General features: G+C 48.9%; 3 protein-coding genes, 1 long non-coding RNA gene and 1 other non-coding gene across 15 annotated transcripts; 2 read left to right on the plus strand and 3 right to left on the minus strand.

Annotated features, from left to right (window-relative positions):
* Positions 1-29142: 29142 nt before the first annotated feature.
* Positions 29143-48252, minus strand: LOC128332596 (uncharacterized). 6 transcript variants are annotated; one of them, XM_053267063.1, is made up of 22 exons: positions 48090-48252; positions 44107-44180; positions 39333-39396; positions 37669-37757; positions 37289-37352; positions 36679-36764; positions 36283-36355; positions 35838-35923; positions 35431-35509; positions 34980-35071; positions 34384-34456; positions 33923-34092; positions 33444-33566; positions 33204-33324; positions 32976-33113; positions 32393-32566; positions 32068-32217; positions 31555-31674; positions 31345-31453; positions 30959-31021; positions 30500-30691; positions 29143-30207 (listed from the first exon to the last, which is right to left on the minus strand). In XM_053267063.1, the coding sequence occupies exons 2-21, from the start codon at positions 44175-44177 to the stop codon at positions 30507-30509; spliced, it is 2130 nt and encodes a 709-aa protein (XP_053123038.1). In that variant the 5' UTR covers positions 44178-44180; positions 48090-48252; the 3' UTR covers positions 29143-30207; positions 30500-30506. The 6 variants fall into 6 exon arrangements, with proteins under 6 accessions (XP_053123038.1, XP_053123036.1, XP_053123034.1 ...); XM_053267061.1 differs by lacking the exon at positions 48090-48252 and adding an exon at positions 47097-47289; XM_053267059.1 differs by lacking the exon at positions 48090-48252 and adding an exon at positions 45871-46171.
* Positions 39833-224762, plus strand: COL16A1 (collagen type XVI alpha 1 chain). 5 transcript variants are annotated; one of them, XM_053267053.1, is made up of 72 exons: positions 39833-40008; positions 69063-69240; positions 75192-75327; positions 91993-92067; positions 92991-93108; positions 112758-112881; positions 113793-114068; positions 116781-116861; positions 117992-118126; positions 121260-121313; positions 126061-126096; positions 131925-131951; positions 133400-133462; positions 134090-134131; positions 134242-134286; positions 136452-136487; positions 137402-137464; positions 139550-139594; positions 139688-139783; positions 143872-143910; positions 144042-144086; positions 146844-146879; positions 149310-149411; positions 149593-149628; positions 152232-152267; positions 153254-153361; positions 153911-153955; positions 156381-156416; positions 157086-157121; positions 158350-158469; positions 160879-160914; positions 161603-161710; positions 163905-164027; positions 166248-166301; positions 167306-167347; positions 167438-167473; positions 169500-169553; positions 171329-171397; positions 171513-171566; positions 175391-175417; positions 177259-177318; positions 177508-177561; positions 177695-177748; positions 181917-181970; positions 182291-182326; positions 183277-183390; positions 187959-187994; positions 189006-189089; positions 189183-189227; positions 189780-189824; positions 195249-195302; positions 196576-196629; positions 197377-197430; positions 197556-197600; positions 198884-198937; positions 203178-203213; positions 205070-205132; positions 206892-206963; positions 208896-208949; positions 209630-209674; positions 210062-210106; positions 210841-210894; positions 211643-211696; positions 213801-213851; positions 215646-215735; positions 215946-215981; positions 217788-217832; positions 217920-218108; positions 219309-219375; positions 220806-220982; positions 221406-221483; positions 224377-224762. In XM_053267053.1, exons 3-72 carry the CDS (start codon positions 75240-75242, stop codon positions 224577-224579), a joined length of 4848 nt encoding a protein of 1615 aa, XP_053123028.1. In that variant the 5' UTR covers positions 39833-40008; positions 69063-69240; positions 75192-75239; the 3' UTR covers positions 224580-224762. The 5 variants fall into 5 exon arrangements, with proteins under 5 accessions (XP_053123028.1, XP_053123029.1, XP_053123030.1 ...); XM_053267054.1 differs by lacking the exon at positions 69063-69240; XM_053267055.1 differs by lacking the exons at positions 39833-40008; positions 189780-189824 and having other exon boundaries at positions 68841-69240.
* Positions 120766-120837, minus strand: TRNAA-GGC (transfer RNA alanine (anticodon GGC)). Its single transcript has one exon. It is a non-coding gene; the product is annotated as a tRNA-Ala (tRNA).
* LOC128332598 (uncharacterized) lies at positions 214336-228057 on the minus strand. The gene is made up of 3 exons (XR_008310694.1): positions 226516-228057; positions 226256-226408; positions 214336-216914 (listed from the first exon to the last, which is right to left on the minus strand). It is a non-coding gene; the product is annotated as an uncharacterized LOC128332598 (long non-coding RNA).
* A 15219-nt stretch (positions 228058-243276) lies between these two features.
* On the plus strand, positions 243277-252671 carry PEF1 (penta-EF-hand domain containing 1). Of its 2 annotated transcripts, none has more exons than XM_053267065.1 (5): positions 243277-243619; positions 246719-247001; positions 248765-248923; positions 250282-250425; positions 251574-252671. In XM_053267065.1, the coding sequence occupies exons 1-5, from the start codon at positions 243593-243595 to the stop codon at positions 251798-251800; spliced, it is 840 nt and encodes a 279-aa protein (XP_053123040.1). In that variant the 5' UTR covers positions 243277-243592; the 3' UTR covers positions 251801-252671. The 2 variants fall into 2 exon arrangements, with proteins under 2 accessions (XP_053123040.1, XP_053123041.1); XM_053267066.1 differs by having other exon boundaries at positions 243279-243619; positions 248768-248923.
* The last annotated feature ends 32344 nt before the right edge of the window (positions 252672-285015 follow it).

A 285015-nucleotide genomic window follows, 5' to 3' on the forward strand; every position in this document is an offset into this window, starting at 1 on the left:
AATGATCATCTTAATCTAATCACATGTGGAGGCTAGAACTGGGCCTCACTGGAGCGCCGGTCCCAGTCTGGGGAGTTCCGAGGAGCCACACCACCACTGTGTGACACTGCCTCCGATTGCAAGGTGCCCTCTCACTGCCCCATTAGGAGTCCGAACCAGTTGAACTGGGCTGGTTCTATTCGAACCAGGTTTGAATAGAACAGGTTCTGCAAACCTGTAATGCTTGCATCAAGATGCTTTTTCTATCAGGCCTCATTTGCCCATGGGAACTCTGCTCTACCTCTCAGACCCTGCTCACGGCCCCGTCATTGACTGAGGCCTGATTGGCAGAGACAGGGCCTTTTTTGTTGTGGCCCCTCAACTCTGGAATGCCCTCCCAGATGAACTTTGCCATGCTCTCTCCTTCCGCATTTTAAAGAAACATTTAAAGGCTTGCCTTGTTAGAGAGGCTTCTTTGAATTTTTATTATTTTCTGTTCTAGTGAGTAAGTAAATTCAGCTTTAACTGGGTCTAGTTTTAACTGAGTTTGATTCATTTTATATTGCTTTATATATTTTTTTTATTGCTGAGAACTGCCCTGAGCACTTTTGCACTGGAGGGACAGGATATAAAGCTTTTAAACAAACAAACAAATAATCATCTGCAGCATTTTACTGATGCATTTGTGTGTGCATGTAACACCCTGCAAAGTAGCAGCAGACTGGATGTGATTGTACATACAGTTCTTTCAATAACCTTTTTCCACGGCATTTACCAACAGTGCCTGTGCACCTCAGTAAAACACTGTGCAGGAAGCCATAAACACAATCATGCCAAATTTGCTCCTTTGCAGTGTTTCGACAATGGCATGCACATTAGTAACACAGCTGGGGGAAAGAGAGGCAAGTGAGCTGGGGGGGGAAAACCTGAATGCTTTAGCAAACAGAGCATGCCTAAATTTCAGAATTAATTTTAGAGATTCTTGCAGTTAAGCTGAGATTCCGGAGACATGGCATACAGGGGAAGCAGAGAACCAGAGGAGCAGTCAAGGAATGACACCCACTCATTTCTCGGTATGGTAGCAAGATGTTTCAGAAAGTTGAGCCATGGGCAGCAGTCACTAAAGAGAGCAAGTTTATAGCAGGAGCTGGGGAAGCCGGAGACATGCCAGGGTTCAAGCCAGAAAGATGTTCAGGAGCCAGGGGGCATCTAGACAGGATCCAAGAGTCAGGAACAGGCCAAGGGTCAAACTGACCAGACAGCAGAGATACTGAGACACCCACACTAGAACCAGGGGGCTTTGATAATGAAGCAATGCCACCCTCAGCCAGGAAACTGTTTATGCTTCCTGCCACAGAGAAAGGTCAATGAGAGATCCCCTATGGTGGGACTTGTCCACGGCTTCAGTGGCCTAGGGATCTTCTAGGGATCTAGTGGCCTAGGGATCTGCTGCACTGTGCCAGCAACCTCCAGGTCCTCAGGGCAGCCAGAGGATGGCAAGAAGCAAATTGCAGGTGCCATTTAAATGCAGCAAGCCAGACTCAGGTGATACAGGACCACGGAGAGCTCAAAGCCACTGTTGGTGTTGCTCCAATGAAGTCTGGGCTCAGTCAGTTTGGACTTCTGTCGCCAAGCAGGGTGTAATCACAACCAGAGCTCTGCCCCTCAAGTGACAATGCAAGGAATGAAAAGGGGTGGTGCTCGAATGGCATCCCATCATGGCTCTTGTCTTTTTCCAAAAGGGAGGAAAACGAATCATAGGAACATAGGAAGCTGCCATACAGGTATACTGAGTCAGACCATTGGTCTATCTAGCTCAATATTGTCTGCACAGACTGGCAGCAGCTTCTCCAAGGTTAAAGGCAGGAATCTCTCTTAGCCCTATCTTGGAGAAGCCAGGGAGGGAACTTGAAACCTTCTGCTCTTCCCAGAGTGTCTCCATCTCCTGAGGGGAATCTCTTACAGTGCTCATACAACAATTCTCCCTTTCATATGCAACCAGGGCAGACCCTGCTTAGCTAAGGGGACAAGTCATGCTTGCTGCCACCAGACCAGCTCTCCCAAGAATTGCCTTGGGTGTTGCTGGGAGGGCTGATCGAGACCATCAAGGTTGTATGGATTGATCTGCAGGAGTTACCTCTCTCGGTGGCAGTGCTAGAAAATGCAGCATAACTTTATTAATGTTTTATTAATATTTCAGGAATGGGTTGGGAGACCCAACCACTTTCTCTAATAACTTTTTATAATACATAATATAAAATGCGTTGGCCATAAATCACCAGGCGATCACTCCTTGGCAGGCTGCGATGGCGTGTCTAATCAGCTATTGACAAGGTTTTAACAATTTATGGCGAGGGTGTGTGGGCTTAATAAAGGATTCCAAGTTATTAGGGGAACCACATTTCAACCAGGCTGGAGAGCCAGAGAATGCAGCTCGCCCAACCAGTTCTGACACGGCTGTAGGGGAGCGCTGGTACAAAAACCTGGGTCAGATTTTCCCCCGCTCTCACCTTTTTTCTGCAACAAAACAGTAATATTTTCTGTAGCATTTTTCAGTGTGTGCCAACAGCTTCATATACCTTATTTCATATAGGCATAACTTACAGGAGCAAAGCTAAATGCTGGCCTCATTCACACAAACAGCATGTTTATTTATTTAGTGCATTTTTATACTGCCCCATATACAAATCTCTGGGCTCTTTACAATTGCAAAAATATTGAAATGTGGTGGCAATACTGTTCCTGCACAGTACCCCTCCAGACGTGTGTGTGTGTGTGTGTGTGTGTGTGTGTGTGTGTGTGTGTGAAACATCTGCCTGCAAACAATAATCCTCAACAGATAAAACTAGTATCTGCAGAAGAAGGCTGCTCATATGACACTTCCTTGCACAGAGTAGAGATGTGCACAAAACACATTTTTTTATTTATTTCAAATTTGAATTGAATGCCAAAAAATTATTTCAGATTTGAATCAGAAACGAATTTGGTCCAAAAATTCACTTTGAATTGAATCTGAATTGATTCAACCCCTTTTTGCCACCTCTTTTAAACAATCAGGGGGCCTGAATGGTTTGGTAAAGGTGCCAAACGGCTCTCGAAATGAATTTGAATTGAATTTCAAAATTTTGTTTAGAATTTGAATCGAATTGCCCTTTTAAGGGATGATTTGATTTGAATTCGAATCACTCAAATTGCCCAGATTCGAGTCAAATCTATTCTAATTCGAATCGATTCCCACATCCCTAGCAAAGAATCCAGCCACTGGTCTCTCTAGCTCCATGTTGCCTACACTGGCTGGCAGCAGCTCTCCAGGAATTGAGACGGGGGTGTTTGATTCCCAGTCTTGCCTAGAGATGCAGGGACTGAACCTGGGCCCTTCTGCATGCAAAGAGTGCCCTCTACCACCGACAACCCCTCTTCCCCAAGGGACGGGGGCTGTTCCCCTGGCAGCTGGTTTTCTATGTGCAGAGGCATTTTCTTCAAATATGGAGGAGGATTTAGTTTTCCTCTTCTCCCCCCGCACACACCCACTCACAGCACCTACGCTGTGCAGCCTGTAATGTTCTACAGTCCAAGAACAACGTTACCATTTCTCCTGTTTTTTTTTAATTTTGCAAACTAGAGTGCTGTTGGAGCTGGTGTGGTGCAACGGATAAGACTCCTAGCAATGAGTCCCAACAATCCCCTCGTCAACTCCCGCCTCAGCCACAAATCCTCTAGGTAACTGAAGGTAAGCCACCCACTTCTCACTCTCACCTTCGGGAGCATCATTAAGGGGAGACCCATGGGGCTCGGCCCCCAATGAGTAGCTTAGACACCCACATCTGACCACCTACCTCCTTCTTGGCTGGAGTGGAGGAGGCCATCTCAGTTGCTGCTCCAGCAGCAACGATCCCTTCTCATCTTTGCCTCCTCCCTGAAAAATGCTGGGCTGGGGACAACCCCTGACATCAGGTGCGGGGGTGTGGCTAGCCGGACCCCTGTGTTTGATGTCAGATGTGGGGGGGGCGGAGCCAGGGGGCCACCGATGTGGCTGCACATGAACCACTGGCAGCCTCCTTACGCTCCTGGGTGAGTCTTTGTGGCCTTCTGGAAGGCCTCCAGGGATGATAAACCTCTTACACCCACAAAGAGGGTCTTCTAATACATGTATTAAAAACATAGGAACATCGGAAGCTGCCATATACTGAGTCAGACCCTTGGTCCATCTAGCTCAGTATTGTCTTCACAGACTGGCAGCGGCTTCTCCAAGGTTGCAGGCAGGAGGAATCTCTCTCGGCTCTATCTTGGAGATGCTGCCACGGAGGGACCTTGGAACCTAGATGCTCTTCCCAGAGCGGCTCCATCCCCTAATAAGGGGGATATCTCACAGTGCTCACACTCCTAGTCTCCCTTTCATATGCAACCAGGGCAGACCCTGCTTAGCTAAGGGGACAAGGCATGCTTCCTCCCACCAGACCAGCTCTCCTTTCAGCCCCCAACTCAGCACCTGGCTCTTCCCATTTCCCTTTAGGACGGAATCAGAAGTAATTATTCTTGAACGGAGCATGACTGAGTTTAATTATCAAAGTGGGGGGGTAAGAGTTAAAAGGTAGTAACAGGTAGTAAGAGTTGGTAAGAATCAGTGCTAATGCACACTGAGGGGGTCAAACTATTTCCGGGCCGGACCTCTGCAGAGGGGCGCCCTCCTGACTGAGTGCCCCTCCAGACAAAGGATTCCCTGAACGCAGACAACGAACACTTCAGGAAGAAGGGCCTTACCCTAGCTACCTCCCCAAGACGCTGGCTTTCCGTGCTCAGGGATGGTTTAAATATATATTTATTTTATGCATTTATGCCCTGATCCTAAAAATAGAACTTCCGCAAGGCAGCCTACGGAGCTAAATGTACATAAAATCTACAATCATCATTTAAAAAAAATAATTAAAACAGATCAGCATAAGGTCCCACATCATCTAATTTCCACTTTGCAGAGCCAGTGGGTGTTAAATTGATCATAAAATGCCTGATGGGACAGAGAAGCTCCCAAAGCCTGTTTGAAGAAGAGAATAGAGCCTGGCTCAGGCAGGCAGAGGACAAGAGGGTACCCAGCCCACCCCGCCCCAAAGCCAGAAAGGGTACAGCAAGTGACAGGTTCACCAGGGCAGGGAGAAGGAGGCCTTATTTTTTTTTTTAGTCCTCTAGGGTAGAGATGCCCAGCTATTGGGCCCCCGACATTGGACTAAAACTTCCACGACCCCTAGCCACAATAGCTGAGGATGAGAGGAACTGCTGTAGTAGTAGTAGTAGTAGTAGTAGTAGTAGTATGAGCTGTAGTCGTGATAATAATAATAATAATTACAGCTGTAGTGTGATAATGATGATGATGATGATGATGATAATTAATAACAAGAATAACAATAATTGTTAATTAAAAAAACCTTTATTTGCTAGCTGCCCCATAACAAATTGTTCTGTGGGCAGCTCACAACACAGGATTAAAACATACAATAAAAACACATAACACATTAAATCATAACAGACAAAAAGGGAGAAAAGAAAATATAAAATACAATACAAAGCAGTTTAAAAGCTCTTTTTAAAATTAGCTAAAAATCAAATCAGATCTGAAAATCAGGATGTAAAAGGCCTGGGTGAACAAAAAGGTCCGCACCTGGCATCTAAAAGAACAAAGTGATGCAGCCAGGTGAACCTCACTGGGGAGGCTATTCCATAAACAGGGAGCAACCACCAAAAAGGCTCTCTCCCTAGTAGCCACAGGGGCACTCAGAGGAGGGCCTCCGAAGACGATCTTAAGGTCCAGGTTGGGACATCTGGGGCAAGGCACTCTCTCAGGTAACCTGGTCCCAACCATTTGGTGATGGCCGCTAGTTTGGATGGCTTTAAAAGGGGCTTAGACAAACTCATGGAGGACAGCTCTATCAATGGCTCGAGAAGGCAGGGAAAGGAGCTCCCAGTCAGCAATTCCACAAACTGCGCACTGGGGAAGTTTTGCCAGGGCTGGCGGGCCCGTCCTAGGCATTGGCCCCACCCCCTTGCATCTGATGTCAGATGCAGCGGGTGGAGCCACTTCTGGGAGAGGGCCCATGCAGACCCTCTCCCATCCACCCCAGTCCCCATTTCAGTGAAATGCTGGCTGGGGAGGAACCTTGGCAGCCCCCGCCCCAGACCCTGGCTCCAGAGGATGGATGTCCTCCACTGGGTCCATTGTCCCTACACCCCTGATTCTGGTTTATTGGCCACTGCTAACTGGGCAAAGAGGCACCTTTTTAACATGGTGATTCTCTTTATGGAGTAGGGGGAGAGCAATTGGCCCTATCCATCCCCACCACAGCATTCCTCCAGTAGCTGGTGCTGGTGTCTATCTCATCTTTCTTTTTAGATTGTGAGCCCTTTGGAGACAGGGAGCCATCTAATTTATTTATTTATTATTTCTCTATGTGTAAACCGCTTTGGAAGCTTTTGTTGAAAAGCGGTATATAAATATTTGTTGTTGTTATTCTGACCAACTTCCCTAAAATAAATCTAGATCTGAAACCCATTTCAACCTTGGGTTCAGATTCAACTTGATCTTGTGGAAGTTGATGAGAATTAACCAACTTGTAATTCTCCCAACAGTCTTCCAAGTTCAGCAAGTATAGTTGTGCCCATTTCACAGGCAGAGGACTGAGGCTCAGAATGAGCCCTTGCTTCCAGCCACCAAGTGAGACCATTGCAGGCAAGATTTGAACCACGGACTGGCTGATTCACCGTGCAGTCTGGTTGCCACGCCATGACGCCAACTCTGCCTTCACCAGCCTGCAGCCCTTTTAGCTTTTTAATTCAACAACACACACGCAACAATAATCGGGTACAATTTCCTCTCCTGTATAGGAACATGAAATAAACTGGAGAGACCGAGGAGCAATTTGACAGCACGCTGCTTCAGCAGACGGAGGCCAGGCTGAAAACTCAATCAGGTTCTTGTCATTCCAACATATTGTCTCCCTATTTGGTTCATTTCCATGCTGAGGGGGCCTAGTTTGGAGTTGATTGGAAATAATACATCCCCCTGGGCTATGTGTGTCACCCAGAAATTGCAGGAGAAAGATGCTAGTTGGTGTGTGGTCTGTTAGCATCTCTGCGGAGAAAGAAAGCGGGAGGGAGGGAGACGCAGTGCACGGAAGGAATGTCGGAGATGGCAGGCGGAAGGGGAAGTGTACAGCCTGATCCGGTCCCTTCAGCTGGCAGCTGTGCACACCATCCTGAGCACACTTGCTTCTCCAATGGGATTTGCTCCCAAGGAAGAGTGGCCAGGATTGCATCCTTGAAGCCACTTGGGACTGGATTGTACCTTATGCTAGAATTGTGGACAGGAGCGGCTTGTCCTAATGATGAGCCGGGGTGCCAAAGGAAGCCTCTGCTTCCTCTCTCTCCTGCCCTGAAGAGAACCAGGCTGCCATTTGTCAGGTTAACCACGCAGTTCTATCTATCTATCTATCTATCTATCTATCTATCTATCTATCTATCTATCTATCTATCTAATTACTATACCACCTGATATAAACTTGGGAACCCATGCTATTATTTCGGAGAGGAGAGCTGGTCTTGTGGTAGCAAGCATGACTTGTCCCCATAGCTAAGCAGGGTCCGCCCTGCTTGCATCTGAATGGGAGACCTCATGTGAGCACTGGAAGATATTCCCCTCAGGGGATGAAGCCGCTCCGGGAAGAGCAGAAGGTTCCAAGTTCCCTCCCTGGCAGCATCTCCAAGATAGGGCTGAGAGAGATTCCTGCCTGCGACCTTGGAGAAGCCGCTGCCAGTCTGTGCAGACAATACTGAGCTGGATAGACCAATGGTCTGACTTGGTATATGGCAGCTTCCTATGTTCCTATGTTTCTATTTATTATTTATTATTTGATGTATTTGTATACTGCCCAAAACTTACGTCTCTGGGCGGTTTACAACAAAACAATACAAACCAATACAAACAAATGCATCTATCTATCTATCTATCTATCTATCTATCTATCTATCTATCTATCTTATTTCTATACCACCTGATATAGAAATCTCCAGGCGGTGTACAAGTTAAAACATAATATAAAAACAACATAATCATAAAATTAAAATTCATAAAACAGAAATCCCAATGAATAAAAACACATTAAAATTTCAATTTCAATTAAAAGCCTGGGAAAACAGGTAGGTCCGAAAAGCCAACCGAGAAGGAGATGCTCTTGTTTCAGCAGGGAGCGCATTCCAAAGCCTCTCCTTGAGAAACAGTCAGTCTGCTGGCATCCTGGCTCTCATTAACACGGCAGGATGGGAGACGCAAATGGAGCTCTGCAAAGCAGAGGCAGCTGTGCCTCCTTTGTCGTCCCCCCCATCCAGCTCATTAGGACAAGCCACTTCCGATTGTGGATGCAACCAGAACATGCCTCCACACCCATTTATCTTCCGTGCACACGTCTCAGGGAGTGAAAATGGGCCTCCAGGCCACTGGCAAACTTGGCTTTGCCGATCATTTTCAGAGCTCGCAAGATTCTCATGAATGGTCCCTGAGCGGCATTCCATGGGGGAAGTATTCTGGGGATAGCTTGTACATAAGGTTGCCACCTTTTATCTGTTAAGTAGCCTGCTGTGTTTAACAGTAGCCTGAGGACGACCAGCAGCAAGGTAGATGGACTTGATCATGACAGCAATGAAGGCACCACTGAGAGACCTTCAAGGCCAAGTTGAAGACAGATCATCCCGGAGAGAAGCTATCTATGTGGTCGCTAAGAGTCGACACTGACTTGATGGCACTTCATCAATCAATCAAAAGGTGTATTACTTAAGCCAGGGGATCTCAAACTTGGGATCCCATATTATTATTTATTATTTGACATATTTGTATGCCGCCCAAAACTTACGCCTCTGGGCAGTTTACAACAAAATGATACAAAACAATACAAACAAAATAAAGAAGGTTAAAAACATTCAAATAATTTAGCATTTTAAAACAATGTTAAACTATTCACATATGTCGATGGACTCCCATCGTCCTAGCCACAAAGGCCATTGCAGATGGGAATTGTACTCCAGCAACCCCCATCATCTCTAGCCAAAGGCCATCATTGTTGAGGATTATGAGAGTTGTAGTCCATCTAAGTCCAATTTATGTCCAGGGTAAAAAAATTCCTCTTTTGGGGTCAGAGTATCCATTATGCCCTGAACTCTCAGTAAAGCCTTGGGATCAATCTGTGGTTAAGCCTGTGGTCTGAAAAGCCTCTTGGGAGTTATTCACACATGGCTTCATGCTGCGGAGTAAATGTTGAGCGAAGCCACTTAGAATTACACTTGGGGCATTGAGGGATAAATCCTCTTCCCTCTGCTCTTGGGTTTTGTTTTGGTGCAGGTTCACATGGCATGCCTCTGTGTTTTGCTTCTAGCAAAAGGGCAGGGGAGAGATATTTCTAAAGCCTATATCTGTTCTGATTTAGAGTGTATCCTTCTTATCATGCCAATGATTCCATCTCAGTGCCTCTCCCTATTTGCTCCAGCGTTTTCAGAAAAACTCACTTAAAACCAGCATTTTAAAAACCCAGAAATACATTGAGATAAGCTAGAGTTCGGAAGACAAAGCCCGATTTGTGTGTGTCCAAGGATCTCGAAAGGACTTCGGGGTAATTTTGGCTGGTGTGTGAAAACACACACTCTCTCCTGGAGGAGATTCAGGATAACACCCTGTCTGTAAAGTCTCATGACAGGAGGAGAATGCTAATGTGGATTCTTCTCCGGTTCACCAATTCTCACCTCACGGATTTCTTCACATAGGGATAATTTGCATACACATAGATGAGGGTCTGGCTAACAGCAGATCTCCAGCACACTTGGTGGCGGTGGGGATGGGGATCAATAAACAGAACTATGTTGTTTATTAAAGGGTGCACAAGCAGCTGATACAATCTATTTACTTTTATAACCCAATTTATCAACAATATCATATTTTTCCCTAGAAAAGCAAAATCCCTCATTCTCTTGACAAATCTTTCTTTCTGTAGGCTAGAATCAGAAAACGTTAATTTGCAATTCTAAAGGTACCTGAGCAGCTGAGTGTTATTTTGCAAACCAGAGGGAAGAGTCATTAACAGGTATTCAGCACACCTTCAAGCCCTCTTCTGTCTCTCCTTTCATTCAGTGAGGCCTGCTACTGAATTATGCATACTGTTCGCTCTGAGCATGTGCTGAGTGTAAGGCCCCAATCCACTTTGCATGCATCTAAGTATGCCTGTAGTTCACGAGCATATGCAGAGTCATAAACCTGTCCATAAGCTTGGTTATAACATTAAATAGATTCTATCAGCCGCCTATGGAGTGATTCTCCTGCGCTTTTACAGAACCCAAGAAACAATCCAAGCGTCTCAGTTCTTTCTGTCCCCCTCAGTGGTGGCTGGCTGCTATCACTTTTGCTTCGTTTCCTTTTCCTGAATGAGAATCATGCTGCGGGGAAATGCCGTTTCTGGAAAGTTAGCTGCTGCGTTAAAGAAAAAGGTTCTCATGAGAATTCGAGAGAATATCCAAAGGTTCAGTAGAAATTCCTCATAATTCCACCCTCCTCATATTCTCCTCCTGAGGAATATAAGGGAATATTTGGGGTACATACTCTCCCCAAGGCTAAAGGCCCATCCCAGTTTGTGTACTGGTAGCTCCTAGTGGCGAGTCCTCCATGCTGGAGGAAGAGGAAGAAGAAGAGGGAGGATGGAGGGGGCGGTCATGTTGGTTTCCCCAAGTCCCACATTGGCCCCACCGGCCAGGGAGTCCATTGGTTCTTCCTGATGTGACCTGGCTATAATGGTTCCAGAGCAGCCCTTGACCACAGCCAGACTCTGGCCTTGCTTTTGTGCCTCCCCCGGTCTGTTTCAGGTATCTGAGCCTGCCTGGTCCTCTTCTGTCTCCCTGCCCGGCCCATGCTCAGTTGGCCAACTTTCCCTCCTACCTGCCATGCCATCCCTTCCATCCCCTGCTGAGCAAAGAGGCACCTTTTAAAGCGAGGATTATCTTTATTTAGCGGGGGAGAGCAACTGGCCCTGGGGAGGAGCCACCACTGGGCAAACAGGTTCAAAGAACCCAGGCCGCCACCAATCAGGGGACATGAGCGCGGCCGCAGACACACACCTTGCGCCTGACATCAGATGCTGGGGGGTGTTATTTCAGGCCCAAATGGGGCCTTGTGGCCCCGCTTGGAGCCAGAATCGCCCTGTGCTGCATTGGCAGTGCGGCTGGAGTGACTCTCCCTGCCCTTAAGGCAGGGAGAGTCGCTTCAGCCCATGCTGCCCAACGCAGCGCGGGCCGATCTCCATGCCAAATGGGGCCACATGGCCCCGTTTGGGAGGGAGACCATGTCCCCCCACGTCTGACATGGGGGCATGGCTAGCCGGGCCCCTGCGTCTGACATCAGACGGTGGGGGGGGCAGGGGGTCACGGCCACCGCTGCACACGGGCCGCTGCCAGTCTCCCTAAGCTGCTGAACTGGCCGTATCCAGCCCCAGCACAGCATCCCTCCAGTGGCTGTTGCTGGTGTCTCTCTTATGTTTCTTTTTTGGACTGTGAACCCTTTGGGGACAGAAAGTCCCCTCTTGTGTTTATTTATATCTGTGTAAACTGCTTTGGGCACTTTTGTTGAAAAGCGGTCTCTAAATAACCGTCAGCTTCGTCTTTGTCTTCAGGTTGATTTTGCAGTTCTAGCAGGCAAGTAGTTCTGGCCAAAGGCAGCACTGTATCTTGGGAGGGTGGGGGCTGCCACTCAGCAACATCTGGGGCTCCAAGCTGTTATTCCTGGGGACAGGACTGGAACCCCTGGGCGGAAAGGACAAGACGGCCCCTTGAGGCACGAGGAAGGATTTCCTGCCTGCCAGAGCTCTTCCACAGTGGAATCATCTGCTTGACAGCCTCCTCCTCCTCTAGAGATTTCCCGACAGGCTGGATGGCTGATCTCAGGGATTCTGCAGCAGATCTTGGCATCGTGGGGGTGGGCGGTGGGGGTGGACCAGGAGACCTCCAAGATCCATTCCAGCTATGATTCTATGAATACACCATAAAGGACCTCAGTGAGCGGGTGGGTAGGTTTATGATATGATATGATATGATATGATATGATATGATATGATATGATATGATATGGGTAATAAGTCACCTTAAGTGGAGCAGCAGGAAATGGCTTGACTAACAAGCAGAAGGTTGCCGGTTTGAATCCCCGCTGGTATATCTTTCCCAAACGATGGAAAACACCTATATTGGGCAGCAGTGATATAGGAAGATGCTGAAAGGCATCATCTCACACTGCACGGGAGGAGGCCATGGAAAACCCCTCCTGTATTCTACCAAAGACAACCATGGGGCTCTGTGGGCGCCAGGAGTCGACACCGACTCGATGGCACACTTTACTTACTTATGGGTAATAAACAGCAATAGCAGATAATGCAAAATCCTGGACCAAGGGCTGTATTTTAAAACCTGGGAGAACACAAGGGTCTTTGGTTAGCACACCAGAGAGCCAGTGCTGTGCAGTGGTTAGAGTGTTGGACTGGGACCAGGGAGACCCGAGTTCAAATCTCCACTCAGCCATGAAATTCACTGGGTAGCTCTGGGCCAGTCGCTTATCTCTCAGCCTAACCTACCTACCTCACAGGGTTGTTGTGAGGGTAAACATAACCATGTACATCGCTCGGGGCTCCTTGGAGGGAGAGCGGGATATAAAGGTAAAAATAAATAAAATAAAATAAAGAACAATCGGCACAGAGGGAAGGTGAATGTGCCAAGGAGAGGCTTGGAAGGGGGTGCACCACCACCACGAAGGCCCTGCCTCCCCATGTCACTGTATTTGGTGGCGACTCTCAGAAAAGAGACCCCAACGATGTCCTCAGTGCCCCTGGGCAGGCTGGCGTGGAGGCAGGCAGCCCTCGCCCACCTGACACGCACTCGGAGCGACTTCCTTGCTCCTTCCCTTCCCAGGCCTTGCTTGCTTGCGTTCTCATCTCCGAGGGGCTCAGAGGGGACCAGGGCAGAGCCCCAAGCCGAGCAACCCAGCCTCCCGTTATCGCTCCCCTTTTGCTCTCTCGGCAGATTTCCCAGGCAGGCACCAATTTGGACAGACCGTTTAGAAATCTTTCTGTTGTTGTGAATGCCAGCCTGCCAATCTGCTGGCCGCCCAAGCGTGCAAAGTTGCTAGATACCGTAAGAAACAAATAAAGGGCGGGGGGGTGATCTGTCCATCTCTTCTTTGGCTTCCCTGACTGATGCATCAACCTTTGCAGTGGGGAGGCCTCCTTCCACGGCATGCCGGCTAGGGAAGTGGCGTCTTCTGCAATGCTCCTGCTGCTACCTCCTTCTCCCCTCTCGCCCTCCAAACTCTTGCCTTTCCTTCCCTCTCTCACTCTGCAAGAAGAGTGCCCCTCCCCCAGCTGCTTCTTCAGTCCCCCCCCCCATAAAAATCAGTAAGCTGCTGCTGCCCCCTAGTGGCTCTTAGAGGGAAATATCATTTTTGGCCCAGGGAATAAAACTGAATACAGCTCAAAGTACATCTTAGGTGGTGCTCTGCCATGCTTCAGTTTTTTAAAACTCACAGCAGCTTGGGGCAGGCTACCTGTGGGAGGAGAAAGAGTGAGTAGAGGTGAAGTGCCCAGACCTCTCCATTTTCCTTCTCGAAATAATTCTCTCCATGCTGATTAGGAACATAGGAAGCTGCCATATATTGAGTCAGACCATTGGTCTATCTAGCTCAGTATTGTCTTCACAGACTGGCAGCAGCTTCTCCAAGGTTGCAGGCAGGAATCTCTCTCAGTCCTATCTTTTGGAGATGCTGCCAGGGAGGGAACGTGGAATCTTGATGCTCTTCCCAGAGCGGCTCCATCCCCTGAGGGGAATATCTTGCAGTGCTCACACATCAAGTCTCCCATTCAGATGCAGCCAGGGCAGACCCTGCTTAGCTATGGGGACAAGTCATGATTGCTACCACAAGACCAGCTCTCCTCTCCTTCTGTACCAGGTGGATCCCATATCTTTCTCCCTAGCAGTTTAAAAGAAACTTTTAAAGGGTGGAGCCTCTCCTGTGCATGCAGAAGGTTCCATAGGAACATCGGAAGCTGCCATATACTGAGTCAGACCCTTGGTCCATCTTGCTCAGTATCGTCTGCACAGACTGGCAGCGGCTTCTCCAAGGTTGCAGGCTGGAGTCCCTCTCAGCCCTATCTTGAAGATGCCAAGAAGGGAACTGGGAACTTCTGCTCTTCCCAGAGCGGTGGCTCCATCCCTTAAGGAGAACACCTTCCAGTGCTCACACATCAGGTCTCCCATTCAAATGCAACCAGGGTGGACCCTGCATAGCTAAGAGGAAAAGTCATGCTTGCTACCACACAACCAGCTCTCCTGGTTCACTTTGCTCGTGTCATGGTGTGTGTGTGTGTGTGTGTGTGTGTGTGTGTGTGTGTGTGTGTGTGTGTGTAGGGGGCTGATGCTTAACTTGCTGCTGTGGGAGGGGGGCTGCAAAGGCCTTTAGGCCCAGGCTCCAAAATTACCTAGGTGCACCTCTGGCTATGTGGATTAATGCTCTAACTTGGTATGAGGCAGCTCCTTATAAATATAACTTGGCCCGTTTCCCCAACCCTAGGCTGCTGGAGATGCTGCCGCCAGGGACTGAAGCAGAGGCCTTCTGCATGCAAAAGCCAATCCTCTTCCACTGAGCTACAGCCCCCTATTTATGATTTGGGGTTGTAAAAGCATTTGCTTCGGCATGCAGGAGGTCTCCACTCCAGCCCCTGGCGGCAGCATCTCCAGGGAGGGCTGCGGAAACTCCTGCCTGAAACCCTGGAGAACCCTGTTTCGTCAGTGGAGACAATACTAAGCGAGATGGACCAGTGGTCTGTCGGTGTGTGGCGGTCTCCCCTGTTCCGATGGGGAAGGTGGTTTTGAGCAGAAAAAGAACCCGAGCGAAAGGTTCAAGCAGGCGTTCCTCTGGTGTGCCCTTCCTCCACTCACACCCACAAGCGCGGCAGGCTTTGCGTTGCAGCTGAGCCACAATGCCCACACACCTTTGCTTCCCCATTTTCAGGTTGCTCTTGCAATGGCCCACAGGATGCACAGCATTGCAGAGATGTAATGTTCCTCTCCAGGGATGCCATGGACCTTGGAGACTGCCTCGGTGCTCTCCAGATGGGCCCCAGCAGCAGGGCTGCTCACCAAAAAGGACCTGAGGGGTCAAGGTCAATTCTCATTGCATTAATTTACATTGCTTAATTAATTTACATATTTCTCAGTGCACTGATTTACACGGCTTAATTAATTTACATGATTCTCAGTGCATTAATTTATCAAGAATACCAAGGAAAGCAATGATTAGTTACTTGTGGGTTTCTCCTCCGCATCCATGGACCCACAATTTTAACTAGGGATGTGCACAAATTGATTTTTTCGATTCAATTTGTACCCGAATCAAATCACCCCTGATTTGTTTTGGGTCCAAATCTGGCCAGCTAGCACAGGGGTGATTTGTCTGTCCCAGAACTGGATATTCTGATTGGCCCTCCAAAGTCTCAGGCCAGCAGAAATCTTTCTCACCTCTGGCCAAGGGAAGTGGAGAAACTGTCTAAAAAAATCCCTTTAAATTTCCCTTTGTATTTCAGTTTCTTCTTGGAGGAACCTTGAACATTTCCACTTCAGATCGACTTTGGTTCCTACGCTAAGCTCCGCTGCTGCGATCCTTGATCAGCAGGGCTGCCTCTGTTTCCTCCCTCCCTGTATTGTTTTCAGGGGGTGCAAAATGCAGGCACTTGAATAAATCATCTAGAGGTAAATATTGCTAGTATTCTGTGAGCTGCTCCTAAGGGGGTTGGGTGGGGAGGCTTGGCTGGGCTATTATTTTATATTATGAATGTCTGTAAATTGTAGCCTACATCCCAGAAACAATATTTTGAGCTTATATATAATTCATACGTATTTGTGGTCACTGCATTTTGGAAAAAATCCCAATTAATAATGGAGGTGGCAGTGATACACCTGGGAGTTTCTGCATGCAGAATGCGTGCATGCAGAACCTCCCTCCTTCCCCTTAGAGGGGTCCTAGAGGGGAAAGGGGTGGGGATGCAGGAGGTCTTTGCTTGAGGATAGACACCAGCTGGATGGCTTTCAATATGCAGATTGCTGAACTACAAGGGAATGAAGTGATGCCCTCAGCAAATTCAGACTGGAGGAGGCAAAAAACCCAGAGATCTTGGCTGAGATTGCCGGTTTGCTTCTTCCTCTTACAACCCTCTCTTGGCCAGAAAATAGTTCTTCTGGCCGCTGATGCCTTTGTTAGCGTGGAAATGTGGGTGCTGCAATTAGTCTTTTGAATCCCTGGCCTGCGCTGTGTTTGATGATCATTCATGTGGCCTAATTGCTGGCAGGGCCGCTGTGCCTGAGTGCGGAATCTTCATTGGCGCTCAGTGGTGCTTTGAACGATGGAGACGCCTCCCTTCCCGCCTTGGCCTAAATCGGCACCCTTGTCATTTCCACCCCATGGTTCCAGTCCTGCCTTTGGCTATACTTGCTCTTAAGCAAGTACAGCCATGAATCTGGGTACAGGCCAGGCGTCTGGCCACCATTGAGCAGGGGAGGACGAATGTCCCCCGGCCGCCATGGCCCCAAGCACTTCTGGGGCCACCAGAAGCTTACCCCCGCTTTCCCCCACCCCATCGGGGGCTGCCAGTGCTCATCCCTCCCTGTTTGGGGTGCACTGGACTCGTTTGTGCAACCCCCCCATGCAATCTTGTGCAATCTCGTTCATCCAGTCCCCAAAGGTGTGTGAATGACGTGCCAATGGCCGCAAGCAGAGCAGCATCTCACCTGGCTTGCTGCTGGTGGCCACACTCCTTGTGCATGACATCATACACAGGGGGTGTGGCTGGTGCGCGCTGACACGCACACACATGAGCAGAGGGGCAGAGGGCTGCCGGTCAAACGTCCCACCGCCACTGGCAAGCTCCCTACACCCCTGGTACGGGCCCCTCAAATGCAGGCAGCGTACAGGCAGGAAGCGTACTGCTAGACCTGGGTTCAACAGAACATGTGGCTGGGTACACTTGTTGTACAAGTGTTGGACATAATGTGCGAATAGGATTTACGACTTCTTGTGATCTGGATACTCTGCCTTGTTAATGAAGCCCCAAATTGCATTTACCATTTTAGCAGCTAGATCTCCTAAGTCTCATATGCAAAGCAAGGTTGGAGTGGGCCTAGAGACAAGATTTTAAAATGCCCCCCGCCTCCACTGAAGCTCATGAAGTAAATAAATCTTAAATGAGGCTGAATAGTGGTAACAAAAAGCATATCTATCTATCTATCTATCTATACACACACACACACACAAACACACTAGAACATCATCCTAAATTATTTTTTTTTAAAGGTTTTGTAAATTGTGGACAATGCAAGTGATTTAATGGTACTAGAGAAAGACCTGCTGTTCTGGTAGCTCCAGGTCTTAACACTCACATCAATTTCGGAGGATGAATACAACTGAAGGAAGCCCGGGCGGGTGCGCAGCTGGGGAGTTAGTCATGTGACTTGCCTCTGGGGGGGCCCAAGGCAGTGGGCCCCCAAACAACTGTCTCCCCTTGCCCTATTATAGTTACGCCCCTAGTGAGAGCTGGTCTTGTGGTAGCAAGCATGAATTGTCCCCTTAGTTAAGCAGGGTCCACCCTGGTTGCATATGAAAGGGAGACTAGGAGTGTGAGCACTGTAAGATTTTCCCCTCGGGGATGGAGCCACTCTGGGAAGAGCATTTAGGTTCTGAGTTCCCTCCCTGGCAGCATCTTCAAGATAGGGCTGAGAGAGATTCCTGCCTGCAACCTTGGAGAAGCTGCTGCCCATCTGTGTAGACGATACTGAGCTAGATGGACCCATGGTCTGATTCGGTATATGGCAGCTTCCTATGTTCCTGTCTCCTAAGTCCCATATGCAAAGAGTGAGGGGAACATCTGAGAAGCTATCAATGTTCTCACGAATGCTTCAAAACACCGAGGATTTTAGGCACATTACCAGCAGTGGTGGTGCATGATACTTCCCATCACTTCCTGCTCATTAAAAAAAAACCAGTTTATCTTCCCCCTCCCCCCCCCCACTGACCTGCTTGTCTCACACTCTGCTGCATTAGCGTTGTGACGCTGAGTGGTCTCCATCCAGCCCCAGTGGGAGAAGCTAGTGTTTAATCTTCAGCATTGCGTCATTATATAGTTCCCTCCTTCAGATCGGTTTCCAGGAATTTCCCCTCTCAGTTGCCTCTTGTAATGCGGGAATCGGACTCTGAAAACCTGGCAACCCAAAATATCCCATTTAAGAATAGTCTGTGTGCATGAGCGTTGGAGAGATGGGTGAAGCAAAGCGGCGTATCGTGCATGCACGTGTCACGTGGCGGAAGTGTGTTGGGATGTTCCCAAGATGGCCTGGCGAGCTGTGTGTATTTTCACACATTTACGTTTGCAGGGAGGGCATGAAAGTGACCATATGTGCCCATTTGGCTACGAACAACCACCAGGAGTCAAGAAAAACAACACTGGACCCCAGCTCTCTCTGTTCTTGGCCAGACAGTGACCTCCTCCCGGGGAGTTGTGGATCTTGGCTGCAGATGGGAATCTCGTGGGCCTGATTTTTCTCTCCTCATACTCTTCAGCTGAGGGACCCAGCCAGCCCCTTCTTGGAGCCAATGTCCTCGGCAAACCAGCCCAAGCAGTAGCAGATTCTGGCTATTTGGTGCCTGTTCCTAACTTCTCTCTAATAATAGCTCCACATTTCTCACTCCAGTTCTCAAGGCCACTTTGATTGCAACCCTCGCCTGCATGTCTGGTGCTGGAGAGCTGTGTCAGGCTCTCAGTCGGTCAGGGCAGCCATCCGCCTTCCGCTGCCAAAGGAGGTTGAGGTGGCTGAGTTTTCCGCTCTGGGAGCTTTAAGGTTTGCAGAGAGAGCTTGTTCCATTCACCAGCCCCGCCTTCGTGTTGTTACCCGCAAGGCTCAGTCAGGATCCCAGGCAGGGTTGCCAACTTGCCATGTTCAAGCTTCCCCAATCCAGGTGGTCTGGTTTATTTATTTATTATTCAAAATTTTATACCACCCTTCCAAAAGGCTCGGGGTGGTTTACATTAAAACACCATTAAAATCAATTAACAATTGATTTGCATATTATGCAAATTATGCGGCAACTAATTAGCATTTTATTTATTCATTTATTTGACAGATCTGGATACTTTCCCCTCCTTCTCCGCCCTCCCATGTGATCGGATGCAGAGTCAAATCCGGGTAATCCGGGCAGCGCATTTGAAATCCGTGTCACTCTGGGTGGAAATTAGCAGCCGGCTGGAGGAGCCAAAATCCGGGGGCTACCCTAAATTCCAGGGGACATGGCAACCCTAGGGCTCCTTCTACACTGAACCCCCTCCAGCACTAGCACCTCACCACTGGCCAGTCTTCCCTTCTATAGCTCCTGACAGCTGGGGTAAGTCATGTGAGTTCTCGCCCTGCGATCTCACGAGAACCGCTCCTGATCCCACGAAGCTACTCTGCCTGTTGATGGCGAGGCAGCATCTCCCTGCCGGGGCCTGCGTGAACACCTCCAAGTGGGCCTGTCGGTGTCTACTTCTTCTACCCCTCCTGAGAGGGTCATTCCTACGAGACCCGGGCGGGGTGAGTGCCGACATGAAGCTCGCCACGTTTGCCCGCAGTGATCTGCTGCACCTTGGGGAGCCCTTACAAGCTGACTCTGTCAATTTCTTGAACTTCTGGTCTTCTCTTGTGCCAGGGCTTTTTTGTGCCCTTCGGCCACCTAGATCCTTGAGGTGCAGCAGACCCCAACATTTATGCGGGGGATGATTGAACTAATACCTCGGTCATCATTAGGGGTGTGCATTTTGGAATTTTCTTGTTTCGATTTGTATCCGAATCGAAACACCCCCATTTTGTTTTGTACCCAAATTTTCTGAATTTGAATCAGCCGTTTTGTTTTGTAGCCGAATTTTCCGAATCCAAATCTGAATCTATTTGGATTTTTTAAAAGGGTACCAGGGCAAAAAGAGTGGGTGGTTGTGGTAGCGTCCAATGGGTGGAAGCTAGTAGCCAAACTTCAAAGGAATTAGGCAAAGGGCTGATTTTTGTGAATTTTTTAAGTTTACACATATTTAAGAATTTTCCCATAGGGAATAGTGGAGATTCCAGCAAATGTATCGCTTCAAATCAAGGGGAAAGGGATGACCCAGAGCGGAGTGTGGAGGGTGGTAGTGCCCAATGGGGGCAAGGAAACTTCCAGAATTATTTCAAAGAAATTGGGCAAAGGGCTGATCTTTTGTGATTTGTTGAAGTTTACATGTCTTTAAGTTTTCTCCCATAGGGAATAATGGAGGTTTAGGTTTCAGCAGCCCCATAATTCCACTTAGGGGGCACTGGGGTTGCCCAGAGTGAGGGGTTGTGTAGTGCACATAGGGTGCCAACCACCCCCATACCCACAAGCCCATGGGGTACTGGGTTTTGTTGTTTCTGAGGTGTTCATTGTAGATTCTTTGGTAGCATATGAGATTTTCAGTGAAAAACAAGAATCCACTCTCATATGCTACCAGAGAATCTACACTCAGAACACCACAGAATCAACAGAACCCAGCACCCCATGGGTTAGCAATCCTTCCCCTGGCAAATGTGGGGTCAGTAAAGAGTGGGAAGAAGCAAAAGAGCCAATGGGGAACAAGGAGGGAATTGTCAGCAGGTCAACCCATGATTTAGGTCACCAATCAGAAGGCTGGAAGGGTGGGAAATTCAAAGAGATGTCAAACACAAAATAGAGACTGACTCAGAGATCACCACAAAATGGAGGTCCAAAACAACAAAATGTTTTGTAGCCGAAACAGGGGCGTTTTGTTTTGTATACAAAACTTTTGGATCTGGAAAATGGGTGTTTTGTTTTGTCTACAAAACACCCAAAACAGGCTGTTTTGGGTACAAAACGTTTTGTATCCGAAACGTTTCGCACATCCCTAGTCATCATAGCAAAACCACTCTTTGTTTCTGTAAACACTTGTAGGATGTTTGTGTGTGGTCCAGATGTGTATGCTGGCCAAGGGATGATTTGCTTGTGTGAATGGACTATCGTGATGAGAAACTCCAGATCAAACAGTCACATCTCCCCAAATATGATGCTCTCCTCCATCTGAACCAATTCACACATTCAGTCATCACTCATCAAGTTCAGGCAGGGGTGTATCTCGGGTAGGGCAGGCAGGGCACATGCCCCGGGCACCACTTGAAGGGGGGGCACCATTTTTTTAAATTATAAAAAAAATTTAAATGGCCACCGAAAACAATATGGCCACTGCGCATGCTCAAATGGCTTCTGTGAGGCCCTAGGCTACAGGTATTTTTTTTTTAAAAAAAAAATTAATATAATATAAGTCACTGTACACATAGTCAGTTTGGCACTATGTACAGAGAATCAGGCTTGTGGATACTGAGCTGAAGCTTATGAGCTAGGATTGTATTCATTTGCTCTTACTTTGCTTCTTGTGATAAGTTTTTAGATTGTGAGCCCTTTGGGGACAGGGATCCATCTTATTTATTTATTTATTTATTTATTTATTTCTCTGTGTAAACTGCCCTGAGCCATTTTTGGAAGGGCGGTATAGAAATTGAATGAATGAATGAATGAAGTGAGTTAAATGTGATGTCTTAATAATAGGAAAACGGAGTGACCCTCATGCATGTGTGAGCCTGCAGCTGCATTATTTACTTATTCTCATTCTCCCTCCCCTTCTTTTCCCTCCCCTCTGTTTGTTCTCTTTGTATTGTCAGACTGTGGACTGTAAACTCTCTGGGGCAGAGACCTACCATCTTTGCTTAGGCTTTGAAGCACCATGTACAGTGTTGGTGCTGCAATTAATTAATTAATTAATTAATTAATTAAAATCCCCACTTTTTGTGAAAAATAATAAAGGCTTGTAAATTAAGCATTTTAAAGATATCAAGCTAATCAGCATGTGTGAGTGCTTTCCATAAAATGCAATAACCTTATATAAAGTACAAGGAAGAGGAGCAAAGCCAAACTCTCAATGTGACGATTAGTCATGGTGACTATATTGAACCTCCATGTTCAGAGGCAGTATACCTTCAGATATTCAATGCTGGGAACAAACCACAGGGAAGGCTATTATCGGCAAGACCTGCTTGTGGGCTTCCAAAAGGCGTCTGGTGGGTCACTGTGGGAAACCGGGTACTGAGCTGGATGCACCTTTGGTCTGATCCAGCAGGGCTCTTCTTAAACTCACATTAAATGGCTTCCTTCCTTTTTGCTCCATTGTGTAGGCCCAGCTGTGGTTTTTCAGTGGGGCAGGCTGGGCACTTGGCACATGTTCAGAAGTGCCCTGTTGTGATTGAACTTCTGGCATTGGAAAGAGAATTCCTGGAACTTTATGTTCTGTTCTGAATTACTTGTGGCAATAATTCCAGCTTTATCCTAAAGCTGAATGAGAAGTGCAGGAATTTCTTACGTCTGATGAGCCCCCAGAGACTCTGAAAACTGAATGGAGAATTCAGATGCCCTGGACTTCCATTTGACCCTGGATCCTTTCAAAGCGCTGTTTGCAGGCTGAACGGAAAAGCACCAGGCAGCAAGCGGAGCCATGAAAGAGAGAGAGGGAGTGAGACGAGCAAAAGAAGCGGCACTGAAATTTTCATACGGCATCTGTTAGTAATTAGCATTTTTAATACTTTACAGAGAAGCCATATGTGGTGAGGGAATGGAGCCGGCAGCAGGGGGGACGGGCGGGAAGGGGGAGAGCAGGAGGATTCAGTGACTTCAGCTGCAGCAATTTCCTCCGTCTCTTGGAGAGGAAAGCATGGGACGTCAAGGGATGGGAGCTTCTCGTGCTTCTATCAAAGCTCACCCGCCTGCTTCCATTCCTTCAGCTCTCCAGATACCCGGCCAGCTCCTCAAACAGCCTCCTGCTTTCTCCTCACCTCCCATATCACCCACTCTAGCCGCCCATGGAAGAGCCATCGTGCTCGAATGAGTCACCCCAAACTGAGTTGGTGGTTTGGCCACTAACTTCGTCTCTCCAAGGTTCGACATCCACCCAGCAAACCCTTTAACCCATCCATCTCGCCTTCTGCTGCCCTCTGTGAGTATTTAAAAAGGTGTGGCAATAGACAAAGGATTGGTGAAACTGAAATAGCGGTTGGCCCAAACTTGGCCTGATGCTGTAGGTGGGCTCTCACGATCCCCAGAATCCTGGCTGAATGCTGGTCACCCACATCTGGCGGGATAGCATGAACCCACGCCCAGGTGGGGATCTCAGATTCATCTTGGGCCATAAACCACTTTGGTGTGGGTTCACACAACCATGCTGATGTCAGATTACACCCATATTTGAGCACCTGTCTGAACCAGACCAATACTTTAGACATAATACATTTTAGACTTTTGCTCACTCAAAACAAACGGGTTTTGTTCAAGAACATGGTAACATTGAAAAGATGGCTCCCCCCCCCGCCCCATCTAGGCCTGATCTGGATATATTGATAGCTAAGATAGGGGTCCAATCCAGACGCTCTTCTCCTCCCTTGGATGTCTGTGGAAGTCTCAGCAAAGGCCAGTTCCTGTACAACTGCTGGAGCACTGAAACAGCTTCACCATAGTTTTTCCACACATCGCTCTCAGGACCAGGAAGAAATGTCCACGTGGGGCAGGGGGAGGGACAGCAACATTGGTCCCACTCATGTGTTTCTTCACCCATCCACATTACGTGTGAGGAGAAGCCCTTTACTAACCCCTGCTAACTGATCAAAAAGGCACCTTTTAAAGTGGTGATTCTCTTTCTATATTCAGCAGCAGGAGACCAACTGACCCTATTCGGCCCCCAAACAGCATCCCTCTAGTGGTTATTGCTGGTGTCTGCCTTATATTTCCTTTTAGACTGTGAGCCCTTTGGGGATAGGGACATATCTTATTTGTTTATTATTAACAAATTAGTAGTAGTAAATCGCTTGAAGAACATTTGTTGAAAAACAGTATATAAATATCCAACCACAAGGCCGAATTTCTTGTGCATTTGAGGAAGTACATGAACTAACCCCCAAGACTCACTGGGGACCAATGGTGAACACAATGCATGCCAGGATCAGTTAAGAAATAGGAAGCTGCCTTCTACCGAGTCAGACCCTTAGTCCGTCTAGCTCAGTATTGTCTTCACAGACTGGCAGCGGCTTCTCCAAGGATGTAGGCAGGAATCTTTCACAACCCTATCTTGGAGATGCTGCCAGGGAGGGAACTTGGAACATAAGAACATAAGAACAGCCCTGCTGGATCAGGCCCAAGGCCCATCTAGTCCAGCATCCTGTTTCACACAGTGGCCCACCAGATGCCACTGGAAGCCCACAGGCAGGAACTGAGGGCATGCCCTCCCTCCTGCTGTTACTCCCCTGCAACTGGTACTCAGAGGCATCCTGCCTTTGAGGCTGGAGGTGGCCTATAGCCCTCCGACTAGTAGCCTTTGATAGACCTCTCCTGCATGAAGTTATCCAAACTCCTCTTAAAGTCACCCAGGTTGCTGGTTGTCACCACATCTTGTGGCAGAGAATTCCACAAGTTGATTATGTGTTGTATGAAAAAGTACTTCCGTTTGTTGGTCCTAGATTTCCTGGTAATCAGTTAAATGGGATGACCCCTGGTTCTAGTGTTATGTGAGAGGGAGAAGAATTTCTCTCTCTCCACTTTCTCCACACCATGCATGATTTTATAGACCTCTGTCATGTCTCCCCGCAGTCGTCTTTTTTTCTAAACTAAATAGCCCCAGGTGTTGTAGCCTTGCCTCATAAGAAAGGTGCTCCAGGCCCCTGATCATCTTGGTTGCCCTCTTCTGCACCTTTTCAAGTTCTACAATGTCCTTCTTTAGATGTGGTGACCAGAACTGTATGCACTACTCCAGGTGTGGCTGCACCATAGTTTTGTATAAGGGTATTATAATATTAGCAGTTTCGTTATCAATCCCCTTCCTAATGATCCCTAGCATGGAACTGGCCTTTTTCACAGCTGCCACACATTGAGTCAACACTTTCAACGAGCTGTCCACCACGAATTGGGTTTTTTCATCCCAATGTGCATCACTTTACACTTGCCAACACTGAACCGCATTTGCCACTTTCTCACCCACTCAGTCCGGAGAGATCCTTTTGAAGCTCCTCACAATCCGTTTTGGATTTCTCTACCCTAAATAGTTTGATATCATCTGCGAATTTGGCCACTTCACTGCTTTTCCCATCTTCTATAGCATTTATGAATAAATTAAAAAGCACCGGTCTGAGTACAGATCCCTGAGGGACCCCACTTCACACTTCCCTCCATTGTGAAAACTCTTCATTTATTCCTATGCTCTGTTTCCTGTCCTTCAACCAGTTACCAATCTACACATGTATTTGTCCCCATATTCTGGTCAATTACTGTAATAAAGACTGGATTGGATTGGATTGGATTGGATTTGTTCCCTTATCCCGTGACTGCTAAGTTTTTTCAAGACAGAGTCTTTGATGAGGAACTTTGTCGAAAGCTTTTTGGAAGTCCAGGTATACAATATCAACCGGATCATCTTTATCCACACACTTGTTGACACTCTCAAAGAACTCCAAAAGGTTGGTGAGGCAAGATTTACCTTTGCAGAAGTCATGCTGGTTCTCCTTCAGCAAGGACCGTTCTTCTACGTGCTTAAAACGTTATCCTTGAGAATGCTTTCCATCAATTTACCCAGCACAGAAGTTTAGCTAACTGGCATGTAATTTCCCGGACCACTCCTGGGTCCCTTTTTGAAAACCCTTTTTGAAAATGGAAGTTAAATTGGTTCCTTTCCAGCCTCTGGTGCAGAGCCTGATTGTAGGGATAAGTTTTGTATTTTTGCATGGAGGTCGGCAGTTTCACATTTGAGTTCTTTAAGGACTAAGGAGAGGCGAGCTGGTCTTGTGGTAGCAAGCATGACTTGTTGCCATAGCTAAGCAGGGTCTGCCCTGGTTGCATCTGAATGGGAGACTTGATGTGTGAGCACTGTAAGATATTCCCCTCAGGGGATGAAGCTGCTCTGGGAGGAGCAGAAGGTTCCAAGTTCCCTCCCTGGCAGCATCTCCAAGATAGGGCTGAGAGAGATCCTTGCCTGCAACGTTGGAGAAGCCGCTGCCAGTCTGTGAAGACAATACTGAGCTAGATAGACCAATGGTCTGACTCAGTATATGGCAGTTTCCTATGTCCTATTTCCTATGTCCTATGACTCTTGGATAGATGCCATCTGCCCCTTGCAATTTGCTAGTTTTTAATTTTTCTAGTCAGTTTCGTACTTCATCTCATGTCACTTCTATCTGACTCAGTTTTTTTAGCCTCTGTCCCTGAAGAGTCTGCTTCAGGAACAGGTATACACTCAACATCCCCTGCCATGAAGACAGATGCAAAGGACTCATTTAGCTTCTCTGCAACCTCCATATCCTCCTTAATAATCCATTTCACTCCCCCGTTGTCTAATGATGGTCCAACCGCCTCCCTGGTGGGTTTCCTGCTTCTGCTGTATTTAAATAAGTTTTCTTCTTTATACTTGATGCTTTTAGCAAAATTTCCTCAAACTCTCTTTTCGCCTCCCTTATTATCACCTTGCATTTCTGCATGCAGGTGCTCTTTCCAGAGTGGCCCCGTCCCCTAAGGAGAATCTCTTAAAGTGCTCACTTGTAGTCTCCCATTCAGATACAGACCAGGGCAGACCCTGCTTAGCAGAGGAGACAATTCATGTTTGCTACCACAAGACTAGCTTTCCTCCCTAGACTGTTGTTGGACTATGACTCCCATCATCCCTAGCCACAGTGGCCAATAGTCAGGGATGATGGGAGTTGTAGTCCAACCTTTCCTGGAGGGCCAAAGCTGTGAAGCCCTGCACTAGAACCACGGACACTCTTGCTCCTACAGAGCAAAAAAGTGGAGTAGAGCTGGGCCAAATGTTGGTTGTGAATTTTCAGCTGAAATTGGGAGCTGCTGGAAGGCTTCAGGAGCAGAAAGAGGGTCATTATGGAGACGGGTACACAATTCAAATTAAGCTGGTTGGTGTCAAGGGTGAGAGTCTTTTCCCTTTGAACTATTTGACATGCAGGCAGCAGGAGCTCTGGAAGCTTCTCTGGAGCTCTTCCTGGTAGCTGGCTGTGCCAACCATTCCCCCCTCCCCAGAATCCCCAGGAATGACACTACATCCTGATCTGTCCAGCTCAACACTCGTTAGGATGATCTTCTCTGGGCTTCAGTGTGACTCCACACACACCACCACCACCACCATCACCAAAAAAGCGCTGCGGTTCTCTTTCACCTGACATGGCTATGAATCCTTTCAGGTTACATAAGAGCATAAGAACGTAAGAACAGCCCTGCTGGATCAGGCCTAAGACCCATCTAGTCCAGCATCCTGTTTCACACAGTGGCCCACCAGATGCCTCTGGGGAGCCCACAGACAAGAGGTGTGTGCATGCCCTCTCTCCTGCTGTGGCTCCCCTGCAACTGGTATTGAGAGGCATCGTGCCTCTGAGGCTGCAGGTGTCCCACAGCCACCAGACTAGTAGCCATTGATAGACCCATCCACCATGAATCTGTCTAAGCTCTGCCTGGGTAAAACTCTGGCTTAGGCCTCGTTTATCGAGCCCACAGGCTTTGTGCCCACAACCCCAGCCTTTGTTTCTCACTCATTTTGAATCCAGTCCTTGGCTTTGACCCTGGCCAGGGTGGTTTTTGGGCAGCCCCCGTCTGCTTGCCAAGGACTCAAGCTTCACAGTGTCAGCATCAGCAGCACCTGATCTTGTACCTGCTTGATCTTGGCTTCCCTGTGACCCAGCACGGAGGGTGTGGAATGCCAACAAAGCTTTATGGTTTTTCAGTGGTAGGGGAAGCATTTTATTCATTGTGGCACTTAGCAATCCAGTAAAACATGATGGGAATTCCAGCAAAATATAGGAGCTCATTCCACCACTGCTTGAGACAAGCCTAATTGTGCATCCTAAAGCAAATCTAATGGAATGATCCTAGAAACCTGAGGGATTTGGCAACGCTATCCTTTCTGGGCACTCGATTGGAAGGTGAAGCTTGCTCCCAGGATCCGGTGTTGAGTAAACCTCCTTGGCGGCTGGACTAGGACCGGGGAGACCTGAGTTCAAATCCCCATTCAGCCATGATACTTGCTGGGTGACTCTGGGCCAGTCACTTCTCTCTCAGCCTAACCAACTTCACAGGGTTGTTGTGAGGAGAAACTTAACTATGCTCACCACTCTGGGCTCCTTGGAGGAAGAGCGGAATAAAAATGTTTAAAACAAAACAAAGCTGGGTTTCTCTTGAGCAAGCCAAGCAAATTGTCTGAGTGGGCGGTTCAAGGCGAGAGGCATTTGCATTGACATGTACTGCTATAGCAGTGTCTCCCTCAGCCAAGAGATGAAATTTGGAGTCTGTGGGCTTTGGGCAAGAACCCAGGAAGGCACGAGCGAGTGAGCAAGAGTGTGGGAGGTGGGTGAGTTTCCTGGCAACTGAAAGGGCACCTTGAATGGGTGGAAGATCCCAGCTCGCTTGTGTAGAGGGGCTGGGAAGCACATCTGTCAGGACAGGAACGTGGCCTTCAGCTTGGGCCATATTGTTGAGGGGGCTGGAAGTGCGTGTGTGTGTGTGTGTGTGTGTGTATGGTAAGCATGGAAGTTGTGTTTTGAACGCCACTGTAGATGACAATCTGCCACTCCTCCTCTGGTTCATGACTGTGCATGCACATGAACAGGGCCCTCAATTATTCAGGGGAGAAATTAGGCTGGAGGGAAAGGAGGGTTCATTCAACTTTGCTACTGGCTAATGAGGAGGCTGCAGCTCGAATTTGGGTGGGATTCTGCTGGGGTGGGGAACTGGGGCACTCTCTCTGGCTCTGATACTGATGGCCTTGGGCCTATGGGGCAGGGGAGCTCTGATCTAGGGGAGGGATATTGGAGGGGAGCTGAGGAACTCTCTCTCTAGTGCCCTCTCCAGTGAGACAAAAGGCTGAGAGCAGCATCACAGAAGAAGCAACAAGGATGTCGATCGAGCACCATCACTGGCCAGATCTGGCACAAACACGCCAAGGGAGACAAGAAGAAAAGAGGAAGAAATGACTGGATGCTAACAAAAGTGGCAACTTTATTAATATACTTAATTAGGTTACAAGTCGTCACTTAACTTTCTAACTAAAGGAAACAAAACAGGACAGAATGGAGTAGGCAAAAAAACTTTCCATCTCGGCCAATCTGTTGGAAAGCCAAAAATTCCTACTCGGCCCCCAACAGGACGACCAGCAAAGCCCATTCTGCCCCTGGGAGGGAGGGAGGGAAGGAAGCCCAGGGTCACACAGAACAAGGGAATGGCAGGGCAAAAAAAATTGGGGGGAGTCCCAGCCAGCCCCCAACCCCCCCCCCCACTCCTTGCAGGCACGTTCACTTGGTCTCCTCTTCTGGGGCGGATCGACTCCTCCAGCCGCCCAGCAGCAGCACAAGCCTGCAAGAAGCACAAAGCAGCGTCAGTGGGGTTGCCCTGCTCCTCCTCCCTTTCCACTCCGGCAGCCCAGCAAGTGGGGATTGGGCAGGGGGGTGGGGGTTGAGGGGGGGCAACCTGCACTGGTTTGGGGAGGAAGGAGGAGGGAGCGGAGGGGGGAGTGAGGCGTGGCTGCGGGAGTGGAGGGGGGGAGGAGCACACCCTCGGCAGGGGAGGGGGCGGATGCCTGGATGGTGCTTCCCCTGGCAGGGGAAGCCAGGCCGCTGGGGAAGGGGAGAAAGGCGGAAGGAGGAGGGGGCGCTCCCTGGCCAGCTGGTGGGAATGGAGGGAGGCGGTGACCTTGCCCTCCTGCTGGGGCCACACAGCCTCCCCGGACCCAAGGGAAGCCCAAGAATGGTTCCAAAGGGCCACTTGGGGGCAGGGTGGTGCTGTAGCCTCCTCCCACAGCCTACCAGCAGAGGCAAGGGGAGGGGCTTCTGCACCCCAGAGGCGGGGCTTCCTTGGGCCAGGGGAGTGGAGCCTGCTTCCCCCTCACTCCTCAGACAGAACTGCACTTCCCTGCTGTCTTCTTGTGGACAGATCTTGTGTCCACGGGGTTGGAGGAGGTCTTCTGGGTGGTCCGGATCCACTGTGCTTCATGGTGTTTCCCTTCAGCTGCTGATCTTCAAGGGGAGAGCACGGGGCTGTTGTTCCTGGAAAGAGAGAAGGACATTGGTTCAGAGATGGGTGGTCTTCTCACACTCTCCCCCATGACACCACCAAGCATCAGGGACTCCTGGCAGAATATCCGTGTCCTCATTTCCTAGAGGGAAATGGTCTTTCCTCTTTCCCTTTGGCTACTTGTACAACTGGCCACAAGGTCCGAAGATGGCATTCCAACATGAGGGATGGCTGCCAAGATTCCTGCCCGCCCTTCCTGCAGCCCCAGCCTCCTCCCTAACCATCGGGGCCCCTTCAAGTGAAGCCCTGCCTTGGTCTACTCACCAGTCGGTCAGGTGGAGAGATCACCGTACTCTGGCGGGTGTCTCTTCTTCTTACAGCCAGCCCACAAGCGCCGAACGGCAGCCCGCAGCCCGTGCCGGGAGTGGAGGGAAAAGGCCTTCTTCAAGATCTTCTCCGTCTTGCAGGCAACTGTCCCGACCTCGGGGTCATGGTCGCCAAGCAAGCTCTCCAGCGCTGTAGGGATGAAGGAGAAGGTTCAGAAATGGCATGAAGAGATCACCCCACCCTTCGCCAAGCCCCACCATTTCCACACCAAGAGGGAGCAAGTCCTGACTCTTTCTCCCCTGCACTCTGGGAAACCCTACTGCTGAGCATCCCTGAGGATGCAAGCGGGACCTTCCATTTGAGGGGACAGGTGGCCCATTCCAGCTCTGTGGTCCCTAAACCTAGGCCTCTCTCCTCACAGAAACTGCCCCTTCCCACCCAGAAACCCGCACTTACCAGCATGGAAGGTCTCTATGTTCCCTTCAGTGAGTATGCTGCCCTTTTTGTGGACCAGGTGACCTAAAAACAAGGGTGGAAGGAAATGGGACCACAGTTCAGGACCCTGAGCATGGACAGCTCACTTCCAACCATTCAGGAGAGGAAGTCCTCCCCTCTCTGATCCTTCTGGGACTGACAGATTGAGCCATTCCTCCAGGGACTCTTATGTCACCTTGGGAGGAAATTAAGTCAAGACTACTAGCTAACACTCACTGGGCCAGTCCTCCTGGGGAGGGAACAGCTCCTGCCCCTCCACACCCTTCTGGCAGTGCCCTCAAAGAGTGTGAAGCTTTGCCCACCAAGACGACCCACTAAGGGAGACCCAGAAGTCTTGTTTCGCTTACCGATCAGCAGGGCAGCCGTTCTCCTCACTGAAGGCTGCTCGCTGCGGAAGAAGCCCAGTATATTGATGGCCTCCATCTCCACGGCGTCCTCTGTGCCGAGCTGCCGAATCTGGGTTCAAGAGCAAAGACAAATCCCGAGTGAGCAAAGCATCGCCCAAAGGTCCTTGAGCCATTTGAGCCGAGGGACGGACAGGGAGGGGCTGCCCTTACCAGACGCTTGGCGATCTTGTGGAGCAGCTCCTGCAGGCTGTAAGAGTCCCGCGCCAGCAGCCTGCCCTCCAGGTGCCATAGGAGGGCTTCCGCCAGGAGGCTCAGATTGTCCTTCGCAGCCTGCCAAAAGAAAGACCGGAATGGGAGTGAAAAAGCCTCCCAAGGGATTCCAAGAAACCTCTTAGGGGGCTTCAAGGAGTAGGGGAGATTTTGGACTTTGGTGGCCTCTAGTTGGCTGAAGCACAGCCGAAGGCAGCCAGGTTCAAGAGGGGAAGCTTTTCCCCATCCCAGGAAAGAAGGGCCCTGGATGAACTCTTGGAAGAGAAAGTGGAAGGGGGTGGAGAGGTCCATTCCCTGAAAGGTTTCAGAGAGGCCTGGATGGGCCAAGCCACAGCGGGACAGCTCGCTGATTCACCACCCCGTGAGGCTAACTCTGGGGCCTGCCACTGGGCGGCTGGACTTGGGGAAGCCTAAACACCTTCGTAGGGGTGGCAGGAAGAAGTGGGCTCTCACCTGTGCTACCTCCAGGTCCTCATCCTCCACATGCATCAGCACTGCGATGAGGGTCGTGATGTTTTCTTCTGTACCCTCATGATGGTGGTGGCGGTGCTGCAGGAGATCCAGATGGGTCTTCATGGCTGCCCTTCGGATCTTAGCCTCCTCCTACAAAGAAGAACAGGGCTTGTTATTAGGGAGGAATTCCTCACCTCCATAATTGATGAAGAGCTTGCATGGGTCTCAAGGGGGTGTCCGGTTTCCCTTCTCCAACCCAGTCGGAACCTGCAGGTTGGCCGGCCCTCATAGAGCCGGGGCAGAGGGCTGGCGTGCAAGTACTCACATGGTGGAAGAGAGGGCGGCACAGGGCAGCCAGGACAGCATTCACCGTGGCCTGGTGTTCTGATGGACAGTGCCTCAGCCGCTCCATGAAGGCCAGGACCCCCAAAGTGGCTTCCAGACTGGAGGTCCTGAGCCCTCCCAGGATCCCGGCACTAAAATCCTGGGGTTTCTTTGCCTAGGGTGAAAAAAGGTGGATCCTTGGAGTCCTTTCATACACATGCTAGTCCACCCCCTGCTAAACAGACCACAGGCCTCTCGGGGGGCTGATGCCGTTTGGCCTCCATGCACTGCCTTGGGGAGGAGATCACTCAAGCCATCCCAGAGGCACAAAGAGGGAGGAGAAGGCGGCATTGGAGCATGTGGGGAATCAGGGCTCCCACTGAGAGATGCATTTCTGTGCCTTCCCTTAAGGATTTCTCCTTCGTCCTGTGGCAAGGGTTCCACAGGATAAACCCACCCAACTGGAGAAATCTCCCCATCACACCTGGGGATGCCTAGGAGCACCAGCCTCAGGCAGGGCTCCCCAAAGAGAGGAGTTTCCATGCCCAGAGATGCTCCCGGGGTCGTGGGTCTGGGTCACTCACCGCCTTCAGCTTTCCATAAATTTGGAGAAGTCCCCTTTCACTCAGGTAGCGGATGTTCTGGCTGGGGTGGACTAGCCACGCTACCAGGAGCGTCCAAGTCTTCTCCAAGGCGGCGAAGTCTTTGTCTTTCAGGAGCAGCTAAAAGAGGGAAAGGAGGAAAACATCCATCAGCCCCTGGGGCCAGACCCTCCTCTCAGGGAAGCCCACCCTGAGGAACACGCTTCTCACCTCCACAAAGAAGGCCACCTCTGCGAGGGAATGCTGTTCTGGATCTTTGTCCAGGCTGAAGAGGGAAGCCAGGTATGCCTTCAGCCTGGCCACTGTGGAGGATGGTGTCTGGAGGAGAGCCCTGCAACACACCAAAGGACCCTGCTGAGTCCTGGGCGGAAGGCCCGGAAAGAGCAGACCTGACCCAAACCACCCCAGCCCCCAGGCCTCCTGAGGAATCTCCTATTCACTCCTACTTACCTCACCAAGAGGGCCACACCCTGGAGGCAGCTCTGCGGAGAGCACAGGGATTCCCAGCAGGTCTTCTCTGGGGTCACCTGTGCCACCCTCTCCAGCAGGGTCCGGACGATCTGCGCGGTCTCCCTGCAGAGAAGAGAAGGTTGCTGTCACCAAAGTGTGTGTCTCCTTGCGGGGTGGTTTAGTGTCAAGGGTGGAGGGACCGTGTTGGACCATGGGAGGGAGACCACGGGGTGAAGTGACTTTCCCCACAGCTGGTTTTTTAACACTGCAGACGCATTTTAAGGCTCTCTGCAGAGCCAAATTCTGGGGTCTCCTCTGTGTAGCTGAGGGAAGGGACCACCGTGCCAGAGTCACCCCAACAGGCCAGAAATGCTCCTCACCCATCAGAGTGGGACATGGGAGAAATGACCCTAGCCTGTCCTCCCAGAGTGCTGCAAGGAGGACTTGCTGGCCCCGCTTTCCCCACCGCCATGACTTACTCAGGAGGCAGGTCTTGGCTGTCTCGGTTCCCGACTCCCTCGGTGGTGTTCTGCAGGCCTGTGAGGATCTTGTTGACCAGGCCCACCAGGAGTTCGGGGAACCTCTCCTCCACCTCACTGGCATACTCCACACACCGGATGACGTCCCCGATCTTCTTTGTTGCTCTCCCCTGAGGAGAAGAGGAGGGTCAGGCCTCAGCACACAGTCCGAGGGACGGTTATGGGTCAGGAGAATCCCCAGGGCCAGACCAGTGCCATGGGTGTCTGCACCCACATCTGGGCCTGGAGGGTGCTGCCTCTGGCTCAGGGTGCATGAGGTCAACTGCAAGGGAAAGACATCCACAAGGGGAAAGGGCAAGTCCCCACCTCCCGTGTGAACAGTGACTGCCATCCAAGCCGCCATCCTGTGTAGTGCAGGAAAGGAGGGGTGGAGGGGGTCATCCTTGGTTTGTGCCCCTTACCTCTCCCAGATGGACTGAGGAGAACCAATCTGGGGCCAGCTGTCCTCTTCCTGCTTCCTCACCGTCGATGTTCCTGAGAGAGGAGAAGAGAGAGAAAAGCTGCTCCAAGAACTGTCCTGTTGGAGATGGCAGCCAGCTGAAGAAGAACACGGGCACCCAAAGAGATGCTAAGCAAGGATCTCGCCTCCCTTGGGAGGTGGCTGGCAGGGGAACTTCATCAGGCCAGAGATCTCCCAAGTCCAGCCTTTCGTGCCCCACTGAGAAGCCCTGGGAAGTGTTCAAAGGGGGCATGGAGACAGGAGCCCTGCCCTGCTCCTTCTCCCCAACACCCGCTCATGCCAACAGCATGGGGGTCTCGGAGCTCCCTCTGCTAACAGCCAGCAATAGACTTGCTGGTGTCTGTCTTGCACCTGCTGCCAATCGGCTTCCTTGGGTGATCTCCCCCTCCAGAGTCATCAGGGAGCAAGGTGGAGGAAACATCCCTCTGTGGGGCTCAGACATGGGGGAGCTGCCCCTGTCCCCTGCAGCCTTCTGCTGGCTACGCTAAAAGCCCCCCAGCTCCCTACTGGCTCCTCAGCTGAGAGGAGGGTACCTACCTGGCCGAACTGGGGGTCGGTGGAGAGTCCCACACCTCGTCCTCGATGCTGCTGATATTATGCATCGTGTCGTCCTCGTCCGTCGAGGAGCACTGGGGAGGAGAGAGAAGAGAAACGGGAGCGTTCCAGGGCTTGTGTTGACCTTGCGAGGCTTCTGAGAGGAACCAAGCTCAAGGGACAGTTGGGAAGACATCCTGCTCTAAAATAAGACCTGCCTCTTGGTAGAAAAGGCATTTGGCATCTCTGCCCAGAAGAGCCTTTGACCACATTTTCGCCCCCTTTCCAATGCCTCAACTGCATTTCCTCCCATCCCACCAATCACAATTTCTCCCATACTGCGGCATCTAGAACTAGAACCATTCCACGTTCTCTCTCCTGCTGGGGAACAGGAGACACACACACAGACAAGCTAGAGCCCGTCCACATGAAAAAATGGATGATCATTTCTGACCTCTGCGGAGGACGAGTCCTCCACCGTGTAGGTGTTCATCATCATCTTCTTGAGGAGCCACTTCTTTGGCTTCAGGACTCTGAGAGGAGAAAGGAGAGACATGGCATTAGAACATCAATGCATGCCAGGAGCCCTGTGGATCAAGTGAAAGACCCGTGTAGCCCAGCACCCAACAGTGGACAGCCAGATGCCTATTTAGTTGGTTGTGAACCACTTAAGACCTGGTTACATGTGGCATTAAAGTGTGTTTGTTCAGAGAGAGAGAGAGAGAAATCTGGAGATTCGGAGGTTCCTTGGCAGTCTTCAACTGGCTTCTCCTCCATGAACATGTCTAATCAACCAAGGCTCCCAGGGAAGGTGATCCGTCTCTATGATCCCTGGAGCGGCCCTTCAGCTGAGAAAGGTACCTGGGGGAACTGGTGTCACAGTCCCCTTCCGACCCCTCGTCCTCCATGCTGGCATGTGGAGTCTCGGCCCCCGGGAAGGAAGAACTCTGTGAAGGAGAGAAGGGGGAGAAATGGCTGCTCTGGCTCTCGCGTTGAGCTTCCCAGGCTTCAACAGGGAAAAGGCCAGCCTGATACCATCCAGTGGTCATCACCGGGTGAGCTGAATGCAGGAAGTGGGCCAGAAATGGACATTTTATGTCCCTGAAGAGCTACAGGGGAGGCCGATTCTGCACCACATCATGACCATTTCAGAGGTTTAAGCAAACTATTGTCAGAAGATGGCCACCCACCCTGCAGCTTCTCAAACTAGAGCCATTCCACATTCTCTCTACTCCTGGGCAACACAGGGGACCCACATGCCCACCCACTGTCTTTCCAAGGGAGGGACTAGATGTTCCTTCCTGACCTCTCCAAGGGATGGCTCCTGGTCAGCAGCAGTGTTGTGCAGCCTCCTCTGAACGGTGCTTGGCCTCTGGACGCTAAGAAAAGAAAGAAAGAAGACATGTGAGATCAGAACACCAGTGCTTAGAAAGAGCTCTGCTTGATGAGAAGAATGAGACATGCAGCCCAGCACCCTGTTTCCAGGAGTGGACAGCCAGATGCCTGCAGGAAGCCCACAGGCTGGGCATGGAGACACCTGCCCCCTTGTGGAAAGAGGAGGAGAAAAACAACTCTCCAAGATGCTCAGAGCTTCTGCTTCTTGCTAAACTAGCCACCTCCCCTGGCCCCAGAATGAGCTCTTAAGGAAAGTCTTCTGCTTCCATGAGCTCTGGATCTGCCCCTCTAGCTGAGAAAAGAGTACCTCGGGGAACTGATGAAACTCTCCACGTCCAGCTCCTGATCCCTTGTGTTGACTTCTGGGATCTTGGCCTCTTGGATGTCGGCACCCTGCAAATGAGAGAAAAAGGAGAGCAATGCGTGAAATTGTGCTCATTCTGATCTTCCTAGGGCCGTGGGTTTTAGGTTTTCTCCCTTCATTTTCTTTGAATTCATGCTTATTTCTTTAGATTATTTAGATTTTTTGATTTAAAAATCTTATTAAAAAAGAAACAATGTGCTCTAACATTAACTGTTATTGGGAGTGCCAGGGCACAGCCACCACATGCTTGTGGCCATTTTGTTTCATGGTATGCCCAACAATGAACCTCCACTGTGATATGAGTTTTGTTGTGGTCAACAAAATGGCCGCCACCCTTCAAAATGGCCACCACCCTTCAAAATGGCCACTATCCTTCAAAATGGACATCGGAATCAGTTGGCTGCACTCTGGAGCTCTGGTCCAAAGACAGCATGTCAGGTAGGTCTCTGAGATCTCTTTCTTTATCCAAAGAAAAGCAGTCATTAACAGAAACATCAATGCATGGGAGCTCTAGAATTGAATGCTAATTAAGTGACAGGAATCATGTCCTTACCTCACAAGACAATTCAGTGGCAATGGTCTGCAGGAACCACCCATCATCTTCAACCGTGAAGACACTGCAGGAAGAAATACAATGGCATGAGTACCTCGGAAGAGCCTTGCTGGATCAGACCAAAGATGCATCTAGCCCAGCACTCTGCTTCCAATAGGGGACTGCCGGATGCCTCCAGGAAGCTGTCCCCTGTGACCTTAAATCTAGTGGACATCACCACCACATCTCGTAGGACTGAATTCTTCTACAAAATGTATGAAGATGTCATTTTTGTCTGCCCTGCACCTCTTGCCAGTCTGCCGCACTGGATCCATCCCAGATCCAGGCTGGCAGGGGGACAGAAAACCTTCCCTACACAACATTTCAAGAAGAAACTCTACCTCCTCCGGGAACTGGTGGCAACTCCTTCATCCAGGATCTCGTTCCCAGTGTTGACATGCTGGATCCTGGAGCCGTCTGAGAAGGACTTCTGTGAAGGGGAGAGGAGAGAGGAATGGGTGCTCTGGCGCTCACTTGATCTTTCCAGGGGGTCTGGGGGCCAAACTTCACATCTCCTTCAAAGGGTCCGTAACAGATGCGCTTAAAGCAGGAAGTGGCTCCTTTGCACCTCAAAACAGAGCTGGGGAGAAGGATTTGGAAAAGGAGCGTGGCCACTTCAGAGGCAAATAACCCTGGGCAGCCATGTTCAGGACCCCTCCCCCCTTCATACCATGCTCCCTCACAGAATTGGGCCCCTGCAGTTGCATTCCTGTTCTCATGTTGTTTTTCTTGATGATGCATCTAAGCTACTATTTAGAGTCTTGCAAATATATATATATAAATTTAGAATGGGTTTTTTCTAAAAATTTATTTTTTCTTTTCATTCAGCTGATTTTTCATATATATATATATATATATATATATATATATATATATAATTTTAGTCTATTTTTGCTCCTTTTGGTTTTGGTTTCTCTTTCCCCACAACAAAAAGAGTGCATCCTTCCTGAAGTGAAGAGAGATCTACCGGCCTCGAGTGGGACCCCAGGTTCACCACAAGAAGCCATTCCTAAAACCAATGTCAGCGAATGGGACCCCCAGACTGAACACACTTTCATGGCCATTTATTTCATGGGTGCCATTGTGTCAGAGCGAATGGAAACAAATATGAATGGTATCCGTTTCCATCCGTTCAAAAAATAAATGCATGTGATTCTCAAAATGTAACTGGGCTCAGGGAGGAACCAAACCCAAAAATCTACTGAACTCCAGAGATCAGCCTCCCCCACCTCTCATTCCTGGGGAGTTGGGTGAGATGATAGGTATTAGACCATTTGGAGTCACAGGGTCCCGAATGAGAGTCAGGCCTCTTGCTGTATGGGACACTGTGGTTTCACATCCAGGGGTGGTGCTTTTAAATCAGAGAAGCCTAGCTAAGTTCGTCTCTTTGCTGGGAAGAGCTACTGGCCACCTGATGCAGCCTCTTGTTTTGAGGGCCCTTCTGATGCTCAACTACATGCTAAGCGAAGCCAGAAAGGGGGCCATGTGGAGCCGAGAAGTGGCAGAGGGGAAGGAGTGCCCAATCTGCCCCAAGGAAGACTTTCCCACTCCAGTTCCCCTCCAGACTGCTCCCTTCCTGGACGTGTTTTGTGCTTGGTAGTCCAGAACAAAAGAGAAGTCTGGAACCCTGGAGGGAGAAAGCGATTTGGGGCAGGAAAGCGGAATGAAGAAGCGAGGTTGGAAGACAGGTAGACACACCCCTCTTCGCTCTCAGCACTTCCCATCCCCAAAGTTCCCATGCTGCTTCCTCCATAGGGAGGGTCTCCGACCTTTGCATGAGTCACTTGTAGTCGAGTCCGGATTGTCACTCATCCCACCCACCCAATTCACTGCTACCACCACTGCAAATATAGATGCAGATGGCTTTTCCAGACCAGTTCTCAAAGCATCCCTTCAACCTGCTAAGACTGGATCTCTACCACACGCCCTCTATTCTAGCTCAAAATGGGGTCTCTCCCACCCCCTCCAAGCCCTGCCATGTACAGACTGGGTTTCCATCCCTTACCAGTGACCATTTGCTGGTTTCGGCCACGGAGCGCTCTTCATTAGTCTCCTGTGGCTGGAAGTCACTGAGAGGAGAAACAAGACAAAAGACACAAGTCAGTGAGTGTGTCGAAGGAACCCCGAGTACCCAGTTTCCAAGAGTGGACAGCCGGATGCCTCATGGCAGGGCGTGAGGGCAAGGACCCCCCACCCCCACCCCCAGGACCAGAAGGGACATTTCCGTCTCACTAGCAGGAAGTCTGGGGTGGCCAGAGGGTGGGGCTCAGCATTCCCTCTAAGAGAGCATTCCATGTTGACTGCATCTCCCAGAATCACCAGCATAGGCGGAACTGGGGGGGCAGGCAGGGCAGGTGCCCTGGGCGCCACTGAGGTGGGGGCGTCACGCCAGTCCCTGCCACCCCCGCCCCATTGCCCACCTGCCCAGCCCCAGGGGGGCCCCTCAGCCACTTGCCTCCAGCTCGGGCCTAGGATGGGAGCAGCCTGCAAACTGCAGAGCTCTCCTTCTCTCCCTGGCGCCTCTCAGCTGATGGGCGGGTGGGCAGTGGGGCTTCCAGAGAGGCCTCCTCCGAGTAGGCCTCCCTGAAGCCTGGACTGGAGTAGGCCCCAGCAAGCCCGGAAGGAGGAGGCTGGCAGAGCTCCCTGCAGCAGACCGGAGCATCCGGCACAGCCCTTGCCAGGTAGGCTGTGAATTCCTTTTTGTGGTGGTTACCCCCCTATATAGGGATCTGCTTGCCATGGGGCTTTGATATGGGGGGTGGGGCGAGACTGAGAAGTCTCTGAGTATTTAGTTTAAAACAGACCGAAAAATGTGCTGGCTTTAAAAACAAAAACTATCTAAAAAGGCCTATGAGTGGCTTGTTTCATGTCAGAAAATTACAAAAACTTCTGGAACAAATATTCATTCATTCTTTCTTTCTTTCATTCATTCATTTATAAATGCACTTGTGTTCAAGTTGTTTTGCAACCCAGAAGGTCTGAGTGAGAACTGTGAAGCATGTCTTGTGCTTTTATTTTATTTTATTTTTCTTGTGTGTGAACTGCTCCCCAATAACTTGCAGGGACTTCAGGGTCAATCTGGCCAACATGTGAATGCAGCACCTCCATTCCAGAGGAGGAGATGTGTGTTAAAGGGCTTTAAAAGCCTCCTGTGGATGGAAAACCTCCTGGAATCAAACTTGACTGAATTTGTTCAGAACTCTGAGAAAACAAACATAGGCTCACCCTGCATCGTTAATCTGCAGCGAGGGGGCCATTTTAATAATTAGCGTTGCTAGTGTGTTCTAGGCATTAAAAGTAGCACAAATATATAGTACTCAATGTCTATCACTATATACTGTGAAGTGTGCATGTGAAATGTATTTCCAGGCAGCATACTTATTTTGAAATACCAGACTTAAATCCTTGGGGGCCTGGGGTGTGTGGAGGCCCTGGACTTTGAGGGTCTGGGGGCCCATTTTAAAATCTCATCTTGGCCCATTCCAACCTTGCTCTGCCCCTGGCGGTCACGACACATGGGTTTCTGCACAACACCTGCACAGAAGAAACTCCCATGTAGAAAATGTGTCTCTTGTAAGTTGACCCTGAATTTCCGATCCATGACTGGGATATTTGAGAGTTAGAGTCAATAATAAAAGAGCAGCACACTGCTTGTGACAGGAAGGGGCAAATTACAATGATTTCTTAGTCTGGCAGGGGCTGGTTTTGGCCCTGGCAGAACTTGGCTGTCTGCTCCTGTTGCAAATGCCTCTGTCTAGGGTGGCAAACTCATGTATCCTCCTCCCTCTTGGTGTCAAAGTACGCACTGGTGTGGTGGATGCACATATACCCCATCATGAGCCAACAGTCATCATAAGACAAAGGCTGGCAGGAATCATTCACTGGTTTATAGACACACCACCACCACCACCACCTTCTTCCCCTATTTTGCTAGTGGTTATTTGGGCAGGTGATCCTCGAGTCTAGGACAAAGTCATGTTTTTTAAAAAAGAATGAGATGAGACAGAGAAAATGACACTTGGGATCCTCGCATAACTCCTGACTGTTGTTCTAAGTCTTTTACAGAGATGGCTCATGTTTTCAGGTTCTGATCAACAACCATGTCTAGATGGTACAGTGTCCTTTTAACAAGGATTTCCAGATATTGTTGACTACAAGTCCCATCATTCCTGTTTGGACAGGGGCGCAATTTCAGTGCTTGCCCTAGGCGCTATTTTCCCTCGTTATGCCTCTGATCACCAGCTGGGGATTATGGGATTGGTAGCCAACAACATCTGGGGTTCCCTGTTAGAGGAAACACTGGTGGGGCTTCCTAGCTATGACTGGTAGGACTTGGGAAGTGCAGCTTCTCCCACCCCGGGAGCCCTCTGCTGAGACAAGCAGCACCTGCCCAAGTCCCCTCTTCTCCCCTGGCTGGGCTGTAGCTTGGGGTGGGGGTGGGGGGGTCCTGAAGCTCAGAATCTCCATTAGGAAAAAGATCTCAGCTCCCCTGGTTGGGGCTTGGAGAGCGGCTGCCGGTCAGAGTAGACCACCATGAACCGAGCAGAGCAATGGTCTGACTCAGCACCACCTGTTCCGAGAGGCTGCCACGACCCCCTCCTCTGCCCCCCAGAGGGGCTTCCACTAGGGATGTGCAAAAAATTTCGGGCACAGAACGATCTGTGCCCGAAATGAGCAATTTTGGGTGATTCGGGGCCGAACCGAATCACCTCCAATGTCCCCTGATATTTTTCAGGCCCCAGCCAAATCACCCGAATTTCGGGCATGAAAAATTCGGGTGATTCGGTTCATGGTTGATTTGGGGGGATTTTTTGAAGTTTTAGTGACTTTGGGGAAGTTCGGGGGCATAGCATGGGATCTGGGCAAAAAGAGTGGGGTGGGGTGGTATTGCCTAATGGGTGCAGGCTACCACCCCAATTTCAGGGGGATTGGGCAAAGGGCTGATTTTTTGGGAATTTCTGAAGTTTTCATGTCTTTGGGGCAGATTGGGGCAGAAAGTGGGGACTGGGGCAGAATAGTGGTGTGGGGTGGTAGTTCCTAATGGGTGGAGGCTACCACCCCAATTTCAGGGGGATTGGACAGAGGGCTGATTTTTTGAGAATTTTTGAAGTTTTAGTGACTTTGGGGCAGTTTGGGGGCAGAAAGTGGATCTGCCCCAAAAGAGTGGGGTGGGGTGGTAGTGCCTAATGGGTGGAAAATTTTCATTTTCTGAGGTGTGAATTCTCATTCTATCATAGCAAATGAGATTTTTTTCAATTAGACAACTCTCATGACCCCACTTTCACTTTTTCACACTTACTATGAATATGAGGAAGTAATCAATTTAGCACACTTCACCTTATGAAGATAAACCTCAGAATTCACCAAAATTCACCCCTCTGCCCAATCACTCTGAAATTGGGGATGGGTGGTAGCCTCCACCCATTAGGCACTATCTACCAGCCCACCCCACTCCTTTGGGGCAGATCCACTTTCTGCCCCCAATCTGCCCCAAAGACACCAAAAGTTCAAATATTCCCAAAAAATCAGGCCTCTGCCCAATCCCCCTGAAATTGGAGTGGTAGCCTCCACCCATTAGGCACTACCACCCCACCCCACTCTTTTGGGGCAGATCCACTTTCTGCCCCCAAACTGCCCCAAAGTCACTAAAACTTCAAAAATTCTCAAAAAATCAGCCCTCTGTCCAATCCCCCTGAAATTGGGGTGGTAGCCTCCACCCATTAGGAACTACCACCCCACACCACTATTCTGCCCCAGTCCCCACTTTCTGCCCCAATCTGCCCCAAAGACATGAAAACTTCATTAATTCCCCCAAAATCAGCCCTTTGCCCAATCCCCCTGAAATTGGGGTGGTAGCCTGCACCCATTAGGCACTACCACGCCACCCCACTCTTTTTGCCCAGATCCCATGCTATGCCCCCGAACTGCCCCAAAGTCACTAAAACTTCAAAAATTCCCCAAAAATTAGCCCTTTGCCCAATTCCCCTGAAATTGGGGCGGTAGACTCCACCCATTGGGCACTACCACCTCACCCCAAAATTTTGCCCCTGGGCCCCTTTTTTACCCCATGAATCAATTCAGATTGGGATTCAGGTTAAATCCAAATCCAACCGAATCAAGGGTGATTCGGGTGGCCCATATTCGGGCACAAAACAGAACAGGGGTGATTTGGTTCGGGTCCCGAACCGAATCACCGAATTCCCGAATTGCACACCCCTAGCTTCCACTGCTCCCCATCCCAGCTGCTCCCTTTCCCCTGCAACCACTCAAGGAGGCACCAGCAGATCCAGCCCTGAAGAAGCAGCCAGCCTCACCCTGGCTCCAGCCTCCTGCTCTGGGTGGCTGCAGGGCTCACCTGGAATCCAGGGGCTGAGAAATGCTGGGCCAGGCACACCAGCCCATGGAGCCTCTCAGCCCCCCAGTCCTCAGAGAGCAGACTAGGGGACTGATCCCCCCACCCCACCCATCCTCCTTTGAAACCCTAGAGAGCTCAGTGTGCATGAGAACCCTCCCTGGCCTCCTGTGCCTGAACCCCTGGAGCCTCCCCCAAAGCCCAGCTAGCTCAGACTGATGGGCTTTGGAGATCCCTTTGCCTGCCCTTGCTGCCTTTCCTTTCTGTCTGGTGCTTCTTGTGAACAGGGACCTCTTTGGGGGGGGGGCAGCTTATGAAACCCTGGCAGGGGCCATGCTTCTTGAGAGGGTCCCAAGTGGTCTTCAAATCCAAGGTGCCATAAATCAAGACTGGGCCCGGATAACCCAGGAGGAGCAGGAGGATGTACCTGAGAGGAGCCACAGGAGTAGCCCCACCAAGGCTGCCCACGCCGCGGAGTAAGGGGCATCCTTCTCCCATGTCCTGCCAAGGAGAGAGGAGAGCAGGAGTGAGGATGGGCTGGGCCAGTTTGTTCAGACCCACCAGGGTCAGCCCAGAGGGACCAGGAGGGACTCACTTCCTAGATTTCCCACCTTGACCCCAACCGCTTTGAGAACTTTGGTGGTCTCTCCCCGCATTGAACCTCTTTGGGGCAGGGTGGTGAACCCTCCCTTTGAACTCCTTGCCTCCCAGCCCAAGATGGACCAAATTTGGCGTGAGCAGAAGGGGAGACCGCAACGCCCTCCTGCCACCAGTCGAGTCCAGGGGCTCCAAGAGCAGCAGCGGAACCTCCAGCCCCATCAGGATCCGTCGGAACCCCAGCGCCATGGCGACCAGGTCAACAAACCCAGCCCCGGGATGCAGCTCAGCAACGGCCACTTTCTGAATCTAAACAAGTCCTTTGGCTACTGCAGAGATGTATATTCCACTCTCCAACCAAAGTACTCAAAGCGGTTTACACAGAGAAATAAATCAAGAACACCAGGATAAGATGGTCCCCTGTCCCCAAAGGGCTCTCAATCCAAAAAGAAACATCAAGCAGATGCCAGCAACACCACGGGAGGGGTGCTGGGGCTGGATAGGGCCAGTTGCTCTCCCCCTGCTAAATATGAGAGTATCACCACTTTGAAAGGTGTCTCTTGCTCAGTTAGCAGAACTCCCAGGGCCCAGTGGTGGGCACGAGGCACCAACAGCTGCAGGGTTGCCAACTCTCTACCTGGTCCTGCTCTTGTGACTTCAGCAGACGCCTGACATGCAGAGCTTAAGCTAGTGAAGCGGTTTCCCATCTCTTTAGGCTAGGAATGGCTTCACCTGCTCAAACTGGTCAAGCTTTTGCTCAGAGCAGAGGAGCCAGGCTACATCAAGAGGGGGCAATTCCCATCCTACACAGAACCTGCAACTGCCACTTGGCAGAACTGGCCCTTTCTATCCTCCCTCCATCTCCCTTCCTCAACATTTCATTTCTTTTATATCCTAGTTTTAGTTTAAAAATATCAAAGAGGCTTACAAACAATAGAACTCGTATTATCTCAGTCAAAGTTGTTAAGTTTTCACAAGCTATAGAGGAAGAAGCCTTCCAAAACAAGGAGGTTATCATCACCATCGATCCAAAGAGGGAGGGAAGGGGAGAGGGAGAGAGAGAGAACGAACGCCTCTCTGCAGGGGTGTTGCTGGAGACTTAAGATGTTCCCGAGCCTGACCCCTTTTGAGCATCTAATGCAGGCACACCCAGCTCCCAAGAATGACAAATGTTTTTTTAAAGCCACTTAATGGCCCAGCAAGGAAGCAGCCTGCCTAGAGAGCAGGAGGCTGTTGGTGCGAATCCTGATGGTGTGTTTCCCCGACAACGAGAAACTCCTATATTGGGCTGCAGCTCAGAGAGGCCAGGAGCTCCTTCTCCTGCTCTGTGCAGGTGGCTCCATTCTGCGCTTCCTCGCTGGAAGAGGCCCACAGAAGGGAAGGGGCTGATGGTGCGCTGACCCATTCATGGGGGGGCCGGTGCTCCATGAAGACCCTGTGAAGATGGGCCAGTCCCTTCCTGCCCACCAGGGTCAACCCAAAGGGGCCAGGACAGTCTCGCTTCCTAAATGTCCCCACCTTGACCCAGATCCAACCCCTGGGGGTCTCCCACCCACCCAATTAAACTTTTTGGGGCAGGGCGGTGGACACTCACTCTGGACTCCTTGCCCGAGGCCATGTTCTGCGCTCCCTCACAGCCAAAATGGGACGGAAATTTGCCGTGAGCAGCAGGAGAGGCCAGAAAGTCCTCCTGTCAATGGTCGAGTCCAGAGAGATTGAAGGCAGCAGCGGAACCTCCAGCCCCATCAGGATCTGCCGCGACCGGTAAACACCCCCGGCCGGGGACCCCCCCCCCTCCAGCAACCGCCATGTTTGAATGTACACAGGGATGGCAGAACTCCCAGGCCCAGTGGTGGGTGCGAGGCACCAACTGGCAGGGTTGCCAACTCTCTGCCTGCTTCTCTGACTTCAGCAGATGCCTGACACGCAGAGCTTAAGCTAGTGAAGCAGTTTCCCCTCTCTTTAGGCTAGGAATGGCTTCACCTGCTCAATCTGCTCAAGCTTTTGCTCAGAGCAGAGGAGCCAGGCCACATCAAGTGGGGGCAATTCCCATCCTCCACATAAGTGCCACTTGGCAGAACGGGCCCTTTCTACCTTCCCTCCATCCCCCTCCACAACGTTTCATTTCTTTTATATCCTTATTTTAGGTTAACAATATCAAAGAGGCTTACAAACAATAACACTCATATTATCTCATTCTAAGCTACCGAGGAAGAAGCCTTCCAAAACAAGGAGGTCATCATCACCATTGATCCAAGGAGGGGGAAAGAGAGAGAGAGAGAGAGAGAGAACGAATGCCTCTCTGCAGGGGTGTTGCTGGAGACTTAAAATGTTCCCGAGCCTGACCCCTTTTGAGCATCTAATGCAGGCATGCCCAGCTCCCAAGAATGACAAATGTTTTTTTAAGCCACCTAATGGCCCAGCAAGGAAGCAGCCTGCCTAGAGAGCAGGAGGCTGTTGGTTTGAATCTCTGCTGGTGTGTTTCCCCAACAATGAGAAACTCCTATATTGGGCTGCAGCTCAGAGAGGCCAGGAGCTCCTTCTCCTGCTCTGTGCAGGTGGCTCCATTCTGCGCTTCCTCGCTGGAAGAGGTCCTGATGGAGGGAGGGGGCTGACGGGGCTATGAGCCAGCGATGAGGGGCGTGTGCTCCATAAAGACCAAGAGAAGATGGGCTGGGCCACTCCCTTCCTGCCCACCAGTGTCAACCCAAAGGGACCAGGAGGGACTCACTTCCTAAATGTCTCCACCTTGACCCAGATCCGACCCCTGGGGGTCTCACCCCCCATTAACCTTTTTGGGGTAGGGCGGTGGACACTCACTCTGGACTCCTTGCCTGAGGCCATGTTCTGCGCTCCCTCACAGCCAAAAGGGGACGGAAATTTGCCGTGAGCAGCAGGAGAGGCCAGAAAGTCTTCCTGCCAACGGTCGAGTCCAGAGAGATTGAAGGCAGCAGCGGAACCTCCAGCCCCATCAGGATCCGTTGCGACCAGTAAACACTCTCGGCCAGGGACCCCCCCCCCCAGCAACCACCATGTTTGAATGTACACAGGGATGGCAGAACTCCCAGGCCCAGTGGTGGGCATGAGGCACCAGCAGGCAGGGTTGCCAACTCTTTACCTGTTCCTGCTCCTGTGACTTCAGCAGACGCCTGACATGCAGAGCTTAAGCTAGTGAAGCGGTTTCCCATCTCTTTTGGCTAGATATGGCTTCACCTGCTCGATCTGCTCAAGCTTTTGCTCAGAGCAGAGGAGCCAGGCCACATCAAGTGGGGGCAATTCCCATCCCCACCGAATCTGCAACTGCCACTTGGCAGAACTGGCCCTTTCTATCCTCCCTCCATCTCCCACCCCACCCCCAGTGCAGAATTCTCAGGGCCAAGTGGTGGGCATGGGGCACAAGCAGGCAGGGTTGCCAACTCTCTAACCAATCCTGCTCCTGTTCCTGTAGAAGATACCTGGTTACAGAAATTAAAATGGCAAAGATTTTCCCATATCTGCATTTCCATGAAAGTAAAAGCTTCAGCTACTTAATTTTTGAATGTCAAGACATTTTTAAAGGCACAGGAGCCAGGCCAGTAAAAAACATTGGCAACCCTTCAGATTGGGATCCAGACTGAAGTCTGTTCCTGAGCACACATGGCTGGGTGACAACAGGGCCATGCCTTTCCTCCAAAGGGCAGGAGGAATGTTCCAAACATTTAGACCCCCAGATCTTCAGAGAAGTAAAGGGAGATGTCTCCACACAGGTGTTACGGTGCATGACGGAGAGGCTGCTAATAAATTTGGATAATAGAGTTTCTGAGGAGCAGAAACCTTGGCAGAGGGTTTGTGTGTTTGTAAAAGGGGGTCCAGGCCAGGAAACTCCTTCTTTCTGGATCATAGCAGGGCTGCACTCCTAAGGCCATTGTGGCCAGCAAGCCAAGCGCAGCAGATGGACAGTCAAGTCTCACGTCCTGCTAGATGTTCCACAAGTCTACTGGCTTGGCGCTATGACACCTTCAGGCCCCTGGGAGGAAAGAAGCAAAAATTGTGTCAGGCACATTTCAGGGCGATCACACTCACACACACGGATGGTGCTGCTATATTGTCATTCTGCGAATCCATACTTCTGTGGCTTGTCACACAACAAGGAGCCTCTGGAACTCACCGATACAGCACACAATAGACCCGTCCGTCCCCACAGCAATGGTGCCTTGCAGAGCAATCCATTCTGTTTCTTTATTGTTAAATTTCTATACCTCTTTTCATTAAAACCATCTGAAGGTGGGTCACACAAAAGTTAACACGAGACTACAAAAATCACACAATTAAAATATTATTTGTTTATTTATTATTTTAATTATTTAACATATTCCTATACCACCCAAAACTTGCATCTCTGGGTGGTTTACAATTAAAATAATATAAATATTAAAATCATTAACATTAAAAGAATTTAAAACCCAACATTAAAAATATTAAAACTATACAGCTAATTAAAAGCCTGGGTGAACAAATATGTCTTCCGTGCCATTTTAAAAGTTGCCAGAGATGGGGAGGCAAGAATATTAGCAAAAATATAAAAATACAGATCTGATTAAAAGATTTAAAAACAAGCATAATATAATCATAAAAAAGGCAAAGCAACAGCAATAGAAACAGAGGCTATTCCCACGGTTGCAGAAAATCGGGTTGCAAGCCCAGTGGTTCTTGAGCGGGTAACCCGCTCAAGTAGCCCGCCCCTAAAACCGGGTTTGCGGAGCGAGCCTCCTGCATCAGACTCGGATCCTGCCGCATCAGGTTGGCAGTGGCCTGCGGAGCGAGAACCAGCGTGGTATTGTTGTGAGCGTGTCGGACTCGGATCGGGAACAGCAGTGTGGAAATCTCCATTTAGCCATGACACACTCTGGGTGGAGCAGTCACTTAACTCTTGGCGTAGACTACCTCACAAGCTTGTTGTGAGGATATACCTAATCATATATACACCACTTTGGGCTCCTTTGAGGAAGAGTGGAATATAAATGTAGTAAATAAAATAAAATAAAATAAAATAAATAATGAGGCAAGGCTGAGCACAATGCAGTAGAGGCAAGGCAAGTGCGTGAGGATGGAGAATGACAAAAATCTGAGTTTCTTTGTTGATTAGAGAGGCACCTTTGCCCAGGAATTTTTTTTTTGAATCAGCCTTATCACGTGACATACTCTATGCAAGAGATATTGGAAGTTAAAGGACTTTGCGCTGTCTCTTTGTCTCAGACAGTGGAGGACAGACTAGTAAGTCAGAGGGCTAGAGGGTCAAGACATTGGTCATCCCTTCTCCACTGCTCTGGTACTATCCCTTTGAAATGTAGATTGGTACTCTTAGGGATTAACTTCCTTCCTCTCTCTCTTCCCTACCTGCCCTTCTATCTTGCAACATGGCAAGCCTCTCTCCCTGCACCATGTGTGCAGAGAAGATGCAGAATCCATCTGCATCCAGCTAGATAGATAGATTAGAGATCCTAACTCCTCACTTTCCTATCTAGAATGGAGTTCCTTAATAAATGCCTTATATATTGATTTGAAACTATGAATTGGCTCCAAGTTACTTTACTCTCAGCATACATGCATGCCTAACTAAATTTCCACTGTGTTGTGCCTCTGTGCACTCTGCTATAATGAGAAAGGGATTCTCTCATCACAGAGAATTTCCAACAAGAGACACCCCCCCGGGATATCTGGCTCCCTTCCGTCCCTTCCTTGGCCAGAGGTTGGCAGTAGTGCACCAGTTGACCCCCTGCCTGATATCCACCGAGACATGCTTTAGGTCTCGAGTCCTGACAGCCTGCAATCAATGGCCAGCCCTTGGCATTGGCTTGGGAGGCCTGGTGAGTAGAGTCAGAGAACATTCCCGGAAGAAACTGTTTCCACCGCAGTGCCAAACAGACCTCCAAGCCCCAAGCCAAAAAACTGCCCGCAGTCACACAACAGCTTTTGTGGTCAGAGCAGGAACTTCAGTTGTCTGTTTCAGGAAGCACAACAGAGGGATGTATCGCTTGGGGACGAGCTGCCACATCTCAGGGTCCCCGCCTCTTTCCCAGGGTCTCCGGGGGAAGGACAGAAATCTCTGGGGAAGGGGCTGCAGCCAAGGACTCCAGAGGTTTTCTGCTTGGCTGGAGAGCATCTACGTGTGGCCTTGCTCCATGCCCTGACCCAGCAGCTGCCGTCAGAGTTTTCTCCTGACTGCCCAAGTGCCATCCTTACGAACCCAGGAAGCTGCCTTATACCAAGTCAGACCCTTGGTCCATCTAGCTCAGTACTCTCTACACTGACTGGCAGCAGCTCTCCAAGGTTTCAGGCAGGATTCTCACCCAGCCCTACCTGGAGATGCTGCCAGGGATTGAACCGGGGACCTGCTGCATGCAGATGCTTCTCCAATGAGCTGCAGCCTAATCCCTTAAGGGCAATATCTGACAGTAGACCCCCTTCACATGGAGTCACCCATCCAAACGCAAACCAGGACAGACCATCCCTAGCAAAGGGGACCGTTCATGGCCAGCTGCCCTCCCCAGCTGCCATTAGGGTCTGTCTCTAGATCTGCCAGGCATCGCCACTTAGCGCTCACGCTTCATCAAGGTCTGAACTTCAGCAGACCAGGCTGGCAAGGGCAGCCCCTGGATTTACAAGACGGGGCATGTGAAGGGAGGCACATTGGCAAGGGAGCCCTTGCCCCTCCACTTATATTTCAGGCACTAACACTATCCTGAATTTTGCATTCCGTGCAAGGTTAACAGAATGTCCCGGTTCATAAGTAACGGGAAACTGGAGTTCCCTTCCCCTCCAGTTCCCAAACCTGAACGTAGGAACTGGGGAATTACAGTTACACCAAAAATAAAAAATAAAAACGGACCCATAGTTTCCCTCCCCAAACTGCATTTTGGCACCTTCCGTTCTCTCTAGGTTTCGTCTACTTGGCCTCCGATTTGCCTGTGCCAGTGTGACTTAGGTAGTCACACATTTGCTAAATAAATAAATAAAAATAAACTACATATGAATGTGGGCACACAGTTTCACCACTCTAAAACCGAAGTTACAGGAGGAAGCTCCTCCCTCCCTCCCTCCGGCTCCCAGTAGGGGTGTGCACAGAACCGGTTCTATGCACACCCGGGAGGTGTGTGTGTGCTCCTTTAATAATGCTGTAATACCAGAAGTGGCCCGTGTGCAGGCGCAGGCGTGACACTTGGACACGTGCAGGCCACTTCTGGTATTACGCGGACCGGGGCGGCGAGCGGGTACACAGCTGCTCTGCGCCAGCAGTTTTTGAAGCAGAGCCAAAGGGGGAAATGTGGTGGGGCAGGTAAGAGCACCCTCCCCGCGCCTTAAAGGAGCCCCACCTCTGTGTTCGAACTGGTATGAATGTAGAGGTTCCGAACCTCTTTGGCATTGTAGGAACAGAACCCCGCACAGATTCGTGCACACCCCTAGCTCCTAGTGGCTGTGCAGGCTGTCCTTCAGGAAATAGTATTATTGATCTGTTGTCTCTTGATCTCTTGGTCCTTTTAAGGTAACCTCCTTTTAGCAGCTTTAGGGGCACCAGGGAATGTGCTACCCCAAGAGCTGGACCTCCTGCATCTTGCAAAGAATTCTGGATTGCAACAGCCTACGGCCATTTTCCCCAGCAAAGGATCCTGGGGCGTACCTTTCTTGGGTTACTTTTTGGGGGTCCCAAAGTGTCTTTGGCCAGCCCTAAGAGCAAAGCCAGCTGGTCTCTAGTGGTTGTCCTTTAGCCGGAGTTCTCTCTGTCTTTCATAGCTTCTGCTTTCCAAGTGTACGAGGGGACCGATCCATAACTGAGCAGAGTGCAGGACACATGGGCCATGATGCAGTGCTGCAGGGGGAAGCTGCCATGTGCACCCTAGTGCAAAGGGAGCTCACTCACTAGGCCCCCCTCCACAGCTCCCCACTCAGCCGCCCGCCCACCGCCACCATCAAAGCCCTCACCAAGTTTTCGGAAGCTTCATGCGTGAATGAGACAGACACTTCTTATCATACTGGAAAACTCATCAGAGACCCAGGACTGACTGCAGCTCTTTTTCAGATGCACACTCATTCAAAAATCTGGTTCTGCTGCCACGTAATGTGTGCCTAGGTCCTCGGCCTCTCATTTCTCCCCTGCCTTCCTCCTCTTCCGCTTCCCTTCCCCTCCATCCTTTCCTTGTGGCTTCTCCCCATCAGTAACTAATTATTCGTAACTGAAGCAGCTCCGTTGGGAACCCTTCCAGTGGGCACCAGATGGAACATTAACCCCCCAAACCGGCAGCGGCAAAAACAAATCTGCTTTTTAGCAGAGGGGGAGCAGAAAGGGGACAGCAGAGATAAATTGGCCACCATAAATTGCTTTTAAGTGACACTCGGATTCCGAGACACAGTTTCACAAGGCTAGAAATTCAACGGCTGCATTTTTTAAAGTTTGCCTTCTCGTGCTGCGCAAGCATTTTGGTTTGAATTTGTTGGGTGGATTTTTTTCTTAAACCTCAGCCATCTTAACTGCCAAATCTGGTGCGGTTTGTGATTTGGGATGGGGGAGCAGACTCCCTCCCCACCCCTCCCACCAACACTTTTATCTATTTATATCTTCCTGGTTCCAAAAAGTCAGAGGGTCCTTTTGTCTTGGCTCAGCTAAGGCATAAAATAAAAGCTCTGGAATGGATGCTTTTGGTTTGGCATTCCCAGATATTTCAGTGTTTTTGAAAAGGATGTGTAACTCCATTAGGCCAGCAGCCAATGAACCGAGTCTCATTTCACATGAAAGGAATCCAGTCTACCCAAAGGGATGCATGTACAGATAGTTCCTGAAGAGCAACAGAAGCAACAGCCCCCTTAAAAGGTGGCACCAGTCCCCTTTGGATTTGAGTGGGGATTGCACTCAATTTAACAATCAGAGAAAATGTCTTGTTTTTGACACCGTTAAGGACCCAGAGATTCAAGGCAGCTGGAGATCCACAATCAGAACCACCACATTTGCATCCAGATTTCCAAAGGCAAGAAGGCTTATGCAATCACTATGTCCATATGTATTCCCCTCTAATAATGTTTGCATTTACCACCTGAAACAAAGCCACCATACATAGGACACTCCTAAAGGGCTATATTTTTTTTTTTGCCAACTTGCCATTTTGATTCAAGATGGCGACCACTCCAAGAAGGCATGCACACGTGGTGACTTGTGGGATGTGAGAGGCGACAGCCTGCCCTCCCCCGCCCCCTCACAGCTCCCAGAGCCATCACGTACCAGTTGTGTGGGCACATGGCTATGGGGAGCCTGGGAGTGGTGCTGGTCATGTGGGGGAAGGCAGGAAGGCTCTTGTCTGCCCCCCAGCCCTAGTAAGTTCTAGTCATGAGAATGACTTTCAAGTTTGGCCAACACCCCTTTGTGACCCATCTGCTGACAGTGGCCCTAGGGCACCCCAACATGGATTTGTTTTTTTGCCAAGCTGCCATTTTGATTCAAATTGGTGGCCACTCCAAGCCTAGACTTTTGTAACCCAAGTGCTGACAGTTGGATGTAAGTCACCATGTTCAAAGAAGCAAAATGTAGGTTCCATTCATTCTTCTTAGTGATTAATTGATTGATTGATTAAGTGCTGTCAAATCGGTGTCGACTCTTAGTGACCACATAGATAGATTCTCTCCAGGATGATCTGTCTTCAACTTGGCCTTGAAGTTCTCTCAGTGATGCATTCACTGTTGTCGTAATCGAGTCCATCCACCTTGCTGCTGGTCATCCTCTTCTTCTCTTGCCTTCAACATTTCCCAGCATTATGGACTTTTCGAGGGAGCTGGGTCTTTGCATAATGTGATCCAAGAATGATAGTTTGACCTTGGTCATTTGTGCCTTGAGTGAAAATTCTGGATTGATTTGTTCTATGATCCATTTGTTTGTTTTCCTGGCTGTCCATAGTATCCTCAGAAGTCTTCTACAGCACCAGTGTTCAAAAACATCAATGTATTTTCTATCTTGCTTCTTCAAAGTCCAGCTTTTGCATCCATAATAAAAATGTAAATGCATCCACAGAGACCCCTGATTTGGATTGGGGTCATGGTGCTGCAGGAGGGAAAATTAACCCTGCATCATTTCTCACCACCACCCCAGAGTTGCTATTTGTCCTATGAAGTGGCCGCATTCGCAGATAACGTGGAACTGGAGTTGCAAGGGGCCAGAGGTTTCTCTACCTGCACCCAAATGTGTGCAACTCTGGTCCCATTTGTCCAGGGACCCAAAGTTGTGCTCCGCAGACTCCAGTTTGAACCCTCAGTTTTTAGTGAGTTTTGCTGCTCATAAGTGGGGTTCCAAGCCAGGAGCATTACATCTGAATGCAGCACTGGAGACTGCTTTCGGACAAACCAGAGTTGAAGGAGGAAGCTCCTCCTTCTCTCTGGGCTTGATTGGCTGTGTGGGCTGTCCTTCAAGCAAGAAGGAGACCCATGCAGCCAGTTCCCTCTCCCCTCTGCAGTCTCCCTGAATGCAGAGAGTCCGCTCTCTGTTTCGTCCAAATGTGGACAGGAGAACAGGGTAGGGGGGCTGCAAACTGCACTGTTAAATGCAAATTGCAACTATTATTTAAGTACCTGCAGTACCTATGATACTATATGAGTACATATATGATCTCACCCCTGCAGGGTGATCACCCCATATGATCTTACCACGTAGCTCCAAGCTTTAGGAAAACTGCATGAAGGAAAGAACTGAAGGAACAACTTCCTGATCATCACAACCCTGATCAAAAGTGGGGTGGGTTGTGTCACAGTAACATTTACTCTTTTTAAAAACGATACAGGAAATCTGAGCATTTGGCCCTTCACAATAAATACTTTTTAAAATCATGAGTGTGCATGATCATTTTTACAGATAAACCTCAAAACAAGGTGAGGAATTGACACAATTCTTTGTCTACTCCCCATCAGTGTTGCCCCATGGTTAACCAGATCAAACAGCCATAGAAACTAATAATGTCATTACCTGTAGTTGTGCTAAGAACAACACAGAACAACAGAGATTTCTGATGAGATTTCTCTTTAAAAAACAACGATTTAGACATCTTTGGAAAGGATAAGCTACGGAAACAAAAAATAGACTTCCTGCCCATCGATATTGGCTTTATCTCAAGCAACTTATAAAGGATTGTAGACTTCTGCTTGTTAGTCAGATGGAAAAAGTGTCCCCCTAAAAGAGTCAAATTGGAACATGCTAGGAATGCAGCCAGAGCAGCCTAGAAGTGGGAAGGTAGATTCTTCTCTCGGATTCTCGGCGGGTGTCTATTCCTCCTCCTTAGGTTTAAAAAATAATTGGCATCAAATTTGAATATGAATGTGCAATGTGTCTTTGATGGCACGAGCTGCGTCAACTCAGGAACTGACATCGTTTTAGTAAAAGTCCCTTTATTCGTGGAATAAAAGCCGCTGGTCTATATGAGCGATTAATTGCTGGCCAATTTGCAGTTTGTTGCCATCCCAGCAATTCTGGAGATGGAAGAGTTGGATTCACCTGAGCTTTAGGCTCTGAGATTTGGAAAGGTGGCTTTTCAGACTGCACCGCATCAAAAGCAGCCGGGTCTTTAAGCATGCCCACACGAAAATATATATAAAGTATTTTCCCTGCCTACCCCCCACCCCCACACACGGCTGATGTGTTTTCTTCATTCCTGAGAAACATGAAGGCAAACTCCAGTCCATGGAAGAACAAAGATTTATGGTGGACGCCTTGCCAATGTGAGTCAGCGTCTGCCTGTGGCTCCATTTGCTGCTGCCTCTTGTGGCAAGTTACTGAACTGCAGCAGCCCTTGACATCTTAGAACCCTCGCCTCGCCCTGTCCAGTAAAACCAGTCTAGTTCTTTTTCCAAACAGGAAGAACATACGAACTTCCTTCCTTGGGACTAGCCCCCTTGTCTCAGGATCAAGCTCTCCTTGTTCTGTTGGGCTTGTTCATGAACGTAGGCGCATAGGCAGCTGCCATATACTGAGCCAGACCCTTGGTCCAGGTAGCTCAGTATTGTCTACACAGACTGGCAGCAGCTTCTTCAGGTTACAGGCAGGCATCTCTCTCACCTCTCTCTCTCATATCTGGAAATGCCAAGGAGGGAACTTGGAAGTTTCTGCATGCAAGCATGCAGATGCTATTCTCAGAATGGTCCCATCCCCTGAGGGGAATCTCTTACACTCACACAGTAGCCAACCCGAGTCATCCAAGTAGCCCACAAGTGAGGGAAAGAGGGCGATTGCCCCCCCCGTTGGGGTTCCCTTGCACCCGGTCTTCAGGGGCATGGCCCCTCTGATCCTGAGGGAAATATACAGCTCTCCAGGCTAGCAGCTGTCGACAGCCCTTTCCTCCATGGACTTGTCTAATCCCTATTTAAAAGAGTCCAGATTTGTGGCCATTACTACACTAAAGTAAAGTGTGCTGTCAAGTTGGTGTCAACTCCTGTGGACCACAGAACCCTCTGGTTTTCTTTTGGTAGAATACAGGAGGGGTTGACCAGTGCCCATTGCCATCTCCAGCACAGTATGAGATGATGCTTTTCAGCATCTTCCTAGATCACTGCTGCTCGATAGAGGTCTTTCCCATAGTCTTGGAAACATACCAGTGGGGATTCGAACCGGCAACCTCTGGCTTGCTAGTCAAGTCGATTCCCCGCTGCGCCATTACATTCTGTAAAGAAGTACTTCCTTTCGTCTTATATTTAGCAGAAGGAGAGCAATTGGCCCTATCCAGCTCCAGCACAGCATCCCTCCAGTGGCTGCTGCTGGTGTGTCCCTCAGGTTTCTTTTTAGATTGTGAGCTCTTTGGGGGCAGGGGACCATCTTATTCATGTACGATTCAATTTTCTGTGAAAACTGCTTTGAGAACTTTGATTGAAGCATGGTATATGAATATCCACAGCAATCATCATCGTCATAGTAGTCTAGGACCGGATCTCTGACTGCTGGTTGTCCTGTGACCCTTGATTGTCTGCTACGTTTGGCCTCTGCTGCCCTGAGGCTTCTTGACTCTCCCAGTCCCGGCTTCTGGCCTCATGCCGCTTTGTGACAGCTGCCGACAGCTCCGCCCTGACAGGGTGCCATGCAGATGAGTCAAGAGCCAAGCCAATCAGCCAGACAAGAGACACAGACACACCACACCAGGCGCAAGGAGGAGACCCTGATGATGAGAGAAGACCTGCCCCAGACAGGAAGCTTCTTAGACCCTTCCTGCTGTAGAGGGAGCCAATGAGGGCCCTTTTGGACAGCCCATCTAGCACTTGGGGGTTCTCGACTTTGGAGGCCCCAAGTCTTGCTGGAAGGCAGCAGGAAGTAGAATCTCAGTCCAGGCACAGGTCGATCCTGACACCATCACGAATGACGGCACAGACAAGAGCCAATAGGCACCCACAAGACTTGTGCAACCACTCTCCACGTCAGTCCAGTGGACTCCCTGCACCAACTGTCTGTTTGACAGGTACATAGGTGCAGGTCCTTGAATGTGCATGCCTGATCTTTGGCTCAGGGCCCCCCTTAGTCCATGCAACACTTTTTTTTTTTTTTAACCGTTTTGAGTCTGTCCCTAAAATAAGTAGCAGTGCTATGGGGAGAAAATAATGGACCAATAAAAAAGAATTATAAAAACTGGGTGATCCCTCACAGCCAGCAGCTCTAATTACCCCCTAATTATTGCTGTGTAACTAGCAACAGAATAAATTCCCTGTCGCAGCGACTTTGGGGGTTGTTGGGGAGACAAATAGCCACGGCTTAAGCTGAGCGCGGGAGAGGCTGTTCATCCTGACCACCCTAGACATCTTTGCCAGGAGCTGAGCAACTACCAGGTGTTAATTAGGGCCCTGCTTATTGAGATGCATGCCTGCCTAATGGCCATTTGTTCAAAACCCCCAGTAAATAGATTTGTCACCATTAAGGAATGGATTTCTATAGAAAAGGAGGAACTGGGGGAGGGCCTTTTGGCAGAGAGGAGGGCTGCAGGGTTGGGGGCGTCCTTGGCACCCGGAAGCTGCAAGAGGAGGGGTGCACAATTCTCCTCCAGCGCCTCCAGCTGTCCCAAGTGGCCCTGTGCAAAGTGTGAAGAGCAATTTATTTTTATTTTTTCATTTATCATATGTTTACACCGCCCAAAACTTATGTCTCAAGTTAAAAAGTAAAACATTAATTAAAAACAAAAGCAAAACAAAACAAAAATTTAAAAGCAAGAAATGTAAAACACAATATAAAATTCTTAAAACAATATTCTAAAAACAACATTCAAAACAATTACAACAATATCAGTTAAAACCGATGCTGTTGGGGCCCTCGGCTCTTTGACCACTGCAACCAGGACTGCAGTTGGGGGAAGCTTCAGGAGCAACTCCTCCTCACCTGAATTTGACGGGGGGGGGGGATACACTTTTGAAGGACAAAAATATGTTTTGCGGAGGAGTGTCTGTAAAATGAGGGGGTGGACTCCTCATATGAGTTGAGGTAGGATTTTAACGCCTGACCCCAGCACATACCAATCCCTGGCGTCCCCTGAACCCAGTCCTGTCTGCTGGAAGGGGAACGGATGTGAAAGGATGTCGTTCAACTGGACTGGATTCACAGGAGGACAACAAAGATGGCAAGTGGTCTGGGAACCAAGCCCTATGAGGAGTCCATCCCCTCATAGAAGCCGTTGAAGAAGCCGCTGCCAGTCAGTGTCTGTCTCCCACTCAGGCATTCCTCAGAGAGAAGGACAAGTTTCCTTTTGCCTACCATTACTAATCTTTTCCTGTAATGCGTCACTTCAGGGGAGCATTGGATATGTTTTAAGGCAGAGCCACACAACTTTGGCCTTCCTGCAAATGTTGGACTACCAATTCCTACCATTCCTGGCTTTTGGCCACTGTTGGTGAGAGATGATCTCAGAGAGGAGAGCTGGTCTTATAGTAGCAAGCATGACTCGTCCCCTTAGCTAAGCTGGGTCCACCCTGGTTGCATTTGAATGGGAGACCTGCTATGTGAGCACTGTTTGATATTCCCCATCAGGGGATGGGGCCGCTCTGGGAAGAACATCTAGGTTCCAAGTTCCCTCCCTGGCAGCATCTCCAAGAGAGGGCTGAGAGAGATTCCTGCCTGCAACCTTGGAGAAGCTGCTGCCAGTCTGTGAAGACAATACTGAACTAGATAGACCAATGGTCTGACTCAGTATATGGCATCTTCCTATGTTCCTCATTGCTCTACTCATAAGAACAGCCCATCTGGATCAGGTTCAAGGCCCATGTAGTCCAGCATTCTCATTCCCACAGTGGCCCACCAGATGCCTCTGGGAAGCCCACAGGCAAGAGATAAAAGCATGTCCTGTGGTTGCTCCCCTGGGGCATCTTGCATCTGAGGCTGTCCTATAGCCATCCAGACTAGTAGCCATGGATAGACCTGTCCTCCATGAATTTGTCTAAGCCTCCTTTAAAGCCACCCAGGCTGGTGGCCATCACCACATCATGTGGCAGAGAATTCCACAGGTTAAATTATGCACTGTGTGTGCAGCAGGTCAGCTTGGGTAAAACTGAGTAGTATCGAACATAGTTTGTATATTTTGAACTATAATAGCAATAGCTTATATGTATTGTTATTGTGAACCGTGCAGATAGGTGAGCTGGAAGTCAATATTTATTTATGTGTAGAGTTAGGAAATGAATGTAATTGAATGAAAAAGTTATTGTAAAATCTAATAAAAATTTAAGAAGCAAAAAATAATAATGATTATGCGCTGTGTGGAACTCTCTGTGTGTACTCACTTGGACATTTGTGTAGGAGATGAGGAAATCAGGGGCATGGCATGGAAATATCACAAGGGAAATATCACGCAGAAAATTCAGGGGCTCTCCTGCTATTCGGAGTGCTGAGAGGTATGGAGTAATTCAAGAGTGGAGAAGGACTGAGAATGCTTTTGTAGAGGTCTGAAAATGAACTGCTAGCAGAGTAACATCGCTCTGTCTTCTAAGCAAGTTTACTAAGTGATTTCCCAGCCAGAACGGCCAGGGGTTGCAATCCTATTTCTTCCCCGCTGTTCCTGGAAAATCACTTTCTGGCCTATATGAGTCTGTAAATGCCAGGGAACTTGTGAGGTTTTCAATTCTGCCTGACTCAGTTCAGTGCTGTAGCCGTGGGGGAGGGACGCAAAGAAGATGTGCGGTTCTGTAAAACCTCTCTCTAGGTTTGCCCTTGACTCACTTCTGGAGACGCCGGACCAGCTCTGCATTCTAATCTCCCATCCCTCCTGGGAAACCCTTTGTGAGAAAGCTTGGCTCTGTGTGTGTGTGTGGGAGGGGTGTCTCTTCCATTCTGCATGGGAGGCCAAGCTGGTAGTCCAAATTACTGCTTGTGAAGAAGGCCACGAGCTGCAGGAAGGTTATTTTACAACCTAGATTGCAACTCTCCACTCCCTCTTCCCCACTTTCCCCATCACCTTCTTAAACATGAAGCAAGAGGCTGAGGACTGAGAACTCTGACTCGGGGAGTAATCCATCCCCTTTAGCTGTAACGACCCGTCCTAACGAGCCGGTGGGGGGGGACAAAGGAGGCCCAGCTGCCTCTGCTTCCCAGCGGCCTCTCCGATTGCTCCTCTCCCCCCCATGCCGCCTGCAGGCTGGCCATTCATCAGGTAGAGCTGTGCAGTTGCGCAGCTCCACCTGACGAAGGGCCAGCCTACAGGCAGCACAGATCTTGGTGGGAGAGAGAGAGGAGCAACCTGAGCTACCACTGGGAAGCAGAAGCAGCTGCACTTGTTAGGACCGGCCGCTACTGAAAGATAAGACTTCAGGTATTTGGCCTCTAGCTCATGAAAGCAGATGCCACAAAAGCTCTGTGCAATTTTTCAGGAGAACTGAGCCAGACTAACATGGCTGCTCCTGTGGAATGAGCCAGTTAGTGGTGGTTTATTGGGAGGAGAGCTGGTCTTGTGGTAGCAGGCATGACTTGTCCCCTTAGCTAAGCAGGGTCCACCCTGGTTGCATATGAATGGGAGGCTAGAAGTGTGAGCACCGTAAGATATTCCCCATCAGGGGATGGAGCCGCTCTGAGAAGAGCAGAAGGTTCCAAGTTCCCTCCCTGGCAGCATCTCCAAGATAGGACTGAGAGAGACTCCTGCCTGCCACCTTGGAGAGCCCACTGCCAGCCTGTGAAGACAATAGTGAGCTAGATAGACCAATGGTCTGACTCAGTATATGACAGCTTCCTATGTTCCTAGTGAAGTCCATGCCCCCCTTAGTATGTACATGCAGCAACGAATCAGAAGCCAACAGGGCTTGCGATGTGCAGCTGGGTCAAATCATATGCACAGAATATGTGACAACAATTGTGTTCAGCATTGTGAAACTCACGTCTTCGCCTGCATAGATAAATGTCCCCAACGTGCAACTCCAGCCTGCAGGAAGGGAAACATCTCTGAGGAAATGAAGAAACAGGTTTCACAAATCCCTGCTTGAAACATTGAGAAATTTCACATCATTTCTTGTGCTGTCGTTTCACATCATTTCACATCACTTGCTCGCAGTTAAAGTGTTCTGCTCTTGGGAAATGAGCCTCATTTGAGAAATCTCTTTTTTCAGTGCCGGACGCTCGAGCTGAGAGCCACGTCTCGCTCCTATCACTGCCTCCCTGCTGCCCGGGAACTGACAAAGGAGATTCTGTCTGTTTCTGGCTCCTGCCTCCCGTCCTCTCTCGCACTTAACACATACTGAGATGTGTGAGCCAGGCCTGCATTCAGCTTGCTTCTCCATAACCATGTTGGCTGGACAGGCCTGTCAGGAAAAGGAGCATTAGCTATTTTAGACCCAGAAAGTAGGCTGCTGATGTTGGCTGCTCAGAGACTCCCTGGCAAATTTCACATTTGGGATCTTCTCTCCCACTCCTTCACTATTTAATGTTTCCCTTCCAATCCCAGTTCTCTCTCTCTCTCTCTCTCTCTCTCCAACTTGTGGCAAGGAGCAGCTGTTCTAAAACACAAAAACACAAAAATCCAAAACTTTGAACAGTGGCTGATATATAGAGAGAGCCAGTTAACAGGCATACAGGGAGCTGCCTGTTGGGCTATCCCACTCAATAATAATAATAATAATAATAATAATAATAATAATAATAATAATTTACATTTATATCCCGCTCTTCCTCCAAGGAGCCCAGAGCGGTGTACTACATACTTGAGTTTCTCTTTCACAACAACTCTGTGAAGCAGGCTAGGCTGAGAGAGGAGTGACTGGCCCAGAGTCACCCAGCTAGTTTCATGGCTGAATGGGGATTTGAACTCGGGTCTCCCCGGTCCTAGTCCAGCACTCTAACCACTACACCACGCTGGCTCTCACTATCTTCACTGACTGGCAGCAGCGGCTCTCCATGGTTTCAGGCAGACGTCTTACCCAGCCCTACCTGGAAATGCTGCCAGGGGCATGAACCTGGGCCCTTCTGCATGCAAGGCAGATGCTCCACCATTGAGTGATGGGCCCATCCCCTAAGGGGAACATTTTACAGCAGGCAGCACTCACATGTAGTCGCCCATCCAAATTCAAACCAAGGTGAACCCTGCTTAGCAAAGGGGACACTTCATGCTTGCTACTGCAAGACTACTCTCTAGCCCTATGCTGTACTGGAGGTGGGAGAGAGATGATTTCCTGCTCATTCCTGGAACAAACCAGAAAATTCTTCCATGTAACGAAAGACAACAGGTACAGCAACCAGCCTCAGAATTGATCATGAAGACATTGAAGTGTTGAATAGCTTCTGCCTTTTAGGATTGACTGTCAACAGTAAAGGATCCAGCAGTCAAGAAATACGCCACAGACTAGCACTTGGTAAGGTTGCAGTGAAGGCCTCGGAAAGGATATTTAGATGCCGTGATGTGTCTACACCTACAAAGATTAGAATCGTTAGGACCATGGTTTCCCCCTGACACTCCGTGGATGCGAAAGCTGGACTTTGAAGAAGCAAGATAGAAAAAACATTTGCACTTTTGAACTTTGGTGCTGGAGAAGACTTTTGAGGATACCACGGACAGCCAGGAAAACCAACAAATGGATCATAGAACAAATCAATCCAGAATTTTCACTCGAGGCACAAATGACCAGGCTTAAACGATCATACTTTGCACACATCATGTGAAGACCCAGCTCCCTTGAGAAGTCCATAATGCTGAGAAAAGTTGAAGGCAAGAGAAGAAGAGAATGACCAGCAGCAAGGTGGATGGACTCGATTACGACAGCGATGAATGCACCTTCAAGGCCAAGTTGAAAGCTCATCCTGGAGAGAATCTATCGATGTGGTCACTAAGAGTCGACACCAATTTGACAGCACTTAATCAATCAATGAATCAATCAAAAACCTGGAATCTCCTTGCTGGCCATTTAACATGAGAGAGAGAGAGAGAGAGACAGACAGACCCCCTCTTGCAACATTATCCCCAGAGCATTTGGGAGTCGGGGACATGGTGTCTGGCAATACGGTAGGGAAGGAAGCATGACTGGCTACCAGTGTTGGGCTTCCGGGCCTTTATTAAGCCCCAGACACAACCGTCAGGGGAAACCAAAGGAGTGTATGGGCAGAAATAGTTCACCAATGACACCCTCAGCAGAACAGCCCTCACTCAGGAGCAATCCGGCTTGAACCCACTCTAGAGAGCTGGAGCCGCTCTCTTCTCTCCATCTATCTGTCCAGGCCCTCAAGAACTCACATGTTAAAAATACTCTGTGTGTGTGTGTGTGTGTGTGTGTGTGTGTGTGTGTAGGGGGATGATGCTTAACTTGCCGTGGAGAGGGGGCTCCAAAGGCCTTTAGGTCCAGGCTCCAGAATTACCTAGGTGCACCTCTAAGTATAGTTCACCCTAATTATAGCAGAGCCAGCATGAGTGAGAAGAGCAAGCCCATTAAAGAGTCTCTTGAGATGGACATTTAAGGTTTAAAAGCCAGCAAAGTTTGTGGGGGAAGTTACATACTTGGATAGGAAGGCCTGTGCCCCTGAGCTTTCTATCTTCATAATACAGAGAGAGAAAGTGGCTGCAGGGCTAAAGGAGAAGGCAGGCAGAGCGGGGAGGGGAGGGGAGGGAGGAGGGGGAGGAAGTGAGAGAGAGCCCTGAGCGGGTCAATCTCCAGTCAGAGAAAGCCAGAGCGGAGGGAGAGGCAACAAGAGGGGGACTAAAAGAGAAGACCCTTCCTCAAAATCTCAGCTCCAAATGCCCCTAGTAGTCACTAGGATAGCAGGTGCAAACAGGAGCTTACCCAGACAACAGGATTTACTGTGAGGTTTTACTGCGAGTTTGAAGTTGCCCCCCAAAACCGACTCAAAAAAGTGGATTTTTTAAACCCGGATATAAATCAGACTATACGCTAACGTGCAGCGAAAAATCCAAATTGTGTGTGAAGTGCTCCCTGAAAGCTCGCAGGGACTTTGGGGTCAATTTGGCCGATATGTGCATGCAGCCCCTCCATTCTGGAAGAGATGCGAACTAAAAGCCTGGTGTGAAAAACCTCCAGGGACTTTTACACAGTGGGCTTTACTGCGAGTTTATGGGGAGGCTTTATTGTGAATTCAAAGTTGTCCCCCCAAAATGATGCAAATAGTGGATTTTTTAAACCCCGGATATAAATCAGGCTATACTCTAACGTGCAGTGAAAAACCCAAATTGTGTGTGAAGTGCTCCCCAATAACTCTCAGGGACTTCGGGGTAAATCTGGCCGATACGTGAACTCACCCCCTCCATTCCGGAGGAGATGCGAGTTAAAGGGCTTTCAAAGCCCCGTGTGAAAAACTTCCAGGGAGTTATTCACACATGGCTTCATGCTGCGGGGTAAATGTTGAGCAAAGCCACTTCGAATTACACTCGCGGCATTGAGGGAAGCAGCCCCTCCACTCTGCTCTCGGGTTTTCTTTTGGTGCAGGTTCACATCGCATACCTCCGAGTTTTCCTTCTAGCTGGTGGGGGAGGAGATTTCTAAAGAGTGTATCCCTCTTATCGTGTTAATGATTCTAGGTCAGTGCGTCTCCCTATTTGCGTTTTCAGAAAAAGTCGCTTAAAACCAGCATTTCAAAAACCCAGAAACACATCGAGATAAACTAGAATTCAGAAAACAAAGCCCAATTTGTGTGTGGAGTGCTTCCAAGGATCTCGAAGGGACTTCGGGGTAGGTTTGGCTGGTGTGTGAACACACACACTCTCTTCTGGAGGACATGCGGGGCAACGGCCCTGTCTGTAAAGCCTCCAGGTGATGCAACTGGAGCTGTTTCTCCAGCAGGCATACCTGTAGGAGCAGGTATATTGAGAGAGGACTGGCTGGCTGCCATCCTCACACGTGTCACTCATCCAAGGCACCCCCCCACTGGGAAGGAAGTCCTGAAACAAGCAAACCCTCTGAAGCGACTCCAGCCTCTTTCTCCCTCTCAGCCCTTTCCAAAGCTCGCTCCCTGTTTCCCCGCCGCACCTCCTCAGATTTTCCACCAAGAGCCAATGTAGACTAATTTCCTTCGGCTCCAAAAAATGAGCGCTGCCCTACGAATGTGACTAAGAAAGCAAACCGAGCAAACCACAGTCTCGCTCTGGAAGGCAAACTGTACAACGAGGCACTCTGGCCTGGCTCGGAGAGAGCCCCCAATCCGAGATTAAGCGCCACTTTCTAAGCGGTTTGGTGGGAAGAGAAGAGGCAAATCAGCCTAAGCGTTAGGTCCAGGGAGTTGCACCTTTACCCGGAGACCACTCCTAGGGCACTTGACTTGACTCACCACACTGCCAGGGTGATTTTCTTTTTTTCTCCTCCCCCCCACCCCGGAGAGAAGAGCTGGTCTTGTGGTAGCAAGCATGGCTTGTCCCCATAGCTAAGCAGGGTCCACCCTGGTTCCAAATGAATGGGAGACTTGATGTGTGAGCAGTGCAAGATATTCCCCTCAGGGGATGAAGCCGCTCTGGGAAGAGCAGAAGGTTTGAAGTTCCCTCCCTGGCTTCTCCAAGATAGGGCTGAGAGAGATTCCTGCCTGCAACCTTGGAGAAGCCGCTGCCAGTCTGTGAAGACAATACTGAGCTAGATAGACCAATGGTCTGACTCAGTATATGGCAGTTTCCTATGTTCCTATGTACCATTTGTACTGTCCTCCCCTCCCTGGTAAAATCTAGACCAATGTGGAGGGAAACTTGAGACTCGGGAGAAAACGTTGCTCCAATTTTCTTGTCCTTCTTTCACCTCTGGTGATTTCTGAGCAGGGAAAAAAGCTCCAGATACAGGGGATCCTCACTTTCCCAGGCTAATTGGGTTGATGGTCAGTCCAGAAGAGGCAATTGTCCAGGAAATCAAAAGCACATGGTCACAGTTAACACAGCTCTATCTGACAAATGCCCAATCTGCTGCAGCACCGTTTTGGCTAACGCTGGGGCAGGAGAGAGAGGAGCAAACAGAGCCCTGGAAAGCAGAGGCAGCTGTGGAACATAGGAACATAGGAAGCTGCCATATACTGAGTCAGACCATTGGTCTATCTAGCTCAGTATTGTCTTCACAGACTGGCAGTGGGCTCTCCAAGGTGGCAGGCAGGAATCTCGCTCAGCCCTCTCTTGGAGATGCTGCCAGGGAGGGAACTTGGGACCTTTTGCTCTTCCCTCCTATGGCGCAAACCACCATCACCCACCAGCTCATTTACGGTTGCCAACCTCAAGTCTCATGGAACTGGAGTCTCATGGAACTGGCAACAATCTCCAAGGTGCCCCTTGAAAGCAGGCCTGGAGATTTCCCCGGCTTGATATTATTGGAAAAAGCATTGAGGACAGGGAACCCCTCCAGGAATAACTTCAATCCAAGCTGGCAGCCCTAGTTATGGGATGACTGTGTGAATAGCATGTTGGATTTGACACAGGATATTAAACAGACTGTGTTTAATCCCTGCTAACTAGAGATGTGCGGACAGGTTCGGAACCAAACCTGTTCAACATTGAACGGGTTTGACGTTGAACCAATCACACACCCCACCCCGGTTCAGCATCGAGCTAACCCCCCCCCCCATCCTGTTTGGGGGGTTCCAAGTTTAATTTAAAAAAAAACAACTTACCCCCTCTGGGGGCTTCTCTGGGGCTGCAAGGGGGTCTCCGGAGGCTCCCCCACCCCCTGCTAGCCTCCATTACTGCCAAAATGGCCCAATTCAGGTGGTCTTTGGCCCATTCCGGGCCTGCCCTCCATCGCAGCAGTCATTTGGGAGGCTGCCGTGCATGCCATATGAATCTCACATGCAGTGGCCCATTGGGCGTGCCCAAAATGGCCACCGCGATGGAGGGCAGGGCGTGAACAGGCCAAAGACCGTCCGAATCGGGTGATTCTGGCAGTAATGGAGGCTGGTGGGGGGGAGGGGGAACCTCAGAGAAGCCCCCTGGAGGGGGTAAGTTGATTTTAAAAAATAAGATTGTTTTAGTTGGGGGGGGTTGAGTTGGTGAGTTTGGGGGGTGGGGCTGGCCTCCACCATGGCCATAGGCCAAGGGGCCATTTGGTCATAGGGCAAGAGGACACAATGCCTTGGACCGCCCCTGCGTGGCAGCCCCATCTTAATCTGATTGCTGTCTGTCTGCCCTTGAAAGAGTGGATCACAATTCTGCTGAAGTCATCACGGCTGGAGCAGTAATGGGCCATCTTGACCTGTGGAAATCAGGCACCCACTCCAAGTCAATCTGCGGCTAAACTGGGCCATCAAGGAGCAGGGACAGATGGTTGACGGTGGGATTCAAACACATCACATCACCAACTCGAGTTCCATATGCAGTAGGGTTGCCACGTCCCCCAGAATTTAGGATAGCCCCCGGATTTTGGCTCCTCCAGCTGGCTGCTAAATTCCACCCGGATTGACACAGATTTCAAATGCGCTGCCCGGATTGCCTGGATTTTACTCTGGCTCCGAACACATGGGAGGGGAGAGAAGGAGGGGAAAGTATACAAATCTGCCAAATACATAAATAAAAAAAATGCAAAACTGCAACCATTCGCAAATTATGTAAATTATGCCGATTCAATGCATAATTTGCATACTATGCAAATTAGATCACCCAGTTTTGGGAAACTTGAATATGGCAACCCTAATCTGCTGCAGCTTCTTTGCCCTGGAAATCTCTCTAAGATGTGTCAAGCACTGGGAAGACCAAGAGAGGGTGTGTGTGTGTGTGTGTGTGTGTGTGTGTGTGTGTGTGTGTGTGTGTGTTGCTTTTTAAAAACTGTTGCTTTTTAAAAACTGCAAGATATTCCCCTCAGGGGATGAAGCCGCTCTGGGAAGAGCAGAAGGTTTCAAGTTCCCTCCCTGGCAGCATCTCCAAGATAGGGCTGAGGGAGATTCCTGCCTGCAACCAAGGAGAAGCCACTGCCAGTCTGTGAAGACAATACTGAGTTAGATAGACCAAGGGTCTGACTCAGTATATGGCAGCTTCCTATGTTCCTAACTCCAGATAGCAAAGCCACGGATGCGCGGCTGGGTGAGGTTTTCCCTGCCTGTAGGCCTTTGTTCCTGTCCCAGCTGGGCTTGATTAAGCTCTTCTGGCATACCGGCACGTTTAAAGCTGTTCGCTTCCAGCGCAGGGGCCTGGCGGAGCAACAGCCTTTCGTCACAGAATCGGCCTTGGGCTCTTCAAGGGAGGGGGGGGGAATCGGTTTTCCACCTCAGGAGGTTGGAAAGCGAGGAAGAAGTCTCAAAGAGCAGCCAGTTGGGGTCTGAGATGTCAGGAACTCTGTGAGGACGCCCTCCAGCCGACTCTGCCGCCAAGCCTGGGAAGAGCTCCCCCCCCCCAGCTGATCCTGGCTCGCCTGCACTCTCTGTCTTGCACACAGACACATCAGGACGGAGAGAGGGGGGGAGTTCCCCACAAGAGGAAAAGTTGGAGCCAGCGGCTGCCAGATTTGGCGGTGACGTGGGCTGCCGAGGCTCTTTCTTGCTCGCTGGAGACAGGATCGCGGGCTCCCGCCTGCCCCTCTTAGAACCATGGTCAGCTGCTAGCACCTCCAGCAGGTAAGAGGACTCCACCCCCTCCCTCCCCGCTTGCTTTTCACCTGGGCTGAGGACCTTTGCCTGGCGTCTCTGTGTGTGAGTGATTCCTCCAGCAAGGATGTGGCTGCAAGCAGTGCCCTGGATGAAAGGAGGCCTCTTTGCAGGCACATAACCTCCAGGCTAGCAGCTAAGCCGAGGGAGGCTAGCAGCTCTGCTTTCTTCCATGCCTCCCGCACAGCTGTAGGAAGGGACTTCTGCCTCCTTGCCTGTGGCCATTCTTCCGTGCAGTCCTCCTGGAATTTCCCTGCTTGATCCCGGTCTGGAAAGGGTATACCCGCATTCCTCCGAGCTGGCTTTGACTTTAGTGAGAGTCTGTAGCAAAGAACCTTCAGGGTGACTTAGGAAGAAGCAGAGGCACACAGGGCTCCGAATGCGACGCTGGGCACCGTCCTGTAAATGCCTCCAGATGTGGCTTGCCATGTGCCGTGAATCCCGTTGGAAGAGGCTAGCGACTGTCACCGCGTAGGAGAGGCTGGTTTTTCAACCCGAGGTCCAACAGTACCACTCTAGAGACAGAGAGACCTTTTTACAGAGGTGGTTTGAAGAAGAGACACCCGAATTGGATGGGGAAGGGGGTTAGCAGAAGCTCTCAGTACACACACCTGCAAGGGAATCGTGACGTCTGTTGCATGGGGCCCGTTCTTATCTATGTTGTCTCTTTGCCCAGTTAGCAGGGGCAAACATTAAACTCTTATAAGCTCCATTATTTCAATGCACAGACTCAACTCTCCCATTGAAAGCAACGGGCTTTCATTGTGCTTAACTCTAGCTGGATCCTCCCATGTATATAATCCAAAACGCTTGCAGGATAGAGATGCAGGGAGAAGCTTCCCCCTTTTCTCTTTAATCTGACACATCAATTGATTTGGGATCTAACAATGATCATAAATCTATGTCACTAGAGGTTGTGCTGCAAGTTTTCCTTTAGAAGGCGGTGTTCTTGCCATGGAGACATTTCCCCCTCAAGGCAGATTGCCTGCTAGCCCTGGAGGTTTGGAAGCGGCCGGTGGAGGGGAGATGCGCTTTCCCTTGTAGGATGTAGCTTGGCTTATTTTCTTGAGCCACCTAAGACAATCTGCTTTGCAGGGGTTACTCTTGATGGCCCTCTGGGTACATCCCAGCTTTTCACTGTATATCAGGGGTTCCCCACCTTGGGTCCTCAGATGTTGCTAGACTACAAGTCCCATCATCCCCAGTCACAATGATGGGGGGTGTTATTCCAAGCACAGGGTACAACATAAAAGAAGTCATGGAAGCAAGGATAGAAGAAGGAAACTGCAAATGTGCCAAGCCCTCTTTAGGAATGTTGCTCATCTCATCAAAATCTGCACAGATATCTTGCCTCAGGTTTCAGCAGCAGAATGAGGGAGTAAAGCCCCGAGGTGGCTGAATGGTCCTTACATCACCCAGCTGCAGGTTAGGGACACCATTGCCCTAATGGTGCTTTATTTAAAAGAAAAACTCCCTGCAAGTAGAAAGCTAGTACAACAGGGAGAAAAGTTCTAGCCTCGTCCTTACCTTGCTGCAGTAGCAACTTGTCCAAATGAACGGGGGTGGGGGGTGCCAATGGAGGCAGCTTGGGTTGCTCCTTTCTCTCCCACGCTTCCTACTGGCTGGCCGTTGATCAGGTTAACAGTGCAGCCCTACCTGATGAACGGCCAGTCTGCACGCAGCACAGAAGAGAGGAGCTGAGCTGCCTCCTTTGGCATACCCACCCACCCGGCTTGTTAGGATGAGCCATTACTACACTGCTGTGCTAGCTTTCCACTTGCAAAGAGGTTGGGATTTTTTAGCATTCCGAAATGTGGTCCGTCACCCACAGTCTGAAACAGTATTATCAATATTGTTACTACCCATTTTACTACCTCAAGACCACCAGCTGCTGCAGCATATGTAGATTTGGAGAGGGGACGCAATGAATGCACTAAAAATATTTTATGTTAGTGTCCATTCTGGATTATATGCGTTTTGGATTATATACATGGGGAAGGATCCAGCTAGAGTTAAGCACAATGAAAGCCCATTGCTTTCAACGGGAGAGTTGAGTCTGTGCATTGAAATATTGGCGCTTACAAGAGTTTAACGTTTGCCCCTGCTAACTGGGCAAAGAGGCACATTTTAAATGTGGTGATTCTCTTTATTTAGCAGGGGGAGAGTAACTGGCCCTCTCCACCCCCAGCACAGCACCCCTGCAGTGACTGTTGCTGGTGTCTATCTCGTGTTTCTTTTTAGATTGTGAGCCTTTTGGGGACTGGGAGCCCTTTTATTTGTTTATTATTTCGCTATGTAAACCGCTTTGGAAGCTTTTGTTGATAAGTAATATATAAATATTTGTCATTGTTGTTTATGTTTAACTTTGGCTGGATCAAGCCCATAATTTGTGCATTTTTTGATAATACTTTTTCATAAATATAGTTTATCTTTATGGCTTCTTAAAGGTGGGGAGAGGGCAAACTAGTAAGCTCCCTTGAGTTGGCAAAGAGAGAGAGAGAAAGCTTCCAGAACTGAACAGCAGCCTTCTGTTTTTGCAAAGAATGCCTTAAACCTAACATTTTCCGTCATTGTGTTTGTTGGAGACTGGGGCCAAAAGTCTCCTTGGAACAGCTGAGCCATGCAAAACAATAGTAAAAATCATAGTCATGGTGATGTGTGAAATTTCCTCAGAGTTCTAGGTGGTGGCAGAATGTGGGGTGGGGAAGTGGGGGGAGAGGGAAGGGGGTGGCGCCTGCGGTTTCTTGCTGGAGCAAAGGGATTCCCACATTGGAATGGAACTTGCAGATGTCCCCTCATTCCTGAGACTGAGGTTGTAAAAACAGGGTTCCACTGAGAGAAAGTGAAGACAAGAGGATGAGAGAGTCATTTGATTCTTTATTTTTATTTTATTTTTTATTTTTATTTATTATTTTAATTGCAAATAATTCTGCAAAATAAGCTGTTGCAGGGATTCTCAGCCTTGAGTCCCCAGATGTTGTTGGACTACAACTCCCATCATCCCCAGCCATGATGGGAGTTTATGGGAGGAGAGCTGGTTTTGTGGTAGAAAGCATGCACTGTTCCCTTTGCTAAGCAGGGTCCACCCTGGTTGGGAGACTACATGTGAACACTATAAGATATTCCCCTTTGGGGATGGGGCCTCTCTGAGAAGAGCATCTGCGTCCTTGCATGCAGAAGGTTCCAAGTTCCCTCCTTGGCATCTCCAGGTAGGAGTGAGGGAGACTCCTGCCTGCAACCTTGAAAAAGCCGCTGCCAGTCTGTGTAGACAATACTGCGCTAGATGGACCAATGGTTTGACTCAGTAGAAGGCAGCTGCCTATGTTCCTATGATGGCCAAAGGCCAAGGTGGCTGGGGATGATGGGCACTGTAGTCCAACAACACCTGGGGACCCAAGGCTGAGCACCCCTGTGAGTCTGTCCCAAAAGGCAAAGCCCCATAGTAGTTATACATGGAGGGCTCTGCATAAACCAGGTGCTGAATCACTCCCCCACTCCACACTGAAAGCCGTTTCCCAGCAGATCTAGCAACTGACATGGGCTCTACCGAAATTGCATCCAGCTTGCCACCCCACCGGCTGCCAAAACATTTTGCTTACAGGGAAACGTGGCATTCTAATTAATGTAGAGCTTCCTGCTGGGGCGAAATGTGTGAGGCATTTGGCGGGAAGCTAGCAGAGGTTTGGAAAGAGGGGCCGAAATTCCTCAAGGAGGTGTGGAGGTTTAGCAGATCCCTAATGTACAGCTTTGCGTGAAAGAAAAGCCACTGGCCCATGGGATGCTGGCGTGGGAAGGAAGGGGCCTCGGAGGTCTCCAGCCCTCTGCTCAGTGCAGGAGACTGGAACTGAAGGGCCAGGCATGCAAACGGATCACGTGTGCTCAGAATATGAAAGTTGGCCGAAGTGAGTCTTCATCTGCATGACAGTAGTAGGGTGTGGAAGGAAAGGTGTCTCCTGCTGGGACTTCTAGCAGCCAGTCCTAGGTGCTACCTACCTCTTAATCCTTTCGCCAGCTGGCAGATTGGTCTCCGGCCAGGGAGGGGTGGGTGGGCGGGGGTCCAGGGCATTCTCTGGGCTGCAGTGCTGGGCTGAGCACCATCAGCAAATGTCGGCTCATTCAGGGTGACCCCCACCACCACCCAGGGAGAACACACACCCATCCTGTTTAAAACCTCTGAGCAGCAGCTGGCTCCGTTGTTTAGGATGTTGGTGCTAAAGACACAAAGGTTTTTAGCAGGCTGTGTTACAGGGAGAGGGCTGTAGTTCAACGGTAGAGCTTCTGCTTAGCATGCAGCAGGTCTGACCTTCAGCCCCTGGAATCCCCAGGGAGGGAGGGAGAAGCCATTGTGGGACCCTGGAGAGCCTCTATCGGGTAGTCAGTGCTGAGATGGAAGGACCAATGGTCTGAGTCCATGTAAGGCAGCTTCCTAGGTAGTATTACTGAGTATTTGCCTTTGGTATCCAGCCACCAGCCCAGCTCTCTCACTGCATCTTCTGCCTCTGGCCCTTCATCAGCTTGCTGTTCCTCAGCCATGCCTCTGGCCTCATTGTCCGCATCTGATACCCACCCTTGGCTAATCCTCCACTCCTTGCCTCCTGGCACCCCACGGGACCTCCCCCTCTGGCCTGTCTGGGTGCTCGGCCAAGATGGGGCAAGAACTCTGAACAGGATCCTGTTCGAGATCCAGATGTTGTACTCAACCTCTGGGGGACCTAGCCACACATAAGTCACGGCTCTGCCTGCTGGGGATTTTTCAGCCCTCTCCGAGGTGGCCAGAGCAAGCTGGTGGGAGATGAGAGTCCATGGTCGCCTTTCTCCACACAGTTGTATGAATCTAGGTTTAATTCGGGTTATTGTCATGAGTGTGGTTGTGTGAATCCACTCCAAGGCAAGCATCTCAGCTTCAGCTCGGGCCATAATCCATCTTGGGATGGGTTCTTGCAATCAGCCTAATGTTGGTAGCCCACATTAAACCTAGGTTTGGATGCTGGTGTGAATCAGGACTTTCTTTGTTGCTGCTTGTCCTATTTCTCCTTTAATTGCTTTTTCTATCAGGGGATTGGAAGGGGAGGGGCCATTGGCTACCAAAGGAGAGATCAGATAAGCTGCAATAAAGAATGGATGGGAAAAGGTGACCAGGGGCACGGCAATACCTTCCAGCAATCACTGCCTCTCTCCAAGGAAGTTTTCAGATTTATCAATGGGCAAAGCTAGCTTGCATGTGGCTGCTCAGGGGATACAGTTAGTTGCTAAGGAAGAATCTAGATTGATGAATGACTCTGCTAAGGGACATCCTGGGAAGAAGCCTAGAGCCCGATTCAGAAATATATGCTGTGCAAATGTATGGATATCTGTACACGTGTACATGTGTTTGTGTGAATGACTGTACCCGTGTTCATGTTAAAAGTGAACCTGGATACAGGCCCTTCAAATGCAGGTTACAGATAGGAAATGTAGTTCTGTACCTACTGTATGTTCAGCATAGCTTGTGAATGACTATACCTGTGTACAGATCTGTACCTGCATACACACTGTGCACTCGACTACTACAACAAATATTTATATTGTACCACTTTTCAACCAAAGTTCCCAAAGCAGTTTACATAGATAGATAGATATAAAATGGCTCCCTGTCCCCAAAGGGCTCACAATCTAAAAAAGAAATGTAAGATAGACCCCAGCAAAAGCCACTGGAGGGATGCTGTGCTGGGGATGGAGAGGGCCAGTTGCTCTCCCCCTGCTAAATATAAGAGAATCGCCACTTTGAAAGTTGCCTCTTTGCTCAGTTAGCAGGGCACTCATTGTACAAGTGTTGAAGATAACATGTGAATGGGCCTTAGGTGCCTATGCCATGCAACTCTGATCCCCTCTTCACTGGCAGTGATTCCTACCAAGACTAACGCTGCTCTTCTGCCTTCTAGGTGCCACAGCCCTGCCGTACCTGGGTCCCAGTCACCCCAAGATCCACTATGCAGGGAACCACGTTTTCCATATTGTGCCTGCTCGGCATCTTCCTTGGCACGTGTAGAGGAGGAAAACCACTTGCTTCTCATGAAGGTAAGAGGACCACCAGGCAAGAGCAGCTTGAGCAGGGGTGGGTGGGTAGGGGGCAAAGGAGGCACAGCTGCCTCTCCTTTCCGGAGCTCTGTTTCCTTCTCTCTCTCTCTCTCCCACCCCATGCACTGTCTGCAGGCTGGCCATTTGTCAGGTAGAGCTGCACAATTCTGCACAGCTCTACCTGATGAATGGTCAACCTGCAGGCAACAACATGGCGGGGTTGGAGAGAGAGGAGCAAACAGAGCTCTGGGAAGCAGAAATAGCTGCTCCCCTGCCCCCGGTTAGGACGATCCGCTCCTGCCACCAGGGCAAGATATGGCTTCATAGACAGCTGGTGCCTTAATTGCCTATCGATGGCTTATGGAGATTGTGTCCTAAATGACGTGTTGGAGGATCCACTGGAATGGATAAAGAAAGCTTCCAATAGCTGGGTTATGCATTTCAAGTTAGAGGTGTGCTTCCGCAGACGGCTGGCCTGCCCTTTGCTTTTGTCCACGTTTCGCTCTTCACATCCGAAGTCAAGTCAGAATTTCTCTGGCATTAGCGCTGGGCCTTTAATGAACTAAAGCTGAGCTCTGCCATTAATTAAGATGCCAGCTAAGCAACCTGAATGACGTCCAGCTGGAAAAGGCACTGGCTGCAGACTGTAGGCCTCTGGGTTTGTGAACTGGTATTCCAGCACGAGCTCTCCAGGAATGATTCTGGGTTCAGTGGGTTCATCAGCATGGCACCACAGCAAGACAGGATGCAAAACCATTCTGATGGCATCTCCTGATGTTGTGGAACATATATGGACATAAATTGTGGCAGGGGGTGATGGGAGTTGTAGTTCAACATCTGCAGGGCCAAGCCTGAGCTATGGCTGGTTCACACAACTGTTTCTGCAGTGGTGGCCTTCTCCCTCAGTTTCCCCAATATGTCAAGGTCTAGTGGAAGTGCCCCCTTGTGGAGACATCAAAAACGACCATATCTTGAAAATTAGGAATATAGGAAGCTGCCATATACTGAGTCAGACCAGTGTTCCATCTAGCTCAGTATTGTCTTCACAGACTGGCAGTGGCTTCTCCAAGGTGGCAGGCAGGAATCTCTCTCAGCCCGATCTTGGAGATGTTGCCAGGGAAGGAAAATGGAACCTTCTGCTCTTCCCAGAGTGGCCCCATTCCCCTAAGGGGAATCTCTTCCAGTGCTCAAACTTTTTGTCTCCCATTCATATGCAACCAGTGCAGACCCTGCTTAGCTAAGGGGACAAGTCATGCTTGCTGCCACAAGACCTGCTCTTAACCATAGTACAGTGCAGCCAAATAGTGTGCTTTGAGATTGTGGAAAGAAAAATAACCCCTCCTTCTCACTCCTTCTAACAGAGATTCCCAGATGTTGTTGACTACAACTCCCAGAATCCCCAGATGCTATGGCCTTTGGCTGGGGATTATGGGAGTTGTAGTCAACTACATCTGGGAATCTCTGTTAGAGAGAACACTGCTCACGCCCCCTCCTCACAAGACAAGCCGCTTTTGTGAATTGCACCGCTGCAATTGTCTTTACTAGGTGTCTGCAATTGTCTTGACTTGATGCCAGGCTCACCGTGGTTTACTGCCAGAGTTTGTTTTTGGCATCAGTCCACTTTCTTTGAATATATAAAATAGTAATAAAGGACACTGGGTTCCTGAATAAGTGCCACGTGCCTTTTTGGCAGTACTAATTAAATTCAACCAGTACCACAGAGGCTATGTCTGGGGCGCTTCCAGAATACTCTGCACTGGCATTTCTCCTTAGATTTTGGAGTTCCAAATTACCTAGTCTTGTAGCCAATGTGGAACCAAAGCAATAAGAAGTTTTTATCCCTTTTCAGCTTTTCTAGAGGGCAGGGTGCATGCACAGATTGCTCCAGGTTTCGATTCCTTCAGCTCCTTTGAGTATTTCTTCCCTACTACTAGGGTTCATTTGTTTACCTTGATGTAACCCTGCAAAAAAGCAAATAAAAAAATGAAAATGGGGGGGGAGTGGGGGGGTAAAAATTGCCCCCAAAGTGATTGATAAAACACTGCAAAAAAAAGAGAGGCAAATTTGCTAAGAACATAAGAACAGCCCTGCTGGATCAGGCCCAAGGAAGCCCATCTAGTCCAGCATCCTGTTTCATGCAGTGGCTCACCAGATGCTGCTGGAAGCTTACAGGCAGGAGTTGAGGGCATGGCCTCTCTCTTGCCATTACTCCCCTGCAACTGGTACTCAGAGGCATCCTGCCTTTGAGGCTGGAGGTGGCCTATAACCCTCCAGCTAGTAGCCGTTGATAGACCTCTCCTCCATGAAGTGATCCAAACCCCTCTTAAAGCCACCCAGGTTGTTGGCTGTCACCACATCTTGGGGCAGAGAATCCCACAAGTGGATTATGCGTTATGTGAAGAAATATTTTTGTTTGTTGGTCCTAGATTTCCTGGTAATCAATTTCATGGGGTGACCCCTGGTTCTAGTGTTATGCGAGAGGGAGAAGAATTTATCTCTGTCCACTTTCTCCACTCCATGCATGATTTTATAGACCTCTATCATGTCTCCCCGCAGTCATCTTTTTTTCTAGACTAAATAGCCCCAGGTGTTGTAGCCTTGCCTCGTAAGAAAGGTGCTCTAGGCCCCTGATCATATTGGTTGCCCTCTTCTGTGATTGTATATTGGCAAGGAAACATTCTTTATGTGTTGTGTTTACCCTTGCGCATATGGACCTGTGTACATCAGTATGCACTACTGGGTGAAGAGGCACCTTTTAAAAGTGGTGGTTCTCTCTTTTTTTAGCAGGGGGAGAGCAACTGGCCCTATCCATCCCCAGCACAGCATCCCTCCAGTGGCTGTTGCTGGTGACCATCTTATGTTTCTTTTTAAAACTGTGAGCCCTTTGGGAACAAGGAGACAGGGGACATCTTATTTATTAATTATTTCTCTATGTAAACCTTTTTGGAAACATTTGTTGAAAAGTGGTATATACATATTTGTGGTAGTTGTAGTATAATTGGCGGGGGGCGTGTCCCCATATAGAATGGGAGACATGTGCAGATGAACAGAAGGCTGCAGCTAATTGTCCACTGGACTCACCCCCAGCAGCAGTGCCTGTCACAGACATCTCTGGCTTCTCAGCTCTACCCTTATCGGGGAGGGGGGGAGGCTCCTGTCCCAGCGTGGGGAGTGGGAGGGGCTGGGATGACCTTCAGCGCGGTGATTTCTGCACGGCAGGACTCTGGAGACAGGGCCCCACTCAGCTGTCGGAGACTAGATAAAGCTTGGCCTCTTGCTGGATTCATAATCGGCAACCGTCTCTGACTGACAGCTAGAAGCGCTCCGAGGTGCATGTTCAGCAACAATTCACCATGACTGATAGCTGCCTACGTTGCTCCAGGCGTTTTGCTCCGGGCGGCCTCTGGAGAGATGGGCGAGCTCTTCCTGCTGCAGTCAGAAGCCGCCTCCAGCACCCTTTCTGGGTTAGAAGAAAACGACCTGTCGGATCAGCTCGGAGCCCCAATTCGGTCTGTTTCTGGGGACCCAGCTCGTCCCGGGACGGCCAATGTCTTGGATTCTGTCTGGGAACCAGATGGGCCTGTCTGCAGCACAGCTGACCTCCCTGAAGATATTTCAGGAGCCAGCGTGGTGTAGTGGCTAGAGTGCCGGACTAGGACCGGGGAGACCCGAGTTCAAATCCCCATTCAGCCATGAAACTAGCTGGGTGACTCTGGGCCAGTCGCTTCTCTCTCCGCCTGACCTGCTTCACAGGGTTGCTGTGAGGAGAAACTCAAGTATGTAGTACACTGCTCTGGGCTCCTTGGAGGAAGAGCGGGATATAAATGTAATAATAATAATAATAATAATTTCATCAAGACAGAATGGGATTCCCAAGCTTGGGTCCACAGTTGTTGGACTACAATTCCCATCATCCCCAGCCACAGTGACAGAAGGCCATTGGGGACTGGGATGATGGGCATTGTAGTCCAACAACATCTGGAGACCAGTGTTTCCTGTAACAGGGATATCCAGATATTGTTGACCAGCCAAAGACCATTGCAGCTGGAGAAGATGGGATTTGTAGTCAACAACATTTGAGAATCCCCATGACAGGGAACACCACTGGGGAACCAGGCCTCGGTTTCCCTGACATAGGCCATTTGAGCAGACACACACATGTAGCCTTCTGTTTGTGCCAGTGTGAGGGGAAAACAGAGGCATTATTTCAACCAGCCACTCTATAACCTTTTGTTCCACTGTGCAAGGTTATAGTATAACCGCAAGGTTATAGTACCAGTCTGGCCCATCTCGCTGGACACTTCTGGCCTGACTCTCGTGATCGGTGCTGGTGCAGAAACCTATCGCTGGGAGCCCCTGGCTGCTAGTTGTGGGCTTATTTCTCTGCTGTTTTGATGGCTGCCATCTACACCACAAATGGGAATAATGTGCAGGCAGATGGTGAATAATTCATCGAGGCACGTTCTGCTTCCATTTATTTGCCAGTGGGTCTGTCAATTGTTCAAGCCTTTGCAAGGATATTGGGGGAAACTGCTGTGAAACAGGACTTGCATTCACTTCTTGTAGTGGTTAGAGTGCTGGACTAGGACCAGGAAGACCCGAGTTCGAATCCCCATTCAGCCATGATGCTCGCTGGGTGACACTGGGCCAGTCACCTCTCTCTCAGCCTAACCTTCACAGGGTCATTGTGAGCAGAAACTGAACTATGTACACCGTTCTGGGCTCCTTGGAGGAAGAGCTGGATATAAATGTTTTAATTAAAAAAAAAAAATCTAGCCCCTCACACTGATCAATTTGCATGTCAGGCAGATCTGTAGAGAGTAATTGTATCATTGTTGTGGTTGCCTCTAGAACTCTAGGTAAGGACAGAACCCACTGTAGAAATTTCATTCATCTTGTTGAAACTCAATTAGCTCCCCTTGGGAAATTCTCGGGTATTTTGCCTGGGGAGGAACCCTGAAATTCACTTTCAGTTTCACTTTGCCAAAATGTTGGTGCCAATCCTGATTGGCTAAGCCATCCGAGAAGGCTCTCTGGGACCATGCAATTGGCTTTTAACAATGGCTGGGATCGTCTTGCTCTGCTCTGAAGAGTTTTGATGGGAAGAGGAAGGAAAACATTCTACTCCTCCCAAACTCCAGAGTGGATTGCAAAAGCTGGAACAGTTGCTCTAATATATTCCACATCCCAAGAGGGAAGGCCCTCAGGAAGGCGTAGGTGATAGGGATGTGCACGAAATTCACACGAATCAAATTGATTCCATTTGGAACCATTGAACAGAGTGGAGATTTGTTGAAATTGATTCCGATTCACCTGAATTCAAGCAAATTTCATGCACATCCCCAGTAGGTGAAAGCACCCTCCCCTTCACTGGGTCACAGTCCTAATATATTGGAACAAGAGAGGGGCAACCTTCAGCTTATATGCCCCAAGGGCAGGGATGGGGAGGAAAAACTCTCCTGTTTCCACAGTGGCCAATAGCCAGGGATTATGGGAGTTGTAGGCCAACATCTGCAGGAAGGCCCAAGTTGGGTGGCCCTGTAATAACACATGATCCAGCGGTTGCCTTAACAGCCGGCCCAGACTGGAGAAGGGTTCCATGAGGCTCTGCCTGTCTGCTGCACAAGAAACTGCACTCAAGACACCTTGAGTGGCAAGGGGGCTGCTTAGGTTTGTAGGCAGACTGAACATGAGTCCCCTTCCTCCCAGTTTTTAAACTCATCTGGTCCTAGGTGGCCAGCCCTTCCCTCTGCCTCCTACCTGATCCAGGGGACCCATTTACAGTGGGGTCAACCAGTATGGCATTTTGAAGGACAAGTCGCTACTAGCTTACAGTCTAATTTACAGTCTAAAGCCCCTGCTAACTGGGCAAAGAGGCACCTTTTAACCTGGTGATTCTCTTTATTTAGCAGGGGGAGAGCAACTGGCCCTATCCACCCCCAGCACAGTACTTCCAGTGACTGTTGCTGGTGTGTGTCTTATGTTTCTTTTTAGAATGTGAGCCCTTTGGGGACAGGGAGCCATCTTATTTATTTATTATTTCTCTGTGTAAACCACCTTGAGACATTTTTGGAAGGGCGGTATAGAAATCAAATTAATAATAATAATAATAATAATAATAATAATAATAATGCAATCATGAGCTGTGTGTGTTCCTGATTTTTGATCATCTGCAAATAATCAATGTGATGATGATGTAGCAGCACAAATATTCCACTGTGGTTGCACAATGGGGTCAAGAAATACGAGGCTTGTTGTGATGACCATTAACTATGCAATCATGAGCCTGATTTTTGATCATCTGCAAATAATCAAAGTGATGGGGGGGGGGAGTTGTCATGTGTGATGCTTCTGCTGGGTAGGATGACTATTTCTCCTACCTCGTTCAACTTCTGGGTATGAGAAATGGGTCATACGGTGCTGCCTTGCACAAGAGCATTCCTGCCCTCCCCTCTTCTTTATTTGCAGATCATCAAACATCGGGAGCACATACAGCTCCCAAAACTGGGTAGAACACTTGTCCCGCCTGGTTAATGATTGTCAGAACAAGCCTATAGTATTTTGAAGCATAAGCAGAACAGGAAGACCTCTGCCTCCTAGGAGCTTACAGTCTAACTTACTGGAGTGTGATTGTACTGTGAGTATTGGAGTGTGGCTGTACAGTCTACAGTACTGGAGTGTGGTTGTACTTCCACTGTGATTGTACGACGGAGGCTGACACCACCCGAGTGCTAAGAGGACCAGTTCTCCAATTATTCCCTCCAATTATTCCCTTCAAGTGACATTCCCTGTCATCCATTTCAGTATATCCCCTAGAGTCAATATCAGTGGTATCCAATCTGGGTTCCTCCAGATCTTGCTGAACTACAATTCCCATTGCCATCAGCCACAGTAAATTGTAGCTGGGAATGATGGGAGTTGTAGTTCAGCAACCCAGATTGGGAGTCCCTGGTCTACATGAGCAGATGCTTGGTGTCAGCCCAGTGTACTCGGAACAGAGGAAGCAGCCTTACACCGAGTCAGACCCTTGTCCATCTAGCTCAATACTGTCTCCACGGACTGGCAGCTGCTCTCTTAGATTCCATGCAGGAGTCTTTCCCAGCCCTACCTGGAGATGCTGCTGCCAGGGAGTGAACCTGGGACCTGCTGAATGCCAAGCAAATGCTCCAACAAGGAGCCTAAAGTGAACCACTGAAATGCCCACTGAAAAGCACTGGTTCCTCCCCAGTGGCCATAGGATTCCTATGGCCATTTGGTCCATCTAGCTCAGTATTGTCTACACCAGGGGTTCTCAGTCTTGGGTCCCCAGATGTTGTTGGACTTCAACTCCCATAATCCCCAACCAAAGGCCACAGGGGCTGGGGATTATGGGAGTTGAAGTCCAATAACATCTGGGGACCCAACCTTGAGAATCCCTGGTCTACACAGATTGGCAGAGACTTCTCCAAGGTTGCAGGCTGGAGTCTCTCCCAGCCCTACCTGGAGATGCTGCTGCCAGGGAGTGAACCTGGGACCTGCTGCATGCCAAGCAGACGCCCAGCCACTGACCTAGGGCCCCCTCTCCAGGGTGACATTCCTGAGCATCCATTCAGCAGTGGCTGGCAAAGGTCCTCGGCCAAATGGGGCTTTCCAAAGTTATGTCGGGGTCACCGTCCATCTGCTGAGGGTGCCCCTGCCAGGCCCCAAGACCACGACTGTGCCCAGAGCTGTCTTTTATTGATGTACAAGTGTTTTCAAGCCCGTTTAAATAACGGGCGCTAGTAGGGGAGAGTTCTGCCGCTCGCCTTCCTTTCCCGCCCACCCGGCGGGCTCCCTCCTCCATCTTTCCCTCCCTCCCTGCCCTTTCTCCAGAGACCCAGTCACCGGCCGGGCGGTCTCCGCTGCCGGCCTTCGCGGCCGGGCCGGGCCCTTCGCGGTCGCCTCCGTGCCGCCGCCGGCCTGTGCTCCATCCCTGGTCTCCGTCTCCCCGGGGCCGGTCTCCGTCTCCTCTGGCCGAGGCGGCGGCTCTGCCACCGCCTCGGTCAATTTCCCCTGCCGCCTCTTCCCCGGCTTCGCGGCGGCCACTTCTGGCCTTTCCGTGGCTGGGCGAAGCAACCAAGATGGCTGCCTGGTCCCTGTGTCCGTTTTTGCCTCGGCCCGTTTTTGCCTCGGCTCCGCGCATGCCCAGAACAGCCGAGGGAGGCATGGACACACGCCTTGGTGTCCACGGACAGACACCAAGGCTTTTATTAGAGAGGATTCAGAATAGAACAGAAGCGTATCGTTGTAACCACAGGTCATAACACAGATATTAAGACAAAACGAAACAACATAAAACGTGATGGCTAATACAACATGAAAACATTAGAAAAACCCATAATACTGAACAGCATAGATAAAATACGGATAAAATTGTGACAATCCTAAATAGTTATAATGATTTATAATCATTGTGTAGTTACAACTCTAGTGGAACTCATGTAGAAAAGCCAGTTATTTTTTTTAAGGATTTATATATCACCTTCCCTAGGGTCCGTTCGGGCAGAGCGTGAAACCACGGGTAGATGAACCTGCGGTTAGGTTCTGTGAAGCCAGGAATCATCCCACAGATGATGGTTTGACCGCGGTTTCCCAACCCCTGGCTTCTGGGCAGAGAACCCCTTCCTCTTCCTGGTCCCAGCAAGCTTCATTGCGCATGTGTCACAAGACTGTGTGTCAGGACAACTGTAAAGGGGCAACCATTGGCCACAGTCTTCAAGGGGGTATGCCCAGTACAATCATGTCTTTTTGGTTTTTCTTCTGCTGATAAATATGAGAGATACCACTTTAAAAGGTGCCTCTTTGCGCAGTTGTCAGGGGTTAGCAGCCACTAATAAGGCCTAGTCTCCATGTATTTATCAAATGCTTTCAGAAAGCCATGTATGCCTATGGCCATTGCTGCATCTTGTGGCGAGAAGTTCCACACGCTAGTTAAAGAATTCCCTTTCGTTTGCCTTAACCTGCCGCTTGCCTGCCAGTTGCAGTGGGTGTGTCCCTGGGGTCTGGTCTCTTAATGCCTGAGGGAACAGCCTCTCCTCCACCTGCTTGCATTGCTCAAGGTGCTGATGTCCAGAGTGGTCAGGGTTCCTTCTACCCCTCACATGCTTCCCTTTCATTCCTCTGTGAAGTATAAAATGAAAGAAATCCCGTCTTCCTGACTTATGGGCTTGTTTTCCCCAGGAATTGGCGAGCTTTGCGGTAAACAGCAGACGGTTCTCATTTGCTGCCCTATTTGTCTTCCTTTTCCCTCTCAGTCCTCATTTGCACAGTAACAGGCTGCCACCTTTGGCAAAAGAATTTGGTTTTTAAAAGCTTCTGCTGGGGCTTGAGTGTATGTAGATGACCTAGAGGGGGCAATTCTAAAGGACTGGAGAGAAAAAATGAATCAAGAGGATGCATTTTTAATGGCTGCTTTAGGAGGGAAGAATAATCCCATAGCTAGGAACTATTAAGGCACTCCGGAAATGCAATTCCTCCTGCTCTGCTACAGATTTCCATTGTGGCTTTGGTCAAGTTACTTACAAACTACATTGTGTGAATTAGCATTTTGCTCTTTTATAGGTGGTAAAACCTTCAAAGCAGCCTTTGTAAAGTCAATTTCCTTTGGCGGACAACCTCACTGAGATGCCTCCGAATATTTGGCTGGTTCTTTCAGAGCAGCACATGAATGCCAGCTGTCCCTATTCTGCAGGTCCTGGCTTTGTGCAGCTCTCCTGCCAGCCTCTAAATTTTGTCCCTCCTTTCTCCAACTCCTCCTCTGTTCGAGTTCTTGAAACCTTTTTGACTTTGCTTACAATTCCAAAGTTGTTGCACCTCATAAGGATTCTCCCAACTCTCACCCCCCTGCTGCTAACTGAACAAAAGAGACACCTTTTAATGTGGCAATTCTCTTAAATTTAGCAGGGGGAGAGCAACAGGCCCCATCCACGTCCAGCACAGTACTTCCAGTGACTGTTGCTGGTGTCTATCTCATATTTCTTTTTCAGATTGAGAGCCCTTTGGGGACAGGGGAGCCATTTTATTTATGTATTTATATCTATGTAAATGGCTTTTGGGCCTTTTGTTTTGTTTTGTCGTATTTGTATTGGGGTATTCTTTGAATTTAGCGTTACGCAAAATCCAGAGGCAACATCGGGAATGGATGCAGCGGAACCTGCCTCTCCCTGACCTGACAATTCTTGCGAGTCTTGATTTGAACGTTTACTCCAGCTTCTGCCAAAGCTCCTCCAATGTCTAACCTGAAGTGGGACCCGCGAATGTGTGGCGAAAGGGGCTTTGAGGGGCAGACTGCGGCGGCAACGGCAGCAGCCCTTCTCAAGAATGTTCCACGCTGGGCAGAAAGCAGTCCAGATGACCTGCCCAAGAGCATATTCCGGCCCACGCTAACCCACTGACTTCCTCATAGAAGGTTTTTTAAGGGGCCTGGCAACAAGACGAGAAGCAGATGTTGTGGCCCGGATCCCTGGAAGGGCCCTCGGGGGACTTTTTTGGGAGCGGCGATGTCCCTTTATGAAAATGCTGTGCGGTGAGCCGTGGCTCCAGCTGGTCTTGGCCTGTGGTTCGGCGCTTGAGAGAGTCGACAGTTCCCACTTCCGAGATCAATCATCTGGGAGGGACCCCCTTTGCGGTGGCGGCTCTGCTGTGACACCCAAAAGCAAGAGAAGGGCCTTCTTGGGGCCGACCAAAGGTTGAGCGGGTTCGGCGTGCTGGCTGACGAACAGAGTACTTGCTCAGCAAAGTTTCAGTCATGCAAGAGGATTGCATAGTGGCACGAAGTCCCGGGGATTTTCAGAATGGCACTGTTGTTGCTTTCCTGTGCAGAAACCCCCAGCAAAGCCTACGAGGCACATACCACAGGTTGTGCGCCTTGATGCACTAGTGCAAATGTGTGTGTGTGTGTGTGTGTGTGTGTGTGTACACATGTCTGGAATGCAAGCGCCAAGGGAGGAGAGCTGGTCTTGCAGTAGTAGGCAGGAATTGTCCCCGTTGCTAAGCAGGATTCACCAGAGTTTGCACTTGGAGGGGTGACTACATGTGAGCGCTGTAAGGTTTCCCCCATAAGGGATGAGTCCATAGCCCAGTGGAAGAGCACCTGCATGTTTGCATGAAGAACGTCCCAGGTGCAATCCCTGGCAGCATCTCCAAGCAGGGCTGGGAGAGACTCTTGCCTGAAACCTTGGAGAAGCTGCTTCCCGTCCGTGTAGACCAGTGGTTCTCAACCTGAGGTCCTCCAGATGTTGCTGCACTCCAACTCCCATCATCCCCAGCCACAGTAAATTATGGCTGGGGATGATGGGAGTTGCTGCATCTGAGTTTTTTCAGTTCTTTAAAATTTTAAGGTTTTAATTTGTGGGTGATTTTTAAATTGTTAAATTGTTTTACGTTATTTGTATATATTTTAACGTCTTTTATGCTATTGTTAACCGCCCAGAGATGAAAGTTTGGGGCAGTGTACAAATGTGATAAATAAAATAAAATAAATAAACAAGAGGAGCAAGGCAGGGGGAGAGCACATTATTAGGGGAGCGAGGAATATGTATACAGGTGAACCACAGGGGTGTGTGTGTGTGTGCGTGTGCACGTGTGTGTATGTTCCCAGTTACGTCCGTGGATAACGGAACCGTAGATAATGAGGCACAGAGGCAATGGGAATCGGAGAGTTAGGTTCCCGGAGGGAAGAAATGGCTAAGAACTTGAAAAATAACATAAACAAAGCCCCAGTTCCACCATTTTTCAGCAGTGTGTGTGTGTGTGTGTGTGTGTACTGATATATAACGTATTTACAAATGAGCCACAAAATGTCTCCTTTAATTAAAATGGTGGCTGGAAATGACCCCGGAAGTCATTTCTGTTCACCCCAAAACTGCAGTTACATGAAATGTAACCCTTTTTTCGCATATACTGGGTGTCATATAGGAACATGGGAAGCTGCCATATACTGAGTGTCCATCTAGCTAAGTGTTGTCTACATAGACTGGCAGCGGGTTCTCCAAGGTTGCAGGCAGGAGTCTCTCTCAGCCCTGTCTTGGAGATGCTGCCAGGGAGGGAACTTGGAACCTTCTGCTCTTCCCAGAGCAGTGGCTCCATCCCCTGAGGGGAATATCTTCCAGAGCTCACACTTCAAGTCTCCCATTTGCAACCAGGGTGGACCCTGCTTAGATAAGGGGACAAGTCATGCTTGCGACCACAAGACCAGCTCTCCTCTACGAGAGCTGCCTGACCTCAGACAGGCGGAACTGCAGGTGTCAGGACGATGATTAACAAGGCCCACCTGTACAGGTAAGGGGATTATCTCACTGCCCCTTGGAATCATCCCTACAGAGGATCAAGAGTCAAGGGAGCTGGTGCTTACGCCAGGCCTGGATTGCTCAGACTGAGAAGCAAGCTTTGAGACCAGGGCTTGAGAGGGCCTGGTGGGCAAAGCCTGGCCCTTGGGGTCAGCTGATGGAGAGTTCAGGTAGCCTGGCTCTGAAGCCTAGGCTGCATCCTTGAAGCACAGAGCTTAGTTTGTCAGACCAGCAGTGGAAGCAGAGCACTGGGGCACAGAAGATAAAAAGCCAGAACCTGACCACTGGGAAACCATTCAAGACACCTCTTTGTGGCACCTGACACCAGCATATTGAAGCCAGGGAGGCAACCTGGGACCTTCTGCATGCAGGCGCCCTTCCCAGAGTGGCCCCATTATCCCCTGAGGGGAATCTCTTACAGTGCTCACATGTAGTCTCCCATTCAGATGCAACCAGGGCGGACTGTGCTTAGCAAAGGTGGCCATTCATGCTTGCTACCACAAGACCAGCTGTCTTTTCAGAACTGCACTCTTGCTCAACAGTTCTCTGCAAGACACATGAAGCATGCCCCAACATTGCACATCCTCTGCAAATGTGGCATGTTTGTGCAAGTGCAACACTAGGCTGGCATGGAAGCTCTAGGCTCATGGCAAGAAGCTAGCACAACGTCCATGTACTAGCCCAACATCCTTGCTCCAATGAAGCATTAGGATGTCGGCCAATGAAAGTCCCTCACAAGGGCAAGAAAAAATTATCTCCACCCAAGTGTGAGAGAGGAGAGGCATTGCCACAGGAGGGAATGCCATTTCTGTTTCCCAAGGGGAGACAGTGGCCAGGTTGACCGACGAGATGATGTGACAAGTCCTCCCAGCTTTCTCTTCCAGATATGCATTAACTCCGACACTTTCCTGGCAACGGTGACTCTGAACTCAAACGAGATGCTTCCGGCATCTGCATTTTCCAACTAAGGACATGATTTTGTCTTGTTGTGTCATTAGGATGGGGGTGGGGTGGCTGGTGGCAGGAAGGTAACTGAACTGTGGAAGACGGAAAGATAGAAGAGAGGAGTGGATTCCAGAATGATGACAAGAAAGGCCTCTTGGATCAGAAGCCCAGATGTTTCTGCCAAAGGAAGAAGAATGGAGAGTGGCGTGAAACTGCTGCGTTAGGTTTGGGGCTGAGATCTCCAGGCCTTCTGGGGCAGATGCCAAATGAATGGTCTGGCAAGAAACGTGGAAAAGGAGCAGCAGAGAACTGAGCGGAATTAATCCTCTCAATTGCAGGCAAACAATGTCAAAATACTAAAATGTGCCCTACCTAAAATGGGACCTGGGTTAAGGGCTTAGCATTACCTCTTCCAGATTCTTTAGCATATCTATACTGTATACACATAAGCTGGTTGAAGAGTTGGTAAGAGCAGATTCCCGTCCCCCACCCGACAAAAAAAAAACACCTATAGTTCCCAGGATATTTTGCAGGGAGAAGACATGGTGGTTAGACCCTTGCTACCTGAGCAAAGAGTCCCCTTTTAAATTGGATGCTCTCTTATATTTCGCAGGGAAAGAGCAACTGGCAATATCCAGCCCCAGCATGACATCGGCTGTTGCTGGTGTCTACCTCAGGTTTCTTTTTAGACTGTGAACCCTTTGGGGACAGAGATCCCCCTTATTCCTTTTTCTGTGCAAACCACTTTGAGAACTTTTTTGTTGTTGACAGCATAGTAGTAGTAGTAGTAGTAAATGTAAAACTAATATAAATTTGTAGCACCTTTGTGCACCACAGATTATGAAGAGCTTGCTTATCTCCTTCACTCTGTCTTTCCTGTTCCCTCTCCAGCTTTCTTCACACACACACAGTGGAAACAAACATAGGCCGCATTCGCACATAACACGGAACCACAGTGGAAAAGACCTGTGGTTTCGCGGACGTTGCATCCAAATGCAGAGAACTGCAGTTGAGCAGGCGGACAAAAACGAGGTTCAGTCTTGGGAATCCAATCTGAACCCTTGGGTTGAATGAAGTTTTTTCACCTCAACCCGAGGTTCCCAGCAGCCTGTGGTGTATCCGAATTCAGAACCGCAGGCTGCTGGCCTCAGAACCGGAACTGAGTGAAGAAAGCTCCTCCCTCAACTCCGGTCTGATTGGCTGTGTGGGCTGACCTTCTGTCAAGGACTGACTGCAGAGAGCTTGCTCTCCTGAACATCTGAATTCGGATGGGAGAGCAGGGGAAGGGGGGCACGGAACCGCGGGTTCAATGGACCCGTGGTTCCATGTTATATGCGAATTTGGCCATAGAAAGCAAATGGTGCTGGTGTTACCCACCTTAGGTTAGGTTGCAATCCACTTGTGGGTATCCTACTGGCTACAGATTTATAATGTGTTGTGGACAGACTGTGTTGTGGACAGACTGGGCTTTGCAGAAACCTGGGATCACATTTCTGCTGAGCTATGAAGTTTACTGGGTACCCCAAGGCAAATGGCTGGCTGGCTGCCAGCATACCCTACCTCGCAAGGTTGTTGTGAGTAAAATGGCATGCCTCCCTTGCCAGCCACCCAGAGCTACTTGGCAGAAACTATGTTTATGTCATCCAGAAACAATGCCTTGCCTCTAAGCAAAGCTGACGTCTAAGTGTCGGGAAAGTCTTATTCACCCTTTACTGTCTTCCTCGGGATCCCCACCAGAGAGATACATCATGCTGCTCCTCCTCTAATGTGGAAAGTGGAGAGGGGCCAGCCCTTGCTTTGCCAGAGAGGAGACCCGAAGGGATTGTGATGGAAGCCAAGCCTCTGCCACAGAAGAGAACCTCTTACATTTCGTTCTGTGCTCTTCTGCCATTTGGATCCTGGCACCCTTTCAGTGCTTTGATAAAACTGGACTCAGAGGACTCTGTGGTGCAGAACAAATATTCAGCTCATCAGGGACTTGCGATAGGAGCCGAGAGAGTGAGGAGGTGGGAAATGGATGTAATCATAATCATAATCATAATCATAATCAATAAACAACTTTATTTGTTAGCTGCCCCATTACAAACTGTTCCGTGGGCAGCTTACAACATAACCTTAAAAGATGAGATTAAAAAAACACAACACACTAAATCATAACAGACCAAAAAAAAAAAGAGAGGAAAGAAAATACAAACTACAATACAAAACAATTCTTAAAATATTATTTTAAAATCAGTTACAATCAGATCAAGATTTAAAAACATTAAAAGGCCTGCGTGAACAAAATCAGTGAGCCAGCATGACGTAGTGGTTAGAGGGTTGGACTAGGACCGGGAAGAGCCGAGTTCAAATCCCCCTTCAGCCATGAGACTTGCTGGGTGACTCTGGGCCAGTCACCTATCTTTCAGCCTAATCTACATCACAGGGTTGTTGTGATGATAAATATAACTATGTACCTGGGCTCCTTGGAGGAAGAGTGGGATATAAATGAAATCACCACCACCACCACCACCATCATCATCAGGTATTTACCTGGCATTGAAAAGAACAAAGTGATGAAGTGATAAAGCCTGACGAACCTCACTGGGGAGGCTATTCCATAATGTAATCCTTGCAGGGATGTGAGCTGCACTGTCATTCCTGCATATCTCCCCACCCCACCACACACACTTCTCTCTCTCTCTCTCAATTCTCCATATGTGCTGTTCAGGAACCATGTTACTCCTTCATTTTGATGGGAATACTTCAGCCATTGCTAGTTTTCAGCCATAGAAATGACAAGGAAGCAGATTTAGGTGAGACATTAGGAGGAATTTCCGGACTGGAAGAGCTGCTTGACTGTGGAACAGCCTGCCTCATGCAGTGGTGGGTGGGCTTTCTTTTGCTGGAGGTTTTCAGACAGAGGCTACATGGTCAGGAATGCTGTAACAGAGTCCTGCTCTAAATGGGGAGATGGACCCCACTCAGAGACCTCCAAGGAGGTCTAAATGCTATGATCCTATGACTACCACTCCACAGAAAACAAATGTGGTGTCTGGATCAATGTGTATCAAAGGATGGTTCATTTTTGCTGAAATGCGACATTATTCTTCACCATTATTCATTGTAATGTAGCATTTGCTAAAATAAAATGCACATGACTGTGGAAAGATCTCACATTGATGCTTGGCAAGGAAGGAGCTGGCGTCCCACCAGATGTGAACACTTCACAAGCAGCCAAGCCCGCCTTGTGCAACATCCCCTCGTTCCGCAGCATCAGGTCATTTATTCTTTGACTGTGTTTCTGTTAAAAACAAAACAAAAATAGATCCCCTCTTGCTGCTTAATCTTTCCTTCTTAAAGTGAAACAGGCAGCTTTCTCATGTGCTAAGCAATGTCAACTCCAATGCACTAATTGCTGTGGCGTCCTTTGTAGGGGAGAAGTGTCCACGGATGCAGAAGGAGGGTCTACGACTAGACCAGACCAGCGACCAGTATGTAAATATAACTGGTAAGCCTTGTTTTGCCTTTCCATTGGAGTACTCCCCGCCGCCCACAACCTTTATGCACCTCCTCATTCTTTCCTTCCAGTTTAGCAGGAGTTTTAGCAGAGCAAAATCTGCCGGGGTCTCTTGCTGCTTGTTCAGACCCTGTGGGCCTAAGAACTAGCAATTAGGAGGAGAGGGGAGACCATTGCTGTCCAGATCGTCTTCTCTCTTGCAAAGTGACAAAGACAATGGCAACGGGCAGAACCATCAGTTCCCCAAGCAATCATAAGAACATAAGAACAGCCCTGCTGGGTGAGGCCCAAGGAAGCCCATCTAGTCCAGCATCCTGTTTCACACAGTGGCCCACCAGATGCTGCTGGAAGCCTACAGGCAGGAGTTGAGAGCATGCCTTCTCTCCTGCTGTTGCTCTCCTGCAACTGGTACTCAGAGACATCATGCCTTTGAGGTTGGAAAGAGAATTCCACAAGTTGATTATGCATTGTGTGAAAAAGTCCTTCCGTTTGTTGCTCCTAAGTTTCTTGGCAATCACTTTCATGGGATGACCCCTGCTTCTAGTATTATGCGAGAGGGAGAGAAATGTCTCTCTATCCACTTTCTCCACACCATGCATGAGTGAAGAAAAGGGGAGTGCCTGTGAAAAGCCTGAAACATGAAAGGTGTCTTTCCCAGAAAGGACATGTGACCAGTAACCTCTCAAACTTCAATACTTGGGGCAGTAAGCTAAAGATTCTCCCTGTTTGCAGCACTGCACAACCTTTCACTCCCCAATCATAGCCGTTTCCGGATTTCGTCTGTGCCCGAAACATAGGGGGGGAACAGGAGCCGTGCCTATTCAATAGTCATGCATATGCGGGGGGAGGATCGGGCCCATTCACAGACCTTCCTTGACTCATGTTCTGATGTCTGTCTTCTGTGTCTTTTGCAGGATTTAATCTAATAAAAAGGTTTGCTCTCTTGAAGACCTCGGCCATCAAAAAAATCCGCAACCCCAAAGGTCCTATGATCCTACGACTGGGCAACATTCCTCTGGTCCGGCCCACTGAGTGAGTCCCCCAGTTCTCACCGTTAAAAGCTAACAGATTATGGCTTGTTTGGTTGTACATCTGCATGCACTGTGCGCAGTTAGCCTGTGGATTTTTCCTATTGCAGAGATAAATAGAACTGGTATAGGAGAACAAGCATCAGACATATCCATGCTGCAGAGTTATATTGGTTGGATAAGCATTCTCTCTCCCAGAGGAACCTTGAAAACTATCGTTCTCTCAAGGAGAAGCTACAGATCTGTAGCAGCACCTTCTCAGCTAAATTGCAGTTCCCAGGATTCTTTGGGAGGAGTCATGATAAGAACGTAATAGCTCTGCTGGATCAGGCCCACCAAGGTCCATCTAGTCCAGTATCCTGTTTCACACGGTGGCTCACCAGATGCCGCTGGGAAGCCCACAGGCAGGAGTTGAGGGCATGCGACTAGTACTCAGAGGCATCCTGCCTTGGAGGCTGGAGGTGGCCTGTAGCCCCCCGACTAGTAGCCGCTGATAGACCTCTACTCCATGAAGTCATCCAAACCCCTCTTAAAGCCATCCAGGTTGTTGGCTGTCACCACATCTTGTGACAGAGAATTCCACAAGTTGATGATGCGTTGTGTGAAAAAGTACTTCCATTTGTTGGTCCTAGATTTACCGGCAATCAATTTCATGGGGTGACCCCTGGTTCTAGTGTTATGTGAGAGAGAGAAGAACTTCTCTCTCTCCACTTTCTCCACACCATGCATGATTTTAGAGACCTCTATCATGTCTCTCCGCAGTCGTCTTTTTTCTAAACTAAAAAGCCCCAGGTGTTGTAGTCTTGCCCCATAAGAAAGGTGCTCTAGGCCCTTGGTCATCTTGGTTGCCCTCATCTTGGTTGTTAGTCATCTTGGTTGTTAATCATAGTTAACAAGGAGCCATAAACCAGCTTAAGTTTGCAATGTGGCTGTTTATTCATAGGAACTCAGGAAGCAGCCTTATACCAAGTCAGACCGCCTAGCTCAGCATTGTCTACCCAGACTGGCAGCAGTTCTCCAAGGTTTCAGGCAGGAGTCTTTCCCAGCCCTACCTGGAGATGCTGCTAGGGAGTGAACTTGGGACCTTCTTCATGCCAAGCAGATGCTCTTCTACTGAGCTAAAGCCCCATCCCTTAAGAGGAATATGTTGCAGCAGACAGTGCTCCCATGTAGTCACCCATCCAAATGCAAACCATGGTGAGTCCTGCTTAGCAAAGACTCGTGCTCACAACTGCAAGACTGGCTTCTCTCCTCAGTGTGATGAAATTACCGTAGCTTGTCATATTTCATGAATTTTTCTGGCACTACCATTCAAATTCGCAAAGACTAAGAATGCTTTCTAGTTTCAAAACAATCCTGTAAGCTGGACTGCTAATTCCCATATTACAGATGGGGAACTGAGGCTGAGTGTGCGTGACTTGCTCGAGGCCAATAACTGAGTCTGCAAGAGAAGCTGGACCCGGGATTTCTAGCAAAAACTGTCTTGCCCTCTACTTTACAGCCAATGTGAGTCTAGTGAGACCTGTATTCCAGTTCCACCTTGATGACTCTATAGCCCCATTCACATGTTATATTCAACTTGTACAAGCAGGTACAGAAGTATACTTCCTATTTGTACCATGCATTTGAGGGACCTGCATCCAGGTGCACTTTTAACATGCACTCAAGTACAGTCATTCACACAAAAACATGTATGAATTTACAGACATCTGTGCACTCATACAGCCTAATGACTGAATGGGGCTCATGCCTCTCAGCCTAACCTATCTCACATGCTTAAAGGTAAAGGTCGGTGTTGACTTGAGTCGGTGTCGACTCCTGGCGACCACAGAGTCCTGTGGTTGTCTTTGGTAGAATACAGGAGGGGTTTGCCATTGCCTCCTCCTGCACAGTATGAGATGCATCCTGCCTGCCACCTTGGAGAAGCCACTGCCAGTCTGTGTAGACAATGTTGAGCGAGATAGACCAAGGGTCTGACTCAGTATATGGCAGCTCCCTATGTTCCTGTGATGCCTTTCAGCATCTTCCTATATCGCTGCTGCCTGATATAGGTGTTTCCCATAGTCTGGGAAACATGCCAGTGGGGATTTGAACCGTCAACCTCTGGCTTGGTAGTCAAGCCATTTCCCCGCTGCGCCATTCGGAGGCTTGCTGAAAGGATAACATGGCGAGGGTGGGGTGTGAGAACGCCTGGTTTCTGAACTCCTCGGAGGAAGGGGGAGTGGTCGATGCAAAAGTGATATGTACATTTGTCCTTTCCCTTGCGCATAGAGATCCTCCTGGGATGTGTCTTGATCACAGGTTCAGCCCTAGGTTAGCTAGTGCCCTAGGTGAGGGGTGCCTTCAGTGCCGCTCCCCACTCTTTCGTTTATTACTGTTGCCAAGTTGCATGGCTTGTGCAGACTCAACTTGGCGCCCCCACCCAGCTCGCCCACCCCTCAGCCTGTCCCTGCTGGCTTAGCCTGCTCGTGTCCTATCTCACGCCTAAGCACAGCCAGGCCGCTCGCTCTAAAACAAGGTGCCCGGCGGGGCTCACATGTGGTTGGTGACTCAGCCACAACCCTGGAGGGCTGGAAGGATGTCTTAGTCCTAGAAAGTAAATCACAGCAGAAAAGAAACGCAGCTTGGGCCTTTTCCCAGCGTCTTATGCAATCACCACCCTGTGTGTTTTTCTTCCTCTGCTGAAACTTGGCATCCGGCCTGACGGGTCTAGACTGGTGGATTGGAACAGCTTAAGCTGTTTACTAGCTGGGCTGTTCCTCTCATCAGAGTGCAGTGCAGAAAGGGCAGGCTGACTTCCCTCCGCTCTGTAACTTCTGCAGGGGAGCAGACCTCCATGACTAGCCGGGGGGCTCAAACTGCGGACCTCCAGCGGCTGTTGGGCTGCAACTCCTCCCAGCATCCCTGGTCATAATGGCCAGTAGTCAGGGAAGAATGGCCAGGTTGCCAATATGCTTCTGGGTGAAATACAAAGTGCTGGTCATTACCTGTAAAGCCCTTAATGGGTTGGGTCCAGGCTATTTAAGAGAGCCAAGAGAGCCTCTTAATAAAAATTTGGAAAGGAAAAAAAGAGAGAGAGAGAGCCAAGAGAGCCTCCTTTCTCATTAACCCTGCTGCCTGTTACGATCTTCTGGTTGTGGTTGCCACCAGCTTGTCTGGTGGCAACTCAGGTCCAGGCTTTCCCTGTGGCTGCCCCAGGGCTTTGGAATATGCCCTCTGCTGAAATAAGAGCATCTCCTTCTCTGTTTTCAGGAAGACCCTCAAGACTCTCCTGTTCTCACAAGCTTTTAATTAGAATTTTAATAATTTTAATAATTTGTTTTATATTGTTTTTATCGTGTTTTCTGTATTTTAACCTGTGATTTTTAATGCTGGGATTTGTACAGCGCCTAGAGATTTACATATCAGGTTGTATAAAAATAGGATAAATAAAAAATATAAATAAAATAAAATAATAAAATAAGATGGAAACTGTAGGCCAATGTCTGCAGGAGGGCTAGAGTTTGAGACCCTTGGTCAAAATGGAGAAGTTCTGGGGCTCACATCTGTGTGACATTCATGTCCCTGGATATGTTTACTTGGGCCAGGGAGCTTTCCTGAGCTTGTTTCTTACGGAGGAACTCGGGGACTGCACGCCTCCCTGGTCCCCAATTTATTGATAAACAATAAACAATCAACAATTATGTTTATTGGCTTCCTTTTTACTTAAAATTATCCAAAGCAGGCTACAGCTTCCTAAAAAGGACCTGTCACCATAGCTTCCAACCCCAATATTGTTGGAGTTTGTGATTAGTTAGCAACGTGCCAAGGAAGCTACGACTCCAGTTACAGAGTCTGGAGTTTAGTTGTTGCAGCTATTTAAAGAACATGCATGGAGATCACTGTAGAGTCTAAACTAAACTGATTTATTGGTGAGATACATTGAGATAGGAAGATCTAATCCTGCCTATCAGCTACATAATGAATAGGCAGGGGGAGAGAGAGATGTCTCCATCTTCTCTCTAGGAGGAAAGGAAGGGATTCTGACTCACTAGAGGAAGGACCTGAGGAGGCAAGGCAGGGGGTCATAGAGTAGAGGCAAGCCGGGACAGGTAAGGAGACCCTCACTAGCTACTTCTATTCCCAATGCCTCTAGTGGTCATTAGGATGGTTGGTGCAAAAGGTCAACGCACTGGGACTTTATCTCCAACAAGTATAAGTATAAGCAGCAGTGCTTCTGATTTCCACACAGAGGGCCCCTCCATCCTGGAGAATACAGGGACGTCTGTCTGCTGTCCTAAGCTGGTGAGGGAAGTGCCCAGGCCAATGTCCTGAGGAAATAAATTCTGTAATTTATTACAGGGTGCCAGGACTCGTGTTCAGCTAAAAATCAATGCAGTGGGAAGTGGGGATGTAGGGATGTAGCAAAACCTTACAGCCTCTTGGTTAATTTTTGTGGGGCACATCTGAAGAGGAGAAGAACTGTTTGCTGCCTTTAAAAAGACAAATGCTCCTTCAGTGGAAAGCCATCAAATGGCGCAGCGGGGAAATGACTTTGACTAACAAGCCAGAGGTTGCCGGTTTGAATCCCTGCTGGTATGTTTCCCAGACTGTGGGAAACACCCAGACTGTGGGAAACACCTATATCACCTATATATAACATCCAGACTGTGGGAAACATCTATATCGGGCAGCAGCAATATAGGAAGATGCTGAAAGGCATCATCTCACACTGCACGGGAGGAGGCAATGGTCAACCCTTTCTGTATTCTACCAAAGAAAAACCACTGGGCTCTTTGGTCGCCAGGAATCGACACCAACCCGATGGTACACTTTACCTTTACTTTAGGGGAGGTGATGCCCAGCGCAATCTGGATCCCTCCCTGCAGCAGTGCCCCTTCCACAAGGCGAAGTGAGGCGGTTGCCTGAAGCAACTCATGACTGGGGCGCAAGTGAGACAAAAAGATGCCCACTGCCACCCCACCACCACCCCCTCTGTCTCCCTCTGTACAGTTGCTGCTCTGCAAAAAGCTGTCCTCCTCCTCCCCCTCCCTTGATTGCTGCTTGCCTGAGAATGAGAAGGGGAGGAAGTGCAAGAGGAAATGAGGAAAGGGCATTGGGGTACTGGAGACACTCTATTTGTAAAGGTAAAGGTAAAGTGTGCTGTCAAGTTGAATTCGACTCCTGGTGCCCACAGAGCCCTGTGGTTTCCTTAGGTAGAATATAGGCAGCAGTGATCTAGGAAGATGCTGAAAGGCATCATCTCATACTCTATTTGTAGTCTCTGCTAAAAGATTGAGTACAAGTCTTAGTAAGGTTGCTTGATAAGGGATTTGCTCTCTGAAACGCCTTGGCCATGAGCAAGATTTTTTGAGGTGCTGCTTTGTTTATTGTTTCTTTGAAGCACCTTGATCTCCCTTGTTTGTTCTTGTTTGGTGCCTTCCCTGTTTTCTTCCATCAGGAAGCTGAACATGCAGGAAAAGGGTGATTGCATCAGCAGCAGAGGGCGCAATAGCCACTGCCAGAAGAACCACATTTTCGGGCAGTGATAGTTAGCATGTGAAGCGGGCATCATTTTCAGGTGGAACTTTTGCTGCCCCAAGACCCCCATGTTGGAGGCAAAAATACGTCTCTAAAGAACTGTGAACCCACCCCTCGTTTGTTTATCAGTGCAGATGGTGAGCACACAGGTGCAGGCAAGCCCCTAGACAGACAGTGCCGGTCTCAAAAGGATCACTAGTTTCCCCAAAGCAAACAACATGTCCTTGGAATCTTCCTGCCCCTCCAGAAGGCCACGACTTGCCCCAGAATTTCAGTCCCAGCCACCCTGAAGTTGGTGGCGGTGTGTCCTGTAGTTAGTAGCCAGCAGTCAGCAAAGACCACCATGGCTCAGTTAAGGAAGCATCTGGGGATCATCATTGCACAGTGAGGAAGCATCTTTAGCTATCAGCTGTATAAAAGTGGAGAGGAAAAGGCCTCTCTTCCGTCCAAAGAGGCCTCTCTTCCGTCCAAAGAGGCCTCTCTTCCGTACAAATTATTCCATCAAAATAATGTAAGCACTTTGGAACTCCTGATAGGTTTTCCCTCTTCCCAGTGATCCCCCCGCTCCAAGGTCTCCTTCCTGCTCTCCTCCCTGCATCCAAATGGCCAACCCTTCACCTAGCAAGGAAGATACATAGAAATGAGGCCAGTGGTTGCTTAGATCCTGCTGGTACTCTCACCACCCAATGCAAATATTTCAGCAGGAAACCTTGCTTTGACTCAAGTACCTGAAACTCAACCCTCCGGAGGGCACGTTCTGCTACAAATGAGCCAGGGATTGGAAACGGCTGCTGCATGGTGGAACAGTCAGTCACAGAGTGGCTCCTCTTTAGAAGCTCTCTCTGTCTTCTTGGCAACCTCTGCTTTTGTTCTGTGAAGACAAGTCCATAGCTGTCTGTAGAAGAAGCACTTCGGGCCCACCTGGCGGCCGCTGAGCCTTGAACTTCATCCCTCCTGCGGAAGTGAGACTAAAGTCTTTCTCTGTCAGAGAATCACGGGAGTGACGCCAGCTCAGAAGTCAGGGACAAAAGGACCACCGTGTTTTGCGTGTCGCTTCTGAAGGTGGCCTTTATCTCAGAATGGTCTGGGGAGCCTCTGGTCACAGGCTGATGTTCAAGCTCTCATCAAGGCCATGGAAAGCAACGAAGGATAATTGTATTGTAAGGACGTGTTCACTGAGACAAGGGCTCCCAGATCTTGCTGGACTATGACTCCCACAATGCCCTGCAACAAGGGCCTTGGGAACCCCTGGATTCGGAGGCTGAGGACAGCAGGGCAGAGCCCAGCCCCTTCAGCCCAGCCCTCAAAGTGCACTTCCATATCCTCCAACACATCAGCGTGAAAAAAGGGACGTGCCTTGGGACGTCTAGGGGTGTGTGGCCAAGCAAACGGAGACCAGTAGCAGCTCATCCTAAGGAGCTGGGGGGGAGGACCAAAGGAGGCAGCTCGGGTTGCGCCTTACTCTCCCGCCCTGCCTGCAGGCTGACCATTCATCCAGTAGAGCTGTGTGGGCAACCGTGCAGCTCTATCTGATGAATGGCCAGCCTGTAGGCAGCACAGCTCTCGGGCAGGGCAAGAGGAAGAGGAGCCACCCAAACTGCCTCCAATGGCGCCTCCCTGGCTTGTTAGGATGCACTGCTACCGCCTGGGACTGTTTGGTGTGCGGAATTGTCCAACCAGTGTGGTGTACAATTCTGACTAAAAGCGTGCCACAAATGAAAAGCAAGCCATAATGTGCATGCGGAGCGTATGATACTAGGTTGCCAAGGCAGATACGCGAAGCTCCGACCTCCAACATTTTGCAGGTGAAGATAGAGATATACCTGCAACAAGTAATTCTTATCCCAAGGATGACTGTCCAGGCCCCCACCGACTATCACTCTTTGCCCAAGTCTGGCTTTTTGAGGGGTTGGGGGCAAGAGGAGGAGAGTTGTATCCTGCTCTAAGCCAAGTCAGGGATTCCGGAGGAACAAGGACGCTGAGCAGCCCCGTGGAGGAAGCCGTCAGGACCTTGGCTAGCTCCCAGCAGGAACCCACAAGAGCTGGGTCCAGCAACGCAGGAGAGGTGTTGCTCCAGAAGCTTCTTGGAAAAGACTGCCCATGGCTGCTGCCCAGGCCGCATGAACTCGCGCTGCCCCTTCCCCAGGGAAAGCTCTACTGCTTAAAGGCACCTTGCCCAGTCTTCTAAGCATGGCCTCCAGCAGCACCGGGGGGCTTTTACTGGGGCTGGCAGGTCCTCAGGAGATTCTTCCAAGTCAGAGGATGAAGGCAGAGTTGTGTCCTCACATCATGGTGGAGATGGTGGCTCAAGTTCTCCAGGTTTTCCTGGTGCGGGGAGTCCTGGTAGAGCAGGGCCACCGGGTTCTGGGTCACAGGATCTCCCTGCCCTTTCTGTTCCCTTGTACGTTCTGCCTCACCCTTCAGTGGGGGTCTGGGTCACGGCATTTTGCTGCATGCAAAATGAGGAAACTGTGGCGAGGGAATTTAGCACAGCCTTCATTCATAAAAATGCATGGCACTTATGTAGCTGTGAGGGAACCCTGGGAAATGGCGCAGGGCAGGGAGGAAGGCGGGCCACTGTCCACAGTGGGGAGCATAGCACGAGGCCGCTTACTCCCTCAAGTGGTAGCGTTGCTGCTCTTTCTGCCCAGCACTGGCCCCTGCAGGGAAGTAGTGAGACGCTCCCCACAGCAAGCAAGGATGCCCAAGCATCTGGGAGCATCTCGTGAGACCAGGGGTGTGGGGAGGCGGTTCTCACGAGATTTCAGGGTGAGATCCCATTCTCACCTGAGGTCTTGCGAGAATTGCTTTGGATGTCAGGGGCTATATAGAGGCTGGCCAGCCAATGATGAGGGGCTCATCCTGGCCACCAGAGCCTGATGACTCCTGCTGAGGCCTGGGGCAGCAGTTCCTTAGGAGCTTTGTGCAAGTAACAAGCCCTGTTACAAGAAGGAGCACCATACCCTTGTAAGGACTCTGGGGCCACGCCACGCCATGTACATCCGCCACGCCACGCCATGTGGAGCCTGGCAGTAGCATATTCCAAGTGTGTGTTTTTTAAAGGCTTCATGTGCATGTTTTTAATGATCATTACAACCCCCTCTCCCATATGGCAGGCCAGTCGGGTTGTGTCTGTATTGTGGGGCCTGGAGCAGGGTCAGAGAGGGAGAAAAACATGGCTTGCCTCAGGACTGCTGGTGAGTGTGTGTCTGAGAGGAGACTTCCTGGTTTACACTTGGGAAGCCAGCTCTGCTTCTCCAGCGTTCCCCCCTCAGACTCTGAGGCCTACGGCAGAGAAGATGAGCTGGTCTCATGGTAGCAAGCATGACTTGTCCACTTAGCTAAGCAGGGTCTGCCCTGGCTGCATATGAATGGGAGACTTGATATGTGAGCACCGTAAGATATTCCCCTCAGGGGGTGGAGCCACTCTGGGAAGAGCAGAAGGTTTCAAGTTCCATCCTTGGCAGCATCTCCAAGAATCTCTGAGAGAGATTCCTGCCTGCAACCTTGGAGCTGCCAGTCTGGGAAGACAATACTGAGCTAGATAGACCAATGGCCTGACTCAGTATATGGCAGCTTCCTATGTTCCTAAGATGTCCCGAAACTCAGAGGTCTGGCTCAGATTAAGCCCCAGAGAAGCGTGATGATCAGATCTGAGATGAGATGAAAAGCAATGTGTTTCTCTTTTCCCCTTTTGTGTTTGCCAGTGTCTCTTTTCTGTTCGGGGGGGGGGTCCCAGGGGGGTTCCCTTTGCCCTTTTTCAGTGATGCTTTTCAAACAGTTTTCTTTACTAGAGGCTGGGCTCTGTGGCTCTTGGGAATAGGTGTGTTTGTTGAAGCACTTGGCTAGCCAGGGGTGGCCTGTTATGATCTCCTTCTGTTGGTTCTTGTTTTGCTGGGGTGATTCATGAGCCAGGCACGCGCCCAGAACACGGAGACAGGAGCAAATAAAAGACGGATGACCTGGAGCAGGTCTCCGAGAAGACGACAAGCAGATCCGCTCGCATCTGGTTTCGTGGCTATGCCAGAGGAGCAGAAGCCAAAAAACATCCGTGCGGGTCTCATTCCTTAGCTGGGCAGGGGAGCCTGCAGTGGAGGGAGAGACAGGACTCTCTGCCCACTCTCTCAGATTGAGGAGGAAACCATCTGGGTCAGTTCTGCAAAGGCTTATCACTGTCTCTCGCTGGGGGCTGCTCTCTGCAGCCTGCTAGACATTTGTCAGGAGGAGGGAAAGGACTCCTTGTGATTTCCAGCCATGCCAGGGAAATGACTGCGGTGGGTGACTGTTGGGGGCTTTCAAAGAATGACATTGCTGTGTCTGCCCCCTCTTTGGAAAAGGGAGGATTTCAGCTTGAGAGGTTCACCGTGTTTTTGCAGTCCTGGCTAGGTTGCCAAGGCAGGAGGTCTGTCAAGCTCTTGGTGGGGCCACCACATAGTAGCCATGCAAGTCATCGTCCTGCCTGAGGCAGGCTGCCAAATGGTCCCCACCCCCATGCTCGTGTGCACCTCCATTTAGTCTGCAGCACAGGGGTGTAACTATAATAGGGCAAGGGGAGACAGTTGTCCAGGGGCCCACTGCCATGCCCCCCCCAGAGGCAAGTCACATGACTGACTCCCCCAGCCACACACCTGCTCGGGCTTCCTTCAGTTGTATTCATCCTCCGAAATGGGTGTGAGTGTTAAGACCTGGAGCTCACTTCTTTGGGTGTGTGAGCAAACACAAGCACCTCCGTCCTCCTCTTCTCCAAGACACTTCTGCCCTTCCTTGCCTGCTGCTGCCATCATGCAAAGAAGGAGAGAGTGGAAGTGGGATTAATGAAAGGGCAGGAGAGTACAGGAGGCGTTCTAGCGAGCGTCTTCTGTACTCTACCTCCCCAGCAGGTGGGCAATGAGGAGGAGGTGGTGGCCATGGCACTCTTGGGGCAGGGCTTTGCAGAATCGTGGCAGTGGAAAGTTGCTCCAGTAGTGGTGGGTGGAAGGAGGAGGTGGGGGAGCCAGTGGGGGCCATCCTACCACCCCTGGGCCCCAAAATTTGCTACTTGAGGCAGCTGCCTCAGTTCGACTCATAGGGAGTTGTCTCTGCCACCATGTGTGGTTACTGGGCCACATTCCGCCAGGAGAGGCATGGCAGTGTAGGTCTCCATTATGGACAAAATGCAGGGGGGGGGGAAGATGGGGTTAGATCCAAAGAACCATGAGCGAAAGGGAAGTGGTGACTAGTGTCCCCTCTAACAGTGTCCTCCCTTCCACATTTCGTCCGTGATGGAGGCCTGCACTGCCATGCCTCTCCTGGCGGAATGTGGCCCCTGCAAACTGAGCAAAGAGACACCTTCTAAGTGGTGATTCTCTTATATTTAGCAGAGGGAGAGCAACTGGCCCTATCCAAACCCAGCACAGCATCCCTCCAGTCAGGGGCGTAACTATTGTAGGGCAATGGGAGACAGTTGTCTGGGGGCCCACTGCCTTGGGGGGCCCCCCAGAGGCAAGTCACATGACTGACTCCCCCAGCTGCACACCCGCCCGGGCTTCCTTCAGTTGTATTCATCCTCCAGAACTGATGTGAGAGTTAAGACCTGGAGCTACCAGAACAGCATGTCTTTCTCTAGTACCATTAAATGACTTGCATCGCCCACAATTTACAAAACCTTTTAAAAAACAATTTAGGATGAATTTACTAATGCTTTAGTAAAGGCATTTTACTAAGCTTTTGGTTACCACTATTCAGCCTCATGTAAGATTTCTTTACTTCATGAGCTTCAGTGGAGGCGGGGGGCATTTTAAAATCTTGTCTCTGGGCCCACTCCGACCTTGCTACGCCCCTGCCTCCAGTGGCTGTTGCTGGTGTCTACCTTATGTTTCTTTTTAGATTGTGAGCACTTTGGGGACAGGGGACCCTCTTCTTGATGTATTATTTATTTTTCTATGTAAACTGCTTTGAGAATTTTGTTGAAGAGCGGTATATAAATATCCATAGTAGTAGTAACAGGAATTCCCAGATGTTGACTACAACTCCCATAATCCCCAGCCAAAGCTCATTGCAGCTGGGGATGCTGGGAGTTGTAGTCAACAACATCTGGGAATCCCTGTTAGAGTGACCACAGTAGTGACTAGTGCTGTTCCACAAGGGGCCACATGAGAGCTTGCACAGGAGTCCATGCAGTTTTCATGATTCTGCTTGTGTGAGAGGCTGCATGAAGGGGCGGCCCTTTCATGAGGCCAGGTGAGGCGGTCACTTCATGTGGCAGGCTGTTTGGGTGGCAGGAGGGCAGCGAGATGGCCCACCCCTGCTATTGTCAACAATTTCTTTTAAAAATCTCTTTATTTATTTAAAGGCAGCAGATAACTGGGGCACCTGCAGAGTAGCTTGATGCCTCCTGCTGTTGCTGTCAGAGCAGTTCTTTGGGACTGACCCAACTCTTAGCACCTTTGTCAGAAGTGCCTCTCCTCACACTCCTTGCAAAGCCTGCAAGAAGTGAAGAGGAGGCCGCTTACCACCTACCCTCCTCCTCCTGTTCCACCCCCTAAAGCTTTCAAACCTCCCAGGGGTTGGTTGTGAAAGGGGGCTGGCCCCCACTACGAGGCTGCAAAACTTTGGGCCACCCTTCATTGCACAAGCTGTGGTGCAGCACTTCTGTGCAAGCTAAAGAGCTGCCCTGGTTTTTCCTTTCCCTTTTCTCACGCAGCACTGTAGGGCAAAGTTGAAGGGAAAGCACATTCTGCATGCAAAAGGGCACCTTGGGAACTACCCACAATCGTAGATCAGACCAAGGCAAACATAGACCGCCAGCTGTGTGCATTGTGGGGTCTGGCAGGTGTTGGATCTCCCATTCTGTTTTTATTATCTTGGGCACAGAGCAAAACCCAGGAGATCTATGCAGCCTCTGCTAGGATTGAGAGGACCTGCCCCTTCCCATTCCTGTTTTATTCCACTCCTCTAGGACTCTGCTTTAATTTGGAGGATTCTCTGAAAATTAATTCCAGAATTAGGGCATGCTTCATTCGCTGAAGCATCCAGTGCCTTCCATTCATTTGCTTCCCTCGCCCCGCCATCCCGCGTTACCAATGAGCACAAGCGGGCACTGATGAAACGCTACAAAAAACACAATCTGGATATCCTATGTCTGATGGCATCAAAACTCTTCCTGTGCAATATTATATTGATACTGATGTGCACAAGTGCTCCTGAACAGTGGAAAAGCAACACAGAGACAACAAGAACCCTTGGTACCACCATGTATAAAAGCACATCACATTTGCTTCTTTGGTGGTGTTTTAGCAGTGGACATTTGCCTTGGCAAAACACTGCACAGAAACGATCTTGATGCAAGCATACATACAATTATATCAAGATTACTTTTTTGAAATGCTGTTTTAGTAGACACAGAAGTGTGTGCTGGTTATGCACATGTGTGAAGGATGCCAATGAACTACAAGAGTCAAAAGCTGCGACAAACTCTCTCTCTCTCTCTCTCTCTCTCTCTCTCTCTCTCTCTCTCTCTCTCTCTCTCTAATTTGTACACCGCCCCAAACTTTTGTCTCTGGGTGGTTAACAATAGCATAAAACAAGTTGAAAACATATACAAAAAACTTATAACAATTTAACAATTTAAAATAAACCAGAGATTAAAACCTAAAAAAAATTAGGAAGCTGAGAAAGCTTGGGTGAAAAGATGGGTTTTCAGGTGTTTTTTTGAAAATTGCCAGAGATGGGGAGGATCATATCTCAGCAGGGAGTGCATTCCACAATCTTGGGGCAGCAACCAAGAAGGCCCGTCTCTGTGTAGCCACCAAACGAGTTGGCGGTAACTGGAGACATACCTCCTCAGATGACCTCAATGGGCGGTAGGGCTCATAATGAAGAAGACACTCTCTTAGATACCCAGGGCCTAAAGCCAGTTAGGGCTTTATAAGTTATAACTAGCACTTTGTATTTTGTCCAGAAACCTATTGGCAGCAAGTGTAGCTCCATCAGTAAAGGAGTAACGTGGCCTCTCCGAGATGCCATGCACAAGGATCATGCCATGCACTCTTTACAAAGTTCAGAAAATTAAAAAGAAATGGGGCTGTGTAGAATTCTTAATACATTGGCCATGTCACACAGGATGACAATGGTGTTTCCAACCCTCCAGGGCTGCTGTGCACATGAAAGCCAGCCCCGGTGGGGTTGCCCAATTCCTTAAAACAGCGCACATGCAATTGTGCAGCTGAACGTCAGTCCAAATGGAAGTTCAGCTTGTTTAATGGTTCAAATGGAAGCTTGAACGGAAGCTTAGTCTGCAGGCTGTTCTAAGGAGGTGCACAACCCCACCTCGGCTGGCTTTCGCTGGTACAGCACTCCTGATGGATCGGGAACACTGATGTTGCCTTGCCCAACATGGCCATTGATTCCATTTTGAAAACAAGACCAGGTCCATGTGAAACTAGAAAATCAGGGGAGAAATATCAGTAATACTGGAAACACCTGATCCCTGGCAGGTCAAGATCCATGTCCGATGGGCTGTGGGCTACTTGTTGGGTCATGTGTTTTAAGGCCTGTAGAAGAGCTTCATGATTTAAAACGTCAAGGGCCCCGATTCTGTTCTCTGTCTGGCATTCAAAGAAGAGCAAAGAACTGAAGCCCTCTGCAAAGATCATGTGACAAATGAGGAAATCTGCAATGGAAATAAATATCTGGTGATGATCAAGCCAAGAACGGGTTATTAACTGACGGGCCATGTTGCAACAGTAGGAAGGATTCCACAGATGAAACTGATCCCTGCTCTGGCTAAGCTTCCAAATCTGATTTGGTCTGGTCTTGGATTTATTTATTTTTTTAATGCACACAAAAAAAGAATACAGATGCTTGTGGCTGCTGCTACTGGAGCACAAACTTTGGACAGACTTCTAGATTCCAGGCCCATCATGACCTCATTATAGTAATCCTTAAAAAAAAAGTATTATTTTTGTGTTTTGGAAAAGAGACATTTATGAGTGGTTGTTAGGACAACCTGCTTTTCCTTTTGACAGAGGTGGTGTTCCTTGGAGCATGTGCAGAGTGTGTTCTGGCATGGCAATGGAGGGAAAACTTCACCTGTTGTGTTTCCTTCTGTCATGCAGCTTTTAAAGGCACAGAGACTATGATGGGTGGGAAAGATGGCGACTCTAGTGGTATTTGGTTTGTCCCATGGATATTTGGGGCAATTCACATATTACCTTGTATTAAGGGCCCACCTAATATGTCACCTAAGGTGTGACATAAAACAATGTGGACAAACCTGTGTTTACCAACATGTGTATCTGTACACAGAGCTGATTCAGACATCACACAGAAACCTGTCTAAAGCTGGGATCTGAGGAACATCCCTGTGCTTCAAGAGAACATGCCCCTGGCTCCCATCCCAATTTAACCTAAGGAAGCATCAACCTCCTAGTTAGGTTAACGTAAGCAGAGATGAGTTGTGTTGTCTGAATTGCTCAATCTCGGCTTACTCTCACCTACTTGCTTCAGATAACCCAATACTTGTACCCAAGGAATGAAGTGAGTTACAGATCTCAGATTAACTGAAGCAACTAGGTTAGAGTAAGCCAAGATGGATTGGTTTGGATGACACAACCAATCTCTGCTTAACTTAACCTAAATAGAAAGCTGACACTTGGGCAGGAATGGGAAGAGGAGCACACACCCCAACAACCCAGGGATGTTGTGCAGAGCCCAGTTTCATCCAAGGTTCTGTGTGGTGTCTATCCATGCACTGGTGAGGCAGGACTGACTGAGGTTTGCTGTCGAGTGCACGTATACGTGTTGGTAAACCTGGGTTTCCCACTGGGTTTCCCGGAAGAGGCAAAACTCAGCTAGAAACTGTCTTGAGTTGGCAATGAGAAATGATTGAATGGGCTGGTAGAAGGGATTTATTATGGGCCTGCCAACCCATTTAAGATTACTCAGCTAATCATCTCCCCTTTAACATATTAATCAATTGAATGCAAATAAATTGGCATCTGGCCATGGACGCCTTTGTTGTTGCTGTTGAGATCCTGAAGAAAGCAAAAGAGAATTTGCAATTTAATAAACAAAAGCTTGTCCTCATTAGAAGGAAGAGCCACTGCTCATGTTTTCTTTTTTTTGTTCCTTAGCACATCTGCACTAAAAATAGTCTCAAAAGCATAATAAACAAGAGTGCCCTTCGTTTGTCGCATCACCAATTAAAATTGGCCCCAGCATCAATGAACAAAAGCTTTTGTTGAGGAAAGTACCAATTAAAGCTTGCAGCTCTGCTTTTTAAATGTTCATTGTGTGTGTTCGTGTATGAGAGAGAGAGAGCGAGAGAGAGAGCGCGCGCGCAATGGGCCTGATTGTTTATGAGCTAGGGGTGTACATTTTTGAATTTTCTTGTTTTGATTTGTATCCGAATCGAAACACCCCCATTTTGTTTTGTAGCCAAATTTTCCGAATCCGAATCTGAATCGATTTGGATTTTTTAAAAGGGTCCCAGGGCAAAAAGAGTGGGTGGTTGTGGTAGTGTCCAATGGGTGGAAGCTACCACCCAAATTTCAAAGGAATTAGGCAAAGGGCTGATATTTTGTGAATTTTTAAAGTTTACACATCTTTAAGCATTTTCCCATAGGGAATAATGGGGATTCCAGCAAATGTATCACTTCAAATCAAGAGGAAAGGGATGACCCAGAGCGGAGTGTGGTGGGTGGTAGTGCCCAATGGGGACAAGGAAACTTCCAGAATTATCGCAAAAGAATTAGGAACATAGGAAACTGCCATATACTGAGTCAGACCATTGGTCTATCTAGCTCAGTATTGTCTTCACAGACTGGCAACAGCTTCTCCAAGGTTGCAGGCAGGAATCTCTCTCAGCCCTATCTTGGAGAAGCCAGGGAGGGAACTTGAAACCTTCTGCTCTTCCCAGAGCGGCTTCATCCCCTGAGGGGAATATCTTGCAGTGCTCATACATCAAGTCTCCCATTCACATGCAACCAGGGCAGATCCTGCTTAGCTATGGAGACAAGTCATGCTCAGCCACAAGACCAGTTCTCCTCTCCATTGGGAAAAGGGCTGATCTTTTGTGAATTGTTGGCCAATGTGGGGTCAGTAAAGAGTGGCAAGAAGCAAAAGAGCCAATGGGGAACAAGGAGGGAATTGTCAGCAGATCGTCAGCAGATCAGCCCATGATTTAGGTCACTGATCAGAAGGCTGGAAGGGTGGGAAATTCAAAGAGATGTCAAACACAAAATGAAGACTGACTCAGAGATCACCACAAAATGGAGGTCCGAAACAACAAAACGTTTTGTAGCCGAAACGGACGTTTTGTTTTGTATACAAAACTTTTGGATCTGGAAAACTGGTGTTTTGTTTTGTCTACAAAACACCCAAAACAGGCTGTTTTGGGTACAAAACGTTTTGTATCCGAAACGTTTCGCACATCCCTTATGACTCAAAATGAAGCTATTCTCACGACCAGCCAAAATTGGGCTAAGGGAGCTCAGCCCGGTTTTGGCTGGTTGTGTGCTACAACGGGAGTTGCGTGGCTCCCGGCAGCCAGCCCTCTTAAATCTGCCCCCTCATTAATGGGGCTGTGCTCCACTAACCCCATTTTCCTGGTTGTGTGTCATTGCGGCGTGGCTCTGCGCCATGACGACTCAGGAGTAGACCCCTGACGGGGAGGCTACAATAAGTCCCCTGGTGTCAGGGGGCTTCCCAGAATGCCCCATGCAGTTGTGTGGGGCATTTTGGTACTTCCAGGGGCCAGGAGGCCCCCGACCCCCACCGCCTAAACCGGCTCTGTGATAGAGCTGGTAATTGTGTGGGTGGCTGATCGCGCTGCCCAGGGCAAGCTGGCTGCTCATGTGTGGGGAGAGTGGGTCAAGCCCACTCTCCCCGCAACCCCGCAACCCCCCTTATGACACTTCACACTGCTCATGTGAAGCGCCTCCATATTTTTATACACATGGGGTTAAACACCCTGAAAATGGGGTATAAGGTTTATGTCACTGTTTGCTTTGATATGCAATGGGAAGTGAATTTCCACAATGGGAAGTGAAATTAAAATGGTGGTTCCACACGGCACATGATATTATCCAGCAATGTCATTCCTCATGGCCAAGTTTCTTCCATCTGGTTTACGCACATCCCATTCAGCAAAGGTCCTCTGCCACTTCTGTTGCTTCCTGTTCCCAGCCGGGGCAATACTGATTTAAGCAGGATATCAATCTGAGGAAGAGGGAAACACTCCCTTAGCAGGGACCCCTTCCTTGGGTGATGTCCCCATGTCCTCTCGCACAGAGGATACTCCTCCAGGGGGTGGGGGCCTCCTAGCAGTGGGTGATTCGATCATTAGGGGCATGGAGAGATGGGTCTTTGACCTGTGTGTAGACTGCTTAGTGACTTGCCTACCTGGTGTGAAGGTTGTGGAAGTCACGCTGCGTCTAGGTAGGCTAGTGCTGGGGAGGAGTCAGCTGTTGTGTTGCACATTGGCACCAACGATGTTGGGAAATGCAGTTGGGAGGTTCTGGAAGCCAAATTTTGGCTGCTAGGTAGCATACTGAAATCCAGGACCCCCAGGGTAGCGTTCTCTGAGTTGCTACCTGTTCCACATGCAGGGCCAGCGAGACACGCAGAGCTGAGAGGTTTCAATGCGAGGATGAGACAGTGGTGCCAGGAGGAAGGGTTTAAATTTGTTAGGCACTGGCATACATTTTGGGGCAAGCAATGCCTGTACAAAAGGGACAGGCTCCACTTGAACCAAGATGGAACCAGACAGCTGATGCTTAAGATAAAAATCTGACGATCACTAGAAACCGAGCTTCATAGTCTTTCCCCCAGAGTGGGGAATGGTTGCTTTAATTACTGGTTTTCTTTTTCCTTTTCCTTTTCTAGCATAATAGCTATAAATAAACGTCTTTACTGGAGGCTAAACTGGAGAGTACGAGCCAGTTGTATGTCACTTTCTCTAACTTTAAAACAGCAGCAAGAGCCCCAATGCAAGCTTAGTAAGCTGTGAGAATGAGCAGAAGAATAGCAGAAGGTGGAAAGTGAAAAGCTGTTTAACCCTTCCTTCTCTGGCAACTCAAAACTTCCCTTCCTAAACTGCTTTAAACTGCATAGGAGAAAAGATATGGATACCAGGCAGCAAAATGGGCATTTCCCAGAGTTTTGGGAATCCCACCAAAAGCTTAGCAGCCCATTAAGATTAGACCTTACTACATGCAACTCCTCCTGTCTCCCTGGGAAGTCAGAAGTATGGAATCCCCACTTGGCATCTGGAGAGCAGGCCTCGACATGGTTTCGATTGAGGTTTCAGCATTCTTGGGGGGGTGTTCTTCAGTTCAAGACGTGCAGACAAGAAGATAAGCTAGAATGGAGAATGTGTTTCCCCAGCTTGGAGCAGTAGCAGTACACTCTTGTCTTCGTGAATTTAATTGAATGCACTTCTGAAGCGAATGCGCTTCTGGCATTTGTACACCCACCTATGAGGGTGCACTTGGGTAAAAAAAGGTGCCATTGAAGAATGACAGCTGTGTGGGTGTGAGGGTAGAGGCTGTGTGGAAAGGCTCAGAACTTATGCACACAAGCTTGTAGCTTCTGGCATGAGCCCGGCCCCAACACAGCGGAGTTCTTTGCACATGTGGCATGTCCAATTAAATTATCCCGGACTACAGGGCTGGGGAAAACCTCTGCCTGAGACCTTGGAGTCTTTGCCCAGTTAGTCCTCTGCTAACTGGGCAAAGAGGCAGGCGGCCAGCGGGGGGGGGGGGAGAGGGATGGGCGGGTGGCCAGTGGCCAGAAAATGGAGGCTGTGGCAAACTAGAGGTGCAGATGCTCTGTGCCTGGCGCAGCTAGTTTATTTATTCTTTCTCCATGTAAAATGCTTTGGAAATTTTTGTTGAAATGCAGTATATAAATATTTGTTGTATTTGGTGTAGAGCTGCTGCCAGTCAGAGTAGATGATACTGAGCCAGATGGACCAATAGCCTGACTCAGCATATGGCAGCTTCATCTGTGCCCTTGCACACAGATGCTTCTGTCAAAGTTCTTTTGAGACAACTTTAATGGGTTGCCTGAGAATACCCACAGGAAGCACAATTTTGGAGGAACCACCCATTTCTTTCCACTCTGCATACCTCTCCCTCCTCCTCTTGTTCCCAGACAGCTGTTCCCCATGGGCCTGCCAGATGAATTCACTCTAGTGATCACCTTGCTCTTGAAGAAACAGACCAGCAAAGAGAACTGGTACCTCTTCCAAGTCACCGATCGTCAGGGATACCCCCAGGTAGGTCTGCCTGGCCTAACCCCGCCCTTCCTTGGCCTCAGTGCTCCTTGCGTTCTGTCATGCCTCTCTTCTTCCCACTGAGGGCAGTTGAAACCTTGGAGAAGCTGCTGCCAGTTTGTGAAGACAATACTGAGCTAGATAGACCAATGGTCTGACTCACTATATGGCAGCTTCCTATGTTCCTAGTTGCCACCAGGTTTATACCCTCTTCCCTGAAGCCCGGTTTTGAGATGTGGTGAACTAGTTCTTACTATGCAACAATCAGTTGGATCTGTCCCTGCCTGACCCTGCTGCTGCTGCTGCTGCTACAAGGAAAACGGTCTGTTCAGGGAAGAGAGCTGGTCTTGTGGTAGCGAGCATGACTTGTCCTCTTAGCTAAGCAGGGTCTGCCCTGGTTGCATATGAATGGGAGACTTGATGTGCAAGCACTGCACGATATTCCCCTTAGGGGATGGAGCCACTCTGGGAAGAGCATCTAGCTTCCACGTTTCCTCCCTGGCAGCATCTCCAAGATAGGACTGAGAGAGACTCCTGCCTGCAACCTTGGAGAAGCTGCTGCCAATCTGGGTAGACAATAATGAGCTAGATGGACCAAGGGTCTGACACAGTATGTGGCAGCTTCCTGTGTTCCTGGGTGGTCTCCTCAGACCCCTACTTGGGGTCAGCAGGGGCCCAAGTTTATATAGCACATCTGTGGGAGATTGCCCTGGCAGAAGATCAGGAGTTCTTTTGAAGGGGTTCTCTTATCTGCTGCCCCAATCCTCTCCCTCCCTCCCTCCCTCCCTCCCTCTCTCTCTCTCTCTGACGTGCTGTCTTGATCTTTCTGCCTCTGTTTCCCCTCATGCCTGCCCTCTCTGCCTCTCTTTCTAGAACATTCTCTTAGCCAACGCTGTCTCTTTTCACCCCCTCAGCTCTCCCTGGGGATCAACAGCAAAGAGCAGAGTCTGGAGTTCCGGGCCAAGGGCCAGGATGAGGAGTTCATCAGTGCGGTCTTTGCCGGCAAAGGGGTCTCCTCCCTTTTCGACTTGAAGTGGCACAAGATGGCCCTCAGCGTCCAAAGCCAGGTGGTCTCGGTCCACATCGACTGCAGCTACATCTCGTCTAAGCCCCTGCTGGCCCGGCACCGGCTGGTCGTGCAAGGCAACGCGTTTGTCGGACTGGATGCTGTGCAGGGCGCTCCTGTGGCCGTGAGTCATTATGGGATTTTGTGCACAAGCTGGTTTTCCTTGGAGAAAGAGCACGCTAGAACTGTGGCAAATAAAGAAATAAATATTGCTCCTCATCCAGGCTCCTCCAAAAATAGAGCAAGGTTAACAGCCCTGGCAGACAAGTCACTTGAGGAGTTTTGAGCACAGGTGATGTTTTGGTGCTCCAGACGGAACCTTTTCTGGCCCATGCAATTAACTGGGAGCATACAAAGACTGTGCCTATCCTGGTGTCTTCCACGGGCATCCTGATGTTGCCCTGGTGCGTTTCTTTAATGTGGGTGGGGGGCTATTTTTCCCGAACCATTTGAACGCATGGTCCAAATACGAGTAGTATTTGAAGGGTGTTAGCTAGAATGATCCACTCCCTGCATGGAATTAAAAAATGCTCCAAGAAGGATGTCCTGAAAAGGTCACCATGAGCTAAGTCTCGGTGCATCCCCATTTTAATTGTGTGGGCTACTTCTGGTGGGTGGTCATCATCAGAACTGGCCATAATTTCAAAAAGACAATTGAAATTCTTTGTGGGGTTTCACACAACCCCGGAACAAGAGTGTAAAAGGGGTAGCAGGATAGTAGGAAGTTGTCCAAGACAGAAGAAGAGTTTGGGCTCTTGCACATGAGCAGAACAGACGGACAGAGCCCAGCGCACACATAAAAGCCGCAGTGGCAAGCTCAGAGCCAGGAAACCCTCCAAGATTTGGGAGAACCTTCCCACAAGGTTCAGGAGGCAGAAAACCCCATGACGTCAATCAGCTGTCCTCTGATTGACCATGAAGCGGCAGAAGGCAGGCCCAGCCCTATTCAAGCCATTGCTAGCATGGGACCATAGAGTGTGCTGTGCAGAGCGGCACATTCATAGCTAGCAGTCCCTCAAGCCACAGTGCTTTCTCACAAACATGGCAGCCGGCTGCCAGAACCTGAAAACATGGTGAAAGGCAGACACATGATTGACAAGCTTAGATGCCAGGGCCCATGCTCTTCACTAATCTGGGTTAAGAATGAGGGTTAGAAGCAGGGTTGCCCAGATTCAGACTACTAGGGCTTGGGGCATTTGCCCTGGTTTGCTTGTGCATGCAACCCTGGGTTAGAGGCAGATAACCTAGGCTTAGCTGCTCATGCAAAGAGATTTACAGGTTTATTAAGCCAGAAATGACTGCAGCCCTGCTCAGATCTTATGAAAATGTTTTAAATCTATGTGTCAAGGAGGCGATGGAAGAATGCTGGCTGGCCATATTTCCCACATTGACCAAGCACTGAACACAGCTTCTAATATATTTATAGGGGGTATATTTCCAGTAAACAAGTCAGAAACTGTTTGATGAGACCAGCTGTTTGATTAACAACAAACTGAGCTAATTTTGGTATTGAGTGCATTTTGTAATAAATCAGATGGTTTTCAGAAAGCCTGATTTTCCCCAGGAACATGAGATTTTCACTTAGTTTGTCTTTGGGTGAATTCCATCTCCCATCAGGTTTCTGCCGCTGAATTCTTCTCTGTCCCTGATTTCTTGCCACATACAGAGGTTGAATCAGAGGTGGAACTGAAGCAGCAACCCTGCCAAAATCAGGGGTGGGTGGCAAACCCCTCTTGGGCCAAATTACACTTTAGATTAAATGCATAATTTAGCCCTGTATGTTTTCTCTAAGATGTAGCTGGCAGGGAGAGAAGATAATAAGGACTGGAAAGTGGAAAGTGGAAGGGGAAAGGAGGCCTTAAGCAGGGGCATTACTCGAATTGAACAAGGTGGGGGGACAAATGTCTCTGACCCCCTGAGTGAGGGGGTGCCCACTGGCTGCGTGACAGCTTGCTCTTTGTTTCAACCCCTCGCATTGCTCTCTCCCGATCTTATCACCGCTCCATGACCGCCCTACTGGGCTAACAACAGGCACGGGGGGCTCTGATCCGGATCGAGACTACAGCAGAGGCAATGACTCAATGCCCCTCTTTCTCCACACCATGATTGAAAGCACCCCTTCCATGGCTGCTGTTTGAGTTAGAAAAACACATGCACACAGGCCCAAACTCTGCATTTAACCTAACATGTAGTTTGGCCTTTTTTCTCCGGCATGATTGTTATTGCTAGTGGAGTTGGCCATTTCCTGGAGGAGCAAAGGAGCTTGGGCAGTCAGCCAATGAGGCTGCAATACCCTGGGATGAGTAGTGGTTGGTCCTATGGAGCCGGGGTGTGTGTGCCCAAAGTTTGAGGCCACCTGCACAGGGCGTGAGAAGCTGCCCAGCCTTGTCGTGGCCAGCTGGGCAGGCTGGCGGGGCTAGATCATTCATGGTAGACCCCAATTGTATAGGCCTGATCTGGGTGCTGGCTTCAGCTGTGATACAATCGCTCTACAGCAGTAAGACCGGAGGAAGCAAGTGGGAATGGAGGCCAAACACCAGAGAAGGAGGGTGGGAGTCACCGAAGGCCAAAGCAGGGTCAAGAGGCCTAATCAGCAAGCAGTGTGGGAGCCCTGGTTTGCTGTGTCTCTGGGGCAGGGGACTGGTTTGACCCAGGGATGTGCCGCTCTTCTAGAGTGGGCCAGGAGCCACCCAGGGATCTGAGAAACATCTCAAAGACCAGGGAACATCAGGGCGGTTAGGCTTCTTCCCCAGCCAGAACCTGAAGAACCCTGTTTCAGGAACAACAGGTGCCAACACCTGGCTTGTGCGCCCGTAACTGAGTTTGTCTGTTACAGTTTGATGTCCAACAGCTGCACATTTACTGTGACCCGGCCATGGCCATGCACGAGGGGTGCTGCGAGATCTCTGATAACGGGGTGAGTCATATTGGCTTATTGATTGATCATAATAGTTTCTGTCGCGCCTTTCCCTGTTAAAACAAGCACTGGGCAGTTCACAGTAAACAAAACTTCTTTAACGGCGTCATGTCCAAAATGCAATAAAACCATTATTAAAAGCCTTACAAAAGAAGCAAAGTTTTCATCCACTGTTTGAAAACAAGGGAGCCTGGCATATGTCAGGCTATATACAAATACAAATACGATGAATATTTACATACCGTTTTTCAACAAAAAGTTCTCAAAGCGGTTTACATAGAAACAAACAAACAAAATGGCTCCCTGTCCCCAAAAAGGACAAATTGGGCCATTTGCTCTTCCCCTGATAGATATAACTTTGAAAGGTGCAGCTTTGTCCAGTTAAGAGGGAGCAGTGATTCGAATGGGGCTGCTCTGGGACTACAATTCCCAGCATCCCCAGGCACAGAGACCAATGGTCAAAGATGATGGGAGTTGTCATTCCCAACAACTGGCGGGCCAAATTGGTGCAGCCTTGGGTTAGAGTGTCAAACTGGTGAGACCTGAATTCAAATCCCTATCCAGCCATGAAGCTCACTCACTAGGTGATTTTGGGCCAGTTTCTTCTCTAGCCTAACTCACAGCATGGATGTGAGGATAAAAAGAGCCTGCCCTGAGCTCTTTGGAGTGGGATATAAATGCAGTGAATGAAAAGCTAAAGTGCGGTTTTCATATTTTTCACAAAAGCCAATACGGAGTTTTCACATAATAGACTTGAATAACTGTCGACTGTGTTTCATACTCCTTATTGCTGATAATGGTGCTTTATTTCCCACAATCAAAAGCACAGACAGCAGTTCCAGTCTCAATCAGGGTTGTACTATTGGCTTAATTATACACGACACTCCCCACTCAAATGTACAGGCGATTGTATAGATGCATAGTGACCAGAAACATTTTAGTACCCTGAAGACACAACTGACTCAGTTGGACCAGAGCTTGTGCAATTAAAGTAGCATGCTATTTTGATGGATTTGATGCTAACGTTTGCCAGCCTTCTGCTGTTAGAGATACACACACATCTGCAGCGGTGACATTGAGGTGTTTGCTTCAGTTAGACTCCCTCTCAGTCCTCTTCTCTGTTTGGGCAGTGCTTTCCTGAAGCCTCCAAAACCCGCCGGGATGTGGAAGTCATGCAGAGCAACGACCTGATTGAGATCAACCCCCAGACAGAAGGCAAAGTCTACACACGTTGTTTCTGCTTGGAGGAGACTCAAAGCAAACAGGTGAGAAGTACCAACAACCATGAGAGTCCTGGGCCACCTTCGGACGTAACGTGGAATGGAGGGTCCAATGGATTCATGGTTGTCCCCCCACCCCTGCTCTCCCATCCGCATTCGGACATACTGGCAAGCGTCCTCTCTGCAGTCAGTGAGACTGCAGTGAGGCGGGGAACCTGACTGTGCAGACTTCCTTCTTTCATGAAGGACATCTTGCACAGTCAAGAGCAGTCAAAGCATCCTCCCACAACTCCAGTTGGGGGAAAGACGAACTGTAGTGGCAGTGTTTGGACGTAACGCTGGCACTGCTAACTCTGTTTGGGGAGGGGAACCATGGGTGTGTTGTTTGGGGTTTTTTTTTTTGCTTAAACTGCTGTTTGCATTTGGATGTGCACTTTGAGAAACTGGAGGGGAAGGTTCCTCTAGTTTCGGTTACATGCGGATGCGGTGCTGATAAAACATAGACATATGAATCAAGGAGTTCCCAGTTCAAAGTTCAACTCTGCTGGGAATTTGTTATATGGCATTAGGCAAGCCTGTTTCTCTCAGCCTTAGTCCTGCAGCTGTCATATGGTGATAATACTAGGCTACCTTTCAGGGTTGTTGGAAAGGCTGCAATGAGAATATATGTGTGGCACTTGAAAACTCAGGGGCAGAGCTCTTACTTGGCATGTAGAAGGTCCCAGGTGCAATCCCTGGCATCTCCACATCCAGCTGGGAAAGATACTTGTTTGAAACCCTGGAGAGCTGCTCCCTGCCAGTGTAGACACTGAACGAGATGGCCCAATGGTCTGACTCAGTAGGAAGCAATTCCCTTGGTAAACTTACTGGGCCTATTTGGGGAAATACTAGCTGAGTTGGAAGAACATTTGAGAAGATGTAGGGTTGGGGAAATCCATCTGATACCTTGGAGGGCGGCTGCCAGTCTGTAGTCAGTGCTGAGCAAGATGGACCAATAGTCTGATTCAGTATAAAGCAGCTTCAGATGTGTCCGTATGAGCAGCCAGATGAAGCAATAGCACTGAACAATATTAGGACAAAGTGATTTGCAGGAAAATATCTACCCTACCACAATGGTGATCTAAGAAACTACCACTGTGGTCCAAAAACCTGCTGGATACTCAAGAGCAGCCCTGTTCCACTACTGGGTAGGTCTGGATTTAATGGCCCATCCGATGAGAATCAAATTTATGGGTTTTTTTAAAACCATCATTGCCGTTTGGTAAATAGGTTAAATGGGAGAGAGAGCATGCCTGGAATTAAAAACCAGTCATCGGTTTGGACTGCTGGGAACACATTTGCTACCAATTTAGGATCTTTTTTTCTACTTGGTCAAATCCTACCAAGAAGGAATGTACATCAGAAACGGGAAGCGAGGAGGAAGGATGGAAGGAAGGAACTTTAATCCAAGCCATCTGAGACAACCATCGGCCGAAGAAGTGAGGTTCCTGGAAGAAATCATGCTTCACATGGGGAGGGAAGAGGATCCAGCTGATCTCTGATGTGACCGATGAAGTTTAGGCACCCTGATCTAATCTGGAAAATTGGACCACGTGTCTCTCCTTCAAATCAATCCCAAATAAGCACCACTCCCACCATCCCTGCTTTTTATTGATTAACAACCTTGGACTGGAGCAAGATTTAAAATTAGCCAGAGCAGCACTGCAGGGGATCATAGTACAGGTGGAGAAGCTTATGCCAGGACACACACACACACACACACACACACACACACACACACAGCCCCTTAACAAGGCTTGTATTAACAAAACTGTCTTCCCTTCTCTCGATATTCCAAGAATAGACTCAGGCCTCCCCAGTCCTGGTCTGTCAGAGCAAGTTAAAACGACAGTGTTGCACTGTGATCTGCTCAGGGAAGACAAGCTGTGCTTTTTGACTCACAAACTCCTCCCTACATGGGCCCCTTCTCCGGTTGCTCTCCATCCTTCGAGACGCTCTCCTTGAGGAGAACACGACATCATTCATTCACCCTCCGGGACAGGAACAAACCTGCCTCACTTTTTCCACAAGGCTAGAAGACTTAACGGTGGTGAGGCCAGGCCGAAAGAGCTGGAGATGGGAGCGAAGGAAACACAGCTTATCGAAGAAGGGATCTAGGCTGGGAGAAGCAAGAGAGGGGAATGTTCCTGCAAACACAAGTGCATGTGATGCGATCTTGCTGGGATAGGAAAATGAGGAGGTGGCTTCTGGACAACATGGATGTAAACCAAGATGAATGGACAGCCCGGAGGTGGAGTGGCTCATTATCTAGACCAGGGATTCTCCACGTTGGGTCCCCAGATGTTGTTGGACTTCAACTCCCCTAATCCTCAACTAAAGACCACTGGGGCTGGGGATTATGGGAGTTGAAGTCCAGTAACATCTGGGGACCCAATGTTGAGAATCCCTGATCTAGATAGAGGCTGATGGGCTGTTATGGGCAATTAAGTCCAGGGGTAGCTAGCCAGGGTCTTTTTAAAAAAAAAAAGTGAAGAGACTTGTGGTGCTTTTGGAATGTCTTTTGTGCATAGGAAGCTGCTTTCTGTTCAGTCTGACCCTGGGTCCATCTAGCTCAGTACTGACTACACTGACTGGCAGTGGTTTCTCTAAGATTCCAGATAAGGATCTTTCCCAGCCCTACCTGGAGATGCTGCCAGGGATTGAACCTGGGACCTTCTGCATGCCAAGCAGGTGCTCTTCCCCTGAGCTACAGCCCCATCCTCTAAACAGATATACCTTAAGATGCTTGTGAGACCATGATGAGAAAAATTATGCCCATCTGGGCTAAGGGCATTCTCAACGTCACATGTAGTAGGGCGGCAGAATGGCTGAAGTCAGGTGATGACATGGCTTGCTTTCGAGAGACGTCCGTCCCGTCTTCTTTAAGCAGTTTCACTCTAGTTGCTCATCTGTAGCCAACAGACCCTATGGTTGCCACCAACAGGATGGTTAACCCATCCTTCTACTGTGTGCTGCTGGCCATTTCCTCTGGCTCCTGGCAGCCTTCTGCCTTCACTAGCAGCTCAGATCAGGAAGGAATTGTCCAAGTGCCTGTCCACAGGTGGGAGGGAGCACGGGGGCCTCAAGGGAGAAAGACTTTGCAAACTCCTAGCCCATAACACTCTTATTCCTCTTCCAGGAGGAGCTGAGGACGACTGGGAAGGTTGGTGTGAAAGGTGACCCGGGAGAGAAGGTGAGACATTTGAGGGAGCAAGTATGTAGTCGAGGTATGCCTATCGCCTAGCTATGAGAAGCTAAAAGACTGAGCTGCAAGCCAGAAAGTCTCCCCAGTTCAAATCTGCTTCTGCCCTAAACAAATTAGGTGGCCTCGGGCAAATCACTCTCAGCCTCCAGCTACTCCTCCGCCATCTGGGCATAATAATACTGACCTCCTTTCAGGGGGTCAAGCAACATTGGTTCAGTTCACCAGCCAGACAAAATATTTTACTCGTCAAGATGGTTGGTACATTACTCGACAGGACCTTTTTCACTCGTCGTCAGGCATCATTTCCCACTCGTCACAGACTAGTAGACTAGTGGGTTTCCTAAGCCCTGCCCTCTCTACAGGCTCTTTGTAAGGGTTACCGCAAGACAATGAGCCTTTTTTCATGATCTGTGAAAAAGGGCTGGGGCTGCACGGGGAGAAAGGCTGTAAAACCTTACCTCCCCAGCAGACAATTGCCCTGTCTGTGCTGGGCGTGTGGATCGTGCACCTGCATGGACTCTTGTTCTCCCCAGAAGCGGCGGAGAATTGGGGCTGGGATGTGTCACCCCACCCGCACTGGAAATCCCATAATGCACCTTGCAGTTGCACAGGGGAGCCCCCTAGTCTCCCCAGCAAGCAGCCGGGGCTGGCAGACGGTCACCAAAGTGGGGCCAAGAGAGCTCACGCTCCCGGAACTTCATTTTGGAGGCGGGCTCCAGAGGCAGGGTTGCTGCCGTGTCGCCGGCGGGAGCCACACAGCTCCTGACGGTTCACACGCATGGCATGGATCAGGCTAAGGCAGTTGAGCCCTCTCTTTGCTGCGCGTGTGAACAGGCTCAATAGAAAGGCCAAATGGTATTTTTAATGATGCGAGGAAGGGAATGTTGTGAAATCCGTTAACTGGTTGAGCTTGATACAACATTATTGCAATTACAGAGGTGGGTCTCACGATCAGTGAGACTTGCTGCAGACGAGCAGGGCTGGAGCCCTGGGTGGCCGGATTGGCTGCCCACACGACTGCCGGCTCTGTGATGGAGCTGGCGGGGGCTAGGAGGATTGGGGCCCACGTGGCCCCTGGAAACTCCAGTATGCCCTGTGCAAGCGTGCAGGGCATACTGGAGAGACCCCTGAGCCGGGAGGCTGCTTTTCAGCCTCTCGCTGGGGGTCTACTCGTGAGTAACTGCGGCTTGGAGCTGCACCGCGGCTACTCATGATCCCAAAAACCAGTTTGCAGAGCGCTCGCTCCGCAAACCCGGTTTGAAGGGTGGGCTGCTTGAGCTGGTTATCAGTGGAGGCTAGCCCAATTTCGTCCCATCGTGTGAATAGCCTGTTTTTTCCGCGGTTTTTAAAATTCTGAATCGGACACTTTGAAATTTTCAGATTGGATGCTCAGAACCAATTTTTACAAGAAAATGACTCTTGTGGAATTGGAGGCATGTCTTCCTAAAGCCTGTTGCTGCTGCATCCAGAAGTAGAAATTTCGTTTTTATCTTTTTTTAAAAAAATGGAGAGATCAGCAGATAAAACCTTTAGGTTTTTTGCACAACATTTAAAACTGGACAAGTTCCCCGAGGCACATTTCCCACTTCCTTCATCGGCCACGATTTGTTTCGGCTCCATCCCCGACCTGCCAGGGCTCAGAATCAGAACCCTGCTTGTCCCTGCTCAGCACGCAGCACTTAAGGCTTCATTTGCTCTCATCCTTTCCTGGAGAATTCCCAGTAAACAGGTCGTCTGAGGGCGTCTTTGTCTGTTCCAGACTCCTGAACTATCAATGTTTAAAAGGAAGCAAGCGGAACTCTCTGTGCCCTGGGGCTCATATACACAACCAGGAGTTATGGCTTTTTGCAAAGCACCATCATTGTTGTAACTTCCCCATTCAGACAGCCTGGCAGCCTGACAAAATTTACTCGAGGAAGTCCCATTGAAATTAATTAGGCATGCCTAACTTGTCATTTTAATTTCAATGGGACTTCCTCGAGTACAATTAGACAGGCTGTCAGGAACTAGGGCTGTTCACACAATGGACAACTGGGTGGGACAAGCCTCTTACCCAGCTATGGGAACTGTGTGTGCTCCCAATTTTCAGTCACGTGTGAGCAAAAACCTAAGCAGTGGCTAGATTACCGATACAGTCCATTGTAGTTGCACTGATATGGACAGCTCTCCCCAAGCTACCTTCTGTCGCATTCTATCCAATTTGCTTTCTGTTGTAAAAAAAATAAAATATCAGTGGTGGGATTTGCAACATTTTGTACCAGTTAGGGTGGGTGGTGTGCGGAATGGGGATGCACATCCGTTGGAAGCAAAGGACAGCACCTGCATTTGGATATGTATTTAGATGTGCATTCCATGGAAAATAACGGTCAGCATCTACCTTTGGATGCAAATCTTGATGCAGAGCCAACTGGGGCAACCCGGAGAGGTCTCTGGGGCAATCCGGAGAGACCATATCATGCCTCTCTTGAAACAGTTACACTGGCTGCCGATATGCTTCTGGGCAAAATACAAAGTGCTGGTTATTACCTTTAAAACCCTGAACGGCTTGGGACCGAGTTATCTTAGAGAGCGCCTTCTTCTGCATGATCGCCACCACACGTTAAGGTTATCTGAGGAGATCCATCTCCAGTTACCACTGGTTCATTTGGTGGCGACTCAGAGGTGGGCCTTCTCTGTAGCTGCTCCTGGGCTGTGGAAGGCACTCCCAGCAGAAATCCACAATCTGAATTCTTTATTGGCCTTCAGCAGAGCCCTCAAAACCTCTCTGTTTGGCCTGGCCTTCCAGAGTTTTTAAATTGTTGTAAATTGTTTTAAATGTTTGCCCTGGTTTTCCAGGGTTTTTAACTGTTTGAATGTTTAATTGGTTTTATTCTGGTTTTATAGTTTCAATTTTTAACTGTTAACTGGTTTTAATTGTTTTTATGCTGTTGAAAACTGCCCTGAGCCATTTTTGGAAGGGCAGTATATGAATCAAATCAATCAATCAAACAAACAAACTTTACACCCCCAGTTCCTAAGAGCAAGGAAATTGTGCTGTGGATATCTGAGACCGTGGGGTGAATGAATGAATGAATGAATGAATGGGGGACTGCAGAAAGCAAGGCACAGGTTCTGCATAACCCTGCAGTGCACCTTGGTGATGGATGCCCCCAGCAGGGCATCTTTCCAGTTCCCACAAACACAAGATCTCAAATCCTCAGTCCAAGCCACTCGTTCCACTGCCCTTGGTGCAGGGTGGTTGCTGTAATCATCAGATGCTTCAGGCTGCCTGGTTTTGGCTCCTTTCAGCGGCTGCCCCTCCCATGGGGAACATCTCACACTTAGCGGGTTGGCTGAAGGAAGTAGTGGTTTAGCCGCAAACTCTCACATATAATCTAAGTCTCTGGCTGGACTCAGAACTTTGCCAAGGAAAGAAAGAGCCTGTTGCCGGACAGCCTACTGAGTCGGTTCCTTCTTTTCCTGCCTCCGTAAGACTTCCCCACTCCACCATAAGCCCCTCAGCTGGCACTTGGCAATTGAATCTAAGCAGATGGAAAGGATTCAATCGGATCATTCCCCAGTTCCCTGGGAAACCAGAGAAGGTGTTTGCTTATCACAGATCTTCATGTCTTTCCCATGGAAGTTCTAAAACTAACCCAAGTTCAATCATTTGCTTTAGCAAGTTCGTCATACAGGATGCCAGAGAACTACACAAAGACAGAATTCTCAGTGTGTGTAGAGCCATCACCCCATCATACCAGTTTAATTGATTGATCGGTTTGATTTGCACAGATGTGCATGTGACTGAAACAATAGTGAGGAGATCTGGTCTTGGGGTAGCAAGCATGACTTGTCCCCCTAGCTAAGCAGGGTCCACCCTGGTTGCATATGAAAGGGAGACTCGAAGTGTGAGCACTGGAAGATATTCCCCTCAGGGGATGGAGTCGCTCTGGGAAGAGCATCTAGGCTCCACGTTCCCTCCCTGGCAGCATCTCCAAGAGAGGGCTGAGAGAGATTCCTGCCTGCGACCTTGGAGAAGCCGCTGCCAGTCTGTGAAGACAATACTGAGCTAGACGGACTAAGGGTCTGACTCAGTGAGGTGCTTCACACGACACGGAGCCATCGCTCCATTAACCTCATTTAAGGGGAGGGGGATTATTGTGGCTAGCTGCCTGGAGCCATGCAATTCCCGTTGGCAGCACACAATCACCCCAAAAGCAGGCTGGGCTCCCTTAGCCCGCTTTTGGGTGTTTGTGGGAATAGCCTCAGTATATGGCAGCTTCCTATGTTCCTAATAGTTCTGAAGATTGACTCTTTGCTTTCACAACTGGCATCTTTTTAGGAGAGGCATTCTCTGCCTGCATGACAGTGAAAGTGGGGGTGACTCTTCTGAAATGGTGCCTGCCCACTGGAGTTTTTCCTTGTATAAAAAGGAATTCATGGGGCACTTTTAAAATTCTTCTTAGAATTCTTCTTTCATGCTTCATCTTCTAAGAAGAGGCATTCCTGCCTGCTTGAGAGTGAAAGAGAATACCTTTTCTAAAATAATGCTTTCTACTTGCAGTGTTTTCCCCAAGTATTAAAAGTAATTCACAGGTGTTTTGTTGTTGTTTGTTTTAATGTTGGGCACTTTTTTAATTGATCAAAACCCTTTTAAATCAATAAAATTGTAGATGTGATAACCCTTGTAAATGTGATAACCCTAATTCAAAAGGGTTGTCCTTCCTGGTTTATTAATTGTCTCCTTCTTTTGCAGTGTCCTCCATGTCCACAGAAGTCATCCTATGCAAATGTAAGTCAAGGGACTCCTTTTAATGTCACATTATTATTTTCTTAATGGGTGGACGAGGTTAACTGATGGATCCTAGCTCAAGATGCTAGCTCAAGATGGCAATTGCTGTAGCTTGCAGTCTCAGGAAGCGGTGCAGGTATTCTTGAATTTCCTCATGTTCTCTCTTTTTTCTGTATGCCAGCAGCCAACCATGCAGAGGATAATTTACTTGGTTTGGCTTTGAGATCAAGCTGGGTGTTAGCAGCAAGATTCATCGCTAATCCATTTGTGGATTTGTTAAGATCTGAGTCAGCAATTGTGACCAAAATCCCCACCAAAAGCAGTTAATAAGGAAGTTCACTGAGCAAGAGAGAAGATGACTGAGGATGTCAGGTCAAGTTGAGACTGGAAGCATGAGAAGCAATAATAGAGGGCACCTCTGACCATGTGCAGAATTCCTTTCCCATTCTGTTGAGTAATCACAGTCAGATCCCATGCGTCTGAAAATGAAGGAAGGGTTGATATGAGTTCATGTGTTTGGGGACAGATGAATTGCATCCTGGGGAACTAAAAGAACTTGCTGTTGCTACTCTAATAGTCTCTAAGGTCTTTCACACCATCATCAGGGGGTGGTTTGCAGGGAGGGAAGAGCCCCTACTCCATTCCTGTCAGAGGACCAAAGCCTCTGTTTGGTTCTGCTTACTCACCCCACACATGGCCACAGGCTCCATTATTGCCTCAGGGAGCAGTCCTCCAAGGCTTGAGGGACGTATCCCAGAATCCATTGCATTCCCAGTAAGGGAATACATTGCAGCCCTCAGTACACCAGCCACTCTCCCCTGACTGGCCTCTCTAGTTGCAGAACTCTCTCACAAACATGGCCACCGGCTGCCAGGGGACTGCTTAAAATAGGGATTTCAACACACGTTCAGCAGACTGAGGCAGGGCAGCTGCTTTTTTCAACCCACCTTGGTCAAAATCAAGGTTAAAAAGTTGGGCAGCCCACATTGGAATGGGCTGGGTAGGCAGGTGGAGTGCTGTGGGTTCTCAAGAGAAGAAAAAGCTGGGTTTACTGCCTCCCACCTTCTGTTTCTTGGTCATGTGAAATACCTCTCTGGCTATCATCCTCCAGAAATCCTTGAGCCCTATAAGGAAAGGTGAAAGGGGGTGGTGCCATCAGACAAGCTAATTGTTGTTTAGATTGTTATAATAGATTTAAGTTCCAATAGGGTAGATTTCTGTTAAACTTTAAGAGATACCTCTTAATGGCAAGAGCAATTTGACAATCGGACCAGTGACCCAGTGGGGTGACAGGCACGTCTTCACTGGAGGTCTTCAAGCAGAAGTTGGGCAGCCATCTCTTGGGCATGCTCTCAAGTAGGGTCCCTGGAGGTTGCTAGACCACAATTCCCATCACTGTGGCTGGGAATGATGGGAGTTGTAGTCTAACTCTGTATGAGGTTGAGAACTCCTGTTCTAAATCTGATTTCCTGCACCAAGCAGCAGTTTGGACTAGATGGTGTTCAAGACTCCCTTGGGGAAAGGTTGGGGGCGGGTGGTAAGCACCTCATCTCCCAAAGGTGCTTGTAGATTTCAATGAATTTATTTAATCTATCTTTTTACTGATACTATTTCATATTGTTGAGTTCAGGATTGCCTAACGCATTTTGAGCTGGAACGCTCTTCTTCAGAGGCAATTCTTAAGTAAATAGTTGATCACAAATGGGTTGTGTTTGAGAGAAACACACAGCCTATTGTTGTGTTATTATTGAACGTATCCATATGAAATGCATCAGTAAACAGATAGATTAAATAAATTCATTGAAATCTACTAGTGCCTTTGGAAATCGCCCCCACCACCCCTTCATTTTTGATTGCTGATGTGGCATCATTGTTCTCCGCCTTCCCCCTTTGCTCAAGACACCCCTGTCTAAGATCTCCCAACCAGAGGGCATTCAAGTTGCCAGCTTTGTTTCCTGGCAAGACTCTTATGCCTTTGAGAGCAACCTGACATGCAGCATTAGGCCGGTGAAGTTTTCCTTTTCCCTCTATATAGTGAAAGGCCTCACCTGCTTAATTTGTTTGTGTTGAGTTGCCGTTAAAAGGCAGAGGAGCCGGACCTGGGGAAAGAGGGGGCTTGAGCCAAGCTGGCTTGAGCGCCAGGACCTCTCTTTCCCGAAATAATATCCTGCTTGTGTCAGGGGTACTAACCATGCGGGTGCACATGGAAATGCCCTCTGCCATCACCATTTTCCAACCGTCCAATCTAATCTTTGCGGAACACGCAGTGGCCAAAATTAGAGGATCAGCCCCCCCCCACACACCTGTGAGTCATATGATGTTGAAATCTCCAGACTGACCAAACCCCTACGCACACGCACGCACACACACACACATTCATATGGGGCCTCCAAAGGGACAGGACTATATTCTTAGATCTTTCCCCAGTTGGCAGCCCCGCTCTGCTGACTCAAAAGACTTCACAGCAGCTGCAGAACTGGAGCTTCAACAGGGCCCATTCATTGATTGATTCATTCATTCATTCTTCCCAGCAGCGGGTTCCTCCCTCTCCCCCCCCCCACGCACACACCCGAGCCTGGGTTTCCATTGGACACCCCCTGCAAGACCTTTTACCTGCCACAGTTGGACTGGATTTCCAGACACTTCTTGATTTTGCTTTCCACCGGGAACCGTCCCCATTCCCCCTCCCCCCCCCACAACTTTCTCCTGTCCCTTTTGGCTTGCGCCCACTGGAACATCTGGATGGGGGAAGACATCTCTGATGGCTTCCAGATGTCGGCAAGGGTTCCCATAGCAACTGCTCCGGCACGTGTCAGGGCAGTGGAGGAGGAGGTGGGGAGGAGGCACGAGGAGAGGCTGCCTCCCCCCCCCCGTTTTGCCATCTCTCCTGCCCCTGTTTACCCAGTGGCTGCTTGGCAGGGCTGGACATCGGAGCTGCCAAGCAGCTGCTGAGGAATTTGCAGAGGAGAAGGAGGTGGCGGCGGCACTTGGGAGCAAAACCGCCGACTGGTATCGCAGTGGCTTGGCCAGAGTCCCTTGTAGTCCTGACCCTGCCGTGGTGCAGGCTGGTAGGGCTGTGGCTTGCAGGTGTGGTGGGGCAGTGGGGGACAGAGATCTCAGGGGCCCCCAGGGCATACCCCCACCCCACCCCACACACATGCACCTAGCCAGTCTCCCAGCCAGTCAGCGTTGGGTTCACCAGCTGGGTGCTTCTTCCTTCTTCCTTGCTGGAGTGAGCAAGCAGTTGGTGAACAAAGCATCGGCTGATTGGTTGGGAGGGAGGGAGGGGCTGCACACCATATCCCGGTGTCAGCCGTGCCCCCCATGTTGGTGTGCTTCTGGCACAAGCAGGCTGACACAAGGGGGCATGGTGGATGCATGGCACAAGCCGCCAGAAGAGCAGGGCCTCTGGTCACCTCCCTACCCGCCCACCCCCTGCACCGGAGCCCTCCACTTGAACTGGGGCAGGTGTAGGGGTCCTTTCGGAATTCTCCGCATCCAAATTTCTCCCTGGATCTTGAAGTTCTGGATTTCGTCGTTTTGTCCCCAAAATGCTGCCTTAGAAATCCTCTGTGGATCTGTGTCGTACTTCCCAGACGTTGCACAGAGTTCTCTGGGTGCCTTCGTTCCTGCAGTGTTCAGTGCCTTCACTCCTCTGGTGTCTTTTCCTCTCCTGGTTATTCGTCTGCACATGAACACACTCCTAGAACACTGCAGGGGAAGTCTTGGTGCTGTTGGGCTTCTGGTTGTGTCAAAAGACATAACCCCGACTTCCCTCTGACAATAAACTGTTACCCCTGCTAACTGGGCAAAGAGGCACCTTTTAACGTGGTGATTCTCTTTATTGAGCAGGGGGAGAGCAACTGGCCCTCTCCGCCCCCAGCACAGCATCCCTCCAGTGACTGTTGCTGGAGTCTATCTTATGTTTCTTTTTAGATTGTGAGCCCTTTGGGGACAGGGAGCCATCTTATTTATTATTTCTCTGTGTAAACAGCCCTGAGCCATTTTTGGAAGGGCGGTATAGAAATCGAATAAATAAATAATAAATGAATGGATCTATGGGGGAGCATTTGTGGGGTCGGAGGGTGACAGCCGAGGCCGAGGAGGGAAAAGCTGTGGCTGCTTGTGGTGCAATCTGAGTGACTCAGGTTCATGCTGCCGCCGCCAAGGCTGTGCAGCGAGGTCTTATGAGACCCTGGCCTGGAACTAGGCACAGCATTTGAGCAGGTGCCTGTGTGAGGAGGTGAGGTGCAGGGCTGAGAAGGAGACCTATATGGGCAGAAGGCAGCCCCTCTCTTTCTAGAGCACATGTGCATCAACCACGCAGCCTGGGGTGAGATGCAAATGAATGGAAGGCTCTGACAAAGGCCACATCCTTCAACTTTGGGACCCACTTTGGAAATTCTCCTAAGCCTTATTCAGACATTACGTTGTACATGTGTGCAAGTGGGCATGTTTTTGTGTGAACGGCAGTACATATGTCCATTTTCAAAGTGATAGAAAGGCAGGGTGTACTATTCAGACGCAGGATGTACTATCGTGCATGCACTGAGCATAATGTGTGAATGACTAAGTGTGTACCGAGCTGTATATGTGGACCCTGTACACAGATGGTACACATGCTGAATATAATGTGTGAATAGGGCTCCAGTCAAACTAGAATTCAGAAGGAGGGGAACACAGCAGAGAGTATATTTCTGAAAAGGAATGGAATGGGGGAAATCTGTTCCTCCCTCACTGGTGTAAACATTCAGGAATCTTTCTGTGCCCATGATGGGAGGCACAGGAATGCGTAGCCAGGTCAGCATCTTGCATTCCACTAAGGTAGTGTCGTGCCATAATTCCACATCAACTCATATCTAAGTAGCTCCAGAAATGGTTTTGCCCCTAAATTCACCATATGTGGGTCTGACCTGGCCAGCTTCTTCCGGCCCATAGCGAGGGCTGGGTTCCATCTTCTCAGTCAAAGTTCAGATAAGGTGGCAGGTTGTCAGTGGCAGACACCAAATATCACCTCTCCCTTTTTGGGAGTGGTGGAGACAATAGCCATGGCTCGCATGTGCTGCATGCCTGGTTACACACACACACACACACACACACACACACACACACACACACACACACACACGTCACCTCCTTCTCCTCCTTTGCCACAAGATGCACAGTGCACATACCTTGCTCCCTAGACCAAACTTTTCTTGTTTCCTCCTCCACTTCACCCCCCATCTCATTATCAGGCCAGCAGCAAACAAGGAAGGAGGCAGAGGCAGTGAGGAGCAGGAGGGGGCGATTGTGTTGAGGGGCAGCTGTTTGCCAAAGCGGGGGCTGTGCTGTTGCTTGACAAAGAACTGCTCAGATAGTGGGGGGACACCTTGCCACCTCTCTGGCACTCCAGTAATCAGCAGCCTGAAGCAACCATCTTGCCTTCCCTCACAGAAGGGCCCGCCCCTGCAGCTTGTTTCATTGCCCAGCAACAACTCTTACAGCTGGACATTTATTTTCCCAGATAGTGCACCTAAATTTTCTCTTTGGCAACTTGACACACTTTCCCTTTCATCTTTCCCTTGGGAAAAGCAGGAAAGAGTTCCTCTTCATCTTCTTTATGGCAGGCTCTTAGGTTGGAGGCCTGTTATGCTGTCTTTTCATCTTCTTTTATCTAGACTAAAGTTACTCAGTCCCTCACAGTTTAAACATTTTATCAGCATTAATGCCTGCTTCTCAATCTCCTCCTCCCTCCTTTTGGTTCCTTTGGGTGCATGATGAGTGCACAGAGATCCCCAAGGCCTCTACAAGGTGTGTTTTATTACATTTTATTTTTGTCTCCTCAGGCCACGCTGGGTCCTCCTGGTTTAAAGGTAGGTCTCCCATCACTGTGACCAGCAGTCATCTCACAGTCACAACTGCTTGCATGAATTACACCCCTGTCAGGCTTCACTGTTCTGAGTCTCTGTGGTGACTGTCTGGCAGGTCATCATTAGGAAGGCTACATATGGCAGCTGCTATTTTGTTTTTCTTTTAAAGCCACCCTTATTAGATTTATTTTAAAAGAAAAAAGGCAGTTAAAACATAACCAATGCATATGTGACATTATCCAATATACTCCCCAGGCCACACCTGTTTGCATTCCAGAAATCTGTAATGTCCACAATGTGCTTAAATGATCTTGCTCTTTTCCTCCTCTTAAGTAGACCTGTTATACCCCCGTCACTCCTTAACCCCAATTTATTTGAAAACTGCAGATCCTGCAGGCATATAATCCAGCATCTAGGACTGCACAACTAGAGCTAGTGTTTTGACATGTCATCATTTTCAGTTGTGGGTGGCTGGAGTGTGCTGTGTCTCTCCAGCTCTGACCAGTCTCTAGAGAGAGCCAGTCACTGTAGCTAGAACAGCTGCTGACTTTGTGACTTGGGCCCTGCAACTGAAGCTTTGGCTGGAAAATGCATAATGCACCGAACGCGCCAACAGGCCATGGTACTATCTCCCCACCCCGCTACCATCGTGTGGTCTCTTGATCAGATTAGACTAGGGCCCCCAAATTTGGGTCCCCAGATGTTGTTGGGTTCCCCAGCCACAATGGCCAAAGGAAAATATATTAAATCAATAAATAAAAATAAATAACCCCTGGCCCAAGTTCTGATATAGCAAAAGGCCATTGAGGCTGGGGGATGATGGGGAGAAGTAGTCCAAGTACACCTTGGGTCTCAGGGATGTGAACCCTTGCTTTAATACACCTTTCACCAAAAGGACAAACACCGTCTTGGCTTTTAACTAAGTGAAAGACAGGTTATTGTAGAGCAGGGGTCCCCAAACTGCGGCCCTCCAGATGTTGCTGAACTACAATCCCCATCATCCCAGCCACAATAAGTTGTAGTCAGGGGTGATGGGAATTGTAGTTCAGCAACATCTGGAGGGCCGCAGTTTGGGGACCCCTCTTGTAGAGTGAACAGAAACAGCTGGTGGAACAGAATCATCAGCAATATCTAAGAGTGGTGTGTGTGTGTGAGTGTAGTGGTGGTGATGGGGGGTGGAGGTTGAACTGGGGTGTTACAAGCCTGTTCCTGTTCTCCTCTGCAAAACATTTGGAGGTCTGCAACTGTCAAGGCTTTGTAAACTCAAATACGTTGGCAGGAAGACATGCCAGTGATGTCATGTTTTTGCTTGTTTTAATGTTCAGATCCACTGCATAAGGGTCTCTGTTTACTTTGGGTGCTGGGGAAGCATATTCTGTCATGTGCTTTTCTTGCTTTTTGTTGGCATGAAGACCATTCTTCTTTCAACGACCTCCTCCTCTCTCATGCAGGGTGGGAAAGGCGAACGTGGACCAGCAGGGACCTACGGACCTAAAGGGGAGAAAGGTGACCGTGTGAGTAGCTCCCCTGGTCGACTGTGGAGATCAACACAATGGCCACATGACTGTCTTGTGCCAGGCCTGTGTCTGCCACATCCTGGTGTCATAGTCCTGTCGAGGGGTAATGGTCTCCAGGGGAGCAGGGGAGCAGGACCCTGGAGAGAGTCCAGGACAGGGTTCAGGAATGGGACAGATCGCTGTAGGGCTGTGTGCAGAATACCCACCCCAAGTAGAATAGACATCGCTTTAGTGAGGGCCTGCAGCTGACTGAGGCCTTAAGTTGGTGGGTTGCTGGCTTTAACTCCACCCTCGTTTCTTGTAGGATCCAGCAGGCTTAAAGGGCCAGGATCCAGTTTTGTCGATGTTGATTCTGATGACATCGGTGGTGGTGGGGGGGGCGCTCTGCTGCAGGGTCCTCCAAGGGTCCCTGGGAATCTGGGGGTGAGGGCCAGGGTGGGTCTTCCAGCCATGGTAGGGGGGTTAGCTTTGATTCCCCTGAGAGGTCCACTTGTCTGGAGGCTTCTCTGCTGGAACTGCTTGCCTCATCCCCTGATGGGGAGTATCCCGAGGCCTGGGTCGAGGCAGAATTTGTGCAACCAACCCCTAACAACAATCCTAAGACCTTTCCTTCTGCTCCTGCAGGGTGCTGACTGTGTCCGGATCTCTCCTGAAGCCCCATTACAGGTGAGCTGCTTCTCTACTCTGGAGAGGAGTCATACATGCTTGGCCTTCCTCTCTTCCCCCTTATCCGTCGCCACTGCTCTAACGCTCTACCTGTTTGTTCTTTTTTAAAGTGTGCTGTAGGCCCAACGGGGGAGAAGGGAGAGCGAGGAGAGAAGGTAAGCAATGGCTCTGCAGCAATGTTCCCTCTCAAAGGGACTGCCAGATGTTGGGGACTACAACTCCCAGGATCTCCAGGCAGGGAAGCAGAGCCTGGGAGGGATGACCTGAGCCTGGAGGTATTTAAGGTTTTATTCTGCCTCTGGCCCTTGTGGGAACAAATTGTTCACTGGGAGCTCTCCAGGGTCCTGGATGTGACACCATGCCACACTGGATTGCAGGACAGGACAGTTACTCCCACCCACAAACACCCCAACACATAAAGGCCACATTTGCACAAAACATGGAACAACAGTTGAATAGGCCTGCGGTTCTGCAAACGTTATGTCTGAATGCAGAGAACTGCAGTCAGGCGCAGTGACGAAACCGAGGGCTCAGGACTGGGACTCCAATCTGAACCCTTGGGTTGTAGTGAGTTTCATTGCCGCATCCCAAGGTTCCAAGCAGCCTGCAGGACATCTAAATTTGGAACTTCAGGCTGCTGGCCCTGGAACCAGAGTTGAGGGAAGAAGCTCCTCCCTCAACTCCAGCCTGATTGGCTGTGTGGGCTGTCCTTCTGTCAAGAAGGAAGCCTGAACCGCCAGCTCCCCCATCTCTCTGCAGTCTCTCTGCTGACCGCAGAGAGGCAGCTCTCCTGAAGTCTGAATATGGATGGGGAAGTGGGAGGAGGAGTGTGTGGAACCGCAGGTTGATTGGACCCACTGTTCTGCATCACACGTGAATGCAGCCACACTTTGTTTTCTCAAATCTCTTGAAAAGGGTTTGACAAAGATCTGTCACTTAAGAACTTTTGGCTTGAAAGAGGTCAGATGAATGGCGGGGTGGGGGGATGAATGGGGATTGAAGCAGGGGAAATTTCGGGGGGCGAGGTGTGAAATTCAGTGAAAGATCCAAGGGGATTTACTGGTGGGTGGTGGCTGCTTGGAAACTCAGCAGGCACAGCAGCCTTTTCGACCGCTGGACCTCCCTCACCCCCTCTGGCCCTTGTGACCCCTGCTGCCCAGCCGCCCTCTCTCCCGCTCGTGCACTTTTGCAGAAATCCATCCCCTTCTCTCCATTGTAAGCAGCTAATCTGGATCTGCCAGTGAGGCCGTTCAGTTTGGGGACCAAGGTTTATACAGTAAATGGTAAATATTTAGTTGCAGCTTCCTGTAGCCAGCCCTCTCGTACGTGCCGGCCAGTGTCTGGCCAGCTGCTTCCTGCACTGTTCATGCAATGCAGTACCCAAGCTCAGAAATGCAGCCGTACAAAAACTTTGGCCGGAAACTTTTCACACGGAGCTTTTGAAGCCCTTTAGCTCGCATCTCCTGTGGAATGGAGGGGGTGTGTTCACATATCGGCTAGATTTACCCCAAAGTCCCTGCGAGTTACCGGAGAGCAGTTCACACACGATTCGGGTTTTTCACAGCATGTTAAGGGTGTCGCCTGATTTATATCCAGGGTTAAAAAAAATCCACTATTTGCAGCATTTTGTTGGGACAACTTCGAGTTCACAGTAAAGCCTTCCTGTAAACCCGTAGTAAAACCTGCTGTGCCTAAAAGTCCCAGGTTATTTCAAACCATCATGAGAAACCCAGCCTCCCTCTCCCCAGGGGCTCCTGGCCACAAGCAACTCTTGGCTCTGCCCACTTTCTGTCCTGGGTCTCCTGTCCTCCTCAGGATGGCTCTTCTGGCCTTCTCCTCTCCCCCTCTCCCCTCTGGGACTTTCTCTGTGCAACCCTGATTTCTGTTTCTCACCTCCTCCTTCTCCTAGGCCCACCTGCTGCCATCCTGGCCTTGTTCTGTTTCCTTCTTCTAAGCTCCTGCTTCTCCTGTCCATCTTCCCGTGGCAACTTCTGCCTGCACTGCCTCTCAGTAGGATCAGAGCCACTCAGTCAGAGTTTAGCAAGAGCCCTCCTGGTAGCCCAATGGCCGGGCCAGTTGTGGCCAGAGACTTCAACATTGCCACCACCGGTTCCCATAGAGCAGTGCTATACAGATGCTTCATTCGCGAATTCTGTCTTCTGCATCTGCCCTCACCCATGAAGTCACCTGGGACCCTCTCCAAGCAACAAGCACAAAGCTCTCTAGGCATGTTATGTACATCTATTTGTTTGCCTCTGAAAAGGGTTGGGCTATAAACGCTTTTATATCTCTAATGAACAAACCATTGTGTCATATACAGGGCGCTCTAGGATTGACTGGAACTGTTGGACCGAAGGTAAGCTTTCTAGCTAGGAACATAGGAATCCGCCTTCTACCGAATCAGACCGTTGGTCCATCTAGACCAGTATTGCCTTCACAGACTGGCAGCGGCTTCTCCAAGGTTACAGGCAGGAGTCTCTCTCAGCGCTATTTTAGAGATGCCTCCAGGGAGGGAACTTGGAACTTTCTTCCTGCAAGCTCTGGTGGGTGGTTCTTTCTATCAGAAGTTGCCTCGGTTCTTCTTGGGAAAGGACTCTGGGGAGCTGATAGGCTGATCCAGATGAGCTGTGATCTAAGAGCTGGAAGGTTTTAGAGCTTCTTGGGGGTTTCAGGAAGCAACCAGGTTGGGAATCAGCAATCCATGGGAGTTCAGACAGTAGTGGCAACCATCTTGCTTAAGCTAAATAACTTGAGAGAGGCCATAGTTGGGTGACAGAACACATCCTTTGAATGCACAAGATTCCATGTTTGACCCTTGACATGTGTGGGTAGGGCTGGGAAGGACCTCAGCCTAAGACCCCGGAAAGCTTCTGCCAATCAAAGTAAGCAATACTGAGCTAGATGGATCAATGGCCTGACTCAGTATAGGATAACTTCACATGTTCATATGAGGTCTGGGTCTGCTCATCAGTGCCTGGATGCCTACCATGTGGGAACCTGATGTCCATAATCTTGAGTTCCATGGTGGGAGAAAGGTGGGACATAAACTAGAATAAATAAATAAATAACATGGATCCTAGAACCAGTGGCCAAGTAGGAAGTTATATTGTTTTTTTGAAAAATATGCCGCTCTGTCTCATAGGCGCGAAACAGCGTCCAGTATTTTTCTAAAAGTCAGTAACCTGTCCCCTAGGTGCTCACAATCTAAAAACTAAATCCTTATTAAACTATTAATCACTAACATGTGTCTTTCACCATCTTTCCCTAAAGGGGCAGAAAGGTGAGAAGGGAGACTACGGATTTCAAGGCAAACCAGGGAGCCCAGGGCGTGATGTAAGTCAAGCAGCAGGTTTCCTCCTTTACACATTCCCTCCTGCTTCCTGTCTCTTTCTCTCACCCCTCCACCCGCCTCTGTTTTATACAGAACTCTACCCTGCATGGTTCGACACTCCTTGAAGCCTTCTCTGGGTGGTTTAGAACATAAGAAGAGCCCTGCTGGATCGTGCCCAAGGGAGCCCATCTAGTCCAGCAGCCTGTTTCACACAGTGGCCCACCAGATGCCGCTGGAAGCCTACAGGCAGGAGTTGAGGGCATGCCCTCTCTCCTGCTCTTACTCCCCTGCAACTGGTACTCGGAGGCATCCTGCCTTTGAGGCTGGAGGTGGCCCACAGACCTCCGACTAGTAGCCCTTGATAGACCTCTCCTCCATGAAGTTATCCAAACCCCTCTTAGAGCCATCCAGGTTGTTGGCTGTCACCACATCTTGTGGCAGAGAATTCCACAAGTGGATTATGCGTTGTGTGAAAAAGTATCTCCTTTTTTTGGTCCTAAATTTCCTGGCAATCAATTTCGTGGGATGACCCCTGGTTCTAGTCTTATGTGAGAGGGAGAAGAATTTTTCTCTATCCACTTTCTCCATACCATGCATGATTTTATAGACCTCTATCATGTCTCCCCGCACTCGTCTTTTTTCTAAACTAAATAGCTCCAGGTGTTGTAGCCTTGCCTACAACAAGAAAGGTGCTCTAGGCCCCTGATCATCTTGGTTGCCCTCTTCTGCACCTTTTCCAGTTCTACAATGTCCTTTTTTAGATGTGGTGACCAGAATTGTACACTGTACTCCCGGTGTGGCCGCACCATAGTTTTGTATAAGGGCATTAGAATATTAATTTCATAGGAGTTTCATGACTCCCTTGCTAGCAATCCTTAACTTGGGGTGGTTCACACATGGATGCATCTTGCCTGATTGCCTCTGCCCTCAAGTCAGCTGGATGTGCGAGACAACTCCACTGAAAAGCCTTGTGGGGCAGGGTGGGTGGGTCTGAACGTTCTCTGCCTGGCATTTATATCAGTGACTTGAGAACTGTATGTCCATCACTTGACAGTGTGAACCAGGCCTTGCTTGTAACTTGCTCGGGGGTGCTCAGTCTTGGGTGCCCCAGACATTGTGGGACTACAACATCCATCATCTTGTCATTCATGTAAAACCATGTACCTGTGTATAGACGCCCAGACATATGCCGTTCACATGCCCCAAGCTGCTTGGGCAGAAAAGAGTTTACCCAAGCAGCCTGGGCCATCTGGGCAACTCAGAGACCTCCCAACCCCGCTGCAGAACCAAGGAGCCCAGATCTGCTACCGGGGGTGGGGTGGGGTGGGGTAGAAAGGGAAAGGAGTCTGTCCTATGTCCTATCTCTTTCTGGTCGACTGCAGCACCTGAGCTCTGGAAATGGCTGCCAGGAGCAGCGGCCATAGAGTCCAGAAAGCAACATGGCCAGGGAGAGGAGCTCTCTGCATTGGCAGAGAATTGTAGGATCTGGAAGGACTTCTTCTTCCTGATTCCACGTCAGGAGTCTGCCGCCATGCTGGTCATGTGGGCATGTGAGCGATGGAACAACAAAGAGGCTCTGATCATCTCGTGGGGGTGGGAAGATAGGTAGGATCCTGCCTTTCCCAAACTCCCTGCAGTTTGGTCATGTGAACGACCTCAGTGTCTGAACAGGGCTATTGTGGCAGTGTGTCCCATCAGGCTTGTGGGGGTATATTACCCAGCTTAGGGTATCCGCTGTCCACTGGAGTGGGCTAGTTGAGCTGGAATCTGACATGCAACCTCCCCATTGCCCAAGCTAGGACAATGAGCCACGCCTCTGGTATTTATCCCAAGCCCGGCCAGTCCGGAATACTGCCTGCCAATCACAGAGGCTGATGTCACACAGCCCTTTATTCTTTCTGTGCTGCAAGAGAGTTCTGAGGGCACCCAGTTCCACGTATCTCGCTGAGCTGAGCCGAGCCGAGCCGAGCCCCAGCCTCCATCCACAAAGCTCCCAGTCCAAGTTCTGATTTCCCTTACTGAGTTGACCACCTTTACTATGAAGCAAGACCATTTCCTAATAAATCTCACTCTCTTTTTCTCTGCAGGGCCGGCCTGGGGAGATTTGTGTCGTGGGACCCAAAGGCCAGAAGGTACTGTGCTGCACAAACCTCGGGGTGGGGAGGGAGCCCAGGAGAGTGACTCTTCCGACAGACATATAATTAACAGCTGTCCCTGTGTTTTAGGGTGACCCAGGGTTTGTGGGTCCTGAAGGGCTCGCTGGAGAGCCGGGACCCCCGGGGAAACCAGGCCTTCCTGGAATTGGCCTTCCAGGAAAACCGGTAAGCATTTTATCTCTGTCTTCCTCAGTGTATCTTCTGCTAGCAGTGGCATTTGCCTTTATCAGCAAGGCATGACTTTTATAACTGCAGCGGTAATCATGATTTAAAAATCATTCTTACCGTTTCTCTAGGGGCACTAAGAACTGGGTAAAATATCTTGGTTCCCCTATAGCATTTGCATGTCACCTTTTTGACTGAAACTTGTGGGTAGAAATTAGGGATGTGTGAATCGATTCGGATACAAATCGATTTGTACCCGAATCTAGCTGATTCGGGTGATTCAGAGACAAAACGAATCACCCCTGTGGTCCATTGGCTAGATTTGGGTACAAATCTAAACACTAAACCTTCAACAATTCACCAAAAAACAGCCCTTTGCCCAATCCCTCTGCAATTTGGGTGGTAGCCTCGACCCATTAGGCACTTAACTTAAACTGAGTAGTACCTCACTGCCTTGCGGGTGGGAGTGGAGTGTAGTTGGCACATGGCAGTTGACAATTGGCACTGTCTAAAAGACAGTCAAAATGAATAGAAGAAATGAAGGTGTGTAATGAATCCTCATAAGGATTCATTGAGTGGAAGTCATTATACACCAAAGAATCCGAACACTTAAATAATAGTGACCACACATTTTGCTCCATAACTCCACTTCTATAAGGGCTAGAGCTTAGCTTTTTAAAAAAATGAAAGCTAGGAATCTGGGGAAATTAATAGGATAGATCCGAAACCCGAAGCGATTCAAATCGAATCAGCCGCGATTCGGATCCGAATTGAATTTGGGGTGATTCGGGTGGGTCAGATTCAGATCCAAATCGAATCAGGGTTTGTTTCGATTCAGTTACAAATCGAAACACAGAAAATCCAAATTGCACACCCCTAGTAGAAATCCTTTTCGGAGATTCACATAGGGGAATTAGATTGCTGACTTAATATGTAAACTATTCTAACTACTGGCAACACTCCTAACTATTGGCAATTAGGGATGTGCACAAATTCATTTTTTAAATTTGATTTGTACCCGAATCGAATCACCCCACCCACCCACCCCGCCGAATCTGGCTAGCTAGCACGGGGGCGATGTGTTTTGTCCACAAGTCTCCCAAAACAGGTAGATTGGGGTACAAATCGTTTTTTACACAAATCGATTCGCACAAACAGCAGGTGCAGGCAGTGAATCTCTCAGCTGAAGGAAGGGGATGGGGGGAAAATATCTTATCTTTTCCTCAATCAGGAAAGCAGGAACAAAAAGCAGAGAATCCACTTCAGGCAGCAGGCAGGCAAGGCAAAGCAAAGCTCCTCTGGCCCTCTCTCTTCTCCCATGAGGCAGAAAGGCAGAATGGTGGCTGACTGCCTCCTTAAGTACATTTGAAAATCCCTCCTTCGAACTCGCCCCACCCTTGTCTCTTCTTTGACCCTTCCCCTGTAATGGAAACAAGCCAATCTGGGACCAGAGGGGAATCGCCAGTCAGTCGTTGCACACCAATCTGAAGCTTGGGAGGGCAGAATTCTCAAAAAACACACAAAAAAAAACCACCCTAATACAAAATGGAGACAGCAAGAGAGATCACCACAAAATGGAGGTCTGAATCTACGAATTTTTCAGGTCTGAAATCTGGGCGATTTGTTTTGGACCTGAATCTGGCCAGCTAGCACAGGGGTGATTTCTTTTGTCCAAAAACCACTGAAAACAGGCAGATATGGGTACAAATTGTTTTGTACCCGAATCGATTCACACATCCCTATTGGCAATTGGTTAGACACAGCATAGTATGGAAATATCTTGCTAGAGCTCTATGTGTTTTGTAACTTGGCATCAATGCCCTGGGACTCTCTAACAGTCCCTGCCCCCCCCCCCACTTTTTTAAAAGAAAGACCTTTCTAGCCCTTATGGTTATTGAGATAAGCTTTACAGAAATGTCTGTAATGCCTGTCGAAATCTTGGACTGTGCTTCTGAGCAGCACTTCTCTCAGTCATTCAGGGGGAAATATTTGCTGTTCCGCTTAACTCCCTCCTTGTGGCTAGCAGAGGGGATTCATACAGTAACATTATAATAAGCACAGTGCTTTACAGATTTTCATCAGCAAGAAAAAAGGTCCTGCCCCAAGGAGATTACAGTTTAAATCTTGACAGTAGAATGGAGAAACAACATAGGAAGATGATGAAGGAGGTGGTATTGGGAGAGGGAAGAGAGAAGTGACAGAGGGAAGGGTCATCTGGGATGAAGGGGAGGAAATGCAGTTAACCTTATTTAGGCTGCATATTTTACTCTGTATGCAGAGTAAATATATGTATAGTAAAATATGTAAATTATTAATTCACAATTGGGCACAAAATTGAGATTTTTAAAAAACCCAAGTATACAAACTGTGCATATATGCAGCCTGAATATACTGACGTGTGGTGTGTGTGTGATCAGGTCTCACTTCTAAACTTTTTAATGCCTTCCCATTTTTAATATATTGCTGTCTGAATCCCAGTTTTGTTTTGCTGTCTTTGAAGTGCAAAAGCATTTCTTCAGCCAACATTGGTTCCATGCCAATGCAGTGCTTGAGGGCTGGGAGAAATGCCGGACAAGGACCAGCGGGTGTTGCTTGCAGAGACCCTAAGCAATGTGTGCAGTGGCAACACATTTATGAGGAGCGTGGTCAAAAGGAGTGCTATTCAGGACCCACAAGGGGGGAAGTGTTATGCCCTGGCATGTGTGTGTGTGTGTGTGTGTGTGTGTGTGCCTGCATTCATGACCCACTTCTATCTTCTCACAAATGCCAATCAGTCAGTGCCAAGCACACCACCCTTAAGCTGAGGGTCTTAGAAGTTTCATATATAGAGCAGGTATACTGGGTATACTGCCTTTATACTGGGTCAGTTCGGTAGCTGGGAGAAGGTCTGAAACCCTGGAGAGCTGCTGTCAGCTAATGTAGACAATACTGAACTAGATGGACCAATGGTCTGACTTGGTATAAGGCAGTTTCTATGTACCTAGTGTGTGGGGGGGGGCGGGTATGATTATTTCCCTTTCCCTTTGGAGAAATTACAAAGTATTCTAGTAGAGTGCCTTTGGAAAGCATCTATTCCAGTTACAAAGTGTGGGGTCTAGTTGTTGCAGCTATTTAAGGAACACGCATGGAAACCACTGTAGAGTCTAAATTACTTAACTAGTTTATTGGTGAAATACATCAGGATAGGAAAGACCTAATCTTATCTAATAGCTACATCATGAATAAGTAGGGATGTGTGAACTGGCTCAAGGTCAAGCTAGTTCACCATCAAACTGGTCCGGTTCGAGGGCTCACCCTTGAGCCAGACTGGGCCTGGTTCGGCTTGACCTTGAGCCGACCCCCACCCCCAGCCAGCTCCAGAACCCTCAAACTGGCTCAAATTTGAGCCGTGGATGGGTGGGTTCAGTGCCACAAAACCGAACATGCCTGGTTTAGTTCGAGTCTGGTTCGGACTATGAATAAGTAGGGATAAGAATATGAGTGAATAAGTAGGGAGAAAGAGAGATATCTCCATCTTCTCTCCAGGAGGAAAGGAAGAGGACCTCCTGCGCTGCCTAGACAATACTTTACTAGATGGACCAATGGTCTGACTTGGTATAAGGCAATTTCTATAGGAAGATGCTGAAAGGCATCATTCATATTGTGTGGGAGGAAGCAATGCTAAACTCCTCCTGTATTTTACCAAAGACAACCAGGCTCTGTGGTCGCCTGGGAAACATACCATCGGGGATTTGAACCAGCAGCCTCTTGCTTGCTAGACAAGTTACTTCCCCATTGTGCCATTAGATGGCTTTTTTTTTGGTTGAAAACCAGTATATAAATATATACATCTCCTCCTCCTCGAATTTTATACTCAAGAACAAAGGAAAGAAGAGTCTGGGAGGCTTCAGCACCGCCCCCACCCCCCGCATGTTTTTCATCAGCAGCATGGAAACGAAAAGTTTGGTAGAACACCGTTATCGTCTCAGGGGCATGGCAGACCTTTTTTTGGCAAAAATTTGACCTTCTGGGTCCTCGTTTGGGCATCGTACAACTTTGGTGGCTCATTCAACTCCTGAACAAAGTTAACGGTTCTGCTTGCATTTCAGGGTGATCCAGGTGGCCCCCCAGGCCCAAGAGGAGAAAAGGTAATTTATTTAGCTCCAGTTATCTCATTCCCATAATGTAGCTGATCTTGCTGCTCTTGTTCTTTGCAGCGTCATGGGTACTCTCCACAGACTTACTCATGTGGGCCTCATGTTCTGGTTTCTCTTTCCAGGGGGGTTCAGGACCACCAGGGCTCGTCGGCTCAACTGGAAAGCCAGTAAGTTCCTTCTCTAGAGAGTTAACTGAATCAAACCGAAATGAAAGCGGAAAGGATCTTTGGAGGTGCGGCAGATTCCAGGGCAGCCATGGAAGGGAGCAACTGGTTCGGTTTGCCATAGCCTCATGCTCTTCTCCTCCTACACCCTGGAGCAGCCTCCCCCAAATCATGTGACCACGGAGAGCCAAGTGAGGCCTTGATCACGGGGAGTTTTGGGATTTATCATGTTTACTGTTAAAAGAACTTCAACAGTTGCAAACAAAGAGAAGAACCTTGGTTTACACATGCAGCTGCTAGGAGTAATGTCACGCCTCGTCCCACACCCAAGTTCTGTCCCCTAATGGGCTACATAAGCTTAGGTCATGCAACGCTGTTGCCAGAAGTTGGATTGTTGATAGTTCCTGCCTCTGGCGGGGGGCGGAGAGGAGGCTGATGCACAACCAGAGGGACTGTGAGGAGACTTCGGAGGGGCACCCATAAGGCTGGCAGGGAGTCTAGGAGTTGCAGTAATAAAAGAGGAAGGAATATGTTGTATTTGCGGTCAGAGAGCTTAGAATCCAAATGCCAAAGAGAGACTGGGTCACACAGAGGAGATCCAGGTTTATTCGAAGCTTTGTTTCCTACCGCATAAGCAGTGGGTGCAGCCCAGCCTCATCCACGAGCATTCCCCCTTCCTTCAAGATTTTCAGGCAGAAAGAAATATGGAAAGGAAAATGAGTAGAAAAAGGAGGGCAGACAAAGGGGGGTGGGGAATAGCAATGGGAAGGAAGAGGGAGGGGGGAAATGAGAAAGGCAAAGACTGAGAGGAAGCAAGAGAAATGGAGGTACTGTGCCTTGCAAAAGAACGGGAAAGTGCATACTTACACTTTTTGTAGAAGGTTATGAAGCTGGAAAGGAACTGGAAGCAGTTTTCATCTTTCCCTTCTGTTACTTTTACTTTCCATTTGCATTTTTATTTCAGTTTCCGAAATGTAGTTTTAATCCATTTTGCCTCTGCCTCCCCTTGTTCTCTGTGGGGATCACTACAGCCCTTCTCAAGTGGTCTCTTTGAGAGTTCCCTCATCCCTCAATCGCTGGGGCTAAATCTTTAGTGGCTCCCATTCATTGGAGAAATGACTGGCAGGTAGGCAAGTGGCCGGAGGACAGAGAGGCACTATCACTGGCAGCCAGAAGGAGCTCGTCATCACAAGTCCTAAAAAGCAATGCTGAAGAGTGCTGCCTGCCTGAGAAGTGAAATTTGCATTTGAGAGGTTGGGGAAATAAAGGACATTTTTGAAGTCTGTCTTATCCAGGATGCAAAGGATACCTTCCTTATGAGAGGCACAGGGCATCAGTATCTCTTCTTCAGGTGGGCAGCAGCTATGGAATGTCACAATGGCCAGTATCTCTCTCCTTCCATTGGGCAGTATTAGTGTGAGGTCACAATGGCCAGTATCTCTCTCCTTCCATTAGGCAGAATTAGTGTGAGGTCACAATGGCCAGTGTCTCTCTCCTTCCATTGGGCAGTATTAGTGTGAGGTCACAATGGCCAGTGTCTCTCTCCTTCCATTGGGCAGTATTAGTGTGAGGTCACAATGGCCAGTGTCTCTCTCCTTCCATTGGGCAGTATTAGTGTGAGGTCACAATGGCCAGTATCTCTCTCCTTCCATTGGGCAGTATTAGTGTGAGGTCACAATGGCCAGTGTCTCTCTCCTTCCATTGGGCAGTATTAGTGTGAGGTCACAATGGCCAGTGTCTCTCTCCTTCCATTGGGCAGTATTAGTGTGAGGTCACAATGGCCAGTGTCTCTCTCCTTCCATTGGGCAGTATTAGTGTGAGGTCACAATGGCCAGTGTCTTCTTCCACACCTTTGGTTCCTAAGGAGTGGGAGAAGCAGTGCTTGGCTCCAGAGGCTGATGCACCACCAGGGAAGGGAAGGGAAGGGAAGGGATGCACTCTGCCAAGGGAGAGAAGGGGCAGCTTGTGGGGCAGTAAAGCACTGCATAAGGAGGGCACCTTTAAATGATGAGGAGCCTGGGCCTGTCCTGTTAGAGTCCTCCGATGAATTCAGGACAGGCGATGGTGGCTCTAAATGGGCCTGTTCAAAGAGTTCCCTCACCCCCTACGTGCAGCATAGAAAAAGAGAGGGCTTTATTGAGGGCTTCATGTTAGGGGGGAGGCAAAAGGAGAGGAGAACTGGTCTTGTCGTAGCCAGCATGACTTGTTCCATTAGCTAAACAGGGTCTGCCCTGGTTGCATATGAATGGGAGACTAGAAGTGTGAGCACTGGAAGATATTCCCCTCAGGGGATGGAGCTGCTCTGGGAAGAGCTTCTAGGTTCCAAGTTCCCTCCCTCCCAAGGTAGGGCTGAGAGAGATTCCTGCCTGCAACCTTGGAGAAGCCGCTGCCAGTCTGTGAAGACAATACTGAGCTAGATAGACCAAGGGTCTGACTCAGTATATGGCAGCTTCCTATGTTCCATTGCTGGAAGTGGGGTGCAGACCTGGCACACACAACCTGCCTGGCTAACTCTGATCCAGTCAATTCTCATACTACAATCCTGTTCACAGCTACTGCAGAGGAAGTCTCTGCTGAACTCAGTGGGACTTACTTCTGAGTAAGCGTGCATTGGCTTTGGGCAGCAACGTCCTTGCACTTTATAAACAAACACACACACACACACACACACACACACACACAGAAACACACACACCACTGTTAGTTTATGGCCTCACTGGTATGAAATCACAACATGAAACCTTTCCTTTTCCTCTGCAGGGGAAACCAGGAGACCCAGGTCTGAAAGGAGACAAGGTAAGCACAGAAGGATGGCAGAGCGAAGGCAGTGCCTCTGCACTCTCTGGATCCAGAGGGGGGGGGGCTCAAAATTGAGAGGAAACCCCCCCCCCATCAGGGTTACCTCTAGTATTTTTCATCTGTGCACAGAATGAATTTTGTTCTGGGCGGCCACATCAAGGCAGTGTGTGCTCACATGCATTCAGAATGGGGCCTCCCTGATTCAACCTGAGCGGGATCTACAATTAACTGTGCAGACATCAAAAGACTTGTGTGCGCGCACACGTGTGCACATCTCAGCGGGAACGCACTGCCACCAATGCCGTTCCTTTACTGCCCCTCCCTTTTGCTCTGCCCTGAGTTCTACTTCTCCTGAATTCCAGTTTAACTAGAACATGGAAAATAATTTTGGAATCTAAGCATTCACAGTATGGCACACTTAATAAGCCGTTGCAAGAAAGCAATCTTGCTGCAGCTAGAATTACGGTTGCGTCAAAATTCTTTTCCCTCCGCCATTCTTTGGTTTGCACAAATGCTTGCACCTGGTAAAACACCACACAAAGGATTTGGATGCACCTGTATGTGCCACCCACATCGAGATCCTTACTTGCAGTGATTTATTAGTGTAGTGGAGAAGGAGGAATCTAGGGGCTGCTAGCGAAATTCTACCAAGCCCGGCTCAGGAACAGATTTCAGGGGCTTGTTGAAGCCGGCCTCCAAGGGGAAGCAAACACAGAAGCCCCAACATCCTTCCCGAGTTTAAAATATGAGCGGAAAGGAACTGCCAACTCCCTCACTCCTTATTTTGCTCTATGGGCCCATTACATTTAATTGGGACTGAATGGGGGCTTATTGAAGCACTCTTGTCTTAGATATCTGGGGCAGGAGGGCAAAGGCCAACTGTCCACCGGGGGGCTTCTGCCCCTACAGATCTCCTGTGAGGAGTTGGCTTCTCCTCCTCCCATTTTCCAGGGTTTATCCTTTTTAAAACAAACTTCTTTTCTAAACAAGGGAAACATTTATAGTATCTCTTGCTTTGCTAGGAAGCTGCTTTTTGTGAGTCTTGGATTGACTTGGGTAAGGAATCCAGTAAGTCATTTTCAGTTTGGGGGCAGAAATAACTGCTTCTCTCTGAGTCGGCCTTGGGGAAGCCTGCTCACCCTTAAAAATGACACGCACACTAGAGTTGCCATGGCCACCACATAATTCTGGGTTTCACCCGGATTTTAAGCATCTCACCTAGATTGCTCAACCCACCCAGATTTGCCCAGATTTCAACTTTCATTTTTTTTAAAAGCTAAGCTCTAGCCCTTGTAGAAGCGGAGCTATGGAGCAAAACGTGCAGTCCCTATTCTGCTCAGAAATTATTTTCAAGCCAATTTACATAATATGCAAATTAGACACACAGATTTGGAAAGCCAGAATAGGGCAACCCTGATTTGTACATGCTGAAGGAAGCCAACGCTGCAACCAAAACAAACAGGTCGTGGGCAGTTCTTTCTACAAAGGCTGAAGATAAAAATGGACCAATGGAGCATTCCTAATTCATCAGCTCCACCCTGGAAACAAGAATTCAGAAATCCAAAATCTGGGAAGCAACTTGGGGGAGGATTTCAGAAGCCTCTGTGGGGAGGATGAGCCCCAATTCCATGTAGGGCAAGAAGTCTGTGGAGACTGCATGCCTAGAGATCAGGGTGAGCAATGCCCAGCCTTCTTGGCCCCTCTTTGACACCCGTCATGGTGGGAACTGGAACTTGCTCTCATAAAAATTGGAACTCTCTTTTGTGTACATGGTTTGGTCGACCACATAAAAACATCGGCTGCATTCACACGTAATGCAGAACCAGAGTTGCAGGGGCCAGAGACTTCTCCACTGTTACAACCAAATGCATGCAACTCCGGTCCCATTTCTCCAGAGATCCAAGGTGGCACTCTGCAGACTCCAATTTGAACCCTTGGTTTGTAGTGAGTTTTGCTACTCATAATTGGGGTTTTGGTTTCTGAGGGTTACGTCTGAATGCAGCCGCCAGCCTCTCCAGGGTTACGTCTGAATGCAGCATTCAGTCAGACTGCAGTTGAGGGAGGAAGCTCTTCCCTCTCTCCTGCTGTGATTGGCTATGCAGGCTGTCCTTCAAGCAAGAAGAAAGCCCACACAGCTAGTCCCCCCTCCTCTCTGCGGTCTCCCTGCAGAGGCGGGCGTGGGAGTGGTTCCGTGTTACACATGGTTGCCGCTCTTTTCAGCTCTGTTTCCAGCTTTGGTCTGTTGAGCACCCGTTTCTTGACCTCAAGGATCCAGCCAGGTTTTTCTCAGAAATAATGCACTTGAATGCCTTTCTTGAGATCATTTTCTGTTTGGGCAAAATATGCAGTAAATATATTGTTCTGTTTCCAAAATTGGCTTTGTTTTGGTTTCCTTTTCCTCAAAGCATCTTGATGCTCTCCTAACAGGGGGACCCGTGTGAAGTTTGCCCCACCATCTTTGACATTCAAGGCAGTGGGAAACCAGGGCCCAAAGGGGAACCTGGGCCTCCAGGAAAGCCGGGCAAATCGGTGGGTATACTCCTCCCTAGTCACTGAGGACACTTTGTCCTTCAGCTGGTGTGACTGATAAAGGGCTAAGATGCGCTCAAAGGGGGGGTGGTCGGCTGGGGGGACAGTATTTCGTCTGATTGGCCTGGGCCACCATGGCTGTCTGGTTGACTTCATTTGGGTCTCTCCTTCTCTTTTTCAGGACCAGCCTGGCCCTCTAGGACCCAAAGGCAATAGGGTAAGTGTCAGATCCGGCTCCTGTTTAGCTGACAGCAGGTCAAGGGATGGGGCCATAACTCAGTGGCAGGACATCTGCTTGGCTTGAAGAAGGTCCCCAAGTCAATCTCCGGCAGCATTTCCTGGTGGGGTCGGGAAAGACTCCTGCCTGAAACCTTGGAGAGCTGCTGCCAGTCAGTGTACTGTAGACAGTCCTGAGCTAGCTGGACCAAGGCTTTGACTCAGTATAAATTCTTAGTACTACCCATATTTGTATATTGCTTGTCAACAGAAGTTTCCAAAGCGATTTACATAGAAAAATAAACAACCAACAAAGCGTGTGTTTAAACGATCTAAAAAGAAACACAAGGTAGACTCTAACAGCCACTGGAGGGATGCTGTGCTGGGGTTGGATAGGGCCAGTTGCTCTCCCCCTGCTAAATATTTGAGAATTGCCACTCGGAAAAGTGCCTCTTTGCTCAGTTAGCAAGGGGATAAGGCAGCTTCCTATGTTCCTAAGGAAAATGCAAAGCAGGAGCCAAGTGCAAGCTCTCTGTAGCCAGCAAGAGAGCAGGTCTCCCAGTGACTCCGATAAGCCAGCTGCGTGCCTGACCTGGAAGCATTTATGGGGCTCAGGGAGTGTCACCTGACCCGCTCTGGCCTATTGGTGCAAAACTGTTTCCTTGACTTAGGAGGTTGAGCCTCCTCCAGTTTTCTTGGGCCAGAGCTGGTTGCACAGGCTGAATCCCTGCCTCGCTGACATCACTTTGGTCACCAGTTCGAGACCCATTGCAAACACAAGTATTAACTGCCAGGTGTAACTGAGAGGTTATTAACAATGGTTTATTTATTTGTTTATTCGGTTTATATTCCGCCCGTCCTGAAGTGCCTCAGGGCGGTTTACATTAAAATCAAAAACACATAATAAAACAATCAAAACAAAACAAAAACATTCAGACCAGATTAAAACTCGTTAAAATTTAAACCAGATATCATTTAAAGCCAGGCTAAAACGATGGGGCAGCCAACATACAAAGTTGCTTTTATTAACTCTCATCATTAATTGATAGGAGCCAGCATGGTGTAGTGGTTAGAGTGCTGGACTAGGACCGGGGAGACCCGAGTTCAAATCCCCATTCAGCCATGATTCTAGCTGGGTGACTCTGGGCCAGTCACTTCTTCTCTCTCAGCCTAACCTACTTCACAGGGTTGTTGTGAAAGAGAAACTCAAGTATGTAGTACACCGCTCTGGGCTCCTTGGAGGAAGAGCGGGATATAAAATGTAAAAATAAATAAATATTTACTGCTACTACCACAACCACTACTACTACCACCACTACTATTATAGCCAACCATTGGCTATATGCTTCCTACCATCCACAAGTGGGCATGGAGGTTGTACATCCTCGTCCTTGGAAATAGGGACTGTGTATCCTTGAAGAGGTGAGCAGAAGATGCTGGTCACGTGTTTGAGCAGTTCTGTTCCCTTCTTCTGGGATTTGGCGAGCAAAGGGGTGTGCACAACCTCTTCCCCATGGTTTCTTGCACCTGCGTTCCCATGATCTAAGGCTCTTCTGCGGAGATGATTTAAGAGCCATTGCCTTCTGTTCGGCTCTGCCACACAGGGGTCAGCTCACAGGACCCAAAGTGAGAGGGGCCTGTTGAGGCCAAGACCTCTGTGGGTCTGTGCTGAGCATGGCACTGGGCAAAGTGGGTGCATCTCCTTCCTTGGCCTCGTACCTCACCTGTCGCTCTGCCCACATGTCCCATGCCACCTCTGAGCTCCACTTTTGGCAGCTTTCCAATAGTGTGACAGCTGCAAGCTAAGCACGAGTTAAGCATGTGCTGGAGTAACGCTTCAAATGCCTCAGTTCTCGAATTCTGTATAGATCCATCCAGCCCTCACTCAAAGGCAGGAAGGAAGGCAGGAAGGAAGGAAGGAAGGAAGGAAGGAAGGAAGGAAGGAAGGAAGGGTTTTATCATGTAGTGTTTGGACTGTGGATTGCCCTTCAGCACTAGGACACAGACACAAGAGACATTTAAAGAGGTTTTGGATTTGTTTAAACTGGAGCCGCAGTTCTTCGGGCCTGGGCCACAGCAGCAGGTCCTCATGCTGATGTGCTCACCCCCAGCTTCAGCTGCCTCTCAGTTACCATTGACATCTATATATTTAATTCTCTAAGGCATACCTGTGGCTAATCCCATGTGTGGCAGCTCTCGTGAGAGTTTGGAAAGCTGCCGGATAGGCTAGCCATGGGGCGGGTGGGAGAGGGGGAAATGGTGGCAGCGGCAGCTGAAGAAAACTGTGGCAGGCAGCCGACAGGTGCCGGGACGAGCGGAAGGATGAAACGGTGGTGAGCCACGCGCTGCGCGGGTGGGCAAAATAGCGGGGGACAGGCAGGCAAAACGGCGGTGATGGCGGCCAGGGAAGAAGGCAGCGATGGCAGGTGGGTGGGAGAGAAAACAATGGCAGTGGGGAAAATGTGTGGTGGTGGGAAGGCGGCAGCGGGGTGGTGGCTAGAGGCAGAGATGCTCTGCGCCCAGCCCAGTTGGTTAATATTAATTCTTCCAGTGCCAGCTTTGTCATTCTTTACTCCCTTTCTCCCACTTTCTTTATATTTTCAGGGGGACCCTGGGATAAATGGGAACAAAGGAGAGAAGGTAGGTAGCCATATCTCTTGCTGTGCCCTCTCTTATCTCTCTGCTGTCTACTTTCTCTTTGGTCCCAGGTCCAATTTGCTTCCCAGTTGTTGACCTAGCGAGACAGTAACCAGAAAGAGGCATCATGCAAGATTTAGGTTCGCTTATAGAATCAGCAAAAATAAAGGAACAAGGTCCAAAGGTCAAGGAGCACAAAACATTTGCAGTTGAAGGGTGCATGTTTGAATTAGCCTCCCCCCCTCCCCGAAATTTCAGGGAATGAGAAATACCGCAATCAGATTAATGAGACTTATTTGGTTACAAGTTGATACATCAAAGGAACGCCTTTCAAGACAAGTGGGCTGCATCATTAGAATGAGCACCTGGGGAATATAGATAATACACAGCTTTTCTTTCCCCGCAAGCTCTATCTTTTGCACCAAGCCTTTCCACGAGTTGCTCAGGGGGTCATACATGGCTTGTGCGACCTTCCGAATACGGTGAACATTTGTTTCCAGGAAAAGTTCCCACAGCAGTTGATCTTCTCATTGTCTCCTCACAATAATACTATGAGGTGGGATAGGCTGAAAGAAAGTAGTGGCAAAAGCTCACCCAGGAAGTTTCATGATTAAGTTGGGTTTGAAATGCAAAATGAGTTTGCCTCTGAGAAAAGGCTGTGGGTGGGGAGAGCCATGATGTGGAAGGCAAAAGGAGATACTGTGAGTGAGATCCAGTGGGAGGGAGGGAATAGTAGGCCAAGTGGTAAAACTCCTGGAGAGGAGAGGAGACACAGATTAGGCAGCCAGATTTTCCTGCAGGAACGTCCACATTCCCGCCCACCCTTAAGACAAATCCCCCTTGCCATTCTTCCTTTTTCTTTTTTCTAGTGCTGATATCCTCCTCCCTCCTCCCTCTAGAGCCTTTTCTGACTTGCGACTATTTTTGCATGCCCAAATGGAATGAGCCGCTCCCTCCCTGACACCAGCCTCTCTGCTTTCTCTCTTAAGGGCGACCCATGTGTGCCGTGCAGCCCTGTCGTCCTCCCATCCTCACTGAGGCAAAATGGCTCCCAAGGAGACTCTGATCTACCAGGGGCTGGGCTGCCCGGAGTGCCGGTAAATATAGGGCCCTCTTGCCCCTTCTTTGAGTTGCTGGTGCAGAGTGCAGCAAGGACTTGGGCAAGATGAGCAGACGTGCAGATGAGAATGTGCACAGACATTAGTTCTTTGGACCAGTGTTCCCTGTAACAGGGATTCTCGGACATTGTTGACTACAACTCCCATGACCAAAGGTCAACAGCATCTGGGAATCCCTGTTACAGGGAACACTGCTTACGGCCATTGGTCCCATAAACAGAAAATCCTTCTGCCGGGTATGTTAATGGGCAACCATTCAAACGTTTTGCTATCTCGGCTCCAAGCCCAAGAACCGGTGGTCCTTGCCAACCTTACAATGCGACATTCTCGGGATTCGTTGGTGAGAGCTCTGTTGGGAAGCCATGACAGTTCTGCTTGCTGCAAAGCCCTTGAAATGTGTCACGATGAAGTGCTATTTCAAATGAGAGCTGGTCTGGCCACACCAATTCGGGGGGGCCTATCCAAGCAAGAGCTGCATCCAGGGCTTTCCTTTCTCTTTGACTGATGTAGCACTTGGTGCTTTTACAGGGCCAGGTTGGCCTTCCAGGGCGACCAGGACACAAAGGAGAAAAGGTAGGATCAACTTTTAATGTTAACGTGGAGAATACCAGGGTTGGTTTCAGCAGTTTCCTCAAACGTACCCTGCAAATCTAAATGAGTCAGGTTGGTGTGAATTTGGGGATAACTGGCAGTGGAGACCAGGAGTTCCCAACATTGAGTTCCCAGATGTTGTTGGACTACAACTCACATCACCAATGGGATGATGGGACGTAGTCCCACAACATCCAGGAACCCATGGTTGAGAACCCATGATACAGAATCTGTGCCTGAATTGGGATGTAACAGAAAACTAGAGGTCCCTTCACCTCTGGTTTCCGTAGTCCTATGTCCGAATGCAGGTAACCAGAGCTTATGGCAGGAAGGGACCCACGGTTTCCCTCCTTGAACAACAATCCCTGAACCTTTGGTTCAGAGTAGAGTTTCACTGCCATAAACTCAATTTATGTGGTGCCAGCCTTACATCCGAACACTGGCACTGCAGTTTCGCCCTCATGGAATTGGAGTTGAGGGAGGAAGCTCCTCCCACACTCTGGCTGCTATTGGTTCCTGGGCAGGGGCGTATCTAGGGTAGGGCAGGCAGGGCACGTGCCCCAGGCGCCACTTGAAGGGGGGCGCCATTTTTAAAAATTAAAAAATAATTAAAAATGGTCGCCAAAAACAAAATGGCCACCGTGCATGCTCAAATGGCCTCTGTGAGGCCCTAGGCCATGCCAGGCCTCACAGGGGCCATTTGAGCATGTGTGGTGGCCATTTTGTTTTCAGCGGCCATTAAAAAAAATTATTTTTTAAAAATGGCCACCGCACATGCTCAAATGGTCCCTGCAAGGCTCTAGAGGCCAGCAGGGGGAGGGGGAACTTTTACAGACCCACCCCCCACAGCCTTTAGGAAGCCCCCCAAAGGGGCTACAGGTATTTTTTAAAAAAAATTAATATAATTTAAGTCACTGTACGCATGTTTAGTACGGCATGATGTACAGAGAATCAGGGTTTGTGAATACTGAGCTGAACCTTATGAGCTAGGATTGTATTCATTTGCTTCTTGTGATAAGTGAGTTAAATGTGATGTCTTAATAATATGGCTGTTAATGGTGAGTTTGTCTATGAATCAGTGTGAAATCCATAGTATAAAGGCCCACTGGGAGTTTCTTGCTCTTTCTCTCATTTTAACTGTCTTTCTGAAATACTATAATATATTCCAAGCAGTGACACAGTTTACTCTGCATATCCTTTAATTATTTACAGAGTATCTGGGAAAAGTCAAATTCTCCATTTATTTTTCAAATTTATGTAATAGTGATGCTACAATACATAGTAGAGAATTAGACAGGCACTTCTGTTTAGTTTTCCAAGTACACCTCCACATAGTATTTGGGTATTTCATGAGCCCCAGCATACTGAAATTTGTAGTTTTCCAGCATTTTTTGGTCTGGCTAAGTCCACTGCTAAATAGTTTTTGAAATATTGAAAGATTAATGTGCTTTACTTGTATTTTTGAGCTGATATTATGGTAAAGTTATCTGAAAGATGGGTATCAGATGTTTGGACAGGGGGCGCAATTTCAGTGCTGGCCCTAGGCGCTATTTTCCCTAGACACGCCTTTGCTGCCGGGGCTGTCCTTCATTAAAGAAGGGAGCCCCAGCAGTCAGTTCCCCCTCCTCTCTGCAGTCAGTGTGAATGCAGAGAGGTAGCTCTCCATTTCGTTTGGATGTGAATGGGAGAGTTGGGGGGAGAGGGACACGCAACGCCATATGTCCAATGGCCGCAATAGTCCTCCCCCAGGTCACACTATTCTAGAATGTCATCCTGTCTTCTTTCCTTCTGTGACCCCAACTGGTTCCCTTTTAAGGATTCAAGGATTATCCACGTTCAAGGATCTCTATAATTTGTGGAGTTAGGGTGGTAATCTTGAATTAGCAGTCCTGTTGACGTGGGAAGGGGTTCCTTCCCATGCGTGTGCTTTCTGCACTCCCTTCACCTGCTGTAAGTTCTTATTTGCATTATAGAATTTAAACTGCTCTTAAAGTGGCCTTGCATCGCTTCCTGCACGGGACTCAAGAAACCGTAGCATGATGGAAGTATTTAGCAGTCGTAATCCCCTTCACAGAATTACAACCTCTGTGGTTCCTTCTGCAGCAGTGACAGTCAAACCAGCTTAAGGCCATTAAGTATGTATTGCCAATACTGCTTAATACCATGGTTCTGTAGTTACGCTTAATACTCAACTCTTCCCTCGCTGTCCCACATACCTGCCGTTTATACGCTTGGAATGAAATGAAACGAAAGAGAGGCAAGGGCCTCTGGTTTCTCGAGACTAATCCCTTGATCATGTAAATAGATTAGTGGTGGGCTTCTTATCGCAGGATGGTCTAGCATGTAAGTATCATTCCATTTTCTTTGCTGCTTTCAGCAATCACAAGTTCTCTTCTCTGTGCTCTAGGGAGATTCGGGAGCTGAAGGACCCACAGGCAAACCTGTGAGTATGAGCAAGTGGGAGAGAGAGAGAGAGAGAGAGAGAGAGAGAGAGAGAGAGAGAGAGAGAGAGAGAGAGAGCTCTTTGAGGCCAGATATAGTGCTGGAGTTTGTGGTCTGAACAGCAGAGAGAGATGTTGGGGAAGCCAGTTTTTTTAAATGGCTGCTGGGCTGTTGTTGTTTTTTAAATAATTCTTATTGCTGTTAATGTTTTAATGTGAATTTTATGGAATTTTATTGTGAATTTTATGGAATTTTAACTTTTGTAAACTGCCTTGGGATGAGTGCTTTGAAAGACTGTATAGAAATGGAACCCTAACTAAATAAATCCGTTGAAAATGCAGCCAGAGGTGATGTCCATGTTCATACCCAGCAGCAGACAAAAAACCCTCTGGCCCAGCTGCTGCTGAGCACCTGAGCACAGGGTGCCTCCGACCTTGTTTTTAACTGACCGGCAGCCAGCAAGCAGAACACATGCAGCTCTGGAACTAGGGTGGGAAGTTTCTCCTGCCGTAGTGATGGTGGTGTTGGCCATGCCATGATGGAGAAAGGGAATTATTGTGCCAACCTGGGGAGTCTCCACCTCCTGTTCTTCTTCCCCTCCCTTAATCTCATTGTGTGTTTGCATCCAGGGCTGCGCTATACCTCACGTTAATTTCTCCTTCACTTCTAGGGAGTCCGAGGAGGTACAGGAGCCAAAGGCGAGAAGGTAAGCCACTTGACGGCAAAGGGTGCACAGGGGGCTGTTTCGGGGAGGTATTGAGCATGTTCTCAAGAAGGTGCTTTTGCTCTGGCTCCTGATGAGATGGCCTGAAGAAATTCATTCTTTCAGCATCCTGCATCTTGCTCAGGGGCGGAGCCACCATTGAGCGGATGGGTTCACTGAACCCGGCCACGAGCCACGGAAGGGCCATGTGAGCCCACTGTAGCTCATAGGAACATAGGAAGCTGCCATATACTGAGTCAGACCATTGGTCTATCTAGCTCAGTATTGTCTACACAGACTGGCAGCGGCTTCTCCAAGGTGGCAGGCAGGAGTCTTTCTCAGCCCTATCTTGGAGATGCTGCCAGGGAGGGAACTTGGAACCTAGATGCTCTCCCCAGAGCGGCTCCATCCCCTGAGGTAGCTTACAGTGCTCACACTTCTAGTCTCCCATTCATTTGTAACCAGGGAGGACCCTGCTTAGCTAAGGGGACAAGGCATGCTTGCTACCCCAAGACCAGCTCTCCTGGCTCATTCCAAGGCAGTGGGAAATGCTGGCTGGGAATGCACTCTGGAAGGCTCACGTGGGCCCTTCGGCAATCGGGCCACGCCCACGTGTGCATGACGTCACGCTCGGGGTGTCACTGGCACGTGTGGTGCAGGCACAGCGAGGCCACTGGGGATGGGGCAGAACCCATAGATTTGTTCCCTGACTCCGCCACTGATCTCGCTCAGTGTCCTCTTTCTTCCGTCCTGTATTTGCCACCTTCTCTCAAATGACGGCGAGGCTGTTCACACGGGCAGCCTTACCCAGGCTTACACAGCCCTATCCGGGTAGGGCTGCTCGTGTGGAATTCTGGAATCAGGCCCGATCCCGGCACTGCCCTGCCGGGTAGCATGAGCCCCCCCCCCCCCGGGCTATTACCTAGGTAGAAGGGCATGAATGCAATCCCAGTCGTGTGTCTGCTTGGCCTGCCTGCAGCCTAACCCTGGAGAAATGGGATGGGCACCTAGAGCACATGATTGGCGGGGAAATATCTGGAGGCTGGGCTGCGTTTCCCCGGCCTCCAGAATACTACAGTGCTGGGAGCAGCATGGCTCATGTGGGCAGCCCACTGAAAAGTGAAGGTCATTTGGGGACAAGGTAAGACTGATGCTGCCTTCCTCCCTGAGCCCTCCCCACTCCGCTCACAGGTCAGGAGAATGACTGTAGTCTGTTTTCTTTCTCTTTCAGGGAGATTCTTGCATGCAGTGCTCTCCCTCTGCAGAAGATGGGAAGACCATCGCCACGCCAGGGCCTCCTGGAGAGAAGGGAGAACCAGGTCTTCCCGGAGTGGGGCTTCCTGGAAAACCGGTGAGCGAGTCTCTGTGGTGTGTCTCATCTAAGAAGCAGGGAGGGATGTTGGAAATTCTCTGTGGTGAGAGAATCCCTTTCTCATTATAGCAGAGTGCACAGAGGCACAACACAGCGGAAATTTAGTTAGGCATGTGAGTATGCTGAGAGTAAAGTAACTTGGAGCCAATTCATAGTTTCAAGTCAATATAAAAGGCATTTATTAAGGAACTCCATTCTAGATAGGAAAGTGAGGAGTTAGGATCTCTAATCTATCTAACTAGCTGGATGCAGATGGATTCTGCATCCTCTCTGCACATATGGTGCAGGGAGGGAGGCTTGCCATGTTGCAAGGTAGAGGGGCAGGTAGGGAGAGAGAGAGGAAGGAGGGAGTTGATCCCTAAGAGTAGCAATCTACATATCAAAGGGATAGTACCAGAGCAGAGGAGAAGGGATGACCAATGTCTTGACTCTCTAGCCCTCTGACTTACTAGTCTGTCCTCCACTGTCTGAGACAAAGAGACAGCGCAAAGTCCTTTAACTTCCAACAAGGGAAGGGGTTTGGTGAAGGGACTTGAAGGACGATGGTGCCATCTTGCTAGACAAATAGGTTTTCCAGGGTATATAGATGCCTGTGGCACACAGAATCATAGAGTTTTAGACTTTAAAAGGGCCTTGGAGGTCTTCTGGTCTAACCACTGTTCAGTGCAGCCCTGACAAATCTCTGTTTGAAAACCTCCAGCAAAAGAACGCTCACCACTGCATGAGGCAGGCTGTTCCTCTGTCAAACACCTCTTACGGTTAGGAAATTCTTCCTAAGGCCTAGCCTAAATCTGCATATGTGGTATAACACACTTCCCTTAAACTAGACAAATGGGTGCAAATGTTCAGTACAGCAGGTGAGCAGCATGAGAGCAGGAGGTGAACATGGGAGCCGTCTTCTTCCAGACCTCCTCTCCTATTCAGCCGCCTGGCCACTTTCCAGATTACACCCTGCAACGGGGTCACGACGAATCTCGGAAGTGTGCTTCCACACTTCCTGTGTGGTGACACCGCAGTTCCTACGTGGACAGCAGGGTGCCACGTTCACATTACCAATGCCTTGTTTCGAATTTGATCGCTGCGATATAGAGCTAGGACGTTGTATATCCAGTGTAAAAAAGTTGCTGTTTTTCAGGTTGTTAGTTTCCAAGCGACTGCTCCACCTGCTGTTTACGTTTCAGATGCGATTTGCCTGAATTGGAGCATTTTGCTGCTATTGAGCGGCTAATCTGGAAAGCGCCCTGGCAGATTTGAGCCATAGAAGAAACACCTGCGCAGCCACAGTTGTTTGGGGCTGAGCAACTTTTGTTCCATCTCACAACCCCAGGGCAGCCCAGCCTGGGTTAGGCTGCTTGTGTAGCACGCCAGGATCTCACACCCAGCCTAACGCTGCTTTCTGCCCTGGCTCTCAGCTGAGGTTAAGGGCATGAGCGCGGTGCCTTGTGGGATACGTGGAATCCAGGAAAACAGGTCCCGTGACCCGTGCTGGTGAGAGCAGCACAGATTATCTGGCTGAGCCTAAGATTATACAGGTGATCATCTGGGAGGGAGGCATGTGAAACCCTGCCTCCCCCCGCCCCTAGGAACATAGGAAGCTGCCATATACTAAGTCAGGCCATTGGTCTATCTAGCTCAGTATTGTCTACACAGACCGGCAGCGGCTTCTCCAAGGTTGCAGGCAAGAATCTCTCTCAGCCCTATCTTGGAGATGCTGTCAGGGAGGGAACTTGGAACCTTGACGCTCCCCAGAGTGGCGGCTCCATCCCCTAAGGGGAATCTCTTACAGTTCTCACCCTTCTAGTCCCCCATTCATATGCAACCAGGGCAGACCCTGCTTAGTGTTGGAAATTCTCTGTGGTGAGAGAATCCCTTTCTCATTATAGCAGAGTGCACAGAGGCACAACACAGCGGAAATTTAGTTAGGCAGGCGTGTATCCTGAAAGTAAAGTAACTTGGAGCCAATTCATAGTTTCAAATCAATATAAAAGGCATTTATTAAGGAACTCCATTCTGGATAGGAAAGTGAGGAGTTAGGATCTCTAATCTATCTATCTAGCTGGATGCAGATGGATTCTGCATCCTCTCTGCACACATGGTGCAGGGAGAGAGGCTTGCCATGTTGCAAGGTAGGCGGGCAGGTAGGGAGAGGAAGGAGGAAGTTGAATTCCCTAAGAGTAGCAATCTACATTTCAAAGGGATAGCATCAGAGCAGTGGAGAAGGGATGACCAATGTCTTGACTCTCTAGTCCTCTGACTTACTAGTCTGTCGTCCACTGTCTGAGGCAAAGAGACAGCGCAAAGTCCTTTAACTTCCAACACTTAGCTGGTGCTCTCCCCACCCAGGGAGGGAGCATACGCATAGCCTTATGACTTGCTTTGCTTTTTCAGGGTAAAACTGGAGAATCTGGGATGAAAGGGCAGAAGGTAAGAAGGAGCAATTGGCTGGGGAAGCTCCTGAGATGACCCAGCCCTAGGGAGGTGGCTAGAGATGGATTCAGAGGGGTGTGAGGGGCCAGACATTTGCCAGTGCCCAAGACGGAAACTGGAGGCACAGAAAATGCACTCCAGAAATAATGGATGGCGTGCTAGGGAGCAGAGACAATACTAATCCCTGCAACAGCAAAAACATTCACATTGTTTTGACACCATATAATTGGAAAAACAAACGATAACGGCAGTAATGTATAATGCAATTAACAGGTTACGAAAGACAGAGATAGAAAGAAAACATGTATGCTGGACATTACTCAAAATGTCAAGTTTTATAATCCAGCAGGCGTGGAAAGTTGCTCAAGGTCCATCTGCACCGACATGATCTCTCCTAGTGCTTTGCATCAATGCTTTGGCCATCTGGAAGGAAGTTCTCTGCATGCACTTTGGGGCTTGCTTTCCATTGGTGGCACGTTTGTAATCAGAACTGACCACGCCATGCCTCCCAGGTTGCTTGGCCATGGCCCGCAGGCATATCCATATTTTCATTGGTGAAATGCTGTCGGGTGTGCCACTCTACTCAGAGAGAGGGTTCCAGGAAGAGCATCCCAACCAGTCCAAAAGCAGAAGGGAGGCCATGCTCAAGAGAGTCTCCATGTCTCATCCGATCTGTCCTATGCAGGGCAATGCAGGAAACCCAGGTGATCCTGGCACACCTGGCACTGCCGGTTTGCCTGGCCTTGCTGGAGAGCCTGGAGTCAGAGGACCATCGGGGGCCAAAGGCGAAAAGGTGAGAGTGGCCTTTTATGTTGCAACAGGGCCAGCATAGGGTCACCAGGAACTCAAAAGAGAATATTTTTGGCCATTGGTGTGTGTGTGTGTGTGAGCTCACACACAACCAACGCCCCCCACCCAGGAGGAAGCCATCATCCTATGCATGCATGCCAGTGAATGCACCCTAGAGGGATCAGACTCCCTATCCCTGCCCCTGACCTCCAGGTGTTCAAAGTCTTGTTTGTACAGGGCCTGTCATGAGAGGGGTTTCTTGAGAGCCCTTCTTAGTGTTTGTTTAATGTTTTTTTCTGGGACTCCTAGCATTCACTTACCCTGCTGCCTTTTTGCTGCCCATAGGTGGCCAAGAATTTTCCACCCCCGCCGCTGCAGTGAGGGTAGGGCTAGAGGGAGAAAGCCCCCCTTTTTCCTCCTTAAAAACCGCTGCTGTGCCTGGCGGGATAAGATCAGCAAAGGCTGCACAGCGGCATCTGCAGGGAGGGGGGGCGAGGGGAAAGTCCCCCACTTCACCTTTAAAACGCCGCGCGGGCGATGGGGCGACAGCCGCTGCAGTGGGGAGGGTGGCCGTGGGCCTAGGGGAAAGTTTCCCCTTTTAGCAATGCCACTGTGCGGGCAGTGAGGGCAGCAAGAGAGAGCTCCTTCCATCTCCTTCCCTCCCTCCCAGGTGACTGCACGCCCCATCTGCAGTCCATTATGGGCCCCCGAGAGGAGCAGCAAAATTGGCCGCTGTAGGCAAGTGCCTGCCTCTGCTTAAATCCGCCACTGCTGCCCCAGTCGCGGTTCATCCTTAGGAGACGGCGGGGGGAGGGGGATGCCAAGGGAGACCGCTGGGGGGTGGCTGCTCTTCCTCTCCCCTGTGCTGCCTGCAGGCTGGCTGGCTTTCCTTGATGAAGGGCCAGCCTGCAGGCATCACAGGAGAGGGAGGAGCCGGCCTTTGGCGCCTCCCTAGCTCCCAAGGACAACCCACTACTGGCTGCCATCATTTTAAGGTCTTGGTGTAAACAGGATCCCAGGATCTGCATATGTCTAGCTCTTCTGTTCTGGTAACGCAGTGCTCTAGGCAGTGGTGGAGATGTGTGTGTATGGCTAAAGTCACTCTCTTTATTTTATTTTATTTTATGTATGTATTTATTTATTCATTCATTCAATTTCTATACTGCCCTTCCAAAAATGGCTCAGGGAGGTTTACACAGAGAAATAACAAATAAATAAGAGTTGAAGAGTTGGACTTGTTGAATAAAAATAAGTTGAATAAAATAAAGATTATAAAATAAATAAGTTGAATAAAATAAAGTTGAATAAAAATAAAGATTATTAGCAATTAGCAAAAAATTATTAGCAACAAATTATTATTAGCAACAAATTCTGAAAGTCACTTGATTCTCTGCTTGGAAAGGCTTTGTTACAGGACTCCATGTTACAGTATTGTTACATTGACTTCAGGCAAAATCAACCCTGTCATGAATATTGTCATTAACAACGGTTTCCTTCCCAAGCTCATATAACTGGTTCGCTTTAACGTATTGTTCTGCTCAGGACCTGACCGGGTTCTCTTTACTTCCCAGCCTTCCTACCAGGCTGTGTGACAGACACCAACACACCCATTCACAGTACACAACCATGTTGTACCCAGGTATACGTGGCCGTGTGGATGGGTGACCTCATTTCTGTCAGCCACTAGTCCCAGCTGCCACTCTCCAGAGTCTGACGGCTTGAACTGCTTTTCTCCGCAAGTGGGTTTCCCAAACTCCGCTGTAGGGCTTGTATCTGCCAGCCCCACTTAGCATGAGTTTTAGCCCCTTCAAACCCAGACAACGACACATTGTACTCTCCAACCTCATTAGATCACAGGAGCCTATGCACATACACCCAAATATGAGTGAGTTCCCTGTGTGTGCTCTGGACGCTCCCTTTTTGCAGAGTACAGATCATGCATTTGTGCATACATACATAGGCCTGTGTGCAAACAGTATCCTGAGGTCGGAACGGTCAGGGGCAGGGCCATCTGGCATCACCCCATTCCTGCCCCTGTTTGCCTGCTTTCAGTAGTCTGCATGGACCACTGGTTTTAACCAGTCTGTGGCCAGAAGTATGAGAGAGAAGGGGGCAGTGTACATTTTGCATCTGACTCCATTGCTCTGTTGACATAAGCTTCTCTTCATTCTCTGCTCTCCCCCCAACCTGGCTTACAGGGCGATGCTTGTGACTCCTGCCCCATCCTCAGCATAGACCCCTCTGGTGCAGTCGGGATCCCAGGAAAGCCAGGCTCAAAAGGGGACCGTGGCCTTCCAGGTGTGAGCCAGCCAGGCAAAGCTGTAAGTAGCCTTTCACCCGCTCAGAATGGGTGAACCTTCAGAATGCAGAATCCTACAATCTGGATCCCAGATTCAATGTCAGATCTGATATGTTTTGGGTAAGGCTTGATCAGCTGTGGCTGTTGTTTTCAGTTAGCATCAGTAGAAACACAAACATAGATAGATAGATAGATAGATAGATAGATAGATAGATAGATAGATAGATAGATAGATAGATAGATAGATAGATGCTGTATGTCTGGGGGAAAGCTTAATTATCTTTCAGCCAATTTGTTGTGTGCATTGTGGTCAACAGAGCAGAGTTGAAATACACAAGGACAAAATATAATTGGTTTCCAACAGACAAATCAAGATAAAACCAGCAGTACAGTAACCAAATATCAAAGGAGGAAACACAAGTCATGACTCACAATAAAGGGAGCCTAATTTATCAGCTCCCTCCTTGTTTTCTCCTCTGCAAAGAAATGGTTTTTTTCCACCACAGCTAGAATTTTTACCCAGTTTAGGACACCGGATAGCCACCTAATGGCGAAGCGGGAAAGCAACCTGCCTAAAGAGTAGGAAGCTGTTGGTTCAAATCCATGAAACACCTATATTGGGCAGCAGCGATACAGGAAGATGCGGAAAGGCATCATATCATACTGCACGGGAGGAGGCAATGGTAAATCATTCCTGTATTCCACCAAGAAAACCACATGGCTCTGTGGGCACCAGGAGTCAACATTGACTCGACGGCACAATCTTTCCTTTTCCTTTTAAGGGTAAAGTGTGCCATCAAGTCGATTTCAACTCCTGGTGCTCACAGAGCCCTGTGGTTGTCTTTTTCTTTTAGGACATGTCTTTCATGTTCTTTCATGTCTCTTTCTTTTAGGACATAGCTGTCCTGGTTTTATCTTCAGATTGTTTTATTGACATTTGAGTGTTGTTTTGATCTTGGTGTTGTCTGCCCTGGGCCTTAAGACAAAGGGTGGCATAAAAATAGAAAGGAAGGAAGGAAGGAAGGAAGGAAGGAAGGAAGGAAGGAAGGAAGGAAGGAAGGAAGGAAGGACCATTGATGGAACTATCCTTCATGTATTTGTCTAATCCAGAGGTTCTCAAACTGTCGGTTCATGGACCACCAGCAGTCCACCAGATTCATCCTGTGGTTGTCAGAAGGTTGCAGAACAATTGAGAATATCTATAATTTGCCCTGGGCTTGAATTTTTTTTAATTATATATGAGTTATGTGCTTTGATTTGTGCTACAAAACAAAAGTTTATTTAAGTGGTCCCCCAAGACCTCAAGCACTTTCCAAGTGGCCCACAAGAAAGAAGCGTTGAGGATCTCTGGGCAAATAAATTAAACTAGCCTCCATCACTACAGCTTGTGGTAACAAATTTCATAAAATAATTAGGCATTGTGGGAAGAAGTGCTGGCTTTCATCTGCCCTGAACCTGCTGCCAATCAATTTTATTTGATGATACGCTGTTAACTTCCTGACTTTTATTTCTTTTAATTAACTGGTTCGATTTGCATTTCACATAACCTCCATAAAAGCTGCTTTGAATAAAGGAGATCGTTTCTGTTAAGCATGAGAATGTCAAATAATCATAATTTTAAAAGCTATTGTTCCTTGGTTAGAGAAAGGGAAGCTATCATTATTATTTTCCTCAAAGCTGCAAAGGAAACTGCGCTCTAATCTGATCAGATATATCCATCTAGCTGGAGATTTGTGAGATCACCAAAGCTGGTTCTGTGTCAGCCAGTTTTCTTCAACCATAATTTGAAACACATCTCCTCATTGATACTGGAAGGGGCCAGGGATGGACACATCTGGGCATATTCTGCAATCCAGATAAACACAGGAAAAGCTGCAGAATATGGTACTGTCTGCTGCAGAATTCAGCTTCCAGAAAAATCTGTTTTCATTTCCTAAATTAAAAGAAGCAACAGATTCGGAGTTCTTGTGACTATAAGGAGAGACTTGAAAGGTGTTTGTGCCACGGCTGGTGAAATCTGAAAAGCCAGAATGAAGCTGGTTATATATATATTTTAAAGCACACAGCATCTCCAGATGTTCAAATCTGCAAACAGAGGAGAGGGAAAATATCCCTTGATATTTGCCCAAGAAGGGAACTGCATGTTCTATTGAAATTCTGCAGCCAGCCTTGGGTTACTTCTGGGGGACACGGAACTATTTGGGTGACTTCTTTTGTATGTTTCTCCTGCCCACCTCTCCAGGGTAAACCAGGACTGCCAGGAATTCAGGGACCCCCTGGCTTGAAGGGGCTGCAGGTAAGGGTCAGTGTTGGACAGAAGGTTCAAAGGTCCCTTTCCCATCTAGTCGGATAGGACGGCTTTCTCCCAGGCACTGGCTTAAGCCCATCCTGATAACCAGGTCCGATGGCTGAAGGGAAGGCAGGTGGCTGTTGCCAAGCAACCACACAAAGGGCTTCCCAGCTACCTCCGGTGGCAAACGATCTTGAGGGCAGGAATAGGCCGCTTCCGTCATAATAAAGTGTGGCCGGAGATGGCAGGAGTTGCAGTTCAGCAGCTGGAGAGCCAAGGTTGCCTACCCCTGGCTTAGTGGGTGAGGAAAGGTGAACCGGTGGCAGAAGCCAGGGGTTCTCCAGCTTGGGTCTCCAGATGCTGTTGAACTACAACTCCCATCATCCCTTTGGCCCCGGTGGCTGGGAATGATGGGAGTTGCAGTCCAGCAACACCTGGGATCCTAAGTTTCAAGACCACTGACCTAAGTGGGAAGGGCTAAAGCACCCTAATTAATGTAACTTCCTGTGACAGCCTTAATATGCATGATAATATGCATAATTGCACAATCCTTCCCGTTCTTCTCTCATTTGTTTTTTATTGTGAGCCCCTTTGGGACAAGGAACCACCTTCTCATTCATTTGCTATGTTTAACCACTCTGAGAACTTATTTTTATTTTTATTTTTTGCTGAAAGGCTGCATGTAAATATTCTAAATCAGGGCTGCTCAACTTCAGCCCTCCTGCAGACGTTGGCCTACAACTCCCGTAATCCCTGGCTATTGGCCACTGTGGCTGGGGATTATGGGAGTTGTAGTCTAAAAACAGCTAGGGGGCCTAGGGTGAGCAGGCCCGCTCTAAATAAGGGTGCAGAGGTGAGGGATAAGAGCGGAGGAGGGGGGAGAGGAAGCACTGAGCCAGGCTGCTCAAGAGTGTCTAAATAGCTGAAGGGTGGGGGGAACAGCACTTTCATTGATGGGCTGATTTTGGGGCTGCCATGTTTCCACTAACCTGCCTCTTGCCACTTTCTAGGGGGAGCCAGGTCCCCCTGGGAAAGGAATCCAAGGTCCAAAGGTGAGTATGTCCGTTTTCTTTTGCAATGGTTGCTCTTACGATATGTTGCAATTCAAACATGGGTCCCACCACTTTTCTCTTGTTCCCTAGGGAGAACCTGGGCAGAAAGGCTCACCAGGAAATCCAGTAAGTAGCATCTCACTTTGCCCTATTCAGCCACAGGTTAGGGTTGACATATCCTGGCTCTCCAAATCTGGGCATCCTAATTTGCATATTATGTAAACTGGCCTGCAAATAATTTGCGTGTTATGTAAATTAGCAGGTGCCACTTTCCAGTTGATTTGTATTTGCTCTGAATATGTACCAATAATATCTGAGGAAGAGACCTTTGCCTGACCATTTTCCTGGACATATTAAAAGCAGCAATAGAACAAAAAAATTAACATCTTTTCAGCTGTGAATTCTGTACACACTTACTTGAGAGAAGATCGGATTGAAACCAAGGAGACTTCCTTCTAAGTTGGCATGCATAGAAGCCAAAGTCCTTAAACATTACAGTACTCAGCCTGTTAGGCAGCAGTGGTTCACATCCAAAGCAAGCTATCCTCTCAACTGCCCCATGGAGATCTCCTGCTGATAAAAAAACAAAGGCAACATTCCTCAAGGGGATTACATACTTGTGAAACTCTCCCAGCTAGCCTCTTGCCTTAATCCGAGCCCAGCGGATGAGCAGAATAGGGACAGCACATTTTGTTCCATAACTCCACTTCTACAAGGGCTAGAGCTTACTCAGGCCCAGGGACAAGTCTGGATTCAGACCGCAATACTGATCTGGATGTCTGCGCTGAGCTGGGAGACCCCCATGGTGACCTGGGTCGTGGAGACCCATCTGACCCTGATGAACCAGCAGCCCAACGCCCCTGAGCCACCTGCTCCACCATCTGCCCCGGATTCTATCCAACCCTCCTTTGTCCGAGATGCTGCCGTGTGTGTCAAGAAGCCACAGAGCAACAAAGAAACATGCGCGCAGCAGGAGGCAACCTAATAAATTGTGGCCGGGGATGATGGGAGTTGTAGTTTGTCTACAATTGGAGAGCCAAGGTTGCCTCCCCCTGCACTAGTGCATGGGGGTTGTCCTTGAAGTGCGGGGGGGGGGGGGTCTTTGAAGGAGCTGCTGCTCATCAAGGAGAAGTGTGGCTTTTTTGATCAGACTTCAGAGCCTGCAGTTGCTGCAGCCGCTGGCTTGCCTTGGAGCTGGCTGGGGCCCTGCAGGCAAAGCCCTGCCCCCTAGACTCTTGCTGGCCGACCTTCACAGACACCGTCTCATCATCCGGCCATCTCTTTGTCCGTGCAACTTCAGCCAGATGACTCCCACCCCCACCCCAGTGGACTTAGGAACATGGGGAACTGCCTTATACCGAGTCAGCTATTCCAGTGGTGGTGGGGAACCCAAGGAGATGTGGTGTTGGCAGGGCATCAGGCCGTTCGAGGGAAAGGGAGATCAGCAACTTAGTAGCTGTTACCCCTTCCGGCAGTCCAGCCAGCTCTTTATTATTTATTTATTTATTATTTAACACATTTTTACACCGCCCCAAACGTACGTCCTTGACCTTGGGGAGCAGTACCAACCAACCACAGAAGCCCTTGGCTTCTTTGTAATGCAAGTTTGGTTCAAAATAACACAGAAATCATGCATGATCTGATTGTGGGTGACGGGGCCGACCTGGTGTGTGTATCACAGGTTGCAGGAGGCTAGTGGTCCAGTCTGGTCCCAGCTTCCCCCTCCAAGGCACACTGTTGTGGAGCAAGTGAGAGGATGTGGGTGGAGAGGTGGAGTGGCTGTGGTCCAGAAACATAATATCTCCCTTGCCAGGATCTCTGTCAGGGAATTGGCCTACATGTTAAATATGTTAAATAATAATATATCAAATGTGTGTATCTAAGTCTGGGGACCAGGGACAGACCGGGACTTCTGTTGGTGTACCGCTCACCCAGATGCCCAACAGAATCCCTAACTGAACTGACTGACTTGGTTGTGGCTATAAAAGCTGGGATATAAAAGTCTTGGGATATAAAAGCTGTGATCTGATATGGGTGGTATATAAATGTGTTGAACAAACAAACAGACAGACAGACAGACAAACATTTTACAGAGAGAAGGCAAGATACAAACATGTACCATTTTCTAAAAGTCTGACTTCTTGCTCCTCAGGGACCTCCAGGACCTCAAGGGCCACCAGGAAGCATTGGAGAAAAAGGAGGAAAGGTGAGAAATCGGCCTTTCCCCCCTGTTTGTGCATGGAATGCATCTGTTGCGATGAAAGGAGGAAGAGATCCAGCAGCCCAAATGGGCATCCTGTGTGTTCAGTATTAGGTTTCTTGTTCACTTCATGTGCATCGTTGTGTCTGAAGAATGCAGAATTTAATAGAAGCTTACTGCAGGCAAACCCGGGGCATAGCCACCTTTGGGCAACCAGGTTCAAAGAACCCAGGCCGCCCCTCAGGGGCCATGCCTCACGGCCCCGACACACCCACACCCACATCTGACGCCAGATGTGGGGGAGTGCTGGTTTAGCTCCCAAGCGGGGCCCCATTTGGGAGTTAAACGGCTGGCACTGCATTCGCAGCGCGGCCAGGAGCGACTCTTCCCTGCCTAGCTCAGGGAAGCTCCCTAGCTCAGGGAGCTGTCAAGCTCAGGGTTGTGTACACTTGCTGGCAGTGGCTTTCTAGGGGTTAAAATGGCTCTTTCCCAGTCCTATCTGGAGATGCCAGGGATTGAACCTGGGAGCTTCTATGTACAAAACAGGGGTCCTTTTACTGAAGTACGGCTCCATGCATAACCACTGCTGGAGATAAGTGTCCCAAATAAGCAGCAGGCCACCTAATGGCGCAGCGGGGAAATGACTTGACTAGCAAGCCAGAGGTTGCTGGTTCGAATCCCCGCTGGTGTGTTTCTTAGACTATGGGAAACACCTCTATCGGGCAGCAGCGATATAGGAAGGTGCTGAAAGGCATCATCTCATACTGCGTGGGAGGAGGCAATGGGAAACCCCTCCTGTATTCTATCAAAGAAAACAAACAGGGCTCTATGGGTGCCAGGAGTCGACACCAACTCAATGGCACAACTTTACCTTTACCTTTACAAATGTTATCATGAGGTCCATGGTGTGGGGAAGGGGTGGGGAGCAGAGGCTTAATTGTGTAGTGAAGCCTGTTGCGCTTGTGATGCACAACCAGTGACTCTGATCTGTACTCATCTTGCGCTCTTGAATGGGGAAGTGCCGATAACATCTGCAGACAATAAAAAAGACAAATTCAGGTCCATTTTGTTGCGTAGGTACCCACAACATGGGATGCCTACCTGTGGAAAGGTGGAAATGCTGGGAGCGTGAAAGGACTGCGCACACCTGGAAGTTTTTTGAATCCGGCTTTTCGTTCGCATCTCCTCCCTAATGGAGGGTGTGCATTCGCATATTGGCCAAATTTATCCCAAAGTCCCTGCGAATTATCGGGGAGCACTTCACACACAATTCGGCTTTTTCATTGCATGTCAGAGTGTAACCCGATTGCTATCCGGGGTATAAAAAATCCCCCTTTTGCTTCAGTTTTTTGGGGCAACTTTGAACTTGCCGTAAAGCCTCGCAGTAAACCCACAGTAAAGCCTGCTGTCTGGGAAAGCTCCTGTGCCTTGCTAGGGAGCCAGCGTGGTGTAGTGGTTAGAGTGCTGGACTAGGACCGGGGAGACCCGAGTTCAAATCCCCATTCAGCCATGAGACTTGCTGGGTGACTCTGGGCCAGTTGCTTCTCTCTCCGCCTGACCTGCTTCACAGGGTTGCTGTGAGGAGAAACTTAAGTATGTAGTACACCGCTCTGGGCTCCTTGGAGGAAGAGCGGGATATAAAATGTAAATAATACTAATAATAATAACAACTAGGATGAGTTCATTTGGAGACTCTGTCTTGAACCTTCACCCTAGCTCGGCTTGCGCACGCCCACACAATGTCCTCAGTGTGGGTGTAACCTTTCCCCTTTCCCCCATAGGGCTCTTCTGGTCCCAAAGGTGCCATCGGTCCCCCTGGGCCACCTGGTGTTGGTATCCCGGGCCTGCAGGTAAGTGCTGAGCCCCCCTTTTGCCAGGGTTGTGGGTCTCTGAGAGCCTTCCAGCCGTCACCCTCCGGCCTAGCTGCTTCCTGACTGGCCGGCATCTCTTCTTCTTCCCCCCCAGGGCCCAGAGGGCCAGCGCGGTTTCCCAGGAATTCCTGGATCCAGTGGTTTAACGGTAGGTAAGCAGCGACTCTCTTGACTCTGCGAAAGTCTTGACTGGAACTAGCAGGATCTTGCCAGTCGTCTGGCCACTTCAGTTTTTGAATCGCTTTGGAAAGATCCAACTCTGGGGGAATCTCATTGCCGAGGACAAGAGCGACAGAAGCACTGGTCCTGGTATGCTAGATGTTGAAGGCAAGAGGGCTTTATGAGGCCCATCAGCAACCGCAGTTCCCAGCCTCTCTGGGCAGAGATCCTCCTTCCCCTTAAAAGCCCCAGGGGCCAGCAGACTAGGCAGGCAGGGTGGCTAGAAGGTTGGATTCAGATTCGGACGGGGACTGGGGTGACCCAGGTCAAAATCCCCGCAGCCTTGAAGCTCACTGGGTGACCTTGTGCCAGTCCCTCCCGCCCACTTTCTCTCTCAACCCAACCCACCTCACAGGGTTGTTGTGCAGTGAAAAAACCAGAGGCGAAGAAACGTGTAAGCCACCCTGAGCTCATTAGAGGGAGGTCGGTGGGATAGGAACACAGTACAGGGCCCTTGACAGTCGGGTTGCCATATGGAAAAGAGGACCTTTAAGAGATGCACAGAGGAGGGAATTTCAGCAGATGTCATGGGTGGGGGGAGGAAAAGCTGCACCGGCTTAAATTCCCTCTTCTGTACCTCTCTTAAAGGTACAGGAGACCTGTCCTCTTTTCCATAGGTCAGCCCAACTCTAGAGGTACCTTTGGGGGCACCATTGGCTTGAATGAGGTGGAGTTTGCCATCTAAGGATTCTCTTGGGTGCTCTGTGCAAAGGGAGAAGGGTGTCTCTGTTGGGTGCCAAGGGCCTATTACTAGAGTGGCTTCTTCTGATGAGCTGGAGAGGTGCCAGAGGAGACCCAGCTGCCTCTGCTTCCCAGAGCTCCGTTTGCACCTCGCTCTCCTGCATTGCGCACTGCCTGCAGGCTGACTATTCGTCTGGTAGAGCTACATGGTTAACAGTGCCACTTGACTTGATGAATGGCCAGCCTACAGGCAGCGCACCGGGTGGGAGAGGGAGGAGCAAAGGAGCTCCAGGAAGCAGAGGCAGCTGTGACTCCTTTGGCATCCAATTGATTGATTGATTGATTGATGAAGTGTCATCAAGTCGCTGTCGACTCTTAGCGAACACATAGATAGATTCTCTCCAGGATGGTCTGTCTTCGACTTGGCCTTGAAGGTCTCTCATTGCTGTCGTCATCGAGTCCATCCACCTTGCTGCTGGCCGTCCTCTTCTTCTCTTCCCTTCCACTTTTCCAAGCATTATGGACTTCTCAAGGGAGCTGGGCCTTCGCATCACGTGTCCGAAGTAGGATAGTTTGAGCCTGGTTATTTATGCCATGAGTGAAAATTCTGGATTGATTTATTCTATGCTCCATTTGTTTGTTTTCCTGGCTGCCCGTGGTCTCCTCAAAAGTCTTCTCCAGCACCAAAGTTCAAAAGCGTCAATACTTTTTCTATTTTGTTTCTTCAAAGTCCAGCTTTCGCACCCTTACAGTGTACCCACCTATACCCACCCCCACCCCCAGCTCCTGGATATTTGCTCTGAACATTTTGTTTCTACCTCAAACAAAGGCCGACAAAAGATTATTCCAGTGATGGAGAGTCACTGGGGAGCTGGATAGAGTGGAACATGCTTTCTCCTTTGCCAAACAAAGAAGATTGCTCATGATGTGGCTGCGAGATGCTTGTTAGAAAAGCACAATGCAGAATTTCATTGCTGTTCTTATGATAAGTGGAGTCCCAAAGGCCAACATGCAGCACTGAAACACAAATTGGATTTGGGGCTTGTTTCTCTTCTTTAATAACCTCCAATGTGATTAGCAGCTGAGATAAAAGGGGGTATTAATTATCTGATCACCTCTCTCAGGGGAAGACCTTTTAACTATTAAAATCTAGGCACCACTTTCTGCAGCCCTGGGAGATCTGTTCTGTATTGTGGCCCATGGCGTTTGCAAGGAGTTGCAATTCATTTTGGCATATAATCAGCCTGATTTGGCCGGTAATAGTCTCATCATGTTGCCAGCGTGTGAGGTGGGATGTGTCACTGGGAGCTTTGATGAGGCCCCTGTGGATGTGGTCTGAGTACTATGGTCTGCAAAAGGTAGATGTGACCTACAGTTGGGTTGCAGCCTGAATGAAGGCGGGTTGCACCAGCTGGAACCTCATAACCATATTTTGGAGAAGGAGAAGAGAGAGAGAAAGAGAAAGATAGACGAAGGGTGTTTTCAGATGGAGAAACAATCCAAAAAGTATGGCTTTTTCACATAGCCAGTCCCCATTCAGATGATGTACTTCCCGTCACACACAGTGCCATCTGCTGGCCTTGATGAGAGTCTATTAATCACAAATGGGCAACAAATGGCCAGCAGATGGCGCTGTGCAATTGTGTGACGGGGAAGTACATCAACTCGATAAGGAGTGGATAAGCAAAAATACTTATTCACTTATAAAGTAGTCTGCTTGAAACTCTGTTACTTTTCAAATGAATTATTTCTCCCTTGAGGAGCAACACAAGACAGGAAGGGACAAACCTAGGTGAAGGTAAAAATAATATAAGGCAAATAAATGGAAAAGTAGGTCAGTGGTAGAGTGCATGCTTTACACTCAGAAAGCCCTAGGTCTAATCTGTGGCTAAGAGCGCCTCTGGATCTGTGGCCAGTCAGAATGGACAGTTCTGGGCTGCATGGACCAATAGTGAGTCTCAGTGGGCTGGTTCAGACATAACACAGGACCACTGTCACACCTGGTTTCATGTGATCCCCCTGAGCCTCAGGAGGAAGTTATCCATTCTTCCTGTGCCCATGTTAGCACCTCCTCCCAATTTAGGTTACAATAAACCATGATCAGTCATGATTTACGAACAAACCAATCAAGGTTTATTCTTGACCTACTTCCCTGAAAGGAGCTACAACCTGTAATTCACTTTAGACTTTGGGTATGGATTTCAGTATATTTCAGGTAAGAAAGTTGGAATAAACTGACGTCAATGCAGACTCCGCAGCTTTGTTTTAACCTGAGTCAGAAATGGTAGTTCACGCAGGCATGGTGTGGCAGGGGGAGGCACATCCTCCCAAGACTTGGGGATGTCATGTGAACCAGGCTGAACCATGGCTCCATATTCTGACTGAACCAGCCCAGGATAAGGCTGCTTTGGATGTTTTCTGAGGAACCAAGAAGTATTATTATTGTTTATTTGTTTATTTCGGCCCAAGGCCAGCATATTAAAAAAAAAAACAGCAAGAATAAATACATAAAATAGATTAAATACATTTAACATAAAATGGATAAAACATTAATGGCTCCCGATACCGCACATACAGTCAATTCCATTCAAATAAGCCAGTCAATCTAAAGTGCACGGCCCAGCATCTTGTGCCTCCATCATTCTAAATCGAATCTTACTTGCTATAAATAAGAATTTTGCTACCCTCCTGTAAACATACTCTGACTTGGCAGCAACCAAAAAAAGAACCTTGTCCCTACCAGAGGAACAATTAGAATTGAGATGAATTAACAGTGGGGAAAGAAGCTTTCCCCTTATGAAGCAAGAAGTATAATGGAGGGCAAGGAAATGGTCATAGGGTGGGGAAGTTTCTTGCAGGCAGTAGAAGTCAGAAGACACAGAGATTGCAGTGAGGGCGGAAGAGGGCGGAGAGCAAAGGAGCTTTTGATCGCCCATGCCTGGCTGCATATCTGGGTTGGTTCTGAGAGCCAAAGTTGGACCTGAACAAGAATCCTCTTGCTCTTCCATGTGGTCACCATTGCGTCCTCCTAGTATCTGACACTGCACTTCTTCTCTTACCTTTTTCCTCTAGGGTGAAAAGGGAACCAGAGGTGAGAAGGTGGGTTAGCTTCCTCCTCCATCCTGTGTTTGGGAGGCCTGGCAGCAAGCAATAGCTGCCACTCGCTGGTTCTTGACCCAAGGCCTGGGGGCTGCTTTGCACAATAAAGCCAGGATGAGTTCTCAAGTGGGCCACACAATCCTCACAGTCGGAATCATTTTGGAGCACAGTTTATGACCAAGAGAGTCAGTCAGGTGTCTATGGCTGAAGCAGCCGGGGATGTGCCCTGTTCACATAGACAGGAGTTGTTATCTCGGGCATACCAGCCACTGACACGTGACGCTGTCAACATTTATTTATTTGACATATTTGTATACTGCCCCAAACACAAATCTTTCGTAGGTTTACAACAAAACAATAACAAGGTTAAAGCATTACAACAATTTAAAACTTAAAACAGCGGTAAAACTATTAAAAATCATCAAACTGTTAAAACAGTGAGACTATTCTCACGACTGCAGGAAAGCGGGCTGAGGGAGCCCAGCCCGATCTCCTGTAGTCGTGTGTTGCAACGGGAGCTGTGTGGCTCCCGGCAGCAAACCTGGTTAAGTACACCCCCCCCCCAATTAAACGAGGTGAGCGGAGAATGTGCTCCGCTAGGCCCGTTTTCCCGATCGTGAGATGCTGCGGTGTGGCTCCATGCCGCGGTGACTCATGAGGAGACCCCCGACAGGGAGGCTACAGCAAGCCTCCTGACCTCGGGGGTCTCCCCAGAATGCCCCGCACAAGTTATGTACCCTAAACGATCCCCACCGCCCCTACAGGCATGAGCCCCTGGTGGCGCAGTGGTAAAACTGCCGCCCTGTAACCAGAAGGTTACAAGTTCGATCCTGACCAGGGGCTCAAGGTTGACTCAGCCTTCCATCCTTCCGAGGTCGGTAAAATGAGTACCCAGAATGTTGGGGGCAATATGCTAAAAATCATTGTAAACCGCTTAGAGAGCTTCCAGCTATAGAGCGGTATATAAATGTAAGTGCTATTGCTATTGCTATGATGGAGCTGGTCATCGTGTTGGCAGCCAATCCGGCCTCCCAGGGCGAACTCCCTGCTCCTCTGCGGAGAGAGTCCAGTTAGGCTCTACCCATGGATTGTGTGTCCAGCCTCAGTATCTAATTAAAAGCCTGGGTGAACCAAGGCGTCTTGACTGCCTTTTAAATAGTGGTCAGAGATGGGCAGGCTCTTCTTTCATCAGGGAGCGCATTCCAAAGTCCAGGGGCCGCAATGGAGAAGGCCCGTCCTCGAGTAGCCACCAGACAAGCCGGTGGCAACTGTAGAGGAACTTCTCCTGAAGATCTCAATGGGTGGTGTGGTTCATAGCAGAGAAGACATCCTCCTAAATACCCAGGGCCCAAGCCGTTTAGGGTTTTATAGGCTCCAACATGCTTGGAGTCCATCAGCAATGGAGGCTCCGGCTCCCCAAGCACCCCCTCATCTTCCCGAGCACCAGGCAGGCCAAATGCATTGCAGCACCAGAGACGAGGTACAAAAAGGGGGGCCTGCCCCACGCCCTTGGTGGTGGCCAGCCCCCTTTTAAAGCCAACCCTTGCAAGCTTTGGAAGAGCATGAGGGGCAGAAAGAGGAGAGGTTGCTGACAGCACCCTCTTCCCTTCCCACGCGACCTTCCTCGTAAGCTTTGTAAGGAACGTGAGTTGAGGCGCCCCTTGCAAAGTTTGGAAAGGTCAGCTCAGTCCCGAAGAGCTGCTCCGACGGCCACAGCATCCAGCCGCCCAGCTAGTTTCCCCAATGGTCTTCCGCCTGAGACAATCGCCTCACCTTGCCTCGTGAAAGGGGCGCCCCTACCACCTCCACTGGAGCTCTCATCCCTGCCTTTGTCTTCTCAGGGAGATCCCGGGGAATGCTCTTGCCAGCCCAGTCCTCGCGTGGACAACTTCGGCCTGCCGGTAAGCGCCGCTTGGCTCCCCCCCTCCCCCAAGGCCGTGGGGCTTCGCTGCCAGGCTGGATGATGGCTCAAGCCACCCACGCTCCCCCATCCTCCGCTCAACTGCTCATCGCCTTTGCTACTTTGGAGGCTGGGAATCCTGCGTCCTGCTTGGCCTTTGCTAAACGCTCTCTCCCCTTTGGACCCGCAGGGAGCCCCAGGACTGTGGATCGGGACTTCCCTGCAGCCTCAGCCAGGCCCTCAGGTGTGTGTGGGTGGATGTGCGCGCTTGCTCTTCTGTGCGGGGCAACTGGAACTCCTCCCTCCCAGCCACTCACCCGGTTGCTTTCTTAACCGTCGCTCCTCTTTCTTTCCGGCTTCTCTCCGTGGCGTTGCAGGGACCGCCAGGTGCCCCGGGACCACCAGGCCCGCCAGGAGCCCCTGGAATTCAGGTAAGTGGCAACAGAGCCTTCCTTCCCGGCACCTGGGAGACAAGAACAGGTAGGCCTTGCCAGTGTTATTGCCAATGTTTGGGGGGCCCTTGGGAAGGGCACCCCTTAGCATGGGAGAGATGCAGAGTTCTGTCTTGTGGCCACTGCCTTCCTTGGGTGCTCTTTTTTTAATATATTGAATTTTATTTTATTTAAAATATTTCTATACTGCCCAAAATTTGTGTCTCTGGGCGGTTTAGAATCAAAAGCATTTAAAACACCAAATCAATTAACAATTAGCATCATTTAAAACATTTAAAACCCAGTATTAATTTTTTTTTAAAAAAATAATAATAATAAAATAAACTATAAATCTAATTAAAAGCCTGGGTGAATAGACATGTCTTCAGTGGCTTTTTATGTTTATTTATTTGAAATATTTTTGGCTCTTGCCGAAGGAGGGGGCCAGCACTCTTGGAGTGGGAGCCGGTTCCCCCTTGGTGGGCGGCGGGGGGGGCTCCTCCGGCACTTGGCAGGCCTCCTCGTGCTCAGGAGCCAGCCCTGTGCCGCCTGCTCAGCCAGTGAGAGACACCCTGGCTGTTGTAGAATCCAAGGGAAAGAGTTGTGGTATGCAAGGACAAGGCAGTGGAGTGGAATCGGGGATATGAATAGGTTAATGAAGCAGATAAGAGGCACAGAGAGGCAAGTGCAGGCTGCTTTTCTGGGCTCTTGCTGCTGGCTGGGTTTTTTTTAGCCCCGCCTCTACTCCAGGACTAGAATACACGTAACTAAAGCCCCATCCAAAAGCTGGCCTGGATCAAGGAATGGATTGACCCCAAACACCACAGCTGTGAGGCTGTCTGCTGGAGCGCCAGCTTTGATTGCCCGAGCCTCATGGAAACTACCTGTGGCTTTTAAAACCAAACCATATCACAGGTCTTTGGGAGAGCTGGCCTTGTGGTAGCAAGCATGAATTGTCCCCTTTGCTAAGCAGGGTCTGCCCTGGTTTGTATTTGAATGGGAGACTACATGCATGAGCACTGTAAGGGCTTCCCCATAGGGGATGGGGCCGCTCTGGGAAGAACAGAAGGTCCCAAGTTCCCTCCCTGGAAGCATCTCCAAGAGAGGGCTGAGAGAGACTCCTGCCTGCAACCTTGGAGAAGCCGCAGCCAATCTGGGTAGACAATCATGAGCTAGATCGAGTAAAGGTCTGACTCGTTATGTGGCAGCTCCCTCAGTTCCTATGAGGCATTCAATGTCAACCCTACTGCCTCATTTGCTTCTGGAGCACTCCTGCTGTGGGCGACCCTCAAGAGGCAATAGCAGCAGGTGTGATGTCTGGCCCTTCCATAACCACACGTTGCTGGGGGTGGGGGCCCGGGGGGGGTCCTAAGCACCCCGTTGACAACTCCTCCTCCTCCCTCCCCTCCCCTCCCCTCCTCCGAACATGTAAGGATGGGTCACACGGCCTTCAACTAGGTAGGAGTTTGGGGAGCAGGGCAGGCTCCCGTTTCGCGATGGTGGGTGAAAGGAAAAACAAGGTCAGAGACAAGGAGCTTGATCCGGCCCTGCTGGGTAGGTCGGCGGTTTCCTCACCTATCTCACTCAGAAGCTGGGGGCGGAATCTGGGTAGGAAGCCGCTGTCCTACCCAGCTGGGGATCGACAGACCATTAAAGCTCCCCGCCGGCCGCCTGGCTTTAATCGAACGCACAGTAGCAAAAGGCGAAGGATTGAGACGCTCTGAAGAGAAACCACAGCTGCAAAATGAGCTCCCAGATCTGGATCAGACTCCTCTCCTACCAGTTTATGGCCGTGTGACCTGCCCTAGAATTGATCTGGGTCAGGGACATACAGCAGAGACTTCCTCCAGTTGAGGAGACGAGAGAGAGAGAGCAGAGACCAAGCTGTCCCAGCCGATGAGCTGCCAGCGGAAGACCTTTTGCCCTAACAAGGGCGTGGTGTCCATAGCTTCCCCTTCCCAGGCCCTGCTTCGTAAGTGCAAGAGTAAAAGGTGTGCGTTTCCCTTCCTGTCCCCGGCAAGCATCATCATCACAAAGGGGGTGGCCACTTAACTGTGCAGTTGCTTTCAGATGGGTCCACGGGCTGTAGCAAGAGGTGTCCATGGTGTCTTTTCTGGATACTGTCCTTATCTGGATTGGTGGAGGAACCATTGATTGTTTGTGGTCGATGGCCGTGATAAAGTCTGTCTATCTCTGTTATTATTAAGATTTGCTACCCTACACGTCTGCTAGAAGGCAACCAGGACAGGTTGCAATTCAAAATAAATAAATCCAAAGATGACTTTTTAGTGCAGCAAAATCAAAAACACGATGCAATAAAAGAGACCAGTAGCACTAGAAGGGGAAGAGCAGGAGTGGCCACAGCACCGTGATAGCTACGGGATCGCTCTTTGCATGCAGGAGGTCCCACGTTCAATGCCTGGCAGCCTCCCCAGCTAGGACTGAGAAAGGCTCTTCTCCTACTAAACTCTGGAGATCTTCTGCCAGCCAGTGAAGACTATGTTGATCTAGGCGGGCCGAGGGTCTGACTCAGTAGAAGGCAGCTTCATGGGTTCCTCAGAGAAGAGGAAGAGACCAGAGATCTAAGTAGCCGGCAAAGAAAACTATTGCTACATGCCAGAAGCCATTCTGAGAAGATCCATCGTCACTTGGCATCTGGGGTCCAGGCAGGCCTCCCTAGGGAGGGATGAACAAAGGTGGCACCACAGCCAAAAAGGCCCTGCTCCTTTGGCATGCCCACTGCCTCTCAGCTGATGGTGGAACCTGGAGCAGGCCTCAGAGACTACACGAAATGCTTGGGGAGGAAAATACAGGAGAGCTGGCCTTGTGGTATCAAGCATTGTCCCCTTTGCTAAGCAGGGTCCTCCCTGTTATGTATTTGAATGGGAGACTACATGTGAGTACTGTAAGATATTCCCCTTAGGGGATGGAGCCTCTCTGGGAAGAGCAGAAGGTTCCAAGTTCCCTCCCTGGCTTCTCCAAGATAGGACTGAGAGAGATTCCTGCCTGCGACCTTGGAGAAGCTGCTGCCAATCAGAGTGGGCAATGCTGAGCTAGGTGGACCAATGCTGTGACTTGGTAGAAGGCAGCTTCTTATCTAAGGCGGCCCTAAAGTCCCCCACAACTCCAAGCCACTTGGGGCTTGAAGGGTTATCACGAGCATCTTAAATGGATCCCAGAAACAAATGGGTAACCCGTGTGACGTGTTCCAGCTGCCCGACTCCACACCACAGCCTGGCAGGGTCATTTTGCGCCTACTGAAGCTTCCAAACACGTTTTGCAGGCAACCCCAAGCGTGGTGGATTGCTGTAGTCCAATCCAGAGGTGACTAGTGCAAGAATGGCTGTGGCCCTGTCCGCCTTCTGAGGGAAAGGGCAAGTTGGCGCCACAGTCAAAGGAAGCCGTTAAAAGGCACTCCTGGTCACTACCCCCACTGGAGCATCTAAGGCAGCCGCAGGTCAAGCAGAACCCACCCCCCCCCCCCGGCTGCCAATCGGGGTCTCTGCAACCACATGGAAGACAGGCTGAATCCCTCACCCCCCATCCACCCCCACTGGTTGGCTTCCCCAGGGCGCTTTCCAGATTAGACCCTGCAACGGGGTCACGGCGTATTTCTGAAGTGTGCTTCCGCACTTCCTGTGCTGTAACATCACTGTCCCTACGCGGACAGCAGGGTGCCGCCCATATTTCCAATGCTTTGTTTCAAATTTAATCGCTGTGATATAGTGCCATAACGCTGTATATCCGGCGTTTTAAAAAGTTTCTGGTTTTTTGGGTTGTTAGTTTTCGTGAGACTGCTCCCCCTGCTGGGCGCTTTGCTATTTACGGTTTGCATGCAATTTGCCTGGACAGAAGCATTTTGCCGCTGTTGAGCGGCTAATCTGGAAAGTGCCCAGAAGCAGGAACTTTGTGATGCTCCCAAGCAGTTCAGAGATCAGGCTGAGAGCCAATCAGGGCCCGAGGAAGGAGTTGGGGAAAGTGTGGATGGGGGCGAGATATCCGACTGTTGCCCAGCTGGAATGGAGGGGAGGCGAGCATCCCATGGCCTGGCCCCACCTGGGGTGCCAGCAGCTTTCAGCAGGATCCCTTTGAAACAGATAGCAAGGGTCATTTCAGGAGACGGCCGTTGAGAAGGACTCGCATATTGAAAGTTTCTCCTTGCCTTTAGGGCATCCCAGGACACAATGGCTTGCCGGGACTGCCCGGGCCGGCGGGAGAAGTGGTAGGTACAGGACCAGCAGTGTCCTCCTTTCCCTGCCCCTGCTCAGGCCTGTGCTTAGCGCTGCCCCCTTTGCTCAGCTGTTCCCTCACGCCCCTCCCACTGCTCCCAGGCAAAGAGGTGCACAAACCAGGATCCATGTTGCTCCAGGCAGCAGTGACCAGGTGGCTGCTTGAGGGACCCTCTCCGGAGATGTTGTTGCTTTCCGTAGGTGACCCTAGAAGCTCGTCGCTCCACTTTGCTTAAAAACTGGCGCCAGAAGACAAATTGCTTTTCTCCATGTGCCTTTAATCTCCCTCTTCCTTCCTTCCTCTCCGTTGCAGGCACCACAGGAGGCTGAGGGCATCGGTGTGCTTAAGGTGAGGCAGAAAAGGAGCCCTTGCTGACTGTTGCGAGAATGCTCAGTGTGGGGTATGTGACCCTGCTGGAACTGGACAGCTGGGGGCAGAGGCACACTTCCCCCTGGACTTCCAGGCCGAAATCCAGGGCCTCCACAGCCCCTGGGGTCCCCCAAATCCTCTTCAGACTGTCCCAGGTGGTGAGGTCGCCCAGCCGAGCATGATGATGCTTACTTTGCAGGGGAAGGGAGGGGGCCTCCAAAGGCCTTGAGCTCCAGGCTCCCAAATTACCTAGGTGCACCTCTGGCTGTGGGTGGGGGGAGTTGTTGGTTCAAGAAACGGCTTGACAGGCATCTGTCAGAGATGTTTTAGGATGTCATCCTGTCGTAGGACAGGAGGTTGGACAATGGAGATGATTACAGCATGACCTGTAGTATGTTGATCAGGTCCCCATCAGTGTTCCCTCTAACAGGGATGCCCAGATGCGGTTGACTACAACTCCCAGAATCTGCAGCTGCAATGGCTTTTGCTTGGGGATTCTGAGAGTTGTAGTCCACAACATCTGGGAATCCCTGTTGGAGGGAACACCGGTCCCCGTGGTTGTGCCAAATGCTGAAAACACTTCTCAGAGCTGTGGCAAATGTCAAATGGGATCTCCGCTCCTCCTGTGCACCTGTACTGAATTTGCAGGGCCAGAGGAAAGAGGAGGTTGTGAGAAGAGGTGTCTGCTAGGTTTGCACATGTGCCCTCTTGCCAGAATGTTTGCCAATGAATATTCCATAGCCTGCACTTCCCCAGCCCGAAATCATCTAGACCTGCCTGGCGATCTCTGGAGCAGAACAGGCATGAGTCATTCCTCCGGAGCGGCGGGTGTGTCCTAATGCAAGCAGTGATGGTCTTTGCCAGGAAAGGGACAGACGACCCTGGTGCGTTCTGCTGCCGCTCATCCTTTTCCCCCTCTGTGATGACAGAATATCTGTGGAGACTGTGCCCCCATGCAGGCGATCCAGCAGCCGGGTGGAGTCAAAGGGGAGAAGGGTGACCAGGGCATGCCTGGAGCCCCTGGCATCGATAATTGCGCCCGGGTGAGTAGCCCGTCAGAAGCAGGCATGAAAGATGTGAGGCTTGTTCACTTTGTGCCCGCTTTGAAGTGGGGAGCAGCCTGCATGCCACACGTGGGCTTCACCTCAGCTTGGCCCTGCCAACCCAACAAGCGTGGCTGCTGAGGGCTCGGTAGCCAGGGTTGCCAACATACCATTGCCTGAATCGGGGACACAAGTGTGTGTGGGGGGTGGGGGTTGTAGGGTTAGGGGCGGGGTCCTCCTTGGGGGCGGGGTCATCTGTGGGTGGGGTCGCCTAGAAGCCTGAGTAGCAATGCAGTTGTAACAGCAACATAACAAGCCCTATGACTTCACAAAGCTTCTTGTTCACACACAGACCATCCCACCTAGACAAGAGAGCAAGTGTCAAGTGAACAATTATGAGAATCCCCCAGGTTTACACACACACACACACACACTCACTGCACCCCTGCACCTTCCCCGCTGAAAGCCTCACTGAAAGGCTTTTTAAAAATCTGCCAGAATTGGTGAGTCGGTTAGCAGGAGTTTGTAGGTCTACTGACATTTGATAAGTAAACCGTTCGCCACTTGCCAGATGTCAATAAAACCAGGCAATTGCTCCTGCCAGTTTGCAGAGCACCTGGGGCTTCTTTTGTGAACTTTGTTGTTGCTTTTACATTATAAAATGGACTTCACCCAGACTTCAAAGGACTCGGTGGAAATGCATTGAGGGATGAGGGAGAGCCTCAGGCTCTGCCAATGATATGGGGAAAACAGCATCCCGTTTGGGACAAGAGATTTTTGCTTCAGATATAGGACATCTCGTATAATACAGGACTGTTGTTGGGAACGCTATTGGTTGCTGAACTTTGCAGTGGCAAGCCCCCCCCCCCCCCCGCACAGTCCTTCATTCCCAGCATGCTTTGCACTGGCAGCAGATTGGAACAGCTTCATGATGTCAGCGGCTGCCTTTCTATTGGCCCTGAAGGAGCCGGGGGTGGATGAAAGCCCTGTCCATGCTGCTCCAGTTTCAGGATAATATTTTATTATTTATTTATTTATTTATTTATTTGATTTATATACCGCCCTTCCAAAATGGCTCAGGGCGGTTTACAATTAAAACAAGCCACTAAAACAATAAAAACTAAAACAAATTAAAAACAATATAGCAATTAACAATATAAAAACATTTTAAAATAGGATTAAACAGTTTACTGTAATTAAAAGCCCCAAATCGGGTTAAAATTTAAAAACCCTGGAAAGCCAGGCCAAACAAATACGTTTTAAGGGCTCTCCTGAAGGCTAACAGAGAATTCAAATTACGGATTTCCGCAGGGAGCGCATTCCACAGCCCCGGAGCAGCCATAGAGAAGGCCCGCCTCCGAGTCGCCACCAAACGAGCTGGTGGTAACTGGAGGCGGACCTCCTCAGATGACCTTAATGTGCGGTGGGGATCACACAGAAGAAGGCGCTCTCTAAGGTAACTCGGGCCTAAGCCATTCAGGGCTTTAAAGGTAATCACCAACACTTTGTATTTTGCCCGGAAACATATCGGCAGCCAGTGCAGTTGTTTCAAAATAGGTGTAATATGGTCTCTCCGGGTTACCCCAGAGACCAGTCTGGCTGCCGCATTCTGAACTAATTGAAGTTTCTGAACTACGTACAAAGGCAGCCCCACGTAGAGAGCATTGCAATAGTCAAGCCGGGAGGTTACCAGCTGGTGCACCACTGTTTTGAGGTCCTCCTCCTCAAGGAATGGACGCAGCTGTCGAATCAGCCGAAGCTGATAGAAAGCACTCCTGGCCATGGCCTCCACCTGAGAAACCAGGGTGAGGCCTGGGTCCAGGAGTACTCCCAAGCTGCGCACCTGCTCCTTCTGGGGGAGTGTGAATCCATCCAGCACAGGGAGACCTAACTCACTCCTCAGATTCTGAGCCCCCACAATGAGCACCTCCGTCTTGCTTGGATTCAGCTTCAATTTGTTCTCCCTCATCCAGCCCATTACTGCCTGTAGGCAGGCATTTAAAGAGTGAGTGCCATTTCCTGAAGATGAAAAGGAGAAATAGATTTGGGTGTCATCAGCATACTGATAACACCCAGCACCAAATCTCCTGATGACCTCACCCAGTGTTTTCATGTAGATATTAAAAAGCATTGGTGACAGAATGGAGCCCTGAGGGACTCCATATAATAGCTCCTGCTTTGAGGAGCAACTTTCACCAAGCTCCACCATCTGGGATCTACCCGAGAGATAGGAACGGAACCACTTGAAAGCAGTGCCCCCTATTCCCAGCCCCTCCAGGCGACCCAGAAGGATACCATGGTTGATGGTATCGAACGCCACCAAGAGATCCAAGAGGACCAACAGAGTCACACTCCCTCTGTCGATTCCCTGGTAAAGGTCATCCATCAGGCCGACCAAGGCTGTCTCAACCCCATAGCCAGCTCTAAAGCCAGTTTGAAATGGGTCTAGATAATCAGTTTCCTCCAAAACCACCTGGAGCTGGTTAGCCACCACCCTCTAGATTACCTTACCCAGCCAGGGGAGATTGGAGATTGGCCTATAACTATCCATCGCTAATAGAGTGTGCTTTGCAGACTGGCACATCCATTGATGGCAGCCACTGTAGGCACAGCACTCTATGGTCTCTGTGCGAGGGAAGGTGTGCTGGGTTCCAGTGGCTGGGTAAAAGAGGCATGAGGGCTCTCATGACTGGAGAATCGGGGCCGAGGGAGTGGGGGCTTTCTTCTCTTCCACCCTCATTTAAAAGCTGGGTGTAAGAGCTGTTCAGTCTGCCGGGAGCAACCTGGACTGGAGGGAAATGCGTGCATTCCTACAGTCCTGCTCATCGGTGTAGCCCTGCTCTGTTTCTCCTGCCCATGTGAACCAGCCTCCTGTAAATCAGACTGTAACGGAGCCACGCTTGCAGTTGTGTGGCTCTGTAGTGCCATTCAACTATCACACATTTGTGCACCAGCTCTGGCAAATGCCCTGAACTCAGCAACTCTTGACATTTGCCAGCATTTCTTAGTATCTGGGGGAGATGTTGGGAAATGCTGGTATTTACTTGTGGTTAAACCTTAAGAACTTTTGCCTGTCCTTTTTCTCAGTTTAATGAAGTGTCTTCCTCATTTCCAGTAACTCCTCATAGTGTTGGAGAGGCCCCAAGCAAGCCTGTTGAAGCCATAACATCTGGCATTTCCCTGCTAAATCTTAAGAGCTGCCGATGTGCCTTTGGCCAATGCAAGTAGCCCTGTGTCATAAGAACAGCCCTGCTGGATCAGGCCCAAGGAAGCCCATCTAGGCCAGCATCCTGTTTCACACAGTGGCCCACCAGATGCTGCTGGGAGCCTACAGGCAGGAGCTGAAAGGGGCAGGCCCTCTCTCCTGCTGTTACTCCCCTGCAACTGGTACTCAGAGGTATCCTGCCTCGGAGGCTGGAGGTGGCCTGTAACCCTCCGACCAGTAGCCGTTGATAGACCTCTCCTCCATGAAGTTATCCAAACCCTTCTTAAAGCCATCCAGCTTGTTGGCTGTCACCACATCTTGTGGCAGGGAGTTCCACAAATTGATTATGCATTGTGTGAGAAAGCACTGCCGCTGGTTGGACCTAAATTTCTTGGCAACCAATTTCATGGGATGACCCCTGGTCCTAGTGTGGTGTGTGTGAGAGAGAAATTCCTCTCCTCTGCACCCTGCATGAGTAGCTCAGGATTGTCCTAGCCTTCCCACCCCACCCCTGAGCTCATCCAGCTTCTGTGCTTGAGTCATGATCTTTGCATTAGGCTGCACAACTTCAGCCCTCCAGCTGTTTGGGGACTACAGCTCCCAGCATCCCCAGCCACAGCGGCCAATAGTCAGGAGTGATGGGGGTTGTATTTATTGATTTTATTTTATTATTTATTGTTAGATTTATATACCGCCTTTCATTAAAAACAATCCCAAGGCGGTTTACAAAAGTCAAAACACACATATAATAAAAATGAGCTAAAAGTATTTAGCTAAAAATATAAAAACAAATCTGATATTAAAAATAGAATAGACAAACACATAAAACTATACATGGCTAGGCCAGCATCTGCAGGTGGGCAGGATTTGGGCAGCCCTGGCGTAAAGGCCGTGCAGGGAAAACTCCCTGCACGATTCAGACATTTTGACATTTTGATTGTTGAGTTCGACCTGTGTAGGCCCCCAGGCAAATGTTGCATTCAGTAGAAGGAGAGCTGGAAAGCCTGGAGGCGAATCAGGTGCACCAGGGGAGCAGGCTGAGCTGACACGGTGCTGACCACATCTGTGCAGCGGTCATCTTTTGCCTTGTTCTGTGTCATCTGCTTGGGCCTGGCCGCCGTGCTGTGCAGCCCAAGAGATGCCCCCAGGATTCACTGAGGATGATGGGGCGGCATTCTTGGAGCACGGCACGGCCATGCGCAGTCCAAGATGCCTGTATGCCCTGGCATCCAGTGGCACCTGTGAGATCACCCACCGCTTTGCTGGCACCCCTGAAAACACTGCTGCCCAAGAGGCCCGCTGGGTGGCCTCTGCAGAGTGTGGTTTGGGCATATTGAGCTCTCTGTGTCTCTTCTCCTTTCAGTGCTTTGCCCAGTTCCCCAGAGCAGAGGAGGCTCGGGTAAGTACAACTCCTGGCTTTGTATACGTAGGGAGGGGAGGCAAATGTTGCTTCACTTCCACCCAGGGATAGCTCGAGAGATGCAGTGCCTCTGTGTCTTGAGCCATAAGGCAGAGTGCAGCTTCTGGGGGCGAGTTGAGGCATGGGGGAAGGGGTAACCTCTGCCTTGCTCCCAGTTGGAACCAGCCCAGCCCCCAGCCCCGAAGCTGCATTTGCTGTTTTAAAAATACATAGGAAAGCCAGTGATGGGCTTTCTGTCATCCTGTTTAGTTTGTCCTTTAGGACGGGTCTAAATATGGAAATATTTTGTCTATAGTCAATGGCACATGCAAATATACAATTCAAAGCACCAGTGACAATTTCACAGATTCAGTCCATTACGGGTTCTGGAAAAAATGCAAGATCTTGGGCTAGTTCCCGTTGACTGATGTAGTCTCTTTTGAATTCTGAAAGACACAACATTCCAGTCTAATTCCAGTGGGAAGTTGGTCCAAAGCCCTGCTTTGGTTCCTCCTGGAGTCATGGGACGTTATCTCTCATGATCATTTTATTACATGTCACGGTTTATTGAGATTTCTCTTTGCCAGCTGTTTACTTGAAAGAATTCCACATTGTTGTTCAGATGTAGATGTACTGTCCCCAAGAGAACTGAATGAAAGCACCTGACATTTCTGGAGATATCTCTTTGTTCTCATGAGCTATTTTCTCCAATATTTTTTCCCCATTTTGGCTATTTGGAAGCTCTGAACCAGAAAACAAAAGCAGGAAATGGTTGCCAGTTGAATCATAAGTACAAGAATTGAGTTCTGGGAGTGAAACCTGCTAGGATCCTTAACCCCGGGTTTCTCAGACTTGAGTCTCCAGATGTGGTTGGACTACAACTCCCAAAGGCCACAGTGGCTGGGGATCTTGGGAGTTGTAGTCCAACAGCATTTGGAGGTCCAAGTTTGAGCAAACTTGCCTCAACTACTTGGAAAGGGTGAGACCTTCTCAACACGTCTTCCCTTTCAGGGCGATAGCGACAATGATCGCGATTGTGCCGGAGGCCCTGGCCATCCTGGAATCCCCGGCATACCTGGAGAAAGGGGAGAGCAGGTACTGCTTCTCTGGTGTCAACCGCAGTGGTGCTTTGACATAGCCCTGGGCTTAAAAATGACCTCCTTCTCTCTTGGCTTTCCTTCTTTGCAGGGCCCGCCAGGCTTAAGAGGGTCTCCAGGCCCTCCTGGACCAGCTGTGAGTACATCCCTTACATCTTAGGTCATCTTTGCTTTGGTCTCCTCTTTCTCAGCATCCATTGCTCTCAGATCAATACTTGTCCAAACAAGGAAGAGAAAAGAAGCCATTTGAAGCTAACTTTCCACCATATGCCTGATCCGTGGCGTACATTTGAGCCTTTCCTAGCCAGGTGATGAGCGCGGGCTCCTCGTCCCTAGTATGAGCCCTGTCGGTTCTCATCCCTGAATGTGTCTCAAACCGAAAGAGTTCAGACTCTATCAAGGAGAGGAAAGAGGGAGGGTAGGTCTCTCCCCACTAGGTCAGAGGTGGCCAACCTGAGGCTGTCCAGCTGCTGCTAGACTACAATTCCCATCATCCCCAGGTGGAGAGACTTGCGTTGCCCCTCCGCTCTAGGGAGCAATGCTTTTGGAAACACGCTGAGGGGTGGTTTTAGCAAGGTGAGTCCTGAGAAGGGAAGAGAAGACGTGATCTCATTTAACCCCTCCGCCTTCACCCGCCTTCCTCGCCAATGTGATTGCCAAGGTATGACTTCACTGTTTCTTCCCTTAGGGCCCCCCAGGTTTTCCTGGAACGCCTGGTGCACCTGGATTACCTGTAAGAACCCAGTACAGCACGTGCTCTGTGCAGTCCTTTGTCGCTGCCGCTTGTTTGGCTTCTCATCCCTCCTCCTCCCGCCTTCTCCAGGCTCTGTTTCTCATAGCACAGCCAGCCATCCTCAAGCACACTTGGCCACCTGATCGAGAACCCTCCTTGGCCACTACGCTGTCATAGGGCAGATGTTCTAGAACCTGCTGTAACGGTGGATCAGCTGAGCTGGGATGCTCTCCAGCCCATGTGCAATATGGAACTCTAGAATTCCTCCTCTTCTCCACAGGGAGAAGCTGCTTTATCTGGAACATTCTGTGCCCTCCCACCCCGCCCCCAATACAAACATGTTCTAGATGATCCTTCCCAGTTAGTTGGGTCTGTGGAAGATTCTAGAATCGGGTTAGGCAACCTTGGCTCCCCAGCCATTGCTGAACTACGACTTCCATCATCCCCAGCCACAATAGTGGCTGAGGATGATGGGAGTTGTAGTGCAGCATCCACAGACCCAACTTCCACAGACCCAACTAACTGGGAAGGAGCATCTTGCATTTTTCAAAGCACCATCTCCCTACCAAGTGGGGAGAAGCTTTGATAGGTCTACTTGATTGATGTTTCTGCCCATAAAGATTGCATACAGGGTGAGATGTGTAGGATCCAAGGGAAAGAGTTGTGGTATGCAAGGACAAGGAAGGCAGTGGAGTGGAATCAGGGATATTAACAGGTTTTTGGGAATAGATACTATGTACAGAGAGGCAAATGAAGTCTGCCTTCAGTGCTCTTGCTGCTTGGCTGTTGGTTAGCAGTCCTGTCTCCTCCAGGACTGGGATACAAGTAACTAAAGCCCCATTCAAAAGCTGGCCTGGGTCAAGGAATGGATTGACCCCAAACACCACAAGATGGACCATAGCTCTAAGAGAGAACATCTGCTTTGCATCCAAAAGGTCCCTGGCAGCATCTGCAGGTAGGGCTGAGAATGACCCTGCTCTGCCTGGGACCCTGGAGCGCTGCTGCCGTTCCGTGCAGACAATAATGAGCTATATGGACAACAGTCTGACTCGGTATAAGGCAGCTTCCTGTGTTCCTATGAAATGAAGCCATCTTCCCTCGGCCAATGAGACCCCTCTCTGCCCTGTCTGTGGACTGTGTCTCTGTTTCTTCCAGCCACTCCACCCCCACCCCCACCCACTGCCATTAATGCCTTCATCTCATCTCCCAGTGCCTCATCCCGCTAACGACACTGTAACACCCACAGTCTGCGTGATTAATTGCTATGCGATGTGGCCCCTGCGCCATCGTCCACACCGTGCCCAGGACAAGCCATCCCTGCCCACCGCTACGTAACCCAAACTAACCCCACATTGTCATGGCGCCCAAAGAGCCCACCCCTCCCGGGTCACGGGACGCTTGACGGAGGGGCCGTGTTCATCTGCGTAGTCTTGACCTTGCGACACCCATCTCTCCAGCGCAGGCCTTGTGCATTGACAGTCATTCTTGCCCTGAAGGAGAAAGAGGCTCAGAATGCACGTGGGGTTTCCTCATCAAGAATGGCCTGCACTCTCCTGGGTTTTTCTTGGTGTGTGTGGTGTGTGTGTGTGTGTGTGTGTGTGTGTGTGTAGAGTCTGCTGGTGGTGTTCTCCTGTGGTGGTTTGCATCTTGTTTGGGGACTGCAGAAACAAATCGGCCCTTGGACCTGTGTCTGCAATCTCTTTCCTGGCTGCTTGGGGAGAATGCCTCAGCCTTGGTTTCGTGCTTTGTATGCGGTGATGGTTGCCCTGCTAGCGGTGGCAGCACGCAGGGTGGCTGAATGGAGGAGATGACCCAGCACAAGAAGGAACGCTTGGATTGGGGGGGGGGCAAGATGGAGCTTGGTGGAGGACGTTGTCCACAGTCAGTCCATCCATGAGGCCAACCAGGGGTGTAGTTCCTGAGGGGGCCTCCGCTCCACCCCTCCCTATTTTCTTCATGATCTCCCTCACTCCGTGGGGCTGCCAGGGAGAGGGGCGAACATGGGCCCCCTCTCCCCTAGCTATCCCCCCGAGGCCGAGTGAGGTGTTGCCCCAGATGTCCCTTGCCTGGCAGGAGGCCAGTGACACAGGGCCACCACACCTCCTCCTTCTCTTCCTGTCCCCGCTGTTTTAAAAAGGAGAGGAAGGGATCAGAAGAGGACGTGTGGAGCAGAGGTGACTGGGAGCAGGACGCTCTGGCCCACGCCCGGAGCGGCTCGAGGGGGGCGCCAAAGGAGGCACAGCTGCCTCTCCTTCCTGGAGCTCTGTTGGCTCCTCTCTTGCGCCTCCCATCCCACCCAGAGCCGCACAGCTCTAGCTGGCAGATGGCCAGCCTGCAAGCAGCGTGGCTCTCAGGCGGGGGAGAGGGGAGCAGCCAGGAAGCCGTGGCAGCTGCGCCTCCTTTTGCGCCCCCTGGTGCCAAATCAGGACAAGCCGCTACTGACCATGTTGCAATCTGCGATGGCTTAGCAGAGCCCCAAGAGGAAGCCGCCCACTCCAGTTCCGATGCAGTGCAGAGCCTTATTGTTGCAGTTCGTCAAGAACAAGCATGAAGACTGTAGTGGATCTTATTTATAAAGTATCTTATTTATAAAGTAAATAAGATATATTAGGTTAAGTACATTTGGGATAGGAAAGACCTATCCTGAGCTACTTAATGAATAGGAGGGGGGAGAGACCGGTACTCCCATCTGCTCTCCAAAGGGGAAGGAAGTAGAACTGACTCGCTACAGGAAGGGCCTGAGGAGTCAAGGCAGCGGTCATAGAGTAGAGGCAAAGCAGGGACCGGTAAGGGGACCCTCACTCACTCACTCTACTCCCAGTGCCCCTAGTGGTCATTATGGCCCCTAGTGGTCATTAGGATAGTTGGTGCCAAAGGTCAATGCACTGGAACTCCATCTCCAGCAGATTGAAGGTGTTTTGTTTACCTGCACGTTTACAGGTCCTGCTTTTTTCTTTCCTCTGGTTAACCATGGCGTACAGCGGGGGTGGATTAGTGATTCATCATCCCTGACTTGCCCGCCGAGGGCCCTCTTCTAACTGCCCCAGGGTCCGTTTCTGTCCCTGTGGCGGGCTGGGAGAAAGGCTTTTGCTGCATCCTTTTTTAGCCTGCTTTCCACATGGAAAGTACCCTGATGACATGGTTCTTCATTGTACGGCCCGGGGGTCAGTGGTGCCCCCCGACTAGTTGTCTACTGAGTCTCCCTGGCACCATGTGGAGATGGCCATCCTCACTGTGCAGCGTTGCGCTTTGCCCAGCACCTCTGGGGCTCCTTGAAGAGAAACGGGGTCCTCTTGAGCCCCTGCATCTTTTGGGAAGGTGCTGAGCGCTGGGAAACGTAGCCCGACCCAGTGCTTGCCCCACAGAGCTTTTAAGAGAGGGCTCCATCTTGCTGAAAGGCTCATCCCAGCACTCAGAAAACCACAGTGCTGTGCCGAGATCAGAGCCGCGGGCAAAGGCTCTCCCACTGAAGGTTTATTTGCCGAATTGGCCCCCGTTTGGAAAACAGAGACGATCACTGCCTTATGGGATCACCTTGCTGTCTGTTTATGTGTGTCCCCCCACCACCACCACCATTTTGCAGTGCCTGCACTGATTAGCACCAAATTGGGTAGAGATGTGCCACAAAGAGACACCTGGACGGCGTGGCTTGTGGAAATGTCATGCACCCCGATCCAACGTGGTGGAGTCGGTGGATTAGTTCGCACCTGAACTGCTTGCTTCCCTTTCATTTTCACAGCAAAATAGTACTATTTCATTATAAAAATTGAAAAGTCAAAATACTAAGAATAAGTCAGTAATTCAAGCCTCTCCCTCCACTCCCACCGCCGAGGCAATTAAGAGAGGCTGTTTAGTTGGCAATTCAGCTATGATCAATAGGAAGGAAGGGAGTGGACGGAAATGGGAAACATTTGATTAAAGGCAGAGGAGTAGCCCTAAAAAGCCTCCCCACAGCTTTTCCTGCCTGCACTGGATAGGCCGGTGATGCTGTTATGCCTTATTTGGGGGTGCGAGGGGTGGGGGAGAGGATGCCATTAATCAGATCTGAAAAAACATGGTAGGACCACAGCCTCAGCAATTTAATATTGATATTGGCTGCATTTATAGTCGTCTGGAGCGGGGGCAAGGGGAGGCAATTCCCCCACCCTCGCCCTGGAGTGAACGAGTCCCATTGGATTCAATGGGGCTTACTCCCTGGTAAGTGGGTATGGGACTGCAGCCTTTGAGGGGCTGCCCATCCAGCTGGAAAATGGCCAGAACCTAAGGGGTATACTCATGAGTCAAATGGGCTGTAAACCAAAATTTGGCTTTAAAAAAGCCAGATCTGACAACAGAGCTGTGGACATCAATGCCTGCGTTGTCCATAAAAAGTGAATGCATAGAGAATGTCGATTCCAGAGAGAAGAGAGTGTGTGTGGAAGCAAGCCAGCCAAGAAGACCCATTCCACTTTGGCTGGGTTATGCCCATTGTAGCCACTTCCTGGGAATTCTGTGCTTGGATAATGGTTGGACCATGGATCTGATTTGGCTTAGGGGTTCTTGTACGATTTGCAAGAAGAAGAAGAAGAAGAAGAACAACAACAACAACAACAACAACAACAACGGGAGTAGATAGTTGAGCTTCTCTAGAATCTCCAAGATGCCACGGTTGGAAATGGTCCGGACAGTCCAACATCCTCCCATAGCCTCTCCAAGACAAATTCAAATGTGCCTGGGCCAAACGGCAGCTGCTTATCTCCCCTGGCTGCATTCACCTGCGCCATCTGCTGCTACGCCACACCCACAACATCCTCCAGGATGCCTTTCCCGTAATGCAGGGAGCAATCCAATCAGTGTTGGCTCTCTTGCCAGCCACGTGGCCTTTTTGTGGGTGGGCCTGGGAGGTGCACAGTTCTTCTTCCATCTCTTTGAGAGATGGTCATGGTAAGCCTCTTTGCTCGGACTTGGAAGGTCCCGTCCTGCAGATATATTTCCCAGCTTGTGGCAGAAGGGCTCTGTTTGACTGGACCTCCTTTAGATCTGTCCCTTCAAGCGCAGGAAGAAAGAGAGGCAGAGCGATGGCCATTAGAAGTTATCAGAACTCTCTGCTCTGTCTAAGTGGGTGCCTAATCTATGCAATACTAGATGGATAATATCTACATGTTTGCACATTCTCTCTTTAAAAGGCCAGCCATGTATTTGAAGAGTGTAAAAGTGTATTTCAAATAAGGTGATGAGAGAGGAAATTTTTCAGTTAGCAGTCGCCAGGGGAAGAGAGGGTTGTGATGGCCCTGGAACCAGACAACGCCTCCGGTGTGTTCTCATTTCTGTAACTCACCCTCTCTCCATCCCCCTTCCTCCTGCAGCCACAGTCTCCCTACTCACCCCCAGGTAAATGGGGGTAGAAGACCAGAGACAAATTCCTCCATGTTTTTCTTTCCAAAGGGTCTCCAGGGTGACCGTGGACCTGCTGGGTTCCCTGGATCCAAAGGAGAAGCGGTGAGTCTTGGATCCAACTGTCAAAAGACAGTGAATAATTAATAATAATAATAATAATAATAATAATAATAATAATAATAATAATAATAATAATTTAATACTCATTGTAGTAAATTATATATATAAATGTGTGAGATTATCTCTTGATGGGGTTGCACTTCCCTTGAGAGAGACGGTTCGTGATCTGGGAGTCTTCTGGAATCGCAGCTCCTGCTTGAACAGCAGGTGGTGGAGGCCGTGGCCAGGGATGCCTTTGGCCAGCCTTGGCTGGTTCGCCAGTTATGGCCTTGTCTCAACCGGCAGGCCCTGGCAACAGTAACTCATGCCTTTGTTATCTCTTGTTTGGATTACTGTAATGCACTCTACCTAGGGTTGCCTTTGACAACGATTCAGAAGCTTCAACTAGTCCAGAATGCAGCGACCACCTCCTCATGGGTGGCCATAGATTTGATAGTGTTGCACCTCTTATGGTCGCTGCACTGGTTGCCTGTTCACTTCCGGGTCCAATTCAAAGTACTGGTTCTCGCCTACAAAACCATTTTGGGCTGAGAACCTGAATATCTCTGGGATCAGCTCTCTCGGCCGGTTGTATCCTGTCCTGTGAGGTCTTCTCAGTTGGCCCTCCTCAGTGCCCTGGGCCCTGGTGTAGTGTGGTGCCTGGGCCCGTAGGAGGGCCTTTTCAGTGGCCGCTCCTCTTCTTTGGAACACTATTCCTCCCCCGATTCGTTCAGCCCCCTCCTTAGTGGCTTTTAAGGCCCTCCTTAAGTTCCACCTGTTTCATCAGGCATTTGACCTTTGATTATTATTGTTTTTTAATTATTGTTATTGTTATTGGAGGAGGCGGTATACAAGAAATAGATAGATAGAAAGGCCAGCCCAGGCAACCAAGCCATCCAGCTCACAGTAGGGCAGGGGTTCCCATTTGTGGACCCCCAGGTGCTGTTGGACTACAGCTCCCATCTTCCTTCTGGGCATTGTGTCTGCCTGGGGATGATGAGAGTTCAAGTCTGGCAACATCTGGGGACCCAAGGATGGGGACTCCTGATGAAGGGAAGACCAGTTAGGCTTCCTCACACGACCAGTAACTCCCACCCACTTTGGGGAGCTGACTCAGAACAAGCTGCTACGGCTACCTGAACACCCTGGGATTGGTTTTACGAGGAGGCAGAACTTGCTTGTTGCAGAGGCTTCGAGGAGCAGATCAAAGGCCCTCACCTGGTGCCATCATGACGCATGTGGAGACCAGGAATTGACCCTCTTCCTCTTTCTGCAGGGCCCTCCCGGGCAGCCTGGCTATCCTGGCTCCATGGGCCCCCCGGGGCTCCCCGTGAGTATGACCTCGAAAAGGGAAGGGTGGGACAGCAAAGTAGGCAGAAGTCGGGGCCGGACGGGTGACGGTTGCCCTGCAGGCTGGGCTGAGCTTAAGAAGGAGGGGGTGTGCACAGCCTGCCCGCTTGGTGATCCAGAGGAGGGTGTGCTTGCAGCGGTTTGGCCAGGATCACCATCCCCACGGGGGCTTTCAGAAAGCAGCAGCTCCAAATAGAGCCCAAGTGCCGTGTGGGAAACAGGCCAAGCACTTTCTCCTCAAACTTGTTCTCAGCCGTTCAGATCGGTATTAGTTGAATGTGCACATTTGTATAGCTTAGCCTGCTAAGGGTCCTGTTGGATTATTTTAGAGATTGGGGATTGGGGCCGGTGGGGGGGTGGGGGGATGTGAAGTCTCAAGTGTGCCTACAAATACTGAACATGTTCTGCTACATTTCCCCCAACAAAATCTAAGAGGGGTGTGCGTGTGTTTTAAATCAAAATTGAACGTTCAAAACACTGGGCGTAAATTTTGAAAAAAGCACCCAGATTTCACACTTCTGGCGGGGGGGGGGAGTTCTGATCTAGCCCATGGGTGCTCCACTCTGGACATTACTTAAAACACATTTCTGGGCACCACTTTCAAAAATATGTCTATATCCAAAGTATGACTAGAAACTGCATTTGCTGCTGCCATCGATTGTCTTGCTCAGCAGATCTCCAGCCGCCTGGTAACCCACTTTTTCCTTTCTGCCTGCCTACCTACCAGGGTGCGAAAGGGGAACGGGGATACGTAGGACCTCCTGGAGAGAAAGGGGAATCGGTAAGCCACGATGCAGCCCAGATTTGGCACCAACTTTAAAATGGAGAACAGACTCTTCAGCCCCCTGCTGCTGCCAGTTCTGATGCCGCACTGGGATCTCATGTTTCTTCCCTCTCTCCCTCCAGGGTCCTCCAGGCTTGGACGGTCCTGTCGGTCCCAGTGGGCCACCGGTAAGTTTGCAGCTTGACTCCAAGCAGCCAGCCCAATATTGGGCTGGGGGTCTCTGGTATCTTAGACAAATGGTCCAATCAGGAGGCATTAGAGAAGAGACGAGGGGACAGATTCTGTAGTGCGGGGGAAGAGAGAACGAACCTACGTGTTAGAGTTTATTTCAAGTTCTGCTTGGGACAGGGTTCCCAAGCTTGGGTCTCCAGATGAGGTGGGACTACAGCTGCCATCATCCGCAGCCCCAGTGGTCTTCAGCAGTTGGGACTGAGGATTATGGGATTTGTAGTCCAGCACATCTGGAGACCCAATCTTGGGGAGAATCCTGATTTAGGGCACAGTTCTCCCTTAGGTGGCAAACTTTTATCTGCCCTGTACCACTTCAGGGGGACCTTGCAATAAATGTTCCTTCATTTCCCCCCAAAATCCCTCATGCAGAAAACCAAGCAATGGGGAGAAGGCTTCTTCTGTCTTAAGTTTTCTAAATGCCGAATTTTGTTTTTTGGTTTTTTGTTCCATTCAGTTGTATGGACCTCCAGTCATAGATTTACCACCCCAGCAAAGTTTGCAGGGCGCTTTCCAGACTAGACCCTGCAGTGGGGTCACGGCGTATCTCGGCAGTGTGCTTCCACACACTTCCTGCGTTGTGACACTGCAGCCCCTACGCGGACAGCAGGGTGTTGTTCACATTGCCAAGGCCTTGTTTCAAATTTATTCGCTGCGATATAGAACTAGGATGTTGTATATCCAGCGTAAAGGAGTTGTTGTTTTTTGGAGTTGTTCGTTTCCGCGAGACTGCTCCCCCTGCTGTTTACGTTTTGAATGTGATTTGCCAGAACAGAAGCATTTCGCTGCTGTTGAGCGGCTAATCTGGAAAGCACCCAGGAAATGTTATTACTAGAGGAAAAGAGCAACTCGGTTTGCTCCAGGTTATGGGAGCGGTCAATGCAGGGATTCTCAAACTTGGGTCTTTGGGTGATGTTGGACTAAAACTGCCTACAGCTCCCATCATCCCTGTCACAATGGACTTTGGCCATTATGGCAGGGGATGATAGTGACTGTAGTCCAACAACATCTGAGAACCCAAATTTGAGAATCCCTGCCTTAATCAAATTCACAGGACCCAATCCCTGATTCCCCCCAATATTAGCCCAACAGGCACCCAACTTATAGCCTCCAGCTAAGGCAGCCTTCGCAGAAGGGAAGAGGGCTAACCCCCTCTCTCCCCACCCAGAATTCAAGCACTGATGGAGTGGATCCCCTCACCTTTGTTCTCTCCTTGCACTAGGGTCCAAGAGGAGAGCGAGGGCTGTCAGGCAGCGCAGGAGAAAAAGGCGATCAGGTGAGATGCTCCACTAACTGGTAGCAGGGCACTGTTTGGGGCAGGGAGGCCCAAGCGTTCCGCTTCTCTGCAGCCCAGCCGTGGTTTGTGCCTCCGGTCTGCTTATGTGGGGAGAAGGCAGTTGTGCTGGCCTCAGCCTCCCCTGTTCCCCTTCTCACATGCTGTGTTCCCCCTCTGCCAGCCACCCATCTTCCACGCCTCCCTCTCTTCCGAAGGGTGCACATGGTGTGCGCCTAGCGTTCCTCGTCTTGCAGGAGCCTGCCACTGGGTCTCTGCATGGTTGACTGCTCGAACCGTACCTCCTGCCCGATTCGCCTCTGTGGAGAGTGGGGAGTTCAGGAGGGGAGCTGGTCTTGTGGCAGCAAGCGTGAATTGTCCCCTTTGCTAAGCAGGGTCTGCTCTGGTTTGCATTTGAATGCGAGACTACCTGTGTCAGCACTGTAAGATATTGCCCTCAGGGGATGCGGCCATACCTCAGTGGAAGAGCACCTGCCCGCTTGCCTGCAGAAAGTTCCAAGTTCCCTTCCTGGCAGCACCTCCAAGAGAGAGCTCAGAGAGACTCCTGCCTGCATCCTTGGAGAAGCCGCTGCCAGTCTGAGCAGACAGGACTGAGCTGGATGAATCAAGGGTCGGACTCAGTAAAAGGAAGCTTCCTGTGTTCTTATGTTGCTGCCAAATGCAGGTGTGCAGCAGAAATACCTTTCGACAGAGAGGAGAGCTGGTCTTGTGGTAGCAAGTATGACTTGTCCCCATAGCTAAGCAGGGTCTGCCCTGGTTGCATCTGAATGGGAGACCAGAAGTGTGAGCCCTGGAAGAGATTCCCCTTAGGGGATGGAGCCGCTCTGGGAAGAGCAGAAGGTTTCAAGTCCCCTCCCTGGCAGCATCTCCAAGAGAGGGCGGAGAGAGATCCCTGCCTGCAACCTTGGAGAAGCCGCTGCCAGTCTGTGTAGACAATACTGAGCTAGATGGCCCAATGGTCTCCATTCATGGAGCACTTCAGGGTGTCTGAGGATGGGTCATTTTTCGCCTTACACACTCTAAATCAACATTCCAGGTGTAACTAGTGTAAGCATTCTTCATGTTTAGAAGTTTGGCCTTTGCTCCCAGGATGTTGCCAAGGGAACATAAGGAGAACAGACGAGGACCCCTTAGGGAGGATCAGACTTAAGGGCCATCTGCTCTAACAACCTATTCACAACAGGAGCCCACCAGATGCTTCTGTGATGCTCACTATGCGCAGGGAGGAGAGCTCGTCTTGCGGTAGCGAGCATGAATTGTCCCTTTTACTAAGCAGGGTTTGCCTTGGCGTGCATTTGGATGGGTGAGCACATGTGAGCACTGTCTGCTGTAAAATATTCCCCCGTAGGGGAAAATCCATAGGGGGAAATACGTAGCTCAGTGGTAGAGCATCTGCTTGCATACAGAAGGTTCCAGGTTTACTCCTTGGAATCTCCAGGCAAGGTTGAGGGATTCTCCTGCCTGCAGCCTTGGAGAGCTGCTGCCAGTCAGAGTAGCGTTTTTAGGAAAGCGGACTGTGGTTCATGCCTGCATGTCAGTTCTGCATCTCCCACTGAAGAAAGCCCTGCTCCTTATCTCTAAGTGTTTGTGGCTGTTCTGTGGTGGGGGAAAGGCACTCTGTTCATGCTCAGAGGTAGAAGCGGGATCGACCTTTTAGAGAAAACCCCAAAGCCAAAGTAAGGCGATGCATTTATGAGGACCAATTAAAGTGTCGCAAAGTCATGAGCGAGTTTCCAGGTTCTCCACGTCAACGTCCCTTGAAAGAAAAGCAATAGCACAGGTGATGCTTAATGGATGAGATGAAAGCAGGACGGTAAGGCTATGAGCCCACCAGCACCCGCAAGAGCTTTCCCCCCACTTACTTGCATGCCTGCATCTCCCCATCCCAAAACATCTCATCCAGTTTCTGGCAGACACTGCCGTTTAACTGAAACAGCCAGCCCTTCTGCTATGCAGATTTGCCCTGATCCGAGTTTTCCTATCAAAGGGGCTGATAAAACTCTCAATTTGTGGCTCCCTGGGGAGTGATGGACCCCCATTCCGACTGCTGCTTCTTACCAGCCAGGCCCCTGCTGGGAAGGCCTCTGCTTTGCTGTTCATCCTTCCTGCCCTGCTAGCTGGCGTTCAGAGAAAGAATTTAAGGTGGATACTGGGGGAGAGTTCTCATTCTAGCAGGCTTGTGTTTCAGTGGCTGAGCGCTGGAGGTGTCAGGTCCCTTTGCCTCCCCCTTCGGAGAATGAGTGGAGGGAAACCACAGTGCAGACATCATTATCCACCGCACCCAGTAGCGGCTGGTCCTAAGGAGTCGGTGGGGGAGGATGAAAGGAGGCCCAGCTGCCTCTGCTTCCCGGTTGCTCCTCTCTCTCCTGCCCTGTCCAAGAGCCACGCTGTCTGCAGGCCGGCCATTCATCAGGTACAGCTCTATCTGACAAATGGCCAGCCTGCAGGCAGTATGGGGGAGAGAGGAGCAACTCGGGCTGCTACCGGGAAGCAGAGGCAGCTGCCCCTCCTTTGGCACACACACACACACACCCCGGCTCCTTAGGACGATCCGCTACAGGATGCATCCGAAGGCCCTCAGACTGACACAGGCTGAGCATCAGCCCACAAAGGGCAGGTCAGCCCCAGAATGAGGTACCTGGTTCCGGGCATTTTGGTTACTCACCAGTTCTACCCTCCTGCTGTTCTTCCAAGGAGCTCAGGGCAGCAGAGGTGGGTCTGGAAGCCTCTTTTATCACCACTACCGCTCTGTGGGGCAACTTAGGCCAAGAGAGAGGGGCTGGCCCAAGCACGGCAGTGACCTTCATGGCTGAATAGTGGGGATCTGGACCCGAGGCGACCCCGTTCAAGTCTGCCGCTAGCCTGCACTGACTCCCTTGTTTGTTTGTTTGTTTGTTTGTTTGTTTGTTTGTTTGTTACATTTTATATCCCGCTCTTCCTCCAAGGAGCCCAGAGCGGTGTACTACATACTTAAGTTTCTCCTCACAACAACCTTGTGAAGTAGGTTAGGCTGAGAGAGAAGTGACTGGCCCAGAGTCACCCAGCAAGTCTCATGGCTGAATGGGGATTTGAACTCGGGTCTCCCCAGTCCTAGTCCAGTACTCTAACCACTACACCACGCTGGCTCTTTATTTCTTGGCCAAGTGGGGAAGAAACAGTTACTATCCGATGGGCTCTCCTCCATGGGCCAACGCTGAGGGGGGCTCAGTTGCCACGCCCACTTGGCATGGCCTTCTCGGTTGTTGCCCCCAGGCTTTGGAATGCTCTCCCAGGGGATGGTCACTCTTCGGTTTCCCTTGCTGCCTTTGAGAGGCAGGTAGAGACCTGGATGTTTACTCAAGTGTTTGTCCTTTAGGGCCCCCCTTTTCCTCCCCCATGTCCCTATGGAACGCCTGTCTCCCTCTGATGCTTGTTGCACTGGCATCCTCCCCATCTTTCCAAAGAACTCAGGGTGGCATTTACGGGGGTCTCTTTCAACCAGCTTCCATTCCAAGAACCGACCAACTCTGTTCAACCTGAGCAGTGAAAACTGGTAAAAACCTCTTCAGGCCTGGGGTCACCAAACTTGGGTCCAGTGGTCTTTGGCCATTGTGGCTGAGGATGGTGGAGTCGTAGCCCGACAACCTCTGGGGGCACCCGAGCTTGAGAACCTCAACTTGAGACAATGCTCTGGCCCACGATGCAGTCTGAGATGCCCGTGTGTGCCCAGGGCCCAGCAAAAGTCAGCTCACCCTAGTAGAACTACTCTATCGCCTCCAACAGGGCTACCTGTTGAGAGCGCCTTCTTTGGTATGATCCCCATCACACGTTGAGGTCATCTGGAGAGGTCCGTCTCTGGTTACCACCGGTACATCTGGTGGCGACTCAGAAGTGGGCCTTCTCTGTAGCTGCTCCTGGCCTCTGGAATGCACTCCCGGCAGCTCTCCGCAGTTTAGGCTCACTGTCAGCCTTTAAGAGAGCCCTAAAGACTGCTTTCTTTGGTCTGGCCTTCCAAGGTTTTAAAATAGTTTTGTTTTGTTTTTAAGTATTTTAATTGGTTTAAAATTTCATTGAAATGGTTTTTATATTGTGTTAAATGATGTTTGTTTTTATGTTTTTTAAAACTAGTTATACACCGCCCAGAGCCTCTCGATGGGGCGGTTTATAAATGTAATACATAAAATAAATAAATAATAAAATAAATAAACATGGCTTCACTCATCTGTGTCCTTTTTCTTCCCAGGGATTTCAAGGGCAGCCGGGCTTCCCGGGGCCACCCGTAAGTACTGCACACCATGAGAGTCTTCAGATTCAGAGCCTTGGGGACTCACCAGATCTCCCATTACATGCAACCACGGCTGCACCCCTTTCCCCCTCCAGTTGTTCTTGGACTGAAACCCTCATCACCCCTGACTATTGGCCACTGTGGCTGGGGATGATGGGAGTTGTAGTCCAACACCAGCTGGAGGGCTGAAGTTGTGCAGCCCTACATTAAGCACACAAGGTAGCAAGCATGACTTGTCCCCTTAGCTAAGCAGGGTCTTCCATGGTTGCATATGAATGGGAGACTACATGCGTGAGCACTGTAAGAGATTCCCCTCTGGGGATGGAGCTGCCCCGGGAAGAGCAGAAGGTCCCAAGTTCCCTCCCTGGCAGCATCTCCAAGATAGGGCTGAGAGAGATTCCTGCCTGCAACCTGGGAGAAGCCGCTGCCAGTCTGTGAAGACAATACTGAGCTAGATAGACCAATGGTCGGACTCAGTATATGGCAGATCCCTCTGTTCCTATGTTCCTAAGCACACAATGTAGCCCCCTGCTATAGTCCTTTGTCTCCCCCACCCCACCCACCCCACAAAAAGCTTAACCACAGCCACAGGTGGAGTGGGGAAGAGAACCAGGGCTGGGAGAGGGGTCTTTGACTCTCCCCATTTTTGATGCAATTTCTGAGCTGCCTTTGAAAGGGCAGCATTTGGTGAGAAAGTCAGATTAAGCGCAGAGACCATTTAGCCCCCTTTTAGGAAGACTATAAAGGTGCGAGAAAAACAAGCAACCCGGCCTTTTGTCTGATTATTACAGAGGGATTTTGCCGAGCTGGGAGGTTTTCAGAAAGAGATGAGAAGCTTAGAAAAGGAGGCAGCTGAAAGAGGGATGCCACAGAGGCCACGGAGGTTCTGAATGGTGTGGGGAGCATGAATGGAGAGCTGGTTTCTTTACCTCTTCGTGTAATAAGAGGAATTGGGGAGACAGTCAGGAAACAAATACACAGTATGCTTTAAAAAGCCGGCTCCAGAGTTAATTATCAGAGCTATGTGGATTCAGCACCACTGCAGAAAAAGCTCCAGTTGGGCTACTGGGACTTCCTGAGCATCTCTGCTTTTGTGTTTGAAAAGCAAGTTTCTGGTCCTCAGATAATAAGGATTAGAAGCACGTGGGCGGAGCCTGCTGGAATCCCAGTTTGAGAGGGGATGAGGAAGATTTGGGGTTCTCAGGAGGTGGGCTTACTGTGTTCCCTCTGTAGCTCCTGGCCCCCTCCCTCTGTGGAATAAATTCTGTCAAGTAAATTAGGCAACAGCTGGGAAATGAGACATATTTGCTGGATGCATATCATGGACACACGCTAGAGAATTCAGCTCCTTTGGAATCAGAATGTTGGTTCCTTTTGTGCCTCTGTGTGTGTGTCTGTGTGTGCCCACAACCCTGGTGAAAGGGAAAGGCAGGACTGGAGCTTTGCTCTCCATGAAGTTTTTCACACAGGGCTTTTAAAGAGCCCTTTAGCTTGCATCTCCTCCGGAATGGAGCGGGTGTGTGTGTTACGGGTGTGTGTGTGTTATACATATCCGGCAGATTTACCCCATGTCCCTGCGAGCTATCAGGGAGCACTTCACACACAATTTGGGTTTTTCACTGCCTGTTAGAGTGCAGCCTGATTTATATCCAGGGTAAAAAACAAATCAACTTTTTGCGACAGGTTTTTGGGATAACTTTGCAGTAAAGCCTCGCAGAAAACCCACAGTAAAGCCTGCTGTGTGGAGAACTCCCATCCGAGCGCACTGGTAGATTCTAAAGCCAAATGACTCGGTTCTGCTAAGCAGAGCAGTCTTTTATTTTTTTTTAATTTTAATTTTTATTTTTTAGGGACCTCCAGGCTTCCCAGGAAAAGCGGGACCACCTGGGCCTCCAGGGCCCCAAGCCGAAAAGGTGGGTAAGGCAAAGCAGAATGGTTTGCAAGGAAGAAGAGGTGTCTCTTTTATTGCGGATGGTGGGGATGGGACAGGACTGACTGGCCTGTGTCAGAGCCCTTGCGGACCATAAGAATAGTGACGGAATGGATTCCAAATTGGGGGAGCGGGGAAACAAGCTTCCCCAACTCAGAATGCCTCAGCCCAAGGCAAGGCAAGCTCAGACCCTTCCAAATTAGGGCCTGAGCTGAATTTGTCTTCCCCCTAATTCCAAGGAGATTTCCAATTCACGTGTCTAGCTGATGACCCCCTCCCCCGCCTCATCTCCCTCTTCGTTTCCTTGCTGCTTTCTTCCCTTTCTTTCCCCCAAACTTCCTGGGCAGTGATGCAGGAGGCGTGATGGTAGCAGCAGCAGCAGCAGCAAAGTCTCTCTCCTACTCTGTTCCTCCTCCGTTGGGCCATCTAGACTTCTGCCGCATCGCAGGCCAAAGGTGCCCTGGAGAGCTGTGTCTCCCAAGGCCACCAGGACCTGGGGTGCTGCTGTTGCAGTGCTGTAGACACCCTGTCCTTGGCAGGCGGAGCAGCAGAGGAGGATGCGAGAGGCGCCACTGCCCCATCAGAGGGAGGGGGTGGCAGGAGGCTGGCTGAGGGTGGGAGGAGAACAGCAGGAATGGGTGAGGTGGTGCATCACTCACCTTTTGCAATCTTCCCTTGCAAGAGCTCAAAAATACTTGAGGGTCCTGTCTCTCCCCACCCCCCACCCCCAAATACTAGGAAAAATCACACCAAAAAATCTGATCTCATCACGACTCTGAAGTCATGTTCTTTCATGTGACAAAATAGCCTTTGTGGTAGAGAGTGATCTTTGGGAATGGCGGGGAGGGGGCAACTTTCCCCCCTCTGCCACAGACTTCCCATATGGCCTTGGCCAAGCTATGCACTCTTAACCAGACTTCCCTGCTCTCCCCCACCCTGCCAGCATGGTGTCTGCAGCTGTTTCTGTTGCAGAAACGCTGCTCAGGGACAAGTGAACATTTATAGTACTGTCTGGTGAGGAAGCCACTCTGAGGACACCAGCCATAATTCCGAGGAGAAAGTGGCTGTTGATTTGCACAAGGGAAGAGAGATGGGTGAGAGAGAGAGCCAGAGAAGTAGAAGGCCTCTCCAGCATTCCCAGAACTCTGCTGCCACCTGCTGTTCACAGCCAGGACTGCAGCCTCAAGATTCTACTTGATTGACCATGGCGGGCGGGGGGGGGGCATGATTAAGGGAGGCAGATTTCCCTCTTAAAATGAGCCACTCAGTTTCAGAACAGCTGGAATCCATATAGTGGGAAGGGCTGTCTCTGTAATCTCTTTTCCAGGCAAGAAGCAGCAGCTTGTGTGTGCAGATGCATCTGGGCCCAGCTGGCACACCAGTGACGTAACACACCTGTTGAACACCTGCAATTCTGCATCCTGTATTCCTCTAGCCCCCATGTAGTGCACGCTGCACCCTCCTTGGAGCACAGCTGCTCCAGCTGCCATCAGCCATCAGCCAGCCTTTTCAAGATGCTCGCCCATTCCCATCTCTGTCTTTCCTGTGAATTCCCTGGGAGAATAATAGTTTGGGGAAGGAAGGGAAAGGAATCACCAGGCATCTCTTCTCTCCCCCCCCCCCCCCCCGCATTCCTCTTCCACCCTGGTTCAGTCTGCTGGGACTGAGGCCATCTTTTTTTGCTGGAGAAAACCGGACTGCCGAGAACCGCCTAATCCTCTCCTTTGTGTGGGGTTTTGCAGGGCAGCGAGGGCATGCGCGGCGCCCCTGGCATGACAGGCCCACCGGGGCCTCCAGGACCCCCCGGGATACAAGTAAGTCTCCCGAAAGCACCGGAGCACCGTGGTTTAAAAGAACCCTAATATTTATGTCTTTTTAAAATAGCTGTACCCCACTTTCCACCAAGGATGGGGAGGAGAGCTGGTCTTGTGGTCGTGAACGTGCATCGCCCCCTTTGCTAAACAGAGTCTGCTGTGGTTTAGACTTGGATGGGTGACTACATGTGAGCACTGTAAGATCTTTAGGGGCGGGATGCGGCCATGGCTCCGTGAGAGAGCATCTGCACTCAGAAGGTCCCAGGCTTCATCAGTCCCTGGCAGCATCACCAGGTAGTTCTGGGACGCAACCCTCTGTTCATCTCGCCTTCTGGAATCCTCCACTGCTGTTTGCTCTGGGGAAGGAAGGGGAATCCTGCTGCGCCGGACCTCCTCCTCCTCCTCCTCCGGAGGGGCATGGGAAGTTGGTGTCTCCTACATGGCAGCTTCATGCTCCGAGGCAGGTTTCAGCCACTCCGGCCGATTGTGGCTGGGAACATCTGGATCACTGAGAGTGGCCCAACTCAGGCACTGCCCCATGCCATGACTTGTGCAGCTCCACCTGACGAATGGTCAGCCTGCCGGCAGCGTGGCTCTCGGGCGGGGCAGGAAGAGAGAAAGGAGCCACCCCTGCTGCCTCCTCGGGCATCCCCCCCCCGGGGTTGTTAGGACAAGCTGCTGCTGCTTTTGGCTGACAGCTCCCAGCTAAGACTAGCCAACCACTGCAGGAGGCTGGCTGTTCCACTGTCCGGCAGCTCTTCCAGTTAGGAAATCCCTCCTGACGTCGAGCCTGAATCTTCTTCTTGGCTATTGCAACCCACTGGTTCTGGTTCTGTCAGAGGCAGTCTTACCCCCGGACCTTGGGGCCCCGGTCCGGGGCCTCCAAGTTTCGGGGGGGGGCTCCAAAGACCGGGGGGCATCTGTGGCCTCCAAGGTCTGGGGGGGCCCTCCAAAGACTGGGGGGGGGCTCATGCTGCCACCCCACACCTGTTCCGCCACTACCCTGCCGCTGCGCCAAACTGTGGCTTTTTGGTAATTCTCACAGACTTGCGGCGATCTATTCGAACTGAGCAGGCACACCTCGCAGTTTTCGAGGGCCGCTGGGCCGGACGGACAGGCCCAGCAGCTGCCCCCGCCTGCTCGGCTCACCCGAGCACATGGCCGCTAGAATTACAGAAACATCACAGAAAAGGCGGCAAAGGCCTCACAGCGCAGGGGGGGGGCATGTTATGCGGCAGTGGCAGCGGCGGCAGCGGCCTGGTGCCAAAATCAGGGAGGTGCGCCAGCGGGTCCTGTCCTCGGGCGCAGCAGAGAACAAGCCCGTTCCTCCTCTTTGGTGACAGCCCTTTAGATCTTGGAAGACGGCGCGCCTCTCTCCCCTTTGTCTCCTCTTCACCAGGCTTGTCAGTTCAGACATCACACCAACCCCACAAGCCAGCGCAATCTGTAATTTGTAAACCAACTTCATATCAATCATACTTGGGGCAGGGGGGGCTGGTGGTGGTGGTGGGGGAAATAAATCTTAAGTCGTGGCATCTGATTCTGAACGGCGGGACTATTACCCTGATGTGCTTGTCTCTTCCGATCGCATGCGTGCAAAGTTGATGATGAAGCTTTGCTGGCTTGGCTTGACGTGCTGTCTGAATTAAGCCAATGTCTGTGAAGCATTGTGAACATAAGTGTCCATATAAAGTGGGTATTTATTTATCTGTCTGTCTGTGTCCTGCTCTTCCTCCAAGGAGCTCAGAGCTCCAAGGCGCATGGTTATGTTTGTGTCTATCCCCACAACCACCTTGTAGGGTAGGGTTGGCTGAGAGAGACGCCACGAGTCACCCAGTGAGTTTTACGGCTGAATGGGGATTTGAATTTGGGTCCCACACTAACCACTACACCACCCCACTGCTTTTGTTTTCTTTCTCTTGCCTCTTCTAGGGCCCAGCTGGCTTGGAGGGGCTGGATGGGAAAGATGGGAAGCCAGGCTCACGGGTAAGAACGCGGACCCCCAAGCGTGGAGGCGCCTTGGTCTGCAGCAGACGTTGGGCCTTGAGGAAAGAGAACCCTGAATTATGTTGTGTCCTCCCGTTGCTGAGCCCCATCAGGATGAATGAAGGCCTCACAGATCTGGGCCTTGGGTTGTGGCACCAGAAGACCCAGGCATGGGACAGCCCAACACATGGCCATGCCTGGGACCAGGAGCCCAGTACTGCCTTGCCCCATGCTCCTAGTGGGGCCCAGCCCCCTGGCAGGCTTTGAAAGGCGTTTGGGGGACAGGGAGAAGAGAAGGTGGCCAGCAACCTCTCCCAGGGCTGCTTTCAGGCTTTTTCGGGAGTGGGGCGAGGGGCAGCCTTTGCCAAGCTGGCCAGGGTCAAGAGCTGCTTCGATGGCAGCAGTGGGGGGGGACACCTCCCCCACACTGATACCTCAACAATGTGCCATCTAAGAGGACTGCCTCCCCCCACCCCCATGAAAGGACTACCCCTATCAATAGAGAAGCACCAAGCATGGTCTCCTCCACTCTGGCCTGGGAGAAGGTGCTGGGCCCTTCCAATGGGAGGTAAAGCATGTATGCTCCTCCCTTCACAGAGTGTGCAAAGAGCTCCCCAGTGACACCCTGGGATTGCCCAGCCACTTCCCCTCAATGGGCAACCACTCTTTCTTTTCTGTAGGGTGACCCTGGACCCCCAGGACCTCCAGGAATGATGGGACCCCATGTAAGTGGCCAACATTTGGCTTTTCAACTATCCCCTGGAGCTGTGCTTTTTACGGTGGCTTGACATGCAGACCTTAGCCAGTCCCATCCCATTTTATTTTATTTTATTTTATTTTATTTTATTTTATTGCATTTCTATACCGCCTAATATAGAAATCTCTAGGCAGTGTACAGATCCATGCTGTGCAGAGATTAAGCTGCTGATTTCTAAAAACCAGATTGCTGTTCAAGGCACAAGAGCAGGCAGGGGTGGGGGTTCTGGTCAGTTGGCAGCCCTGCAGAGAAAGAGGCTCGGTCCACAACTGTAGGCCTGCGGCTTAATTGCTCAGCACCTGCAGAGTCTCTCCAGCACCAAAAATTAAAAACTTCTTTTCTCTTCTCTCTCTAGGGATTCAAAGGGAAAACAGGTCATCCCGGTCTCCCTGGGCAAAAGGTAAACTTTTGCAATTGATTGCAAGGTCATTAATTGCTATGTACTTGTGAGGAGAGAGAAAGGAAAAATCAATCCCTTTTGAAAGAGCCGAGATACCTTTGAGGTCTAAGTCTTCCAAGACATTTCTTGCTGGCGCTCGTATCAGCGTCTCAACAAGATGTTTCCAGTTTGAATCGAAAATGGAAAAGGAAAAAGTCAAAGCAGATTGAGAATGGATGCTGAAAGCCATCATTCTTATTTCACCGGCCATTGATTTTTTTTGTTGGAATGAAAAACACGGATGCAAAGATCTAAGCACTGCTTAGGAATATTAGGTAACAATACGCCTGTCAGGGTTGCTGAAAAAATTCAAAAGCAACTCCATACAATTTGTCCTAGGGCTCAGTTCCCGCATCCACTTACGTCTCTTGATTGCTTTCCATTTGATTTCTGCATGCCAGGGTCTGTTTCACACATGCACATTAATCACTTGATGGATATTGCAACAACTAGCATGTGTGACTATGCCAAGCAGCTAAGGTGCAGCTGAGGTAAGTTCATCCTCCTGCGCTGCCTACAGGCTGGCTATTCATCAGGTAGGGCTGCATAGTTAACTGTGCAGCTCTACCTGATGAGTGGCTAGCCTGCAGGCAGCATGTCTGGTGGGGGAGAGAGGAGTAAATGGAGTACTTGGAAGCAACGATCTGCTCCTGGCTCCATGTAAACATTACAACCATGCATATATTACTTTCTAGGGCGATTGTGGCAATCCGGGACCACCTGGCAATCCTGGCCGAACGGGGGCTGAGGTGAGTGATCAGTGGCAGAAGGTTCTGCTTACACTTGTGGACATGCACAAGATGGCACTTTTTCATTCTGGCTTCACAGAGTCATAGAGTTGACTGTGAAATCTGTGGATGCTGCAGGTGCAATTTTTCTCAGTTTCAGCAAAGCATTTGACAAAGTTCCCCATGTCATTTGGGTTAGCAAAGTAGTCAGAAAGAATTGGGCCAGATGAGACTACCGGCAAGGGATTCCCAACCGGCTAGAAAACCATACTCAAGGAGGGCTCATCAAGGGGCGATCCTCAGACCTAGGGGCAGACAGCTTAGCCAGTGTGGGGTACTACAGAACTCTGTCCCGGGTCTGGCACTCTTCAAGATTTTTATCACTTACTTAGATGAAGGCGGGGAGGGAATCCTCGTCACATGTGCAGACATCACAGAACTGGGATGGGGAGCTGAAACCGCAAAAGAGGAATGAAAATTTGAAATGACCTTGATATACAATGGAAAGTTAGACAAAATGAAATTCAGCCAAGAATATTATAGAGGTGCAGAATACTGGTTTCTTGTGGAATATTGGTATAGGTGTACAATATTCGTATGACAGCAGGTTGCTAGTCACAATTGGAGATTAGCAATCTGCCATAATAAGATCAATAGATCTGTATCTAGCGGTCCAAGGACCCCTGAATAGAGAGACACTTTTCCTCTCTCCTTCCATGTTGTTCTTCATCTCTCTCTCTCTCTCTCGTTCTCTCCCCACACCCTCCAGGGAGAGCCAGGGCCTCTGGGACCTCAGGGCAGACCAGGGCCTCCTGGTCACGTTGTAAGTAAAATAAATATTTCTTCCGTGTTGGCCTTAAAATGGACTGGTGCATAGTTGTGGTGTTAAGCTATGGGCGCAGACTCTGTCTCGATCATGCTGCTGCTAACACTAATTCCTGCTTGCTGTGAGTTCAGTGGTGGGTAGATTCTTTCAGGTCCTTGCGTGAAAGCCCACACAGTCCATTAATATCTCAGCTTGAGTCCTTTCTCACTTTCCTTGCCTCCAGTTTTGTTTTCGTCCTTTGCACATCCTTAAAGATTAGCAGCAGGTTTTCACAGAAGCTAAATGAAAAGGGGGGCGGGGGCTCATACACCCCATAAGAGTGATGAATTGCACCCAAGAGCTCCTATGCGTCCTTAGAGGCCAATATGCACAACAAAGAGAGTTACACCAGTGCCAGAAGGCTGCGTCGCTGCTCCAAATCATGGGGCTTTTCAGAACTGCCCTCTTGTGCAAAGCTTCCCTGCAAAACCAACGTGGCATGCTAAAGGTTGCACACCTTGTTGTGCAAGTGCAAACATGTTTTCACTAGTGCAACACTAGGCTGCAATGCAAGCTCCAAACTGAGCACGTATAGCTGGCACGGCAGCCTCGCTCTAGCACAGCATCCTTGCTCAAGCGCCTAGTCTTCCTGCTGGGCATGGGTTCCAGGTGCAGAGTCTAGCCCCAGTCCAAGTCAGTCATCCTTCAGGCCCTCTGGAAACAGTGGGGCTCCAAACGAACTTGCTCCATTGCTTACAGTGGGACTTAGTAACACCTGGCGGAATCGGGGTCCCTGAAACCTTCATCTGTCACGTCCTGATGTTAAGAGCATGCTACAGATTACAGAATTATTGCTGGCGTGTGGAGATCCATGTTCGAGTCCCACTGTTGTCACAAGCTCACAATGCGGCCTTGGTCAAGTTTCAGTTCCGCTCCTGAAATGAGAGCCCCGGAGATTAGCTTCTCGGGGCTGTTATGAGGGTGAAAATGCAGCAGACACGGAGAAGTGCGCTCCTAATTAAGACAAAGTGCTTTCTAAATGGGAAGCTGTAGCTTTTAGCAGACAAATCGTGCCACACGCCCTATGGGATGACCTTTTAATGAAGGGCCAAACCAGACGTGATGGAGGCAGCCATATTTGCTCATTCATGGGCCTGCTCTATTCTCATATAAAGCAAGGGGTAGTGGTGCAATGTTTTTACATTAAAAGGGGAGTGTGAGTAAGAGGAGATGAAACATCCCCGTCCCTGCCTTAGCACACCCACTATGCATCGTTGCTTTGTGCACTTTTCTCCCCAGATTCCCTCCAGATTATCCAGGATAATCTGGATTTCCCACCCTGGATTCCAGACGTGAGACAGAAATAAGAGAAAGTGCCTGACACGGCTGTACAGTTGTGTCGGTCGGACAGACACGTCAGACTGAAGTGCCACCATGACAGCAAGCCGCTTCTGAGAGCTGGAAATGTAGGGAGGCCCCCTGCTGTCATGGCAGAACTTCTGGACCCCTGCTCTCCCCCCCCCTCGAAAAAGTCATGTTTCCAGCCCAATATGACAATTGGGAGGGGGCAGGCACTTTTGAGGCCCTGCACAGTTCTAGCGCCTGAGATGACAGTGCAGGGAGGTAAGGAGGGGGAAGGCTTAAGCTTCCCTCAGCCATGTGCCCCTCCTCAAGTACAAATCGCCCCACCTCCCACTCTTTACATTTGAATGGGGCAGACCCACGGGCAAGAAATATGGCTGCTCTCATCCGTGATCCACGAGAGAGCTGAGAGGGTTAAAGCAAAAGGCCCACGCTTTGCAAACCTGCATTGAAAGAGCTGTTTGGTCTCCCAGCTCCAAGATTGGTCTCTTGCTGCTTGAGATTTTACTGCTGACCCTGGATTCTTCTCTTCTGCTTTATAGTTGGTTTTGGATGCACTTTTCATTTGTGTTTTAAGACATTTTAAAAGAGAGCTGCCTTGTGGGCCCTTTATGAACTGAAAAGCAGGGGAAGAACCCTAATAAACACATCATAAATATGACTCTAATAAATAACGCCCCCTGGTTGTGTGTGTACCCATCATCCTGCATCTGTGTCGTTTCCCTCTCCTTAAGCTGCCTGTATTTCTCTGCCTCTTTAGGGTCCTCCTGGAAGCCCTGGGCAGCCAGGCCCAGCTGGACTTGCTGGGATGGTGAGTCGGATTCCTGCCAATGTTAGCTCCCCACTGGCTGCTGTGAGGCCCATGCTCAACCTCCAGACCCCAACATGTCCTGCCAAATAGCAGCAATGGGCCAAAAGGGGAGAAAAGGTCATCTCCTAGAATCAGGGACCTGGTTGCATCCTCGCCTCGCCTCTGCTGCCCTGCTCAGAAATGCTTTTCTGAGCTTGTGTGTTGCTAAGGAAGAGCTTGTGTGATTTGTAGGTGTGACTGAAATGATCATCTGACAGTCCACAACGTCTCGTGACCCTCAAAGTCCCTGAGTGAGGGATGGGGCAGAGTGTCTGGGAGAAGAGTCAGATTGGAAAGCACCACCAATTTTGGCTCCTAGTGACCCCATGCTATTAGGAATCCCCCATGTATACTGGATGAACCGGGGGACCCAGTCAGTATCCCCAATGAAACCCAAGGACACAGCCCTGCTGATGTCCTCCAATTCAGAGACATCTTCCGCAGAACTCCCAGCCATGGTGAAGCCCCCCTCCCCATTGCTGTCAGAGTGGGCACCTTCAAAACAGGGCAAGGCCCCTGTAGAGATCAAAGGCTGCTACTTGAAGGGACAGGGCCAAGTCCCTTTGCCTGAACAGCAGGTACAAAACCCAGCAGTTTGCCAAGAGGCACAAGTTGGAGCAACTTCACTGACCATGGTCCTGACCTGTTGCCTTGGGAGCTGTCCAAGGGCTGAGCATCCCTGGTCCCAGATACAGAAGAGACTGTGGTAGTGCCTGGAGCAGGACACAATCTTGACATGACGGAAGGTGCATCGCTACCACCACAAGCACCACCCCCATGTTTCCTTCTCCCCTGGTAGCATCCAGTAATATTGCCAGCTGAAATGAAACTGGATGCAGGGCCAATCCCCACCACCATTTTTCATGTGTTAACCAAAACCTGTGTTACCAACTTCAGTTGATTTCTGTGTGTTGAACCGGGCCTCTGGATGATTCAGACCCAACTCAACACATACTAGAAATCTCTGAAAGTTTTTTTTTAAAAAACAGGATGCACAGAGTTGATAGTTTGACACTAATGTATTATTTTTGTTTTGTTTTGTTTTGTTTGTTTTGTTTTGTTCAGTTTATATCCCTCCTTTCTCAGTGGAAACCTGGCAGCTAACAACAACAAAGTTACAGTCAAATTAACAAAAGTAGTATTTGCAAGAGCAGTTCAGTAAATATCTATGGACTGTCAACTTGTTTTGCTCTGACCCACAAAACCAAGGTTGTTCAAACTGGCCCTGGAGTAGTTACGACAGTTACCCATTTCACACCATGTGTCAGATTCTGGAGTGATCTACAATATGGGTTCCCAACTGCGGGTCCCTAGATGTTGTTGGAATGGAATTGGGGATGGCAAAAGTTGTACTGTACTGTATTAACCTGATGTTAGAAATTGGAGGGGAAGGGATCTTAAATTCAGAGTGCTATGCCTTTAGGGTAAATACAGGTATAACCTGTATTTAACCTCTGTTTTTAAAGTGGCTGTCTTAAATTCAGGGTTGTCTTCTATTCAGGTAAATACAGTAGTTCGACAACAACAGGGGACCCCCCCCCAATCTACAAGAAGCAATCTTGGGCTAGCAGAGCCCAGGGTGGAGGAGGTGGTCAGGGGTTCAGCACCACCCATTGGAGTGCCGGCATATGTAAGCAGGAGGCATCGGCATAATTGACTTCTAGAGGCAGGGAGGAGGGAGAGCTCCAGCAACGGAGTCCTCCCAGCTCAGCCGCCTCTGCTAGCCACCTGACTTCTCCGTCTTCTCTTCCCCAGGGACTGAAGGGTGAGAGGGGAACTCCTGGAGAAAGAGGCATGGGTGGGATTCCAGGCCAGCCAGGCCCACCAGGCCATCCAGGCCCACCGGTGAGTGCAGCAGATCGAGAGGTCGGGGGCTCCACCCCTTCAGCCGCTCTGCAAACGTTCTGATGGGTTTTTTTAAAAGCCACGGTAGCTCTGACGGGGGAGATGCAGTCACAACGACAGTTCAGGGGGCCGCTCTGGATCACTGCAGACATAACGGGGCTAGACGTTAAACATCTTTCTTTCTTTCTTTTTTCCTTCCTTTCTTCCCAGGGTGAGCCAGGCTCGGATGGACAAATGGGGAAAGAGGTATAGTGACTGTTACCTACGCAGCCTTCTTTTTTTTCACCTGGCCCTCATGACCCCCTCCCCCCACTACAACCACCCCAGTCTCCCCAAGGCTGCTGGAGGCTGTGCTGCCTGTGAGACTCTATTGGGATTTGGGAAGGGGCTTGTTTCCATTGGCCCCTCACCGAGATGCAAAGTTGCACCTTTCTTAAAAACCAGCCCAGGAGAGTCTTGTTGGAAAGGACTCTGTCCCTTGCGGTGGAATTGCTGGTTCTAAGACACGTGGGGGCAGACACGTGTCCTCTGCAGTGCGTAGCACACCCTCCCTTGGGTCCCAATGTCGCTGCGGTGTGTTCTGCTTCACCTCTGCTCCAGGTCATCATCTGCAGCCAGCAGAGGCAGGGAGGAAGGTAATCTTTCAGCTCCAGAGTCCATGTGATCCTGCAGTGCCCCCGACAGTAGCCAGCCAGATGGTTCTGGAGACTGCAGTAGCAGGCATGAATGTAGCAGGGCCTCTTCAGTTGTGTCCTCCTCAGCAGGGCTGTCTCTAGCTTGTGTGGGCCCTGGAGGGTGAGAATAGGTTGTGGGTTCCTCTATGATGAGCCAGTACTGATCCATCCCTGCCAGATCTAGAAGAGTGTTTGTTGCTGGGCAGCAGCAGGGGCCCCCATGAGTGCTGTAATACTGCTGGGAGCAGCAAGTCCACAGGACAGCCCTGGGGGGCAGCTGGCCAGGTGAAGGGGTAGATCCCTGACAATCCGATTGAATAGCACTGATATTCTCCATGGCATTCAACTGCAGTTCTCGCCAACAGCAAAGTATTGTGGGTATTTGATGATGATGATGATGATGATGATGATGATGATGATGATGATGATAAAATTCAGCCATCTCAGGTCCTTGGGAAGGACTCGATGTCTGGTAAAAACAAACCAGTCAATAACACCTGTCTGTCTGTGTAAACAAGAAATAATAATAAAAGAAGAAAAAGAAATAGAAAAAATCACCAAATACAAAGATCTACAAACTGAAATTGAAAGGCTATGGCAGAAGAAGACCAAAATAATCCCAGTGGTAATTGGCGCCCTGGGTGCAATTCCAAAACACCTTGAAGAGCACCTCAACACCATAGGGGCCACAGAAATCACCATCAGCCGACTACAAAAAGCAGCATTACTGGGAACAGCCTATATTCTGCGACGATACTATAATAATAGCAACAACATTGATGATAAAATTCAGCCATCCCAGGTCCTTGGGAAGGACCCGATGTCTGGATAAAACAAACCAGTCAATAACACCTGTCTGACTGTGTAAACAATAATAATAATAAACTTTATGTGTTAGCTGCCCCATAAGAAATTGCTCTCTGGGCAGCTCACAAGAGAGGATTAAAACATGCAATAAAAACACATAACACATTAAATCGTAACAGACAAAAAGGAAGAAAAGGAAATACAAAATTTAATACGAAGCAGCTTAAAAACTCATTTTAAAATCAGTTAAAAATCAGAACAAACCTGAAAACCTGAATTTCAAAGGCCTGTGTGAACAAAAAGGTCTTTACCTGGCATCTAAAAGAATAAAATGATGAAGCCAGGAGAGGCTCACTGGGGAGGCTATTCCATAAATGGAGTGCGACCACCGAGAGGGCCCTCTCCGTGGTAGCCACCTGCCTCACCTCGTTTGGCAGGGGTACCCGGAGGAGGGCCTCTGAAGAAGATCTTATGGTATGGGTAGGGACATATGAGGCAAGGTGCTCTCTCAGGTAACCTGCTCCCAAGCCATTTACCTCCCTGGTCATTGCTGCTTCCTCTTGCTTCTTAGGGCCCATCTGGAAAACCAGGCCTTGCAGGACCTGCTGGACAGAAGGTAAGAGAGACGCAGCTGGGCTTCTCACATCGGGCTCCCATCCAGTGACAGTGCCCCACTGACTGGTCTGCTTTCTTTCTTTTCCAGGGTGAACCTGGAGTCATGGGGGAGAGAGGGAACCCTGGAGAGAAAGGCAGGGCCGGGATGCCAGGGGGCCCAGGGAAGAGTGGCTCGATGGGCCCCATTGGACCCCGTGGCCCTGCTGGGGAGAGAGGACAGCCTGGCTCTCCTGGTCCCTCAGGGAGCCCCGGGAACCCAGGATTGCCTGGGACAATGGTAAGAACTGGAAGAGGTGCAGTAGATGTTCTGGGGGTACAATGGAAAAGGGGGGGGGTCCAAGACAAGATTTCTGAATAAGCGAGTAGCTCACTACAGTTTAGGGGATTCAGCCTTTGACCATGGGGCTTCACATAGACCTGCATTTCTGGCTCATCCCTGCTTGGGTTGCTGGGACATCACAAATTCTTTCGCCCCAGAAGGAAGGGAGGGAGGACCTGCCAAGGGAGATGACCTGAAGCAGGAGAGCATCTGACTCCTTCTTACTTTGACTCTGGGGACATCATGAGAGAGCTCTTCAGCTCCAGGCAACAGCAGCCTTCAGCTGCCTAAAATAGGGTCCCAGTGGGGACATTTGGGAAGAAGAACGCTTTGGAGCCGAGAAGATCATGGAGTGACTTTTTCTCTGATTGAAAACAAAAATGGTTGGGAGAGAATAGTTACTATCCTGGCACTTATGGGCTAGTATAATAAGATGCTGGGAAGGGGTCAGCTATGGCAGAACCATCCCACATAGTGAGGACTAAGGTTCTGGGAAGAGAGAGTAAGTAGTAGTTAACATCCTGTTTTTAAAATGTTGTAAGCTGCTTTGATGACCTGATGATCAGGAAGTGAGATATAAAAGCTAAATCCTGACTAACAAAGCATGGGTGCAGTAAAGGAAACATCTGGGCAGTGTTCTGTGCTCCATATTAAAGCAATGTGGGCACTCAGGTGGAGACAAAGGCAACTTTCATCAATCTCCCCTTCCCTACAAAGTGCTCTGTGCCATCCCAAAATAGGTCCCTGAGGGTCATGCAGCCCTCAGGGACCTATTTTTTGATGGCACAGAATGACCTGATTGTTGTGAGGTTACCATGGCTGCTCTGAGCTTCTTGGAAACGAATGGGGGGACACAAATGCAACCGGCAGGGAGGGAATCAAAGTACAACATTGCAGTGCAGCCCAGCATAGTGGAGTTCCTGCAATAGAGGAATGGTTCCCAGATGTTGTTGGACTACAATTCCCATCATTCCCAACCACGGTGGCCAAAAAGGGAGGCCCAAATTTGAGAACCCCTGCAGGAGAGGAAGGATGAACTTGGGGGGCTGTAGGTTTGACTTGGGCTTTCATCAGAAGTAGAGGCATACGGTACAGGAAAATGTTTTTTCTGCCATAGTGACAGACTTTTGCTTTTTCTCCTCTTTGCTTTCTTGTTAGGGAGATGTAGTCAATTATGATGAAATCCGCAGGTTCATCCGACAAGAGCTCAACAAAATGTTTGACGGTTGGTAACAGATTGGTGGCGGGGGGTGGGGGTGGGATAGAACAGGATGAAGTGAGCAGTTTGACACTCAGGAAGTAAGAGGTGGAGCTGGGCTGCTAACTCAGGAGGCTCTGGGGGAGCCTTGAGCCAGATCCGTTCTTATTAGTTTGTTAATCATGGCTCTCAAACAAGAAACCCTGGAAGTTTGGTTTGTGACAGGACCAAAAATCACAGCCCAAATTGTCTTCATCTGTTTACAAGAAAGATTCTCAGTTTACCCTTCCCCACTCCTGGTCTTCATCTCCATATTTAGGAGGATAATTAGGACCACCCATTTCCACCAGGCCTACAGCTTGGCTCAAAGTCTTGGTGGTAGGGGTGTGCACAAACGGTATGTGCAGAAATGGTTCGCCTCGAACTGGGGCCAGTTCGAAGGTTCAGTCGCAGACTGAACTGGGAGTGGTCCAGTCCATGATTGAACCAAACCAGGTCCAGTTCAGGTGAACCAGTTCTACACAGTACAGGAAGGCCAGGCGAGGGCGGCAAGAAAGGGGAAACACTACTTATCCAGCGCAGCTGCCAGCACTTGCTGCTGCTCGCCCTCCCACCACTGGCTTGGCAGTGCGTCAGTTCTGGCCTCCACTCCTGCAGTAAAGGAGGGGGGAGTGCACTTGAGTGCACTTGTGCCGGGAGGGTGAGCAGCGGTGCCAGCCCCCAGGCTGGATAAGCAGCTTTGTCCCTCTCTTGCTGCCCCCGCTTGGCCGCCTCTTACAGTCCGCCACCCCGCTCTTGTAACGGGGAATCCTCGCCTGATTTCCCCTTTACAAGTATATCCCCTGAACTGGTTTGGCCCGGTTCGATGGTTGAACTGGACCGGACCCAGTTTGGCTGGAACCGGACTGTTTCCGATTAGAACCAAACTGGCCAAACCGGTTCCATGCACACCCCTGCTTGGTGGCTGTGCTTTTCTGTGCTGCTGGGAGTCTATGAATGGCTGCTGTTCATTTGATTTGCTCATCTTGTTGGTTTTTTATGTTATTGTTACGTTTAAAGTAGATTGTTTTAATTTTCTCAGTGAGCACCACCTTGTGTACTTTTAGTAGAAAGGCAGTATAAAAATGTTACAAATGATGAAAATAAAGTAAGAGTACAGTTGTTGTTTTTTAATCTGGGGAGCAAACCTTTGATTGCTTCACTGGCTCCAGCGATACCAAGGAAATACCTTTAAAAGGCTGGTGCTCTCTGTAAGTGTCGCATTAGAGTACACGTTCTAGAAGAAGAGGTTGCCTCGTCAATCCTCTAGCTGTGAGCTCAACAGGGATTTCCAGGTAGCTGTTAATACAAGGCCCCTGAAGCCTTCCTGGCTGCCGCCAGCAAAATAGCCAATGAACATATAACCCATCATTACAATTGCAGAGCAAACACCATTGGCCCTTTGTCTCCCCCTGCAGAACGGATGGCGTATTACACCTCTCGAATGCAAATGCCCGTGGAATTGGCCTCTCAGCCAGGAAGGCCAGGACCCCCTGGCAAAGATGGAGCACCTGGGCGGCCAGGGTCTCCTGGCTCCCCAGGAATGCCAGGACAGATTGGGAGAGAGGGACGGCAAGGAGTGCCAGGAATGAGAGGTAAGTGCTTTCATTTCTGCTCCTGGAGGAAACAAGTTCAGTATTTCTCCTACATCAGAGTGACAAATCAACTGAGTTTCCCCCAATTTTAGCAGTAGCTCAAGTATTTGAACTGTGGGATTGTTTCCTTTTCAATCTCGGTCTGTTATTTTTATGAGAGTTTCTTGCCATGAACCTTTCCCTCACTCTCGTTACTAACTGTCCCATCTGTCCCACAATAAAGTCCTAATCCGATGTTAAAATTACCTGTATCTAAACTTTGTAAAGGGATATCTACATGTGTCTTAGACATTAGCCTTATCAGCTATGCCAAGAAAGGGCACCATGAGAAAACAGTCTGACAAAATAAGATCATCCCAACATGTGACTGACAGATGAATTCAGTCTTCTAGTTCCTGTTCTATTCTCTTTCTCTCGGTCCAGGTGAGCCCGGTGCCAAAGGTGAAAAAGGAGACAAAGGGGTTGGAATCATGGGGGAGTCTGGGCCCCCGGGCCCTCCAGGTAAAGCTCCTTTCTCTGTGACTGGCTTTTCTGTGCATTTCTGAAAGAACTAGCTCCTCTTTCTACAACATTAAGATATGCAGTAGACATCTCTTACTCAGGAAAGACAGCTGTTCTTGAGGTAGCAAGCATGAATTGCCTCCTTTATTAAGCAGAGTCTGCCTTGGTTTGTATTTAAGAACATAAGAACAGCCCTGCTGGATCAGGCCCAAGGCCCATCTAGTCCAGCATCCTGTTTCACATATTGGCCCACCAGATGCCACTGGAAGCCTACAGGCAGGAGTTGAGGGCATGTCCTCTCTCCTGCTGTTGCTACCCTGCAACTGGCACTCAAAGGCATCCTGCCTTTGAGGCTGGAGGTGGCATATAGCCCTCTGACTAGTAGCCATTGAAAGACCCCTCCTCCATAAAATTATTCAAATTCCTCTTAAGGCCATCCAGGTTGTTGGCTGTCACCACATCTTGTGGCAGAGAATTCCACAAGTTGATTATGCATTGTGTGAAAACGTACTTCCATTTGTTTTTTCTAGATTTCCTGGCAATCAGTTTCATGGGATTACCCCTAGTTCTTGTGTTATGTGAGAGGGAGATGAATTTCTCTCTGTCCACATTCTCCACACCATGCATGATTTTATAGACCTGTATCATGTCTCCCCGCACTCGTCTTTTTTCTAAACTAAATAGCCCCAGGTGTTGTAGCCTTGCCTCATAAGAAAGGTGCTCTAGGCCCCTGATCATCTTGGTTGCCCTCTTCTGCACCTTTTCCAGTTCTACAATGTCCTTTTTTTAGATGTGGTGACCAGAACTGTATGCAGTACTTCAGATGTGGCTGCACCATAGTTTTGTATAAGGGCATTATATTAGCAGTGTTGTTATCAATCCTCTTCCTAATGATCCCTAGCATGGAATTGGCCTTTTTCACAGCTGCTGCACATTGAGTTGACACTTTCAACGAGCTGTCCACCATGACCCCAAGATCCCTCTCCTGGTCAGTCACCAACAGCTCAGATCCCATCAGCGTATACTTGAAGTTGGGGTTTTTCGTCCCAACGTGCATCACGTTACACTTGCCAACATTGAACCACATTTGCCATTTTGTCGCCCAGTCACCCAGTTTGGAGAGTTCCTTTTGGAGCGCCTCACAATCCATTATGGATTTCACTACCCAAAAGAGTTTGGTACCATCTGCAAATTTGGCCACCTCTCTGCTTACCCCTACTTCTAGATCATTTATGAATAAATTAAAAAGCGCCGGTCCCAGTACAGATCCCTGGGGGACCCCACTTCTTACTTCCCTCCATTGTGAATGCTCTCCATTTATACCTACCCTGTGTTTCCTGTCTTTCAACCAGTTCGCAATCCACACATGTACTTGTCCCCTTATTCCATAACTGCTACGTTTCCTCAAGAGTCTTTGATGAGGAACTTTGTCATCATTTGGATAGTTGACTACATCTGAGCATAAGATATCCCTCTTAGAGGATGGGGCTGTAGCTCATTGGAAGAGCATTTGCATGCCGAGGGTCCCAGGTCCAATCCTTGGCAGCATGTCCAAGGAGGGCTGGGGAAAACTCCTCCCTGCAACCCTGGAGAAGCCACTGCCAGTCATTGTAGACAAGATGGAGCAAGGGTCTGGCTTGGTAAAAGGCAGCTTCCTAAGTTCCCATAGTTTAGGAAAGATCCGCATTATTGATTCTTTTGCCAACTTCTTTGTAGCAGAGCTTCACCTTCTTTTCAGTGCTTTTAAGCCACCTTGACATGCTCACCTTCAGGGGTGATTTGAAGGGTGGATTTTTTTGACACTTCCAAATGGTACATTTTGGCCAAATGGAGATGCTGTTCCAGGTTAGCATTTGTAGATACGGAATGAAGAAGTGGTTGTGTGCTTCAGATTAGCGAGCACAGAATACAGTATAGGGGTATATACTGGTTCATCTGGCATCAGTGATTAAATACTCTTTGTACTGCAGCAGTCCAAGAAGTAAATCACCAAGTATTCAGGAGCAACTCATCCTAACAAGCTGGGAGGGGTGCCAAAGGAAGCACAGCTGCCTCTCATTCCCAGAGCTCTGTTTGCTCATCTGTCCCACATTCTGCCAGGTAGAGCTGTGCCCATGCAGCTCTACCTGATGGATGGCCAGCCTGCAGGCAGAGCAGAGGTGAGAGAGAGAAAGAGGAGCAAACAGAGCTTCAGGAAGGAGAGGCAACTGTGCCTTCTTTGGTGCCCCCTCCCAGCTCACTTGGACAGATGAGCTTCTCCTACAAGAATTGTTACAGTCATGCCAAGTGAGGAGATAATATTTTCTCCTGGTTTTTCATATTGGTGAAAGATACAGGGGTTCTCAAACCTGAGTTCCCAGTTGTTGTTGGACCTCAACTCCTTTGGCCATTGTGGCTGGGGATGATGGGCATTGTAGTCCAGCAACATCTGGGGACCCAAGGTTGGGAACCTCTGCCTGAATAGCTAAGGATGCCTTCTTAATGAGCATGGATGGATGTTTCTGGGTCCAGCATGCAAGTCACAGCAGGATGCGACACACAAGCAGTATGGGAGTTTGAATGCAGCCAACAAAAAAGAGAGAGAAACTGCATTTTCCAGCCTGAAAGGAGGAGAGCTTCAAATCAGTTCCATTGCTTTGAGGGGTGGGACTGATACTGCTTTCCAAGCAAATGCTGTGGATGTCTGCCTGCTTCCCTCCTGCTCAACTTGTATATGTAACAAAAACACATCTGTCAACATGGGTCTTCCCAAGGGAACAGGGCTTCCCTTGGGACTTTCTGCTGAAAGGGCAGAGCCCAGACAGTGCACATCAGCCCTGATGGTGTTTAAATCTCATGAAATGTACCTCTTTTCCTCCTCCTCCTCCTCCTTCTCCTTGCTGCTTCTCTGCAGGGCTCCAGGGACCACCAGGATATGGCAAGATTGGTCTCCCAGGGCCTATGGGTCAACAGGGCATCCCAGGCATCCCAGGACCTCCAGGAGTTACAGGGCCTCCTGGAAAGGCAGGCCACTGCAACCCTTCAGATTGTTTCGGCATGATGCCTCTGGAGCAGCCGATGTACCAACCCAAAAACATGAAGGGGCCTTTAGGCTAAAATGCCACATAGACCTCCTCCTCTTCCCACAAAGGACTCCATTGGGAACAGCCAAAATCTGGTCCTCGCGACTGGTCGTGAATTATTTTTGCATTGCTGTTAATATTTTGACTATGTATTTTTTTTGTTAATCCAGTGGGGTTCACCCTTTCATGATGGCATTTAAAAAAAAATCCATGTGTGTGTGGTTGTGGTTGTGTGCGTATGTCTCATCTTCTAAAGGGAATTTGGTAGTGTCATCTGTGGTCTGCAAAACACATTTCAAAATAACATTTCAGTCTTCCCCTTGGCTCTGCACAAGTCTAGCCTCTTTGATCCATTAGGAATTCATTGCTCTTCTTTCAACAGTAGGGGCACAATCCACCAGGGAGTTTTCAAGAACTACACAAGATTGTGGCCGGGCGCTTGCACAGCTTCTTTCTGTTCATTTCATGAAGGCTGGTGCAAGACAACTTTCCAGTGGACTGTGCTTGTTGGCATTAGTGTGGTTGACACAAGAAAGTGTGGAAACAGATTTGGAGGAAAGTAAAGAAATGAAAAGTGTCATTTTGAAACCTTAGACAAAGATTCCTCCCCTTCAAAATCCCCCCTCCTCTCCATTAACGTTGTTCATTGACAATTTTTAATAGCAGATCTTAAATATGGTGTGAGATTTTGAAGTTTTGAAAAAGTATGTGTCTTAGACATTCTGTGTTCTGCAAGCTAAAAAATGGAAATATCTCTTGGATGTAAAAAGAAGCAGAAAAATCCATTTGATGTAAGTTTTTTGGGGACAAAATCATCTCATGTATTGTGATGTAATTACATTTTTTATTCAAATGCCCAAAAGTCTTTTTTGTCCATATCTTTTCTATTCAATGTGACATATGAAATGGGCAGGGGGTGAGGGTGAAACATTTGTTATATTAGAATCAGTGACTTCTGTTGAATGTTGTTTTGGAGCCTCAATTGTGTATTTTTGTCAAATATATTTTTCATTCAAAAAAAACCCCAAGCAACCCTATCCAACCCTGCTGCTGCTAGCTCTTCTGATAATTAGAAATTAGATAATGGAAGAGCTTTGAGAAGTTGGAGAAGATACAATATCAATGAGGGGGGACACCCCTCTTATGTAATGTCTGTAATGCACCCTAATCCCTGTGTCCTGCCCTTTTATGCAAACTTAGAGCAAGGAAAAGGAGAGAAAAAAATAGAATCTCAAACTCTCTTTTGCTAAGGAATAGCCACACTCAAAATCTTTTCTTAGAAAAATATTCCTTCAGCTCTCAAATGACTTTCCTCTGGAACAAAACTGGCTGGCTTAGCTGCCCTCCCATTGCCTCGGTCTCATCAGGGATTTTCAGGCCCAAACTATCCAAGTTAATGATATGGCAGTCGTGCAGGGGTCCTCAAACATGGGTCCCCAGATGTTGTTGGACTACAATTCCCATCATGCCCAGCCTCAATGGCCAAAGGTTTGAGCTGTATGTAGTCCCACAACATCAGAAGACCCGTATTTGAGAAGCCTGGCAGTAGTAGGTCATATGAAGCACACTCTTTTCATCCTTGGTCTGGAGGAGAGAGTAAGTAATGAGAACCCTGCCTCTCATTTAGGCAGCCTTCCCCATGGCTAGCCACCATCCTAATTATTTGAATAAATTAAGTGTGCCTTGTTTCCTAATTGGTATTTGGCTCACCTTCATTGCAGTCCACTGGCTCTTCTGCCACATTTTTCTCCATCAAGCACATTTATGCTGTTCTGTCAGCAGCGTCCATTTAACAAATGGCCTCTGTGGCAGCAAACATACATGGAGCTGCAGCAACTCTTTGTTCAACATCCAGCTTAGCGCCTTTCGTTAGAAAACAAGGGTTGTGATTAGAAATAATGGCTGCAATTAACAGCATCTTGGCTCAAAATGTGAAAATATAGCCGCTAAGTGAGTGAGCTCTGGCTTACCATCTCTTATCGTGCACATGAGGGGTTTCAGACTTCCTTCCCAAACAAACCTAAAGAGCCAGTGCATTAAACACCTTGTCTAATCATCATCCTCTTTAGCCTTTATTTTTAAAAAGAGATATTTTCGCCTACTGCTGCTGAACAGAAAATCCTCCATTGATGCTCCAGGCGCATTGTTGCCAGAACCTAAGGGGTATACTCGTTGGTCAAAAAATGAAGTTGTGCCAAACTCTTCCTTCAATAAAACTGATTCATTCCACATTAAGGTTGAAGCTAGGCTACTGAAATTTGCATGGAGCTACCTTGGAGTTTTTGGAAACCAGACTCCAGCTTCTGTTCTGGCTTTTGCCTTCCTACTTTCTGGACAAAATTCAGTGGTTGTTTCAGCCTATAAAACCCTATTTTGCCCCAATATGTGTGTCAGGAACCCACCCTGATACCCACCCCCCAAGTCCAGGGAGGTGATTTATTTAATGGTTTTTATATCAATTGTGTCACCACATTCATGGAATTTAATAAGTTATTACTTTCTTTTGCTGCCACCATATGGTTGCCTATTACCCTGCTCTCAATAAATAACCTCTTGGTCACAGCCTTGTGAGCACAGGATAGGCATATATGTTCAGTGCCTCAAAAAAAAGAAACAAAGCTTGCAAGTGTAAAAACAATGAGTGTATTATTTACAAAAGATGGCAAGAAGGGTCTCCGCAACGCAGGGCACATAAACTTCACGACAATGTTGTCAAAAGAAGTCAGACTCGACACAGACTGTTTGGGCCTCCTTTCTAGAGCCAGAGTTGCTGTTCTCCAACCCTGCTCTGTACCTCTATGACTCCTAACTGCCTCCAACTGTCATTATTGAAATCACCCTCTGAACATTCCGCAGATGCTCTCCCAGCCCACCTCTGCTCCCTCCCTCTCATTCTCTCTCTCGCCAACACTCTGCATGCGTGTTTCTTCACGCTGTGTCCGAGAAGTCACTCCTACGTTCAATGGGGCTTATTCCCAGGAAATGTGTGCAAAAGACGCCAGCCCGATCACTAAAGGGAACGGTGCTGTGGCTGCTGCCCAAACCACAGAGAGGGCAGCTCGGCCCATGCCAGAGATGCCCCAGCTCTCTGCCGACCACACTTCTCGCTGGGAGCACTTGCCCTGCTCCCCACGGTCACCACACTCCTCCAGACATTGCCTGGCAACAGGGATGCCACATTGCGATGCCCCAAGCTTCATAGCCTCTCAAAAGGAAAAGCCACACTGGGGGCGGGGGGGGTGGGGTGCTGGCTTTCCTCTGTGTCCAGAGATGCACCTAGGTAATTTTGGAGGCTGGACCTAAAGGCCTTTGGAGCCCACCCCCCAACTTTGGAGGCCCACCACCACCACACACACGCCATGACACACGCAGTATTTTTAACATGTGGGTTCTTGAGGGCACAAACAGCAACTGAACTCACAAGAATGCAAGAATATAAAACAGGTATATTTATGCAAATATGTATTGGCAGAAACATTTCAACAGGCAACTTAACATATTCTCATCCCACATATTTCTCCCCCCCCCCCGTCTCTAAAGCAGAGGTCACGGCCAGCCAGCTGACTGGGGGCTGGGTAGCCCAGCACCACCCAGGACAGACTAAGGAGGATTTGGAGACACCCCCCCCAGGGGTGTGGAGAGGCCCTGGACTTCAGCCCAGAAGTCCAGGGGTAAGAGCACCTCTGTCTGTGTCTCATGGTCCCCCCTTTGGCAATCTGCAGGAAAAGGGTATGGAATGACAAGACAGGCAAAATAAAATAAAAATTAACCATAGAGCTAAAAACCTGGAATCCAAAGCTCTTTTGTTAAAGAATAGCCACACTCAGATCCTTTGCTTATAAAGATATTCCTTCAGATCTCAAAAGATTTTCAGACCCAAACTATCCACTTTAATGATATGATAGTCATGCAGGGGATCCTCAAACGTAGGTCCTCAATTGTTGCTGGACTACAAATCCCATCATCCCCAGCCACAATGACCTTTGGCCATTGTGGCTGGGAATGATGGGAGCTGTAGTCCCACAACAGTTGGACTCACATTTGAGACCCCCTGCAATAGTAGGTCATATGAGGCAAATGCCTTGCATCCTTGATCTGGAGGGGGATAAGTAATGAGAAACCTGCCTCTCATCTACACAACCTTCCGCATGGCTCGCCACCATCCTAATTCTTTAAATAAATTAATTGTGCCTTGTTTCCTAATTGGTATTAACTCCAGCTCCTCTCCTAGCCTTTGCCTTACTACATCCTGGACAAAATTCAGGGGTGGTTTCAGTCTACACAACACTATTTTGCCTCAATATACATAAGAGAAGTAACTCCTCCTAAGTTTAATGGAGTTTATTCTCAGGAAGTGTGCAAAAGATGGCAGCCAAATTATTAAAGGAAAAGTTTTTTTGAGAGGCAATGATTTTGGGAAATGAGGCAACCATGTCTGGATAAATAGATAAAACATCAAACGAGCATTTGTTGGTTTTGCTTGCTTGCGGACTTGGTAACTGAGGTGAAATTGACCAGCTCAGTTCAAAATGGCAGGCTTGCTTGAAGGATTTTGCAGCTAAGGAGAAATTAACCTTTCCCTTTAGTGTTATGCCACTCACTTTTCTCCAGTTTTGCAGGCTTTGGGGGAAATGAGTGTTTTGTTCCTGTTTGGGTGGGGGGCTGGGATGAATTGTTTCAGCTGTTCCTGGTTAACCAAGTGTTTTAAGTGGTGGTTGGGTCTGGTCTCTTTTTGGGGTGAATGGGAGAAAGACTTTAAAAAAACAACTTCAGTATTCTTGTGTTATACTAATGTGACAGCGTCCCTGTGTTTTTGCCATGAGAGCAGGGAGGAAATGCAGCAGCCTTTTCCATGACATAGTGGTTGTGTGGAGGAAATGTATTATGAGAAGCAATGTACTGAAAATCTAGGATATTAAAGAAATATTTGGCGTGGGAAGATCTTCCATGACTCCAGTGCAGAAGAGTAAACAGAAAAAAGAGGGGAGAGCAATTGTCTGGGGGCACTCTGTCCATCCTACATTTGCCACAGAATAATTCTCTGTCCTCCAGAGATCTGCCACAGTCGGGCTAGAAAGCTAGACCTTTTCCAGTGAATTCTTCACACTTGCTCCTTTTCAAATTAATTATATTCTTTAAAGAAGATGGATTTTGTTCTGCGGTTTGTAGAGAGGCCTGTCGGTCTGAGAGAGCTTCCTTTCTCTTCTGACAAACTAGTCTGCTCCCTCCCTGAGGAGAAAGTCACATAGCTAGCAGCCTAGCATGCCTATCATTAGTTTAGCTGCCCATAGTAAGTGTGCAAAAGTATTTTTGTGTTTAAAGCCCCCATTTTGGTGACAAGAGACCCCCGTATCCTACATTCCCCACAGGATCACTCCTAGAATTTAATTTGGGGGACTGAAGGCATGGCAAAAGACACATACACACCCATTACAGAAGGAGTAAAGGCGTTGTTTTATTTTGTTACACATAACAATTTATACAGTCAAGGAAAGGAATCACCCTCCTTGTCAGCCCAGGCTTTGGAATATGTTCTGGGGCTAAATACTGGCCTGTCCAACTTCATACAAGGCTAGATGTGCTTTAAGCACCATCTTAGCTTGTGGGTGCAGCTTTAGTGGAGGTTGTTCTTGCCTTTCTTGTTTATTTCTCACTTTCCTTCACCTTCTATTGCTCAATAACATCTGTCATTTTTTAGGGAAACCCTTTGAGAAGGCTTCCCTCCTTTCCTGAGAGAGCATCTTGCTCCCTACCTGAGGAGAAAGCCTCACGGCCAGGAAGCACCCTGTTCCTAGGGCTGGTAACTGAAGTCCAACTGCCCATACAATAGCATGTCAACAGACCATTTTCCTCATAAAATCTTTCTTTTGGTGATAGACACTTGAGCCTGTGTTCCTCAGAGGGCCAGTTATAGAATAATTCATTGGTGGGAGTGATAGGGTGGCAAAGACTAGTACTGGAGGAACAAGATGTGTGCATGTGTGTGCTATGCATAATCATTTATACAATCAAAAGAGGAAGAGGAATTATTTCTGCCCTCACTGAAGTTCAGTTTAAAGAAAGGTCTAGCCTGATATTCCCCTCCCCCCGTTATATTCTGAGGCCAGCAACAAGAAAATGGCCGTCTCAAACAAAGCCACCTCTGGTAGCTAAGGTGTCTACTATCCCACCCACCCTGCCTCAAGATGTTGGCCATCTCTAATGTAATCATGTTCCAACTTCATGAATTTCCAATTCTTAGTGTTCCTTGTAGAAGGTCCCCTTTTCCCCTTTTGAAATTGACAACTCTCTGAGAAGACTGGCATTACATCTATCATGCCATTGATGTGAATTTGGTTCGTCCCTGGGTCCGCCTTTTCGTCAATCAAACAGACTCAGTGGGAATCATTTAGAGGCTTTTATTGCTACTGCAGTTTAGCAACAGGTAATCAGTGGGCTTACGCTCTCAAACTGATTACAGTTTGGTTGTAGGTGCATCTTACATTTATACAAACAATCTGAATGATGCTGACACCCTAGACACAGTATACGTGACAACAAAATTGTGGTCTAAGTATCTAGTACGCATGCGAATGATTCATTGTTCATCTGGTGATTACTCCTTATTTGGTTCAATCCTGTTTTCTTAACTGTCAGGACACAAAGAACAGTGAGAACCTTGTGAGAACCAAGTTTCATAGATACAATTTAGTGGAGAAATATCAGAATTTGCCCCTTCAGTGCTGTCCCCTTCAAAGGGCTGCTACAACTGCTGGATGTTTAAGGGGTTCTCGGCATCAAACTGTGACTGGTGAAGGGTGAACCTTGCAGTGGTTGAGCAACAAACTACCAGCAAGAGACTATCAGTACTATGCTGTACTAGCAGTGTCAAGCTAGGCCCAGAAAAGCCCAGATTCAAATCCCTGCGAAATCACTCAGTAGCTTTGAGACAGTCACTATCTCTCAGCTTAACCTACCTCCCAGGATTGTTGTGATAATAAAATGTGTGTGGGGGAGTCCACAGCCTTTGCACAGTGCCCCAAGTTGCTTGGAGGCTGAGATGGTTAAACATTTAATAGGGTTGTTGCTTCTAGATAAGCCTTGAAGAACAATGGCAATGCCTGTGTCAACAAGGCAGTAAAAATCTTATTTTGGTGGCAGCACTTAGTTAGACTGAGGGCCAGCTGCGGCCAAGCCTCCTTGGACCATCATTCCACCAGCATGTGGAGGAATCAGGCCTTTGACTTCCTGGAAAGGGGCAACACCATGCCCCCCTTTTATATTTCCTGAATGGATGGGCATACAGTTATGAAATCTGGCAAATATGAAAACCAGGTTGGTGGGATTGTCACCCAGGGTTCAATAAAGTGGCTAAAATCATGTTCTTTAGTATATTTTTCATGGATTTTTTAGGGACGGGAAGCTTGAGAAAAATACAAAAGTGAAAAATGCAATGCTTTTAGCTTGCGGTTTTGGAGGGAAAGGCCCCTTGCTTATCTCTAATCGCTATGCTGTGGGGGAGGGACATGCATCTCTTTCTTATGCTTGTGCAACACAACAGATCCAGCTCTGTGTTTTTTCAGCTGCTTCTGATTCCTTGTGTGTGAGGGACTGCAGTTGGTGGTAATGCTAGTTTTTGGGCTTTTGCTTTTTAGCTTGCTGGTTGGTTGCAGTTTGCTTTCTTCTTGTTATTCTTTAGGGTCCCTTGATTTCAGATTTTCTGTGCTCTGTGTATGTGTTTACTTGCTTCATGTTATTACTGTAGATTTACTGCCAATTCCCTTTTCCCTAGCTTCCTGTTTGGTGTTTGTTTGTTTGTTGCACTCACCTCAGCACCCCCCCCACCCCGCTTCTTATCACTCCCCAATCCATTCTTTAAGAAAAAAGTAAGCATTGTGCCTCTGTGTTGTGTGCTGGCAAAACACATTTTCAGATCCAGATGGCTTTTTAGTTTTTACTTTCTATTAACTTTAGATCCCCCCTTCCTTTCTCTAGTCTGTGCAGCAAAGCACCACACACACACCCTCCCTAATTATTATCCATATTTTCTGCCTGTTCCTACCTTACCTTCAATCCTACAATATTATATTTGAGTTTCATAGATGATCACTTGAACTTCTGTTTTTATCAATTACTTAGTGTAGTGCTCACTATGCTTTGTACAGCCCAAACAGTAAAACAGTTTCTTGCCATGTACAAGGCAGCAGTGTCAGGCAGAGCTCATGGCAGAGAAGGGGGCAGCATTGTGGCTATGGTTTCTGTGCCCCCCCCCCCACTGCCTAAATTCAGGCACACACTGTGCCTCTCTGGCAGGGGAGCAGAAGAATTGGAAGAAGGAGGGAATGTGACAGGCCCTTCTAGATCTTAAGCCGAGCCTGTTCTGCAACCAGTACTAGTTGAAGAGGCAATATTTTAACCCATCTCCCACTACCACTTCTGCATGGGCAGCAGGCATGGAACTTGTTGGGATGGAGTTGGGTGGCAGTGGCATGTTTCCGTCCACCTTGAGGAAGGGCAGCGCTCCTAGCCAGCATGGTGGTTACTCCTCCAAGGTGGAGGAGGTCGCCACACCCACTGCTCCTTCTGTACCACAGGAGTGGCAGGCAGCTCAGCACAGGCGGAAGAGAGTCAGTGTGGTGTAGGACCACTTCTTGGTGATGTTTGAGTAGTCTGTCTTTGCCCTGTGCCACATTTGCAGGGTGAAGGTGTAGCAGATTAAAGCCTTTATCTCAGAGCAAGCTCACGTGAGGGAAAGAAATGCTGAATCATCCCTGCTGAGCTGCCTGGTTAGGCTTCTCCTAAAACTATTCTGTATTATCGGTAGGTTCAAAATGCTGCCACTGCCCCCGCCTTTTGTCTACAGAAACTCTCTGGGCTTGGGGTGGGATAACCCAGAAAAAACACTCTTAACTTGGCTCTTGAACAAGTACAAACATCTTCCACGTGCAAGCCTACATGTGGTGAGAAAACTGATAGCTTCTGACTGTCTGAGGATGTGTTTGCACTAGAGAATCCCCCACCCTTCACCCCTCCCCTTGTCCTAAGTTAAAAACCAACTCAGAGAGGCTTGAAAAAAGAAAAGAACTAAAAAAACCCAGTTTTGTTCAATGACTACAGACTGCTTCTGTCTGAGGCTTTCTCAGCTTTTAGATACCGTTAAGAATAAGAATACTTATTAGAATTACAAAAAATAGGTTTCTTAATGCATGCTTAAATGTTTACAGAGGCTTTTGCAACACCCTACATGTACTGGGTGTAGGCTAGTATTTCTTATTTCAATTACATACCAGGTAAACTATAACAGAACAGTATCCAGAATATGCAGAGCACACATACCAAAGAAATGTAACATCCCTAATGCAAAGTCTGACTAAACAAACTTTTCCTTAAACTAAACTTCCCTTTTCCTTGAACTCACCAAAGTCCTGATGGGACTTCAAGCCTCCTGTAATCTTGTCTTCCCATGCTTTACAGTTATCCTCCTACAGCCAACCTCCATGGCCACACGTCCTCCTGTGCACCTCCAGCCTAGTTTAATAAAAGAACTCCCTTCTACCTGGCAACAGCTCTCTAGGTCCCACCCACCTGGTATGCTGACTGGCTGAGCCCTGGAGTTCACCAGCCTGTCAGTCAAGTCAGGGGTCTATTCCAGTTAACTCTGGAAGGGAGGGGAGGGGAGCCTGCCTGGTCACTACAGAAGGTCTGTAGGCAAGTCACCTCAGTGACTCAGTAGACAGGCAAGTCACCTCAGTGCCACTGCAATGCTCCATCTTCAAATCAGTTCCACCAACGCTGCCTTCGCTTTGTTTTCTTCTGTATTTGCTAAAGTTCTTCTTGCCCGGCTCTGCACACTTCCTGGGTCTCCTTGCACACTAACAGGGAGGCCCCAAGTCTGTTCCTGTCATGCCAGAACTCTGGAGTTGGCCTTCCACCAACACTGGCTTTGCTTTGCTTTCTTCTGTAATTGCTAAAGTTCTTCTCTCCTGCCTTCCTGTTCTCTGCACACATCCTGGGCCGTGTTGCACGCCAGCCAGGAGGCCCCAAGTCTGTTCCTGCCATGCCAGAGCTCCGGAGTTGGCATTCCACCAACACTGCTTTTGCTTTGCTTGCTTCTGTAGTTGCTTGTCTTCACTTTGTGCTTACCCAGTAGAACCCTGTGTGTTCGCTGGCCCACCCTGACACCTTGCTGTTCTTCTCACCCACCTTCCAGGTCTCTGTGCACTTTTTGGGCCTCTTCGCACACCAGCCAGGAGGCCCCAAGCCTATTCCTTCCGTGCCACTGCTCTGGAGTTGGCCTTCCACCAATACCGCCTTTGCTTTGCTTTCTTCTGTAATTGCCTGGCTTCACTTTGTGCTTACCCAGTAGAACCATACCCATTCACTGGTCCACCCTGACAACTTGCTGTTTTGTTTTCTAAAGTTCTTCTCACTTGCCTTTCTGGTCTCTGCACACTCCCTGGGCCTCCTCGCATGCCAGTTGCGAAGCCCCAAATTTGTCCCTGCCTACCAGCACTGCTCTTCACCTGCTGGAGCTCCACTGTCCCACTCTGAGTGCGCTCCAACAAAGGATGCCATGCCACCCACATGCAGCACAGTGCTAAGCCAAAGTGCCTCTGGGTCTCTGCCAGCCCACCCACCCACATGCCTGCCTGAAACCAAGCCTGGGCTCCACTGACCAATGCTGAGTCTGCTCCAACACAGAGAGTATTAATGCTTTGGGGGAAATATATCCCGAGTCCTTCCAGTGTGTACTTAATGTATGCCAGATTTCATAACTGTATGCCCACCCATTCCAGAAATATAAGAAGGTGGGGAGAAGGGAAGTATGCCTATCCCTTTTCATGAAGGCAAAGGGAAGATTCCTGCACATGGGGGGTGGAATGATGGTCAAGCAAGGTCTTCCGTTTCAAGTGTTTTTGTAAAGTTCACCATCAACAAAAATTTCAAAAATTCATCAAATGAGGGGATTGACCAATTCTCTTCACTACTGGGGACTGCAACCTCCTTCTCCACATGTGTTCCAAGTTCCCTCCCTGGCAGCATCTCCAAGATAGGGCTGAGAGAGATTCCTGCCTGCAACCTTGGAGAAGCTGCTGCCAGTCTGTGAAGACAATACTGAGCTAGATAGACCAATGGTCTGACTCAGTATATGGCAGCTTCCTATGTTCCTGTGTTCCTATGCGTGGCTCTTGGACCAGCTGGGTGTTTACTGGGAAGAACTTCACACACAATTCTGTAATTGTGCATTAGCGCGTAGCCCAGTTTACATCTAGGATTTTTTTAAAAATCCACTTTTTGTGTTGAGTGTTTTGCAACCTTGAACTCGCAGTTAATTTGCAGTAAAGCCGGCTGTGTTAACAACATCCTGGTGATCCCACCCCCACCCCTGCATTCCCCCATAGACCACTATGGGGGAAAATCAGAATTCAGATTCAAATTTCAAATCTGTTCCTATATTGTCAGAGCCCATAGGGCAGATGAAACTGTAGATGATACTTTTTTGCTTCCTCCTGCAGCTCCCCACAGCAGCTGTGCACCATGCCCCACCCCTGCCCATCTGTCTCATGAAGCGGTATGCTCTGCTTCTCTGGCGGTTTCCTAAGAGATACTGGACATCCACTTCTTACCTGTGCTATAGCAGACTCTAGGGATGTTTGAACCAGCTTGAATTCAACTGTCTCAACCTCAAACCAAACCAGACCCAGTTCAGTTTGGGTCTGAATCAATCAGGCTGGTTTGGGCCCAGTTTGGAGCCTTACCAGTAAAGGGGAATCCAGTCAAGGGGAATCCAGTCAAGGGGCCTCTAAACATGATTTTAGAAGTTAAATGAACGAAAGCTACTAAGGGCACCAGCAGTGGTGGCTCCCTGACAGCCGCCCTCCAGTGTCCAGGGCCAACTCGGGCCTTCTTCAGCCCGTTTCAGGACTCTGTGCATGCGTGCGTGGAGGCCATTTCTTTGACCTCTCTGCATGCACACTGACCATTTGCATGCCGTGCAATGAACGAAAATTACTGACCCGGGTCACACAATTGGCTAGTGTGCATGCGCGGAGGTCAAAGAAATGAAAATGGCTCAGGGTGTTGTCAGTCTCCCCGAGCAGTAATGTACTGGAGAAGCGGGGTATAAATAGTTTAAATAAAATAAATAAATAATAAATTACACTTCCGCCCAAACCTCACTTCCCTGCTTGATGTCTTCTGGTGGACAGATTTTATATCCACTGCGCTGAATGATGCACAATCTTCCTCAAGTCTCCCTTTAGCTTCGGATGTTTCAAGGGGAGAGCACGGGGGTTTTGTTCCTGGAAAGAAAAAGAAAAGTGTATCAGATTTGGAGTCTTCTTTCACTCTCCCCTGTAACACAACCAGCATGGGCTCCAACCACCAGAGAATCCTTGCAGACTAGTTGCTTCCTCATTTGCCTGAAAAAAGAGAGATTTCCTCTTTCCCTTTGGCTGCTACTACAACCAGCTGCAAGGGCCTCAGATGGCATTCCAGCAAGAGGGAGGACTGCCCAACTTCCTGCCCACCCCTTCCTTCACCCCAAGTCCTCTTCCTTACCAGTGGGGCCCCTGCAAGTGCCCTGCCAAGACCACTGCCTTGGTCTACTCGCAGTTGGTCTGGCGGAGAGATCATCATACTCCAGAGGGTATCTTTTCCAAATGGCAGCCCGCTCCAGGAGTGGAGGAAAAAGGCCTTCCACAAGATCTTCTGCCTTGCAAGCGACTTGCCCGACTTCGGGGTCCTGGTTGAAGGAGAATGTTCAGGACTAGCACCCAGACATGGTGCTCTTTTCAGAACAGACAGTGCAACTGTTTAATACAGACAGCGCTTCAGTGGGGCAGCAGAGGAGTGATGGAGAGGTAGGCAAGACCTGTCTTCCTCCTTTTAACATGTCTGCTTGCCCACTGCTGAAAACATTTGGTGCCTCGAATTAGAGGTGCCAAAATGCTTTGTGCATATCCCTAGCATAATCCTTCACTTGCTAGCATGGTAGGTGTCCACATTCCCTTCAGTGAGGATGCTGCCTTTCTTGTGGACTGGGTGATCTAAAAACAAGAGTGGGAGGAAATGGGACAACAGTTAAGGAAGGATCCTGCATGTGAACAGTCTGCATCTCATCTTTCAAGAGAGGAAGTCTTCCACTCACTAATCTCTCTGGGACCGACAGATTGAGCAATTCCTCCAGTGACTCTTAAGTCACCATGGGAGGAAATTGAGGCAAGAGGCCTAGGTAATGCACAAGGGCTTCCCAAAGAGAGGTGTCTTTGTGCCCTGAGGTGTTCAAGGGTTGTGTGTCTATGGCACTCTCTGCCCTCAAGCTGCCCTCAAGTTGCCATAAACATGGAGAAGGCCACTTTTGCTCAAGTAGCAGATGGTCCTGCTGGGGTAGATTAGCCAAGCTATAAGGAGCATCCAGTTCTTCTCCAAGGAGGTGACATATTGGTATTTCAGCAGCAACTAAGATTGGCCAAAGGAGCAGAACACCCATAAGTTCCTGGGACCAGACCTTCCACTCAGTGAAACCCACGCTGGCAAATGTGCTTCTCACCTCAAAGAAGATTACCTGTGTAAGGGAATGCTTCTCTGGATCTTCCTCCAGGCTGAATGGAAACCAGATACAGTCATTCCTCACCAACCACCAGGTTTCCGTTCTAGCAAAAGCTCGCTGTTGGCAAATTTGCAGTTGGCAAATTGAAGTCTTTGGGAAACGGGGTTAGGGGAACTCGCATCCTAGATTTCTCCACCTTTACCCAGATTCAACCCCTGGTGGTCTTCCCCCCTCCCCATTAAAACTATTTGGGGCAGGGCAGTGAACACTTACCATGAACTCCTTCCATGAGGCCATGTTCAGCACTCCCTCACAGCCAAATATGGACAAAAAATTGGCATGAGCAGCAGGAGAGACCAGAAAGCCCTCCTGCCAACTGTTGAGTCCAGAGAGTCCAAGGGCAGCAGTAAAACCTCCAGCCCTCATCACAATCAGTCAGAACCTCAGCACCAGGGCGACCAGGCAAACACACCTGGCCCCAGGATCCAGTGCAGCAACTGCCACTTTTTGAATCTACACCAGCATAGCAGAACTCCCAGGGCCCAGTGGTGGGCATGGGGCACCAGCAGGCAGGGTTGCCAACTCTTTACCTGGTTCTGTGACTTCAGTAGAAGCCTGGTATGCAGATTTTAAGCTGGTAAAGATTTTCTTATCTTTAGGCTAGAAATGGCTTCACCTGCTCAACTTGGTCAAGAGGCATTAATTCCCATCCTCCACATAACTTGCAATTCCCACTTTGTGGATCTTGCTATTTCTATCCTCCCTCCATGTCCCCTCCACATTACATTTGATTTATAACCTTCTTTTAATTTAAAAATATCAAAGTGGCTTACAAACAATAGAACTCATAACCTCACTCAAAGTTGTTAAATTGTTGTAAACTGCAGAGTAAGAAGCCTTAAGTTAACCAGAGAAGTTTAGAAAAGCCTCTAGGAAACAAAAGCAATGACTTGTGGCCTCTTGGTCCTATGGCTCAAAGAGCATAGTGCTAAGGAGTTTACCCCTCCCCAAGGAGCATTCGACCTGTAAGGTGTAGATAACCAAGGAGTTGTATTGCAGGAGATAAAACGTTTAAGGTAGGCAATGAGGCTCAGCTTTGATGAGTCACAGACACCAAAATCAAAGAAAACATCCTAATGCAAGTTCTGACTAAAATACTTTCGCAATTTTTAAAGGACCTTTGCAATTCTTCCTTGAACCACCCACGCTCTGCAGACCTCCAAGCCAGTCCTCTCATCCCAACAAGGAGGACCGTGGGGGGTGGGTCTGTATCCAGCCCTGCTTGCTACTCTCTCCCTCAGTTTACAGAACCGAACCCAGAACAACCAACCTCACTCCAAAGTTAACTGAACAACCCAAAATCCTCTCAAAAAGAAAGGGAAAGCCTATTTTTAATTTAATTGGCTTTCAGGCTGGACCCCACAAATATACTACATTAGACAGACCATGCAACAAACCCAGATATCAACTATGCCCTTTCATATGCACAAACAATTCTATATGTGGATCCAATGGCATCATCTACCATATACAAAGTTCATATATGTGTGCATCAGCAAATGTGGCATATGTAATATCTTGTACCAAATGCCCATCAGCCATTTATACTGGGCAAACGTGTTTGTCCCTTAGAAAAAGACTGAGGGGCATAAATCTGACATCAGAAATCAGATGATCAAGAATGTGGGTGAGCGTTTTAACATGCACGGTCACAGTCTCATGGACCTGAGTGGGTCTCTACTGAAGAAGATCCACTCTGATAGTCATAAAAGGTAAAGTGTGCTGTCAAGTTGATTTCGACTCCTGGCACCTACTGAGCCCTATGGTTTTCTTTGGTAGAATACAGGAGGGGTTTACCATTGCCTCCTCCCATGCAGTATGGAATTATACCTATCAGCATCTTCCTATACCGCTGCTGCCCGATATAGTAGCAGCGGGGATTTGAACCAGAAATCTTCTGCTTGTTAGTCAAGCATTTCCCCACTGTGCCATTAGGTGGCTTCTGGTAGTCATATGGACCAGGAAATAGAGCAGGAATTTATCAGGAAGCTTGATTGTATTAGACAGGGATTTCATAGACCTTGCCACTGGTGCCTGGACTTCCATCAAAGATAGGCCAGAGAGCAGGACTTCCAAGGTCCATCTTACAGGTTGGGCTGCCTCATATAGTAAAGGTAGTTCTTTAGATAAGTTGGTCCAAGGCTATTCCAGGTTTTCAGGACCAATAACAGTCTGGAAACTGAGTCTGGAAACAAGCAGGTAACAACTGCAGTTGATATAGGATCGGCATAATGTTCTCCAGTCATTGTACACTTACTGACTTCCTGGCAGGAACATTTTGTAGCAATTACAGTTTCTGAACTGAAGACAGCCCAATGTAGAGAAAATTGCAATAATCCAAACAAAGGAGTTGTCAATCCTGAATAAAAGACTTTCAGTGTGAAGAACAAGGTCTAGCACCTGTTACAGGGTGAACCACAATCAAAGATTGCCTTGTAACATTGATTGCGACAGGTTTGGGGATTGGGGTAGCAGAAGTTATTTGGAGAGTAAAAAAAATAAGAGAGACATACATGTTAAAGGTTCATATGCATCCATCGTATTATAATAAAATAATTACACTTTTGTAATCATTTTATTCCATATGAATTTATTTGGAATCCTCACCTCCTCTGTTCATATGGAACAAGTGCACAAATACCTTTTATTTATCTCATTTATTTACCTGTAAATAAACTGTTGCCATGCATCTCTTTTAGAGCAGGTGTAAGAACATAAGAACAGCCCTGCTGGATCAGGCCCAAGGCCCATCTAGTCCAGCATCCCATTTCACACAGTGGCCCTACCAGATGCCACTGGAAGCCTACAGGCAGGAATTGAGGGCATGCCCCCTCTCCTGCCATTGCTCCCCTGCAACTGGTACTCGGAGGCATCCTGCCTTTGAGGCTGGAGGTGGCCTATAGCTCTCCGACTAGTAGCCGTTGATAGACCTCTCCTCCATGAAGTTCTCCAAACCCCTCTTAATAAGGGAGTCCTGGAGACTCCTTCAACAGTAGCCCAGAAAAGGGTATTTCTTTGGCAGGTGCTGCTTGTCACACAGGGCAGGCAGGGAGAAAAGCAGCACCTGTCAAAATTCCAATACAAGTTGCCTACAATTCATATATTAAGACTTCACTTTTATTTGCATATTCATTATGGCCACAAGCCCCTATGGTTTAATTGATTGATTGATTAAGTGCTGTCAAGTCAGTGTAGATTCTTAGCTACCACATAGATTCTCTCCAGGATGATCTGTCTTCAACTTGGCCTTTAAAGTCTCTCAGTTTCATTGTTGTCGTAATCGAGTGACAACCCTATGGTTTAGCGTGTGCAAATAAATCTGTTTATAAGAACTTGAATTAAAATGTTAACTTTTTCATTTATTAAAATTAAATAATTCAGCATTGCAGACCTAGATTTACTCAGAAGTCCCACTATGTTCAAAGGGATTTACTCTTAAGTAAGCGTACACAGGGTTGCAGATTTCATGAGACAGGGCCAAAATAGGAAGAGATTCTTATATTACTCCTCCTATTATGACTGAAGACAACCTTTATTATTTATCACTGCATTCACCTAATTATTGTACTGTATGTTGCATGCATTTATTATTTTATTGTTTGGGTCCTGTGGCTTGAATGTGACATTAACAACCCAGAGGCAAAATCTCGAGCAAAGGAGCAAAAGGGCCAGGCAACTGGAAAGGGGCGGGGCTGAGATAAGCGAGGGGGTGGGGCTTTCTTCCATTCTCCTTCCTCGTTCTCTGGGCCCTGCCCACATCTGGCGACTGACAGCTGTCCGCTGCTCATAAGGGGACGTGACAGATGCAGTTAACAAAGCTGCACAGTTGATTAGGCTTGCCCATGTTCCCACAGTACAAAATGTTTTCTGCCCCTGTCCAGATTACTAAACACCTCTGCTGCGAAGAGCCACACCTCTAATAGCTGAATCTGTGTCCAAGAAATATGTTGGGGGTAGTGAAATCTGACGGACAGGGAAAACTGACAGCCTCCTGCATCAGAGAAGAGGACCCATCAGAAAAGCCTGCCTGGTTGAAATCTGTGGGGTTGGTGGAATATGAGAGGGTGCTGAACACTGACAATCCTTCTGAAAAGAGCACCCATTGGAGTTGAAAAGGGAGTGGGGGAGTGGGAACTGCTGGGTCCCAGCCCAGGAGTGGAAGCATGGTTCCTGGAAACTGATTGGAGCCCAGTGCAGGACAGGAACTCAGGACCTGTGCGTGCAAACAGCAGTGCCTCTGCTGCAACTCCACACAACAAGAGCTCATAAGGGGACGTGACAGATGCAGTTAGCAAAGCTGCACAGTTGATTAGGCTTGAGCATGGTCCCGCAGCATGAAACGTTTTCAGCCCCTGTCCAGAAGACTAAACACCTCTGCTGTGAATAGCCACACCTCCAATAGCTGAACCTGTGTCCAAGAAATATTTTTGGGGTAGTGATATGTTGGGCAGGGGTGTAACTACCATTAGGCAAGGGGAGGCAGCTGCCTGGGAGCCCCCACGACTCGAGGGGCCCCCCACGCCTCGAGGGGCCCCCCAGAGGCAAGTCACATGAATATATATTGTGAAGTGTGTGTGTATCAGTGAGGGGCCCATTTTAAAATTTTGTCTCTGGGCCCACTCCAGCCTTGTTACGCCCCTGATGTTGGGGGCAGTTAGCAAAGCTGCTCAATTGATTACATTTGCCCATGTTCCCGCAGCACAAAATGGTCTTAGACAATGTCCAGATTACTAAATGTTACCAATGTTAATAACAAAACCTCCAATAGCTGAATACTTGTCCAAGAAGTTCTGCTGGGTTCTCAGATAATCACTTGCAAGCTTGTGGACTACACAAGTCTATTTACTGATTCAAGGCTTCTGACAGGTTTTGGAGAGACTGAGCATGCTCTCTTCTTGCCAGCATTCAAGATGTCAGTCGCGCGAGACAAGTGTAAGAATTTCTCATTGACCTTCAGGGTAAGGGCACTGGCTTCAACTGGAGAGACTGAGCATGCTCTCTTCTTGCCCGTTCTCCAGGCATTTCACAGAAATTCACATTTGTCCTTTGGATGCACTATTGTAGCCATTCTTTTTTTATGTTTCAGAGTAATTTTGTTGCAAAATTACACATACAACCACATCTGAGGTTTTCCTGCAGAACCTGGATTGCCTTTCTTTGATATTTTAAGCAGGAATGAAAATGTGAGATGGGTTTTGGGCAGAAAACGAAAAGGAGCTTCATTTGACCATGCTGAGCATGCTCCAATGCTTGTGAGCATGCTCAGATACACAGGCAAGGGTTCGTTGAGGAGTAGGAAAGACCGTTGCTACACCCGCCAAAGGCCGTGCGACGCTCCTCGAGCGAGCCTCCCACCCAATCCTGTAGGCCGGTTGCTGGGTGGGGCAGGCCCAAAAGGGCGTAGGCGTGCCAGCAGTTTTGCCAGCTAGCACGGTCAGCCGGTTGCGCAGGGCTTCATGGCGTCCAGTTACCCGTATGGGCAGGTAAGCGGGCAGCACGTATCGAAGCCTCTCTCTGCTGTTGCTGCCGCTGCCGGAAGCGCCGGGGAAGGAGAGACCCACCGGTTGCTTGGGCGACGGAGGGCTTCCTAGGGTGCGGAGCAGGGAGGTCCCGGGCGGGCGCCCGGAGGACCTCCCTCGCAGTGACGCTATGCTTCGGGGGGAGGGGCGCCTGGGGGCCGGTGCTGAGTGAGGGAGAGGGACTCCCTGTTACGTGCTGCCGTCCTTGGGGAGCTGGTGTGCACCCGATGGGCTCGGCGGCGGACCCCAAAGCTCTGGGTCAGACCTTCCGTGGGGTAGTCTCGAGCAAGTCCGTGGTCTTTCTCAGCCTCCTGGGTGGGTGTGTAAAAGTGTTGGTCTGCCTTGCAGGGTTGTTGTGGGGGGACGACGAAAGACTTATTGGTGTGTGCCAGAGAGTGTGATGCAGCAGCTGGAGTGCCGGACTGGGGTGCCACGGCAGCAGCCACTGAGTGGCAGGTCCCAGGTCTCCATCTCGGTGCCTAGCCTGCTTTGCAGGAGTAGAGTGGACAGTTCTCCAGAATTGGCCTGGGGTCTCCAGGAATCCATCTCCATCTCCTGGTGACTCTTCAAAGCAACCCAGAAAATTTTAAGGCCTTGATCTTGGGGAAGGTACGGGCGTGATCTCCAGGGACTGCTTTAGTCCAGTTTGGCTTCCCCAGGTGTGATGATAACATGATGGTTGTGGGGGAACCATTTGTACCATCCTTTCAGCATAGATGGGACAGGTATTTCTCTGCTGATGATAACAATTGGATTCTATTAGATAGGCTTTATAAGAGACTGAAGTCGAATGAATGAATGAATGCACTACAAATCAAGAAGTTCTTGCATCAAAGTTTAGCATTGCTGTTACCATCTTGGCCTTAAGCAAGCTTCTGTTTGCTTTTTGGTTCCGTGTCCTCCCCGCCTCTTGCAATATGATGATGATACTGACCAGGTTATTGGTCAGGATTACAGCAAGGCAGCAATGTGTGTGGAGCACTTCAAGGTGCTATATAAAGCTGCTTGCTAAGTGACCAGATGCAAGAGTTTGCTGGCCTGTTTATGGCTTGCTCCTGGCAATATGTTTGGGGCCTTACTCCTAGCTAAGGAGAGCTACAGTGGTGATGGAAGAGGGGAATTCTGACAGATGCCACTTGAGCCAAAGACCATTGTGGCTGGGGATGTTTGGAGTTCAACAATGTCTGGGGAGGGACCCAAGGTTGGGGATCCCTGCCCTAGATCATTGGGAAGTATGTTTGTGTGACTGCTTTCACCACAGCTTTTTAGCATAATATTTTGAAACTTGGAGTTAAAGGTAGTGAGCATTAGTGCACACAGCCCACTTCACCCTTGTAGAGGTTGCATTAATGGTGGCAGTCCCTTCTGGGTGGGATTAGTATGGCCCCTCGGCTGATTTAGAACAAGTTTTGTAGTGTTCTGAATGAAACTGTCACGGAGGCATTCCTCCATAAGGGATGATCTCTTGTTTGGCCTGTTTACCAAGTAAGTGGAGAAAGTGTCAGTCCCTGGGGCTTTGGGTGCAGCGAGGCCTTCATCTTGCAGTTTTTTTTTTTTTTCTGTAGGCTTCCTTCTGCACTAAAATATCTTAAATGTATATATGTCCTACAATGCCTCTGATAATGGAGTTGCAGATTTTTGGCGTATCCAAACTTTGCATCAACCTAATAAAAATCATGTACGTATAATAAAGTGTACACAAATTTGGCTCATAATTTTGACATTTGATGTATATGGCAGACAAGACTCCTGACTAGCTTTGTTGCCCTCATCTGTACACATTAAATATGTCTGCAGCACCCAGAACTGGCTACAGCGCTCCAAATGAGGTCTGACTAGTGGGGCATAAAGTGAAACTATTATTCTTGTGACTTCCAAAGTATAGTTCTGTTAATGCAACCTAAAATCACATTAGCCTTTTTTGCTGCTGCGTCACGCTGCTGACTTATGTTGAGCATGTGCTCAACTGCAGTTCCAAGATCCTTTTCACATGTGCTACTGCCATGCTGCAGCCACCTAATGGCTAAGCGGGAAATGACTTGACTAGCAAGACAGAGGTTGCTGGTTCGAATCCCTGCTGGTACGTTTCCCAGACTATGAGAAACACCTATATCGGGCAGCAGCGATATAGGAAAATGATGAAAGGCATCATCTCATACTGCATGGGACATGGCAATGGTAAACCCCTCCTGTATTCTACCAAAGACAACCACAGGGCTGTGTGGTTGCCAGGAGTTGACACCGACTCAACGGCACACTTTACTACCATGCCAGATACTCCCATTTCTAGATCTGTGCACATGATTAAACTCTAGCTGCTGCTCTGCTTGAGATGCCTTCTGCTGGTAGATGTGGGGTAGCAGTTGCTTTGATGGTGTGCTCTTTACTCCCATCCTTCTGGGCCTAGGGATCTCTTAATGTCCCATTATGATTAAGAATTTCAGGAAAGACTAGACAGTATTATTGGACCATATACTTTGAGTGTCTGCCTGTACTTGCTGCCTTCCCCTTGCCCCTCGGCTTTTGCATTTTTTAATTTTTGCATTTACTCTATATCTTCCTCTTCCTCCAAGGTGCCCAGAGACCAGGAGAGCTGGTCTTGTGGTAGCAAGCATGACTTGTCCCCTTAGCTAAGCAGGGTCCTCCCTGGTTACAAATGAATGGGAGACTAGAAGTGTGAGCACTGTAAGCTACCTCAGGGGATGGAGCCGCTCTGGGAAGAGCATTTAGGTTCCAAGTTCCTTCCCTGGCAGCATCTCCAAGATAGGGCTGAGAAAGACTGCTGCCTGCCACCTTGGAGAAGCCGCTGCCAGTCTGTGTAGACAATACTGAGCTAGATAGACCGGTGGTCTGACTCAGTATATGGCAGCTTCCTATGTTCCTATGAGTGGTGTGCTTTTTATCATCACAACCCTGTGAGGTACATTAGGCTGAGAGATGAGTAATCCAGTGAGTTTCATGGCTGAATGCGGATTTGAACTCTTAGCTATGTTGGTTGATTTCCCTCCCTTCTGTTCCCAACCGACTGCCTGCCCTGCAATATCTATTTCGCTTCTCTTGTAGGGCTATCCTGGTTCTGCAGGACAAGCACCAGGCGCTCCACAAGGTGGCTACCCTGGAGGCCAATATGGAGGTAGACTGCCTCCTGGGGGCTCCTACGGTGGGCCAGCACCTGGTGGTCCTTATGGGCCACCATCAAGTGGAGGAGCTTACGGCCACCCAGCCTCTGGGCCTCCCAGTGGCATGTACGGAGGAAGCCCAGCACCAGGCGGGCCTTACGGACAACCCTCTACTAACCCATATGGTGCCCCTCAGCCTGGGCCCTATGGGGCAGGAGGGGCTGGAGGTGAGTGCTCTGGATGATCATATGTGTTCAACTGTGTGGTTATGGCCCTGTGGAGTTGGACCACCTGCTGCCCATCCTTGGAAGCATTTCTCCCCGCTGCTCTGGGATCTCTGTAAACTATCTAGAGATCTTTTTGTTAGGCAGTATAGAAATGCAAGTAGTGAATCCCCATGACAAAGCAATGAGGTGTTGTCTGAATGGCCTGTTTAGCTGCAGTTCCTTATCTAGACCTCCAGACTTCCTTGGTGATTTTGCACCGAGTGTTCTTGCGAACAAAATCTTCCTGCCAGCTAACTAACCCAGAATGTTGTTGGCTTTGGCTCAGATTATAGAGCTGGGTGTCATCTAGCACCCTGTTTCCTGCAGTGGCCTGCCAGGTGCCTCTGGGAAGCCCACAACCAGGAGGTAAAGGCAGGAGTCACATAGAGGATTAAAAATTGCAATCACTGTACATATGTGATATTAATCTGTGCCTTGTGCACATGCAGCTTTTGATTGTCTTGAGCAATCACTGTTGATCTTGCATCCAGGCACAGACTGGGCTCCGGCAACCTAGTTTCAGCAAGGCTGCTGTGTCCTGTGCCTTTGGGTCATGACCCAGGCCCCTTTGGGTCACGACCCAGGCCTCTCTAGGTGACCAGATTGGGAAGCTTCCATACACTCACTGAGTTATCCCTTATTTATTTATTTATTTATTTATTTATTTATGACATTTATAACCTGCTCTTCCTCCGAATAGCTCAGAGCAATGTACATGGTTATTTTTATCCTCACAACAACCCTGTGAGGTAGGTTAGGCTGAGAGATACATGACTGGCCCAGAACACCCAGTGAGTTTCATGGTTGAATGGGGATTCGAACTCGGGTCTTCCTGGTCCTAGTCCAACATCTCGGTTCTGTGACGTTAGAGTGTGTGTGTATGTGTGTGTGTGTCTGCACACAAGCATATATGGGCAGGGGCACTGGTAATGTTTTGCAAGGATAGGCAAAACATAGCTGGAACAGTGCCTGTGTTTCCTGGACATCATGTTTCCGCTACATCTCAAGATATATGTGATCTTGTGAAGCACCGGGACTTGCCAGAGTCTCTAAAATTCACTTGCTCTTCTTGGTTCCTGGAGGCACTTGACAAGGTATCCATCTTTGGCATCTATCACTTAAAGGGCCTCTTGGTGCACATCTGGAGCACTCGACACCATGCTCTGCACTGCAGAGTCAGAGAAGCAGCCACTAATTGAATTATTCATCTCCATTTAGAGTGGAGGTTCAGCAATCCGTCCCCATTGCATTATTTAAGGTTCCAAGGTGGGAGCTGGAAAGCACCGAAAGCTGCTACCTTGAGCAGGGGAAATAAAATTTTATGGCGGTGCATCTGTCTCCTGTAACTGGGTAGCATTTACATCCTGCTGAAATGGCACAACTTCCGCATGTTTGCTTTCAACTTTACAAACTATTTGAAGAGCTCTCATTTATTTCCCTCTTGTTTTTACAAGCCTTCACATCCCAGCTCCTGGTTGTGCTTGAGCCCCCTTCCACAGGATTAATAACTTGACCATTAAAAAACAAACAAACAACAACTAGAAAAGAAGGGCTGACTCAGCAGCTATGAGAGGGGCCCTGTCCAATCCCTCGCATTCATGACTGCTAGAAATCTGCAGAGTTGCTGAGCTAGATGTTGTGGCCTGTCAGCTGGTGACCGGTACCTGCTGAGCCTTGATCAATAGCTGTGTGATTCTTCTAGCGTGTCTTCCCCCTTTCTCCAGCAGGAAACATTCCCCCTGGCGTGGACCCAGAAGCCTTCTCTTGGTTCCAGAGTGTGGATTCTGACCACAGCGGCTGTATCTCCATTAAAGAGCTCAGGCAGGCCCTTGTCAACTCCAACTGGTCTGCCTTCAATGATGAAACTTGCTTGATGATGATGAGTGAGTTCAGTTGTTGAGGATTTGGTTGGATGTGCTGAATGGCATGTGGAGACCTGGAATAAAAGCCAACTCTCATTCAGCTGCCCAAGATATTTTGGACTTGATTATGGATAGGACACCAAATATTCAAGTATTTAGACAATGCTGAAAGGTGCCTTGTGGGGTTGAAATGCAACTTGCTCCTTAAAATACATTTAAGTTAGGGTTGGGACAGTCTCCTGCCCCTACTTTAAGGGGAAAAACAAAGTTTGAAACACACACATGCCCCTCATCAATATCTGTATGTTTCTGTCCATGCCAGAATACAGAATATCTCTCAGGAAGTTATTATCTGAGAGAATCGGACTACATAACAAAGCCTGCTTATTTTATTCAGGCTGTTTCTATAGCATTTTACTACAACAGCAAAATCAGAAAGCAGTTTGCAGAGCAGATAAATTGGAGCGGGGTGCGGGGGACAGACGGTCAGAATGGTTCCCTGTCCCCAAAGAGCTCACAATCTGAGAGAGAGAAATACAAGGGAGATGCCAGCAACAGCTCCTGGAAAAGATTCTGTTCTGGGATGAATATGGACCATTGCAAAATAGAAGCAGGCCACCCTTTTGAAATGCCCTTTGCCCAGTTAGGGAGGGGTTAATCCTGCTCCTAATGTGTGTTTCTGCAGCTGGAGAACCTTGAGTTAGCACAGGGAATGAATCCGAAAGACTGGCTCAATGTGTTGCCGGTGGCTGACCCAGTGATTGGGAGTGATCAAGCATAGCATCACAGCGGAGACTGTGAGGATGGATGTCCCCAGTTGGTATCCCTCCTTAAATGATCTAGGTAATGATTCCAGAGATACATGGTCAAAATCTCCTGTATCTGTAGTACTTCAGAGCAGCTGTAAGGGCTGTTGCTATTTTGAATGGGGATGCTTAACCCTTTCCTCTCTTGCCCTTTCCCTGAGCTAAATCCCTCCCCACCCAAAGCTGCCATTAGCTGCAGTGGGGCAAATAAAAAACAAAAAACTCTCTCCTTATTTTCTCTCGCTAATCACAACTGTTGTAGCCGTGCGGGGAGCGGATTTAGATCAGGTTGATGGCATGTTTGGAGATCAGTGTTAGCTTTTAGGGGTTTGTAAGCAGGATGACGGTGTTTTTGCCCTTTATTCTGAGCCACTGGACCAACCAACTTTGTGGGTGTTTGAAACTCTTCAAAAAAAGTGCAAAAACTGTTCTATCCAAAGCAAAACTGGTGTTAGATGCCTCACAGTTCTCTGGAGGGGAACAAGGGATTGTCTCCAGCCTTAGAAACTCTGCTCTTCTTTTCCCCCCAATACCATGGTTCAGTGCCCTTCTTCTTCTCCCCTATCTTGGCAGACATGTTTGATAAAAGCAAGTCCGGGCGGATGGATCTCTATGGATTCTCGGCCCTGTGGCGCTTCATCCAGCAGTGGCGGAACCTTTTCCAGCAGTATGACCGAGACCAATCAGGAAGCATTAATTGTAATGAGCTGCACCAAGGTGAGATGGTGGAGGGGGTGGTGGCTGCTCTTTGGAGCATCAGTAAGATGGCTGGGTCTCTCTTCTAGTCCAGCTGTCACTAGGCAGAGACGTGTTCAGAAGATTGTCTTGGACTGGCCTGAAAGCAATCCAGTACTAGTCATCATTTCTACCTTGGTGTGCTAAGATCCTTCAGTCGGAGCTGGTTGGGACCAAAAGGTCATCTCTTGTGGCTGCCTGCTGCCAGGCTGGACCTACCTTTGTTGGTCAACTGGGCCCATTCAATCCTCGGTGTTCATTATGTGGACGAACGAATCCCATTGTGCATTATTTACTTATTCAACTGCATTTATATATTGTCTTTCTGGGAATGCACCCCAGTGGTCCAGCATTTAAAACAATGGCTTGTAATTCAAGAGACAGAATTCAAAAGGGGAAGGTTGGGAAGGGGCAAATGAGCCAGTCCAGGTGCTCTGGCTGCTGCATGATGCATTCTAGGAGGGAAGAAAGCCAGTGGCAGTTGGTACCAGCCAAGCCAGTGAGATATAGGCACCCGCAGGAATCTTTCTGAGTTGAAGCGGGTGGGGAAAGTATATGAAGGTGACTCTTTCACAGGTTCCTCTCCTGTGGTTTTGCCCATTCGCAGGCAACTTCCTTGAAGACCGATGTAGATATTGTGGAGGAAGTTCCACTTGTGGAGTAGTTAAGGTCTAAATTGGTCTACCTGAAGTAGCCCGCGTGCCAGCTGATCACAGACTGCTCCAGAAGGCTTAAGGTGTAAATAGCCAGTCTTGTGCTGCTTCTCAGCTGCCGCATGGGGATGGATATTTAAACTTTAAAGTCCCAGGGGCAGCTTGTGTGCTGCTTCTCGGAAACCTAACCCCATTTTCCAGACTAGATTTAGTATTTGAGTATCTCAGGCTTAGCATTTGAACTTTCCTAGAATGTTACCTCCATGATATTCAGGGGTCTCCTGAACGTACATAAAATATATGTACTTACAACTAATTCAGCCATGAATCCCGGAGGCAACAACTCCCCCCCCCCCACCCAACTTGTCACTTGGTATTGGGCAGCAAATGATGTGTGACCCCCTTCGTGGTTTGCTCACATATCAGGCTGTGTGACGGGTCGATTAGCTCTCCTTCCCTGTGCTGCCTTTCTCCTAGCCCTCTCCCAGATGGGATACAATCTGAGCCCCCAGTTCTCCCAGCTGCTACTGCAACGCTACTCCCAGAAGGCCACCAATCCTGGCATCCAGCTGGACGGTTTCATCCAGATCTGCACCTTGCTCCAGACCATGACCGAAGCCTTCCGGGAGAAGGATAGCGGCACGGGCAGTGCCCGGATCAACTATGAAGACTTCCTGATGATGTCAGCCACCCGCATGCTGTGATGCCCTTCTCTCTGGAGACTAGTGTGTGGAACTTGGGAGGTGTCGATGACCATGCAAGAGACTGTTGGCGTTTTCAGCAAAGCTCTAGAAGGAAAACCCACTGTCAAAAAGAAGGCAGCCACATCTGAAGGACGTTGCATTGTGAAGAAAAATGAAGCTGCTGTTTTCCGTTGATTCGCATAATGCCAGATGCTTAAGCACTGTTGGATAGATCCTCTGACAGAGTGATATGGTTGGTTTGCTCGTACTAGCCAGCCACAAAACAGCCTCTCGTAGTTATTAGGGACAAACCACATAAAGCCAACATCTGAGTGCCAGGGTCAATTCCTCAGTGGCCATGAGAACCTCCTCCCAGAGGCGTTTTCTCCCCAGATGAGTGTCCATCTTAGTTTACACTCCAGCAAGATGGTTGTTGGGCAGGTTGAACAATGCCTCTTGCCTCTGAATGACTTGTCTGGACTCTGGAATTTGCTCTGACTTCACAAATGTCTGCTGCCTCTGGCAGTTTTGTATTGCCAAAGCAGTAAACCACACCTAGGTGAGAGGAGTTGGGCTCCAGCTTCTGCACTCCTTGGACTCCCTTTCAAGCGCAGATCCCATCCAGGGGTGATAAGATGTTGGGCCAAAGCTTCACGCTGTTCCCTGGGGGCCACTTCCCAGCCCAGGGACTCCCTATGCCGTGCTCAAGTACAAAAGCATTCTGGCCAAAGACCAATCTAGCCCCATTTCTTTTCAGTTGCCAACTTTTTGCTTGTGATTTTTGTAAGTACCAAAATCATGGATCATTGATGTGTTGGTATGAGATTTATACCTAGGTTTAAAAAAAAAAAAAAAGGCTTAACCACAATAAAGAATCCTAAGCACCATGAAATGCATCTCTCTTGCTTTTCTTTTTTCACTCAATAGCATTACATAATTTACCCCCTGTTATGCTTTCTTTATTCGGGGTATTTTTTACCCTGCTTTTCAATTTAAGCCTTCAAAACAGCTTATAAAACAGACGTCACGTGAAATGAAATAAAACCATCATCTCACTACTACTTCTGCTGCATCCAAGTGGGATGATTGCAGATGAACGCAATTGTGAGGATAAATGATGAGAGCCAATGGTGTGGTTAAAGTGTTGGACAAGGATTGGGGAGACCCAGATGCAAATCCCCATGTGGCCACTTCATGACTTTGGGCTAGTTGCTTTCATGCTTGCTCTCCTCACACGATGTGGTGAGGAAAGAATGGTGGTCTGTAGTTTCTATGAGCTAAATGTAGTTAATAATGGGATTCCTCCACTCTGTTTCTCCATTTCTGCAGAAACAGAAATGTGATAATAAAATGTAGTTGGAAGAGGTGAGCTGGTCCAGTAGCCTGCCCTTTATGAGAAGAAGCACATCTGGGCTACACACCCCACATACAAGTGTCTAGTTTGATGTGGCGAACCTCAGCTTCTAAAAAGAACATCCCTAGTCCTTGTTGTCCCCTGCAGCCACAAGTATACTATGGAGGGTGAGATTCTCTGTACCACATAAGGCGGTGTCTCTGCCTTCTTCAGAGGAACTTGAGATGATCTATATTAGGACTGTCCCACTTTAGTAGCAGCAGCAATATTTCAGCTCATTAGCCGTAGAGTGTGACAACTACAAAATCAATTTTTTACATTTCTGTTCGGCTTATCAGGCTCCCTGGGGACACCACCTTGCCAGAAAATTCCCAGTTCTTTGAAAAGGTGGAATTTTAAGAACATAAAAATAGCCAACTCTGTCCAATGCAGAATTCTGCTTCCAACAGGAATTGCCAAGTGATTACGGCGCTCCCAAGTAGGGTGTGAAGATAGTGGCTTTCTCCTACTGTTGGTTCCTCGACATCCAGCAGCAGCTCATCCTAACAAGCCGGAGACGGGGTGGGGGCACCAGAGGTGCAGCAGTGGCTACTCTCTCCCCCACGTGGCCTGCAGGGCAACTTTCACACAGGGCTTTTAGCTCGCATCTCCTCCAGAATGGAGGGTGTGCATTCACGTATCAGCCAGATTTACCCCGAAGTCCCTGTGTGTTACCGGGAAGCACTTCACACACAATTCAGGGTTTTTTATTGCATGTTAGTGTAGCCTGAATTATATCTGGGGTTAAAAAAAATCCACTTTTTGCATCTGTTTTGGGGGGCATCATTGAACTCGTGGTAAATCCTGCTGTGGCTGGTTCGTTGGGTGGAGCTGTGCAAATCTTGATGACTGGCCAACCTGCAGGCAGCATGGCTCTTGGGCAGGGGGGAGAGGAGCAACTGGAAAGCAGATGCAGCTCCACCTCCTTTGGCATCCCCCACTGGCTTGTTAGGAGGCCCCACTACTGCCAGCATACTTTAGGAGCATATTGTCTGTGAGCATGGACATTTCATTTAGCAATCGTGGCTAACGTTTAAAGCCATATTTGATGATATGTAGGCCATTTGGATTAATCTGCACAGTTTATTTGGAGGGGAGAGTCCTTAGGCACCTTGGTCAGTTAAGAGTTCTGGTGCGAAGACAGAACGGGTGGAGCAAACTCCAACCATGGATCCTCCTGCTGCTGTTGGACAACTCCTCCCATCATCCTCAACTGCAGTGGTCTTTGAGATGATGGGAGTTGTAGGCCAACACAACTTTGTAGGCCGTTTGAGAACCCCCAGTGGTCAGCCCCAAGACAAAACCCGGCTAACTTGGCAAAGAGGCACCTTTTAAGGTCGTGATTCTCTTTATTGAGCGGGGGAGAGTAACTGGCCCTATCCAGCCCCAGCACAGCATCCCTCCAGTGGCTGTTGCTCGTGTCTGTCTTCTGTTTCTTTTTAGATTGTGAGCCCTTTGGGAACACGGTTCCATTTTATTTATTTATTTATTTCTCTGTGTAAACCGCCTTGAGCCATTTTTAGAAATCGAATGAATGAATCAATGAAAACGCACATCAAATACAACTCCCCCCTTTTCTCACTCCACAATTTGTGCTGAAATAATTGTGGCAACAAATCCAGACACTCAAGCCTGGGATGTTTCCTTAGTAAGTTTGCGAACTTCTGTTGGGTTGGTCGGACACCTTCTGGATGGTGAAGAAGACAGCAGGAGGCGTCAGCTTTAGATCAGTTTTCTCTTACAAAAACAAAGCATGGGGGCGGGGTGTCTGCCATACAAATGATGAGATTAACTTTTAGCTTTGGAAGAAAATTGAACTGCTAATTACCCTTTTTGCTTTTAATGAGTGGCTTCTTCATTAGGCATGGTGTGCGACTCCAGCTCTGGAGCCAGGCAGCTGGCTCTCCTCCTAGGCAGAGAGCCACCCTTTTAGCATAAATTGCTGCCTTTGCAGCAGAGCAAATGGCTCCCGCCAGCAACTTCCAAGAGTGTGTGACTGCTTTTGCATGGTCTTGCCAGCTGCAGGCTGCTCATTGCTGCTTCCCTGCCGGCCTGGGCCAAAAGGAGTCACTTGCTGTGATTCAAGCCCCTTTCTCGATTCAACAGAGGCTTGGGATTGGAAGCAGAAAGACAGTCGGAAGGTTTGCCTTTAGCATAGGCTGGTTGATGGCAGAAATTGCTCAGTGAGGGGTTTTTCATCTAACTTTGGAGCAAGCCCATGGTCACAGTGAGGAATCGTGGGGGCCTGTTCCAGGAACATAAGAAACTGCCTTATATACCGAGCTAAACCATTGGTCCATTTAGCTTGGTATTGTCTACACGGACTGGCAGCGGCTTCGCCAAGGCTGCGGGCAGAAGACTCTCTCAGCCCTATCTTGGAAATGCCAAGGAGGGAACTTGAACCCTTCTCCACGCAGGTGCTCTTCCCAAAGTGGCCCCATCCCCCTCAAGGGAATATCTTATCTTGCTCACGTGTGGTCTCTCATTCAAATGCAAACTAGGGCAGTCCCAGCTTAGCAAAGGAGACAATTCACCTCCTCTTTGATTTCCAACCTAACTTCCAAAGGGAAGAAGGCCTATCAGGTTACTTTGCCTGTGTCCCCCTCTCATAACCTTTGTGCTTATTGGGATATAGAATCCAAACTCGAGACACGTGGGAGGAGGTCCTTGGACCCTGGTGGGTATTATTTTGCCAATTCACCATCTCGTTTCAAGATGATGGCTACTCAAAGTAAAAGCTACACCCCTTTGTAACCCATGAGCTGACAGTTGGATACAAATCAAGTGCTCTGCATTTGGGAAGGGATCCTAGGAAACCCCAACGGGATGCCAGCCAGCCAGTGGCAGCCTCTCAAAGTAAAGACAATAACCCATGTGCTCACTGTCAGATACAAGCCAAAGTGACAGCACAAAGGTGGAGGGTCCTAGCTCCTAGGTCCTCAGGTCAAAAGACACAAAGTAAGCTCTTTTAGTTTTACTTAGAACCAGAGACGCTCTTACCCCTGGACTTTGGGGCCAAGATCCAGGGCCTCCACAGCTCCTGTCCCCCCAAATCGTCTTTAGTTTATCCAGGGTGGTGTCATCACCTGGCAGAGCATGATGATGCGTAATTTGTAGGGGAGAGGGGCCTCCAAAGTCCTTTAGGTCCAGGCTTCAAAAATTACCTAGGTGCACCTTTGCTTAGAACTGCTTAGAAGCACAAAACATTGCCCGGCATGTAGTTAAAAGTGTTCATTATCATAGCCCAAGATGAAAGTTGTGCTTTAACTTTTATCTTATATAGCAGGATCCTAAGCACATCTGAGAAGTAAATCCCGTTGAATTCAATGGGACGTTCTGCTTAGTAAGTGGGTTTAGAATTGCAGCCTTGACAGTGTCACAATAGTTAGATCATGTCTGCAAAGAACCTTTAGGGCAGATCAGTGGATTTTGTATTACAGGAAATGCTAAGAGTGGACAAAGATGGCTGAAAGATGACTGGCCTCCCTAAGCACCCTTCAAGGCACAGTTGCCAGAGAGAATGCTGGGCCACTCCCTCAGTTTGTAATGCAGAGGCCCAGTGCCCTTGGCCAGTTCCCTGCAAGAACTCAGCTGTGCACTCCAGAATGCAATCCCAGAATCCTCTGCAACATGTCCTCAGGCTCCATCACAGTCCAACCAGTATGGAAAGGGGTTCCCCGAAAGCAGAGATTATATAATATATTGAGACGGACATCTTGGCACATAAATTCTGTGCACCCTATGCAGTAATTGGCTTCCTCCTTGCTGTTTCATCTGGAGCGATGGTCAGCAACTGCCCCTTTTCTCACACTCACCACTTCCTCGCAACATTAAGTGTGGAGTGGGGAGGGTGCCGATAGGGAAGGAAAGGGCTCTTTGACACACCTGCCTCCAACAATGCTGCTTCTGTTCCTCTTATACAGAGGCTGGGTAAATACAATACATTCATTTCTCCACTTTCAATATAACCTCTGAAGTAGTGTGTTGTTTGTAAGCCTTTACGCATATACTGTGCCATGTTTCTTATTCTGAGGCAGTGCTGCCCTCTAACTGCGATAGATGGTAGGCCTCTCAAGTGAATATCATCTTCTTGGAACTCTGGGGTGTTTTGTTCTACAAAGCAAAGAGGTTGTCGTCCTCTAAATACCCAGTCTACATAAGCATCTGATCAGCTGACGAAATGCTGTCTGGATGGCATCACTTCAGACTGTTTGTTTTAGAGTGTGTGAGAGCAAAAGCAACTCCTCCCAGGGTTTCTGCATGACTTACTAATCTGAGAGTATGCGTATGCATTCATTTTGGGATGAACCACTGGCGTCCCAGAGCATGGTCTAGAGCAGGCACTTAGGCGCCCCAGCCATTCTTGAACTGAAGGTAAATTGTGCCGTCAAGTCAGTGTCAACTCCTGGCATCCACAGAGCCCTGTGGTTGTCTTTGGTAGAATACAGGAGGGGTTGACCATTGCCTCCTCCCGTGCATAGTGTGAGATGATGCCTTTCAGCATCTTCCTATACCGCTGCTGCCTGATATAAGTGTTTCCCATAGTCTGGGAAACACACTCCCATAATCCCCAGCCACAGTGGCCAATAGCCCGGGATTATGGGGATTGTAGGCCAACATCTGCAGGAGGGCCAAACTGTTGAACAGCCCTGGTCTAAGGGCACACAATTCAGTATCCTTGCAGAAGCTAAGTAGGTTTTGGTGTGATCAGTGCCTGGAAGGGAGACCCATAGGTGAGCTGGTCTCGTGGTAGCAAGTATGAATTGCCCCCTTTGCTAAGTAGTGTCTGCCCTGGTTTGCATTTGGATGGGAGACCACGTGTGAGAGCGCTGTAAGATATTCTGCTTAGGGGATAGGGCCATAGCTCAGTGGAAGAGCATTTGCACACAGGAAGCCCCAGATAGGTTCAATCCCTGGCAGCATCTTCAAGTAGGCCTGGGAGGACAGTCTTCTAGCCTCCATGCAGTAAGCATTTGTCTCTTTCTTTAGGAAGAGTGAATGGCTTTTAAACGTTTATGGTTCCATAAACACTTTGTGCAAATATCCCCAGGGGGTTTCATTTACTTCCCCCTGACATTCTTGGCAGGCGCTCTGGCTTACTTCAGCCAAAGAAAAAAGCCTCCATCTTGCTAATTTCTAACACCTCTATCTAGAGTGCTGAATGGGTTTTCCTAGTAATGTCTTCGGAATCTTGTGCACTGAGCGTTATTGCTGTGCCATGAAATCACCAAGCCAGACCCTTTCATAAGTGTGTGTCGGGATGGAAGTGAACAGGCAGTTGGGAACCTTAGGGCCATTTTTCTTGGCAGTCTTTTTCTTACTTTCCGCTTTTGGAAAATATCATTGCAAGGAGCTAGACTCTTGAGTCGAGAACTGGAAGGACAATGGGACCATAGGAAGCCACCTTCTACCAAGTCAGACCCTCTGTCCATCTGGCTCAGATAGTCTACGCCAGGGATTTCTCCAGACTTTACTGAACTACAACTCTCATCTTCCTCAGCCAACAACAACAATTTATACACCACTTTTCAACAAGTTTCGGAAGTGGTTTACATAGAGAAATAATAAATAAATAAATAAATAAATAAATAAATAAATAAGAAAGATGGCTCCCTGTGCCCAAGGGGCTCACAGTCTAAAAAGAAACATAAGATAGACACCAGCAACAGTCACTGGAAGGGTACTGTGCTGGGGGGTGGATAGGGCCAGTTGCTCTCCCCCTGCTCAATAAAGAGACTAACCACTTTTAAAAGGTGCCCCTTTGCCCAGTTGGCAGGGGAAATTGTGGCAGGGGATGATTGGAGTTGTACTTGTGGTAGCAAACATGACTTGTCCCCTTAGCTAAGCAGCATCCACCCTGGTTGCATATGAATGAGAGGCTAGAAGTGTGAGCCCTGGAAGATATTCCCCTCAGGGGATGGAGCCTCTCTGGGGAGAGCAGAAGGTTCCAAGTTCCCTCCCTGGCAGCATCTCCAAGAGAGGGCTGAGAGAGATTCCTGCCTGCAACCTTGGAGAGGCCACTGCCAGTCTGTGAAGACAATACTGAGCTAGATAGACCAACGGTCTGACTCAGTATATGGCAGCTTCCTATGTTCCTATGAGTCATTGTTGTCTACCCTGGGCTAAGGCATTGGGTTTAGAGGGAGGATACCTCTGTGGGAGGACAAACAGCTTTGGGGAGCAATGGCTTTCAATTTGTGTCTGTGGCCCCCCCAGAAACATCTATTTGCCACTGAGGCGAATGGGACGATAGAGTCTTGGTCTAATCCAGCCAGGCTGCTTTTTTAAAAATCATGGATGCATTCACATGACTGTTAATTCTGATTAAATGGGGTTGACTGATATTAGCATAATCATATGAACCTGTGTGCAGTGGGAATGCTGGTGACAGTCTGTGACATCAACCAAGACATTTGAGCTAGGATCAGATCTGGGTAGTCCTCCACCCAGATGCCATAATCAGGACCCACTGATCATGTGAACCCACCTTAAGTTGGGAGGAGTGGCCATAGCTCAGTGGCAGAGAATCTGCTTTGCATACAGAGGGTCCCAAGTTCAACCTCCAGCCACATTTCCAGATTGAGCTGGGAAATACCTTTCTGAAACCTTGTAGGGCTGCTGCCAGTCAGAGAAGACACTACTGAGCTACATGGACCAAGGATCTGACTCAGTAAAAGGCGGCTACTTAAATATTGTTATGACTTCCCAATTCTTAATCCTCATTCAGGTTCTTTGCCTGTACAGAGACAACTCTCACAAACGAAGTTGCGGTCCTGGTGGAAGCATTGCTGTCTCTGTGTTCTGCTCTTGCATAGCCTCCAACCATTTCAGGCGGGCTTGCAAAGGTAAACTTTCCAGAAGATCGGGCCCAGCGACTTCTGCTGCCTCCCATATTTAAGCAGGTTCCTCTCTCCCAGCCCACACCAGCAGTAAATGTGCAGCTGTGGCTATAAAAACGGCTTTGCTGCCTCAGCTGCACTCTGTGACCTGTGGATGTTCCTCTCTGGTTGCTGCATCCATCACGCTGGCCCAGCACGCAGCAAAATTCTGCTTAAAGCTGCAGAAACAGAAGGAAAAGCCTCATTCCGTCTGTTCCGGTGACTCCCAGCCGGAGGTCCTTCGAACCCCATTAAAGCAGCATGCATTTCAGCGGGGGTGGGGGGCCCTTTCAGTTGCAGACAGCAAAGGTACTGTTGGAAGGAGAACTCTGATCAGAGTTTCGGAAGCTAATGTCACTCTTCCAGAGAGGGAAGCTGTCTAAAGCCTGCATCTCCTGAGTGGGCCTTCGCTCTGAACAATCTGGCTTCTAATGGACAAGCAAAATCCCCCCCCCATTTTGCCTCTGTGACATCCAAAAACACCACTTGCCTCTTGGAGGAGTGATCCTCCCCTGAGAAGTTCAGCAGAAACCTGCCTCTGCACTGAGCTAAAGAAAAGTATGTGAGTCGTAGAGTGGAGATGTAGTTTTGCAAAATGGACAAAGAAATCACCATTTGGCTCATATTGGGCACTGGAGAAAGTGCATGATGTGCTCCCTAAACTTTGCTGCTCCTAACTTTGGAAGTTAATGAAACTCTGGGCTGGTTCTCATGAGAGCTGGTCTAAAGGAGAAGAGCTGGTCTTGTTTTGTACAGCTGGTAAAGGTAAATTTGTGCCGTCAAGTCGGTGTTGACTTCTGGTGACCAGAGAGCCCTGTGGTTGTCTTTGGCAGAATACAGGAGGGATTGACCTTTGCCTCCTCCTGTGCAGTGTGAGATGATGCCTTTCAGCATCTTCCTATATCACTGCTGCCCAATATAAGTCTTTCCCATTGTCTGGGAAACATACCAGCAGGGATTTGAACTGGCAACCTCTGGCTTGCTAGGCAAGTCATTCCCCCACTGCGCCATTAGGTGGTGGTCTTGTGGTAGCAAGCATAAATTGTCCCCTTTGCCTAGCAGGGTCCACCCCGGTTTGCATTTGAATGGGGGACTACATGGCTGAGCACTAGAAGATATTCCCCTTCGGGGATGGGGCCACTCTGGGAAGAGCACCTGCATGCTTGCAAGCAGAAGGTTCCAGATTTTCACTCCTTGGCAGCATCTCCAGAGGGGGCTGAGAGAGACTCCTGCCTGCAACCCTGGAGAAGCCGCTGCCTGTCTGTGAAGACAATACTGAGCTAGATAGACCAAGCGTCTGACTTGGTATAAAGCAGCTTCCTGATTATGTCCAAAATCAGGCTAAGAGGAGCATCTAGCCAGCCAGGCTCCAAGCCCCAGGCAGGCTCATGGGTCAGCAAAAGCCAAGTTAGGGGGAAGTGATTGTGCGATCACCATGATCTGGGTAAGCCAGAAGGGGGCGTGCTTTTCCTTCACCCTCAATACAGTCCTGGATATAGGATGAGGAGGTCTGCCCACCTAGCAGATGATCACTTCCCCTCCTCTTACCTTGATTTTTGTAGACACACAGCCATTCCTTTGGAGCGCCCACAAGGTTGGAGCCTGGCTGGGCACTCTTCTTTTCCTGGCTTTGGCAGTGAGATCCAGCCCGCCTTCTCATGGGCTGGAAAGGAGAAATCTGAAGTCCTTGGCTGGATCCCAGAAACTTGGGGAAGCCAGGTCTCTGTCCACAAGGAGCTTCCAGCATATAGATTCTGACAGCAGGGGAGATGAAGAAAGGAAGGGGCAAATAAGTCGATATGTCGGTGATGCAGTGTGCGTTTTAACTCCAAACACTCAACAAAAAGTCCTTTTTATTGCACACACAAAAATGAAAAGTTGGTAAACATAAAAACATAAGACGTTTGGTGTGACACATCATCCTCAGTTAAGTAAAACAAATGAGCACAGAAGAAAACCTTAGTTCCCCAGCTGTTAAGTTCCTTAGATGTGATAACACACAGTTCCCTGACTAGTGGAGAGATAATGAGCGAGGGATAGGGGAGGGAAGGAAGGGGGAAACACCTGATTCTTCTCAGAAGCTAATAAACTTCATGGCATCAACCAGAGTCCTAAGCATTAATGTCAGGTCTCCATTTCTCTATAAATAATGCTTCCTTGATTTTCCTTCTTTGTAAATTCCTTTCAATCCCTAAAATAGATATTTTAGTGGGCACCATTTGGCCTTCATGCTTAATCCTCATCTGCAGTGACCAGCTATTTGGTCTCTTTGTACAACACCTCATATCTGCTAGATGTTCTTTATATCTCTCTTTCAATGAACTGCCGGATTCCCCAGTACAGAATGAAGTGCAACCTAAGCATTGAATTTTATATATTGTACCTTTCTTCCCACAGTTTCCTTCCCCCTGTTCATAAATTTCCCAATCTTGTGCATCACATCTCCTATCATACAATCTAGAGCTAACTAACAGTTGTTTAAATGTTACTGGTGCTGTGCAAACCACATTCATCTTAATTCCCTGTCTTTCCAAGATTCTCTGGGTGTGCCATGTAAATCTATCAGTAACGAATGGTATTTTAAGTACTGGCAAACCCTTAATGAATCTAGCTCTTTTCCATCTCTTTAAAACAGGCAGTTCATACCCATTCTTCCTAATTAGGCTTTCAGCTTTCTACCCTCTTTATCACAGTGAGTGAGGGAGTGAAGCACTAGTCTCAAGGCCAGACATGGGGCTCATCACAGCAATCACCACAAAATATTACACACAGAAAGAGAGAGCTCCCACTGTCCAATTTTTACCACAACACCATCTCACAAACCAAACCACAACTCAAGGAAGGCAGGCACCTAAGTTCTGCCTTTGTCAATCTAAGATCCAGCAAAGCCAGATTGTTATAGCAGCAATAGCTCAGCATATTATATTCAGTACTGAGAAAACGACAGAATCAAACCTTCCTTCTTCCCTTTCATCCTTTTCTTTAAAAAAATTTATTTAAAGAAAAAGAAAAAACATGATTGCATTATCATCTCTTGAGCCTCCAGATTACAATAATTGCATATAGAATATTACAAATAACAGTCCAGAAAAACATCTTCCACTCAGTTACCTTCCCTTACTCCATAACAAACATACAAATATAGGTAATTTATCATTATTAAGAAAAGCCAAGTCTTGGATGTGGATGATGACCTTGCAAAATATTAAAATTTATAAAAGGCTCCCAGGTTAATGCAAAGGATTCATCTGAATTGTGGCACAAGTAGGCTGTAACCTTGGTCATTGAAGCGTATTCCCATAGTTTTAATAGCCATTCATTCAGAGTCGGAATTATCTATAATCGCCAATTAGCAGCATAAAGAATCCTAGCAGCAGTAATCATATATATATAGATATATATATAGATAACTCTGTGTATTTAAAGGGTATGCTAGGTTTAGTCACATTTAGCAAAAAGAGCTCTGGTCAGTAAGGGAATTTTATATTTAAGATTTGCTGCATCTTATAATGAATTTCTTTCTAAAGCTGTTGAGCTTTGCTGCAAGTCCACCACATGTGATAGAATGTCCCCGCATGGGGTTTACACTTCCAACAATCTCCTGGGTAATTGCTATCCATCTTGTTAATAGTCACCGGAGTAGTATACCAGCGGAAAAACATTTTATACCAATTTTCTCTTAAATTACTGTTTGCTGTACATTTAATGTTTGTCTTCCACTGGTATTCCCATCCTTCCTTCCATCCTGCCTGTCACAGAGAGACAGGAGGTCAGAGCAGGAGGTCTGGGCAGCTCATCTCTGAGTTCAGCTCTGTGAAGACTCTGAACAGGATGGAAGGAGCAGGAAGAAATGTGAGCAGCATGCTAAGATATCCCCCCTGGTGGATGGGGCAGCTCTGGGAAGAGCATCTACATGCTTTTGTGCCTGCAGAAGGTTCCAGGTTCCCTTCCTGGCATCTCCAGATATAGGGCTTAGGGAGATACACCTGCCTTTAACCTGGGAGAAGTCTGACTCTGCATATTGAAGACAATATTGAGTTAGATGGACCAATGGCTGGTCTGATAAGAAACAAAGCTTCTTGACGCTTACCATGAGAAGCACTATAAGGGCTCTCTCAGCCTCTCAGTCCTTTTGAATACACTTTGAAACTCCCTCCTTTTGGCTCCTCCTTCCCCCCGCCAATCGGGGCACCGTTGCCCATGACAACACTTGATTTGTATGATAACAAGCCAACCAAGAAGCAAAGAGATCACAAGCCAATCAGAAGCCAGTGCCAGAAAACCAATCAGCAAGGAGGGAAAGGCCTCCAAAATGGCACTCGAAATGACAAAATGGAGTTGTTTTGTTCTGAGCGCGAAGCAGACCCTTTATTTAAAGGGTGTTTTGTTTCAAGCCGAAACACTCGAAACGGCCCATTTCGAATCAAAATGTTTTGACGTCAAAACATTTTGAGTATCTCTAGTAATGATACAGCCAGTGCAAATTGACATCTCTGGAGAGCAGCGCTTTTGACCACAACAAAGGAAACAGCTAGCCTTGCTAAATGCCAAGGGTATCTTGCAGTCTGCAGCTAGCCTGACATTTTCCTAGGGCTCCCAAGGGAAGGAGGAGGGAGGCACCTGACATTTCCACGGCAGTGACAAATCATTATCTGACGGCGAGGAAGGCGGTGTGTAGCCTGGACCTTCAAGTCTACTGCGATCCCGCTTCTAGCTGCGATGAGATACCAAATAGGTCAGGGGATATCTCTTTTTTCTTTTTCAGACTCAAACGCCAGTGAGTGTAGAAGAATATATAAAGCCTTCAAGCTGTACATGAGCCTCTCTCTTGAGATAAATAGCATGCATTAAGTGTTAGATGTGAAAAATACCCCAGATTTTTTAAGCAGTAGAAGTGCTGGGATGCATGCATATTTATACCACAATTTGGCTTTCTCAGAAGTTTGAAATCACTAACTATTTGGGGCGTGCTGCAGTCTTCCCTTTCAAGGAAGAGGAGCAACGGGGAAAGGGGCATGATCCTGAGGGTGGGCTTCCCAGAAGCATCTAGAGGGCCACTGGGAGAGGAAACAGGATGCTGGATTAGAGGGGCCTTGGGTCTCATCCAACAGGGCTCTTCTTATCTTCTCAGACAGAGGTTCTCCAGTTGATGTTGGTCTACAACTTCCATCATCCCCACCCACAATGGCTGAAGGGATGATGGGAGTTGTAGTCTATTGCCCACCACTGCAGCAGGTTTTCTGGACAGGGGGTGTCCATTTTCCACCTGAATCACATTCATTGCCCCTCCTCCTCCATTTTGGGCCAATAGGGCTGCAGAGGGGGGCAGGGAACCGCTAATGCAACAAACTCTTTTAAAAACAATTCTCGGTGCCTTTGTGCAAAGCTGCCAGGAGGGGGAAGCACAGCTCAATCTGCTCTGCTTTGTGCTATCAAGAGCATAAGCTAAGGCCAAAAGCGGAAATGAAATTGAGCATATATATATATATAAAACTGCAGAGACAAATGTGACCAAAAACTAGGGCTGAAATGAGAGCAAGAGGAGATTGCGCCCTTGCACAAGAAATGGAGCGATAGTTTTTTTTTAATGTGGCCTTACGTATCAACAGATCCTTGATTTGCCGAATGAGCTAGCCAATCCACAGTGCACAAAAAAAGGAGGAAACATGAACGTGTCCGAAAAATAAGTCTGATGAAAATCAAAAACAAATGTGATCAAAAGCCAAAAGCAGATGACAATCGGGTTGTACCTTTGCGCAAGAAACCTACCCAGGCAGGGGCGGGGTAGGATTTTATTTCATGGAAAGATTATGGAAAGGGGCTGTTAAAATCAACAAATGATTGCACCGCGATTTGAACCATCCACCCCATACCACACTGCAACGCATAAACAATGGGAAGAGCCTCCTACAATGGAAAAATACAGCTACTTTCCTGCAACGCATATACTGTACAACGTTATAGGGCTAAAACGCATCAGTAAAATCCAAAACAAGGCATCAGAAATATGAACAGCACCCTGCTGACAGCGCAGTGACCGCAATGTCGAAACACGGGCAATACGGAGGGCCACTTAGCGGACACGTTGCAAAACGGTTGCAGCATGTAAGCTGCAAAACGCCCAGGCAAGCCAAAACGTCTGAAGACTTGGAACTCCCTGTCAGTCACAGGGGCTGCTATTCCATTTTGCACTTGCAAACTCAAGAGGACAGATCCCAGCCTCAGACTGGCAGGAGGGGGGGCCGTCCTGTGTCCAGCCCCAGAGGGCACCTGGTGACATCTGTGCAGCTGCAGGCAGAAACCCACTGGCAGGGGGCTGGCCCCAGACCCAGCCAGCTGTGCACCAGGCAGGCCTCCTCCAGCGGAAGCTGCCGCTGTTGTCTGTTGTCTCACCCTATTTGCATACCCAAGCAAGCATATCATTGCTGCATGATTATATGCAAACAGCTACTCAGAGCTTATGTCTAGAGGGGGGGGGGACAGACGGGGTGCAGGGAGGAAGCTGGTGAAAGGACAGAATGCAAAGCCAAACGCTAGCATTATATCACTATTTGTTGTTGTTGGAACATGGAGTGGGGAGCACAGCTCACTTTGCTGCCTCCGGTGCCAGGGGACTCTGGCTGGGCCTGCGTGTCGACTTGGAAGTAAGTCTCACTGTGTTCAGGAGGGCAGGGGCGGAGCCACCATTGAGCCAAAGGGCTCAAAGAACCTGGGTTGCTGTCAATCAGGGGCTGTGCCTGGCACCCTAGCCACACCCCCTGCGGCTGACATCAGATCCCAGGGGCGTGGCCAGAGCCGGTGCCAGACTACTTTGTGCCCTAGGCAAGGCTAAGTACTTGTACCACCACCCCCCAAAAAAATTTCAACTTCGATTTTCAAAAACAGTGGTTTTGTAGAAAAAATGAAAAGCACAAAACTTGAAACTGCTAAATTTTTTTTAAATTGCAAGAATAGGTAAGACATCGATTTTTGATTATCTTTCTCAAATACAAAAGAAAATATTTTGGCACGCAGATCATTTTGAACTAGAAGGGCACTTGGTAGAGTGCATAGCCCCTCCAAGTGCAACACAACCCTCAACACCACATCAAAATTTCACTTTGCGTGCCTTTTCCTTTGCAAATTCTGTCACCAGTTCAATCAGATCAAGTGCTGATGCCTGTTCATGATTTATTTATTTATTTATTTATTCATTCATTCATTCATTCATTCATTCAATTTCTATACCGCCCTTCCAAAAATGGCTCAGGGCAGTTTACACAGAGAAATAATAAATACATAAGATGGAACCTTGTCCCCAAAGGGCTCACAATCTAGATGGAAAACAGGTGGTGGCATTAGAAGGCTTTCAGCTTTCAGGCGGTTATCATGCTCTTTATGGTCCTGCCCACTGGGCCAAATTCGCAACAGTGTCTTAAAAGCTTTTGAACGTCTTAAAAACACAAACTTATTTATTTATTTACTAGTATTTTTAAGCCCGTTATGATAACGGGCGCTAGCTTTCTATCCCGTCTTTTCTGTCTCTCTCTCTCTCTTTCTGTCTCTTCCCCCCCCCCTTGTCCCCTCTCTCTTTTTGTTTTTTGTTTTGTTGTTGTCTCTGTTTTTGTTCTTCCTTATTTTGCTTTTACTTTTTGGGGGGTGGTGGTGGATGAATAACGGCCAAAATGGCCCATGAGAAGGTGGCCGCCCCCGCCTATCGCCCTCCCGCGCACCCAGCTGCCGGAGCCCACCTTACCCGCTCCAGCCCGAAGGAGAAGAGAGGAACTCGGAAACAGAGCTATTCTCTGTGTTAAGCTGCTGCCTATACTGTCGCAATGGACGCAATAGGCGTCCTTTGCGTCCATAGCGGCAGTTTGAGCAGTGACTTAGCACAGAGAGGAGCTCTGCTCGTGAGCTCCTCTCTTTTCCCTCGGGCTGGAGCGGGTAAGGTGGTCTTCGACAGCTGGGAGGGCGATAGGCGGGGGCGGCGACCTTCTCATGGGCCATTTTGGCCCTTAATCTTTTTTGGGGGGGAGCAGGGAAGGTGATTTTGGGCAGCTGGGAGGGCGGGTGAGCAGGCGGCGGTGGCGGCTGTGAGCGGGCGGGAGCCTCGTTGGCGGATTCGCTGCCACCTCGCCCAGCTTCATTTTGGGCAGCTGGGAGGGCGGGTGAGCAGGCGGCGGCGACGGCTGTGAGCGGGCGGGGGCCTCGTTGGCGGCTTCGCCGCCACCTCGCCCAGCTTCCCTGTCCCCCGTCTCGGTCTTCCCCCGCCGCCATTGCCCTCGCCTTTTTCAGGGCGGCCGCTTCTGGTTGCCTCAGCCTCCTCTCGCCGTGCCGCAGCTCATGGCCGAGGCGGCAGCTCCGCCGCTGCCTCGGCCACTTTCCCCCGCCGCCACACACCGGCTAATGGCCGCCCGTGGCTGTGGGACACTGGTGTCTGAGGTCCTGTGTCCCTTGGGCTCTTCTGGGCCTGTGCTTCGCACAGGCCCAGAACAGCCCAGGGAGGCAGGGACGCAGATCCCCAACGTTCCAAAGCCACGGCCACTCACTTAGCCTTTTATTATATAGGATAGCCAGAGGGATGGAAATGAAAATGGGCAGGAACGGGGCATAGCTAGGGGAGAGGGGGCCCATGTTCTCCCCTCTCCCCTGACAGCTCCTTGGAGTGAGGGAGATCATGAAGAAAATAGGGAGGGGTATTGCTGGCAGGACGGGGCCTTGGGACCTGGAGGTGGGGCATGTTCCTTGAACCCATCTGCTCAACCATAGCTACACCCCTGAGCAGGAACGTCCACCAAAGATTACTCCATGGAGAGAAGACAACGCAACATACATAAGAACAGGCCTGCTGGATCAGGCCCAATGAAGCCCGTCTAGTCCAGCGTCCTGCTTCATGAAGTGGCCCACCAGATGCCTCTGGGAAGCCCACAGCTAAGAGGTGAGGGCATGCCCTCTCTCCTGTAACTGGTATTCAGAGGTATCTTGCCTCTGTGGCAGTAGGTGGCCCCTAGCCCTCAGACTAGTAGCCATTGATAGGCCTGTCCTCCATGAACAGGTTGTTCATTGTTCACTGCGAGTTATCAAGGAGCAGTTCACACACAATTTGGGTTTTTCACTGCATGTTAGAATGTAGCCCAATTTATATCCAAGGTAAAAAAAATCCACTATTTGCATCGGTTTTTGGGGACAATTTCGAGTTTGCAGTAAACTTGTGGTAAAGCCTGCTGTGTGTAAAAGTCCCAAGTGGTGCAAAAGAGGTTATATTTTATAGTTTGTGTTTTTTTCCTTCCACATTCTCCATATTTAATGGACCTAAGGAGAGTTTCAGAATACAGAGAAGCCAAAATACAATCACAATTTTAAAAATTAATCATCAACAGAACCTGCATAAATATTAGCAGATGAGAATTACTCTTCACACTGCTGCATATAACCTTTCTTCCTGGAATAAAAATCTTATTGTTCTCCAGAAGCTTTCGTGCAGGCCTTTTGAGGGCATTCTGCAGAAACAAGAGGGGAGGCAGGAGGACGCTCCTCTCCAATACCTGAAGGGCTGTTGCGTGGAAGGGAGGAAATTGTTCTGCCTCAGAAGGGAAGGCTAGATTATAGGAGAGGAGACTCCAACTGAACATTAGGCGAAACTTCTTAAATACGAATGCAGGGGCGGGGGCAGAGAAGAGTGTATGTGTGTAAGCCGCTTTAGGAACCTTGTTGAAAAGCGGTACACACATACACACAACAGCTCCCTGTCCCCAAAGGGCTCACAATCTAAAAAAGAAACCTAAGAGACACCAGCAACAGCCGCTGGAGGGATGCTGTGCTGGAGGTGGATAGGACCAGTTACTCTCCCCCTGCTCAATAAAGAGAATCTCCACTTTAAAAAGGTGCCTCAGTTAGCAGGGGATGATGGGAATTGTAGTTCAGTAACACAAGATGGAGAGCCCCAGCAAGAGCAGTTATGCAGTGAAGCCAGTCACCTAACAGTGGGCTCTCCCTCCCTCAAGGTCTTTGGGCAGGGGCTGGACAGGCGGCTGTTGGGGTACTGTAGCACCCTCGAAGTGGTGGGGGGAAGATAGATTAGATGCTTTCATGTCCCCTCCAGTTCTCTGAACACCTTAAGTGGCACAGCGGGGAAATGACTTGATGAGCAAGCCAGAGGTTGCCAGTTCAAATCCCCACTGGTATGTTTCCCAGACTATGGCAAACACTTATATCAGGCAGCAGCAATATAGGAAAGATTCTGAAAGACATCATCTCATCCTGTGCAGATCTGCAAGGAAGGACTTTGGGGCTGGGATCCCTGGTGGGGTGTGTGTGTTGCAATGCAATCCCATTAGACGGCTCTTTATTGTGTTAATGTGATCGCTGGCAGCGGCTTCTGGTTTATCCAGAAAAAACTCACTAAAGTCGACAGGATTTTTTAAAACCTGAGCAGAAAATCAGGATAAGCTTGAATTCGGAAGGGAAACCCCAAATTGTGTGTGAAGTGCTCCTAAGATCTCTCACTGATTTGAGTGGAAATCTTTGGCCGATGTATTAATGCACACACTCCCTTCCGGAGGAGATTTGGGGTAAAAGTACGGTGTGAAAAACCTCCAGATGGGGAATTCCAAAATGGAGGTGCACCCATGGGATTTTGCATTACTCAAGCATGTGAGAATTAAGGATATGCCTTGGTTTGTTATGAATAGAACCTGAACCACTGGGGCGGGGTGGGGGGGAGGATTTGGTTCTACTCGTTCCAAATGGAACACAGTCCTGAAGAAATGGGTCCAAATGAGGTTCTTATTAAGAATCCCATTCATTAAACATTTTTTTAAAAAAATTGAAAGCAACACTGATACTCTAAACTCGTTTTTCATTGCCACTTATTTTTCTGGAGACAGGGACAGCAATGCATGGTCCCTCTCAACAGGTGCCATCTTGAATACCCATAACTGCCCAGGACAGCATCCTCCTAAGGCAGTGTGGGTAAACTATGTCTGCCAGTTTGAAGAAAGAGACTCACAATGAGTGAACATGGGAGCCAATAACATGGCACACCAAAATGATTTTTTCTATACGTGTGCTCTCCAAATGAGAGTTGGGAGTGAAGTTAGTTCGTTTGAACAGATGTGTGGCTGGGGTCTGGCAGGATTTTTTGGCATACAGCCCTGGAAAGTGACCTGCCCCCAAATCCCTGGGCTCCATTCCTAGGCCACTCCTCCCAACCCCTTTCTGGCTTCTGCTTCCCCAGGAGGCTTTAGAGACAGAGCTATTACCCCGAATCTCCTTCAGAAGAGAGTGTGTGTGTTCACACAACAGCCAAACTTACCCCGAAGTCCCTTCAAATTCCTTGGAAGCACTGCACACACAAATTGGGCTTTGTCTTCCGAATTGTAGCTTATCTCGATGTATTTCCAGGTTTTTAAAATGCTGGTTTTAAGCTACTTTTTCTGAAAACGCAGGAACAAATGGGAGAGGCACTGATGTAGAATCATTAGCATAATAAGAGGGATGCTCAGTCTCTTTAGAAATGCAGATATAGCTCTTTAGAAATCTCTCTCTCCCCACCCACCCACCCTGCTTGGCTAGAAGGAAAACACGGAGGCGTGTGATGTGAACTTGCACCAAAGCAAAACCCGAGAGCGGAGAAGAGGGGCTGCTTCCGTCAATGCCATGAGTGTAATTTGAAGTGTCTTCGCTCAACGTTTACCCCACAGCATGAAGCCATTTGTGAATAACTCCCAGGGACTAGAATGGTTGACTTCAAGAGTTCACTCTAAAATGGGGGTTCTCAGTCTTGGCTCTCCAGATGTTGTTAGACAACATCTGGAGATGTTGTTAGACAACATCTCCAGATGTTGTTAGACATCTGTTATAACTCCCAATCCCCATATGGACTTTAACTCCCATTCCCAAAAGCCAAAGGCCATTGTGGCTGGGAATTACGGAAGTTGTAATCTGGGGACCTAAGGTTGGGAACACCTGCTCTAGAAGAAAGGGTCATCCCAAGAGCGCAGCAATCTGGGTAAAAGACATGGCCACTCCACTCTCTGCTTTCTCATCACTGGGCATCCCCTCCTCCTTCACGCTTGCTTAGATCTCCGTTCCAGTGCTCATTTCTGAAGTTAATAGAATGTCGCTTTTTATTGTCCGTTTCTCTTAACAGTGCTTAGATTGGGGTTTTGAACAAAATTAGTGTTTGCTGTTCCACTCTCTTTCTGAGGCTCATATTTACAAAGTGGAGAGAGGGAAAGAGAGAGAGAGGCAAAAGATACATTTTCTAGGTTATCGATTCCCACCCCAAGCCCCAGTGCCAGAGTTGCTGATTTTAGACTTCTTTGCTTAATGGGATAATCATTGTGAGAAGCTTGGGGCCATGGCCTGCATTTGCAATTGACATAAAGCAGGACGTCTTGAGCTGGCCGCTTAAGAGGATTTAAGCAATGTCAGGAAGTTTGGATGTCCAGAAAGGACAAATTGTTTTCTGTCGGCAGAGATGGGGAGGGGAGATGGATTATGAGGCAGATTGCGGCTTCCTCTGAGTTCGGGCCAAACTCCAGAGCCTATGATGGGCAAGTTAAGGCATGCAAGTTTTTGAAAACCAAAGTAAATCTGAGCATGTCTGGATGACTGCGAGCAGACCATTGAGAAACTATGGCCTCCTCCCAGATAGCTGGGATAGGGTTCAGGGCTTCGCAGGGGGTCTGGCTAACAGGCATGAGTTAAACCAGAAGGGGTTAAACCAGGAAACACATGACAGCTGGTCAAAAAAGGTCAAAGGATATCAAGGGAGATAGCACATGCCAAGGAAGAGAATCAGCATGTAGGTGTCTTGATACCAATGCCAGAAGCCTCCAAGCCAAGATGGGTGAGCTGGAGTGCTTGGTTGCTAATGAAAAAATAGATATAGTGGGCATAATGGAAACCTTGTGGAACAGTGAGAACCAGTGGGACACTGTTATTCCTGGATATAAACTCTACAAAAAGGATGGGGGGGAGGAGGGGGGGAGTAGCACTATATATTAAAGAAGGGATAGAATCCAACAACCTAGAAAACCTAGGAGGACCCGAGTCCTCCATAGAATCATTATGGGTGACAATATGAGGATTGAAAGGAAATGTGTTATTAGGGACGTGCTATCACCCTCCAGATCAAAAGGCTGAGATTGACATGGAGCTGGAGAAGCAAATAAGAGAGGCATCAAAGACAGAGCAGTAATAATGGATGACTTCAGTTACCCACACATAGACTGGGTACATCACATCCAGGTAGTGGAAAATGGGTCACATTTCTAGATATGCTAGATGACTGTGCCTTAGAACAGTCAGTTGTGGACCCAACCAGAGAGATGGCGACCTTGCACTTAATCCTGAGTGGTGCCCAGGATATGTGGAAGATGTCAGAGTTGCATCTGGTCCTAACTCAGGGTGGTACTGGGGGAGGATTTTGCTCAGGTCCTGAATCCCCACCGCTTGTTAGCATGGGCTGCTGTTTCTCCCCCGTATCTAATATCTGCATGAAGCCAGTGGGGGAGGTTTGCCCGAGAGTTGGACTGCAGGGTCCTTGATGTATAGGAACATAGGAAGCTGCCATATACTGAGTCAGACCATTGGTCTATATAGCTCAGTATTGTCTTCACAGACTAGCAGCAGCTTCTCCAAGGTTGCAGGCAGGAATCTCTCTCAGCCCTATCCTGGAGATGCTGCCTGGGAGGGAACTTCGGACCTTCTGCTCTTCCTAGAGCAGCTCCATCCCCTGAAGGGAATAATCAATGCCTTCATCATCTCATGCCCCACCACCACCCCACACACCCCAGACCATCTAAGAGGCAGGAAAATTCAAAGTAGAAATCATTGCTTTCTTTGTCGTGAAGAAAAATGCAGGCAAATCATCTCAGACACCAAGGTCTCAAGCTATATCAAGCTGTAGTCTCCATTCTCATATCTAAAGCCTATGTAAAGACCCACATTTTGCAGTTTGTGCTTGTGTTTAAGAATTTCTCCCTCACCCTCTCCTTCTGGACTCCCTCCACAGAATTTCACCCATCTGCTAAAACCCTTCCTCCACCCCCAGCATTTACAATTGCAAATACTCAGAGCAGACCATACCCAATACAGCTGTCAAACTCCCCTTCATTGAGTTTTGGAAAGTATCGAATTACTGCCAATGGTCTCTACATGTTAAGGGAGAAGCAGCAGGTCATAACAGAAACCTTGGGGTTTTGTTTTTAAAAGCCACTGGAAATAGAGGATTTTTTAAAGTCGGACATAATTTGGGCTAAGCCAGAATGCTCAGCCTTGATTTGCGGGAAAACAGAGTCATGTCTGTCCTGGTCCCTGATAGCCCGCAGGGACTTTGGGATAAATGCAGCTAATATATGGACTGGCACACTCCATTCCAGAGGAGATTCAAAATCAAAGCCATGTGTGTAAATCCTCCAGGTGATACCCAACTCCAAAACTCCAGATGGCCTCAATCAGTGGTTTCATGTGATGTTAAGAAGCATGGAAGGAAGATCCCATTTCATAAGTGCCCCAGAACCAAGCAGTATTATTATTATTTATTTATTTTCTTTATTACCAACAATATTTCTGTACTGCTTTTTAACAAGCAGCTTCCATAGCAGAAGATAACAGAGAATGTTATCTCGGTCCCCAAAGGGCCAACAACCTAGAAGTTGGTTGTAGTCTGTCTTGAATGGCACTCCAACACCAAGCCCCCACTTCGCAACTGTGACAGACTCTAGTGGGGCTAAAGGGTGTGAGAAGACTCCCAGCTTCGTGTTTGGCTGCCTCAAAGACCCCCTCCCCAGAAAGAAGCCCCTGTAGTGGTACAGCTTGCCTCTGGGGAAATCTGAACTGAACCGGGGTGGAGCCACCATTGTGCATATAGGTTCAAGCAACCCGGGCCGGGCCCTCAGGGGCCACGCCTCACGCCCCAGCCATGTCCCCTGCATCTGATGTCCAATGAGGGGGCATAGTTTAGCCCTGCGTTTAAAGCAAGGGAGAGCCGCTCTCCGGCCACTCCATAAATGAACTGGGCGATTTTGCTCCCAAACGAGGCCATGTGACCCCATTTGCGAGCTAAGCAACTCCCACTGTGTCAGACGCAGGGTGTGTGGCTAACCTGTGCTCCCTGCGTCTGATGTCAGATGCTGACATCTGATGCGTGGGCGGGGCTAGGGGGCTATGGATGGCTAGGCTGAGAGTAGCAACAAGCAGCAAAGATGTAGACTGATAACCATTACTGACAAGATTTTATTTGTTTGTTTGTTTGTTTATCGAATTTGTATACCATCCCAAACTTTCGTCTCTGGGCGGTTTACAATAACATAAAACCAGTGAAAAACATATACAAAAACTTAAAAACAATTTAACAATTTAAAAATAACCAGAAATTAAAACTCCCAAATATTAGGAAGTTGAGAAAGCTTGGGTTTTCAGGTGTTTTTTGAAAATTGCCAGAGATGGGGAGAATCATATCCCAGCAGGGAGCACATTCCAGAATCTTGGGGCAGCGACCCACAAGATTTGGCACAAACACTCCAAGAAAGACCGGACGAATAGAAGAACTCAGAAATGACTGTACGTGAACAAAAGCTGCAACTTTATTAAGACATTTCACTAGATTTCAACTCGTTACATAACTTTTTAAGGAAAGGAAACAAAACAGGACAGAATGGAGTAGGCAAAAAAACTTCCCATCTCGGCCAATCTGTTGGAAAGCCAAAAATTCCTACTCGGCCCCCAACGGGACGACCAGCAAAGCCCATTCTGTCCCTGGGAGGGAGGGGGAGGGAGGGAGGGAAGGAAGGAAGCCCAGGGTCACACAGAACAAGGGAATGGCACGGCAAACAAAATTTGGGGGAGTCCTAGCCAGCCCCCCACCCCCACCCCCGCTCCTTGCAGGCATGTTCACGTGGTCTCCTCTTCTGGGTCGGATCAACTCCTCCAGCCACCCAGCAGCAGCACATGCCTGCAAGAAGCACAAGGCAGCGTCAGTGGGGTTGCCCTGCTCCTCCTCCCTTTCCACTCCGGCAGCCCAGCAAGCGGGGATCGGGCAGGGGGGTGGGCAAGCCAGAGAATTCTGCTTGACCTCGGGCTCCCCACTGTGCAGCACAGGATGGTGTCATGGCCACACCTCCCACCCCGATTCTAAGAGAATCTTTTGCTCACTCTCCCCTGCCTGCTGGAGCAAGAGGGCTCCTTGCTTGCCCAGAGCAGATGGAAGAGAGCAGGGGTGAGTGAGGAAGCGGGAGGTAGCGGCATCCTCAGCAAGGCTGTCCAATGCCGAGGGAGCCTGGCTGGGCCGGTGTGGACAATGCAGTCTGAGGGGTGGCCCATCTCAGGAGGAGACTTAGGGGCACCTGCTGCTTCCTGGCCCAAATGGCGTTCTCTTACAGTGGAGCTCTAAGCATGACCTCTGGGAAGCAGCGTGTGAGCACATAGTCAGTGTGGTGCACAGGTGGAGGTCGGCGTAAGGAGGGCCTCAGGCCCCCAGATCTCCTCCAGCATCCCTGCAGCAAGGACGCATTGCCCAGCCAAGGGGGCATGGAGGGGGCCTTTGGCCTATGGGGCAAGGGCAGGGGCAGCTCTGATCTGGGGGGGGTGCACTGGAGTGGGGCTGAGGAACTCTCTCTCTCTACCGTCCTCTCCAGTGAGACAAAAGGCTGAGAGCAGCATCATAGAAGAAGCAACAACAATGTCGCTCGAGAACCATCACTGACCAGATCTGGCACAAACACTCCAAGGGAGTCGAGAAGAAAAGAGGAACTCAGAAACGACTGGATGTTAACAAAAGTGGCAACTTTATTAATATAATTCTTTGTTTTCTTTCAAATTCAATTTTTATTAATTTTTAACAATAATAACCATTAACAATCATAATAAACACAAATGGACTTCCCGCGCACCTCCCTTCGTGAAATAACAACTATGAAGTTTAGCCTTATTATAATATTAATTAAAAAACACAAATTTAAACCTTTAAAATAAAAAAATAAAAAGAACCATTAATCTACCCAACCTGCATTTCAAATTTCAAATCCTGCTGTAAGATCAATAGTAGGAAAATAATTATTTAAATACAACAAAAAAGGTCTTCAATCTTCCTTGAAACGTTCTAAGCTTTGATCTCTTATCAATGTTGTAAGTTTTGCCATCTCTGCATATTCCAAAGTTTTTATCAGCCAATCTTCTTTTGAAGGCAGTTCATTACTCTTCCATTTATGTGCATATATTATTCTGGCCGCCGTAGATGCATACATGAAAAAAGTTGAGTTATTTGTAGAAATTACTCCTTCTGTTATTCCTAGCAGGAAGGATTCTGGCTTCTTAGGAAATGTCACTTTAAATATTTTCTTTAATTCATTATATATCATGTCCCAATAGGCCTTAGCCTTCCCACAGGTCCACCACATATGGAAAAAAGTACCTTCAGTGTGCCCACACTTCCAACATTTGTTTGAAACATTTTTATACATTAATGCCAGTTTTTTTGGTGTCAGATACCATCTGTACATCATTTTATAATAATTTTCCTTCAAAGCATAACAAACAGTAAATTTTAAATCACTCTTCCATAACTTTTCCCAAGCTGCCATTTCTATATTATGTCCAACATCTTGAGCCCACTTTATCATAGTTGTTTTAACTACTTCCTCTCTTGTCTCCTCTAAAAGTAACATTTTATACATTTTAGAAAACAATTTTTCATCATCTTGGCATAATTCCTTCTCAAAATTCAAAATCTGATCTTCAAATCCAACTTTAAGGTTTTTCTTATAAATCTCATTTAACTGATAGTACTGACACCAATCTCTAACCAAGTTTTTGTATTTCAGTTAAGCTTTTTAACTTACAATCATTTCCATGAAAATACAACAAATCTCTGTAAGTACCCCAACACATCTGCATATTTACTTCTTTACGCGAAAAAGCTTCGATTGGGGATATCCATAACGGAGTTTTTTGTTCTAACCAGTTTTTATATTTTAACCATACCCTCATTAAACTCCTTCTTACATAATGATTCAAAAAGTCTTTATGTATTTTACTTTTTTCATACCATAAGTAAGCATGCCATCCAAACCTTCTATCAAATCCCTCCAGATCAAGAACTCTGGGGTTTCTCAATGTTATCCATTCCTTTAACCATGTCAAACAAACAGTTTCAAAATACAACCTTAAGTCTGGCAAGGTAAGACCACCTCTTTCCTTTTCATCTGTTAAGTTCTTAAAGTTTATTCTTGGTCTTTTCCCCTGCCAAACAAACTTAGTTATATCCTTCTGCCATTGCCTAAAACAAGTCAGATTATTAATTATAGGGATAGTCTGAAAGAGAAATAACATTTTAGGTAAAACATTCATCTTCACCACTAAGATTCTTCCCATTAAAGATAAATTCATTTTAGACCATCTTTGCAAATCGTTTTTCACTGAGTTCCATGTTTTAACATAATTATTGGCAAACAACAAAGAGTTATTATTTGATAACCAAACTCCCAAATATTTCACTTTCTTCTCCACTCTTAACTCACTTATTTCAAAGAATCTGTCTTTAGTTTTCTGATCTATATTTTTAGTCAAGACCTTGGTTTTAGTCTTATTTATATAAAATCCAGCCAGCTGACCAAATTGTTGTATCTTATCCAAAAGTCTTTCAGTCTTGTCCATTGGATTTTCTAAAAATAGCACAACATCATCTGCAAAGGCTCTCAACTTATAGTCTTGTTTCCCAATTTTGGGACCATGTAATTCATCATCCTCTCTAATACTTCTACAAAGCACTTCTAAAACCAATATAAAAAGCAATGGGGAAAGTGGACAACCTTGTCTAGTCCCTTTTTGTATTACACAGTTATCTGATAATTCCCCATTTACAATAATCTTAGCGTATTGTTCTGAGTAAATAGTTTTAATTCCTCTAATAAAGTTATTGCCAGCAGTTATTTCTTCTAATAGTCCCCACATAAATTGCCACGAAATGTTATCAAAAGCTTTCTCTGCATCCAAAAAAATCATCGCCATCTGTTTATCATTATGTTTTTCGTAGTACTCCAATACATTCAAAACTGTTCTAACATTGTCTCTCAATTGTCTCTTTGGCAAAAAGCCAGCTTGATCTTCATGAATGAAATCTCTTAATACAACTTTCATTCTTCTTGCCAAAACAGCAGCAAAAAGTTTATAATCATTATTTAAAAGTAAAATTGGTCTATAATTTTTAACTAATGTTAGATCTTGATCTGACTTGGGGATTATTGCAATATTTGCATACTTCCACGAATCCGGCATAATCCCTTTTTGTAAAATGTCATTCACAGTCCATTGAAGAGGTTGTAAAATTTGATCTTTAAGTAACTTATAATACAAGGCTGACAGTCCATCAGGCCCAGGGGCCTTGTTGGATTTAGCTTGATTTATTGCTTCTGTTACTTCCATAAGTGTTATTGGAGCATTCATAATTTCTATTTGTTGCTGAGAAAGTTTTGGAATATTTTTTATTCTAAGAAACTGCTCTATTTTTTTGTCTTCTACTGTTTTACCTTTATAGAATTCTGAGTAATATTTGAAAAAATTCCATTCTTATCTCCTTTCCATTATAAGAGAGCCCATTTTTTGTAAGTATTTTGGATATAAAATTTTTCTTCCTCTCAAATCTAATTTTCCAAGCTAACAACTTGCCTGGTTTGTTTGCAAACTCAAATGATCTTTGCTTAACATATTTCAAATTCTGCTCAAGTTCATTTGCTATTAACATAGAAAGTTGTTGTTGTAAGATCTTGATAGCCTGAGAAACCTTCTTCTTATCTTTAGTCCATAGCAGTTCCCTTTCCTTTTTGGAGATCTGCATCAATAATGCCTCTTTTTTCAATCCTCTTTGCTTTTTAAAATATGCATTTTGCTGTATGAAAAAACCTCTCATAACCGCTTTACTTGCATCCCAGACAATTTTGTTATCCATTCCTTGATTTAGATTCAGTTCAAAGTAATCCTTTAACTTCTTTTTAGCTTTCTCGACCACGTCTGCTTTTTTCAAGAGGTATTCATTCAGTCTCCACCGAAATGAAGTCACTCCTTCTTTCTTCCATGCAAAACAAATTGGATTATGATCTGAAAATGTCCTAGGTAAAATGTCCATTCTTTTCATATGAGATGTAATAGCTTTAGATGTCCAAACCATATCTATCCTTGAATGTGATTGATGTCTTTCGGAAAAGTAGGTATATTCTTTGCATTAGAATTTTTAATTCTCCATAAATCATAAAGATCCATATGTTCTACTAAGTCAAAGAATGCTTTAGGAAGTTTACCTTGTAAGTTCCTATCCGGTAAATCAGATTTTCTATCCAGAGATGTCGAAACAACTCCATTAAAATCTCCCAGTACAATCAGATTAACATTCAATAAATCTGCCATCTTTTGATCCAAATAGCTATAAAATTCAACTTTCTTTTCATTGGGGGCATAGATTCCAATTATCACCGTTTTGATTCCGGAAATTAAAACTTCCAATGCTAATACCCTACCTTCTTCATCTTTAAAAATCAATTTAGGTTCAAATTGCTGTTTGACATAAAATACTACTCCTCTTTTTTTTTTCTTGTCTAAAGAAACAAATTCTTGTCCCAGGGCCTTATTGACCAAATTTTTTTTATCTTGTTTTCTAATATGAGTCTCTTGTAGACAGACAATGTCCAAATTTTGTTTTTTAAGAAAGTGAAAAACCCTATTTCTTTTAATTTCCGAATTCAACCCATTTACATTCCAAGAAAAAATTCTATAGGTATGTTTGTAATCCATATGAACTAATTTAGATTACGTGTTTATGGAGCAGGGTGCTCAGAGGTTAAGTCTTTTTTGTATTTCCGCCAAAATTCTTGTGCTTTGAGGAGCTCAGTAAATCTGTTCTTCTTGCTCTTGTAGAAAAAAGAGAGTCCCTCTGGTAATTCCCATCTGAAGCGTATTCCATTGGCATTTAGTGCATCAGTCAAAAATTTGTAATCCTTGCATTTTCTTAAAATTCTAGCTGGAATTTCCTTCAAAAATTTTATCTGATGAGCTTGAATTGTTAAAGCTGTGGTAAAATGAGCCTGAATGATTCACTCAGCTATTGATTTAGTAGTGAACTGTACTAAACAGTCTTTAATTAGTTTATTTCTTATAGCAAAGTCAGAGTTTAGACGAAAAGCTATCTCAGTCTGAGCCTCCATCTCTCCAGCTGTGATTCCCAACAGTGATGCAAGTTCCTCTCCAAGTAGTTTCTTAATATTCTGGTTAGGAGTTTCTGGAATACCCCTAAACCTTAAAAATCTCTCTTTTTGTCTTAATTCCAACAAAGCCATTTGGTCTAATAATTTTTCTTTTTCCTCTTTCAGTGATCCCACGTCCTTCTCTAGAGCTTCAACCCTTAATTTAAATTCTTTATTATCCTGTGCTAGTTTCTTGACAGTTTCATCAATATTTGAAGTTTTGTTATTTATTTCATTCATATTCTGTTTCATCTGAGTCATATCTAAAATGACTTGTTGAAGGAGAGTGGTGTTTGATTGAAGAGCAGCAGAATTTGATTGCAATATTTGTTTCATCTCAGACAGAGTTTGGTCCATAGCTGCAGGTGTTTTAGTTTCCCCCACACCTGAATCTGGAAGTGAAAGTTTCCTGGCTTGTGTATGTATCTGACTCTGATGAGGTTTCTCTTTGCCTTTCATAATGACATGAAAGGGTTAAGAAAAGAAAAATACTTGTTCAGCAAAGTTTGTCCTTGATCTCAAAACGGAAAGTAAAAGCCTGTGTCTGTTTCTCAAATATAAACAGCTCTGCAGCGTAGCTTCTGTATCTAATCACTGGCAGTTAGAATTTTCTCACGGTGGTGTGGGACATCTATTGTTTCCATTGGTTAAAAGGAATGACAGGCAAAGTCCATAGCAAATTAGAAACGGCAAAGCGTCTCTTCTTTAAGCTTAAAAAAATAATAATCGCCACTAATAAAATCTTTTCCAAATATTAAAAATTTTTTAATCAGCAATTCAAGTCTTAAGTTTTAATATTTAGCAAACAAAAAAGAAAGAATTCCTTTCTTTAATTGTAATCCAAAGGAAAACTTACAGCCTTATCTGTAGCGTCTTTCCCAGAAACGCAGGAGGAATTTCCACAATTTGTCATCATCAGTCACTAGAGAAGTGAGCTTCTTGAACTTTCAAGCATTAATTATATCCAAGCCGTAGAGATTGTCTGCCGGGCAGCTTCAGTCATAAAGATTCCCTGAGCAGGAGATGAGCGAAGATGGAACCCTTATCCCTGCCAATCAACTTAAGACAAAAACCAGGCTCTTCAGCCCAATCCCTGTATCAAGTGACCGGCATATGGGAAGTCGTGGTTTATCTTGTGTCAGTCCTTTAATCCAGGACGACATGGGAGGGTTTTGAAGCCTCAAAACCCTCTTATTTCTCCTGCTCGGTCTTCTCTTTGCAGAGAAGCAGACAGCTATGCTGGCAGTCCAACCGGAAGTCCAACTGGCAGTCCAACCCTTGAATTCTTCAAGCCGTCACAAAACTTTCTAACTAAGGAAAACAAAAGAGGAAAGAATGGAGTAGGCAAAAAAACTTTCCATCTCCCCCAATCTGTTGGAAAGCCAAAAATTCCTACTCGGCCCCCAACGGGACGACCAGCAAAGCCCATTCTGTCTCTGGGAGGGAGGGGGAGGGAGGGAGAGAAGGAAGCCTGGGGTCACACCGAAGGAGAGAATGCTAAAGGCAAAAAAGGGGGGGGGTCCCAGCCAGCCCCCAACCGGACCCCCACTTCTTGCAAAGCTGCTTCTGTGGGGTTGCTCTGCTCCTCCTCCCTTCCCACTCCTGCAGCCCATCAAGCACCTGCTGCTTCCTGGCTCCAAAGCTGTTCTCTTATGGAGGGGGGGCGCTTGCATGCATGACCTCTGGGAAGCAGCGTGTGAGCATGTGGTCGGCGTGATGCACAGGTGGAGGTCAGTGTAAGGAGGGCTGTGGGCCCAAGAGCTCCTCCAGCATCTCTGCCGCAAGGGCTCATTGCCCAGCCGAGTGGGCGCAGAGGGGGAGGGAGTCAATTTCCGCTTCCCCGCCCTCCTCTCCTTTCCACCCGCAGGCACATGCTCATGAGGGCTGGCTGACCCACAGGAACACATCCCAGCAGGAGGAGAGGAGAGGAGGGGAGAGAGGAGAACATGGCTGCCCCTCCTCCTCCATGCCCAACCAGCAGTGCCACAATGGGCCATCACAGCAGGGACTCTGGAGGCTCCCTGGGGACCTGCAGCCCTCCTCCAGCCTGTATGGTCCTGACGCCTTCTTCGGCCGCTCCCCTCTGGGGCGAAGGAGGCGGAGCCCCTTTTGTGTAACAGGGAGGGGAGGGAATGCGCCCCAGACTTGGGGAGGACTGGAGGGGAGACCTGCTGCTGGCAACCTCATCACGTGCTACACAGCATGGAGCAGGAGGGAGAGGAGGATTCTCTGGCCTGCCACCGGGCAGCAAGCACTAGGGAGCGCTACTGGGGCTGCAGAGGGCCCCCAGAGTCTCCCGGGCTCCTCTGCTGCTGCACCGGTTTGGGGAGGGAGCGGAGGAGGGAAGTGAGGCGTGGCTGCAGGAGTGGAGGGGGGGAGGAGCACACCCTCGGCAGGGGAGGGGGCGGATGCCTGGACGGTGCTTCCCCTGGCAGAGGAAGCCAGGCCGCTGGGGAAGGGGAGAAAGGCGGAAGGAGGAGGGGGCGCTCCCTGGCCAGCTGGTGGGAATGGAGGGAGGCGGTGACCTTGCCCTCCTGCTGGGGCCACACAGCCTCCCCGGACACAAGGAAAGCCCAAGAATGGTTCCAAAAGGCCACTTGGGGGCAGGGTGGTCCTGTAGCCTCCTCCCACAGCCTGACAGCAGAGGCAAGGGGAGGGGCTTCCGCACCCCAGAGGCGGGGCTTCCTTGGGCCAGGGGAGTGGAGCCTGCTTCCCCCTCACTCCTCAGACAGAACTGCACTTCCCTGCTGTCTTCTTGTGGACAGATCTTGTGTCCACGGGGTTGGAGGAGGTCTTCTGGGTGGTCTGGATCCACTGCGCTTCATGGTGTTTCCCTTCAGCTGCTGATCTTCAAGGGGAGAGCACGGGGCTGTTGTTCCTGGAAAGAGAGAAGGACATTGGTTCAGAGATTGGGGGTCTTCTCACACTCTCCCCCATGACACCACCCAGCACCAGGGACTCCTGACAGAATATTTGTGTCCTCATTTCCCAGAGGGAAGAGAGAGATTTCCTCTTTCCCTTTGGCTACTTGTACAACTGGCCACAAGGGCCGAAGATGGCATTCCAACACGAGGGAGGGTTGCCCAGATTCCTGCCCGCCCTTCCTGCAGCCCCAGCCCCCTCCCTAACCATCGGGGCCCCTTCAAGTGAAGCCCTGCCTTGGTCTACTCACCAGTCGGTCAGGTGGAGAGATCACCGTACTCTGGCGGGTGTCTCTTCTTCTTACAGCCCGCCCACAAGCGCCGAACGGCAGCCCGCAGCCCGTGCCGGGAGTGGAGGGAAAAGGCCTTCTTCACGATCTTCTCCGTCTTGCAGGCAACTCTCCCGACCTCGGGGTCATGGTCGCCAAGCAAGCTCTCCAGCGCTGGAAGGATGAAGGAGAAACTTTAGAAATGGCATGAAGAGATCACCCCACCCTTCGCCAAGCCCCACCATTTCCACACCAAGAGGGAGCAAGTCCTGACTCTTTCTCCCCTGCACTCTGGGAAACCCTACTGCTGAGCATCCCTGAGGATGCAAGCGGGACCTTCCATTTGAGGGGACAGGTGGCCCATTCCAGCTCTGTGGTCCCTAAACCTAGGCCTCTCCCCTCACAGAAACTGCCCCTTCCCACCCAGAAACCGGCACTTACCAGCATGGAAGGTCTCTTATGTTCCCTTCAGTGAGGATGCTGCCCTTTTTGTGGACCTGGTGACCTAAAAACAAGGGTGGAAGGAATGGGACCACAGTTCAGGACTCTGCGCATGG

This window comes from Hemicordylus capensis, chromosome 7, assembly GCF_027244095.1.
Source record: "Hemicordylus capensis ecotype Gifberg chromosome 7, rHemCap1.1.pri, whole genome shotgun sequence".
In the NCBI taxonomy this organism is placed as follows: Eukaryota; Metazoa; Chordata; class Lepidosauria; order Squamata; family Cordylidae; genus Hemicordylus; species Hemicordylus capensis.

Coding starts and splice junctions, on each gene's coding strand:
- LOC128332596 (XM_053267058.1), bottom strand. CDS start 44,335: ATGCGGGGAGAGACCACCAAAGTTCTCAAAGCGGTTGGGGTCAAG. Junction 37,758..39,332: donor AAACCAGCAAATGGTCACTG/GTAAGGGATGGA, acceptor TCCCCTTCACAG/AAGTCCTTCTCAGACGGCTC. Junction 34,457..34,979: donor CCGACCCCCAGTTCGGCCAG/GTAGGTACCCTC, acceptor CTCCTCTCTCAG/GAACATCGACGGTGAGGAAG.
- COL16A1 (XM_053267053.1), top strand. CDS start 75,240: ATGCAGGGAACCACGTTTTCCATATTGTGCCTGCTCGGCATCTTCCTT. Junction 158,470..160,878: donor TGGGGCTTCCTGGAAAACCG/GTGAGCGAGTCT, acceptor TTGCTTTTTCAG/GGTAAAACTGGAGAATCTGG. Junction 206,964..208,895: donor CAGGACCCCCCGGGATACAA/GTAAGTCTCCCG, acceptor TGCCTCTTCTAG/GGCCCAGCTGGCTTGGAGGG.
- PEF1 (XM_053267065.1), top strand. CDS start 243,593: ATGGCGTCCAGTTACCCGTATGGGCAG. Junction 243,620..246,718: donor CCAGTTACCCGTATGGGCAG/GTAAGCGGGCAG, acceptor CTTCTCTTGTAG/GGCTATCCTGGTTCTGCAGG. Junction 247,002..248,764: donor TGGGGCAGGAGGGGCTGGAG/GTGAGTGCTCTG, acceptor CCCTTTCTCCAG/CAGGAAACATTCCCCCTGGC.